Raw genomic sequence first — 267,566 nt, 5'->3', positions numbered from 1 at the left:
TGATGATCTTCAAGATCCCTTCAACCTGAGCCATTCCTTGATTCTATGGTTCTGTGGTGGTGGAGACACCTTCCCAGGAGGGCAATGCATCATGGCAAACACTGTGCTGTGAATTTTGATTTCAAGTGGATGAGTAGTTTTCAAGATAAGATTGCATGCAAGAACATAGAACAGCAGAAACAAGCAGTTCTAAGGAGAAAGAGTTGTCCAGACTTTGGGGAAGGTGTGGGTACATGGCCTGTCTGTGTCACCAAAGAGAAAGGGCAGCATGTGATCCACAACCCCTTGGAGATGCCCAACTACTACAGACATACAATCATAGAATCATTAAGGTGGGAAAAGAGCTCTAAGATCTCCAAGCCCAACCCCAACCCATCCCCATTGTACCCACTGACCATGTCCCACATCTATGGTGAGCTTTCCAATACTTGTGGTGTAGATATAAATCCCAGGACATGGGTTTTTAGGGGCACAAGGTTGAGTTTGTAGCAGAAGAATCATAGAATCATAGAACATGAGTAGCCCCCAAGGTTGTGATGGGATGCCTTACAGATCTCCCTGATCTCAGTCGCAGGTTTTGGCATCCCACAGCCACTTGCTTCTTTAAGCAGACAGGGAGAGCAAATTGTGATGGGCTGCATCTCTCATTGCCTGTGGGGACAGCTGAGTCCAGCCTAAAAGGATGGGGGATGGAGGCCCCATCCCTATTCAAGGACAGGTTGGATGGGGCAGCCTGGTTTGGTATTAAATGGGGAGGTTGGTGACCCTGCCTATGGGGGTGGGACTGGAGCCTGATGATCCCCGAGGTCCCTTCCAACCCCAGCCATTCTATGATTCTGTGATTCTATGAGCACGCACCCATTTATTACAGCACATACAGTCTTGTTCACTGCCTTCCAAGAAGTATGAGTGAGCATGTGGTTCCTGGGCAGATTTATGGTGGTCTGACCATTTATCACCCTCCTCACTCTTACAAAGCACAGACAAATCTGCTCTCCGGTCAGGGTAATTTGTGGCCTTTTACGTTGCATTTTGGAATGTGTCATTCTGTGTATTTTGCAGGAACAAGAGCAATTTTAAAGCAGCATTAAATAATAAATTGCCCTAAATAATAACCCTGCTGATATCACAAAGGATCTGAAATCCCGTCGTCTTCGGTTGGGAGTAAAATACAGCACGGTTTACTGGTGGATACTTCAAGCATGCATCAGCAAAACATCTGGGAGTTTAGCTGCGTGATTAAATAACCTTCTGTGCATCTTTTAGGGTGATCGTTTCGAAGAGTTATTATCTTGGTAAATAAACCCACGGACACAAAATAATACGGCATAAATAAACATGCTTAATCTTTTGCTTTCTGGGTTTTTTTTTATGCCTCTTCACAAGCTGGCTTCTGCAAAAGCTGAAGTGTGTGTTTTTATTCTCCCATCAATAACAGGGCATAAATATCGAGGAAAACCCCAGGACCTGCTGGGGATGGAGGGACTGATGGCAGAGCGAAACCTGGTTTGAGTTATGCATGCTGAGATTTCCTTGTGAACAGATCAGTGAGGTGGATAAGTCCCACCTTCTGACCTGCCAGGTCTGCTCTGGTTTGTGATTATGTAAAGAAAACACGGGAAAACAGCAAAGGAGCTCTGAGATGTGAGACTTTAGTGTTGATAGGTGGATGGTTGGACTGGATGATCCTGTAGGTCTTTTCCAATTGTGGTGATTCGATGATTCTATGAAATGAAAGTAGGTTTGTGTTTCAGGTTGTTTTCTTTGTGTTTTCTTTTGGATTTACAGCTGCTGTTTGGTTAAGAACATGCAAACCAAGATTCGTCACAGAACGACCGCCATCAACTCGCGATGTTGAAAGGCAGTCTGGGTGATGACGACAGCAGGGTAAGCAGCACGTTGATAATGATGGCACATCAACAATGAGGCGCCCTGCAGGAAGGTCTGCTTCTCTACCTTTGCTAGAGCAGCAGAGAGGAGAGCCGTTCTGTCAGCACAAATCAAAACGAGAACTGGGCAGACTGGTCTGACTGGTGGGGACACTGCGTGGTGGCCCTCCCTGGCCACTGTCCAGGATCTGCTTGCAAGGTGGATTTGGGTGAGGAGGTGTGTGAAGGTGAGGTCTACAGCCCTGTGGTTCCTCTTCCCCATCAGGAGTAAATGACTGACCTTCTCACCAGGACAGCTGGTGGCTCATACGGAGAACAAGCACTGGTCAACAACAGCAACCAGAAATCCCTGGCTCTTCCCCACTCACATTTCTAAGTGCCTTCCTAGAACTGACTTTCCCATGCCTGTCGTGATGAGAGATCCCTGTCCTTCATCCCCATGCAATAATACCTCTAAGAAAACCATTCGTCTTTTTAATTTCCTTTGATGCCAGCTCCGTGGGTTTCTTTTTCTCCCAGAGATGGATATCTAAATGGTTGTCTGATTGTTACAGCTGCACAGTTCTACAGCTGGAGGTCACCTCCAGGCTTGTTCATAAATAAATCATTTCATGTTATTATTTATATAATGTCAACAGTATGATAAGTGCAACATAAGGCAAATTCACTGTGGCAGCCAACTTCCCATCTGTTTTCTTCTTGCAGATTTCTGATGCAGTGAAATGGAACGCGCTCCTTGCTATTGTTCAGCTCTTCCAAGAGGTGAAATCGAACCCCCTTGCAGCCACTGGGATCCAACCCATCTGAGCATCACCAATGCCCATGTGAACACATCGGGTGCACCACTGCAGTCTCATTTTCCCCTTTTCAGCCTTTCAACCTCAGTACTGATGCCTGCGATCACGGTGTTGGTCAACAGTCAAACGATTTTGACCCATAGACTATCACACATCAGCAACGGGGCTGAGGGATAGGAATTTCAGGTTGGATGTGAGGAAAAACTTGTCTGACAGAGTGGTGATGCATTGGAACAGGCTGCCCAATGTCACCAAATGGGGATTCCAATTAGGCAGTGACTCCGCTGCCCAATTAGACAACATTATTAGCATCTTCCAAGGAGTTTTTTTCTACTGAATAAGTAATTCTCACTGCTGGGACAGTCTCTGGTGAGAGCTAATGGCAGCAGATTTGTTATTTTAATTGCTTCATTCGTTCTCTGTAAATATTATCAGAAAGTGACCTTTAGCAACTGTTATCGCGGTACCAAATCCTCCCCTGCCCCAAAGGCTGTTCCACAGAGCCCCTGAACTATTTACCTTACATTTAAACCAGCCATGAGATGTCTCATTCTGAAAGGGCAAAAAGGCCAGTCTGCAATGACCCAACACGTGCCGGGTTTGCACCTACAGCTCTGCTTACCCCTTATATTTTAAGGCAGCGAGATCTGATTAGAAGCTTCTGGGACTTGGGAGCATCCCTGGAGCAGAGCTTGCTTCAGCCCCATAGGTTTTTTGGGCAGGATGGGTGGATGGTGTTCTTTGAAGACTCTACAGCTGTAGTTTGTAGTTAACAGAGCAGGCTGAAGAACTTGCAGAGGCAAATCAAAGAGGTAAGCTTCCCTGCAACTGAAGATTTAATTAACTCACAGCTAGAAAACCCACACAATTGTTTTCAAGGTATCAAAAGAGAACATTTTAACATTCAAGTGTGAAGCCTTTTCCTTTTTTTTTTCCATTTCTTTCTTTCTTTATATATTTTTTTTATGTCAGTGCCTTGTGGATGTAAAAGAAGAGTCTAAATAGAAGCAGAACATTTTGGCTGACCAGAAGGTTCGGGGGATTTTCAGTGATGTTCACCAGGAGAGGTTGCAATGTTTTCTCTGATTCAGAGCAGCAACGTGATTGGGAAGTGTGGCATCATTTCATGCTGAAATCATGCACCCCCACCCCACCCCATAACCCACCAGTGACTGCATCCCATTTACACATCGGGCTGTATCTGTGCAGAGCACTACTCGGTACAAAGAGGGATGCTTCATCTAATAGAGATGTAACGATGGGCTGGGGAGGGGGATGGAAAATTGGGTTTCTCATCTTCATCCTTTGGAAACTGTGCCACCATCCCTGGAGGTGTTTAAGAACCATGGAGATGTGACATGGTGGGGGGGTGAGGGGGTTGGGCTTGGGGATCTTAGAGGTCTTCTCCAACCTCAATGGTTCTATAATTCTAAGCAATGCATCCCACCACAACCCCAGCAGGATGCTGAAGTGACGGCCCTGTACAGGCACAGGGGACCTTTGTGACACTGCACAGTTAACAGAGAAACCAGAAAGCCTTTTGCCCATAGACATGCTCCTAGGGCTGCAGGCAGCCATGCACTGATCCCTGTTTCTTTTCTTGCTAAAGAAAGAGTTGGAAAGAAAAGAAAACTTCTTCTTTTCTTTAGTTTCAATGCTACCTGCACTGCAGTTCTGCAGGTTAATCTTGTGGATGCTCACACACATTGGGACAGAGAAAAGCCCTGCTGCACACACAGCTTGATCTGCTGCTGCTGGAAGGGAGGAGGGTGTGCTGAGAGCATGGGAGAGAATCCCATCCGTGAGAGATTAATCAACCCAACAAACACCCTCCTCCTTCATGAATGTAAAGGTATGCAAAAGGGGAAAGAAAAAGATAGAAATGCAATCTTGAGTGGCTGTGAATGGGAAAGAGGGGAAACTGAGGAAGCAGTGATGGGTAAAGAAAAGAGGATGGTGAAGGGGAAAAGGAGAATGTTGGAGGCATACTTGATAGGAAGAACTAATGCTCACGTCCTCAGGGATGCTCCAACCTCATTGATTCTATGATTCTGTGATGGCCCAGCAGTGGCTGGGTTGAGATCTGCCCATCAAATCTGCTTACTAGGATTACTGCAGCCAATGCAAACCAAAATTCAACTCTTTTCCATATTGATGCTGCTCATTGGCTTTCCAGGCATGAGGAATCTCACTACGCTGCTCTGCCGGGAGCAGGAGGTCTCAGCCAAGGACAGGGCTCTGTGCGGATGTCACAACCATATTTGTGCCAAACGAGGCTGGAGGAAAGATGGTCTGAAGATGGGCAGTAGGCAAAGAAAGAATCCCGAGAGGTCCAACCCTTCCAGAGGAGGCAGGAATATCAAAAGTGACAAACAGAGAAGCAAAGAGCTGAAGAGGCGGGTGACGTATCTGGGTGAAAACCACAGCAACCATCGCTCTGTGCATGTCAGGCACTCTCTAGGTGAGAAAAAAAAAGATGGGAAAAAAAATAAACAAACCAAAAAGGGATGGAAATGGAATTTCAACCCAGCAAATTGCATATTTTATCTCCTGGTTTTAGTGCTGTTAACGCAAAAGAAGAAAAACAAACACCGAAAGCCAACAGCACCTCCCTCTGTGTTGCTGTGCTCGATGGTGGTGGTGGGCGATGGGCAGTGGGCATGGTGGGGAGGGATGGGTGGAGGTTGGTGGTCTTGGAGGTCTCTTCCAACCTTCATAATTCGGTGACTCCATGACTATATACAAAGTTGTCTCAGTTGTGGCTGTCATGATAGGACCAGAGATAGGTGGCTATCACAGTGTGTTTGGGCACAGGGTTGGAGCTGGTGGCCAATGGCAAAGCTTTAATGAAGATCTAACCTTCTCACTTGCAAAGGGAATGGATTTGGGTCGTGAAGTCAAGCAGGGAAGAACAAAACCATCTTTGGCACCATCCCCTTCCTGTATCAGCACAGTGGATGCTGGTGGTTGGCAACCCCACCTGTGGCAGGGAGGTTGAAACTAGATGATATTTAAGGTCCTTTCCAACCCAGGCCATTCTATGACGATTCTTTGATGCTAAGGGAATTTTCAGTCCTGGGCAACAAAAGGGGAAGGTTAAAGGAATCAAAGGATCAGAGAATCATTATGGTTGGATATACACCACTAAGATCACCAAGTCCAACCCTCAAGACATCCCCACTATGTCCTTAAGGAGGACTGACCTCTGTTTTAATGAAAAGATGAAATGGATGAATTGCATGCAGGCTGGAGAGACATCACCCTGACTTTGCCCTTCCGTCATGGAAACAAGCAAAGCAACGTGTCATAGATTAGTTCATTTTCCATCACGAAAAGGTCATTTACTATTAACCATCCCTGTTAATATCCTGCACTGCCTGGTAATGAAATATTTAATGCTGAGGTCTTTATGCTGCCCTTCAACTTGCCAAGACCACGAGGATATGAATGAGGATATTAATTGCAGCAAAAGAAAGACGAGACCTGGAGAGGTCAGAGAAGTGTCTCAGGAGGAGCCCGGGAGCAGCAAAAGCAGAAGTTTTGCAATGAACTTGTTATTTCCATGGAAATGAGGCGTCTCTGGAACAGAGAGCAGGTCTGCAGCCAGCCTAACTGCTAAGTCCAACATCCCCGAGGGACTCAGCACAGACAGCTCCACAATCAGCTCTGCCGCACCGGTTCATGGGTATTGATGGTAATTTTTCCACCTTTATTTTATTCTCAGAATCCCTTTGTGTGGCAGCACGAGGCTCCACTTTTTCCCAGCTCTGAAGTGGAGCAACCAAGGAATGAATGACCCTTTGGTCCTGCTCTGCACTTCAACATGAAGAGCGTCAGCACAGGCGAGTTAATGCTTAATGGGGCTGAGACGTAGGTGCAACGTCTAAGGATATTTTTTCCTTTCGGTTTCTCTCCATAGAAGAAATGCTATTGATTTTTCTTCAGTTGATCTGTCTGGATTTCCCCTCCTTCAGCTGTGCTCCTGAGTCATCTGTAGCTCAGTGCACGCAGTGACGACAAGTGATGCTGACCCAACTCCAGCTCCAAAGCGAACCCAACCCTCCCAGAGCCCTCAGCCTCCCTTTGCAGAGAGAAGCTCACTGCCTCTTCTGCTGTCAAGTGAGATTAGGGAAAAAAAAAAATCCTATTTTTTTCCTCTGTGACTTGTCTGGCTTCATAAATCATTCGTGTAATTCCTGGCTTCTTCGAGATGAAGTGGGTTCAGTTCATCTTCAACAGATGAAAGAATGGTTCTTGTTGGCTTTACGCACAGATTTTGAGGCTGAAACGGGTAATTGCGTTTGTGTAATTGGATGCCCAAAAGAATTCAGGCCATAGGATTTGGATGAATTAATCTGCACCTTGAGCACGCAAGTTTTAGAATGGAAGGTCCTGTGAAGTGGATTAACCCAAGTCTTCCCTGTCCACCGTGGCCAGGAGCAGCATCACAGCAAACACAGTGTGCTCCAACCCTGGGTAGCTGATGGCCTATCCGCGGGCTCCCCAACTTTTGTTGGTGGTCAAAGGATCCCAGTGCATCTCATTCACACCAGCTGCTGTCCCCTGTTCCAACACCTTCAGGCTGCCCCATCTCTCTCAAGGAGAAGTCCCTGCCCCTCAACTTTGATCACATTGGGTATAATTTGGTGTTGGGAACAAACAGAGGACACAGAGAGTGCTCCTTCTCCAGAAGTGATGCTCAGCATGGTGCACTCATCATCCAAGCCCGAGCCTTTGGCCCTGGTGCACCTTCCTGCTTCTCATTATTCATGTGTAAATACATTAATTTTGTACAAAAAGGAGAAGGAAAGAAGATCCCATTTATTTTTTGGCCAGCCCTTCTCTGTTCTTGTTGCTCCTTAAAGCAATCAGAAATGTCTAACAGGACCCAACCAATTAGCGCTGAAACTAAAACCCATCTGCAGATCACCAAGGATGGACAACCACTTCCCCCTTGGCATTTTTAAGCCATTTTTAAGCTTTGGGAGGTCACTCAGGTACGTGTTTCATTGCAGATCCATGCTTTAACTCCTTCCACAGTGAGCACCAAGGAGGATGTAATCTTCGGTTTCCAGGGTATTAATCTGGAACTCTTTATGAACCCCAAGCAAAGGGGAAGCACTTCATTTCTCACCAATAAACACGTTTCTTTGGTTAATAAAATATGACTCCACCTAGAAGGACTCAAGGAGCCCTTTGATTTGAGCTCCTTGAGCAGAAATCAAGCTGCCTCCAGCCGTCGTTGGACAGGAGGAGTGGATGGGGACAGAATAACTTTATACAGCTGCTGGTAATAAATTATTAAAACCTTTATGCATGCAACATATTATCTGTCCCAGTGCCTTCAGGCGTTTTCTGTTCCTTTTGTGCTTCCAAAGCAATTAATCTTGCAACTTCTTATTGCTTTCAGAGCCGGTGTTACAGGTCTGGAGTATGTGTGAAAATGGGAGGAATTGCAGATGACAAGTGGCAGACGAGCTGTGGTGGCTGTCCTGCCCATTGCTGTGGGTTTGCAGGATGGGGCTGTCCTCAGCAGGACGCCTTCTGGAGTTGTGCCTACTGGAAAATGCAAGCTCCCCACGCTGGGGCTCTTCTCCTTTTCTTGGAGAGCTGTTAGACAGCACATCTTCCTTGCCAGCCCGCTATTAATCATATTACTCCCAGCTTTCTCATCTGTGTGACCCCTGCATCACTTGTTTCTTGTTGGCAATGCTTTACACATGATCCACTAAAGTGCACAAAGCATCTCCTCTCCTCTCCTCTCCTCTCCTCTCCTCTCCTCTCCTCTCCTCTCCTCTCCTCTCCTCTCCTCTCCTCTCCTCTCCTCTCCTCTCCTCTCCTCTCCTCTCCTCTCCTCTCCTCTCCTCTCCTCTCCTCTCCTCTCCTCTCCTCTCCTCTCCTCTCCTCTCCTCTCCTCTCCTCTCCTCTCCTCTCCTCCCGCGTCCAGATTCCAGCCAACCTTGTTATGGCAGGGCAGAAGTGATTTAAATTCAAGTGCTTCCATCCTAACGCTGCTCCTTTTGATTGTAGCATGGGGTTGGAGGCATCCTATAGAGCTCTGAGATCAGTGCAAGGCAGGCTGACGGCTTCACCAGCAAAACAGGGCTTTCCACCTGGAAATCTGGATTCAGTAACTGCCCAGATGTTGATGTTCTTGCTGGTGACATCCCTGTCCCATAGCAGGGTTGGGGAGCAGCAGGGTTTGCAGAGCAGCCAGGAGATGGAGCCCACATCCAAGGCACCAGGAGCTGGACTTCTCACCCAGTCAACTCCACAGCAAGTGGGGACCTGCAGCTGGGCCCTGGGGTGCTGAGGGGGAGAGAAGCCCCTGGGCACACCGAGGGGTTGCAGACTGGCTTGTGTCACCTTCCCAAGGGTCCCCCACATGTAAGCAAAGAACCACTGTTGTGATATTCTCAGTGGCCTCATTTCCACCCCTGACCACCACCTGCAACAAGTGACCCAAGCACAGCCCCCAGGCACAGTGTGACTGGCACATGGAGGCCACGGGTGGCCTCAGCCTGCAGAAAGCCTAAAGTGGGAGAATCCCAAGTGGGAGACCATGTGTGTAGGTCTGGGATGAAGACACCTATAACTTATTGCCTATAGCAACAACTCATCCTTCCCTCCAGTGTTTCCTGGCTGTTAGACATGGCCATGGATGGGATCCTGGGTAGCCTGAGCTGTTGGGGGGCACTCAGCCCATGGCTGGGGGTGCATTTAGGTGGACAATGAGGTCCCTTCCAACCCAGCCATTCTGTGATTCTACGATTCCATACATTCTCTGTTGACCAGGAGAAGCCCTGAGCAGGGAGGTGGAAGAATGGCCCCATCCCAGCACATGGGATCTCGGAGCCACTATGGCTCCAGCATAGAACATTTCCTGGTGAATCCTTCTTCTCTCTATGGAGAAACGCCCCAGCACATCCCGCCGCCCGTGGGGCCCCCCGCTCATAATGCCCTTTTATAAGGCTTCACAAAGCCCTTCTTGGTTCACATCCAGGCTGCTAGGAAAGGTTGCCAAGGATGTCTCTGTAAACAATAAGGGGCCTCTGTTTGTAAGGCGGCTGTGGTCACAAAACGCTTTTTTTTGTGGCCTCCAAATGAAAATAGCTTCTTCTTTCCCAGCAGATCTCCTAATTCTGTGTCTTCAAGTCACATCTGATTGCTGAAGCACACAAGGGCGATTCTGCTAGCAATGATACCACTCGGGGGGAAGAGAGTCCTCTCTCTTCGCTAACGTCCTTTGCCAGCTGAATTCTTGCTGCAAGCTTTTTTTATTGCTTGTGGAGCCCAAGAGCCTCGAGGAACAGTTGGCTTCACCTGGCAATGCTCTTCCCAATGTGGCTCTGCCAATCAATCAGTGCAGCAGGACAGAAATCCTGCAGGACTCCCTGATGACTTGCAATTGAGAGGACCAGGTTGTGCTTGGCCTCGTGTGCCAGAGCTCCCAGTTTTGGGGCTCTCAAAGGGTGCTCCAGTAAATTTCCAGCTGCAGCCACTGCTGCACGTGGCTGTTAGCATTTATTCAGCATTTTCATGAAAGCAAGTAGCTCCTCCCAAAGCTCAAACAAGTGTCCTTTCAAAGTGAAGGTTCCTCAAAATCTCTCTAGAAAACACTGTCATTTCCTGCCTGGTTGCACAGGACTTTCCCTTTAAGGGTCTCTTCTGTGTTTTCCATTGCCCTGCGGTCCAACAATAGAAGGTAGAGGAAAGTACCAAACCAATGGTGTGAATCATAGAATCGCAGAGCCACATTTAGATGCAGTACGTGGGGACGTGGTTTACTGAGGACTATTGGTGATAGGTGGATGGCTGGACTGGATGATCTTCAAGGTTTTTTCCAACCTTGGTGATTCTAAGGTTGGAAAAGAGCTCTAAGATCCCCATGTCTAACCCCACTCCTCCGTGCCCATTGACCACATCCCTCAGCGCCACATCTCCATGCTTCCTGAACACCTCCTGGGATGGTGACCCCACTGCTTCCCTGGGCAGCTGTGCCAGTGCCCGGCCACTCCTTTGGAGAAGAAATGTTTCCTGCTATCCAACCTAAAAAGGGAAGGGAAGCACGGAGATTACAGGCAGTCTGCTGAGCCCAGAGGATGAACACGCTGCCAAAATTCAAAGTCTGCTGCAGAACTGGGTTTCCTGGGAAGAGGAAGGCAGAGTTTTGATTGTATCCTTTAAGCGCTGGGGCTGCCCAGACATGGAAAAGATGCCATTTGGAGCAGAAAGATGTGCAGCTCACCACTGCCTTCCAGCACTGACTTTCTGCCAGCACGTGGGCTCACATGGGGAATTGGGGATAAATGCAGGCTTTTCTTTCCTTGGTTGAACTGCTAAAGCCCTGTAGAGATGAGAACACCGCTCTGCAGGCAGACAGATCCAGGGATGCAAGATTTATGAGCACATGTTGCTGCGTACCCGTCTGACCGACGCTTCTCATCCCGATGTGCTTTTCCAGCCTCGCTCCCTGAAGAGCGACATCGTCTATTAATTAACCTAAATGGTGGAACACATGCTTTCCTCGTAGCGAACGATAAACAAAACCAGATGACCCGTGAATGAAAAATAAGGTGGTGACGTGCTCCAGGCAACGTTGTTCCGTGATAAAGAGATACCGTCACTGCAGGATGGATGGCCCCACGTTAAAAAATGAGGCAGGGGAGTGATGGGCTCGGCTTACAGACATAGCTCGTGAGCAACCTGACACGAGCTTAAATAAATCGGTGCAGGAACTCATCGGGGCCAAGAAGGGACCAGAATCCACAATGGCAGTTCAGCGCTGAGCATCGTTTCCATGAAGCGACCACTAGCTTTGTGCGATGAGTTTAGTGGCCTCCACAGATTACAAAGCTGTCGTGGTGAGTAATTGCCTCCTTTCCTGTTAATATTGGAAGGATTTGATGGTGGAGATCGAACCCCTCCCTTCCCATTTCATGCTAGGTGTGGGCTGAACTGCTTGGACAGAGGCTCGTTCTGCTGGCGAGTCCTCCAGGACTCATCTCTATGTAATACAAATCCATTTATATTGGGAATATTCTCTCCTGACCCGCAGAAAAGGGTGACTGATTTCCAGCCTGAAGAACAGCACTGAGGCAAAACAGACCACAACCCTCCGTGCAAACACAGTGAGCTCCTATATGCCATAAATTCATGACCCTGATAGCTCTGGGCAAAACTTGCAGAGGAATTGGAAAGATTTGTCTTTAGATTGTGCTGAATTCACCTTTTTTTTTCTCCCATTACTGCGTTAATTGTTGTACCTGAAGAGTGTGGAGGAAAAAGGATTTATACTTCAGTGCTGCTTGCTTGTCAGTCCTTCCTCTCTTGTTCTCCACACCTACATGGGATGTGAATATGTATATTTGCTGCTGCAAAGCCAGTTCATGGAACCACAGAATGGTTTGGGTTGGAAGAATCCTTAAAGTCCACCCAGTCCCAAATCCCGTGGTCGGGTCCCAGCACACCAAATTGCTCAGAGCTCCATCCAACTCAGCCTTGAGCACCTTCATGGATGGGGCAGACAAAGATTCTCTGGGCAGTCTGGGCCACTGCCTTTCTCATGGTAAACAGTCCCTGACCACCTCACTAACAGGCTTTACCACCATGGGACAGCCTCAGCCCTTGACTCCCCTATTACTCTTTCTATCTCAGTCTTAACTATGGGCTCTCCAGAAGGAGCAGGGAGGTAGGATGAAACACGCCATCGTTTCTATGAAATCTCAATGCCCTCAGGGCTGAGATTGGGCTATTTAGGAGAAGCACTGCTTGGAGACTGACAGCAAGAGGAAAGGTTTTTGCTGCAGGGCAATACAGAGAGTAATGAGGGAAAATGGCAACGTGTCTGAGATGCTTGCAGTGCAGGGTTATTCTGGCATCATTGATCTAAACATAGGCACAAGCAACAGCACTGGCCAGGCAAGAGAGAAATCCACATCTGTGTGCTGCGTGGATGTGTGACATGGATGGAAGGGCAGGAGTGAGGAATTGTGCCCTTTTAGCAGTGCCAGAACACCGGGCTACTGCAGTGGTCAAAAGTATTTCCAGCAATAGGGCATATCCAGCAATAGGGCATTGGTGGTGCTTTATCAGGACATTCCCTGGTATCATCTGCCACCAGCAGCTTTCAAACCAGAAGTGATTAGAAGTATCTATCAATATTTGTTCCTAGGCACCAAGAAGGAGGGATGTTGTTTGGTGGGTCGTGGTGGAGATGGGTTGATGGTTGGACCAGGTGGTTTTAGTGCTCTTTTCCAACCTTAATGACTCTGTATGTAGTCCTATGATTCTATGATTACAGGAAGGATGCCCATTGCTTCCATGCAGCTACGCAATCCATAGGTGCTATTACCTCTATGAGGGTCTCCATCGTGAGCCACTGCACACAGTTTCCTTAGGGACACCACAGTGGCAACCACTTGCTCCTCCATGGAGAAGATACTCTGCCTGTGCTATCAATGGGACCCAGAAACCTGCTGCCTTCCTACCAGTTTTCTTTGGTCAAACACAAGTAAAATCATGGAATCATAGAATCATTAAGGTTGGAAAAGATCACCAAAGATCATCTGCTGCACCTAGTCCTGATGGCCAAGGGTGCCAGGAGCGAAGTGGGTGCAGGAGATGAGGAAGAGGATGGAGCCACCAGCAATTCAGTGCTGAAAGAAGATCTCTGAGAGAGGGAACTACAAAGCAAGTGCATTGGCCTTTTGTCGGTGCAGCAGTTCAGCTCTGGCAATTCCTGACTGCAAGGTAGGAGAGGGTTAAAAGAAAGCTCTGAGCAAAGCCTCAGACTGCATGGGATGATCTCAAGGACAAGCTGCAATCTCCCCAGAAGGCCTCCTACCCTTTTGACCAGGCTGGAAAGAGAATGTCTCTCATCATTAAAGTCAATTCTTCCAGGATGGTAAGGAGGGGCATTTTCATGGCTGATTAGCTTTGTAAAGCTCAGGCCAATTCAGCTGTTCTAAGCAGATATATTGCCTTTCTGCCTTGCAACAGCCGGAGCAGGCAATCAGTGCGCAGAGAGTGGGAGCCACAAGAATAGATCCAGCTGGGGACTGAAAAAAGTCACAGAGCTCAAAAGCCACATTTGAAGTCCTGAAGTTTCCTGGCCACATTCTTGGTCCCTATTCTGCCACTTTGTAGTGGGTGAATATGACCTGAAATGCATCTGGGGAGCTATGCCAGCTACAGCAGCCCGCGTGTACAATGGCTGAAGGCAACAAATCCACAGGGCTTGGGTGGAGGATCTCAAGACTCGTGTATCAGAAATTGGTTCTCTTCTCCAGCACTGCTTTCTGAAGCAGTGATGAAGACCACAAGCACCACTGAGTGCTTCTCCAGCCCCCACTCAGAGCCTTCCCAACAAGCAGATGTCAGCTTACAGTAATACTGATCCAATGGCTTCTTCACCCTGCTGGTATTGGAGTTTCATTTCCTTGATCGTGCCCTAAGAAACATTCTTCTGCTGGCTAACCCGAATGCCACTCAGTTCAATTTAAGTCCATGGTCGTCATCTGGCATGACATCATTGGTCATCCCAATGGGTTCTCCTTCCTTTGCTGATGGCTTCTCACCCCACCTTGTGTCCAAAGAAATGCCCATCCCAACACCAAGACGAGCTCCCCTTCCAAAGCCTGGTTAATCCTTATGCCTCTACTATGGGATGCCAGGCTGAAGCAAACATCAGCAGTCCCAACTCGTAGACTGTGTGCTCCCCAGCAGCTTTCTGAACTTCTCTACCCATCATCCAGGAGTCCATCGTGGTCTGTTTGCTCATGCAGAAGAAGAAGCCGTAAAAAAGTGAATGGAAATGTGAACAATACATTGATGACAGAGCAGCTCTTGCAGAAATATCCACTCTCCCGTGCAGATGCCAGACACCCATTGATCACAGCATGGTGTCTGTGTGCAAATTAAGGGGTTTGGGTGTTAAAGCTACGGCAAAGGATGTGGAAAAAGGCTGGCATCTGGCTATCTGCAGTGATGCATTTCCCCTTCACCTCTATCCTGGCATTTTTATAAGACAGTGTAACAAGTTTTATATTCAACGGCGGCATTCACTGTTTATTTAAGTAATAACCATCGAGCTCGCAGACATTTCCTGGAGATAACCTTCTGCTGGGGGAGCTTTCGTGCTCTAACTGCTCATCAATCCCCCCAGAGAATATCCTCCTTTGACACCATTACTGAGACTGCTATACGAGCACCGCTGGGACTCCAGAGCCAATGTTTAATGGCGGGTTGTTATATTTCAGCACTTAATTATCGCCGGGTGCTTGTTGTGTGCCTCTAAAATCACTCCTGTGCGATGATCCCCGCTCCCAACCCCCCATCTCCCACCCACGCCTCCCAGCGAAACCCATTCAGCTGTTTGCTCCATTTGCCCTAAAGCAGATCCTTCACTAAAGGAAAATGGAAACAATCATCAAAATATTTCATGTGCCCGGCTATGAAAAAGAGTCCCTTGACACGATCATGAGATCTCTGCGCGAAGCCGAAGGGACGTGTGCTGGCCCAAGGGGAAGGGTTATTTATGGCACCTCTCCAACAGCACACTGGGACTTTTCCACAAACCATCACTGCTGGGGTCATTTTCCAGCTCATCCCTCAAACACATCATCCTCGTGACTCCATCCTTCCCCTGCCTCGCAGGCTGAGCCCGTACCAAACAACAGCTCCTTCTTTTTGATTTTAATTCCTTTCTCCAATGAGCTGCATCCTTTGCAACCCTCAAAGTTTGGTATTTTTGTCTGCTTTTGCCTTAATTCTCTCCTCACTATTGCTTACAAGGACACCCCTTGCTGAAGTTTGTACACACACACAGCACGTGTGATGTCCTCAGTGAAGGGAGCACTGGACCATTTCGGCCACCAGCTGTATGCTTACATTACACTCGGCAGCAGAAAAATTCAATACTCTTTTCACCAATACATTGCCACTAGAAGCGCATCGATCTCTTTGAAAACTAATGGCAGGATGCAATATGTCCGCATTCTCATTACGAGATGGGCTTCAATAGTATTTCAGAGAAAAACATGTGGCCATTAGTCAGTGAAAGTGATGTGGGACAACCTGAGTCAGCTGTCAGCTGCTGGTGGGACTCCCTTCTATATGGGGTTCAGGCCAGTTCCAAGCATATGGTCACAAGCATACAGGCAAGTGGTAGACTTCATTATTCGGGTGTGGAGCTCAGTGGGCTCCTGGCTTGAGAGACCAACCAACAGTGAGCTGGCAGGGCAGCTCTAGGCTTTCCAGACATTCTTCCATCACGTTCTGTTGTCTCCAAGCTCTCATGAGCTACCTCTGGCTTTTTCATCCCGGAATCCCTAAAGCTGAGTTTGGAAGGGACCCATCTGGTCCAACAACCTGCTCAAGGAATAGAATCATAGAATAGAGTCATGGAATCTCTTGAGTTGGAAGGGACCCTTAAAGGTCACCTGTTCCAACCCCCCTGCAATGAACAGGGACACCCACAGCTCCACCAGGTGCTCAGAGTCCCTTCCAGGCTGACCTGAATGTCTCCAGGGATGGGGCATCCACCACATTCAGTATGGACTCCCATCCAGCTCACAGCACAGGCAGTGTTTGTTCTCAGTGACCACAAAGCAGACTGCTGTGCCCTTGGTCTATAACAGTGCAACAGCCTTGCCATGGGACAGAGGAAGGGCCAGGGACCTCCAGCAGCTCCTCATACACATGCAGTTTTATGACTGCATCTTGGAGTTGCCTAGGGGCATAAATAAACCTAGAGCAGTGGTTTTGCTTTATGGGTAGGTTTTGGAAACAGGATGCTCAATAAAGTGTTCCTCAGGGTCCCCATGTGCATGGGCGAACGTTCCCACCATCACAGTGATGGGACACAGTGCTGATAAGGGATCTGGTGACCTCACTGTGAATCAAAATGCAGGCAAAAAGGAAATTTCAGCTTTGGAAACTGCTGAGAGCACCGTCCTCAAGCAAAGAGGACACATCACAAGCAGCCCAAGGCATTGCCGAGCATCTGAATCAGGTGTCCTGGAGCTCAGGCTGCGTTATGGGGCAAATGTAATATATCATCCTCATTCAGGACCAAGCATTCTGATAGGGAAGTAACACTGCTGTTCTTCAGTTTGTAGGTAAATGCGAGTGGGATCCATGTGGGCACCTGAAGGTATCTGCTGTGCTAAGCTGTGTCTATACAGATTGGTAGAGAGCCTTTGCAGCCCTATGTAGACAGATCTCCTGAAAATCCCCGGCTGAACTGCCTACGGTTCTCTATTGACCACAGAGAAAACCTCTGTGACTCAAATAGAGACATCCGCGCTGTCAATATCTCATGAGACATAAGAGATGAGTCCCAGCCTTTGAGACGGAGGCAGCAGTATTGAAAAAACATCCAATAACGTGGAGCAGATGCAGCACTTCTGGGTTGGAGCAAGGACAGTGCTCATGACTTTGCAAAGGCCATCACCGCCCACTCATCGCTGGAACACGGTTTCAGCCAAGGAATGCATTTTCTTGGCTCTCCCCAACGGTTCTGAGTTTAACCACAACAACTCCTTCACGCTGATCTCTGCATGAAGTTAGCAAACGTGCTGGTCATATTGATCGTCTGAGTCTCAAAGCTGCTCCTTCGAGGTGGGTATTATTGTGTGTGCTTAAATAGCGTATTTATCTCCCAGCACCAAGCGTCAGCTGACTCACAGATCTGCAGATAAAGCCTCTATCCGGGGTTGCTTCTAAAACACACAACACAGCTCTAAAGACACCTCTCGGGAACATCTCGTTGCTGAAGAGCTCCCTTTCCACCCATGTTTTCTGCAGCAGCCACCTTTGTGTGCACACGGAGTAGGGGCTTTTTAGCTGATGCATGAGGCATTTCCACTCTTCCCACGCTAACCCCCATTTGCAGAACATGCTGAACAAGGTTGGGCTTCTCTTCTTCCCCTGCCCCTCTTCCTCTCCTGCTGTCTCTGCTCAGACTGGACACACACACTAACGATGCTCAGAGCAGCAGAAGAAAAGCAGCAGAGCCTTTCCTTGGATGAATCACAACAGATTTTACATTTTAATAATGTTAAACTGAAAGAAAGAAAGAAAGAAAAAAAAACAACCCAGCCAAAACCAACTCCCAGCTCTTCTTGGATTATAATGAGACACAGTTTCCTCCCAAGAAGCCCGAGGGATTATACAGCAATATTCTCCTTGAGCCAAACACTGCTTCCTCAAACAGCTGCTCAGGGCTCACTTTGCAGCACAGTGCCCTTGAATTGTGCCACAGCACTCAGCTGTTCCAGCACCCCTGAGGCACAGAGATGTGAGACCCGTGGGGTGCAGGTGGGGTGGGAGCACGACACGCTCCTACAGAGCTTCTGGATGGAGGCACACAGCCACAGTCCCTCCTTGCCTCCAGTTCCTGGAGCCTATCCCTCCAACACTGCACTGGATTCACAACCATTCCCTGTTCTTCTCAGCTTCCCTTTGTCTTCCATCACAATCCTTCTCCTCCAGACTTTGCAAGGCCTCATTCCTCCATGCAGACCCCATCTGCCCGCAGTTTATTCCCTCCAACCCCACACCCTGCTCATACTGCTCTTGGAGGAGTGACACTGACTTAAGTGCTCAGCAAGTGTTCCTCCTTCCAAGTTTCTCTCACTCATAAAATTGGTTTAATCCTCTGTTAAGCCCTGTAATATGCAGGTATTGATGGCTGTGCTGGAGTTAAGTAGCATGAAACTATTAATCTTGCTTTAGTGGCCAGAGGTGGTGACTGGTGACCAGCCATTTATTTTCAAGCCCCGAGCACCGCTCCGAGGGCTGGGAGGGGTTTTACACCTGGTGATGCCCTCCAATCTCAGTGTTTTCTTTCCCCTGATCACACACTTCTGCTTGCTCCATCCATAAGACAAATACATCCCCATACACCATGTGTGCTCTGTATATCATTGTGCATACACCTATGTATCTTCTAATTGCTTCCCACTCCCCGGTGATGTTCACACTGTTTCTAACACAACGCTTGCTTCCACGCAGTCATCAACCTGGGCTTTATTAAACCAATTATGCTTTGCACAACTATTTTTGTGCTGGGGCGCAAGAGGCGTTTGGAGAACTGGTTTCAAACCTGGGTTTAAAATCAGTAAGTGCATACTGGTTTGTCCCGTTGCAATAGGAGGAAGTAGAACGAGTTGATGCAACCTGGAACCAGGTTCACTGTGTGCTGTTTCATCAGGGCATGAGGAGGTTTCACTCTTGTTAAACTGCAGGCACAAGTTCAACCACACATGCAGGCACTCCCACGGAAGTCTGTCCGACCATTCAAGCTCTTAATTACGCATGGAAACATTTGGGTAAATTAATAAGTAATTTGTGTAAATGCGAGGCTCCAGAGGAACTTATGGTGAAACCAAACAAGGTTGAGGTGGTTGGGCAACACAGAATCTCATAGAATCATAGAATGGCTGGGTTGGAAGGGACCTCAAGGATCATAAAGCTCCAACCCTGCTGCTGCATACAGGGCCACCAGCCTCTCCATTTAAAACTAGATCAGGCTGCCCAGGGCCCCATCCAACCTGGCCTTGAACACCTCCAGGGGCAGAGTATTCATAACCTCTCTGGGCAGCCTTTTCCAGCACCTCACCACTCTTTTCTTACAGTTAGACCTGATGACCTTGACTGTCTTCTCCAACCTTAATGATTCTGTGATTCTGCAAACACAACACCCAGCCCATGATTAAATCGGTTTAAAGCAGCATAGTTTTACTCAGGGAAAGGTATAAGGGCAAGGCTGGTTTCTGGACACCCAGAGAACTCAGGGCATATGGGGAGTGCCCAACACGGCCTTGGTGATGCTGAAGGAACTGCAGTGTTTCTGTGGGGAGAGGCTGAAAGAGCTGAGACTGCTCAACATGGAGCAAGGGAGGCTCAGGGGGATCCTATCCATGGCCATAAACCCCTGCAGGGAGGTGATAGGGGACAGTGACAGTGCCCAGGGCAAGGCCCATAGATACTGGGCACAACCCAGAGCCCAGGAGCTCCCCTTGCCCATCTGCATCCATGGTGAGGTCAGCAAGCCTTTAGCAAGCCCCTACAGGCATCAGCTGCTGCCCCAACCCCAATGCCTCCAGCTCAGACTTGAGAAACAGATCCCAGCCCATCTTCACTGTTTTGTAGGAGTTTTGTTTCCAATGCACGAAACTGCCTTGCCTTCCTTTGTCCCTAACCAGAACACCCCAAAGAATCCAGCTGAACGTGCCACATTGTACCGGGCTTCCTCTGAATGCATGTTCCCATTCCCTCCCTTTTGCAAGGAGAGCAGACAGAGCTGTTTTTATAGCACGGAGGCTTTCCCCAGACTGCATCTGATTCGGTATTGTTGGTCAATGGTCTTTCAGTCACTTACCACACTGGGGACTTTGCTCTGTTGTTGCAGAAAAAGGCTGATGTATTCAGAGCACTCTTTGCAAAGAGCAGGCTGGATGGGACGGCTGCGCCCGGGCAGAAGGACTGCTTACAAACAACACATTTCCCTTTTAACAGAGAGGGATTTGGTAAATAATTTACACTTCTGTCCCAGCCCCACGCACACCCACATCCTCCCAAACACACGCTCTGTTCTCACAGCCACCCAACCCGGGGCGATCGAATGCTGTTTTTCAGAGCCTGCACATCTTCCCATTAACACGGGAGAGATATATGGGACAAATCTTTCCATAAAGCTCTTTCAAGACAACCTGGAAACTGGAGCACTTTTGATCAAAGACGCAGCTCAAGGCAGCAAAACGTCATCCTGATAAAGCTTTCTAAAGTTCGGTCTCATCAGGAAGGCTGGTTCAGGCTTGGCCGGTGTTTGAATAGAAAATCTACAAGAGCAGATGTGCTGCAAGTAACTCGGCCACCGCAGTGCCTTCCACTGAGCCGGGCCATGTGGCACTGCAGAATTGTATAGCATGAAAGATGGGTTCTTTTGAATGAGATAAGAGAAATTATAGAATGGCTTTGGTTGGAAGGGACCATAGAGATCATCTATTTCCAACCCTCTGCTGTGGGCTGGTTGCCTCCTTCACATAAGCTTGTCCAGGGCCCCCATCCAACTTGGCCTTGAATACCTCCAAGGATGGGACACTGACAGCCTGTTGCAGTGTGACCACAGCTTTGTAATATTCTGTCCTTCTCTGTCCGAATTTCTGCAGCCACAATGCAGTTTTATTACGAGTTTCCCCCGACTCTAGAAATAAAAGGATCGAAAGCATCCGTGAGCACACAAAGTATTTTACAGCTACTCATCATTATTCATCAGACCTTTGTCCCCCTGCAGCACTTTATTTACTATATTGCACCCTTTATTAAGCATATTGTCTAAAGACCTTTGGTCACTACGTTCACATCTAGAGAAAGGAAAAAGAGAAGTCAAACCAGAACTCCAGCAGTCTCCAAGCTCGTGTCTATACGTGCCGTAATGAGTGGATGTATAATCATAGAATCATAGAGTCATAGAATTGCTTGGGTTGGAAGGGACCTCAAGGATCATCAAGCTCCAATCACACACCCTCCGCCCCCCACCACAGGCAGGGCCACCAACCTCCACATTTAATACCAGACCAGGCTGCTCAGGGCCCCATCCAACCTGGCCTTGAACACCTGCAGGCACAGAGCATCCACAATCCTGCCGTGAGTCCAACCTGCTCATGGCAGGATTTCCCTAATGGGGTTTGGAAGGAAGACCACGTGGCAGCTGTTGAGAGCAGGGCTCACACAGCCACAGCGGTGGTGGTGTGCAATGGTCCCAGTGATGGATGGATGGATATTCTTTTCCTTTCTCCTGCTCTTTGTAGAGCAAGGAGGGTGTTAGGGTGGGCAGCAAGGACTGTTGGGCTGGTGTGATCCAGGTCTAACAAGGGCAGCTAGAAAGGCCATAGAGAGAAGGGAGGATTTGGGAACACGGGCAGAGGGGTGGGAATGTCAGGCTGGGTGAGGAATAGCAAAACTGGCGACGCTGGGCTGGTAGCTAATTGGAAACAGCTGGTGTCAGGCCCTTGGGAAAGGAGTTATTTTGGAGTTCAGTCCTTCAGCAGGGCTCATCTGAACAGGAGGAAAAAATGCATTTATAAGGTGGCGCTGGGGCTGTGGCTTCATGTGGTTTTTGACCCCAGGTATTTCTGTGACTCGACCCAATGGAGCTGCAGAGATAAAGAGGCCGAGGGACCGGCCTCACAGGGCAGCTCCGTTGTTTACACTCCCAAGACACCCAGCCCAGCCCTGACTCAGCCCTCAGCAATGATGGTCTGATCCTATTAATATCAATGGAAGTCTTCTTAACGAGGACATAATTTCACCCCAGAGGCCAGTTTGTTAACGAGCGTCTCTGGCTATCCTGTCATTGGGCATGTGAAGAGGGTAGCAACTTGACTTAGACACTGTGCAAATATGTGCCGAGTAAATATGTATTTAATTTAAGTATAGTGACAACATACAGGGTCATAAAAGTTTGGCAGCAAGAGTGAAAAAGGGGCGAACGCAGTTGCTCACAACTATAACTCAGCACTCGCGGTAGTTGCCCATCGCAGCCTTGCTTACAATCAGTGTCCAAGGAAACCCTTGCTTACCAATTAGCTGCTGTTTTCAAGTTGTGTGACAGTCACCTAAGTGTTATTCTGATGACTTTTTCTTTTGCTGCTGCGATAAGGAGACTCCTCTGTCTCTCGATTCACTCCTCTTGCTACGCATGGTTTGCAAAAACACCATTGTCTTGCAGCTCCTGCTGCCAGGAAAGGGCGTTTTAATCATTCTAGTACAACTCTTACAAAGTATTTCTGCTTTCCAAAACAAAAATAGCTTTGCTTGTCTTCTGAGATAACCAGACCCCTCCCCTTCCAACCTATATTTGCGTGTTGGAAAGTTGCTCGACACACACACACACACACACACACAAAGACTTTGTGAACATTCTTCACACATTAAAACTGGACAGATTAAAGTTAATTTAACAATAATGATCTCCCACAGTTAATGTTTTATTCCGGATAGCAACAGGGCACAGTGTGATCCCTAACAAGGTCAGGAAAGGATTTCTTCTGTTGTGCAACGCTGACGGATGTTAGTCTTCTCAGAAGCATCTGAGATTGGCCACTGGCAGCTGATGAATGCTGCAGGAGCTGACTGATCAGCGTGCCATGATGTGATAACACTTTCACCCTACTCTCATGTTCCGGATGATCCCGTACAGCTGAGCTGATCCTTCTTAACCCTTCATTTAAGAGCTGAAGTTGGCTTGATAACACCAACCAACCGACTCACTCCTGCACACATCTGATTTGTTCGGCTATTTAGTAGATTTATTTTTCTCTTGGTTTATCAATTTTTAAGGAACAAGTCGCTATAGGGAAAGGGTAGGGAGAGATACAAGGAGAGATGGCATCTTGTGTTGTCATAACAAGCTTAGGTTGAAAAAAATCACCAAACCGCGTCGCACAAAAGCTCTCCTCCAAGTCTGATGCAGTGAAATTCAACTTGAGGATGTGAACAGACTGTTTATTCTCATTGCGTCAATCAGTGTTTTTACTTTCACCCCTTGTGTTTGGCAAGAAAGGGGCAAGCAGGTGCTGTGAAAGTTATTGTTCTCTCTGATAAATACAGGTGGGCAGATCTGGGCAGAGGATGGAGGTTTTAAATGCTCTGGGCATTGGCAGGCTAGTGTCTGCTCCCTGAATCCCCCCGAAGGGAATGCTGGCAGTTGTCTGCAACCCAGGCAAATACATGTATATAGATGTATATATGTATGGTCCAGAGTGTTTTGGTAATCTATTTGTCATGTGTTCTTTTTCCTCCTTCATCTACCAAGTCAGCACATCATTTTCGAACAAAGCCAAGATGTTTACCCACTTTCCTAGGCCCCAAGCAAAAAAAGGCAAACAGTAATTTCATTAGAGAGTTGCTTGACTGTGAAGAAGACACATACAAGATTGTTTTCTTTCCTATCTGCTCAATACCTGTCTCTTCAGTATCCCTGGTAACTCACTTGGAAGTCACTGAAGCTCCCACTGAAGAGCCTCTCTCAGCTCAGGTAGCTGGTAGCTCGATTTGTAAATACAAATGAGCCACTTAAAGGCAGTGAGTTGGCTATTTGGGTCTGGTTCGTTGTCCCATCTCTGCACTGATGGCCTTATCTATAGGGGAAAATACGAGCAAAATTTCATTCCATTAAAAAAAAACAAAGCAAATCAAAACACTTCTCGGCTGCTGTTAACTCCCTACAGTTGAAACGAGGTATTAATTATCCAAGTTATGAGACTTGGGTATAAAGGATAAAGTATTTTTGCCTCTGAAGGCGACCCCTACGCTGCCACCCGCCCCGGTTATGTGAGGAGAACCTAAGGCCTCATCGTCACAGGAACCTACAGCATGTGGAGGAAGCCGCGTTCATTTCGTGGCCCCTCACTACCAGAAAGGCATTTATATTATTTTTTCCTTCCCCCTTACAATCTCCACACCTATTTCACACTATTTCACACCAACCCCAACGAAAAGACGACCCTCCTGCCCCCCCCCCGCCTCACTCGAGGTAAGGGGCGGGAGCAGCGCCCGCCGTGACGTCATCGCCCGCGGCCCGGCGGCGCCTCTCGGCTGCTCGCGTTGTCCCTCCGCGCTCCCCCCGCCTCCCCCCTTTCCCGTCCCCGCCGCCTCCTCGCCGGCCACCGTAGCGGCGGAACCCCCCCCCCCCTCGCCGGCCACCGTCCCGGGGAGGAGGTGCCGCGGCGGCGGATGGTCCGCGTCGTCCCGCCGCCCCCCGGCCGCCCCTCCTCCCGCAGTCGGCGTCGGCGGCGTCGGCGGCAGATGGCGCGGGAGCGCGGGGCGCGGCGGGGCCCGGGCTGGAGGGGCGGGAGGCCTCGGCGGCTGTTGTTAGCGCTGTTGTTGCTGCTGTTACCCGCCGTGCCGGGACTCGGGCCCGCCGCCGCCGCCGCTGCCGCCGAAGAGAAGGAGGAGGATGGGGGAGCGGCGAAGGAATGCGACAAACCGTGCGCCAACGGCGGGCGGTGCCAACCGAGCACCGGGCAGTGCGAGTGTCAGCCCGGCTGGGTGGGCGATCAGTGCCAGCACTGCGGGGGACGCTTCAGGTGAGGCTTAAGGGTGTCTGTGGGCTCGCAAGGGGCGAACAGCTCGTCTGGGGGCTCGTAAGGAGGTGCTGGGGGGTGAGGAGGCCGTTCGTGGGCTCTGGGATGAGGGACGGGGCGTGAGGGGGGGGTCAGGGGGCTCGTAAGGCACAAAGAGCCTGTGTGGGGACTCACGAGGAGGTGTTGTGTGGGGGGAGGGGAGCCTGTCTGGGGCCTCAAGCAGAGCTCTGAGTGTGGGTCTCACCAGGCACAAGTAGCAGATTAAATGTGTTTTAAGGGGGTTGCAAAGAACCAGGAGCCCGTTTGGGGGCTTCCAAAGGGATGCTGGGGTGTGAGAAGTGGATTCGGGGGCTTCCGCGGTGTAAGAAGCGAGTGATGGGGGCTCATGAGTTGTAAGGAATAGAACTAGGGGCTTGCGAAAGGGTGATAGGGTGTGAGGGCTGGGTTTCAGTGTTTCCAAGTTGCAGGAAGCCGATCTATGGGTTCACAGTAGGGTTGCAGGGTGTGAGAAGCCAGTCTGAAGTGAAGCTCTGAGGGTGGTTGTGTAATGCATGAGGGCAGTAGGGTGCAGGTGTAGGGTTGGTAGTAGAGTTAGAAGGGGATATTGGAGGCTTGGGGTGTCCCCAGCTGGGTCTGGGAGCAGTGGGAGGTGGGTGCAGGGCTGTGGGGGGAAGAGAAGTATGGTGGCAGTGGATCAGGAGTGGTTGTGTTTGCTTTATGTGAGGGCTGGAGAGTGAGGTGGGGATGATTGATGGGGGAATGCAGGTGGGGTAGGGGCAGGATCCAGCCAGCAGCAGGTTGCAGTGGGGCAGGAAGGCGTAAGGCTGAGGGAGAGGATTGCACGGGGGGGAGATGCAGCTTTTAGGGTGGGTAAGAGCAGTGCTGGCTCTTAGGGAGGGACAGGGGAGTGATGGATGGGTTTGTGTGGGGTTGAAGCCAAAGCTGAACCAACAGCATTGGGGCTGGTGTGCAGGGATTGCATCCAGTCTGGGGCATTTTTTGGGTGGGAGAAATGGCTAAAAAGTGGCTCTTGGCAAAGCAGCCCTGTGTGCTTTCAGACAGCGTGCATGTGTGTGTATGGTACTGAGGAGTGCCTGCGGGGTGATCTCTGGGTTGGTGGGATGCTGAATTGGGCTGTGTCTGTCCCACAGCTTGCTAGATTGGAAATCCATATGGAAATAGGTTGGGAATGCACCCTGGCTTCACTTATGTTTGCAGCAGAAGCGTCTGTAAGATGGTTACCTGCTCTGGTGTTATCAGTGTCTGCATGCACTCGGTGAAGTCTCAGCAGGGTTGATTCTTGGGGGAAGAAGGAAATGAAAACGTTCTCCTGGGCAGCGCTGCCTTCTGGGGGAGCTCCTATGGAAAGCACTCTGGAGATGCTTAATGTAAATGTGGGGGAAGAAGGAGCTGCGTGCACGAGGAAAAACACTTTGTATGCTTGCGAAGTGGAGGTTCATACGGATATCTATAATTATCTTTTTTAACCATTTGTATTTTTATTTACATGGGATGGATGCGCGATGCAGCTGATCGTAAAGGGGTTTTCCAAGGAAACTGGAAGCTGACAGCTTCCTTTTGAGTGTTTGTAGCCGGCATCGTGATAAGTATTTCCCTCTCATCTAGAGAGCTTTTGGAGATAGCTACTTATGTCTTAGCTTCCTCGAGCACTTGAGGATATTTGTAAGTTGAAGGGGACCAAATCTGAATAGAGGCAGAGCGACGTAAAGTGCTGCTGGGTAACAAAAGAGCTGGTAGACGTGCTTCAGACTGCTTTTGTCTGTTTTGATGAAGCTCCTCGTTCGTTCTTCATGCAGATTCCAGTGTAAAATCTCCACTGAAAATTACCAACCCGTGCTCTTCACTCCGTCTGCTTCATTTACCTGTTTGTGAATTGAGGTTCCTTGTCGTGTTATTTAGACTTTGAGCCCTGAGAAAAGTGCCAGCGAGGGTTTCTCAGCAGTGCTCAGAGCTTTGCAGCCACTGCTCGCGTGCACTGAGCTTACCCTTCCCTCTGTCACAAATGGCATTGCAGCTTTTCTTTCGTTTGGAATCATTTGTGAGGCTGTTGAGAGCTTGGCTTGAAAAGATTTGCTTATTAGGTGCTGCAGGTAGGAATAGGAAGTATGAGGGCAGGTGAAAATTACTTTGTAAGCGCGGCGTATTCCACGTGCTTATCTACGCGACTGTGAATTGTAATTAAATTCGGCACGTTAATCACTCTGTTCTTTATCTGGGTGTTTGTGATGACTGTATCTGGGGTCTTGGCTGGTTTACCTTGCTTGCCAGAGCTGTCATGTCACGTAGCTTGTGCTTCACCCTCACTTCTTCCTATGTGAGCAGCTGGAACCTCGTGGCTTCATGCTGCAGCCCATGAACACTCTACACACTGAGCAAGTCTCTGTAGTTACAGTGTGGTTAGAAATAAGGCTAGCGATCCAGGGGTGGACTGTTTCCTTTCTTTCTTAAACCCTACAAGGGACAGATTGTTTGGTGAGCTTAGAGGTCGTTTCCAACCTTAATGATTCTATGATTCATGGTGCACTTGGGTGTGTGTAAGATTGAGGCTTGAATGACTTTAGATGTCCCTCTTCAGGATGAGGAAGCAGTCACCTGAGTTTGTCAAAGGCAGAGCCCAGAAAGTGAAGCTTTGTGAAGTCTTCTGTTGAAGAGGTAAAACCCCAGGCTCTGTGATGCTGTTGTATGTGGCTTTATTGGCTAGAGGTTGTATTCAGGGTGCTTGCCTTCTGGAAAGGTATCTGTGTGCCTGTTGTGTCTGTAAGATCAGAGTCATTATGGTTGGAGAAGACCTTTAAATTCCCAACCCATCCTCACCATGGCCATAACCACGTCCCTCATTGCCACATCTCCATGGTTCCTGTACACCTCCAGTGCCAGTGACTCTACTGTGGGGTAATCTGATGTACGGTTCTAGTTGTAAATGTGAACAGGTTATATTTTGAGTTTAGAATCAGATAGCGAATGTTTCCACAATACTGAGTTTTGTGTGCAAAGGCGCTGCTTCTCCTTTCCTGGTAAAACTTGTTTGATTTTTAGGGTGGGAGATGGAAAACGCAAAGCAGTGCTTAGCAGCGGAACAGAACAAGGGGGAGGAAAACACCAGAGATGAGCGTATCTTTTAAATGGCCTTTTTATTAATTTAATGGAGGCAGTTACGGGCTGCTGATTGAATGTTATGAAGGAGTCTGCGGTAAGGCAGTTTCTTTGGCCAAAGAATATTACAGCAAAGAGGAATTTTATCTGCAGAAGATTTGGGGTAAATCATCACCTGAGAGAGCTGCGAGCTGGCAGAGAACTGTCACAGTTCCCCTTGTTAAATAAATGGGAACTTTAGTCAAAAGCTGGTACACAGCATTGCTTTCTTTACAAAGCTACCTGATGCAGTTCGGAGCCGTAGGAAAGTCAGAAAGCCGCTTAATAAATTAGAGGATGTTGGCAATTTGAATCAAATCACTTTAAGTGCTGAAATTAGATTTGGGTGCTGCATTTGTTCCTGATCCCAATTCCATTCTCTCTTATCGCTGTGCTTGAAAATGATTTTCTCTTCTACGTTGCTGAGATTTTACTACGGTTGTTCAGAGGACAAAGACTCCTATGTGAAATAATGCTGTGTTTTTGACATATCTAAGTGCTTTTACACCCTGCTCAATGGCCACTGTTGTGCAGTGATGCTCAGGTTTTCTTTCAGCACTTGTGAGGCCCCATCTGCAGTACTGCATCCAGGCCTGGGGCCCCTAATATAAGAAGGATGCAGAGCTCTTGGGATGAGTCCAGAGGAGGGCCACTAAGATGGTCAGAGGGCTGGAGCAGCTCTCCTGTGAGGAAAGGTTGAGGGAACTAACTGGGCTTGTTTAGCCTGGAGAAGAGAAGGCTCTGGGGAGACCTCGTTGTGGCCTTCCAATACTTGAAGGGAGCATATAAACAGGAGGAGGAATGTCTGTTTGTGAGGGTGGATAGTGATAGAACAAGGGGGAATGGATTTAAACTCAGACAGGGGAGGTTTAGGTTGGATCTTAGGAGGAAGTTTTTCACCCAGAGGGTGGTGACAGACTGGAACAGGTTGCCCAAGGAGGCTGTGGATGCCCCATCCCTGCAGGCATTCAAGGCCAGGCTGGATGTGGCCCTGGGCAGCCTGGTCTGCTGGTTGGCAACCCTGCACATAACAGGGGGTTGAAACCAGATGATCATTGTGGTCCTTTTCAACCCAGTCCATTCTGTGGTTCTATGATTTAGATGTTTTCAGTATGCTCACTTCTGACTGAAGTAACAAGGAGGCAACAGCAGAAAACACAAGCTGGACGAAAGGCAGTACAGTGCAGGCTGCATCCACTGCCCTCTCTGCTTCATGCACATCAGACTTTTTCACTGTGGGAACACAGGTTATTGGAACCACTGAGCAGCTCACAGCACAGCCCTGGAGCAATGGGGGAAACAGTGTCTGCTTGCCAGCTGCTAAGAACTGAGAGCTCCAGCACAGGCACAGGTAGAGCATCACATCCCTGTGCCACCCAATTCCAGCAGCACATGGCTGCCCCCAGCCTGCCTGTGGGGATTTCCATAGCACCCAACACATGGGGCTTTTCTGTTCCATTTCTCTCTCAATATCACCCTGCCACCTGAGTCACTTTAGCAGAAGTTGTCTGATGCTGCTCTGGGTTCTTTCCTTTATTTCACAATCTGGTTTTTATTTCGTTGCAGTTCCAAAATAGCCTCATAGCCAACTGAATGTTCGTTACCGTCTTAAACAATTTCCAGTTAACCATAAATGTTTGACAGATCTCTCTTTCCTGGCTTGTTTCTCTGCACATTTAAAACCTTGAGCTTACTGTGGGTAACACCAGCATCCATGATGATCCACGCTGAAAACCCACCATCTATTGAGATAATGCTGCTGCTGACCAAACTGCTGCATTTCTGCATTAGTTTATGATCCCCTTGGGTGCTCTTCTCCTAAGCAGTCAGTTTCCTCCGAGGATTTCTTTGTTTCCAATTTGAAGTTCCAATTGCAGCACTTGGAAATTAGCTCCTTGATCTGGCGGAGCTTTGCTTTCTTTCTGCAAGTTTTCTTTGCAAGCAGTTCTTTAAGGAGCTCTGAAATCTCTAATCCACAGTGGGGAAAAAAACAACAGTAAAAATGCAAAAGATGGGATTGAGAATGATGTGGTTTGGTGAGGAGAGTGGTTTTGGAGGAGGAGCAACCCCTCTGCAAACTGGGGTTTGCCTGAAGAAGGAGCACAGCTATTTTATTCATGGAATCATAGAATGGCCTGGATTGAAAAGGACCTCAGTGATCATCTGGTTTCAACCCCATTGCTATGTGCAGGGTCACCAACCAGCAGCCCAGACTGTCCAGAGCCACATATTCCACAGTATTCCAGCACTTTGTTCTTGCATTTCTGTGTCCTGAAGTCTGCCCACGTAACCTCTTCAGTCTCTTGAAAGCGGAGTGGAAAACTTGATAATCAATAATACAGCACAGAACAGACACGGTCATTTGCTATTGTGCATGGCTTTGAATCCAATAGTCATGAAGCCACTGAAGTGCTGAAGCAGTGGTGATGTATGGTTGTTGCTTCCTGCTTTTGTTCCCTTGTTTTGTTTGCAGCAGATCCTCACGGAGCTCCTTTGGATTTGAGACAGCTGCTCACGTTCTTCCTTCCCTTTGCTTGAAGTAAACATTTATTTGATATCTCTCTGGACAAAATGGAGGTTGCCAAAAGGATTTCAGTGGATGTGTGGCACGCACAGGATTCAGGCATGATTCTAACACCTTAAATCCTTGGGATTCTTAGAATGAAAGGGACCCATCCTGGTTGCTAAATGATAAGGGCTGGCCAAGGGACCTGAGCTCCACACTGAGCGGTCCCAATGTAAAACCCCATAAGCTAAATTTAGTGTGTCAGAACAGTGGAGGGCTTTGCTTCAAAGGAAATGGACTCAGAATTTAGGGCTGGTCGTAGCTTTAGTCACATGGAATGTGTTTAGAGGGATTGGGATGACAACTGATGGGCTGAGCGATGTTCCTGTGGAGGAAGGGCAGCTGGCTGCTAGGCCACATGGGATGAAGTACTTGCGGGTGCCTTGCATCCCATCAATGTGCCTGGTGCCAATTGTGACTTAATTGGGTAAAACTGCAGTGTCACCAGGGTCCGAATTTTCAGTTCTCTTGAAATGCAGAAGCAGAATTCATTTGTTGCAAGGGTGATAGTGCCAGCTGAGGTTTTCCAATGTGTAAAGTCATGATGATTTTTCTCCTGCTAGGCTTGTGGCTGCATACACCACACCCATCATCTTGGATGAGATTAATGGGTGTCACAGAAGTACATACCAGCACTGTTGCTGTACGTGGGTATGGAGAGCATTACACAGTCCATTGAGGGGGAGAATTATATGTGCCACTGCTCAGCGCTGTGTAGGGTGTGCAGATGCAGAGATGACGATCCCACTTCTACTCTTTGTGTTCCCTTGTGTCTCTCTCCTTTTCCAGGAGCATTTGTTTTTGTTTGTTAGCTTCTCTGCTCTGAAAGGACACATAAAAAGCATAGCGAAGGTGGGAGAAACAACCTTGGAAAGAGTTTCTTATTAGTCAGTGTTTGTATTGCATGAAAATTTAATATCTGCCTCCGAGGTGGTGCTTGTCTGCTATAAGAAGCTGAGCACAGACAAATTAGCATTCCTATAAACTCGTTTTATGCACTTCAATACAGAAGGCGGGGACCGTTTTTTCCATTCAGAAAATTTAGCCTGGATTTAATATTATTTCATTGTCATAGAATCATAGAATGGCCTGGGTTGAAAAGGACCACAATGATCATCTGGTTTCAACCCCCCTGCTATGTGCAGGGTCACCAGGATGTGCCCAGAGCCACATCCAGCCTGGCCTTGAATGCCTGCAGGGATGGGGCATCCACAGCCTCCTTGGGCAACCTGTTCCAGTGTGTCACCACCCTCTGGGTGAAAAACTTTCTCTCTCCAACCTAAACCTCCCCTGTCTCAGTTTAAAACCATTCCCCCTTGTCCTATCAAGTGTGTGCAATTCATACACCTTGAAAGTGGTGTTATTTTTTCCTCCCTGCTGTTGTTCCCCTCCTTAGCATTGCCACAAAGAAATGGCACTGCAGCGTGTTCTGCTTTGGCAAGATGCTGCAAATATAAGGTATGGCTGTGCTCAGTGTTGGGGGTTTTTTCAGTGTCTTTGTGCACGTGGTGTTATATCCTTCCTTTCGCAGCTCTGCACAGCTCTCAGCATTGCTTTGATGGTGCTGTCACCAGATTCTTTGCATGTGATTGCCTTATCTGGAGAAAATCTATGCCTGAGGTTCGCTCTGCACACAGGTTTTGGATTTCACTGTTTGCCATGATCGAGAACGTGTTTGCGTTTTCTAAAGCAAACTTTCTAAGACAGCTTTGTGTGAGCCTTTCGGTAGCACCTTGTGGCACAATTGCTGTCAGAGTTTTCCACCTGCCTGTTTAATGATTAATTTCTGAGGCTGGTACCTATTAGTGCAGGCCGGAGGATGGAGTGTGAAGTTTAGAGCCATCTCACTTCTTGGGGTCTCCAATATCTGCTGTTGTTACACAGCTGTGATCCTTATTTTTTGCATACTGAGATAAGAAAGGGGCGTAATGATGAGGTCGGTTGCTTGTGGTTTTTCTTCTTCTGTTGAAAAATGTGGAGCTAAGTTTCTTATTGTGCAAGATATACCCTTGTACTTCCAAGTGCCTTTATTTATAGTTGGTTCTTGCGTGCCTGACAGTCTGTTAGTGCACTTTCATTATCTGATTGATTTATAGCATCCAAACACATAGCGGGGAGATCTTTCAGTGCGGGTCATTCAGTGGCTGCTTCTCACAAGCGCAGGTTGCAAAGATCCTTTCAAGTTGCTGTTTTTCATGTTGAGAATGGCAATGGGTGTTTAAATGTGCCCTCGTTCAACTGCTGGAGTATGAATCATTTTGAGGAGGTGTTGAAGTAGTTCAAAGTCAAAAACAGAACTTGACTTCTTCCCTATGCACAGTTCCTCTAAAATGTCCATTCTGACACTGCTGGTAACGTTGGGTGATTTGCTGTTGTTGGGTTTTTATATTTGTGGTTATGTTCTTGTTTTTTTTCCCCCCAACAGTGAATATGCTGATATCTTTATTAACACATTTTGAACTCGTGGTATAAATTGAGCCAAAAATCCAACCTCATTACTTCATAGTGTCAAAATGTGAGTTCTTGGATCGTTTGCTGCTGTTCTCAGTAACCTGAACTGTTGAAGGCTTCAAGTGCAGACACGTGTGATGTGGATACGTGTGTGAGTTCCTAATGGCATAACTCACACTTTGCACACGGGTTTGGTATTTTACATGAAGGGATGAGGATCTGGTGAAAGTTGGGAACGTGGGGAACAGCTGGTAAAGCTGGAGGGGCTTCCATTACAAGAGGTCATGGCCTTAAGTTGCACCATGAGAGTTTTAGGTTGGATATTAGGAATAATTTCTTCTCTGAAAGAGAGGTCAGGCACTGACACAGGCTGCACAGGGACATGGGGGAGTCACCATCCCTGGGGGTGTCCAAGAGCTGCAGAGATGTGGCACTGAGGGATGTGGTCATTGGACCTGGTGGGGTGGGTTGGGGTTGGACATGGTGATCTCAGTGGTCTTTTCCAGCCTTAATAATTCTATGAATAGCACCTACAGAAGGAGTGAGTGGGCTGCAGTCCAAAAAAGGCCAAGAGAATGAATGAAGTCCCAACCTAATTTGGCACATTGGATGGTTTTATAGAGTTTTTTAGTTTTATAGGTTTTATAGATTCAGCCCTCGGTGGGTTGGCTTCTGTTCTGTCTCACGTGTGAGCTCTGCACTGAGCTCAGCTGCAGTGGAGATGGGAAATGGGTGTGAAAATGTGGGCTGTCCTTTATCACCGCTAACCATGAATGCAGTGCAAAGATGCTTAGCCTTCATATTCTGTAAGCTGTGGGCTTCCCCTCGGAAGTGAACTGATACAGGTTACCCAGAGATGTGGTTGATGCCCCATTCCTGGAGACTTTCAAGGCCAGGCTGAATCAGGCCCTGGGCAACCTGATCTAGCTGCGCTATCCCTATTCATTGCAGGGGAGTCGGACTGGATGGCCTTCAGTGTTTCTTCTAACACAAAGGATTCTATGATTGTGTTGCAGCCGGCAGTGATGTTTCATTTCCTCTTCAGTTCTGCCAAAACCAGAAGTGCCACCATACCAGGTGATCTGTTTTGCTTAGAAAACATGCAGGGTGTAGCTTGAGCATCCATAGGATGCAGTTACCTTGAGAACAAGTGACCGCACAGTTTTAGCAGTAGAACAGAACTGCAGCTCATCGTCTAATCTTCTTGCTGTACTTTCCCTATCTATGAAAGAAGGATGAGCTATTTATAGGTTCAGAAGATGTTCTGATGATGACGTTATTCTCATGGAAATGTGAAGGTTTAAGAGCACGTTGTAGTGACTCTTTTGCATGGCAAGTGATGTTCAACTTTTGCCTATTCAGACAATTATACTGCCCTACAGAAGAAATGTGGTTAATGTTGCTATAAATACGTCTAAATCAGCGTCACTGAGCCTTATGAAAAAGGATATTGTATGTTAAAAGGGAAGAAGTTTAAATGCGATCTTAATTTCTCTACTCAGCGCTGAGAGGAACTTGTCATGTGGAATTTAAAGAGAAAAAGTCCCGATGTGAAAGTCGTGTTATCTGATCAGAGCTGATCGAGGCACCAGAGCATCTTTTGTGCCTGAGGTTTGCTGCTCTCAGTACAAGATGGGTGTGTATGAGAGCAGCGTGCGTGAAATGAGATGCTGTGTTGGAGAAATGATCCATTTTCTTACTGCCTGAAACCTTCTGGTCTTTCAGCATCTCAAGGCGAGTAGGGCTGAAACAACTAGGACAAGAAGTAATGGCCTTAAGCTGCACTATGGGAGGCTCAGGTTGGATGTTAGGGATAATTTCTTCTCAGAAAGCAGTTGGGCACTGGCACTGCTGCACAGGGAGTGGTGGGATCACCAACCCTGGAGGTGTTCAGGAACCATGGAGATGCCATTGACATGGTCAGTGGGCATGGTGGGATGGGTTGGGGTTGGACTTGGTGCTCTTTTCCAACCTTTATGATTCTATCATGAGTACAGGCCTGAAGGTAGACGGTCTCACCGTATACAGATGTACACTTATGTACACTTGGCCTCCTTGAGCAGTGAGCTGGGTGTTAGTATGAGGTTTACCAGGACTGGGGAGATCTTGCAGGAGCTCCCCTCCCCCACCTAATATCTACATCAAGCAATGTCCTATGGGGCTGGAGGGGCCTGCAGGGAGGCTGAGGGAGGGAACTTTTTCCTTATTATTATTTATTTTCTGTAGGTTGAGGAACTGTGGTTCATCATCCTGGCAAATCAGCGTAGCTATTGGGTTAAAAGTATGGGCTGTGCCATGGGACTCGTGGTGTGCAACTGCTGCGATCCAAGTATTTTTCCTGTTTACGTCTTGTAACCTTTGCATTCCTCCTCGGTCTGTAGGTCTTTGTGTAGGCATTGTGCAGCCTTCCAAGGAGGAGCATCGTTCTCATCTCCAAAGGATTTGAGCTTTTCTTTATATGCTGTGAGGAGGAGAGCAGGATGCTCTGCCGCTTGTCTTACAGACCCACTACAGCTTGGAAACAGTAGGGAGCAACGTCCTGTTCTCCAAAACCCTACATCTGTAATGTTACCTCTAAGAGATGTTTCTCCTCTATTGTGGCAGAAGTCAGCACTCAGAAAGGGTTTGTTTGCACTTTTTGTGTGTTGAAGTAAGCAATGGATATGATGGAGATGGGTCAGTAGCTGGACTTGATGATCTTAGAATCATAATGGTTTCAGAAGACCTCTGTGATTTCTGTTTAACCTCTAATTTTATGCATTTCTTGCTGCTTTAACCTTATGCACCTTATTTAACCTTCCTTTTAGGAGGAAGTTTTTCACCCAGAGGGTGGTGACTGGAACAGGTTGCCCAAGGAGGCTGTGGATGCCCCATCCCTGCAGGCATTCAAGGCCAGGCTGGATGTGGCTCTGGGCAGCCTGATCTGGTGGCTGGCGACCCTGCACATAGAAGGGGGTTGAAACCAGATGATCCTTGTGGTCCTTTTCAACCCAGGCCATTCTATCATTCTATGATGGAGTTATGAGCATCAGATCTGCAAAAGCACAGACTTCTCATAGCTGAGCTTCTTGGCCTTCTCTCTGGAACTGTGAGCACAGGCTGGTTACATCCCTCTGCCTCATGGGACTACAGCACTGGCATTGCTTATTCCTGTAGTGTCTTATAGCATAGCAGCTTTACAAATGGTGTAGCCAGAAGCAACAAATTTGCACTGAAAAATTAGGGGTAGCCGGATGAAGGCCACTTGCCATCAATACTGGAGGAAATGCACTGCTGTGAATGGTTTCTCTGATATCCGTGTCACATCTGAAGAAGAAAAGCTACTCGTTTTGAGGCTAGCAAGCGACATGGAGAATTTTTATGTTCTAATTTACACATGTAAAGGTGCTGTATCTAATAAACACAGAGCGCTGGAACCCCTGTGGGAGTCTGGGCTGTTGATGGGCTGAGTATTTACAGCAGGTTGGGATTGGGACTTGGCACAAATTGCTTCTACTTTAATCTCCAGTTTAATAATAATAAAAGGATAGCTATGATTTTAATAGGGTTATAACATATATACGTCCAGTGACCTTCGGGCAGACCAACAGAGGATCTCCTTTCTGCTAATGATTTAGAGTAGAAATCATTTGATAGGAACACAAAACTTTCTATAAGCCTGTTCTTATGAATGTCCTGGTTAAGGAATGGGTGTAAGGAGGGAAGAAGACCAGGTCAGTGATGCGAGTTCCAAGTTAGTTTCAATCTATGTGTATCTATAAAATGGCAAGTGTCTTCTTGTCCTAATCTTATGAGTGAAAGTCTGTTTGTAGAGTAGAATGTCTACAAAGCACGTTTGCTGGCACTGATAGTGTTTGAGGCATTCCCTGACATGTGCAGTAAACTAAACTGAAGCCTTCCATTTGAAGCAGTTTCAAGTTAAACCATGCTTATCATCTAAAAATGCAGCTGGGAGCTGCTTTTGGAGGAGCAATGCCTGCAGACGGTTTGGGAGGTGACCACACTAAGGCAGGCATCAGGAATTTGAGGAGGCACAAGATAGGTAATGTCAATATGCTGATGCAACCTTATTTCAGGTCATCCTCAGAGATATTTCTCCAGGAGCTTAGCAGCTGTAGATGGAGCCAAAAGGAGCACTGCATCCTTCTCTGCTGTCATTGCATCCCAGTGGTATCGACAGCAAACCTGTGGCAGCAAATCACAGCTAGACTGAAAACAGGGGAAGGAAATCCTTGTGCATTCCCATGTCTGTTCCTCTCCAGTCGTGGTTTGTACCCTGATTTCTTCGCATTTGTCTTGTTTTTTCTTTTCCAATGGAGGCTCAGTTGAGCAGGGTATGGCACGTTTCCCTTTCCGAGTGAATTAAAGTGAGATGGAATTACGGGATTGATTTATGAACTGGTTAATTGATTCAGCACAGCCAGTGCTTTGCAACCCTTGCGGACTGAGCCTTCTGAAGCAAATCAGTGCCATGGCTGACTCAGTCTGCAGCTGATAATTGAGAGCCTTTTCCATATCCTGTTCCGGGGAATGCAAGAACCCTTTCCCAAAGCCCCAAAGTTAGGTCGCAAAGCTCATCATGAGCATTGGAGATGAGAATGTGGCGCGTCTGCACACATATCGTATTACTTATTTGTACTGAGGGAGTATGTAGGAGTCCTAGTCATAACATTTGGATTGTGTTTCCCCTAAAATAGGCTGTGTTGTAAGTTGTCTCGATTATTTGTAGCAACGCGATCCACGTTCACTGGTTCAAATAAAACATTCTGGCTTTTTCATCGCTACTCTTTTGTCTTACCGCCTTGGTTATGTTTTCAGGAGTTACGTTGTATTCTCTCTATCATTAATTCACTTTTAAAATCTCTTTTTCACGTCAGCATTACCAGATTTTGCCCTTGGGCAAAGCATACTAGTAATTTTTTAAGAGCGGTTTTAAAGAATTACAGGAGTGAGAAGCTCTCATAGCAAGTAATGTTAGGTGATTTCTCAGAGTGCGGAATAGCGTTGCGTAGTGCCTGAACCTTGCTGTTCAGGTGAACTTAGGGACACAGCTTGGTAGGTCTGGCAGTGATGGATTCATTGTGGGACGGCTGTTTATGAGGGTGGACAGTGATAGGACAAGGGGGAATGGTCTTAAAGTGAGACAGGGAAGGTTTAGGCTGGGTATTAGAAGGAAGTTTTTCACTCAGAGGGTGGTGACACACTGGAACAGGTTGCCCAAGGAGGCTGTGGATGCCCCATCCCTGCAGGCATTCAAGGCCAGGCTGGATGTGGCTCTGGGCAGCCTGGTCTGCTGGTTGGCGACCCTGCACATAGCAGGGGGTTGAAACCAGATGATCCTTGTGGTCCTTTTCAACCCCAGTCCATTCTGTGATTCCATGGTTGGGCTTGATGATCTCAGTGGTCTTTTCCAACCTTAATGGTTCTGTTATTCTAACTTAACCCCTCTCCCACCCCAAAAGACCCAGATCCACTATTTGGTCTTTGAGTTATTTGCCAGTGTGAAGCTTTTTGTAAAGCAAAGTAAAATAAGAAAGGGAAGGAGGGGAAAATCAGGATATCGCTTAAAGCACCGTCAGTGTGTCTCATGTACAAGTCTGCTCCGATCAGGTGTGGTTTGTGTTTTTTAACCCCTTGTTACTAAAAAGAGCTGTTCTGCCCTTATTTTAGGTCTGTAGCTGGGGCTTTCATTGTGACTTTTCATGGCTATTGATCAGCAAGTGCCCTTGCCTGCAGCTACTACTTATCCACGCGAGGAAGGAGTCATATCAAAGTATATCTTGGGTGCAAGATTTCTATTACCAGGGGTGCTCCTCTTGTGGTTTGGAGTAATGGAGCAGAGGACATATTTTTGCAATGAAGCGATTTCCAGTGTGTATTTTAGTTTCTAATTGTTCACATGTCAGTATATTCCTAGGCGGAAAAATACTTTTGCATTACGATTCTAGCTCAGTTACTACAGAACAGCAGCCTCAGATGGAAGTAATTAAAGGCAAATGATGTGTATGTGCTGTCACTCAACACTGGTTGGCATGACAGCAGAGCGAATGGGGCTTTCTTTCCAGGCTTTGCTTCCCATCAGTGCTTCAAGTAAGCACCATTCCATCCTCCAATTCACACTTGGACAATGTCTGAACTTCTGGGGTACAAGAACTTCAGTTGGCATTGCATTATTTTCAATGCAGTCCTAAAATGGGTAGCATAAAGAAGCCACGGTGTGGCTATTGGCTGGTAATTTTTATGCTAAACTTCCCTACCTTGATACTATAAATAAAACCCTCATCTAGACAGCTCACCCCTGTTTGGTCAATGTGAAAACACGTCTGAATTAAGCAAGCTCCCAAGTTCTGTGCAGCAAATTAAAGGTAGGACGAGGTTTTGGAGTCTCAGGGCTTGTTTGGCAGAGCAGTATCTGCTTGTTGACAAGTCACAGCGCTGCTCATGTAGAAATAATTCTGTCTCCAGAGCAGTGAGAGTTGAGGAGCCCTGGGAATACACCTGGTTCACAGTTCACGGTGGACCCATGTGGATCGCAGGCAGGAGGCAGCTCTGAACCGAGCCCGTAATAAATGAATTAACTGTGGCTTTTACTACCTGCTCTCCATGTGTGAATTGCTTATTGATTATGGTGCCAACCTGCATTAAGAGTATGAAGTCCTTTGCTTTATCGAGGTAGGGAAGTGTCTGTGCAAATAGCATCTAAATTCATTTGGGTTCAGGAGCAAGAGCAAACAGTGGTAGGTCTAACCCATGTTTTGTACAAACTCCCTAAAATTATCTCATATCCTCCAGAGGGACCTGGACAGGCTGCTAAAAAGGTGCTGTTGTGAAAGGTCTGGATGGGCGGGTTTAATATGTTTGCCTTTAGCTCTGTCTGCTCTCCAGGATTTTACGTGTTTGCTGTCCATGAAACCCTTTTGGATTTTACATTAAAACAGTTCGTTGCACATAACAGGTAATAGAGGTTCAAGCTGAACTTTTAAATTACTGGCCCATCACTTAGAATGCTGAGTGTTCATTATTTATCAGTCTTCTTTCCTTCTTTGGAACACCTGCCCTTCTGACTGGTCTTTGAGGAGGAGGAAAAATAAAAAGTAATGATGTGATTTGTTATGCGGTTGATAGCGAGTGTTTAAATACTGCTGATCCCTGCTGCTTTCGAGGTGTTATTGCCCATTAACCCCCATTTGAAACCAGTGACAAAGGCAGGGCGTGCTGTGTTGTACCCAGGGCAGCTGCTGCTTTCTCACCTGTAATATTTAACTAGTGGGGGTGGCTGATGTGCTTTAATCAGACAGCAAAAAGTTCAGTCCCTGGGAATGCCATCTCTTGGTTTGAGACTTGTTGGATGCTCGGAACGCTGCTTGTTAAGCTGGAAGTGGGAAGCAAACCCCTAAGCAAAGCAGACAGAGAATTGGAGTATTTCCACTTTCTCTAAACTAAGGATTGTAATTAGGGGAACAATTTGACGGCAAGCAGGTTCGAACAGCCTGGCTTCATCTAAATGAAACCAAAACGCTTTCAGCAAGTTTTGTCTCCCTTCTCCTAAATCAGACTTGAATAAATAAATGAAATAATGAGACACAGGAAGCTCAAAATAACGCTGCAGAGCTCTTGGCAAGCAAGAAAGCATCTGTTTCTGCAGGTGGGATAAAGGGGAAAGCATTTGGGTCTCTATCCTCATCCTGCCTTGACTTTGAGTCAGTGTGCTGTGACAGCCCTCCTTTATCCCTGAGATCAGGATGACGGTCTGGAGAGCTGGGCAGGCTGGTCTAATGTTAGATATGGAGGTTATGAGCCCTGCCTGCAGCAGAGGGGGGTTGAAACTTGATGGCCCTTGGGGTCCCTCCCAAGCAAAGCCATTCTGTGATTCCTGGCTGCTTTCCTGGGAATCACCTTTGCTTTTTGTAGGGAGAGCTTGCAGCTCTGTGCGCTGTGGTGCTATAAGGTTTGTGGTGCTATAAGAGGGCTATGAGGTGACCTGTGCCGTACCAGGGGGAGCCCCTGCGGTCCTGGTGCTCAAAGGGGCTTGGATATGGGACATGGAGATTGGAAAATTGCAGAGAAAACACTATTATCTTCTTATTTTATTTCCTCTGGGCAATTAGGAACTGTTGGAAGCCAGTCTTGCAGATCATAGCTAAGTTTGTTGAGTCCCCTGTGAAGCATTTCCATCATGTCAGCAGTTGTTGCAAGTATCAAGTCCGAAAACGCATCTGCCTGCCTTTAAATTAGAAGACACCAGCCATGTGACTTCCTCTTTATACTGTGGATAAGTCATCTCATCATTATTGAATCATTAAGGTTAGAAAAGACCCCTAAAGTGATTGAGCCCAACCCATCCCAACATGCTCACTGACCGTGTGTCTCAGTGCCACATCTCCACAGTCTTAAAGATGTTCAAGGATGGTGACTCCACCAGTCCCTGGGCAGCCCATTCCAGTGCCTCACCACTCTTTTGGAGCAGAATTCCATCCTGATATCCAACCTGAACCTCCCCTGGTGTAAGTAGTGGAGGAACAAAACGGCTGCAGGAAACATGTGCCTCTAGTGACCTGTATCTTTGTATTACGTGTCAAGGAGAGATTTATTACCATGATTGCTTCACTCCTTATCCCTTTTTCTATAAATGAGCTCTGGCAGATTAATTTGAAGTGCATCAGACAAGAGGAAATTACTGACCTTATAATGCATTGGTGCCATTCACCTTTAATTGTTTGAACTGCTGGGGTTGAGCGCTCTATGTCAGTGGGTTCCACCTTCTACTCCGGAGGACTCTATAGGAGTACTTCTCTTTCCCCAATCAGGAAGGAATAATTGAAGTCTCATGGCTTATTGTTTGGTAATTTGAAAGCAGGAGGGAGCTCTTTCTTAGAGAGCAGAAGGGTGCTTGTATTACTCTGTCACATTATGTTCTGGGACACCTTGGTGATGAATAGAGGTAATGAAACGGCAATCATAGAATCATATCACAGAATCATAGAATGGCCTGGGTTGAAAAGGACCACAGTGATCATCCAGTTTCAACTCCCCTGCTACGTACAGGGTTGCCAACCAATGGAAGCTGGGACAAGGCAAAAGCATTCCTGTTTTTTCTTGACAATGAGAGGAACAAAGTCAACAGAGCAACGTTTTGTGCAAAAAAAATCTCATTAGTGTGAATGTGCTTTTCCTGTAGATGCTACCAAAGTGAGGAAAGCATTTGCGATGACTCAAATAACGATGTAAGATTTCTTCTTTATTTTTCCCTGAGACATTTAGTTGAGAAGTGGCCTTTATACCATGCTCAGTTTGGTTGTGAAGTGAGAGGTTATTTCCAAACTTTGCATAGGCAGTGTTGAGCCATTGCCTTTGTTTTTGCTGCTACAAATCTGCTGGGAGCAGATGGAATTTCATTTTTTCCCACTCCTGTCCAAGAATAACTCCTTTCTTAAGGCATTTCAGAGGCAGTGGGAAAGGTGCATATGGCAGGTTTGGGGATGGAAATGATGAGTTTTGCAGCTACACCTGCCCTGGGGGGTGTTCCATCTTGCTCTGATGGCTGCAAGTTCTGCAAACCTGCCATCAAAATGCCTGGAGAATGCCCCCAGTTGCCTTATTTTCTGGATGGTCTCCAGTCGTTCATTATGTAGCTCATTTATTGGGTCAGTTGTACCCTTCTTCTTATTCTTAAGGAAAGATTTCATTTCAAAGCCAGGCTGGATGTGGCTCTGGGCAGCCTGGTCTGCTGGTTGGCGACCCTGCCCATAGCAGGGGGTTGAAACCAGATGATCCTTGTGGTCCTTTTCAACCCAGGCCATTCTATGATTCTATGATCTGCAGATTGATGCATTGGCTTACTACAAGAAAAGGAGGAAAATAAACTTGTGTGCACACCCGCCTGCAGTGCTGAGCAGTTGGTGGGCTGGTGGCTGTGACCCTCCCTGCCCTGCCAAGCTGTTCATAGACAAACTGCTCGCGGTGCAAAGGAATGCTAACAGATCCTGGGCTGCAAAGATATTTTGGCATGTCTGTTGCTAAGGCTGCGTTGACACAAGCCATAAATTCTGCATTATGTGCAAATCGCTGCCTCGTTTCTAAGTTTTCAGCATTAACTCAAAACGGAAAGCTGCTCCGTAGAATCATTGAATGAATGATAGAATGGCCTGCCCAGGGAGATGGTGGGATCACCATCCTTGGAGGTATTGCAGAGCCGTGGAGATGTGGCACTGAGGGATGTGGTCAGTGAGCATGGTGAGGATTTATTGGGCTTGGGGATCTTAGAGCTCTTTTCCAACCTCAGCATTCTTTGATTTAATACATGGAACAATGTGAGGGATGCCACTGTCGAGTCATTGATGCTTGCTGGGCGCGGGGAAGATGAGGAACACATTCTGATGTTTGTAAATCACTCTGTGTCTTCGTATGGTGTGGAGATCAGTTGAGTGATCAGGCACAGTTCACGTTTCATTTATTTTCTTAGGGTGTTTAATAAAAAGTGATGGTTTGAGCAGAGTGGGCTTACTTCATCCTCTCAAGATGTCAGTGGAAAAATTGAGGCTCGGTGGCGGAAGGAGCTGAGTGTGGCTCAATCACTATTACCAGCAGTTTTGATTTAAGAGACTGAGGTGAATTCATCAAATCTACGTCAAATCTGGCCTTTTTTTCACCGTTCATTAAGCCAGAATCACAGAACTGTAAGGGTTGGAAGGGACCTCTGAAGATCCTCCAGTCCAACTCCCCTCCTGAAGCAGTTCCCTTCAGCAGGTTGCTCTGGAAGCATCCAGGTGGGTTTGGATATGTCTAAAGGAGAGTCTCCCCACCTCTCTGGGCAGCTTTGCCAGGGCTGTACCACTCCCAAAGGAGAGAAGCTGTTCGCTATGTTCAGTTGAAGCTTGTGGGTTCCAGTCTGTGCTTGGTGCCCCTACAACTCAGCACAAGAAGGACATGGAGGTACTGGAGCAGGTCCAGAGAAGGGCAACGAGGCTTGTTAAGGGCTTGGAGAATCAGCCCTATGAGGAGAGACTAAGGAAGCTGGAGCTGTTTAGTCTGAGGAAGAGGAGGCTGAGGGGAGACCTTATTGCCGTCTTCCAGTACCTGAAAGGTTCTTACAGTGAGAGTGGGGCAGGTCTATTCTCACTACTGACTTGTGACAGGACGAGGGGAAATGGCCTCAAGTTGCGCCAGGGCAAGTTTAGGTTGGATATTAGAAAGAACTTCTTTACAGAAAGGGTGGTTAGGTACTGGAATGGGCTCCCCAAGGAGGTGGTTGAATCGCCATCCCTGGATGTGTTTAAGAGCCGCTTGGATGTGGTACTCAGGGATATGATTTAGCAGAGGTTTGTTGTTGTGGTATTGTTTTGTGGTTGTTTTTTAAGAGATAGGCTACTGGTTGGGCTGCGGTTGGACTTGATGATCTTCAAGGTCTTTTCCAACCTGAGTAGTTCTATGATTCTATGATTCTAACTGTTGCTCTTTTATTTGAGTATAGAGTCCTTTTAAGCAGCAAGGTTTCTTCCACGGTTGAACATACAGGTTGGTGTTAATACACGGATGTGCTAAAGTTGCTTTCAGACATATTGTTAACCTGTTTCTTTTATAAACTGTTTTTCTTCCGAGTTTGTTTTTGGATGCTTCATCCTCAAATGCTGCATTTGTGCATCACTGATATCAAGGAGCAGAATTGAAACCTGTGCAGCTTCTTGCATGTTATTGGTGTAAGAGCTCTGTGAATACTCAGTAAAAGCAACAGCAAATCAATGTAAACAAACCCAGGCTGCCCCAAGCGCATGTTCCAGCCTGGATTCCTCTTTCTCTATTGATCTCCTGCACTTTGCATGACCTTTTCCATGTCACTGCAGCCAAAAGACTGCTTGAAATGCGTTAGGGATTGGCACTATGTAGGTTCACAAAGCTTCTGGGTCTTAGGACATCTGTACTTTATTTCTTTTGTGATCTACACCTGCATCAGAATCCCTTTTTTCAGCTCAGAACCAAATGGACGTGAACCTTTACACCAAACTGTTTGCTGACTTGTTGGAATTGTATTATTTTTTCTTTTAGGGAACGTTTCCCAGCAGGTAACACTGCTTTGGAAGTTTTTGTATGTCAGGATGAAATAAAAGGAATTATTTCTATCCCTATTAGGAAAGTGGGTCGGGTTGTGATATTATTTATAGGATGTCTCAGTAGTTTCATTTTCCTTTTTTTTTTTTTTGCCACAAATGACTGATCTTTGGCTTTAGCTTTCTGTAAGTGCTGCTGCTGGTTGCTGCGCTCTGCATCTGGCCTAGAAATCAACAGTGCTGGATGTGGGCAAGCTTGCAGCTGGATTGAAAGGGACCTGAAAGGTGAGGGTCTTCTGCTCCATGAGGGTAACCTTAAACTCCATTCATTTCAGTGTGCCAGTGGTTGGAAGCTGAAGTCAGCAGCTCAGCCTAATTTTGTTCACATGTGCCACTAACAGCCTCCTTTTCCTGAGTTTAAAGAGTAGGAATGGTGACTTGAGGGCTTATTGAAGTGTTCTTCAGCTAAGAGAGAATATTGATGTGTCTGTGGCTCATCTGGAGATCAGGATCGGAGACCCTGCCAGCAGCAGGGGGGTTGGAGATTGATGGTCCTTGAGGTCCTTTCCAACCCAAACTCATTCTATCATTCTATAATCTGCATCAATTCTATGGTTCTTCCCTCACCCCCTCAGCTTACATCGGGTACCTTGTATATTACATGAAGCCGAGCAGGATCTTGGATAATGCAGTGCATTTGTTTGATCATCCAGTGGCAGACCTTGAAGAGACCTGTCTGGCTCGGGAGCTCTTTCATCGTCAGCCTTTGATGATTCTCTTTGAATAACTCCTTTTCTCCCTACTTTCCTCTTACAGGGAGCTCAGTTTATGGTGGTGCTGAAGCAATTAGTGCGGGGTGAGACTGCTTGTGAGAGCTCTTGGCCAAAGGCTGTAAGGATTCACTCTGTGGTTGTGTGCAAGTGAAAAAGGGTTGGTTATCTTCCTTTTCTTCTGCCAAGTTAGATGCTGTGTGAAGCACCAGCTCTATTTGTTACAACCCAGCAGCCTCCAGGCCCGCCGGCAATTGATGAGAGTTGTTTTAGGCAGGGTGAGTACTTGCAGCTAGCTCATCTTCGTTTCAAAGAAGTAGGCCAAGAGCCAATAAATGGGTTTGTGAACAGATGGGGAAAGCACAGAGCAACTGTTAGACCAGCTTCGTAGACAACTGCTGGAGCTGATACCTCCTGCACGGCTCTCGTCTCAGGTACAGGAGCTGGGTGAAGGTTGGCTTCAAAAAGAGGAATCCAAGTGGCCTTTCAACATGGAAATATTTCCACATATAATACAGACACTGGAGAGGGTGTTTTGAAAACAAACACTGAGTCAAGATTGGGATCACGGAATTGCTGAATGGTTGGTGTTGAGCTGAGGAGGCAGAGCTGGGTGTCTGGATAATAAGTGACAACAAAGCAAAGCTGCAGACATCTGCACCTCCAAGATACCGCTTAATTTGAAGAAGAGGATTCTATGGGATAACAATGATATTATTGTATTTGTTTTTCCCTCAGTCAGTTTGAATGGAAAGAATTTATAAGATTCAGATTTACACTGCAGCAAGGATGTTTGAGTCAACAGTCCCATGCTCATGCACTGAACAGAACCATGTGCTGTCTGAGATGGGGCTGGAAATAAAGGTAGAATGATAGGAAATACAGATAGATAGAAATCTAAATGCGAGATGACCTCAATTTGACTTTAGTTGCTGGACCAATTTAGGAGCTAGATCATCAGATGGAGCTACAGCATGTTCCTAATGCCATTGTTATTGCAGTGTCTGTAACCTCTGCTTGTGCAACAGGGGTGAAGTAGTGATGTCTTTTGGGATCTGGCATGGATTTTCAGTGCTTGAACTGGCATTGGAAAAGGGAACTCAACTTTGTTGTTTCTGCTGTCTTGAATGATGACTTGGCTAATTTGGTGTCCTTTCTTGATGGATATAATTTCCTTAGCTTGCAAATAGAAGTTGTAAGTAGGAGAGGAAGCAAATGTCTTCCATAAAGAGGAGTTGAATCATGGAATCATAGAATGGCCTGGGTTGAAAAGAACCACAGTGATCATCTGGTTTCAACCCCTGCTATGTGCAGGGTTGCCAATCAGCAGAGCCACATCCAGCCTGGCCTTGAATGCCTGCAGGGATGGGGCATCCACAGCCTCCTTGGGCAACCTGTTCCAGTACATCGCTGTCCTATGAGTGAAAAACTTCCTCCTAATATCCAACCTAAACCTCTCCCGCCTCATTTAAAACCGTGTTTAAAACACACCAGAGTGAGTTTTCAGATGAAATACCATTGGAATTCCTCACCCTCCCTGGCAGGAGAGCTGGTTGGACACAAAAAACATGAAGGGATTAATGAGACAACTGCAGGTTTGGGTTGGTTCATTTGGGCAGAGGAGGGGACACAGTTTGAGATCGGCCCTGATGTTGAAAGCAGGCCAGGGGCAGCAGCACCAGGCAGCCCCAAATGGGACAGCTGTGGGGAGCATCTGTTTTTGGCGACAGCAGAAGAGCAGGAGTCAGGAATGGGAGCCTGGTATCCATCATAGAGGGGCACTGTTGGAAAATAATTTGGTTTCTAGCTTGGTGACTTAATGATTTTTAAGCCTGTAGGAGCTTTTGTGCTTTCTGATCTCTCCTAGGCTGCAGGTGCAGACTCAGGCTTTGTTGGAGCTCAGCATCTTGTCGGATTGAGGCGGATATTTCATTAGCAAAGAGATTTAGCATCGGTGGCTGTGTGGATACCTTTCACCCGCTGTAATTTCTCTGACTCTCCTCTCAGACCTTGCTGGGCTTTTCAGGCTCTACCCTTATCTCTGATCAGCAGCCAGGAAGTCACCTTTCGTATCTTAGAAATGTCCCACAGAAGGGCAGAGCTAACCTCTCCTTTGAAGAAACCGTGTTGCCTGTCTGTGCCAGTTACTGTGTTTTTTTGAAGCAAGGCAATTCCTTACCCTCTGTTTAGCAGAACCGTGGCAGGCAGGATGAAGCCAGGTGCCATTAAGTGCTGAGGGTGCTCATTCCTCTTTGACCATGGGACCATCTACCAGCACTTCTGGTTAACCGGAGAGGTCCCAGAGGGTTGGAGTCTTGCTGATGTGATTCCCATCTACAAGAAGAGCCATAAGGAGGTTTCAGGGAACTACAGGCCCGTCAGCCTGACCTCGGTATCAGGGAGATTTATGGAGCAAATCATACAGACACCAAGCTGGGAGGTGGTGTTGATCTGCCTGAGGGTAGGGAGGCCCTCCAGAGGGATCTGGATAGGCTGGATCGCTGGGCTGAGGTTAATGGGATGAGGTTCAACAAGGTAGAGCTGTCTTGTACCCATTGCAGAAATCCATTACAGAAAGGTAGCAGCGTGGAGGACTGACTGCAAAGGCTTTGGGAGAACAAAATCTTCCATGAGTTTGCCCACCGAGAGGAAAGAACAGCAGAACTATGAGGAGCTTCTGTGAACACAAGGAGTTGTTTGTGCTCTTTGGTTGGGTACCAATTGGGTTAAATCCTTATCGGACCTGATTTGGCAGGGCTGCCCTCTGTGTGAGACCTGGAGTGGAAGATTGATTTTGTTTGAGCTGTACCTGTGGTGTGGGGATCTTAGGTGCTAGAAATTCATGAAATATATGCAGAGATGGTTTTTCTCTCTTTATTTTGTGGAATCACATAATCACAGAATGGACTGGGTTGAAAAGGACCACAAGGATCATCTGGTTTCAACCCCCTGCTATGTGCAGGGTCACCAACCAGCAGACCAGGCTGCCCAGAGCCACATCCAGCCTGGCCTTGAATGCCTGCAGGGATGGGGCATCCACAGCCTCCTTGGGCAACCTGTTCCAGTGCGTCACCACCCTCTGAGTGAAAAACTTCCTCCTAACATCTAATCTAAACCTCCCGTCTGAGCTTAAAACCATGTAATCCTGCACGTGGCTGATTGCTTTCCATGCCCGTACACTGGGACCTGTAGGAAACCATAGGGTATATCAGTATGTGGTTTTTGTGTTTACTTGGTGTTCTTGTAGAAAATGAACAAAGCTAAGTTGTTAATCAATTCAGGGTAGAATGCCATTGTTCTGTAATAGGCTGTAGCAGCCCTCACTTTATTGGATGCAACTTCAAATTTACCCGAAACAATGGCTTCTAATTGTGGTGTTGTTGGAGAAGAGAGGGGAGGGAGGAGGAAGACTCACTGTGTGCATCAGTCTCTTGTTTTAGCAGCTTCAAAATGAGGACGAACAGTTGGTTTTCAGGGTAGTTTTCTGTTTTTAGCAGAAGGACTCTGGTGGGAATGCTGGAGTTTTTCTGTCACACTGGAAGCAATGGAAACCAATGAGATCTGCTGAGAATCTCAGGCAACATTAAATGTTTTCAGCACCTCACTGCCAGCATGTTGTGTGTACATTTAATGATGCTTTGTATTGGAAGGAATATAGAATTTGGGTGGAACCAGGAGTTGGACTCATTGATCCTTATGGGCCCCTTCCAGCTTAGGTTACCCTATGATTCTATTTATGACCTTAAAAAGTGAATTACTGTGAAGCTACAAGCTCCTTGGAGTTTGTGAGTCTTTGTGTTGGCAGCTGTTTAGATTTATTAGATGGTAATTAGAAAACAGCTTTGAGTCTTCACCTCATTGTGCAATTCACGGCTCTGCCGGGACTTTGTCAGTGTACAGCAATTTGTGTTTAACAAATACACACGTCTAACATTGCTGACGCTATTAAGAGCCCGGGTGAAAGTCAGAGAGAAATTTACATCAGCTGTAAGGAGCTGTGGTAGCAATGCTAACAGCCCTTTGGTAGTGTCTGCGTGCACGTTAGTATTGATATCTGTTTTAAAATCTCAGGTTTTTAACCAGAAATATGCAAGAGTTTTTCCACTGTGGTGGTTTTGAAGTCAATGTTGTCGCTTTGTAGGAGTTCAGTGCTCTATCTGTGCTTTGCTAAAAGCGTTATCTTTGCACTGCGTGTGTTTTTCCACTCTGTCTACGTGTGCTCACCCATCATAGAGAACACCTGAAGGGCTTTGTTTCTTTCTTTTCATAGGGTGCAGCACCTTGAGACCGAGTCATGAAGAATACCATCATGGGCCATCCAATTAGCCAAGGAAAATGGGAGTTGGTGCCTCTCCAGACTTTATGGAGTTGAGTTTGCATTTGAGTGATAAAATTATAAATATGCCTAATAAATTCAAGGACTTGAGGGCTGGGAGGATACTGGTGGGAAAATATATCATAGAATCATAGAATGGCTTGGGTTGAAAAGGACCACAAGGATCATCTGGCTTCAATCCCCTACTGTGTGTAGGGTCGCCAGCCACCGGACCAGGCTGCCCAGAGCCACATCCAGCCTGGCCTTGAATGCCTGCAGGGATTGGAGCATCCACAGCCTCCTTGGGCAACCTGTTCCAGTGCATCACCACCTTCTGTGTGGAAAAAATTGCTCCTAATATCCAACCTAAACCTCCTGTCTCAGTTTCAAACCATCCCCCCTTGTCCTATCACTGCCCACCCTCATAAACAGCCATTCCTCCTCCTGTTTGTATGCTCCCTTCAAGTACTGGAAGGCTACAATGAGGTCTCTCCAGAGCTTTCTCTTCTCCAAGCTGAACCTTGGAGCTAAAACATCCTTCCCTTCCCAAATCCACACCAGAGGCATTGGGAAGCCTGACTTGTACCCTGACTTGACTGTAGTGTATCAGCCATGGGGAGATGGTCAGCGGGCATGGTGGGGGTGGGTAGGGGTTGACTTTGGTCTTTTCCATCCTCTATGATTCTATGATTAGAGTTAGGAATAGTATGGTTAGGCTGAAGTTGGACATGATGATCTTCAAGGTCTTTTCCAATCTGAGCAATTCTGTGATTCTATGATATTCTCAGGACATAGCACATAGTAGGGTAAAAGACCTCAGCCCCTGATGGCATTGGCAGCAGGTTGTGTGGGTGTAGGACTTCTTTTGGTGTACATCCTGAGAGTAACCCTATGGGAACAACCCTGAGAGTATCACGGCAGTATCCCACACTCAGCTGCTTTGCTTCTGGAGTACTTTTCCTCCCCATTGCTCACCCATTCCCTTTCTGAGCCTTTTCTCAGTGAAGAAATCAAACCAGCATCTGGGTTATCAGTGCCTGCAAGTACTGAGCAGGGCAGCATCATGTGATGTGAAGGGGAACGGAGTTTGTTTGCTTTTTTACCTAGATCTAGAGATTAATAGAGGTTCTTTGTTGAATTTAAAGATAAAATTCCAGCTTGTACTGCTTAGCTTTTGTTTCTATCTGTCTTGGAGCGTATCTCTGCCAGTGTTTGTACAGCGTCCTACCCATCCCAGCAATGAGTGCATGGCTCCAATCTCTTCTCCTTTTGGAGGCCTGAACTCTTAATTTTGTTATTATTATTATTAGTTAATATCCCTTAGTTGTCTGTAGTGGCAGCAGCTTCTAAAGCTTAGCGAGCAATCTGAGCAACTCACAGGTATGAATTTAACAGCGTATCGAGGAAATAGGATCAGTTATTTATTTATTTTTTTTAACTTAAATCCCGTCTCTTGTTTTTGCTTTGCCATCACATGAGCGTTAATTACGTGGATGTTGACACGCTCTGAGATCAGACACGGCTCGGGTTTATGGGTTGTTTTTTTTTGTAGCGTTGCTCTCGATGGCGTTTCGGCGGTGAATGATTTAATAATCGTTGCCAGAGAAAGTTGTTCAAGGAGTTTTCTGAGCAGAGGCTCTCTGAGAGCTTGGCAGGTTGCATAAGGTTGTTTTTCAGCGTGCGAGACTTACTCAGGTTTCCAGTGTCTGTTGGCTCTTGCATGCAAAGTGCTGTCAGCACTGAAGCACTGACATGATCTCGTTTCTACCCTTCCATGGTTATTACATATTACAAAAGGACTAGATGCTGTTTTCTACAGTTAAGAATTTCCATCTCTTTTTGCAAATTCTGTGCCAGTAGAGAAGTAGTTTGAATGTTCAAAGATATTGAAGCCTTAAATTGTGGTGGGCATTGCATAGTATCCTTGAATGGCCTGGATTGAAAAGGACTACAATGATCATCTGGTTTCAACCCCCTGCTATGTGCAGGGTTGCCAGCCAGCAGACCAGGCTGCCCAGAGCCACATCCAGCCTGGCCTTGAATGCCTGCAGGGATGGGGCATCCACAGCCTCCTTGGGCAACCTGTTCCAGTGCATCACCACCCTCTGGGGGAAGAACTTCCTCCTAAGATCCAACCTAATGAACCTTGTGTAAGCCTAAAACCACACTACAGGAAAGGTGCTGAGCAACCATTTTGGCTCAGTCAGGATATTAGATGACAACATTAACAGATCACCAGGAGGAGACCAAGCAAAAGATTCCAAGATATCATTTCTGGGAGCTCCCGGTATTGGTTCCTTCCTTCATTTTACTTCCAGATTTGATTTTTCAGTATATTGTTGTCTGGCTGAAGCTGTTCTAAGTAGGACAAGTGGTATTTGCCAGCGGGCTTTGATTCGCTGTGTCATTGTGCTGGTGATGGTGTGTGCAACCTCCCTGGGTTGGAATCTTCCAGTGCCAATGCTTTGCTAACACATGCTGGTGGGATAGCATGGGTGTCCAAGAGCATTGAAGATGCAGCACTGAGGGTCATGGTTTAGTGGTTGTGGGTTGGGGTTGGCCATAGGACTTAGCGGTCTTTTCCAGCCTTAATGAATCTGTGATTGATTTTGTGTCACTGTATGTGCTGTTACATTTCCAATACTAGTGATGAGGATGTGAAAGCAACCTTTGCATGTCTTTGGTCACTCTTTCCAGTCTGTGTGTTAGGCTTTTCTGGTAGAAAATCCACCACTCTCACTTCATTCACCAAGGACAATCATCAGCAAGCATGTACATAGACTTGAACAGGAAAATCCCAATTGATTCGTGTTGCACTGTTTTTAAGGGCTCTTCAGAAGGTGAAAACTCAGCGACGGATCTCCTAAATTCAGGATATCCTTTATGAATGCTGTAACTTTGAAGACTAATGCTTGTCTTTATTCTTTTTTGTTTACAGACTCACTGAACCTTCAGGGTACGTAACGGATGGGCCTGGGAACTACAAATACAAAACAAAATGCACCTGGCTAATTGAAGGGAGGTGAGTGGAGTCAACACCTCTGCTTGCAAACAGTGTTGCTTTTGTTTTTAGATCTCCTAATCCTTCTATTATTATTACTATTCCTAAGACTGCATAGGGCAGCACCACTTAGTTATGCTTGGAAAATAGGTTTGTTGTGTTGTTGTTGTTTGTGCAAACTACTTCCTGAATTTACGGCTTGCTGGTGTAAAATCCACTTTGTTTTGAAACTGCGTGGAAAATCAGAATGAATGTACCTGTCTAAGTAAATAAGGATTTAATACTTAATCATCTGCTATTGTATCGGGCTGTTCAGATGGTCAGGATTCAGTTCATGTTCAATTTTAGGTAATATGAAAAAAAACTCCACACTTAACGCTCATGGAGAGACAGTTTATGTAATGCTGCGCTTGAGGTTTGTTCCTTTTTTTACACAAACTTCTTTGCAAAGATTTGAACTGGGAAGAATCCCTTAGACCTCTCCCTTCATTTCTCTATTGCTGTATGTTTGATCTTTGTATTGCTTCCAGCGATCTCTTGCATAGCTTTTAGCAATATCCCATATAGTGTGTACTCTCTGACTATCATCTGATGGATGGGGCAGCAGATGAAGGGTGTTTTCCACAGTACCGTGACTGTAAAATTCATCTTTATAGTCCATATAGCTTTGGTTGGTCAGTTATGATGCTGTACATTAACAGCTATATCTTAGATCACATTCCATACTGTTCCCTGACACTGTAAGCAGAGTTGTTTGTGGATAGGATCACGTCTTGTGAGAGCACAAACAACTTCATTTACATTTAACAGCTTTTATACTGAGGTCTCTCAGCATCTTGGATGTTTAGAACTTAATAAAAGACCAGGGTATGTTTTTCTTTAGTCTTCTCTTTCTTAGGGATGCCTGGTGGGTGGGGGTGGAATGGTATTCACTTCATCCACTTCAGACATTTGTTTTGGATGACTGATTTACCTTTGAATGTGTTGGGAGTTTATGTTTGTAAGGGCCAAGCTGTTCCAGAAATCCATCCAGAGCGCTGCAACTGGAGAGCTACCACCAGCTGTTAACTGGGAGAAGCCCAGTGCTTTGATGTGGTTGAGCTCCAAGTGAGATGCCCTAAGTGGTAACACCTCTTCATTTTTGCAGGTAGTAAAAATGCAACTGCATTTGCTTTGGAATTGCAAGTTTAAAAAAAAAAAAGAATAATGTTTTTAAAGGATATTATTACAGACAAAACAGCCTCAGCAATTTGAGTACAGTCAACATAACCCTTAGAGCTTCTTCTAATTTATTTCTTCCTTCAGAGGATAATATGTCTTGTGTTCTTATCGGAATGAAGATGCTGCTCAAAGATCCTTGATAACGTCACCATAATCACTCCTTCAGCCTCTGCTGGACCCCAGAGGCATCTTGGAGAGCTACCACTTTGCGAGGCTTGAAGTGAGACAGTACTTTTGTAGTCAGGCATTCAAGGAGATGTCCTTTTCCTGCTTCTGTGTGTTTGTACCCTGCTGTCAGAGGATGGTGGTGAACAGAAAGACCACGCTGGTTGAAACAGCTGAAATATGCACCCCCTGTGAAAATAACCCAAGCCCTCTGCCAAATGTGACATTCCCAGAGAGATCTGGACTTGGAAAACAGCTTCTGCAGAGCTGTTAAATTCTGCTAAGTGCCTTCACCTCGGTGCTAGCACACTGGTATGTAGAGGGCATTTGAGGTTAGCAAGTAAAGGCACAAGCTAAATAAGCAACTGAAGACACTAGATAAATTCAGGTATAAAGGAAGCCATGTGTTGCTTACAGCACGTTTCCTTTTCACACCACTCCTGACTCTTGGCTGGTGTGTGTGCTGTGTCCTCATGGCCAGGGATGTGCTGCTTACTGCACAGACAAAGCAGATGTGATCCAACCCAGGGATCCCATCTGAGGCTGAGCCTGAAGCCCCACACCTTGCAATTCTGCAAACGAGTGCTCTCTGTTAATGAGTTGCCAGCTCTACTGTAGGTATTCTTTCTGTTCTTGGTCTAAAGCTTTTTGATGAAGGATTCCACGCTTCTCTACAGCTGTCGTGCCATTAAAATAGAAGCAAGCCCCCTACAATTTCTTAGAGTGCTTTGTTTTGAAACGCCGAGCACTCTCTGTACTTTTCCTTCAGCGAGATGTTATCCTTGAGTTACACCTGCCTCTCTTTTTCCAAAAGCATGGGGAAGATCAGCGTGCTTACCAAAAAGCATTCTTTTGCGGAACAACTCCCTAAAGAATTCCTATTCTGTCAGAAAGGACTCGATGGCAGGCCGACGTTGTATTAGGATGAATGGCAATTTCATTTGAACCCAAGGGCAGTATACTGTTGAGAGATCCTAATCACTTTCATCTATCCTTTTGTGGCCGTGGGTGGGAAGAGGCAGCGTGGCTATGGATTCATTGCCTTTCATCTCAGGTCCAAGCACAAAGCTGGTGGGGTTTTCACCCTCCCTGAGCTGAGCGTTAATGAGATTTCTGCTGTGGCTCTGGAGGGATTCTCTTTAGATGTACCTTTACGTGTGAGCCGTGAAACTAATGGTATCTAAATGTTCGTTACATGGTTATGGCTTCGTGGGTATCTTTTGTGCATCGAATAGAAGGGACACTGGTGAGTTTTGGTATCTGAGTTAGCCTTGCACCTCCTCACTGAGTAAACCAAACATTTTTCTTGCTGACACATCTCAGGTCACACCTCTGCATTGAATCACTGAATGGTTTGAATTGGAAGAGACCCTTAAAAGCCTGCAGTGAACAGGGATACCCACAGCTCTGTCAGGTGCTCGGAGTCCCATCCTGACACCTTGGGTGTCTTTAGGGATGGGGCATCTACCACCTCTCTGGGCAACCTGTGCCATTCAGTGCTTCACTACTGTTGTGTTTCTGATTTCCAATTCAGAAGGACTCCTTTCAAGATGGCCTGCAGAAATAATAGGGTGATCAATTAATAGAAGAAAGCTTTCTGCCAGCTTCCAGGCGACTAGATAGTCCACCATAATCGTGTCAATCTGCAGAAAATCCCTTGAAGTAGAGAAAGAAGGGTGTTTAATGGTGGCTGTGATTCTTTACATGTATTGTACGTGCACATTTTCTTTGCTTACCCCCACAGAGCCCTATCATTAGAGGTAAAGAGCAGTGAGCTGGTTGTGCCCGCTTTTCAATTTCTGCCCTTTGTGGAAGGGGAAGGTTTAAGGACACAGTTGTTTTTCTGGCTGTAAAGAATCTGTTCCCTTAATAACAGTGGAGCGTGCGTGCCAAAATGAAAGCCGTGACATGTTCGATGCATCTACATTTGCACTAAACAACAGTTTTAGTCTTGTTTAGAGGGGAGCTTCACGTTGCAGGAGCTCATTGGAAGGACTTTGCTGTGTGTGTTGAGTGGCTAATTTCAAATCTTTTAATTCTTTGTACTTATTTATTTTTCTTACAGGCCAAACACGATCCTGAGGCTTCGATTCAATCACTTTGCCACAGAGTGCAGTTGGGACCACTTATATGTGTATGATGGAGACTCCATTTATGCTCCTTTACTGGCAGCTTTTAGGTAAGTTCACTTGTTAAGTGTCTTAACTGTAAGCAGTGCTATTTCTTTAACTTGGAGCCTGAATCAGATGTGGCTTATAGCAGCATAAATATGTTCCAGTAACCTAAATATATAATACTGCCAGTACAGCCCATACAGTGTTCTTTTGTGCAGTCATCGGCAGCATCAACAATTATGGAGTTGTTTTTGCTTTTACAATGAACAGATCATGTTACTACACTGTGGCATGTAAGTATTAGTTTTTCCCTTCCAAATCCTGTTTATTTTAGGCACAGTTATTGTCATCTGGGGGTGATTTGGTGCACTGGCTCCTTCAGAAGCCTAAAACTGCCCCATTGATTGAGCCATGACCGTGACTTAAGGTTCAGCTTTTGGCATGTTCACGCTGACACAAAGGAGGAGCCAATGGATCAATGCTGCAGCCATGTAGTTCTTACAGATAAGCATCTCAGTGTTCAGAAACAGCAGTGGTAGGTTAGTCTATAGGCCTCCAAACTCTAACCTGAGATTAAAGCAGGTCATGCAAACAAAGGGATGGGGCCATCTCTCCCCATTTGAAGAGAAGAGGAAAACAGCACTGTGCTAAAAAGAACCTGGAAGCCCTCTCCTGGTATCATGTGCTGAATTGATATGCATGAAGAGGAAGAAATGTCATCTTGACTCATAGTCATTTTGCTCTAATCGAGGTAATTCTTAATACGCCGTCGAAAAGGTGAAATGATCATGATTTGTGCCTGCAGTTCCTGGTGTGTTTTCCAAAAATTAATAGGCTTTTTAAATTGAGGTTATAAGTAGTTCATAGCATGAACAATTACGGTTCAGACTTGAAAATCGCCTGTAAATCACTGGGAAGTCTGTGCCTGAGGACAAGCAAGCGTGAGCTTAATACAATAACATTTTTGAGGTAGGAAAAGAATTCCATTTTTTCCTTTTCTAATTGCATCTTCAGATGACATTTGAGTTTCATCTTCATTAGTACTGTGCTGTGTTGTTCACTAACCCAAGTTCAGGAAACAGCAGATGCTTCTAATTTTGATGAAGTGCGAAAAAGGCATCTGTTGAAAAATACTTTTCTCCGGTACAAAAATAAACGCTCTACGATTTCTCAGGCTGTCTTCATATTTTATTTATTTTCTTGGCTCGTATTAAATTTTTAACATTAACCAAAGCCATCTTTTGCTCTTCACTATTTTTGCACCACGCCGGAGGACTTGAAAGTTGAGCTTTGGACCTCTGGGCACTGTCAGCTTTCTGAGTTTGTTGATAAACACTGGAAATTCCTCCCAGGACTCTCCAAAGCTCCAGCTATTTTTTATTTCTTTTTACTTCTTTTTTTTTTTTTTTAACCCTCACTTCTTTCTCTGTTCTCTCCTTTAATTTTTCTCAACTTTCTGATGTTCACATACATTTGTTTCAAATACGATGTTCATCCTGGAAATCCTCAGCACTGGGCTATGGAGCAATTGAAATTAGTCTTATCCATTTTAGCTGCGAGAGTGGAATTTCATAGAATCACGGAAGGGCCCACAATGATCATCTGGTTCCAACCCCCTGCTATGTGCAGGGTCACCAACCAGCAGCCCAGGCTGCCCAGAGCCACATCCAGCCTGGCCTTGAATGCCTGCAGGGATGGGGCATCCACAGCCTCCTTGGGCAACCTGTTTTAGTGTGACACCACCCTCTGGGTGAAAAACGTCCTCCTAAGATCCAACCTAAACCTCCGCTGTCTCAGTTTAAAACCATTCCCCTTGTCCTATCACTGTCCACCCTTGTAAGCAGCCATTCCTCCTCTTAATCTCTGAATTAGGGAGGAAGCACTGTTTGGATAGTAGCAAGCCACAAACATTGCTAGAGCTTGACTTGTCCATTGTATGGTCTTGTCATTCTCCTTTCTGCTTATACGCTCTCTTCAAGTACTGAAAGGCCACAATGAATCTCCCCATTGCCTTCTCCAAGCTAAACAAGCGCATTTCCCTCAGCCTTTCCTCATAGGAGATGTGCTCCATCCCTCTGATCATCTTAGTGTCCCTCCTCTGGACCTGCTCTAGATTTCTCCACCTCAAACATGTGTGTAGAATATCCGCATCAACTATTTACTAAACTCCTTGTAGCCTGAGTGCGTGGGGTGGTCTCACCCTGTACATTAAGCTTTGCTTCTAAGAAGCACTGTTAGAAATAGATTTGCTGGTTTGTATTGGCAGTCATAGGCAACGTAATATTGTTTAAGTGTTTTGCTTCAGAAATACAAGAATGAAACAGGGAGCTCATAAAAATCCAGTGCTCTCATCAGCACAGAATGGGGAATTCTGAAGCAGATAGCATACACTATGTTGGCTGTGAACTTCGTTGTTATTTTTCACTTCATGTTAAGCATTTACTGGAGCTGTTCCTCAGCATTTACCCTTGTTTTGGGCTGGTCAGCAGGCTGTGTTCTTCCTGCTCACAACGACCTCTTTCTGCAAGACCTTTGGCCGCCCTGAAGCACCTCACCGTGGAGTTGGGCACAGATGGACGGTCACAGTGACAGCACTGACAGATGGCACTGGCTGCCCCACGGACATCACTGCCCTGCCATCAGCACATGGGAGCAGTTCCCTTTCTCTGGCTGCAGCCAGGCAATTGTGGCACTGCAAAACCCAACTTGAGACAGAACATAGGGTGGTTGCATTGGAAGGGGCATTCAAGGCCCTAACCCAAAGCCAGGCCAGGTTGGATGGGGCAGTGGGCAACCAGATCTAGTGCTTGGCAACCCTGTGTGCAGCATGGGGTTGGAATTGGATGATCTTAGAGGTCCCTTCCACTCCAGCCATTCTATAGTTATACCTTTCTCATCTGTTTGGCCCCTGGCCATCAGATTGGTCACTGTCTGGATGTGCTCCAGTATGTTTTGTGCTGGGGCTCTCAAACTGGAACCAGTAGTGTGGTCTCCTGAGAGCTCTTCGTTCCACTTCCCTCAGCACATCAGTTAGAAACTTCCTGTTCTTCACTTCTCCTCCTTCGCTGTGCTTCGTGTGTTGCTTCTCCTCTGACCCCACTCCTTCCCATTCCTGTGTTAGGGTTTGTTTTCCTTCCACTCCCCAAGCCTCACTTTCAGTGCCATTAATCATAACTTGTATTGCTGCCACAGGCACTTGTAAATGCTTGTGCTTTCTTCTGCGTTGTCCTCAGCACCCTTCCTGAACCACTCTGCTCGCAGCCCACAGTCTCCTTGTGTTGTATTGCTTGCAAGCATTAATTCACCTGCTGCACACTGTCCCACACTGGCAGTTACCCTGTATGCTGCCTGTGAGGCAGCTGGTGCTTTGAATACGTGTGATTTACTTAATCAGAACATCTCCGGAGTGGAAAAGGCCGCTGTGATCCCCAGCTCACCCTTACTGTACCCACTATCCCCAACCATCAGTGCCACCGGTGCTATATGCCCCTTGTCGGTGCTGCAGCAGCAGCGGTGCTTATTGCTGTCCTTAATGAAACAGGGAAGCTGCTTTCAAGAAATAGCTTGCTTTGGGTGTTGCCAGCTCTCAGTAATTAGTTGGATTGGTTCTTGGTAATTGCTATTGTAACAGCTCTGTCTCCCAAAGAGCCCACTTTTGGGAGTCATCTCCTGGTTTGAGCACGTTAGCTTTTCCTTTAAGAACAGAAACTTGAGATCTGTTTCCTTATCCTCCTCCCCCGCTTTCTTTTGGCATTGATTTATTTTTAATCTGCTCTAACTTCTATTTTGGGTTTGTTTATTTTTGTTTGGGGTTTTTTTTTGTTGTTGCTGTTGGGAGCATGGCTAACCCAGGGGGAGTGCTTTAATAAGGTGCAGCTTTGCACGCATGTACCCAGATAAAACAAGAAGAATGATTTTGAACTGCATGTCGGGAGATTGAGAAGCCAACGTGCCACCAATTTTTGCCATCTCCTTCATCCTTCTGCTTCCCTGTGATGTGAATTCTGCATTCCCCCCCTCACCGTACACAGCTCCCATCTTCCTCCTTGCTGAGGCTTTTCATCTCTGCCTTCCTGGCAGGTTCTGTCTTGAGGGGGAAGGATGAATCCACGCTCCTCGTCCTGCTTCCATAGCAAATGAAGGAAAAGGGAGAGAGGAGATGCCTTTCATTCCAGTTAATTCCCATTGGTGTGTGGTACAGTAAAAGGGATCAAATCACAGCATAGGGTGATGGCAAATGAGTGCCTTATTGTTGTTTCCACTGACTTGATAAGTCCAGAAGTAATTTGGGCCAAAACAGGGGCTTGCCTTACAGCTTCTAAGAAACAGTGTCATTGGGCAGCTTGGCTGAGTAGGAGTGTTTGTTTGCTTTGGAGTAGTGGTGGTTGCGAAATGGTCTGCAGTTTTCAGTTGTGAAATAGAGTGATCTTGGCCAGAGCTTGAGAGATTCTGGATTGTTGTTTAAGGGAAGTTTTCCATAAGGTGTTACTCAGATTGTGCCTACAGGATTTTTTTCCCAGGGGTTGGAAAGGATCTCAAGAGATCACTGAGTCCCACCCCCATGCTAAAGTTACAATAGGTCACACAGGTTGGTGTCCAGCTGGGTCTTGAATATCTCCGTAGATGGAGACTCTGCAACCCCTCTGGGCAGTCTGTTCCATTGCTCCATCAGGATGCATTAAACTTGTGCAGGTGGGATAAATCACACGGGTCATTCCTTTGGAATCTCACTCCACCACTCAATAGATGTGTAACAACATAAAACGTGTTGCTAAAATTGCTTTCCTTATCCAAGACTGGCTGTGTCTGTGCCTTGGAAACGCCACCAGGACACAGGGAACATCCCTCGTGCTGTTTGTCTTCAGAGAAACAGAACAAGGTGGTGAGGAAGGAAGGAAGGAATAGAGCTAACGATGTGGAGGTACCTGCCTTCATACCAAGCAAATCCCCAAAGTGAGATTTCTAAGAGAAAACAACCAGCACAGACCAAGCGTTTACTTTATTAGAGAAGATGATTTGAGGGAGGGGGATAAACGTCTGCTTTCATTCCTGCTGTTTGTTCTGTCCTTTGGTTGGTGTTTGCTGCGTCGCTCTCCCTTCTGCAGGGCTTCTTCCAGCTGAATTGCTGCGTCGTATCGGGGAAATGTGCTGCGAGGATGAGACCAAAGGAGGATAAAACAGAACAAAGGAGTTTTCTCTTTGGTCCTCGAGCTGTAGTTTGCCTTTCCCCTGAATTATATTCGGATGTCTGTTTTCCCGTGGCGGAGGCGTGCTGTCCTACAGTTTGCATTACAAAGGAAAACTGTAGATGGAGCAAATAGCAAAGAGAAGTTTATTAGGCTTTTTGTTCTTTGATATTTTGGTAGAATGGTCTTTTGGGAGAGATCATCCTCAGATCACAAGTCTGAAATTTCAGAACGGAGCCGGCACCTCTGATGCACATAGAAGAAAAAGCAGCACGTTTTGCCTTTTAATCCTGTATCCTTGAGATCTGAAAGGGAAAAATAATTGGCCTCCTCACTAGGAAAATATGTATTGAGCTCCATATCTGCAGGCGTGCTGCCGTTGTTTAGCCAAAACAAGAGGTGAGGTTACAGCGTTATTATGGTGCGTTGGTGAAATGAAGCGTGAGTTTTGGTCAGCGGGCTGACTTGTGCAGAAAGGGTCGTTGTGAAGGCTGGATATTTACCCTAACATAGGTAATGTGCCTCTGGCGTTTATAGGGCAAACACCCCCTCGTTGTATAGCAAAAGCCTTCAGTCAGGATCACTGAGTGTCTGCTGTTCTTCAAGCCTATCACTGTATTGTATTACGGGCACAGAAAAATTTAGGTCACAAAAAGTGCTTTGCAGGTGATGTGAATGGGTTGCTGTGGACAGCTGTGGGTTCTTTCCATAGGTACAGAAATGCACTTACCCTATGCCAGCAGCCATCTTCAAAGCTCCCTGTTCTGAATAACTCTGAAAAGAGGAAAAATAAGATCTTTTAAGAGGAAAAACTCTTCTCATCCTTGCTTTTAGCTGCTGGATGTGCAGGATGTGAGCACAAGCTGGGTCCTGCTTTTCCAAGACCCCATATTTGTGCAGTGTTGGAGGCTCTGCTTTCAGAAGGCTTGGCCTTGGCCTTTGGTGGAAACAGGACAGATACTGAGAGGGAAATTGGTTCAACATAAGAAAAATAACAGCCAACTATGAATAGGTGGTGGTAGACAATATACTTTGCTCAGGTAAAGGACTAAAAAAGATTCAATAGACTTCAAAGTCTATTGCATCTTGTGTAAGGGAGGAACTGACTTTGTTTTGTGGGTGTCGGTGTCAGGCTCCTGTTAAGAGGGATAAGCTTTTCCTTTCACATGGAAGCTATTTTGTGCAATAGGTGAATTGTGAGTGGTTCATTTTTTCAAGAGACATTTACTCTTTCCGGTTTACTTCGAGTATTTACACAATACATTCTATAAACCTGGACTGTGCCTGCTTGAGTAGAATCAAATACTCACGTAGGCTGGAAAAGACCTTCAAGAGCACCAAGTCCAACCAGCAGAGTGACCTGTGGAGTCCCATTGCTACGTCGTGTCCTTCATTGACACATCTCTTGAATACCTTCAGTGCTGGGGACACCACCACTTCTCTGGGCAGCTTGTATCCTATGCTTGACCACTCAGTGGAGAAGTTCTCCCCGCTCTCCAATCTGGTGCATTTTGAGAGCATTTCCTTGTTGCAGTTCCTTGTATCACGTGTCGCATGAGATAAATGTTCTTGGTCACCATCCTCATTTCTGTCCACTTCTCTCCTCAAATGGGGATGCGGGAGGATCTGATGCAACTTGGAAGCCTGTTGGGGTTGGTCAGAAGCATGGATCAAAGGATGAGGTGGGGATAAAGGGTTTGACAGCCTTGTAGGGTGTCAAATGGGAAGCATGGATGTGATGAGTCAGACAGAGCTCTACACAACAGCAGGTGACAGGAAGGTGGTGTATGAGGGTGGTTATACTGACTTCTCATAGTGGAGAGCTCAAGAGGCAACAGTGGCTGATGGGGCAGCAGATGTAAAGCCAGCAAGGGCTTTCCTCTATCACTGCAGAGTTTAATTGCTGAACTCCTTACTGCAGGTGTTCTGGGTGAAAGAAAGCAAATAGAGAGCATTCTGCAGGTCAGAAAGGGCCTCAACTGTGAGTTTTCATCAGCTGGATGACTACACCACCACCATGCTCTGTGCTTGCTTTGTTTGTTGCAGTCTTTCCCAAGGTTTTGCTGAAATTAGAGGGAGATCACTGGTTTGACAGACCTGTCATTTGGCTTGGTACAGCAGGTTCTGTGCTTTTGTGACATCAATTTCTGTCTTGAAATGTGTCACCTTGTTTCAGGAACAGATCCTGTTTCAATTGTAGGAGAATAGCAGGAGAGGAAAGTAGGTATTTAGAAGTACAGGAAAACTGTGATTGCAGACAGCTTCAGGGTTACTCAAGCCAAGCGCTTTTATTATACATTTATCATTCAGAAGAACCCACTTGGCTACTTCAGGGTTTTTCCATTTGCATTCCTTTCTTTAACCATTCCTTCTTTCACACTGAAATCATGCATGCTGACAGCAGTGGTAATGCTATTTTCAGTGCCCTAAGGTTTGTCAGGAGTCCTTGGTTGGTAACGTGGCCACTGTTTGGCACGTAATTAAGATGTGGATTAATAAACTGATCCCTGTGGGATATAGTTTTATCTTTCTGGGAGGGTCTTGCGGGTTCTTAGTTCATTTGGAAGAGGTTCCTTGGAGAGTGCGGACTCACAAGCTTGATATATTTTCTTTTGAAATGTTTAAGGAGTTCTGTTGAAGAAAACCTGTTTAATAACTGCCCTGTGCAAATGGTAATTACTGTATGCAAATTCATCACGCTTCAAATAGATGCAAATAAATACTTTTGATTACAGTTATTCTGTTCATACTGATATTGCATACCGTGTTTGCTCGCGTTTTGCTCCCTTTTTTGTTTCATTTCAACCTTTTTTCCTTTTCCTCTTTTGCAGTGGTCTGATCGTTCCTGAGAAAGACAGCAATGAGACGGTACCAGAAGTGGTAGCTACTTCTGGATACGCTCTTCTGCATTTCTTCAGTGATGCTGCTTATAATTTGACAGGGTTTAACATCACATATAAGTAAGTGGTACCACTCCAAAGTGATTTGTACATTACATAAATGTTGCAGGTTGAGCAGAAGGAGGTTTCCTCTTCCCTCAATCTTGTCTTGGAAAAAGCAATTGCCACTGAAGCATGTAATTACGAGCAGATACTTGAATTTAGATTCTATCTTTATTATACTCTTACACTGGCTAATAACTGTAATGTGCTCAGCATCAGCTTCAGTTGTCAATTGTAAGTGTGGGCAAATGTTTGCTCAGAAAAGACATCATACTGGTATTTTATATCATTAGATTTATGTGATCATATTCCAGCAGGCAGAACTGATACGTTGTGTGTCCTTATGTATTTTGTAGAGATGCTTCTGCATAGAAATGCTTTCGCATTTCACTTGGGACACTGGGTGGGACCCTATTACTGAGCACCCTTCAGCACGGAACTCTGCTTTTCATTCAGTCCTTGGATTGAATTGCTGAATCTGACTTCTTATTTTATTCTGTTTTGGGTTTTTTTGCTTGTTTCATGTTTGAAATACGAAACATGTAAATATGCTCTTACAAATCATGTATGTGCTGCACTAGGAGATTTTAATGTGGGTGTAAAGCTCTGTCTTCAAAAAGAACCAGCTGCAAAGTCCTCGGTTGCAACTGACTAAAGTGAGTCGCTCAGTTTTGAAGCCAGTTTTGGTGCTTCCCTCCTTTTTTAATCACTTCAGAATACAGTCAACTGTTGGAAAAATGTGGGGCATCCAGGAAACTTTTGCCTTCTTGCCTGAAGCACAGGAGCTGAAGCGCTTCATTCTGAAAGGCTGGCTGATACCATAAACCATGACACCATCTACTGCCAACTGTCAGCATTGCACTGATGCGATGGTGGTGAAGTTGTAGCTGTAGACGTCCCTGTTCATTGCAGGGGAGTTGGACTGTCAGTTCTAGTTATTAGATCTCCTCTTAATGTTTCTGAGGAGCGATGATTTATTTCTTTCGAGTTTAATGGTCTTCAGTGCTACCACTGGAGACAGGTATTGTGAAATCATGGTCTTGAAGCCAAGTGGTTCCGCCTGTTGCTTGACAGTGAGAATATTGGGAAGTAGTCCTTGAGTTATTGGGTAGTCCTTGGGTAGTCCTGAGTTGAACCTTTGGGTCCTCAACAAGGCTGTGTCTGATTTTTGCCTCAGTTACATTGCCAAAGCTATAGAATTAGAAATGATTCAGAAGAAACACATCTTTGGCTTGGGATTCATCTCAAGTGTGTTCATTGTATAAACAGATCCTAGAACAGCATCTAAACGGGAGTAGCTTAAGTCTGCATTGCAGAGATACCACCAAATCCTTGCGTGCTGATGGAATTCTTCACTTACTGTTGGGGATTTTGAGGCAATTTGTTAGCAGTATAACTGGCTAAAAGTCACTCAGGTAATTTTTCATAGGTTTAGCTCATTGAGGCAGCTCTGCACATGATAGGTACAGAACGGATGCAGGTCCATCACATCAAACCCTAGCTGATTCTCATCTTGCTTATTAACAAACAACTGAACTGCTGCATTAACTTCTGTTCAGCATCACTCTTGTACTCATTAATAAGAAGAGCCTGTTTCATTACTGATGAACCTTCTCTCCCTGACATTTGCAGTTTCAATATGTGTCCCAATAATTGCTCTGGCCGAGGAGAGTGCAGGCTCAATAACCGCAGCAATGCTCTTGAATGTGAATGTGCCAAATACTGGAAGGGAGAAGCTTGTGATATTCCCTACTGCACAGATGATTGTGGGGCACCAGAGAGAGGATTTTGCAACTTCAATGATACTAAAGCTTGTGTTTGCTCTGCAGGTTGGCAAGGTAAGTCTGAATATTATGGAGCACCTCTTGTTAAGATGATATCTTTTATGTGTATGGTTCTTGGAAGTGTTTAAGTCTGTTCTTGTGCTTTAACTGGGAAGAAGCTTCCATCCAGCTTCTCCTATTAACAGATCATTGGGAAGACGTTCTTGTTAGCAGCTGTGCTACCATACAAAGTGTTGCCAACTTGGTGTGTTCAAGCATCAGGTTAAAATGAAGCCTTCAAATAACTAAATCAAAACTGAACCATCCACAGCCCTTAAGCCTCAGGGAGCTGAAAGATCCAAATTGACCATCATGTGCTGCTTTTTTTTTTTTTTTTGGTTGTTTTATGAGGATCTGAAGCATGGTTGAAGTTCTGTGGGTTCTCTAGTTGGACTCAGTGATCCTTATGGGTTCCTTCCAACTTGGGATGTTGTGTTGCTTCTCCAAGCTTTCCTCTTTAGTGGCTCTTAATGGGGTCTTATGGAGTAGGAAGTAGCTCTGAAGGGAACCCTGGCAGTGAAGCTGCTTTAAGAGCAGCAGGAATGTAGTTGAAACAAGAAGTGAACAGTTCATGAAAACATAACACTGGAAAGGGGAGGAACAAAAAGAAGGAAAGACAGCAAACAGTGCTGGATGGCCTTTGAGTGTGAGGGCTTCTGAGGGCGTATGGCAGCTAGAGAAGTGCTGGGAGGTAGCTGGCCTTGTGTTGTGGAGTGGGAAGGAGTTTGCACCATAACCCTGCCGTCACAGGTACAGAGAACAGAGCTGTGTGTCTGCTTTGCTTCATCACAGCTTTGCCTGGTCTGGATCTGCTCTGTCCTTCTGAAACTTCCTCTAATACGTGGTTGTGGTTGAGAGTTCCATCGCGGGAGTCCTTTCACACAACATCCACTGTAGATCATTACTGATGGGCACAACTTCCACCAGGCCATGCTCTTTGCCACCCTGACCTCTAGCTGAAATGCAGACTTTGGAAAGGATCTGTTTAACTTCTAAAACTGTTTCCTAGGTCCTGGCTGTTCAGTTCCTGTTCCTGCAAATCGATCGTTTTGGACCCGTGAGGAATATTCACTTCCAAAACTTCCTCGAGCATCTCACAAAACCATCATCCACGACAACAAAATGTGGGTTGTTGGAGGCTACGTCTTCAATCATTCTGACTCTCAGAAGGTTTTAGCGTGAGTATAAACCCCCAATAACAGAGTCTAAGCACAAGAACAGAGATCTGAGAATTATCTTTAGAAACTGCTACCTGACACGCTGTGCTTTGGCTTATGCTCCATCTCCAAGGGGAAATAACAATAATAAAAACTTAAACTCAGGGTTGGAGGTGTGGGAAAATGCTGATAAAGGAGGCAATTTTGGAGAAGTATAAGGTTTCTGATGCTCTGTGAGTTTTTGGTTCATCTGCTTGTGACAGCATTCAACTGCTTGCTACGTGTTTTGTAGGCTGGCTTATAAATTACATCTAGCCTTGTAATACAAGAGGGCAGTTTTGCTTCTATTAGCCCTTCCTTATGTTGTGTCTGTCTGTTTTCAGTCTTTGACTCCTTAATGAAGACATAGTGACTGCTGGGTATGTGGATGTTTATGCGTATGGGATGGGATACCAAACTGGGAATGGCATTTAGGATGATGCCATTCATGCAAACTGTTTGGGATACTGAACGTTAGCTGGGATACCAAATAATAATTGCGTTTCCTCATTGGAATGCCCCACCAAAACACATTCAGGCTTTCTCTTGATGTCATTTTGGGTCATCCAGGCAAAAGCTGTGTTTTTTGCTTCCATTGACCTAAGTCAAATCTGTGCTTTTATTTAGCGGTAGTTACAGGGCTTTGCTGCAAATGTATACATTCTTATAAAGCAGTTGCTGATTACGTCCATGGTTTACTTTTTCAAAGTCAGATTTTTCAACTGATAACCTGTGCCTTCATTAAAGACTTTCTCGGAGATTATTTTATCTTGCACAGCTGTAAATCTGGCAAATACGGTTCATTGGTTTATCTAAAAAAGCCAGAGGCCGTTTTCAGGGTAGAGGGTTTATCTTCTTTCAAGTTCACTGAAAAAATATGCTTGAATGACAAAGACATAATTAAAAGTGCCTTCTAACAGTGGCAGTTCTATTTTTATCAAGTAATTGGAATTTACCTGGGCTTAGAGTAACCTTTTTCTACTCTCTGGGATGGATCATCTGTTGTAAGTTACCATAGCATAAGAGGCAGTGCATTAACTCTTGGTTCTCCGGGGAAGGAAAACTCAGGGTAAAGCCAATCAGGATGTGGATGCTGAGTAGACTTGATGGGAGGTTTTTTTTTAATCCATAAGTATTGTGTGTGCATACTTAGTGCATGCTGAAATCTTAATAGGTCTTTTGTAAAGCAAAAGAATTTTCGGCACCTTCTTGAAAGAACAAGCATGAATTTTCTCAACTTGAAATCAACTCCTCAGGATATCTTTTCAATTCTTATTGTGCAGGTATGATCTTATTTCTGAAGAGTGGCTTCCACTGAACAACACTGTGAACTCAGTAGAGATGAGATACGGTCATTCGCTTGCATTACATAAGGTATGTTCAGTGCTGCAGATGGAGCACTCAGCTGGTTTTCCCTGTTGTCAGCCCAACCTCACCCACCTCTTTCCACGGCTCAGTCTTTCTTTGGAAAAAGCTTTTCTTCTTCCAGGATTTGTCCATGGGTAATGCAGTCTGTGCACTGCAGGTACTGCTTATGCTTGTGTGTTCCTCCTTTCCTGCTTTTCTCAGGGATTCTAAGGCTGACAGTGGTCAGCGAGTGGTTCCTTCTCTGTCTGTGTTTGTAAAATGTGCATGATGACGGGTTTACAGGAGTTCAGCTGGTTCATAGAATCACAGAATGGCCTGGGTTGAAAAGGACCACAATGATCATCTGGTTCCAACCCCCAGCTATGTGCAGGGTCGCCAACCAGCAGACCAGGCTGCCCAGAGCCACATCCAGCCTGGCCTTGAATGCCTGCAGGGATGGGGCATCCACAGCCTCCTTGGGCAACCTGTTCCAGTGCGTCACCACCCTCTGGGTGAAAAAGGATAACTGTTTGGAAGTCGAACGCTGTAATATGTTCACTGTCAGTGACAGGCAATGCTTTTCTGCAGTTTCCCAAGCAGCATCAGCTATAGCAGTAGAGCTTCCCTTTCCAAGGTTACCATCTTGTCAGCAGCAGAGTGGGGCTTCTCTGGACCCTTTGGATTCATGAGTCACTCTGAGACATCTGGAGAAACCCACAGATGAAACTAGATAAGACTTCAGGAGCTTCAGTCTTAAAGGTTGATTAATAAAAGCTAGTCTAACTATCCTAGCACTCCTCATTCTGAAAGTACATAATTTCTTTTTTCTTTTTTCAATACATTTACCTGGGAGACAAAGTTTTTAATGCGCTGACACAGAGGAGTTTCCATCTTAACTGCCTCTTTTGCCAGGCTGTTTCCTGAATGCCAAACCCATTGGGCTCATTTTAAATCTCGCTTCTTTTAGGATGACATATACATGTATGGTGGAAAAATAGATGCCACAGGGAATGTGAGCAGCCAGCTGTGGGTGTTCAACATTCCCAAGCAGTCTTGGACTCAGGCAGCACCGAAAGCCAAGGAGCAGTACGCTGTGGTTGGCCACTCAGCACACATTGTCACCTTGGAGGATGGGAGCGTGGTCATGCTTGTCATCTTCGGGCACTGTCCCCTTTATGGGTACATCAGCAACGTCCAGGAGTACAACTTAGGTGAGTTTGGGTCCCACCTGCCATTTGTTTCAATGTTAGCAACTGGTTTGGAAATTACTGAGATGACTCACGTCCAGATAGCAAGACAAGGGTGGCTGTTTTCTCCTTTGATTTGTGTTTATGAGAAATTCGGTCCGACTTTTAGTGTTTTGTGGACAGCCATGTACTTCCAGCTTTATACACCTTATTGGGTCCCAAAGATGAAAAAGCTGTAATTGAGAGATGAAGCGGGATGACTGTGAGACACCTACATTCATTTTCCTTTCTCTTTCTTGCAAAGCAAACATTTTCAAAATTACTTTTGTCTCCTCCGAGTACAAGAATGGATGTAACAATTCAGACCCAGCATCCACTTAACTCGATATCCCAACCTCTGTTGCAGTCATTACTGAATCCTTAGGGGAAAAGTAGAATAACTTTTGGACTCCCAGTTGTCCCATATCTCTGGGAACAGTCCGAGCTCTGATTTGAAGATGCAGAGATTTCCAGTGTTAGCAATGGAGAAGCGTAGGAAGCTCTCCAGATGAAATGCTGCCTAAAGCAGCTGCTCAGAAATGTCCTTGTTCTACTGACCGCATAAGGAATGCACCAAACAAGTGTTATTTTAGCGAGTGAGGACACAGAGCTGTTAATCATATGTTAGTTTTTAACTAGGCTGTTCTTCATAATCATACATAACTTGACTTCTGCGCTGTCTGGCCTTAAATGTTTAAGATGAAAGTGCTCTCGGGTGCTATTCTGAATCAAGCCACAGCGCTGTCATTTTCATGTCACTGAAATGCAGTATATTATTTCTGTGCTTTTTATCTCTCATTTACTTAGCTTGTCTGCAGCGTTTAATAAATGACTGTAAAAGAGATGTTTCTGGTCTAATTAAAAACACTTGGCAATAATTCTTTGCAGCATACTTACTCCTTAGAGGAGAATAGTTTTGGATGTCAAATCGTAGAGATGGTGTCTAATTCTGAGCCAAGCAAAACCCCATTTGTTTCACCATCTGATTTGTTGATAGGTTATTAGCAGAGGTAAATTAACCGTGTTTTGTCACTCACGTTCTTCATTTCTCAGGCACGAATACGTGGAGCATCTTACAAACAAGTGGAGCTTTGGTACAAGGAGGGTATGGTCACAGTAGTGTTTATGATCCGCATACAAGATCCATTTATATCCACGGAGGTTACAAGGCATTCAGTGCCAACAAATACAGGTTGGCAGATGACCTGTACAGATACGAAGTTGATTCCAAGATGTGGTAAGTACTTCTTGTTCTTGTACACACCTCACTTCTGTATGTAGTGGACAAGAGGATGGGTTGTCTGATAAGGGTACAGTTGCACTTAATTACTTGCATTCAGGATAGACGCTGTGCCCTTTTGTCTGTAAGTCTGCTGCCCCATTGTGAGCAGAGAATCATACAGTCACACGTAATCAAAGCTGTGAACACCCCAAGAAATCCGTTTTCATCTATCACTGTATTAAAGCTGAAAGGAAAACTTCGTGATGGCATTTACTTGCCAGCAGTACAGGCCATGCATATGAGCATGGTTAATGTAATCAAACATGCGGTAATCCATTCTGCATGGAGACCACACAATTTCTATATGTCCCCATTTTCTTCTGCCCCTATAACTATTTGAAACACCTGTTTCCTAAACTGACATCTATCGTGATTGGTTTTTGCCCAGAGGTGAGTTTTATTAGACAGCTATAGCAAAACTTCACATCTTTGAGCTATAGAGGTGAAGTAGGTTTTCCTCAGTGTTGTGTTTGCCTTAATTTATGTTTGAAGGCTCTGTATGAATACGAAGGCTGGTATTTGAATGGGCATGTGTAATTTTGAGTCACTATCTCTTTATTTTTGTTGAGAGTTTAAAGTAGTATTTCTGCAACAGCTGTTGGGGAGTGAAGTAACTGACTGCCAAAAATCTTCCTGCCTGCTCAGTCTCATGCAGCAATAACCACACTTCCTATCTTGGTTCATTTGTTCTTCCCGTTCAGCTCGGCAAATCCATCTGAATGGGCAGAAAACATCACAAATGGGATAATATTTGCCCAAAGCATTCAGCAGCAGCTTCCTTTTATGTTTATTTTGTCAGCCTTGTTGGCTGGCAAGGCAGGCAGCAGCCACCGTGCAGCAGGGCACATAACAGTGTCTGCTGGTCCTTATCTGTAGGTTTCTTGCTCTGCCAACTCTCTCTGATGTTCCGTGGATTTCATGGTAAGTTAGGGCAAAAAAAAATGCCTCCTCCTAATCCTTATCAGTGACCCTTTGTGTTCAGTGCTGTTAATCACGCTGATTAAAGGCGAGGTCATCGGTAATGCGATTAACGCCAGCCGTGATTTAACCATGGAGGAGGCATTGAGTTTAGCAGGTATTAAGCTGCAGGGCTCCAATTTTGGCAAGACGTCCCTGAAATATTTGGTTAGTTTTTGAGCAGGAAATGATACCCGATTTTAAAAGAAATGATTTCGATTACTGTAAATTTCTCCAGACCGGAGTCTCCCTAGACAGTGTCCGTATCAGCAGGTTTTAATTGACTGCACTCAAAGCTGTGTTAGTGTGAAAGTTCCATCACCCCTAGGGAAAGAATTGATGATTAAGATCCATGGCTTTGGAGAGTTGCTTTCCTAGATGTATTTCTCCTATAAATCGAAACGCGGATGGGAATATGAGAGTGAGATTATGGGAGGAATCGAGCAGTCTGGAGAGAAAGTTGTTAAATCTCATTAGAGAAACTAATTAAACAGTACCCTCCACCTCTCAGTTTCCTTCTTCAGCTTGCATTTATTTATTCAATGCCTTTGCCAGGTACCCACCAGTGTCATTAATACGTATCTTTCTATTTCTGAAGGACGATCCTTAAAGACAGCAGATTTTTCCGCTATTTGCACACAGCCGTGATAATGAGTGGAACCATGCTGGTGTTTGGAGGGAACACACACAACGACACCTCCATGAGCCACGGTGCCAAGTGCTTTTCTTCCGATTTTATGGCCTATGATATCGGTAAGTTCATGGGGAAATAAATAACAGCAGTACAAAATATCCTTGGAGATTTTAAAAGAGCTGCCTTCACGAAGCCTGATTTACATGCTGGGTGTATCAGAGCAAATGCTACTAAGCATACTGCGGAAGAATGTGTAATCAGGAGAAGCACATTAGCTTAGTACACATTGCCGAGCAAATGAACTGTTGCAGTGATTTCTAGGCAAATACAGCAGCTTTTTGTTGGCCAACAGTTTGTATACCACCTTAGACATTCAAAACATCTTAAATTGAACACACATTCTTCTGATGTCTCATCCCAAAAGCTGTAGTGAGGTTTTGAGTGTGCTTTTGAATCATGTAGAATCATATAGAGTGGCCTGAGTTGAAAAGGACCACAAGGATCATCTGTGTTCCAACCCCCTGCTATGTGCAGGGTTGTCAACCAGCAGACCAGGCTGCCCAGAGCCACATCCAGCCTGGCCTTGAATGCCTGCAGGGATGGGGCATCCACAGCCTCCTTGGGCAACCTGTTCCAGTGCGTCACCACCCTCTGGATGAAAAACTTCCTCCTAAGATCCAACCTAAACCTCCCCTGTCTCAGTTTAAAACCATTCCCCCTTGTCCTATCACTCTCCACCCTTGTAAGCAGCCATTCCTCCTCTTCATCTCTGAGTTAGGGAGGAAGCACTGTTTGGATAGTAGCAAGCCACAGACATTGCTAGAGCTTGACTTGTCCATTGTATGGTCTTGTTTTAAGTGAGGGCTGGCTCTATTGCTTCACTGAGCTGTTTGCAATGTCATTTTGTTTGCGTGTGCATCGTAAGCATAAATGCCCCCATAAGTACTATTTAATCATAAAGCCAAGCCAAGCGGATTTTATTTGGAAGGATTAGGTTTTGGTGAGGGCGAATAGCCAGAAGAGGGCAGCATTTATTTGTGAATGTGGAGTCCATCGGCTGCATTTAAGAGTAGGAAGAAAAGGAGATGAAATTCTATACAAGGGGATGCGTGCGCAATCCAGATCATTCACACCATTCTGTACTCATATCACATTCTGTCCTCTGCTCCTCATTCCTTGAAATGAGGGTGTTCTGGTGATTTATTCCCAGAAATGATCACGTAAACCTGCATTCCTGGAAGGACTGGCTGCTGAGATGTCACTCCTGCTTTGTGAAGGGAACATGCCAGTGAATGGATTACTTTGATGATCAGTCTGGCCTCTTTGTGCTATTTTGTTGCCTGGAATTGTTCCCTCGCTTTCTTTGATATCACATCACCTCCCTGTACAATCTGTTGTGTGCTCCTAGCTAACTTTATGTTGAGTTTTTAGTTGAGAAACATTCAGTATGTGAGGTATTTTGACAGGCACAGGAGAGTAATTTCTATCAGCTTGCATATCAATAGGGATAGATTGTTCTTAATACATTCTGCTGTCTCCCCTCACCCAGTGAACTCTTCATTGGATGTAAAACATAAATGACACAGATTTGAAGAGGGGGAAAAAAATAAATGCCAGCAGTGAAGTTCATTTTGATTCAGTGCAGTTAACAGGCAATTCCTTTTACAGGAACTGCTCATTGCATTTTGCCAGCCTGGTTTCTACCAATTTTATGCCAAGAATTATAACTTGCGTTGGTTACAATTGACACAAGTATGGGAGTCCTTCTCGTGCTCCTATGTCCCTCATTCCTCGGGGCAGAGACTCTCAGGTCAGATGCTGGAAAAAACAGTTCTTCAAAGAAAAAAAAGATCACTTCTTCTTTTCCCTGCACATCAGGGCAGCCTTACTGGCATGGTTTGCTTTGTCTCACTGAGAAACACAATGGAAAATAAACCCAGAAGCGCAGCCAGGAATATGTTAGGGCCCTAGGAGGAAGAGTGGAGAAAACTGGAGTTCAAGTTGAGTAAAGGCTTCGAAGACAGCTTTTCTGTGACTGTTAAAACTTAGTTCTGTAGTGACTTGTTTTATTCACCTTGCCATGTTTTTTTGTTCCTTGCCCTCCCCAGACTTTGATGTATTGGGGCTGCATGCGTTGGGGATTGTGAGGACATGCCTTCTGTTTTGTGACGTGCAGGCAAACATTGCTGAGATGTGCAGGGGTTCTAGGAGGGTCTTTAGATAGATCTGAGGAGGCATTAATGCTTCTTATCCTCTTACCTGGACAGCTTGGGGCTTTTCTCATCTAGTCTCTCCCGCTAACACCTTCCAGTTTTGAAGGGTGTGAAGGTAACAGTGCAGCTGGCTGTACATGAGTATGTTTCTCATTGCTTCTCAGGATAAGCTTTGGTTGTGTTGACTTTCAGGTTGGATTTCAGGTTGGATGAGCACTTGGGTAGAGCAGCCTCACAGTATTTTTCCTGTGCCCTGGGCACCACGATGACTGCTTAGCATTTCCCATTCTCCAAATCAGTGTCTTTGGCCCGTATAGAAGAGTTTCCTATCCATGGCATTTGTTTCTCTGGGTGGACAAATGCCTTCACCCAATCCTCTTCTTCCCTCAGTTCATAGCAGCAGAGGAGCGGAAGGTGGGCTGTAGCCCTTGCATCTCTGTATGATCAAATCCAGCATCGAAATGCAGAGGTTGTCCTTTCTTAAGGGTCACGTCCCTCATGTATGGGATGGATGCAAGACAAGAATAGGAACTTCCCGGGCGACTTGTCTCAAAACGCAGAATCACAGGGGTTGGAAAGGGCCTCAAGAAGTCATGGAGTCCAGTCCCTCTGCTAAAGCAGAGTAGATCACACGGGTTGATATCCAACCTAGTCTTGAATATCTCCCTATAAAGGCAGAGCTCCTTTCCAGCAGCTCATCCCCCAGCCTGTACTGATGAAGGCGGTAATTCCTGCCCAGGTGCATGACTCTACACTTGCTCTTGTTAAACCTCATCAAGTACCTCCCTGCCCAACTCTTCAGTCACATTTACTGTGGTTTAAAGTAATGATTCTCTTTTCATTTCAAAACAAGTTCTAACTTTGTTGTTTTCCTTTGTAAAACACAGCAGGAAATATTTATGCAAAACCTGTACTCAAGTAATGGTCTCTTCTCCCTACAGGAGAGAAATGAAAACTTTTCTTTCTCCCTTCAAAAATTCAGTTCTGATGCCAGGATTGGAAGGAGGGTAGATGTTTTTGTAGCATATGTGTTCTATTTGAGTAATATATTTAATAAAATCCTGAGCGTTGTAAGTTTTAGGCTTGGCTTAACTTTTAAGTCAGGAAGAAGTATATTCTTTGTAGTTTTAGAAGCAGTCATTTTTTCCAGTACTTGCTCTTCTGTTAAGGATGGGAAAGAAGCTTAGAAAGCAAAACATTCCAGGCCTCCTGTTAATCTAGAAAAATATGTTTTTTGGCCTTGCATAACTCACAACTTGCTGGATAAAAGATCGCAAATCTCTGTCCAATTCCGAGGTCTCCTGTTAGAAATTGAAACCATGCATGCTTGTTCCATGAGCGATGTGGAGCTTGGGTAAATACTTCAAAAATAGAGCAAGTGACGTTGAAAAATAAACCTCCCGAGTCATGATTTACCAAGTGTTAAACCCAACCAACTGGGTCATATATCTCCTACTTACCAACACTCCCAAACAAAAGCTACCGCAGGTGCACAGTGGAGGATCAGCTTTCTTAACTAACAACTCTCCAGTTTAGTTTTGTAAAGGCACGAAGTTGATTTTCTCTGCCCTCTTGATTTATTGATGCGGTGCTTTGGGTTTATGGACTTCATTTTTCAGGGCCTCACTCCTTGTAACGACAGTTGTACCTTGCATTAGAAACTCTGCCAGTGTTTTGGGTTCCGTAGATCTTTACAGCTGTTTGACTTTTCTGTCTTAATTGCATAAATTGCACACAGCTGCCTATGGGACATGAACCCCTGAGGGGATCCCCTTCCCATTGCGGAGCTGAGGTGCTGTGAATTGGTCTGACTCTCCCTGCTTTTGTTCCTTTGATTGCTCAGTGGTTTATACAGTTCCTGAGGTTGTGTTTTTTTTTTTCTTCCTGTGCTGCCCAAAGGGAGAAATTACCTGAGAAACCAAGTTAGAAATGAAGCAGAACTTATAAATGTTATGCTAATAGAAAAAGATGGAATAATCTCACATTATATTAAAAACGAAAAACAACCCCAAATCCCGAAGCTATGATGAGTGAAAAATATTTTTAAAAACATGGATATTTACCCTCCAGGAACGTAATTGCAATGAAAAAGAAGAGGAAGATAAGTCTCTGTTCTCAGTGATGCTGGTTTGAGGGCAAAACTGCAAATAATTCGCGTCTAAACAGATAAAACCCAAACTTGTTATGCAATGAAATACTCCCATTTGCAAAGGAGAGAAAACAACTCTCATTGCTGCCATTTAATTACACGTGATTGTGAAAGAGCCAGTCATCTATCATAGAATCGTCATAGACTCACAGAATGGCCTGGGTTGAAAAGGACCACAGTGATCATCCAGTTCCAACCCCCTGCTATGTGCAGGGTTGCCAACCAGCAGCCCAGGCTGCCCAGAGCCACATCCAGCCTGGCCTTGAATGCCTGCAGGGATGGGGCATCCACAGCCTCCTTGGGCAACATGTTCTAGTGTGTCATCACCCCCTGGGTGAAAAACTTCCTCCTAACATCCAACCTAAGCTTCCCCTGTCTCAGTTTAAAACCATTCCCCCTTGTCCTATCACTCTCCACCCTCGTGAACAGCCATTAATCTATGCCACACAAGACCACAAAACTGGATGTTCAGTTGGCGTTGCAGAACCACCACGTCCTTCCTTTCCCCTTCTGCCAGCTGGGGCAAGAATGGGATTATACAGCCATGCACAAAAGCAGATACCACAGTGCTTTTGTCAGCTGCCCTATTTGACTTGAGAGATTTTGGGGACGGGTAGAATCACTTCCTGCAGTTAATCATCTCCTCTCTTTAATCCTAGCCTGCAACAAGTGGTCCGTTCTTCCTCGCCCGGGTCTCCATCACGATGTGAACAGGTTTGGACATTCTGCAGTGCTGTACAACAGGTAAGGATCCAAACAAGCTTTTTTTTCATAGCTTAGTGCCTCTGCAGTACATCAGTGCACACTTGTGCTTGTGTTAAGATATGTATGTGTGTCTAGCTAAGGAACACTGAGACTGGAGAAGTGAGATCCGGTGTTAAATCTGCTGAAGTTCTCAGATCTCTGCTCTTGCAGTGTCTGCAGCAAACACCTGTTCCTATCAGTGCTTCTACTAATGCATCTCCCCAGTTCCACAAAGACAGAGATCTCCTAGGAGGAGTCTAGTGAAGGGTCACAAAGGCAATGAAGGGCCTGGAGCATCTCCTGGATGAGGAAGGGCTGAGTGACCTGGGTCTGTTCAGCCTGGGGAGGTGAAGACTGAGAGGGAATCTGATAAACGTTCATTCATTCAGAAATCATTTTCTCACCTTTTTTTATTAATCTCTGCCCTTATTTAGCTGCATTTATATACCCAAATTCACATTTTACCTTGTGGTTTCTAAATGGCCCGTGTTTTAGTTTCCAAATTGCCCACGTTTTAGTTTACACAGCATATCTTGTGTCTCTCTTTACCGGTGACGTGATGTGCAGTAATTAGGTGAAATCATAGATGAGATTCCTGCCATTAAGCGTTATATCACTGTAATGATATCCACACCTTGAGGTGAACAGCTGTTGCTGTGCTGGGCTCTGCAGAGCTGAGTTTGAGGGCGTCTTCAGGGATGTGGTATTTCTGAGGAGTCTTCCATTCTGGTTCCCTGTCCCCTTTGAGAGCAGTATTTCTGTATCAGTAACATTATTTAAAGCACAGTTTAAGCCTGTTTGAGAATACTGACTTTAAAAGGAATGTGTGCTTTCAAACAGATACCTTCGATTCTGAAAGTCTCACTATACCTGTTTTAGTGTAGGCTGATTACCAGCTCTCTGTTTGCTCCCATCAAGAGCAATGAAGCCTCCGCATTAATTCTCTCCTGAAACTGGATGAAAATAATGCTAGCAATTATTTATTATTCATAGAAAACTTATATTCAGTTGCAAAAACTCTCCTATGCTGTTTCATTAAATATATGTTCATGAACGTTGGGGCACAGGTGTGTTGTTGTGTAACCACTGAAACTCGATGTTATGCATAAAGCAGTCGTAATGTTATAGGAGGTTTACAAAACAAAACATCTTTTTCCCCCCCTCACAAGATGAGGAGGAAATGGATCTCTGCTCAGTTGATAACAGCCATAAAAATATCTGTGGTTTTGTCGCAGCAGTGCAGCAGTATGTGACAGCATTGAATTGTTTTGTCACAGTTCCTGACTGCTGGTTTAATAGTGCAATACTGTCTCCCCTGTCAGCCTTCTTCCTTTTCTTGACACTGTTTTTGCAGGAGGATCGTGCATTCCTGCAGCATTTTATATATGGTCACATTAATCAGGTGTCACACAGAACTGTAGTGTAATTTGGGACAGAATGGCTGGGTTGGAAGGGAACTTAAAGCTCCTCCATCAGTGGGATGGGGCCTCCCACCAGCTCAGGCTGCCCAGAACCCCATCCTTGGCCATGGGCACCTCCAGGGATGGAGCACCCACAGCTCTGGGCAGCAGTTCCAGGGTACTGTTGGACTTCCAGGCTCTAAGCACACCCTGCTGGTACATGGCCAACTTCTTATCCATCAGGATCCCCAAGTCCTTCTCTGTAGGACTGCTCTCAATGTGTTCTTCTCCCAGACTGGAAACATATCTGGTATTGCCCCAATCCAAGTGCAGAACCTTGCCCTTGTTGATTCTCATTCAGCTCTTGTGGACCCACATTTTGGGCCTGTCCAGGTCCCTCTGGATGGCATTCCTTCCTTCTGTTATATCAACAGGCTTCCTCTCCCAGATAACAGCAGTAAGATGAGAGGTAACAGCCTCAAGTTGCACCGCTGGAGGGTCAGGTTGGATACTAAGAGAAATTTGTTCTCCAAAAGAGTGGTCAGGCACTGGCACAGCTGCCCAGGGAGTGTTGGGATCACCATCCCTGGAGGTGCTCCAGAACCACAGTGATGTGGCACAGAGGGATAGTGGGGGTGGGTTGGGATGGTGCTAGATGATCTTAGAGGTCTTTTCCAACCTTAACGATTCTATGAGTTGCACCTCTCGGCTTAGTGACATCAGCAGATTTCCTGAGGGTGAACTCAATCCCACCGTGTCTGTGCCACTGAAAAAGACGTTGAAGAGAAACGTTTCTTTACTTGCATTTTCTCCCAGCACCATGTATATATTCGGAGGCTTCAACAGCCTCCTGCTGAGCGACATCCTGAAGTACACACCGGAGAGATGTGAGGCCTTTGCTAATGAGACCGCCTGCATGCACGCGGGGCCCGGTGTGCGCTGTGTATGGGCTCCTGCCCGGCCCGGTTGCGTGCCATGGGAAATGGCCACAGTGCAACAGCAGCAAAAGGTCCTTGAGGACTGTCCTGCCAAGCAAGGTATGTGCCACGTCCTTCCTATTTCCCTTTCCTCATCAGCTTTTTCCTGCGGTGTTGCTTGTATGTGCGGTCACCTTCTATGCTCTTATATGGGTTGGGGCATAGAAAAAAGCATTATTTTTAAGGTCTGATTCCCGTGTTCTTCACATGATAACTTTTTAACAACTTTTCAACACTTTATCCCAGTGCGTTCATTGCCCTGAATTGAATTACATGAACCTCGATTCCGTAATAGATTGCAGCCTTTAATTATTGAAAAGAAATTGATGTAAAGGGACACTGCTTTGATGGGCTCCGAACGTACAATAAATTCTCACCAAACACAGGCGATAAGCAATTGGAAAGATGAAGTGGAAAGTTCAAGCTTTGCATGAAAATGCTGCACGTAATTGAAGGGCAGGCTTTCAGCAAAATGGGCCTGCGGTGGGAGATTTACCTTGTCCTTGTGAAACGTCCTCTGGCAGGGTTTGCATGTGCATTGATGGAACATGCGTGCCCCCTTGCTGCTGGTGGGCTTCAGTGTCTCAGTGTGCTTTCTTCTGCTGTGTTTTTTATCGCTACCCGGGCACTAAAAGCAATTGATGAATGCAATTCTCTCTCCGTTGGGTCAAAAGAAAGAATCCTACTTGCTAACTGGTTGATAAGAGAAAATCTCCAGGCGCTGCTGTTTGGTTGTATCTTTTGCTGTATGTAATCAAGTTCTTAGAGCTCTGTCAGGAAATGCCTGTTTTTGGTCATGCAGGTTTTTTTCTTTAATAGTTGTAGACAATGAAAAATGTGATCAGATTACAGACTGCTATAGCTGTACGGCAAACACAAACAGCTGTCAGTGGTGCACCGACCAGTGTATCTCAATGCATAACAACTGCACGGAGGAGCAGGTAAAGTCTCTCTAATGCTTCTGTAGTTTACATTTTGCCTTTGAAATAGAGGTTGCCTTTCTTTGGCAGCATGATGACCCCCATCATTTTATCATTTCCTGTGCTTTTGTGCCTTGGAAGGGCTCATACCCTTGAATTTTTCATGTGGGTCTGAGGGCTTTTTGTGGGACTCCTCACCCCTGAAATGAGGAGGATCATCATCAATATAGAACCACAGAATGGCCTGGGTTGAAAAGGACTACAACAGTCATCTGGTTTCAACCCCCTGCTGTGTGCAGGGTCACCAACCAGCAGCCCAGGCTGCCCAGAGCCACATCCAGCCTGGCCTTGAATGCCTGCAGGGATGGGGCATCCACAGCCTCCTTGGGCAACCTGTTCCAGTGCGTCACCACCCTCTGGGTGAAAATCTTCCTCCTAATATCCAACCTAAACCTTCCATGTCTCAGTTTAAAACCATTCCCCCTTGTCCTATTGAAGCCTAAGGGCAGAGGAGAAGGGATGAAGCTTTTACTGTCATGGTGATGTGGTTATTCAGTAAGGCTCAAAGCCATCTGGGTTTGCTGTTAGAGCCTTCCCTAAAAAAACTCAGCCCTACCCCTAGAGGGAACAGCTTTAAGGAGGAAAGTGCTAGTCTGGGGGAATATCCTGTATGCACACTGCAGTGCTTCCATGTTGGAACATAAAGATTGTCTTGTTGATCTGAAATGTGAAGTTGAGCACACTAGACTTTATGAGCATTACACACTGATGTTATTTGGATGGGACGCCTCATTGGTGCCATTTCTTTTAGGTTCCCATTACAGCTTATGAGAATTGTCCTAAAGATAACCCTGCCTATTACTGTAACAAAAGGACAAGCTGTAAAAGCTGTGCCATGGATCAGAACTGTCAGTGGGAACCAAGGAATCAGGAGTGCATCGCTTTACCAGGTCAGTATTGCTTGAGTTTGTGTAAGAAGCTCCACGTTCACCCAATCCAAAAGCATTGGTTGCAGTGTTCACCTTCTTTTTTGGTTGCTTTTCTTTTTCTCTTGTTTCTCTTGTTTGTATTTAAAACAAAACTCCCAACTGGGAGATAGTTTCCTGCTACATAGGAATAGTGTTCTTTAATCAACCCAATTTTGGCATGAAACTCTATTTCAAGTAAATTTAGAAAGTCTGATGGAACATTTTTCAGTCCCAATTGTCTGAAGAGCGGTGTAATCATTTGTATAATTATTAGCCTGCATTTCATCTCTCTCTCTTTTCATTTGATGAAAGCAGCACTGTTGATATAATAGGCTTCGGTGAGGCATTAGGTTTAATAATGCATGCCATTTGATTTTAGAAACTAGAATCGTGCAAAAGCAGAATGTCACATACTGGACATATTAGGCAAATAACACCTAAGTGTATAAGGAAAATTCTCTTATTACCAGGTTTCCAGTGGGAGCTCATAGCAGTTCTTTGTTAGTCTCCTCCACAGGAAGGAGTTTTGTTTTCCCCAGTAACTGGGAGAGAAGTGAAGTATCTTCAGAGATTGACTTACACAGTTATTAAAGTATCACAGATTCATAGAACCATCGAATGGCCTGGGTTGAAAAGGACCACAATGATCATCTGGTTTCAACCCCCTGCTATGTGCAGGGTTGCCAACCAGCAGACCAGGCTGCCCAGAGCCACATCCAGCCTGGCCTTGAATGCCTGCAGGGATGGGGCATCCACAGCCTCCTTGGGCAACCTGTTCCAGTGTGTCACCACCCTCTGGGTGAAAAACTTCCTCCTAAGATCCAACCTAAACCTCCGCTGTCTCAGTTTAAAACCATTCCCCCTTGTTCTGTCACCATCCATCCTCATATAAACAGCCATTCCCCCTCCTGTTTATACACTCCCTTCAAGTAGTGGAAGGCCACAGTGAGGTCTCCCTGGATCCTTCTCCAAGCTAAACAAGCCCAGTTCCCTCAACCTTTCCTCATTGGAAAGAAAGGGAGAAAAGCAATGAAGGCAGGACCTTTAAAAAGGCATGGAGGGATTTCCCTGGTAACTCTGGACATGTCCAGGTCTGCTTTCTGCTAGTCTGAGAGAGTGAATAAGTGAAGAGACTTCAGAGGAGGACGGTGAGAGTGAGAAAAACATCATCTCTTAGTGATAGGGATGAAGGGTTTGATGTGTTTAATTGGTTGTAGAGAAGGGAGCGAGGTGATCATGTTTGTAAAAAGCCCATTTGAAAACCCAGCTCTTGGTAGCTTTTCAGTCTTTTAGATGAATTTAAACTGAGACTTTGGATCTGGACATCAGCTCTACAGAATGGTTTGAGTTGGAAGCAACCCTTAAAGGCCATCTGGTCCCATTGCCTACAACGAACAGGGGCACCCACAGCTCCATCAGTGCTCAGAGCCCCGTCCTCCCTGACCATGGGTGTCTCAGGGATGGGGCACCCACCACCTCTCTGGGCAACCCATGCCAATGCCTCACTATAGAACATGTTAGTTATGAGTTGGGGCAATAATTCCTACAAAGCCTAAGGAGTTCTTCCCAATGTTCCTTTGAAACGATTTCACTGTTGGATGTTCAGAGAATGCATTGCCTTCAGAGCCCCTACACAGCTTCCTTCTGTGTGTTATTTGAACGTAGGTACTTGTGAGTGTTCCAGTGGGTTGTGCTGGGTTGGATGGGGCTGTAGGGTTCATTTGGGTGGAAGAGCTCTCGCTACTCAGAACACTGTGAAAGTCACTCCCATCTCTGGTTTTACTCTTTTCTTTCCCCTCACCTCACAGAAAATATCTGTGGAACAAACTGGCATTTGGTCAGCAACTCCTGCCTGAAAATTACAAATGCAAAGGAGAACTACGATCACGCCAAGCTGTCCTGCAGGTCCATTGGAGCTTCGCTGGCTTCTCTCACCACCCAGAAAAAGGTGGAATTTGTTCTGAAGGAGCTGCAGAAGATGCAGTCTTCGGTGAGCGTTTCTCTTTCATGTCCTCTGAGTAATTAAGCTCTGGCTGTGGAGGAGTCCTTGCTGAGGCACGGTGTGCTCGGTGTGGAGCAGACATGCCTCTTAACCGAGAAGGACTGATTTTTTCCTTTTGAAATTCAACATACCCTATGGGTGTTTTTGAAGTGAAATTGTTAGAGAATGTAAATGGGGAAGATAAATACAAACATACACGGTGCCTCAAAGGTATGGCTTTCTGTAATGAAATCACACACGCATTTCCCTTGTGGGATACATGGCTGCGAGAGGAGTGCGAGTGGTTCTCTTGTGACATCTACACGGTGTTTTATAAATAAAGGTCCCTTTGGGGGCGCCGGAGGTGTTTAAAATAAAGCATTTAGAGCTATTTATTCTGCTCAGGAAAGCACTGTTTCAAATGTCAGCTTCTTAACTCTGCAGACCTGCTTGGCTTATTGGGAGTTATTTACGTTTGATTTAGTGGCAGGTGCTTTGCTGTCTGAGCCGGTCAGAAGCGAGTTAGAATTCATCCATCCTCACGCAGCAGGAAAAGAAATATTGTTTTTTTCCACCCACTTGCAGAAGTGCAGAGGTATCAGGGACACGTTGTGTGAGGGGTGCTCGAACCATGGCAAAGAGTGGTGCTCTGGGGCTCCGAAAGCTTAGTCTGATAGCATCAGCGTGCTTCCTCCTGGGTCTCAGGGCTGGTAATCAGGAATGGGTTTTTGTAGGAAAAACGAGACTGGAGCTGCCTCTTCTAGGATTGGCACTTCTCAGAGAGGAGCACACTTCAGTGTTGAAGAGAAATATTGCCCTGTTGAAACGAGCGTTTCCTGCTTTGATTCCTTTTGTGATTTTTTCAAGTGACTTTTCAACAAGCGTAGGGCATTTAGAGGGGATTCAGCTGACCCAGTGTAAGTTAAGGGTCAATTCACTTGAGGCTGCCTGTTAACTCCTATGTGAGGAGAGGAAGCCAAGCCCTGGGACACTACAAAACAGCTCCAAGAGTGGTTAAGTGTCATGTAAATTCCTAAAGGTGAGTTAGGAACCCTTCCCTAGCAGCACTTGCTCATTTACATTGGAGGAAAAACATTTTCCATGTACATAACATTTCCTGCTATGGTATCCTTTAAAATGTGAGCCCTAGGAATGGAAATATTAGCCCTTTTAGTCGGTATTAAGTGGTCATAACGTGGGAAATGGTTTTGCTGAAGGGCCAGCTGCAGCTAAAGGAAAGCTGCAAAGCAAGTGCCCTTTATCACCAAGTTGTGTAGGGGACCTGCAGCTAATTTCATAGTGAGCTGGTGTGAGTGTATCTCCTAATGCAGATAAATAGAAACTAATGTAAAGAAAAAAATACTAATTACTGTTTCCAGAAGAATTTCTCTACCTCTGTCACATTTAATTCAGATGGCACTGAGAAACACCCATGCGTTTTTGCAACACCAGACTTGTCGAAGGTTATGTTTGTTTTAATACCAAAGACAAGTAAAGCTGTCTAATGACTTTCCCCCTCTATATTTCTAGTCCAAAGCATTGACTCCGTGGGTTGGCCTGAGGAAGATCAACGTGTCGTACTGGTGCTGGGAGGACATGTCACCCTTCACCAACACCCTGCTCCAGTGGCTCCCCGATGAACCCAGCGATGCTGGATTTTGTGGTTATCTAGCTGAGCCTTCCAACCAGGGACTGAAGGCAGCAACATGCATCAATGAAGTCAATGGCAGTGTCTGCGAAAGGGCAGGTAATGTTGGCTCTGAGCTTACAGCCCTTAGAATCATGAAACCCTTAGAGTTGGAAGGGACCTTTAGAAGTCATCTTGTTCAACTCCCCTGCAATGAACAGGGACTTGCACAGCTAGGTAGGTGCTCAAAGCCCTGTCCAGCCTGGCCTTGAGTGTCTCCAGTGACAGGACATCCACCACCTCTCTGGGCAACCTGTTCCATTGCTCACCACCCTTATTGTAAAAGACTTCTTCCTCATTTCCAACCTAAAAATATCCTCTTTAAGTATGAAATCATTTCCCCTTGTTCTGTCACCACAAGCATTGCTTAAAGAGTTGGTTCCCTTCTTTCATGTGGCTCCCCATTAGACACTGAAATGCAGGCCACCTTGCAGCCTTCTCCCCCTTCTTAGGGAGCAGGTTGATACGTAGATGACTGTGAGAGTAAAAAAGATCCCATTTTCTATCCCATTTACGTCATGATTTAGCCAAAGAAAAGTGGTTCTGAAAAAGTGTCTTGTGTAGGTATTCCATGCAGGGATCAGACGTTATAAATAACTCTATGCTTACGTTGCTAACTGTAAAATTCTTAAAGTACATTAGAGTTTAATTATTTTTCTCTCAATTGCATACCTGATTGTGACATTTAGGTTAATTACAGTGTGAAGCAATCTACTGTTCAAAAATAAATAAATAAGAGCCACTTTCCAATTGAACTCCCTTCCTTCCCCTCCCTGGCTCCATTGCCAGAGGAGGATTTTTATCAAAGGTTTGAAATTAATTGGGAGAGACACTTCGGAGATAGGAGGACTTTGAAAAAGAAGCTGTTTGCTGTTGGGAAAAGTCTTCTGGCTTTGTTGGAACTGCGTATCTTACTTTAAAATGGTTTGGTCTGTGAACTCCGCTCGGTTATTATAGCTGATTATTTCTGAATCCCAATTAGTGCCTTTTCAATGTTAGGAGAGTTGGCTTATTACATAATATTCATAAGTGAGCTGCACCATTTCAAGCTGAGCATTGCAGAAGTGCAGGGTGCAGATCGTGAATGTGGAGTCCTAACTCAGAGTTTTCTCTTTTAACTGAGAGCCTTTGGAAGCTTTCACTTGTTTTTATGGTTGGAGAGCAGTCACTTAAAGCTGATGATAAAGCTTTGGCTCACACCAGCAGTTCCTGACTTAGTTCTGCTTTCAGTGCTAAGTTTTATGTGTGGAACCAATCAAATAACTTAAAACACATCCCAGTGTGCTTAGTTAATCATAGGGGTTTCTTCCCTGTCTAGCACTGGCAAGGGCTGCGGGGAAGTGGTGGAGTCCCCATCCCTGTCAGTCTTTTCCAGCTTAGATGCTTCTGATTCCCAATGCTTTGATTGGGAAAATAGGTAAGGAGCACATCAACAGACCTGTTAAGCATTGTTATAAATGCAGTCTTTAAATTGTTTTCTGACCACTTTTGTAATCATTAGCACTCACAGATAAGCATTCATAAGAGAAATGGTTTTACAGTCCTTACGGTCTAATTTTTGGATGGTGCTGTGTGGAGCCAGGAGTTGGGCTCATTGATCCTTACAGATACTCAGAGTATTCTGTAATTCTACCACGTTTCTCATTTACCAGTGTATTAAATATCTCATGGACTCGTGGAATCATTAAGGTTGGAAAAGACCCCTACAGTCACATCCAACCATTAAAGCATCCCCTCCGCGCCCACTAGGCCATATCCCTCAGTGCCACCTTTACCCTTTTCTTGAACACCTGCAAGGACAGTGACTCCACCACCTCCCTGGGCCACCTGTTCCAATACCTCACCATTCTTTCAGAGAAGAAATTTTTTCCTAATATCCAACCTGAACCTCCCAAGACTCAACATAAGGCCATTACATGCCGTTGCGTATTGTCGCACTGAGCTCTACCACCATTACACTAAGACATATTTCACGTTCATGATGCTGAACAATTTTCCAGTCTTAAAAACCTACCCTGGGGGGTTGTTACCTGTAGGTTTCTGGTCCAGAGCTGATCCTTGCCTCTTCCCACAGCCAACCACAGCGCCAAGCAGTGCCGCACGCCCTGCGCCCTACGCACCGTGTGCGGTGAGTGCACGAGTGGCAGCTCCGAGTGCATGTGGTGCAGCAATATGAAGCAGTGCGTGGACTCCAACGCCTACGTGGCCTCCTTTCCCTACGGGCAGTGCATGGAGTGGTACACCATGAGCAGCTGTCCACGTGAGTCTTTGCTTTTGCTTCCAGATGGGTGGGAGAGCTCTGGTGTTGGCCAACAGAGTTCAGTGAGCGCTGCTTGTGGTTATCCTGTATCATTCTCTTCATGGTAGAACACAGCCCTGAGAGCCTGGAGTGTGCAGCTCAGTCTTACAGAATCCTCTGTGTCTTGTAAAGAGTTGAAGAGAACTGGGCCCTGATTATTAACCAAATGAACTCAATGGTAGATAGTCTGAGCTTTCAAATGATGAAATCTCAAATTTCTTTTTCAGAAGAAATGCTCTCTGCATTATTTGAATTCCTACCCTTCCAATTAAAACTCTTAGATAATTTCACGTGATTAACTTCTGTTTGCATCTCTTCTGTATCTTCCTTGTGGAATCATAAAATCCCAATTACGGTTTACACGTATGCTCCGATTTATTGCCGACGCATATCCCACAGGAGAAAATTTGTATTTAAAATAAATTATTTTATTTTTTTGTTTGTTTCTTTTGCTTTGGGATGACTCATCTGTAACTGAGGATCAGGCAGAGATGGTCTGTAGCTGGGAACCCTCAGCTCTGCTTTCAGCTTGTGCCGTTTAATGGTTCGATAGGCCTTATGCGGGTTGTTTCCTAACTTATGTTCCATTGTTTCCTAATTCACCGCTTGGTTCAACCTTTGTTAATTAAGATTCTAGAACAAATACACTGATAGGAATGAGAATTGATGCCTCTTGCTCTGAATATCAGAATAAATATTTACAGACTTTGGGGAGAAAATTACTCTAAGTCACAAAAGGGCTCTCCTTAATCATCACCTGTGTTTTGAGACGGTGACTTATGTCACAATTTGATTTTATTTCATTTTTTTTTAATAGCTGAAAACTGCTCAGGCTACTGCACGTGCTCTCACTGCCTGGAGCAGCCTGGCTGTGGGTGGTGCACAGATCCCAGCAACACTGGCAAGGGGAAATGCATTGAGGGTGCCTACCGAGGTGCGGTCAAGTTTCCAACCCCATCTGCAACAGGAAAACAAAGCTTGGAGCCTGTCCTTAATGTCAGCATGTGTCCTGCAGAGCACAGTTCTAACTGGTCCTTTATCCAGTGTCCAGGTAAGTGGGTGAAGTGTAAGAGAGTTAAGTGCAGGGCTAGCAGCTTCATACCTGTTAACGAAAGGAGAAGGAGAGCTTGGAAGACACGGTAGGAACACAGTTGGAGATGGGAAGAATTGAGCTATCTCCAGGACAGCTGCAGAGATTTGCTTCCTAGAAGACCTAGATTCAAGAAATATGGAGATGTGGCACATGGGGACATAAAGTCATAAAAAGGCCTGCATTGGAAAGGATCTCAAAGATCATCTAGTCCCAGTGCCCAGTGGTTGGAGGTGGCTTAGTGGGCATGATGGAGATGGGTTGGTGTTGGGCTTGATCTTAGAGATCTTTTCCAACCTTAATGATTCTGTGATTTAATTTTTTTTTCCTAATCCATGTGTATTTCTAGTGAGATTTTTCCCTTCCTTCAAACCTTTACTGAGTTTTTAGCTTTCATTTACATATTCATTTTCGAGTTTCTTAAAAAAGAAAGATGATTCTTTCTTTGACAGTTGATTCAGCTATTAGCAATGCTTAGGGAGATGCTGAAATAATGTTTTTGACACTAAATGCATCGAATAAAATTACTGAATTGCTGTTGAAACCTCTCTTCCCCACTCATCCTTATAAACGTTTCCCACTGTCTTCTTCCATTTGCATCTGTCCAATGTTCACGTAGTGGTTTAGAGTTCATTTTTCTGTTTGCTGCTTGAAATTTCAAGTTTTCAGTGCACGCTTCTCTTTGAGTTTATGGATCTCTAGCAAGACTGCGAGAGCCTCTTTGAAAGTTGCATGAAGTGGTTTCATTCAGCCTCTCCAGAAGTCCCAGGCTGCTGTGTGCAGTGCTGCATTTGAACGCAGATATTCATCCATTTCTGTTTCCTTCAGCCTGCCAGTGCAATGGGCACAGTAAGTGCATCAATGAAAGCATCTGTGAGAAGTGTGAAAATCTGACAACTGGCAAACACTGTGAAACTTGTATCTCTGGCTACTACGGTGATCCTACTAATGGAGGAACGTGCCAGCGTAAGTGATGCCTGAATTCTTCCTTTGCTGAATATTTTAGTGTTTTATTGCTATTTACTCATTCCTCTACTATCTTAACTGAGAATATATCCTGATAGTCCATTTTTTCCCGCAAGCAAGTCACCATCCTTGCTTCTTTGAATCAAAGATACAGAAATGGCTTGATGAAGTTCTTTGACTCATGTTGCACAAGATCATAGAATCATAGAATCATAGAATTACTCAGGTTGGAAAAGACCTTGAAGATCATCAAGTCCAACCGCAGCCTAACCAGTAGCCTATCTCTTAAAAAACAACCACAAAACAATACCACAACAACAAACCTCTGCTAAATAAATAAAAGATTAAAATGATTTTCCCCTCCTTTGTACGTTTCAAATGACCACGCTGAAAAATGAGTTGCTTTGGTGTTTGACAATCTTGTTTTGAACAGGAACGGTGCTAATCCCAATGTCTTGGGCAAATTTCCGCTTATCTCAGTTCCACTTTCTATTACATTGGGTTAATGTGTTGTGCTTTTATTATTATGGATGCCTGCTTCATAAAAGGACTGCCATATTTCACTGAGGGGTTGGCTGGGTTTCAGTTGAGGATTAGGTGATCTCTGTTAAAATTGCATTTTAAGTTTTTAATGCGCTTTCGGTCTCTTTGGCACAAAGTAATTTTTCAGTTGTGTAAGATCCAGTTAACAAAATGGAAAGAGTTCCTTCCTGAAGGACCCATACAGTTACCTACAGTAACACTGAGAAATAAACTTGTGAGATTTGGAGCTCTGTCCTCGAACCTTGCAACGACGTTCAGAAGTGCTACAAGTTGTGTAGTCTTGTAGCATGGTTTACACCAGTTGTAAACCAACACCCAGCTCTGATAGAGATGAAAGAGAAGATGCTTTTTGCTCCAAGGAGCTTTAATGGAGTACAGTTAGATGGAGTGATTATAATATGACAAGGTGATGGGAAAAGTAGAGCGTGAATTGCATTGTTTGGGGTAAGAGTTGTATCAGCAGTTGTGTGAAATGAATGTGAGTGGTTTGTAGGAAGAAGTAAGTGGAGGTCATTAATGAAGGGACACTGAGGGCTTCAAGTTGCTCCTTTCAAATATGCAGCCAGTCCAGGGGAAAAAGTAACATTTGGAAATCCATCTAATCATGTTTGCTGGAAGCAGCATCGTCCTTTTGGGGGAAGGTGGGAGTCAGCAGCTGGAGAATGCATGGAGGCCCTCAAGGCCAAACTGGATGGGACTGTGAGCAACCTGGTCTAGTGGGAGGAGTCCCTGCTTATAGCAGAGGGTTGGAATGAGGTGACCTTAAAGGTCTCGTCCAACCCAAACCGTTCTATGATTCTATGGTACGAAATTGTGACAGACAGCACAGTGCTCCTGGTACAAAGGAGAAAGTGCATCTTTGACACTTCTATTTTAGAACGTTGTCTGCAAGATTAAATACCGCTGATATCCTCAAACTCGTTTTGCATGAAGATAATTTGAAGTGCAGGAATGAATAAATTGAGGCCAAGTTGGCATTGGAATATGTACAGTCCTGCATTCAGGTTTAATCATTGGATCAGAATGTGCCTTTTTTGTATTTGTTGCATTTCTGTGCTTGTGAAAACTCAAGAGTGAGTTACTTCAGACTCTTCCATGTGAGGATTGTCCAAAAATAGTTTCTTGTCGAGATAATGCGTGATAGACTGAAGTCATCCAGAGAAATTAGAAAATGTGTTGAGAGACTTTGGAGCAGCATTCATTCGCTTATCTGATGAAACTGGTAGCTCATGTCAAAAGTGCTTTGCTCTCAAGTGCTTTGGGCCCAGGTTTTTAATTTGCTGTGATTTAATGCTGTTTGCTGTGATGGCAAAAAAGGACGAGGGAAGCAGGAGGGTGGGCAGCAAAACCTGAGTGGGTTGGAGGAGGTAAAATGAGAGGAAAACATCGTATCTGATGCAGCCAGAATGACTGCTGCCAACTTGGAAGTTTTGCTCCATGAAATGGATTCCAGAGGGGAATGCTTCGTATGAGGATCAGCTGATGGACAGCAGAGCAAACTTCTGCTTTCTCTCTCATTTAAGCTGCCATCTCTCCTTCTTTTCCCATTGGTGACGTGCTGATCTCAATCTTCTTGGGTGTGGGTGTGCACTGCTGTGTGCTTCTCTATTTGGGAGAGAAAAATCATAAACTAATACAATGAATATAAAGAACTGGATGGTCATTGTGGTCCTTTTCAACACAGGCCATTCTATGATTCTGTGATTTGAGATCCTGTGGTCATATCTATCCTGGGGACAGTTGATAGAATCATAGAATCGTACAATGGCTGGGGTTGGAATGGATCTCAAGGATCATGAAGCTTCATCCCCCTCCACCACAAGGCAGGGCCACCAACATCCACATTTAATATCAGCCCAGGCTGCCCAGGGCCCCATTCAGCCTGGCCTTGAACACCTCCAGGGATGGACGGGGCATCCACAGCCTCTCTGGGCAGCTGTTCCAGCACCTCACCACTCTAACAGTGAAGAACTTCCCCCTGATATCCAACCTAAATCTTCCCTCCTTCAGCTCAAAACCATTTCCCCTTGTCCTGCCATCATCTTCTCTTTCAAAGAGTTGAAATGCCATTTCAATGAGCAGGCACTGAGTGTGAGAGTCCAATCCAGGGGTCATAAATATCCCCCAAATGTCAAATGCTCAATACTGGTGAAACATGGGTGGGACTATTTCCAATGCTGATGGGATGTCAGGAGGCTGAGAGGTGCTGTAGGGCCAATAGTAGCCTTTCAAACATGTAAGGCTGTGCAGAGTGAAAAGCAATAGAAAAAGAGGAATGGGAGCGAATAGAACTAGATGCCTTTTCCTGCTACTTTATTCTACCAGGGCAGGTGAATTCTGCTATCTCACTTGTGTTTAAGAATTGTTAACAAACTGCTGTTACCTCTGAAGGAATTGTTTGCGTATCATCGCAGGCGTCGGTGTTTGCAGAGCTGGGCAGATAATAACGAAGCGGCAGGCAAATCACTGCTCAGCAGTTGCTTTTAGGAAGTGCCCAACGTAGAGCAGTGTTAATCAGGAAGGGCAGGAATTGCGGTACATCAAATGTAAAAATAGCTGCAAGGTGCTTTTTCTGCATTCAGGATTTTTATTTTTTTTTTTTTTGAAATTTCTGATTAAAGTTTCCCTTCAAAATATGCTGGCGGTAGATAAGGAAGTTATTTGCAAGAGAAGGGAAGGTGCTATTGTGCCAGCAATCAGATTGCCGCTGCGGGCAGCGCTTCCACGTGCATCTGCCAAGCTTTTGCTGGTGGCACAGAGCTGCCTGCTCCCCCCCCAGGTGCACAGGGACAGAAGCACTTGTCATGGGAAGGTAGGTCAGCCGGTGGCTGCCATTGGGATGCTGAAGCTCCCCAAAGGCAGGAGGAGGTGATGTGATCCTGTTGACCGTCTTCTGGATAAGTCTGAGGCTTAGGGATTGTGAAGAAAGTGGAAGGAGCCTCGTTGAGGGGCAGGTCAGGTTCACTGTTGGGTTTGCACAATCCCAAAGCCATTTGCAGCAGTTGTGGCTTTCTGCTCTGCGCTTGTGAGGGCACATCTGGAGCACTGAGCCCAGTGTTGGGCTTCCCAGTTCCAGGTGGACTGGGAACTATTAGGAGAGCCCGGCAGAGGGCTGCAGAGCTGGTGGGAACCTGGAGCACCTCCTGATGGGGGCAGACTGAGAGACCTTGTCTGTTCACATGGAGAAGAGAAGGCTGAGAGGGATCTGAGCAGCGCAAGGGTCAAGTGGATAAGGCCAGGCTCTGTTCGGTGATTGTGCTGGGCACCAAGAGGAACACGCAAAATCCATCTGAACATGAGAAAGAACTTATTGCCTCTGAGGGTGGCAGAGCCCTGGCACAAGCTGCCCAGGGAAGTGTTGGAGTCACTTCCTTTGGAGATACCCAAACCCACCTGGATGCTCTCCTATGCAACCTGCTGTAAGAACTGCTTTAGGGGGGGGTTGGACTGGGGGATCTCCAGAGGTCCCTTCCAACCCCTACGGTTCTGTGGTCCAACAAGGTTTTCTAGTGCTTTTTGTTACTGGTTTGTTTCCAACCTCTTCATGTCTTGAAGAGACAGGAGGAAGTCTCCCTTCTCTGTGCATCTTCCAGTCCTTTACTGAATGATCTCCAGCAATGGGACTTGTAGGGAAATGTGTGAATTGGGCTGTTGTTCTAAATAGAGATGCTGGAATGCTAAAGCTTCTCGATAATTTTGTGGCTATTGAGCAGAGTGAAGAAGGACCAAGCATTGATGCTCAAGGTGCTGTCATCTGCATCCAAACCACACACAGCTTGGAACTTCTTATTTTTACATGCATTATTGTTGAATATTGAACAAATTTCACTTGACTTATGTATTGCAAAGCAGAAGGAAGTAGAAGACACGCTCAGTAGTATTAAGAATTATTATTTTTTCCAGTGCCACTAATGAGAAGTGTGTTTGCTTCACAGAATACAGTGATTTTGTCACATCTTCACTCGTCCACTTGCTTTCACAATAGCCCTTTGTGCATCTTCCTATTTTGTTCCGTGTTGCTGCTAGGAAACCACTCATCCACAGATGAGAAGCACAATTAGGCATCTGTGACACAATAGAGCTTCCCTTACATGCCAATACAAAGGAGGCATCAAAAGGATTCATAAAATAAGGTCCTAGGTAGGCAAGAATATTCGGGATGAGGACTTCATCTGAGAACCTGCTGGTACATTGTGGCACGTGCCTCGAAATGCTTTGACACCATCCATCAAAGCATGCAATTTCAGCAAGCTCGGAGAGCACAAATGAGGGAGCTTTTCTTTTTGTCCTTTTCCCTCCTTCTTCCAGCTCCAGGTGCATGTATTTTCCAGGCCATCAACAGAACAAACTGAGAGGCACCCACCGTCTGGGAGGAGCTCTTAGATCCATTGTTTTGACTTCATTTGAAGTTGACTTCAGTGACGAATTGTCTCGTTTCATTTTTGCACGTTATCTCCCCTACTTCTATAGAAACAAAGCTCTCAGAGCGTGTCGAGCAGGAGTGTTTCAATTGGAACTAGGAAGGTTCTTTGGAGGCACATCCGCCATGTGCTGAGGGACACACAACCATCTTATATATCATATATAAGTAGATTGGGGTTTGCAGCCCAAAGTCCTCAAAGCACAGACTCCAAAGATCTCACGCTGCAGATGCACTTCCTTTAATGATGTTCTCTCAACAGCAGGTTTCTTTCTGAAAGAAGCCCTGAAAGCACTGGGAGCTTTGGTTTGCTGGCAAAGAATAGAGATCACTGTTTCCTCTTGGGTTTTGAGCTTAAATGAGATGTGTTAGCGAGCCCCAAATAATTTGAAGTGCTGCCTTTTTCCTACCCGTTACGATATCCCTTGTGCAATCTAGCAACACGAGAGGAAGTTAAATAGATTTTGGAGGCTAAAGAGAAGCATTCAGATTGTGGTTTCATACAAAACGTTGTCCCTGGAACCATTCTGTCGCACGGTTCTATTTTTAACCAGCCCTGAGAAACCAGAGAGCACCCGAGGAGTTTTCATGTACGCTGTTAACTGTTGATGCATCGCCGGTTGGATTTAATTGCTTATGAAACTTGTTTTGCTTTGTTCAACCTTGCACCCTTTTCCCACCAGCTTGCAAGTGCAACGGCCACGCCTCCGTCTGCAACACCAACACGGGGAAGTGTTTCTGCACCACCAAGGGAATCAAAGGAGATGAGTGTCAACTGTGAGTTCCCTTTCACTTTGTTGTTCAAAAGCAAAGGGCCGTATGCACGTTGGCCAATATTGAGCCCCCACGTGCTTTAATGACTGTGTTGATGATGTCTGCTCTCATCTCTTCCTGCTGACAGTTGAGTAACTCCATTGGCTGTGCAGCCAGCCGTGCTTCCCCAGGGGGACAGAGCAGGGACCAAATGATTGCCTGAAGATTTCCATTTTAACGTTTCCATTGGGGACATCATGCAGAATGGATGGGGGCAAAGATAGTGCCCCCACCTCATAGAATGAGCACACCGTTTTGCTTCGTCCTTAGTTTGATCCCAGTTTCTTTCTAATTGGTTGATTTTCACTTTCTCTCCTGGGGGAATCTAAATATGTCTGAAATAAGACTTGGACGCTGGGGCATTTTAATGGAGCTCTTTTGGAGCAACGAATTTGCTGGAGGTTTCTCTGCAACATAACAGAAATGCTTTTAGTGTAACGTTAGTGGAAGTAATTTCATTTCCAATAATTTCATTGACGGGTTTATTTTTAAAGCATTGCATTGGCAAACATGTAGATCCTGAAATGGACATCAATGCAAATGGGAACTTCAGGTTTTGACTATAGTTAATACAGGTCCATCCATTGCAAAGAGCTGTTCAACGCGTTCCAAGTGAATACAAAGTTAATTTCCATCATTTTGCCTTGTATTTTAATTCTCAGGTGGCGTTTTCTTATTTTTAGCATCTCAGTGTAAATAAATAGAGCTGGAAAAATATAACCTTCAAAATATTTGTTCCCTTTAGGTGCGAAGTAGAAAACCGCTATCAGGGAAATCCACTTAAAGGAACGTGTTACTGTGAGTACGGTTGGGATTGCGTTTGTAGATAACAAATGTTTGACATTTAAAATAGCCTGTTTAAAACTCACTCACCACAGATCAGCTTACAGTCCGAGAGATTAAGACTAAGGCTAGAAAATGCTTTCTTAGAACCTCAGCTTTCTCTGAAGAAAATCAATGCACTCTTCTTTATGTCCCTATTGGGCTTTCACAGCAAATTTTTGGATGTTTATCACATGACATTAAGATGAAACGTGGTTTTCTGGTCAATACTTGGAAATTTATACCTAATAGGTCACCATCAGAGCAGGTCTGCAGGTTTTTTGTCAGTGGGAAGCACTACTTTTCATTTCTTTTATCCCATGTTAGAGTGAGTAAAGCGTCAAAATCCCCACGTTTCCTCTGAAATGAACAGTTGGATTCTTGTGCAGCTCCAAGATATTTTGCCAAGGTTCAGAATGCTTAAGGGAAACTCTCCAGCTTCTATTTGCAAATATTAGCAATCAGCACATTGGCAGGCATGGAGAAATACCATCTTAAATTACGGGAAGGTACGATCTCAGGCAGCATTTTTGTGAGACACAGAAACTGCCAACGTGCCGTATTTAACAAATTTAAGTTCCATTTGTGTTGCAATGCAGGGATGCAACAGCAGCTCACCACAGTCTCTTTGCAAGGGTAATTCACCACACTGGTGCAATTAGCACCGAGCTGGTAAAGTGGGCAAAAAGTGGGAGAAAAGTCAGAAAGGTACAACTCTCACCAGAACAACTCTGTGCTATTCGGTTTCAGTCCCACCAGGTTCTCTTCCTCCATGGAAATTTCTCTCTTAGTGCTTTGTCAAAGTTGTGGGTAGACATTGGAGAGTTGCCTGGCTCGTGTCTACCCAACAGAGGGCCGCTAGGAGGCATGAAGAGGAAAACAATAATGAGAGCTTGTCCCTTTTGTGTGAAGTCACACATAAGGTTGGACTCACTCGTAACGTCATAGTGACTCCTAGTTGTGCTTTCATGCACTTTAATGATGTTATGCTCTGCTTTGTGGAAGTTTGTTCTGTTCCAAGACCTGCAATGAATTGCTCTGTGCGTTCCTTACAGATACTCTTCTCATTGACTATCAGTTCACCTTCAGCCTTTCTCAAGAGGACGATCGCTATTACACAGCAATCAACTTTGTAGCAACACCCGAAGAGGTAAACTTTCTACTTTCTTACTAAATACAGGATCACAGTATAGGGCTTGGAAGGGACCTTTTAAGATCACCTGGTTCCAACCCCTTCCTATAGGTAGGGACACCTCCTTCTAGACCAGGTTGCTCACAGTCCCATCCAACCTGGCCTTGCATGCATCCAGGGAGGGGGCATCCACAGCCTCTCTGGGCAACCTGTTCCAGTGCATCACCACCCTCACAGTAAAGAATTTCTTCCTAATACCTAGTCTAAATTGACTCCCTTCCAGTTTAAAGCCCTCTTCCTGTTGCCAAATATTGTCCATGGGATGTATGTTTGTCTTCCAAGGCTGTGGAAATGATGAGCTGTTGCAGTACCGGGAGTCTTCAGGTTCAGTCTCCTAGCACGGCAAGCGTGTCCAGTTCCACAGAGTTCCATAAGAGCTTTGTTTGGCTATGAGAGTTGAAATATTCATGGGAAAATTTCATACGAGCCACAGTTGATTCGTTACAGTTGTTTAAACAACTGCTGAGCAATTCTAGCTTTGCTTGTTGCTCAGCCCATACCTTGTATCTCTATTCTTCTTGTTTCATTTCATGCACGTGACTTGTTTTGTTCTTTATTATGTTCTCCTTGGGGAGGACGGTTCTGCTTTCAGAAAATGGAAGTAGTTTTGCAGGCTGTCATTTGCTTAATGTGATGATACTTGATGTGTTTGCTTCATATATATAACAAACTCCAAGATTATTTTTCAGTGAAGGTTTGCTAGGAAACAGTAGAGCAAAATTGCTTCTCTTAAAAACTGTGGGTATTTCTGTTGATCTGTGTTTTGTTGGGTTGTTTTTTTTTTCTCCTCTAGCAAAACAGAGACCTGGATATGTTTATCAACGCATCGAAAAACTTCAACCTCAATATTACTTGGGCAACGAGCTTTGCAGGTAAAACTGGAGTGATCTCAGTTGCTTGGTAGCTTGCTTCACTTATCAGTTTTTGACACATGCAAATTTGATCTTGGAAACATCTGCTTTAACCTCTGAACTCGCTGTGTAATGTTCTTTAATGCTGTGCCTTGGGGGCAGGAGTAAAATGTTAAAAAGAACTATATTTTTCCATCTTAATAGTGTGTTTTGGGAACGGCGGAGGAGAGCTAATTTAATTTTTAGCGATGCAGTATTCTGGCATACAGTGGTTTTGATAGCACAGCGCAGCTTAATGTGGTTGTGTTTAGATGAATAGTGAATTTTAGAGCATTAGGATTCTGGGTGATTTGGCCCTTTTTATGTGTCGCTTGGAAACATGCACTGAAACATCTTTTCTCATTACTTCTTAACATCTGAAAACAGCTGGCACGCAGGCTGGGGAGGAAATTCCTGTTGTTTCAAGAACGAATATAAAGGAATACAAAGACAGCTTCTCCAATGAGAAGTTTGATTTCCGCAACAATCCAAACATCACCTTCTTCGTCTACGTCAGCAACTTCACCTGGCCAATAAAAATACAGGTAGGAGCCCTTTGCCTGCATGGAATTATTGCTATGTTCTTTCCCTCTCCATTGAGCAATGTGGCAGTTCAGCTGTGCTGTGTGTTGTCCAAGCTGAAGCAGCTCTCAGTGTAATCTTGTAGCAGACTTCTTCTGTTCCTGATTAAGAGCACAAAGGTTGTGTTGCCTGCTATTACCTCAGCCCAGTGGATCTGCAAATGGGCTGTGAAATCAAGTGGGATGCTCTTTTATTTACCGAGCTGTGCTCTAATGAGGTCTTTGACTTTAAAGGTGCGGATATGGATTCTGAGGAAAGCAAACAAAACCAAGCCACAAAACCAAGCCTGGAATGAGAAAACAGAGGAAGCGTTCTTAGTGTCTCTTTTTAACATCATGTTCTTTAGAGGCTCCACTGGAGGGCCATCCCTCTTTTTCCTTATGCTGCCAAAGACTGGTGGTACCTGCAGAATAGGGTGGTGCTCATTCTTCCCCTTAATGCAGAGCAGTCTGTTAACACACGCATTGCCTCAGGTGTCAGGCTGTCTGTGGTGATGCTAATGCTGCACAAGCAGTGGATGAAGCTCAGTGGATCATGAAAATGCTCGTAGATCACACAGTGTAATCACAGGCACTCTACAGCTAATAATTCAGGGCAGCCTTGAGCACCTGCTTACTCTGGGCTAATTCAGGTATCAACACAGTGTGCTCAGGGTGATATGGGGTCCATTTGAAGGACAAAGCTATTGCTGGGTCTGGAATAGAGATCACAAACAAGGCTCTACGTGTTTGATTAATGCCTTTTTAAAGATACTGGGTCAAATCATAGGGGTTCAGAATTGTCCTTCTCAACCAGTGAAACCAATTACTAAGTGAAAGTTGGACACTTCATGTGGATTTGCTTGATATTTTTGACATATCTATTGCACAAACTCATCATTGGCATCAGTTGTCGCACAAACTCACCATTGGCATCACTTCCAACCCAGACAACTCATGTTGAACAAAGAGGTGAGGTTCGCTTGGGAAGACGACATCAAACTGTGCAGATACTGTTGAAGTTTTTTGTTCTGTAATTTTGTGAAAATATTAAGAGTACCTGTGAAAGGTCCCCATCACCTTCTCGTAAAGATGGTAGTGTTTAAACGCTTTTGGAGACTGTGGTGTTATTTAGAAAATGGTAAATGTTGAGCCCCTGAGCTTGGGTTACAGTTTGGTTCCTTTCAGCGTCACTTACAATATTGATAAGTATCATCTGGCTTCTGCTTTATAGATGGACAAAGCCCTGAGTTTTAGATATGAGGAGTATTTCGGATTAGGACTGCTCTCAGGAGAGTCCTGTGTACAAAGCTGGGCATTTTCTCAATGGTTGATTTAAGTTTTCAGGCTTCTCTTTTATCACATCAGTAATTGCAGGTGTCAGGAAGAAATACATCATTTATTTTCCAGCTCACAAGTTACGTGTTGACTGATACAGATGTTGACTGTTGGCCTTCCCATAATGAGCGCTGGACTGTACCTTGCAGTGAATTATTTATTTTGCTATTTCTTAATGCAGAGCTGTGTCTTGTGTCTTAAACACTTGTAGGTGTTTAAGAACAGTGCTGTTCCCGTTCCTTAAGCTTCACTACGATCAGTCTAGTCTCTGCCCTACCTGTGCTTACAGTTTTGGTCAGCCTCATTTAATGTTATGTGGCTCAGGTCTCACCATTTCTTTGTGCAGCGATGCTTCTGTGTCTTTAATGGGCTTTTCTAGGTCCTTTTATGGCAGTATCTTGTGTTGTTCATTCTCATGCCTTCAGTGGTTAATAGTCCTTATTCATTTTAATATGGCCTAATATACTCTGCTCTTTCACATCCTTTATTTCCAACTGATGAGCTCCCTGACTGGATGGCAAACATTCTTCTTCATCCCTAATAGCATCGTAAAATGTTATCCTGCTGCTGTTACTGCATAACATTGCCAGTCCTGAAGATCGTCTATATCTTCTTCACTGTTATTCTTTCCTGTCTATTTTGTGACATTTAATGATTCTCTGATGCTATGTGACTTGCATTATTTGAACTGCACTTCCTAGGTCTATGCTATTAAGTGCTTTTATAGACAGAAAGCATAGGGTTGACAGAGCAGTGTTCACCATTGCCAACTCTATCACTTGACATGTTCCAGTTTTCGTTCTTCGCTTATTGCATTCTAAGAACCTTGAATACTGTTTAGGCCTTGGGGATGTGAATATCAGGATTCTCCCTCCTCCTCTAAACACACTTTATGTTTTCTGTAGCTCCGTGCTTGGCTGTGGATAGCTCTAACCACCTTGTTACCATTCCTATTGGAGTGCAGGGATGAATGTTCTCTGCTTCCACTGACTTTGACCATAGGAAAACATTTGTGTTTTGTATCCATCTTTGTTCTCTCTTTGTTTATAAGCTCATTCCCGTTATGCATTTTGCCTCACCACCCATGTTCGGTGTCCTTGTCCTTAATGAAAGCTCTAATTTAATTGTGGTAATGTAGCTGATTGATTTTGGTCTCCTGCCTATCCTTATAGCATACCCTCTTCTCCTTCCCTTTATATTTTCCTTTTCTTACACGACTGAAGCGTCTCTCCCTATTTTGTTTATCAGTTGCTGAGGTCTGGCGCAGCTTGACATTCAGCAGTTCCTGTTTTATCTCTGTACCACTCACAGCTTCTAAGACATTGCTAATGAATCCCATCCTCTCCGTACTTTGTGGATTCTTTAATTGTTCCTAATGTCCTTTTAGAGGTTAGTTCTCAGTTAGCTTTCAAATACTTCTGTATGTTTGACTTGATAGAAATAGTTAGATGGCTTCTCTCCCCTTCTTTGTCTCCTTGGTCCACTTGATTTTAGTGTGTTACTTAATTTCTCACTGTTAAACAGAGTGAACTTTGATTCTTTTACACCACCTACCTTCTTTTATCCTTAATTTAATCCGAGTACTTGTGTGTGCGTTCAGTCCAAGGTAATGTTATGTCACCAGCTCTTCTTAATGTCCTTCTCACTTGCCAAAATAAAGGATTGTCAGCTCTATTGGCAGAGTGGCATTTTTTTGCAAGGAAGTCTTGCAGTAACAGCACAAACACGAATATATGGCCCTTGGGATTACTATTAATAACAGATTGGCTGTTGGTGTCTGCACTTGTGAGGGTCATTCCATCTTCACAGAGAGCCTATAGCCATGTAGACCTTATAGCCACGTAGACCTGCTTTTGGCTTGTGTTACGCTGTACCTTTTGTCCATTCTCCATCTGATGTAACCATGCTGTCATATTTGATGCCACACAAAAGCATTTTGCACTGGGTGCTAAGACACTCTAGAGTTTGATGCTACACCTCTCACACGACCCAGTGGTGCTGCTTTACTCCAATAGTTCTTTTCCATCCTCCCCATCTTGGTAGGAGCAGGTAGGAGATGGTGTTATGGAAACTTACAGCTCCATATAGAGAAAAAACTAGGGAAAATATAGTAAAAATATATATATGATTTCTCCGCAGGACTTTCAGTGTCCTCTCAGGTCTTGTGCAATCTTCCGCAGTGGATTGAGCTGCCCTCAATTGCCCTTAATTGCAATCTTTGTTCCTACCTGTCCTTTCTACACCTCTTTCCTCTTTGCTTTATTATTTTTTTTCCTATTTTTTTTCATAAAGCGTGAGCTTACTGTAAAAGTTCCTCTTCAATCAGATGCAATAGAAGGTAACTCAAGGTATGGAGTTCTGGAACAAAGACTTCCTAGCAATTGATCCTTGATTGGGGTTCGATGCAGAATTGAAGAGCCTCAGGTTGACTGCTCACCCAGTGACCACTTTCCTTTCCTCACTGCTTCTGCTGGGTTTTTATCCAGCCCTTTCCTCTATTTCCTCTTGTAGTTCTTTTCCTGAGTATTTCCTCTGCAGCTTGGATTTGGTCCTCCAGGTCCAGAAGACATGTTAATTAAAGCTACATGTTGCAGATGGCCAGGATGCAAACTGGTTTCCATATCTCAGAGCCTGCCACCTACAGTTCAGCCCATTGCAATTGCACTCTTCCTCTTTTTGGAGCTGGAGAACATACTTCAATTTACCTTTGGAAGCGAGAGTGTTTGCATTATAAGCAGTGCAATGCTGCCAGATTGCTGTTGGGAAGTGCTGGGAAATATTCCCTCCTTGTGTGCACATCACCTTGCAGAGCATGCATTTTGTCTGTCCCAGGGCAGTAAAGTACATCCAGCTGCTCGTGACTGAGCTCTGTCTCTCCTTTCCTCTCTTGCTGCCTTGCTGAGTGAGGGCTCGGTATAAACACTCTTTGTGTCAGAGATGGCTGCGTCCCTGCCAGCATCAAATTCTGGCTTTTGGGGTTTTTTTTTCCTCCTTGCTCCACCTCTCTTCAAAACCATTTCAGTTTGGATTTCTTTTGTTAACCATATTGGTTTGGGATGTCTCTCCCTCCCTGCCTTACCGACTCAAAATGATTATTTTGTAATAGAAGCAAAAGGTGAAAAATGCAGAGAGCCTTCAAAGAGCAGCAATCTGCTTCCTGCTAACTTTGTCTGAGTAGTTTCTGCTTATGAAAGCGGCGTTACGGAGCTCCTTTAAAAGTCTTAGCTTGCCAAGCTTCCCTAAAATCTCAGGTAAGGACTCGTCAAAAACATCTCTGTATTTCCCCTCTTTGCTTTGCAGCTCTTTCTGCTCCCGCACGCAGTCCAACAGAGCTGTGTTGTCTTCAGAAGCATCGTGCAAACCACAGCTATTCACCTTTCTCTCTTCTGCTTGGAAAGCGCTGCCTGAAGGGTTCCTTATCTGCAGCGCATCTCTTCCCTCCCTGCCTCTTTTATGTGTGCTCTCTGCGTTGCGTGTTTGTTATTCTCTCAAAAGGTATTTCTTTAAAGGAAGATGTAGAACGTTGCAATAAGGAGCGAGGAAATTTGCTGCGGTAACTTGAGAGCAACTTCCATGGGTTTTCATTTCAGGTGGCATTCTCTCAGCACTCTGGGATTTGAAGTTCTAGATCTGAGAAGTAGCTCATGGTGAGAGCTGGAAGCTCTTTGATGCTTGTATTCCTGCTGGCAGTGTGTATTTACGTGGGACATGTTCCAGAAGTTGATCTCTCCAGAGTGCAGTGGGTCAAAATTAGCTGCTAACAGAACTAACTTCCACCCCTTCAGTGGCTGTGAGCTCTCTGCCATTACAGCTTAGTCCTATCAGGGCTTTATGCAACTCACTAAATACAAACTTAGAATCATCAAGGTTGAAAGAGACCATTAAGATCATCCAGTCCAACCATTAACCCCATCACCACCGTGCCCACTAACCATGTCCCTCACAACTTGTGGTCCTGCCTTGTTTCTTACCCAACCTATTGCTGTCATCTTCATTCTGTCCCATGTGATTTCAGCTTCTGCTCTCCCAGAATTCACATCCACCTCTAAAGCTTTTTACATAGATTGCTGCTTGCTGAGCGCGTGTAGGAAGCTTAGGAGCTGATTAAGAAAAAACAAGCAGTTTGTAATTGTGTCATTAACTGCCGATTGCCTCCTCTCTTTCTCTCATGTTAGTTGAAGTATTTTAATTCAGACGCGCTTAAACGTTAATTATAAGCCAAATGTTTCAAGGGACAAAAAGAGGTGAAGGAATTTTACAGCCTTTTGCATGTGGAATAAGCAAAAATCTCATTGCTCGGCAATTCATCATCGTGTTGGGCTTCAGGAAAGTGTCACCGTGCCGACGTAGCATCACCGCGTGCGATGCTTGGAGGAGTGCTGCCATGCCATTAAGCATCACCCGCCGTTTGGGGCCTCTGCAAGATATGAGGAAACTTTCAAGTCAGTGAAATCGCTGCCTTGTAGCATGATTTAATAAAGGCTGTGAAGGAAAAATAGCTAAAATTGCCTCTGCTGTCTACATTTCTTTAATTTCGCAAACTTCAGCATGGGCTGTTGAAGCTTCTTTCAGGGTTCCTCCAGCTGATTTATTTCACAGCTGAGGGTCTATATAGCCTCTCCTAAAGCTTTATTCCCTTCTATGCTGAAAGTTAATGGAGTGTGGATAGCTTAATTCAGTCACATAATGTGTTGTCATAATTATTCGGGATATTTCAAACAGGCTGTTTACAGTGATAGGAAAAATGTTTGCGAACCCACTCAAAATGTTGAACTGCCGCATAGTTCATCTGCTGGAACTGTGAATGGTGAACCGAAAGGTGGAAACAATTCATCTCTGTTCAATTGATGGCTGCTTTACATGGAGCTGCCAGAAGTTCAAGCGCAGGAATTGTAACAAATGGCAGAGCCAGATGAAAAATTGAGGACAGCCTGAAACGTGCTGTAATTAAATCAGCCTTTTATTTGCAGAGCTTGCTTTTGGTGATAGGCCAGATGACTGTCACCAACCTGTACGTGTAGACTTATGTGCCCACGAGCTTCCCTGCTGCTGTGTGTGCAGAAACCACGTGGTGGCCCAAGAAACGAGGTGTAAGCTTCTCCATGCAGTGAGGTACTGCTAATGGATGACCTTAGAGTCATAGAATCATTATGGTTGGAAAAGACCGCTAAGATCATCAAGTCTAAACATCAGCCCATCACCACCACGCTTTGGTCCTTCCTTTGGTGCTTTCTTGTCAGCTCTTCACATTGCTTTTGCTAAATTACTGTTGGCATAATGCTACCGGGATGGCCACATCCAACTGCTGAAGCAAGGAGCGCATCTTGGTGCTCCAGATAGAGCTGAGTAAGGTTTCACATCAATATGGAGCTATGATTCCACTCAGAATAAAGCTTGGTGTTTTGGACCTGTGGCTTCTACATCTACAACCTTCTCTTAGCATCATAGCATCATTCCTGAGTTGGAAGGGACCCACAAGGATCCTCAAGCCCAACTCCTTCTTCCATGAGCTGTTGCTTTGAGGGAACCACCTACGCTCTGTTTATTCCTGCACATCGGAAGATTTCTGCTCTGTTTCTCATTGCAGCTGAACAGCTTGCTCTGGGATTGCAATATTTTTGCTAATGGCCTCCTTTGGCCTATAAAACAGTTCCTACTGGTTTACATTCCTTCTCTGAAAACATGTATAGGAGTGTAAGGAAGCAGATTCCCTGCGTGTCTGTTTGGCATTGCAGAGCTGGCAATTACATGTAAATGTGTCTTTTTCTTAAGCCAGAGGATATTTCCTGTGTTATTATGTAGGCAGAGTTCACATGGAGCCATATGCTGCTGTTGTCAGCTGTATTTCAGAGCAGAGAGGAATTATAAAGTAGACTGAGGTTCTTGTAAGGAATGGCTCTCTGGCTGGGTGAAGCAGGCTAATTTCCCCTTATGCTGAACGTGGCTCTCCAAGTGGGAAATGGTAGCCAGTGTTTTATAAAGCGCCGTGAATTATATCCCTAAAAAGCCTTTGCAACCTTCAGACAAGGCTCTTACTCTGATCTCTATCATCATTAGTTTAATGCCTCGCAGTTCTTGTGTCTAGAAGGACGCGAATACTGAATTCTTCCAAGCTCTCCTTTTTCAAAGGAAATCTTCATTAAAGCAGATTTAGATTAAATTTCTTCTTCTGATACCCGATTCCCCATCCTGCTATTTGTATTGGCGGCGTTACCCATAAAACAGGTGGTTGCCATTAGCGTGAATCATAATACCACTTTCAATTAAGCCTCAATTTGACTTGCCATTCAGTGCTTAATGTGTGTCGGGAAGCATTTTGTTACCTTGCAGAGCAGGGTGATGGATGAAGCATCAGCACAGCCAAAAACAGCATTGGGGTAACTTGGCTCCTGCCAGGTGAGGAATGTGGGACCCCAGGAATGCTGCCATCCCATGCTTGCTTTTAGTTCAGGCCTTCCACTTCTCTAAGGTGACATGCATACTGCAAGCACGATGCTCTCTGGGGTTACCTCTTTGAGGTTTACAGCCTAACTAAAAAGCTTTGATAATGCTGGTAACAAGGCAGAGCAAAGAAAGCTTTCTGGAGTTCAAAAGCTGAGTCTGTAACTGACTGTAATACCCTGATTTGTCTCTGGAGGAAACGTTTGATATAGGGCATAAATATCCCTAAGGATGGATGTGGCCCGTGGACGTTTCCAGCCTTTCTGTAAATTAATGTTGTTCTGCTATCAAAAGCCACGGGCTAATCGAATGAAAGCTCTCCATAGGGGTAAAGGGAAAGGAAAAATGCCTTTGTTGTTGGCCAAAGAGAATAAAATACTTATAGATAGGTAGGGATTGCTCTGGTAAAATAATCAGGTGGGTTTGAAGCCTTCCTGAGGATGGTGATCTTTCCTGCCAGGTCCTCACTGTGCCCTGCATGCCTTTAATTAGGAATAGGTGTTGGTGATGAGATATAATGACCCTCAGCTCTCTGGGACCCTTCCATTCGGAAAGTGTTCTTTCAGTTTTGCTTCTGAAAGCCCTGGAATGCCAAAGTTGTTTGCTAATGATGTCCCTTGCCTTTATTTAGATGTAACTGCAGGTGCTTGGGAGCTGCTCGCCGTGTGAGAGCTTTGCTTCCACCCGAACAATGAGAAGTAAATCAATTTGTTAATCTGATGAAATTTGCCATTGAATGTAATTACTTTTGGAGACATGCAATTACATGCTGATTTCCAGAACAGGCAAACTGACATCTTCTGCTGGGGATGGAAAGATTTGAAACAGAACAGTTAAATGATACTTTAAAACATGAAACAGCTGCTTCCTTTTTATCTGCTCCTGCCTTCTTATTTTTGGCATCGTCCGATGACATTTTTCTCCTTTTAGAAGTTGTTCCCTTTCACATTAAGTAGTATTTTCCTTAGCAGCTTCTTGGAGTCATGGAATCACAGAATGGCCTGAGTTGAAAAGGACCACAATGATCATCTGCTTTCAACACCCTGCTATGTGCAGGGTTGCCAACCAGCAGACCAAGCTGCCCAGAGCCACATCCAGCCTGGCCTTGAATGCCTGCAGGGATGGGGCATCCACAGCCTCCTTGGGCAACCTGTTCCAGTGCATCACCACCCTCTGGGTGAAAAACTTCCTCCCAACATCCAACCTGAACCTCCCCGGTCTGAGTTTAAAACCGTTCCCCTTTGTCCTTGTTCTTAAATCATTAAAACTTGGGTTTTTTTTCTCAAAAGCAATTAACCCTTTATCAAATGGGCTTCAACTTCTGGTTTTGGCTGGAGGCTTCAGCAGCACTGAGAACTGCATGCACTGTATTTTCCCCATATAATGTCTTGCTGCACAGGGTTCATATCATTCTATCCAACCCCTGTAGTCTTGGGGTTGGTACCTTCAGCTCAAACTGTGCTTGGGATTGAACCATGACCTCTCAGCCAGTCGCATCGTGCTCTGTAGTGTTAACACTTCACTGACATGAGTTGCTGGTTGCACTTGGTGATCTTTGGGATCTTTTCCAACCTTGATAATTCTATGACATCTGCTCTGACTGGAAACGTGATGCTCCATCACAGCCTCTTTCAGCTGTACCAGGATGGGAGGAACATTCAAAGCTGACTCAGTCTACCCCATAATTTTATTTCCCTATTTTTATTTTCCTTTGAAATTAGGAAAGGTACCATTTTAGTGCAGGCCACCCTATTAATATTCCTTCATTTTGTTTTCTCGCCTCAATCTCATATGGGTGATTTAGCTGTGTTGAAGAAATAAGTCGCACATCTCTGTTGCTGAAGCTTATCATAATATGTTCATGAAGCATTGAAAGTCTGGCCACGTGGCTTTCCCCAATACATCAGCTACATAAATAAATCAAGCTATAGGAGGGCAGGGACGCTGAGATTCAGATCTTAACAATACCAAAAGGATTTCATAGGAAGAGTTTTCTTTTGGATGTGAGAGTAAGATGCTTATGGATAAGATATGCATGGGATATTCTATGACTCTCTTACCCTTAAATATAGATGATTGTTTTTTTTCTGTCTCTCTTTCAAATTTCAAGCCTGGAAAGCATCGTATCAAAAAAATGCAGCATTAATTTTATGTGGAAGCAAAGTCTGCATTACATTAGCAGTAATTCCTCCTGGTTGGGTCCAAGGTGGTGATGTACTGACTGCTTGCAGGTGCTGTGCTTCTGTGCTCAGCAGCTCTTCTTGAAAGTACAGTGGGCCACTGCTGAATGTAAATGGGAAGCATTGGGTTGAAATATGTTTCAGCAAATGAGCGATGTGGGCCATTGCTGGGAAGATTTTATGACTACCAGAAGAGCGCGATGTATTTCCTAACGTGAAAGCTCATTTAAAGAGCCAAAGAACAATACACAGAGTAAATGAAGGGGAGAAAAATGCACTGGGAATAGAACACAAGAAGCCACAACACTCATAGAATCACAGAATGGCTGGGGTTGGAAGGGACCTCAGGGATCATGAATCTCCAACCCCCCCAACCCCACCACAGGCACCAACATCCCCATTTAATACCCAGGGCTCCCCAGGGCCCCATCCAACCTGGCCTTGAACACCTCCATGGATGGATGGGGACATCCACAGCCTCTCTGGTTAGCTGTTCCAGCACCTCACCACTCTCATAGTAAAGAACTTAAACACTCAAACACAGTAAATGCAGCCTTGTTAGACCACTGGGGAAAAATCCATCCCATAAGAAGTGGGATGACAAAAGCAGAAGGTGTCTGGCTTGTTTGGTTGTCCAACATGAAGGCAGAGCTGCCAGTGCTACCCTAACAAACCTCAGCTGGCTCTGCAGGTCTGCTTTGCTTCTGTTAAAAGCAATCCAATCTTGGAATGTTGCTGGAATATCTTCCTCTCATGTTTTGTATCCTGACCTCATATTATGATGTTTGTACCATATTGGCCAATCTCACTCACTGCATGAACAAGTTGGGCTCACGGCAGCATGGTTATGTGGCATCCTGGTATAATGAGACCCACTAGGAACTAATTTCTGGGAAGATTAGGTTTGGATTATTAGTATTTTCTTTCCTGAATCAGGTGTGTTTTTCTATAATGCTTGATGTCATGCATAGTTATTTCTTGAAACAGCACAAATAAGACAGGTTCCAACCTGGTTTCTCCACTTGGAGCTTTATCATCGCCAACCCCAACCCAACCCACCATGCCCATAACCACATCCCTCAGTGCCACATCCCCATATTATAGACCACCTCCAGGGATGGCGACCTCACCTCTTCCCTGGGCAGCTGTGTCAGTGCCCTGACCACTCTTTCAGAGAAGAAATATTTCTTAATATCCAACATGAGCCTCCCCTGGCACAACTTGAGGCCGTTCCCTCTGCATGTATCCACGTATATCTACACTGCTCATTTTTCCCTCCCCAGCAGTGCTGTTTTTCCACATTAAGATGTCTTTAACACAAAGTCTTAACAGAGGATCTTAAGAAAGAAATCCTTGATTCGTGATGCTCATAAATTCTGACTTCAGCACTCCTCGAGGATGCAGATGTCAGTAGCAACTAACGAGGCTGTCCTTTGATCAGCGGTTACATGGGTTCCATCTGATCCATTGGAAAGAAACCTTCCGCTCCTTCTGGTTTCCTTCTCTTGATGAAAGAAACCCAGATCAGGCTGCAGCTCATGGGCACATCTTTTCTGATACAGGCTGATCATTATTTTAAATGATTCATCCTATATGACCTTTAGAAATCACAGCTCCCTCTAGGGGAGGGGGACCAAGCTCTTTCTACACTGATAGAGCTGTAGCTCTCAGCCCTCTCTTGCTGTGTGTCCCGTGCTTTGTCTGGTCAGACAAAGGTTTTCGAGACAGAAGGTTTTGGCCATTTCCATCCGCCTGCTATTTTGCAGCCTAAAAAAAAGCCTCTTAATTTGTATTTAGCTGCTTTGTTCTTCTCATTATCCTTGATTCCTGCTTGCTACCCACATTTCCCCAAGGAGGCTGTGGATGCCCCATCCCTGCAGGCATTCAAGGCCAGGCTGGATGTGGCTCTGGGCAGCCTGGGCTGCTGGTTGGCGACCCTGCAACATAGCAGAGGGGTTGAAACCAGATGATCATTGTGGTCCTTTTCAACCCAGGCCATTCAGTGATTGCAAGCTCTTCAGGAAAACAACTTTTACTCCATTTACGTAAGTTTTTTGGCAGCTACTCAGGTGGCCGTATGCTGTAAGCTCACTTTTCCTGGACTTCCAGTGTCTGGGAGAGTGGCTGAGCTGTCGTGTGCTGAAAGTTTTAACTTTTACCATGTTGAAACTCCCTGTGAATAGTCGGTCTGCTCGCTGGTCTCACTTATCCTGCACACAGATGGTGTTGGAGCTGTGCTGGGCTCAAAGCCAGCCAACAGGATCCTTCACAAACACATCCAGGCAGCAGCATTGGGTGCTGCAGAGGAACTTGGGGACTTGCAATGGGGAAGGGTGGAGCATTGCAGACTCAGCGGCTGCTTTCTGTGTCTGGCTTCTGCCTTTGTATTTGCAAGCACTCTTTGCAAAGCAGCTCGAGGCTGCCTCGTCTCCAGAATAATCTTTGCAATAGTGTCTCAATCGAAATCCACTGAAAACAGGGAGTACGTCAGCATTACTTTTCCCTCTTAGAAGATTCTTATAGCGGCGAGAAAGCTCACTCTGTAACCAGAACATTATTCCCAGCTGCAGATTAGTGCCTCTTCCTCCCGTGGCATGAGCCAGGCGCTGTGGGGATGGAGTTGTGGCATTGGCCCTCCCGCTGCAGCTGTCAGACCGACATGGGAATGCAGTCCCCACTGCCAAGCTGAGATAACTGGAAACAGCTCCGCAGCATAAACACATCTGAGGTCCAGCATAAGGGCTGATATTTTAGATAGGTTTTCAAGGAGTCTCCTGCACTCCCGAACTTGTTGCTGTTAAACCAAACAGTGGAAAATGTGCATTTTTCCCCCCCTTTTTTTTTTTCTTAAAGAAGGGGTTTTATTGCATTATTTTCCTCTGCTGAATTCCTCTTAACGGCATGAGCTCCTGACCTGCATTTCTTTCTTTCTTCCCCCTCTAGTTAGACTGTTGAAGTCCAAAAGGCATGAACTATAGTTCTTGCACTGTGGTTGAGGAGTTACCGTTGCTTAGAGGTGGCAGAATTAAAACCAGCAACACAGAAGTTTGCTCTAAGAACAGAAATCCCTTTCCAAGAGGCTTTTACCAAACCTGCAGGTCAGACATCAAGGTGAAATGTGGATATACCAAAGTTTGTAAGCAACTAGAAATCCTTTCTTGGACAAAAAGAAGAGCTTTTGGAAGTGAGCTGCGTTGGGGCAGAAGCAATGTGACAACATCTCTTTTCTGCACTTCTTATTTATTTCTGCTCTCTTCCCTTGGAATTGCAAGCAGAGAATTTGCTTTCAAAGGCATTCAGCTGGATACCTTAACAATATACAGATTGTGAGAGGCTGCAGGTAAGTAGAGATGTTGTCTGCAGGCAGTGTGCAGGGTGGGGTGTTTGGGACGGTTTGATTCTGTTTCTGAGCCTTTAAAATAACTTTGAGGAGTCTGGTTTGTTAATAACTGAAATGAGGGACTGACTTTAGCCTTCAGGTAACGTTAATAATTTAACTGAACTCAATTGTTGTTACCCCAAAATGTCCTTTTGTTTAACTTTTGTCTTCAGAGTGAGTTCTTACGGAAAAAAATCACCACGTTTAGTTCGGTTGTTGGCGAGAAGAAAGGCAGAATTATGTGTGTGTCAGGCTCTCTGCTGCGGGGAGGGATAGGAACTGAAACTGTAGAACAATCAGAATCACCAAGGTTGGACCTCCAGGATCATCCAGTCCAACCATCCACTTACTACCAATATCTTCCCCACTAAACCGCGTCCCTCAATACAACATCTAAATGTTTTACAGAATCACAGGGGTTGGAAGGGAACTCAAGAGGTCTTTACATTAACCCCCCTGCCAAAACAGGCACTGTACAGTAGGTCACACAGGTTGGCATCCAGCTGAGTCTTGAATATCTCCATTGAAGAGGACTCACCAACCTCTCTGGGCAGCCTGTGCCCGTGCTCTGTCACCCTGATAATGTAGAAGTTCTTCCATATGTTCGTATAGAACCTCCTATGTTCAAGTTTTAGGCTGTTGCTCCTTGTCCTATCACTGTGCACTTGTGAGAAGAGCCTGGCCTCATCCATTTGCCTCCCACCTCCCTTTAGGTCTTTATACACATTTAGCAGATCCCCTCTCAGTCTTCTCTTCCCCTAACTGAACAGACTCAGGTCACTCAGCCTTTCCTTGCATGGGGAGATGCTCCAGGTGTTCTTGAACACAGGAACTCCTTTGAGATCCTCATGCCATGGAAAACCAGTGAGTTTGGACTTAGACCATTACCATCTGAGCTTGTTGCATCTCCTCCTCATCCCAGATGCTGCCCCATCATTTAATGTTCTCTTAAACTCTTAAGTTTAAGACTTAGTCATCTCTCCATCCCATGTCAGCCACAGGCATGCTGCTATTGTCCACATGCCTTTTAGGAGAGGAGCATCCAGCAGCCAACCCCAAGGCTTGGCCACCAGAGAGGTCACAATGCTGTGAGTTCCATGCCAACCCTGCAGCCAGACACTGCTGCTGCTGCCCTCACCACCTGTAAGGTTCACCACCACAGCATTACCTTCGTTGTTACTTCAGGTACTCCCTCTTATTGCCTAGGCAATAAGCTGGGACCCTTTTATTTCATTTTTTCTCTCCTGCATGATTGCTGTTGAGTTGTTGAGTCCCTCTTCTCTTGCATGACCATTGCCTTCGTCAGTCTGCAGGCAGGATCTGGCAGATGGCCTTGGGAAGTCCTGATCTTTAGGTTCAAGTTATTCTTTTTCATCTCTTCAAAGAGCTGAGTGTTTTCTGGCCCTACCTTGTGTTCTTGTGGCATTTGGTAGTGTGTTACCGTAAGGAAGATTGTAGAACTATAGAATGGTTTGGGTTGGAAGGGGCCTTTAAGATCATTGAAACACAGAGTCACAGAATGGCCTGGGTTGAAAAGGACTACAATGATCTCCTGGTTTCAACCCTCTGCTGTGTGCAGGGCTGCCAACCACCAGGCCGGGCTGCCCAAAGCCACATCCAGCCTGGCTTTGAATGCCTCCAGTGTGGGAGCATCCTCAGGGGAACCTGTTCCAGTGTCTCACTGGATGTGCTCAGGGCCCAAACAGAGCTTTCTGCCCTGGTTATGGCACTTCCAAGAGCACCGTTTGTTGGCGCATCCAAAACTGATTTGTGCATCACTATTCAGCGCCTGGCTGTTTTTCTGATCAAATACTTCCCATTTGTCAGCTTTGTGTGGTAATTTTTTGTGATGCTGAGAAAAGGGGGGACTCAATCTTAAGCGCTGTTTTTAATTTAGAGGCAGCTATGCCTGTGTTTGCTCCGCACAGCAATCGGAGAGCTCGCATGGGGAGACAAAGCGTAGATAATTGGCATTTCTGAGCCAACTGCTGACTGCAGCCAATTAGCTGAAAAGTGACAATTTGTGACTACTGCAGTAAGGCGGCACAGTATCGGAATATAAATCGATTTTCAGCTCGGTGTAAGTTCAGAAGTGAACTAGTTTTTATATTAGCACAATACCAAATGTTTGTGCCGTAAAGGCTCGATGGCTTAGTTAGCATTGCAGCGTATGAAGAACAAGTCATTTATCTCCTTCATTGGCTTTGCGCACAGGAGCCACGTGGCTCACAGTAGTAGGTGTGGAAATCAAATTTTAGTGGAAATTTTATGTTTATTTGTTGCAGAATATAAATTTGGGCATACTAACCTGTTCAGCTACACCACATTCACCAGAAGCTTTTCTTCTACAAGGTATCAAAGCAGTGGTCTGAGTGTGCTTTGTTGTGGGATCGGTTTTGAGCTTCTGGTAATGGGGAATGCAAATAGGAACAGACTAAATTATGGGACATTTCTCCTCTCTGTGACCCAGTTCTCATGGATCTTCAGCTGTCTGGCCAACTGGTGCTGTAGCTGTGGATGGCTGTAGAATGATAGAATATGCCAAGTTGGAAGGGACCTGCAAGGTTCAATGAGTCCAACTTCTGGCTCCGCGGAGGACTATAAATTCAAGCCACATTTCTAGGAGCATTAATTAAAGAAAGAAGAGCATTATTTTGGTGAAGTAACTAAGGAAAGTGCAAATAAAACATGTAGTACACTGATAAAAGCAAAATATCTAATCCTGAGACAGTTACATTCTAAGATACGGTACTTCCAATGTTAAGAAATACTGTGCTACACATATAAGACATTCCTTCTCTGAAGCTTCAAGCCCCCTGATAAAGCAGTTCCCTACAGTAAGTCGCACAGGTCGGCAACTATCCAGTTTGTGAGTATCTCCATAGGAGACCCCCCAGCCTCTCTGGGCAGCCTGTGCCAGTGCTCCATCACCCCAGCCATAAAGAAGGTCTTCCACACATCAGTACAGAGCTTCCTATGTTTAAGTTTTAAGCCATTGCTCCTTGTCCTGTTGCTATGCACCTCTGAGAATAGCTTGACCTCATCCATTTGCCTCCCACCTCCCTTTGGATATTTATAAACGTTTATCAGATCCCCTCTCAGCCTTCTTCATGCTGAACAGAGGCAGGTTACTCAGCCTTTCTTTGTACAGGAGATATGAGGTGCCCTTCATCATCTTTGTGGCCCTTTGCTGGACTCTTTTTGGAGATCCTGTCTTTTTGAAAGTCAGGAGCCCGGAACTGGGCCCAGTATTCTAAATGTAGTCTCACCAGGGCAGAGTAGAGAGGGAGGATCACCTCCCCTTGACTTGCTGGCCACGCTCTTTTTAAGTTCCTAAGGTTAGCTCTCTCTGCTGTCCTACCAACTTGCATTGCTCATCATGGATGTTGGCAGAGCAGCACATAGCAGAGCCAGGACCATAGTATAGATGGTGGAGCCGGGTTATCAGGTTGGTTGTTTTTTCCCAGACCCTCATTGCTTAGCCTATAAGAATTGCCGTACTGCTGCTGTTTAGTGGAGAGTACCAAAACCAACACCGGGTATTGGCCATGAGTTTCACAAGGTCACAATGTCTTGGTGCTTAAAGGAGAACTGCAGTCTGTAATGGTGCTTCTCTTAAGCAGAAGAGCACTCTTTCCCCTCACCGTTCTCGTAAAGGGCACGGTGAGTGTTTTGATGACTTTGGCATCACTCAAGAAGGCTTTAAAAAACAACACCACCACACATTTGTTTTTCAGCTGGTCCTCTGACAGTAGCGCAGGCACTCAGCATTCAGGTCACGGCTTCCTCTTACTGTCGTCTGTATTCTCCAAGGTCGGATTGAATCCTTGCCTCTAACCATAAAAAAAAGAAAAGAAAAACAGAAAAGAGAAAGTGGAGGTGCTGGAGAAGAAATAGAGGAAGATGCATATAAATGTCATGTGCAGCTTGTTTGGCTGTTGGGTGTGTTTCTCTTTGGATTCCCTTGGAGCTTTCAGCCTTCTGTGCTGCTTTTTTTGTTCATTAATGTTGGCTTTGGGGCTGAGTTTAAGTATAAAGCAAACGCTCTGAGCTTTCTTCATGTCCATGGCTTTTGGTGCTGGCGGGTTCTGTAGGCTCAGATGCCATAAGGTGCTCCCACCTACAAAGTGAAAGTAATGGATTGAGTGCAAGGCACCTTTTTTAATGATCACATGAATTCAAAGCAAGCACCGAACCCTGGTTGGTGGTCAACCTCCCATTGTGCCTTCTTTGCTGTACCTCTCCAATTTAAGAAGTTAATAATTAAGTTGTATATTTTTCCCTTTCCTCTTTTCCCTGTCCTCTTCAAAATATCATTTCCAGTTTCACTTTTTCCTCTATGATGTGAAGTGGGATTGGGAAGAAAGGCAGAACTGATGTGATTAATTTCCCTTTATGCCAAAGTGGGATCAGGTGAAAATACAGCAAAATAATCCTGAATTGTTACTGGGAGATAGAAAAGCTGCGAGGAGTATGTTTTCTCCATTCATGTTTTCTCAAGCACTGAGATAGCCCAAGTGCTCTAAATCATGTTATCAGAGTACCATCCTGGTGATGGTCTTCAATCCATTGGCAGCTCTTCAGGCTGATAAACCCAGGCTCAATGAAGTATGTTTAATATAAGGAATTATTTGAGTCTGAGGAGAAATTTGCCCCACTCCCATTATGGCTAATAGTTCTGCTTTTATGTGTTGAAAATAAGCAATAATTTCCAGCACGACTGGGAAGTGTTACTTGGTGATGATTTATCCGTAATTCTCTTCACTGTTCCTATGCTTAACAAAAAACCCACACATTTTTACAGTTTCTCACCAGTTTCATGTTAGTAATTTTTTCTTAGTGGTACAGAAAACCCAGATACTTTTTTTATGAGCTCAAGGCACTTGTAAATTGGAGCTTAAATGCCTTTAGATATGGTTGTACATAAGGGCAGAAGGTGAAGTTGTTTCAAAATAAGTAGTAGACTTAAGAATCACTTGGTCACTTTGGAGGGAAAAAAATAAAGTAATCTAACTTATATTGCAATTTCTTTTCTACTGGAACACTGTGCTACTGATGCAAACCAGTTCCTGGTATGCAATCATCCCAATTTGTTTGTCAGCCGTTGTATCCGTCACAGGCGGTAGTTTGGCTTCAGAAGAATATTGAGTTTGAGATACCAACTGTTACTGAAATATCAACTGGGTTCAAATTGCTTTTCCTTCAGACAAAGTATGCCGTGGCCAAGTGCTTCGAAACTATTGCAGGTAGATGGTGTTGGGTGGTAGAAGTAGACCAGCTTTCTTCTTGCCTTCATATTTTATGTTCATTGAATGACAGAGGAACTGAAAGGTGGATGTGGTGCTCGGGATGTGGTTAGTGGACATAGCGGGTTTGGGTTGGGATTGAACTTGGTGATCTTTCCAACCCATTCAGTGTCTCTGTGATCTTAGTGGTCTTTTCCAACCTTGATGATGCTGTGATTTCACAGAATCATAGTACGGCCTGGGCTGAAAAGGACCACAAGGATCATCTTGTTTCAACACCCTGCTATGTGCAGGGTCTCCAACCACCAGACCAGGCTGCCCAGAGCCAAATCGAGCCTGGCCTTGAATGCCTGCAGGGATGGGGCATCCACAGCCTCCTTGGGCAAGGATTTCTAAGAAGGGTTGTTGGCAGGACACGTGCCATGGAAGAGACATGGCGACTTAACATCAGAGCTGAGTTTCCTCCCGATGCCTGGAGGTGGCCCTCCCACCCTCCTGTGTGACATGCTGTGTTTTCCTGCACTTTCCCTCCTTATTCTTTCGGTGCAAAATTAGATTTTGAGAGTGGATAAATGAATCTTCCACTATCGTCCAAACTTAATTAGAAATCCATACCGCTACGAAATTTGTGCTGTATTTTCCCTATATTCAGAATGAACAGTCTACTTATAATGGCTATTTCTAACCAAACTTTCTATGTAACTGAATTAATTAAGTCCTAGGTACAGATTATATTAGGGGAAATTAAGCTTTAAGTAAGCAAGCCATTAACAAATATGATACTAAATTGCCCGTGACACAGATTGGTCTGGTTTAATAACATAAAATGATGCTGGCTTGTGAGAAGTAAACTGAAGAACCCAACCTTGCCATTCTTTCAGTCTGTGTGCGATGTGCAGCTCCTCAGTTGATATTTGCAGAAGAAGAGCTCCAATAGGCAGGCGAAAGAAACACTGTGGATGGTCCAGAAGGCCCGTTATATCCTAGGCTGCATTAAAAAAGGGATGGCCAGCATAGACTGGGAGGTGATTGTCCCCCTCTGCTTGGCTTTTGTGAGGCCCCATCTGCAGTGCTGCATCCAGGGTCCCCAGCATAGGAAGGATGTGGAGCTCATGGAATGGGTCCAGAGGAGGCCACTAAGATGGTCAGAGGGCTGGAACAGCTCTCCTGTGAGGAAAGGTTGAGGGAACTGGGCTTGTTTAGCTTGGAGAAGGTTGTGGGGAGACCTCATTGTGGCCTTCCAGTATTTGAAGGGAGCGTATAAACAGGAGGGGGAATGGCTGTTTATGAGGGTGGACAGTGATAGGACAAGAGAGAATGGTTTTAAACTGAGACAGGGGAGGTTTAGGTTGGATGTTGGGAGGAAGTTTTTCACCCAGAGGGTGGTGATGCACTGGAACAGGTTGCCCAAGGAGTCTGTGGATGCCCCATCCCTGCAGGCATTCAAGGCCAGGCTGGATGTGGCTCTGGGCAGCCTGGTCTGCTGGTTGGCAACCCTGCACATAGAAGGCATTGAAACCAGATGATCACTGTGGTCCTTTTCAACCCAAGCCCTTCTGTGATTCTGTGATAGTGTTTCTGTAGGAAACATTCCAGGCTTTCCTATTTAGATATCAACTTTTGGTCCGCAATGTGGTCTTCATTTGTATTTTGGGGCATGGTATTACAGTGAGAAATATCTCTGCCTTAAGGAAACGCCACGGCGCTTCTGCAAACATCGAACCACCTCAGTCACCAGAGTGGCTTTAAAACAAAAAGTGAACTCTCTGTGCTCTTCTGCTGCTCAGAAAGACACTGGGAAGCACTAAGCCAAAAATGAGCCAGAAGTGCTGTTTTCATCCCTTCCAGAGGCAGTAGTACTGAGATCGCAAGCATCTGGTCTGCAGCTTTTCAGCTGCCTTTCCAGCAAACCCAGTTGCTGCGAAGGGGCTTTCAACTTAAGAGCATTGAATGTATTTGTGACAGTCTGACTGTGGTGTTTGGAGCAAATGCGATAATAGAAGGTGTTTCTGATTTTTGTTTCTCGTTTTGCATGCATTCATGATTTCTGGAAGGTGACTGCTGCTGGGAGCAGAGATTTATGCTAATAATGCTGCATTATGCACTTCATTAAGAATCGGGGGGAAAAAGAGACACGGCATCTTAAGCAACTTTAATATCCAGCACCAGCTTTTGTAGCCGAAATGCAGATTTCAGTTCGGTTTTGCAATGCATTCAGATACTTCATGAAAGAGTTAATTTCCTGTTGTGGTGCTGCGATTGATAGTCAGAGGAAATAGGAGGTACCTGGAAAGAACTTGTGATTCCTAATGTTGCAGAAGTTGCCTTGCTGTTGGCTTGCCTCCCCTCCGCTTTGTTATTTTTACCCAGGCTCCCTAATCTTTCCCCTTGCCTTTAACCACCTCCCAGTTTCCTGTTCGCTTCTTCCCTCTGTTTTCTGTCCAAAATACAGGCTTGTTTTTTCGCTTTTCTTTGCAGTTGGTGTGGATTGCAGGGCAGCGAGCTAAGATGAATGCCATAGCTGTTTTCACAGTCTCTATTATCTTCTGTATTTCATGCCTCTTTGCCGCTCTCGGTGTAAGTTACTTATTCAAGGAGATTTTGTTGCAAGAGTCTTCTTTGTACAGGGGGCACGCGTTTAGAACTTGTTCATGTTGTGCTTTGCTGCCGGTAGGATAATTGCAAACACTCCACCGGAGCTCCTTAAAACTTCTGCACCGAGTCGTGCTTTCTCTGCAGAGCTTTAGCATGCGCTGAATGCCATTCCTTGCCTATTGCAAGGAGAGGCGTTTCGTTTCTTTCAGATATGTGTGGCTTCAAATAGTGCGAAGGGGTAACTTGCTTTCTTTTCCCTCCAAATATTCCAGTGCTTTCTCAACTTTGACCTACGGCGTTATTTCACTGTCATTTCTCCAACCCCGGAAACAATGCGTGTTAAATATAACTTCACTTTTCAGTAATAGAAAGCGTTTTGCTTTTCTTTTGCAGATTGCATTCTCACAACACAGCAACTTTATGGACCTGGTACAGTTCTTTGTGACGTTTTTCAGGTACATTTCCTTTACAGACAGCTCAATGTTTCTGCTTTACTTTTTTTCCCGTCGCGTTTTGTTTTGCAGTGCAGTGTTTGTTTTTCTGTTGTTGTTGTCGTTGTTGTTGTTGCTCTTTCTTTAATTAAACATCCTGCTTACATGACAGCCCAGAAAATGGAAATTCCTACTGTGTTTAAAGCATTTAATTAGGGATTATGTTAAGAAAATTGTCTGCCTGCGTTCGCAGATGCATCTTGTCCTGTGCATGCTAAGAAAGGGAGCTTGGGGGAGGTGGGAGGCTTTCTGAAGTGCAGAAGTTACTTTTATAGTGATACAGGAGGCAGCTTTTGGGTCCCCACGTCCTGCAGGTCAAATATGTCGTAGAGAAATTGCAGATATTCCCACATCCTCAGATATAAGTTATAAATCAGTGATTTTCACAGAGTTAAACACGGGCTGATTTCAAACTCTGTAGGTTGCACCTTTTGATTTCAAACTGAACTCCGAGAATACGTCAAATATAATCATATACATTAACACAGCTGAAGCTGAATGCCCATTCAGGAACTGCTTGGCGAAGTTCTTTCCTTAGTGTACAGTAAATTGTTGATTCCATAGGAGTGCAACCAACAGACATATTTTCAGTATTTGCTTCCTTTTCCATCCTCCAAAGCAATCTGTCCCTGACACAGAGGTTAAGTGAACCCTCAAGCACAGCAGCCATCTCCTTGAGGTTTTGTGATATGACGTCTTGGTCCTTATTTTAGGAACTGGTATTGCTCCACAGGTATATAGCAGTAATTGATCTATAGGGAGAACGCCCACAAGAAAGGGGTTTATGTGTCTGTTCAGTCCAGAACGTACAGCCTGTTTTAAACTATGCGATATCGTGCCCATTTTAAAATGAGCAATGTGAATAACAACGTGCTTTAGATCCCTTGCTGAAGTTAATTAAAGCAAGGAGCTCCAGATGGGTCCTTCAGACAAGTAGTTTATATCAGATTGTTTCAGCAGTGTGTAGCGTGCTTTAATACAATCCCAGGTAAACACCAGCTTTGAACCACTGCCTTGTTGGCTTCTATAGGCGAAAAGTTTTCCTTGATCACACTTAAGGGTTTGTTCCATTGCAGTCGAGGCCTCTTCTAAAAATCTTTTTGGCAGGTTAATTACTTACAAGGAGAACTAACAGAGGAGTAGTTGGCTCTTCATTTCCTTTTTAATGGCACATAGGTGGTCTGTGCTTTCCAAATTAGTTCTTCACAGACCCAGGTCCACCTGCAGATGAGAGTTTGAAGCCCTTTAATATGAGCAGTTTGGTTATTAAAGAGCACAGCCGTTTGAGGCAGAAGGTACACGGGAACAGGTTGCCCAAGGAGGCTGTGGATGCCCCATCCCTGCAGGCATTCAAGGCCAGGCTGGATGTGGCTCTGGGCAGCCTGGTCTGCTGGTTGGCGACCCTGCACACAGCAGGGGGTTGGAACCAGATGGTCATTGTGGTCTTTTTTAACCCAGGCCATTCTATGATACGTGTGTTAAAATACCTTGGTGAGCACATGCTGTTGGACGCACAGAAGTTAGGTGCACCAAAGCTGGGCAGCAGTGATTTTCCTTCCCTCCCTCGCTGCTATCACGCGGCTCTCCCTGAGAAGTAATGTTTCAGTGTCACTTTAATAACATCTTAGCATGCCAGAGGAATAAGAATGCATGCGTTAAGGAGAAAGACAGTTTACTGATCCTTTCCAACCACACATTCATAATGCATTAAGAAGTCTTCGTTTCTTCAGCTGTAACTACTGCTAGAATCCTCTCCTAGTAGTTTATTTTACATTCACTCTCACTTGCTAAGGAACCAGTGTATTACAGCAGCATGATTCATCTCTGTGTGTAGGGAAAACTATTGAGACTCTTGTATTTGTGATGCTCTAGGGTGCACTCTTGTATTTCTAATGCTCTGGGGTGCATCTCATAATCACAGTTGAGTCCAAGTTAAAGTATGAAATAAGTAAGAGCCGATAGCCCCCTGTGATGATAATGAGATAAAGTTGGCTGAAAATTTGCACGCTGAGCAGAGGCAATGAAAATGCTTTCTGCAAAGCCTAAAGGCCATTGGTAAAACCACTTTGGAGATACAGACCATCGCTAATGCGAGAACTGAAACGCGTATCACTCCTTTGAGCGTGATGGATATGAAAACAGACTCCTTGTCCTGGAAAATGAATGTTCAGAATGACTTTGTTATTCTGCAAGTAACGTCCGTATGGGTTTGTTCTGCTGGTGATGACGTGGCACGTTTCCATCCCATGGGAGCCACCCAAGCTTTGTTGTGAGCCCCATCCCAATGTGCCTTTCTGTCATGCCACCAGAAGACAGCTGTGTCTTGAGGTTCACGGGGAACCTTACAGGGAAATGGGTGTTTTAAAGTCTTCATTTCTTTACTGTTGTATTGCCGCGACTGAGGTCAAGAAAATCCCTCTAGTGGGCACTGGAATACAAGCCACTTTCTGTGTCTCCAATGCAGCCTAACTTATGGAGCATCACAGGTTGCTGCAGAGCCCTGGCTCTCCGTGAGGCACACAGAGTTACAGAGAAGCCAGGAAGCAAGCAGTGCACTTCTGTAGCATCAGGCAGGGCGAAATGTGACTGGATTTGATTTCCATTTAATTTAAGAGTTGATCTACATTGGGTCACAGGGGGCGAGCAGCACATCTGGAGGTGCCCTGAGACTCCTGGAGCTGCTTTTGGAGTCAGCGTGGCTGTGTGTGGCCATTATTCTGTTTTGCAACACGTTAACTGCTTACTTCAAGCAAAGAGAATGTCAGTGGATAAAGGCTGAGGTACAACAGTGAAGTCGCAGGGTCGTTAATATCGCATTATAATTGGAGCTGCAGGAGAAATGATATTCTAGCCACTGTTAACCTTTGTGAATCTAAATGAAGTGCAAGTAAACTGTTGTGTTTCTCTTTTTCCAGTTTCCTTCTCTGTTTTCCATAGTGCAGCTCTTTCATATAAAATCTTGCCAATTTGTTTCAGCAGAAAGTTGGAGCTTTGGTAAATTTTGGTATCTGTACTTTATCTCCCCCACGTCCCTGTGTGCCATCACACCAGTCTATAAGATGTATTATGTATCTCGTTGCATACAAAAGATGTGAAATTATCAAAGCTTCTAAACTGATGGTGCTGACCTCCGGTCCTTTTACTTCCTTTTCCTTTTTTTTTCTGTGTTAAACATTGCATCTGTATTTCATCAGTGCTTCTCCATGTTGTTGGCCAGCTCAGTAGAGACTTAAAAGATAAATATTGATGGGTTTGAAGGAAATCAGGATGGAAAAACACGTATAAGCACCAGAAGAAATAGCAGAACAGAAGGAGAAAGCGTGGCTTGTGTGATAACTGCTAAGGATCAAAGAATCACAGAATGACCCGGGTCAGAAGGGACCTCAAGTATCATGAATCTCCAACCTCCCCGCCACAGGCAGGGCCACCAACCTCCATATTTAATACCAGACCAGTCTGCCCTTGGCCCCATCCAACCTGGTCTTGAGCACTTCTAGGGATGGGGCATCCACAACCTCTCTGGGCAAGGATTATGGTTGTAACCCCCATTCATCACAGGGAGGAGACCTTGTGCTCCAAAACCCAGAGAGGGTGGCAATGAGGTTACAGCACATCACTATTGCTGTTCCCTTTCCTGTAAACACTGCAGTCTTAAACTCAAAGCAAAGAGACGTGCTTTCATTGACATGCCTGAAAGGTCAGAAGAAGAAAGTGAGCAAAAATGTGTGGCCAAAGGGGCCTGCCAAAGAAGCTGCTGAGCCTTACATGGTGTAAGAGACTGCAGGCCATGCTTGTTGTGTCCAGGGAAGAAGCCAGGAGGTATGGCAAGGACATGACAGCCAGCATCCCTTGTCCTCTCTGCAGGAAACAAGTGAGGTTGGCCAGATTGATGTCTGCAGACATTTGGAGGCTTGTGGTCTGAGGGTGCAGGAGGATATCACTGCTTTTCCATGGGCTTTTGTGAACTATAATCACCTTCTCCTTCCATAAGACCTCACCCCATGCTTTGTTCCACTCACCTACAGTGCATCCCATGCTTTTCCTATTGCACTTCTGCTCTGTGTCCTCGTGTGCAACATTCACCCCATTTCTTGTCTGCTCCATCTCTTCTTTCCTATCTGTGCTCAGAACATCCTCCCTGGGACGCTCAGTGCTGCCTCTCTCTAAGTCTCCTTGCAGTCTTACCACAATGCTTCAAGATAGGGTCCATTGCAAATCTTGTCCTTTCGAGGCACCACAGCATTGATGCGAATATTTATGGCCTGTGCTGAGGTCTGAATATCAAACTGAGTAGTTTTGCTTTGGTTCAAAACCAGAAAAAAAAACCTCTGCAGCTATTTTATTTACTCTTTTTGCTTATTAAGTAGCTTCTTTCTGCAGCAGAGATATGTGTCTAAAATACAGTCTGGATCTTTTTTTTACTGTTTTTTTTTTCCTCGAGGTAAAGGAAAAGCTTGGGAATGTCAATGTTATTTCTGACAAGATGAGGAAAACTAAGAATTTTCTGTTTATAACTTCCTACTTTCCATGTTTTGCTCATTCCCCTTCAGTTACCTTTCCACGGTGGTCACATGCAGTCCAGCACAGAAGGGCCATATGGTCTCTTCTCCATTAATTAATCCCCTCATTATCCGTGCTTATTTATGCTTTTGGCCTCTGCATTCTCCTATGGTGACACAGGGGTTTGGGTTGGGGTATAAGGACTCTATTTTCTTTTCAACCTATAGACTCAGTGGATTTAGCTTATATGTGTTGTGTCCTTGCTCCTATCTTAGTCAATAGAAGCGATGGACATCAAAGAGCAGTGAGTTACAAGACATTATGTCTGCTCCAGGTGAGCCATGTGGATCTCAGCACTCCACTGACAACAGTTAATTGGGGTATTGGTGTTCAGTGGGAATGGGTAGAGGTTGGACTTGATGATCTTAGTGGTCTTTTCCAACCTGAATGGTTTTCTGATTGGTTGTGCTTGTGAATAAGTAAATATATTAAAAAAAAATAATAATAATAAAAGTAGAAAAGAAAAAAAATATCACCTGCCACAACTAAGTTGGGTTGTTCAACATCAGCACTATCTTCAGCTGAAAGGGAAGGTCATGAATCCATAACTCAGGTCTATTGGTTTGCTGTAGGCTGCAGAGAGCTGTTAGGCAGAGCCCATCAGCACACGCAGTAATAAGAGAGGCATTCAGCCAGGCTGCTTTTGCTTAGCATCATCATATGGGCAATTCCTTCAGCGTTTTGTAGTTGTTCCAATTACTCTCAGGTTTAATGCACTGAGTAGTTAAAAATGTGTCCTGTAACTCTCCGGCCCATTAAAAGTTTCTTTCATAGAGCAATTTGTGATGTGCTTCCAGTAATCATTGCAGTGCTTTCTGATATTATTAAACAGCCGATGTATGTTAAGGCATATTAGTATTCAAGCTGCTGTATATTTTGGCATTTAAAGCTGCCATTTTTACTAGCAACCCTGATGTTGATAAACATTATAGGAGAGTTTAATAATTGGGCCCTAATACGCCAGATGGATTTTCTACTCTCTTCACGAGAATGTATCACATCATAGTGCTGATGAAGTTTTCCTGCCATTTAAAAAGTGAAAGCGTGCTTGTTTGGAGAGCTTCAAGAGTACCTGGGGTGGAGAGAATATGCTTTTTACCACGGAAAGGAGTTTAAGGCTACGATATAAAACCAGACAAGGTGTTCAAGTTCATGTTTTAGTATGAAGCTAGAAATAACCCATGGCATGAAGAGGGCTGGAGGCGTACCAGGAAACCATTGATGCATTTGTTGAGACCAACTGAGGGAAGATTACTTACAACCGTTGCTCATAATTGATTAAATAATTAAGAATTACTTAACATGCTGTTTATCAAATTGAAAACACTCCATAAGATGTGAATGTAACCTCTCCCTAGATTGCAGTGTTTATGCTGCGTAAGGGACGTTTACAACTTCTGTAGGCCAATGAAAGCTGCATTTGACTGAACCCGAGCCATATTCAGAGTTATATTCAGATTTCCTTGGAATGAAAATGTCTCCAGGGATCTTAGATGTCTCTGGATGGTTCTTTTCCCTTCCTATCTGATTTCACATTGGAGTTTTCTGGCTTTATCTTGATGAGCGATTCAGTTTTCCAACCCTAAAACTGAGCTCATCTCTGGATTTAGGAAAACTGGACTGTAAGAGTTGGTCATTCAGGAATGATAGATGAGGAGAAGTGGTACCAAAGTGTTGTTTAAGGTGGGAGGAGATGGAGGGAGAGGATCTGAGCGAACGGTGGATTTCATGATGTGAAGGAGGCTCTCAGTGGGCAGCTGCTGTTGGAGAAGGAAGAAACAGAAGGAAAAAGTAAAGCAAGTCCTGCAGCAAAGGTTTATTTTTAAAGCCATTTTGAAATGGATGCATATTCATAGCTGGTACAGAGAGCCTTGGGGCAGAGCACAACATTTAACCAGGCCATTGCCAGCTGTAGGCTCCCACTCCAGGTCCTTTTCCAACACAGCACTTTTCCACCCAGCTGCTTCTGTCCTTCCTTCCATACTTAAACAGTTGCTTTCAGAGAGAAGGCATGGATAAAAAATTACCTTAAAGCTTCTGTCATGAGGGCAGGTCTTCTTAACTTATTTCAGGATGGTTTAGGCTGTGTAAACCCAGCAGACAGATCTTGACTTGACTGCTCTGGGGCTCTTCCAGCAGATGATGTAGTGCAGTGCAGCAAACAGGCACTGAGGTTTATTCCTCCCCGAGCTCTGCCAAGGGGAGGTAGTGCAAGGGGGAAATATATTTCCATTGTGGCTTTATGGCTTTTGTGGGTATTTGCTGCCTCCTTGTGACAGCACCAAGATGCATGGTGCCATTCTACTGAAATACAAGGTAACGTGGCGCGCATTTTAGGAGGAGAATTCATTGGTCTTTAATTGTTAATTCCTTTCTGAAGAAATTCTTGGCTACGGTGAGAGAAGCGAGGCAAGAAGCAAACAGGGAAAGCCTCTGGTGTGTGCAGAATGAGGAGATGAGCATTTCCAAACTGGAATTTTATATGAGGATCAAGTCAATCCTCACCATTCTCCACTCTTTAGCCTTTGTCTCCAAGGGAATTAATGTACGTGCAGAGAGATGTGATATTACACGTTTCTATCTTAGAGAACAGCCATCATGAAGGAAGCTCAGTAGATTTTGACGTGCATCTTTGGTTTGATGTGCGTGTCCCTGATAGATGCAGCAGAGTGGAGCACGTACTTCATCTAACAGCCTCCTGCAGACTCATTCACTCTACAGGTGTTGTGGAGGGGTGGTGTTTTTGTGGTCAAATTAAACAGACAGCCAGGACACACTTCTCCCTACTGCCTTGAAGATTTAGTTTGATCTCCACCCTTGCTGTGTACATGGATGCTGATTATCATCCTGAAAGCAAAATAGACGGCAGACAAAAGGTTCAGCTTGTGGTCCGAGCTGTGCTGGTTTTGCTTGGATGCACTTTGGATTTTTGTTCATCAGGGAGCACTGTCCTGTTAGGGACTCAAAGATAAAGCAGATGTTTCACCTGAGTGTTTGTTTCTTTAGTGGGAAAGGAAGATTATAAGAAGAGAAAAGCTCATCAAAGCCATTGAATGAGTGTGGTGGCGTTCCTGCTGTGGGCAGCCAAAGGGAGTCCCAAGACAAATGTGGGCACTCAGAAATGTTGTTAGTCCATCATTCATTTGTGCCTGTTGTAATGCAGTATGAGTGGAAATCCATTTAGTGCAAGTGTGACCTTGTCTGGGAGAGAAAGGCTGCTTGCAGGTGGTACAGTCTGCTCTCACATTCAGTACAGCAAGAGGGAGCTTAGGGGAAAAAAGGGAGAACTGAAGGTATGACATCCTTAAGCATCAGTCATGCGTGTTTGCTTCTTTAGCAAAGCAGCAATTAAAGGTTTAATGTATATTCTTTACCAACTAATGGATGGCAGGGTGTTTTCACTACAAAGCTCAACAGTAATCCAGAACCTCTCAAAGGGGAAAATAAAATTACCATTAAAACTGCACATCTAAAATGTTTGTTTGTCCGTTTTAGCTGCAAGAGTGACATTTCATTACAGTCATAGAATGGCCTGGGTTGAAAAGGAACACAAGGATCATCTGGTTTCAACCCCCTGCTATGTGCAGGGTTGCCAACCAGCAGATCAGGCTGCCCAGAGCCACATCCAGCCTGGCCTTGAATGCCTGCAGGGATGGGGCATCCACAGCCTCCTTGGGCAACCTGTTCCAGTGCATCACCACCCTCTGGGTGAAAAACTTCCTCCTAATATCCAACCTAAACCTCCCTGTCTCAGTTTAATACCATTCCCCCTTGTCTTATCACCATCCACTCTCGTAAAGAGAACGAACAGTTACAGTGAACAAATGTCAGATTATAAAGAAAATATGGGGGAAATGGTTTGGATTCTGTATCTCTTGAAATGAAAAAGGCCAAACAAATCTCTCTGTGGTCCTGCTTAAATTTGCAAAGAAATGGGCACTGCAGGAGTCTGTAAAAGCTGTGCAGGTGTTTTAATGCAGAAGCCATGCAGGCACCAGTTCTTTAATATCTTGTGGTGTATGAGAGTAAGATGTATATCTGCATTTCTAAGACTGAATAATACAATTCTATAAGTACTGGCTGCCCTTTGGGTGCTCAGTGCCCAATCACATGCAGTTTTCATAATATATAGGCTATGGATAATGATATGTAATCAGGAACGGACCCTCCTTTAGCCTCATCTCAAGGATCAGTTCCTACTGTCTGTCCTTTTTCTAACAATTAATAATAACATTGTCATGTCTGGGCACTACACTCTGCGAAAGAATTTGCCACTGAGAAGCAGACCCCCAGTTGCCCACAGGCGCAGATGTGAAGTCCATGAGGCAAACAGCACAAAAGGGAGAGGGGAAGATAGGGAGGTGTTGGGATACGATGACATTGATCATCATAAAGTGAGGTCTTGAAGTCAGTGGCACAACCATGAGTTGTGTCCAAGCAGAGAAAGTCATTGGGGTTGTAGACATCTGTATGGGAGAGAATCATAGAACAGCCTGGGTTAAAAAGGACCACAATGATCATCCAGTTCCAACCCCCTGCTATGTGCAGGGTCGCCAACCACCAGACCAGGCTGCCCAGAGCCACATCCAGCCTGGCCTTGAATGCCTGAACATGGATGGAGCATCCACAGCTTCCTTGGGCAAGAGAGCACAGTGGAAACCGTAGAAGTGTGGATGTATGTTTGGAAGCAGTGGAAACATTATATTAAAGTATATTAAATATATGGAAATATAGTAAATATATTAAAAGTATATTAGATAAATGTAAATGTTTATTGCTGAAGGTGAGGAGTAGTGAGTGGTCCCTCTGCTGTGAGCAATATGGGAGCCCCGGCATGATGAGAACCAAACCACGTTGGTGCCCATCCTATAGAAGTCCCCCTCCAGAGCACAGCAGCTGCCATAAATGATGCACTCCAGGAAATAAATTGTCTGTTCTGGTTAATCTTCCTATAAGCACTCAGTTTAAGTGCGCTCTAGACAAAGGATGTTTGGAGACTTTTTCTTTCACTGCGGTACTTGAGAAGAGAGGCTTTCATTGGGGTACTTACACAAAGGGATAACTTTTAATCTTAGAAAGACCGCGTGCCTTGAAGTTGCTTGTTAATCATTCAGCCTGATAACATCATCACTGTCAATAAAGTCGGCTTTTATTATTATTATTATAACTACTTTTTTTGTTATATCTTCTTTTTTTTGCATTTTCTTTAGAAGTTGATAAACCTATTCATCCATTTTTTTTTCCTCTTTAGACTTAAGGAATACAGATATGGGGAAAACCAAGCACTGCCTGTAGTTAAAAAGAATCCAATGACGACCCACTTTATCTTATTTTTTTGTAATTTGGAAATGAAGGGGAAAAAAAATCAATTTTCTCTGCTGCTTTCAAGGCTTTTCTCTTGTGGGTTGTGGTCTCGATTTACATATTGCCAAAGATAGCCGCTAACTGGCTTTTCCAATGTGATTAAATCTTTCTGCCTCGTTCTGCTTTCCCAATGAAAGCTGGTGGGTATCTTAGGATTCCGTGTCACATAAGGAGGTCAAATAGGTTACTTTGGAACAGCAGTTTGGTTCCTCACCAGGTATAGTGAGCACTGAACCGTGCAAAACATTTTACACCGCCACATTATCTTTCATCAAAGTACCTCTAAGTACCATAGGAACATTTAGTCTGGCTTTTTGATTTGCTGGAGTCTTTTCATCCTCTTGTTATGTCATGAGCAAGGACAGTAAGATGTTTGTTTTCTTTTCTCCTTTACAGTTGTTTCCTGTCTCTGCTCCTGGTGGCGGCTGTGGTCTGGAAGATTAAACAGAGTTGCTGGGCATCGCGAAGAAGAGAGGTTGAAATGACAAAACTGAATTCTATCTCTTAAATGTCTTCTTTATAGTCCTCCTGTCCTGTATATATTTGCATATGCACAGTATTAACCTTCAGTTAAGGATAAGCTCCACTAATCTATAAACGCTTCTGTTTAGGCATTTATAATAGTGTATTTCCCGTTACCGTTTCAGCCACAAATGATTCAATTTCAGTATCCTGATACTGCAATTCTTGCGAAGCACAAAAAATAGGGGAGAATGTCCTTTATTCCCAGAACTTGGGTTTTAGACAGCGTAAATAGAAACCTGCCAGCAAACTAGCAGACTCTATAGATGTGTTTTGAGAGGAACTGTCTCTGTTGCAACGCTGGCCACGTGAGTTCATGTGTTAATGTGTTGAAAATAGACGATCCCCATTTTGAAGTGAATTGCTTGTACTTGTGTTTAAATCACAGAATCATAGAGTCATAGAATAGCCTGGGTTGAAAAGGACCACAAGGATCATCTGGCTCCAACCACCAGCAGACCAGGCTGCCCAGAGCCACATCCAGCCTGGCCTTGAATGCCTGCAGGGATGGGGCATCCACAGCCTCTTTGGGCATCACCACCCTCTGGGTGAAAAACTTCCTCCTAATCTCTAACCTAAACCTCCCCTCCCCTGTGCTTAGGGGAATTCTATCTCATGTGCTTTAATTTCAGAAACATATTACCATTAAAGAAAGGTGGAAGGAGCCACATGAGATTTGGAAAGCTATTGATGGACTTCATAAAAAGCAGTTTTAGTACTAGAGCTTTCTTCCTTTTGTCAAGCTGGGGCCCATACCAACTTCCCAACTTCTGTTTGCAGCATATAAAAAATGCACACTGTTAATCACTTAAAACGCTGTTTTTCCTTGCTTGTGTCTGATGCATTTGATAATTCCTCACCGCCCTTTTGCTTCTCAGCTTGAGCTGTCATTGCACATTACATCCTGAGATGCAAGGTGACCAATAGTTTAACCCAAGTTGGAAAGAACTAGGGGTGATCAAGTCCAGCTGCAGTGATAGGACAGCCAGTGTGTTGTCACCCCATAACATAAAAAAACGTATCCTTCTTTCTAATTTTTTAAGCACAGATATAGAAACGTGTAGTGGGGCAAGTTGTATTTGTGGAGAAGCAAGTCTTGTATGCTGCCAGGCAGGCGGCCACATCATGTTCCTGGGGTCCTCGTGATGTGGTAGGCACTGAAACCATGGAAAGTGAAGCCTGGTGTTGTGTGTGAATACAAGAGAGGATAGGCTGGGCTGAGTACTTGCCTTGTGCTGTTTTCTTGTATGCAAACGAGAGAGCAGCTATGCTTTGTCCAAGTGAATCCATCTGCAATTTCTAAATGTAGGTGTCTGTACCTCATCGCGTATTTTATATTGTGCATCTCCCCTGCTTTTGGATTTCCGAGGGGTGAAATCTGTCCATTGCTATAACTTTTCCTTCCAGCTGCAGTCTGGGATGAGGGCAGCTGCAGGCACAGAAATGAAGTTCTGTGCAAGTGACTGTTTCTTACATAACTTAAAAACCTGTATCAGGTTTCCAGTGCAGGAGTGGGAGTATTATAGAATTACACCATCTGTAGATCTCCTCTCTTGTAATGAAGCAGGGTGATGTCTGATAACTCTTCTCCCCTTCTTCCTCGTTCTGCTTCAGTTGTTTTTGCTCTCACTGGTGAACTCAAATGCATAATATAATCAGTGTTTTTCAAACAGATAACCCTTAATCTTGGAAATAATTTAAGTCTTGGAGGCTTTTCATATTCTCTGAAGGTAGATAAATTTTGACTACCATGGCTATTTTCTTTCTTCCTTTATCTCTCATGGCAAGAAAGGAAAATGGAGTAAACATAACGTTCCCTGCTGGCTCCTGGGGTTAAATGTTATCAAGGAATGTATAGGAAAAAAATAGACTGAGAAATAAATACTGTGCTTTTGAGCTCAGTTAAAATATTGTAGCAGTGGCCCAAATGAAAGATTTCTCCTTAAATTATTTTGAGTCTAATTTGTCTTTTAAGAAAGAAGAAATCTCAAGTGCTAACAAGGCATGTTTGAGTCTGTTTAAACTCAGCTTGCACGTGCAGCTATTTCATAGTATCACAGAGTCACCAAGGTTGGAAAAGACCTTCAGGATCATGCAATCCAACCATCCACCTACCACCAATATTTCCCACTAACCCAGTCTCTCTGTGCAACGTCTCAATGTTTCTTGAACGCAAGAGCACATTCGACAGGCAGTTCATCAGCACATTCATATCTTGGCAGATTCCAGTCTGTCTCCGTTCTTTACTGTGCTCCTTCTCTGCATCCCTCCTATCTATCTGGTACTTCATAAGTCTCTGCTATTGCATCCCTCTGTTGTTGTAAAACATGAGGAAACTGCTTCAAATCTTTGCCATGCGTTGATTAAAGATATTAATAAAAACTGTCTCCAGAAATGAAAGTCTGCTAAAAAGTTGTTTGGCTTTTTTGTAGAAACGATGATGATCTTATAGCTCACGGTGTTCTTTTCATGCAGGACTTCAATAAATCCTATTAAGGCTCCCTTTAAACAGTGGTAGTTAAAAATGATTAACAGCAGTTTGCTACACTGAGCGCTTTAAGTGTACAGAAGTTTACGCCTCTGTTGTTGTAGCGATGGTTTTGAAGGATGTGATTTTGAGATTTACTATTTCTCCTTCCTTTGGCTGCTCTTTTTGGCTGCTCTCTTTTTTTTTCTCCATTACCCTTACAGGAACTTCGTGTCACAAAGTTTGTAGACTGGCTTGGGGAAAACAAATGTTGTTTAGTTGCCTTTTTTCCTCCCTGTATGATGTGGTGATGTATTTGGAGACCACCTCTTCCTCCTCCTCCTGCAATGTTACAGTTCAGAAGCTGGGTGAAAGGAAAGGTGATTGAGCAGTGGTGGCAAGACATCCGAGTCAGACAGTATATTATAACCTTACACTTAATGTACAGAATCATAGAATCACTTAGGTTGAAAAAGTCCATCAAGATCATCAAGCCTTCTTATCCCCATCACTGTACGATGTCAGCAAGTGCCACATCTGCATGGCTCTTGAATACCTCCAGGGATAAGGACTCCACTGCTTCTCTTGGCAGCTTGTTCTTATGCTTAATCTGCCTCTCTCTGATGTTCATCCCTAACATTCAGTCTCAACCATCTCTTGCAAAACTTGAGGCTGTTTCCTCATGTCTGAGAAAAGAGACCATCACCCACCTTACTGCAGCCTCCTTTCAGGGAGTTGTTGAGAAGGATGAGGCCTCTCCTTACCCTTTCATTCTGCAGACTGAACAGCCCCAGTTCTCTTAGTGGCTCCTCATGTTTTGTTTAATAGTCTCTCCACAAGCTTTGCTTCTCTTCTCTGGATGCACTCAAGCAACTCAGTGTCCTTCTTGTAGCTGAGGAGCACCAAATTAAACTCAGTACTTGAGGTGTGATCTCACCAGGGCCACATACAAGGGGACAGTCACCTCCCTCCTCCTGCTGGCCACGTTATTTCTGATGCATTGGCCTTCTTGGCCACCTGGGCACACTGCTGGCTCGTCATTCAAGCAGCAGTGCCAAGTCCTTTTCTGTTGGGCATCTTTCTCTTCTTCTCAAGCCTATATCACTGCATCAGGTTATGACCCAGCACTGAGCCTTGTTGAATGTCATGCAATTGGGCTCAGCCCATAAGTCTATCCTAGCCAGATCCTTCCTACTGTCAAGCAGGTCTGTACTCCCACCTAACTTCATATAATCCAAGATCTTAGGAGGTAGTTGATTCCATCATAGAATCATAGAATCATAGAATTATCCAGGTTGGAAAAGACCTTGAAGATCATCAAGTCCAACCGCAGATCATTCAGCCAGATCATGGATGAAAATGAAACAGAACAGGCCCAGGGCTGAACACTGCTGGCGGCCGACCATCAACTAGACTGAACCCCATTCACTAGGAGCCATTGAGTTGGTTCCTTGCCCAGCGAACCACACATCTGTCAAAGCCATAAGCAGCCAGGAAAGAACTGTGGAAAATGGTGTCGTATGCTTTTCTACCATCCAGAGGGACAACATATCCATAGCCTTTCCCTCTCTTGCTAAACTGATCATCTTCTCATAGAAGGAGATCAGGACCTACCCTTCATGAACCCATTCTGGCTTTGTCTGGTCACTTGGTTGTCCTGCATGTGCTATGAGATACGCTGCAGCCTTGGTAGCAAATATTCCTCTGACTTTGTCTGTGTTTTTAGAGGTGTTCAAGTTACAGTTGCTTCTTCCCCATAGGTTGTGCTGTAGTAATTTTGTGCTTGTTGTCTAATCATAACGCAAAAGGCTAGTAAAATATGATGCAATTCCCAGCTATCAATCACTCTTTCCAATATAAGCATCACTACTGCTCATCTTCTTATCCCAGTGCTGGGTGAAAAATAGATAGCTAAAGCTTAATCCAAAATATGTTTAGGACAAAAAAAAAGAGTAAGTAGAATGATGTAGTAGCCAAAATTATTCAGGCAGCATTACTCTTTGGTCAGGTTTTTGGTCAGCTGCTCGCACGTATCATTGCTGATGTTCCTCAGCCTTATAGCAAAAAGGTCTCTGGGTGATCAGACTCAGCATAGCAAATGTGTAGTTGTAGGAAAATGAGTTTGGAGCGCTGAGTGAAAGTTCAAGCCTTGCCGAGTATAAAACTTGACCTGAAGTAAAAATGGGAGCAATCTGTGTCATAACAGGCAGAGAGGAGATAGGACAGTAAATTGTGTGTTTATCCCCTGTCCAGCAAGCACCAAGTTTAAATATCTTCAGACATCTTAAAGGGGGAAAATGGAAATAAAAAGGCAGCTTTTATAGGAGGCTTAAAATGAAGCGAATGGCATTAGGAAATAGGGATAGGAAGCTTTTCTGTCTCATCTCTGGAAAATGACACGTTGAATGTATCAAGGTGGTCATAGAGAATAATGTGCAAAATATGAGAGTGGCATTAGAAATTTAACATGCCCATCTGCTCTCTTGATTTTTCCATCTATTGTTTTATCTCAGCAGCCAAATCCTATTCTCTTCACCCTCAGGCTGCTTCCTGCTCCTCCACTTTGGGCAAGAAATAACTCCTGTTAACGTGCCCAGCAAATGGAGCGTGGATGGTGATTTGGCAACTGGCTGCATGAGGGTCAGCTGGATGGCTCTCAGTGCCCTACTGTGTTGGGATAACTCCATTTAGGTGTCTAAAGCTCAGTTCCACCCTTAGCGTACGTAACATTGTCTATGCTTTGCCTTCTTTGTTGTCAGGACTATCCAGGACTGAATGTTTGCACTCTGTGCAGTACCCAACTTATTCAGGATGGGTTGCATGTATTGATTTACTGCAGGGATTATCCTTCTCCTTCATGACCTCATTGCTGTAATCTTTTTCCATCCCATGTGTATTCAGAGTGTAGCAGTGCTTCTGTTGTTACAAGCATCCCCTGTATAACAGCCATGAACACTGAATACCATTTCAGCAGGCTCTTTTCTGTATTCACTTTCACAGCAAAGACTTTTCAAAGGATGTGTGCTGGGTGTTATTTATTGCCCTACCTTTGCTTCCATCTCCTTCCAGCTCTCAGCTGTTAGCATTACATTCATTTCTTATATATTGCCTCTTAGGATGTGATTTAGGGTATCTTTTGTCGTCGAGAAAGATTCAGGACTGGAATATTTTCACACAGTAACTGGAAATTGGAATCTTCATTGCTGCCTGGAGTTTCTGCTGGTGTTTAGACAGGGTTTCATATCAGTGCTAGAACATCGATAGGTCAGACTACAGCTACACCCAGAATGGTCAGTGGGCAGTCGCAGCACCTTTGGAGGGCATATAAGAAACTGGATGTGTTGGTGCTGGACGTGCTGCTGCATTCATTATTTTCCCAGCCATCGTTTGGCTTGTGGTCCATCACATTCAATAGCAGTGACAGTGCTGCTTTGGCATCTGTCAGCTCGGAATAACGTACGAGCTTGTTGGTGTGGGCTGCAGATGAAACACAAATTGGAGGGATGAGGAACTGCAGACAAGCAGATAACTTCTGCAGAGGTCGAGATTGCGTGGTCAGCACGCTCAGTTGTCTTATTACAGTGTGAAATGTAAGTCCGTATGCAATATCTCTTTTTCAGCAGTTGCAGGAGATTTACTTCCAAGATGATCCATATCCTGGAAAACGGGCTGAAATGATGGTGGTCGTGGTGATTTAGCAGCTGTGTGTATATTCCCAATTCCTGCATTTATAAGTGGAGTAATAAACTCAGAGCACAGGGTTAGCATTTTCGGCAGCTGCTTATTGGAGTGCTGCGTCCACTCTGGTTTCAGCAATACCCTGGGTGTTGCAGATGGCTCAGAAAAACACTACGAGATTCATTTGTTATCCGAAAGATAAGTGAGAGACAAAAGCATCACGAATCACTCATTCTATCCAAGGGAAAACATATTGAGATTCGATGATGTGAGTGAGCGTCTGTGAAAAAGAATGATAGAAGATTCATGATGGGATGAGTCTCTTCTAAATAATCAGCCAAAGGCACGATGCCCAGTTATCTGCAACTGGGGCTGAAGAAGTTGAAAGCTGCTTTGTTTTCCTACTGCTTTGAGGAGCGATGCGAGCAATTCATTTTAAAAACGCGGATCTTGGAGTGCTTTTGGATGGATGCTTTCTGGGTCAGTCCAAATCACGTGGGCTGTGGAGACGACATGGTGAAATTCGGTGGCTCGTACTACGCGGGAGGTCAGATCAAATAATGGTAACTCTTTGTGCTACCCCTGGATTTAAAATCTATGAATGGGAACCAAGTCATAGTGCCTCTAGGCTTTTTCCAAAATACAAATGCTGAGTGCTCTCTGCAGTGATCTATGTGTCTTTGTCAGCAGCTGAAGGAAATTACAGCAGAGATAAGCGATGCCCTGAAGAGGAAAAACAGCCCAACGTATTAATGTTGACAAGAGACTCCAGCTTAGGGGGAAATTGATGGTCTGTTTTTGTTTGAACATGCTACTGCCACTTCTGTGCCTAATTGAGCTCATCTCTGGTTGAACTTGCAGATGGCTGGTTGTGGTTGACCGTTTGTGGCTTTAACATGGCCACGTTGGGTGCCACCATGACACATACATGACAACATCCAGCCGAGCACTTCTCTCATCACTTCCCTGCCAGAAAATTAAGACAAGATACTTGTAGTATGTCGTAAAAAAAAAACAACACCACCAAAAAGAGCCATTGGACAGGATTTGGGGTGATGGTGCGATAGCAGAGCTCAACCTCATCTAAAAAGAAACAAACAAGTGTATGTTTGTTGAAGCTGTTGTCATCTCAAGCTCCCTGGTCTTAGTCTCTGATGATAGGAATCAGTGGCACAGGTATCTAATTTAGCTATTTGGGAAACTTAGGGAGGGAAGCAGTGCTGTGTAATTATGCTGGAAGAGCTCTAGTCAATCAAAGGTGTGCTCTGCTATTGTGCAATTATCTGGGATTGGTATATGTTTTAGTTGGTACACACTATATATACTGCTCTTTTCAAAATGAACGATATCCTATTCATATTAAAGGTCAGTTTGTCTGTGCCCTCCTGTTGGGCATGATTGTGATAAATAACTTACTTATCTTAATCAGCCTTGGATTAAATATATTCTGTCATTTCAGCATGAGGCAACTTCCCAGCAGCTTTGCTTTCTGGTTTGTTAGAGTTTTGAAGTGTGGAAATGCCTGTTGAGAAGCATTTGAACATTAATTCTCTCCTCTTCTCTCTTTCAACATAGCCTGCAAAGTCAGTTACAAAACTAATTAGCCAACATTAATATGTGCACTGCTCTAGGGGCGTAAAAACTTAATTTTCAGTGATGATGGAAGTGTCAAAGAAAATTGTTTGTTTGTTGACTTACATAGTAGTTGATGTAATTGTAGCTAAATGCCTTAAATCACTTATTTCTGAAACAGTGTCATTCATCTTCATGGAATGTTTGTTTCTTACCTCTTTGTGTTTTTGCTGGTGCTCCTTTTTATTGTATGGGTAACTCCATTGATTTTCTCCCATTTTCCCCTCCAGCATTACCAAGTAACTATAAGAAAAAGCAAAGATTTCTGTACCGGTTTAGATGGGTGGGCAGTGAGGTGGGTTGAGAGCTGGCTGATAGGCAGAGCTCAGAGTTGTGATCAGAGACTTGGAGTCTAGAGTAAGGCCTATAGATAGCAGTGTTCCCCAGTTGGTGCTATGTCCAGTCTTGTTCAACTTCTTCATCAGTGATGTGAATGAAGGGATAGAGTGCATCCTCAGCAAGTTTGCTGTTGATAAAAGGCTGGGAGTAGGGGCTGACACCTCAGAAGGCCAAGCAAGAGCTGGGAAGGCTGAGAGTTGTGTGGAGAGGAACCTTATAAGGTTCAGCAAGGGCAGATGTTCTACACCTGGGAAGGAATGAGGCTGGAAGGGAGTTGTGTGGAGATAGAGCTGGTTGACCCAATGGTTGGCCAACAGTTGACCAAAGCTTGACCACAGGGTGTCCATGAGCCAATCTGAGAAGGCTAATGGGACCCTGGAGTGAATTACAAAGAGATCTTATTGGTTCTTACCAATATCTTCAGGGCAGGAGTCAAGTGGATACAGCCAGACTCTTTCTGGTGGCACACAGCAACAGGACAAGGGGAAGTGGGCACAAACTGGAACACAGAATATGTGTTCATGAGGATATGTGAACATGAGGAAAAAGAACTTCTTGACTTTTAAGGGTCTCAGAGCCCTGGAACAAGCTGCCCTGAGAGATGGTGGAGTCTTTTCCCCCGGAGATAATGAAAACCCACCTGGATGCTTTCCCATGCAACGTACAGTAGGGCCCCTGCTTTAGTGGGGTTGGGCTGGGGGATCTCCAGAGGTTTCTTTCAAATCCTACGATTCTGTGTTATATTGAAAGTAAGCATTTCTTCAAGATAAGCCTGAGCGCCTGACAGTGTTGACTGCTTAGAAATTCAAGATGAGACTTGCAAGGTGCCCCCTTCAAACACTGGCTGCTGGGAGGCCACAGGCTGTTGTTTCAGCAGACGTCATTACAGGAGAGCTCTGGGACTGGTTCTCAAGACAGGCTTTTCTACGTGAGCCATTCAGCAGCGCTTGGAAGTAGTTATTATAACTCACTGTTTCTTGTGAGATCTCTGACTTTCAGCTCTTCCAACCAGTTTATCTTTGCAGTATGCATAGGGTAGTGGTTCAAAACACATCACTTATTCCAAGTAATCCTGGCTTTTGAATCACAGAATCACTGAGGTTGGAAAGGACCTATAGGATCACCAAGCCCACCCCCAACCCATCCCCAATGACCCACTGACCGTGTCCCTCAGTGCCACATCTCCATGCTTCTTGACCACCTCAGGGTGACTCCATTACCTTCCAGGGCAGCCTGTGTTATTGGACAGCTGTTTTGGTTAGCTTTTTAATGCTGTTGTTTATAGGGAACAAATCAAACGCAAACCATGTGGCTTTCTTCTGGAAAAACTGGCATCTTTTCATGCCTGAAAATATCAGAGCCTGATCCTGAGAGGCACCAGAGCCCCACGCTCATAAAAGGGGCTCTGCAGGGGGCAATTGCTGAGATTGATGGTAGCAGGACACTTATACAGAAACCAATGACTGGCTTATTACCGTAAATAAAACGTTCAGGCTCTTCTTGTCAGAAAACACAGCACAGTTTATATTAGTCAATTAACCTGGTAACCCGAATAGCTGTTTTTCTTTTGCATGATAGTCTGTGCTGTTGCACAAAGGGAATAGTTTTCCTGCATCCTCGGGTGGTTTTTCTCCCATCAGTCACACGCTGTTCATTGTGGATTAACCATTGCTCTGTGGTTATTGATACAAAGAACTGTCGGGATGAAACACTGCGTTTCTGCACCACATTTAGTCCTATGCACTATGAGATGAGCAGCCTTGATCTCTCTTCTTCCCTCCACCATAGGCAGTTTATTGTCCAAGTGTCTGGTTGTAGGATCATCATAGAATGGCTTGAATTGGAAGGGACCTAAAGATCATCCAGCTCCATCCCCTATGTTGTGGGCAGGGTTCCCAACCGTGGCGTGTTGCGTTACACACTTCTGAATGTGTTTTTATTGTAAGCTTGTCAGACGTTTTGTCTTTAAGATCCTCTTCAGATCAAAGCAATTTAAAACATTCCCAGGTTTTCCTGTTAATTGTGCGATCAAGAAACCAAAGCTTTGAAGGAAGAGCGTTCAGGTTAATTATTTTAGGCCTCAGAAAGTAAATCTTTAGGAAGGAGGGTAAGCAAGGTTTGGGGTATCTTGACATTAGCTGCTGAAGATTTCTAATGACACGCTCCACATCTTGGCTAGGGAAATGCCACAGTTTCTCCTTTACAACACTATTAAAGCCTTTTAATTAACATTTTGTTAAACCAAACAAACACGGATGGATATACACTTGCATAGCTTGAACGCACACGGTGCGTGCCTTGAGGGATAGAGTGACATTCTGGCTCGAGAGCTGTTATTTCTCACATTTACTCTTAATTTTCAAGGAATTGGCTTTGTAACAAGGAACTAGTAGAGAAAGGATATTCTTCCTTCATCCTTTGCTGTTTTGGTGGCAGTTTGGATCTTTGGTTTGGCCGCTGGCTTTGGGGCAGCTACACAGATGCCATTCCCTGCCCAGTTTTGAGGATGAGAGCTGAACCATTGCTGTCAGCACTGCTTCTCCCATCGCTCACTCAGAGGCCGTTTAGCTCAAGGTTTTGTTTCTTGAAGCTACTCTTGACTTCAGTAAGAGCCGTGTTGCCAAATGGCACGTTTTCCTAAGCTAAACTTCCTTCGAAAGAGCTAACAACAGCTCACAGTTCATGAGTCGCCTGGACATCTTCATCAGGACAGCTTGTTCTTTGATTTTATAGCCATTAAACAAAGCACTTTATGATAGCTGAAGGGGACAATTGCAGGAACAACAACCCAGCAATCTGTTTCACACTTGCTTTAGTCTGCAATCTGCTGGTGTGCTTTAAATATTTGAAAGCTCTGCGACTTCTTCTACTACCCAAAGTGTGAGGTCCGCACAAGTTTGCTTGCAAATGCTTCGTACGGCTCCATTTGGGTGAATTCAGTGGGTTTTTTTGCTTTGTGACAGTATCTACAATCTGCTCTGATGTGCTTTCTTATTATTTTTTGGGTTTTCTGTAGATCACCATCCCCTTCTGCCATGGTGAATATGGATGACGTGTCACCCTTGGTTTACTGGGGTCTTGATGCGTTTTGTGCTGTTCTCTCTATAAATGATCCTTTAGGGTTTGAAATACCAAATCACCCCAACTTAAGGGGGGAATAAGGGTAGTGGTAGTGCTTAGCTGAGAAGGCATTTGGTAGTGGCTGCGTTTGGCTTAAAAATAGAGCATAAGTAGTAGCGCTGCAGCTACGTACGCAGCCTAATGCTGCGTATGAGTGGGCTTAGGTAATTTGCTGCACCTTAGGGCAGGACTGCTGTTTCTTACAGGCTATACACAGTATACCTCTCTTCCCTTATTAAGGAAGGGCGCTGAGTCACATCACACCTATTGCATGCCCACAGCTCGGCTGCATAAGAAGTATCATTTTTTGTCTTAAAGAAAGGGAGCTGCATCCCAGCACTTAAGACTGCTTAAGAGTACATGAAAAGATGTGTCAGGAAGGCTTGTGGAGATTTACTCAGGAAAATGTTTTCTATTTAATGAAACACATTGTGGTAAGGATGTGTTTGCCATTTGATACAGTTCGCTATGTTTAGAAAGGAAAGAAACAATTAGGAGAAGATAATTACTCAATAGCTGCCTGACAACGTTCTGCTAGTGCTGCTCAAAGTAATGCCAGAGTATTTCTTGCAGCTGTTTTGCCTTCCCACACATCCTATGGAGTCCCCTCGTGTCCCAGAGAGGCGATGACAAGCAGCAAAGGGAAAAGAGCTTAAAAAGTACCTTTGTTGCAACTGATTCTATTTGTTTAGCCCAGAGAGGAGAAGGACAAAGGGGAATGGTTTTAAACTGAGAAAGGGAGGTTTAGGTTGGACATCAGGAGGAAGTTTTTCACCCAGAGGGTGGTGATGCACTGGAACAGGTTGCCCAAGGAGGCTGTGGATGCCCCATCCCTGCAGGCATTCAAGGCCAGGCTGGATGTGGCTCTGGGCAGCCTGGGCTGCTGGTTGGCGACCCTGCACACAGCAGGGGGTTGGAACCAGATGGTCATTGTGGTCCTTTTCAACCCAGGCCATTCCATCATTCTATGGTAATTCTGTGGACTGAAGGTGACGTGTTTTCCTCCACAAACAAGGCAGACTGTGGCAGTGCTGCACAACTTCACTTGCACTCACTTGTTAAGATGCAGTAAGCTGAATATTCACAATAATCCCTCTGTACCCTTAAACCTTTTAAAGCACCAGGAGGTCATTTTCCCACATCTGTTGATATCTTTTTGCATTGGGCTGCTCAATTTCTTATCCTCGTGTTGTAACTATATAATAATAATATTTTTCTGTTTATTACATTAGCAACTACTGCGTGAGATGCAACAGATGGCAAGTCGCCCCTTCGCCTCCATCAACGTTGCCTTAGAAACAGATGAAGAGCCGCCAGATCTCATTGGGGGAAGCATAAAGGTGAGAGCTGGTGCTCGAGGATGGTCCTCGCCACAGTTAATCACACGGCTGCTTCTTTTAAGCTCCGGTTGATGCCGTAATCCAACTTCTGTTTGTTACATATCCCTGAGAAACCATGAATCTCCATGGGCCGACTGATCTCCTTTCGTTTGACTTTGGTACCTCCGGGTGCACATTTCCAACTTTCAGTCCATTTCAGCCGAAAGCTTTGCTGTTTGAAGGCTGTGGGGTTTTGTGCTTGCCTTGTTGGTTTTTATGCCTTGTAATAGAGAAGAATGCAGTGTTACACAGCAGAACATTCAGCCAGAAATAGCTGTAGGTGCTGCAAATAGAAACCGTTTTTCTCTGATCTCTCAAATCAAACAGGAATACCATCGTGTCTGGGTACTGTAATAGTATCAACATATTTCTGGCTATAAATACACAAATACATTGTGTGGTACAGAAGCATGGAGAAGTGGTTGCGTTAAACCTGCTTGTCACGTTCTTTGTCACAGAGCATTGTAGATTTAGGAGAATCTTGTTTAAAGGGAAACAAGTTAATGAAAAGGTCCTTTTTAATGCAGTACTTTCACTAACAGACTTGTGCTCAAAAAGGAAAAGTTAAGAATCTGAGAACCCTGGTTTAAATTCCTTTTTCTCCCTATCTAAGATAGCAGTTTAACTTTATCTAGACTTCAGGTTTTTCAGCATCTTCATTAGTACCAAAAAAATCTTGACCCCAGAACTTCTGTTTGGTGAATATTCATATTTGAATCTTGGCCTTAGTATCAGGAAACAATTAAGGCTGCCTATAGAGCCCTGGCAATTTTTCACATAGATGTGAATATAGTCTTTCATGGCAAGCTGCAGTACTTCTTCCTCCTGATGCTTGTCGTGCAGCGTGTTGTGGATAGGAGAACAGACGAGAAAGGTTTTCACTGTGTTGTCACAGTTTCATTATTTGTCCTGGTTATTCGCTGTATTCCCTTCGTACCTTTTGTCCCAAGCTGTGAATGATTCCTGTCACTGCTCCAGAGCTGAGAGCTTCATGAATTAATCATCAACAACACTCTCTGAAGTCAGGGGGTATTGTCCTGGTTTGCAGATAGGAGCCTTCACAAGCAGTGAAAATAAAGGCAAATTTGCAGAGACACTCATTTGGAGGTACTGGAGTAGCACAGGTCAGCTTAGTTGGGACCGTTCCTGGGAGACACTGGGTGACCATCCTCCCATGGACTTCCCCGTGATTCCAGATCACTCTGTTTTGCTTTGTTTGCATAACTTCTGTAGTTTTATTATGAACCTGGCAGATAATGGCAATTATTAGCCGCTAAAAGCTCGCCAAGACACTGAAATACATGCTTGTAAAATCTGGCTGTCACCCAGTGAATCTGAGCCTTCTTTTCATTGCTTCATCAAAGAAGCCATGGGGTGTGTGGGTGTTCCCATTGCAACAGAAGCATGTTTGTGTGATTGTTGCCAGGGTGCTGATGTTTTGGGGCCCCAGTCTGTCTGTGCAGGAGCACTTCCCTTCCCTTCCCTTCCCTTCCCTTCCCTTCCCTTCCCTTCCCTTCCCTTCCCTTCCCTTCCCTTCCCTTCCCTTCCCTTCCCTTCCCTTCCCTTCCCTTCCCTTCCCTTCCCTTCCCTTCCCTTCCCTTCCCTTCCCTTCCTTTCCCTTCCCTTCCTCTTCCTCTTCCTCTTCCTCTTCCTCTCCCCTTCCCCTTCCCCTCCCCTCCCTTCCCCTTCCTTCCCTTTCCCTTTCTTTCCATTTCTGACACGATTTTACTGGAAATTCTAGAACCATAGAATGGTTTGGGTTGGAAGGGAGCTTAAAGCCCATCCAGTTCCAACCCCCTGCCTTGGGTAGGGTCGCCACCCACTAGATCAGATTACCCACAACCCCATCCAAGCTAAATACGCTGACTTAATGCACCTCTCCTATAGAATCAGATCAGAGCAAAGTTTGTCCTTAACCTTTTTGATCTCCAACACATTTGTCTACACTGAAAAAGTGCAGAGAAGATGCTAATCCTTGACTCTCTAATATTCCAACATGTGTGGTGTTATTCTTGTTCTGCCAGCAGTGCTTGTTTCTCTTCATGTGGGTTCTGTGGTGCAGTTTCTCCTCTGTAGCTCGTTGCTTTTTATTCTTCTCAGTTTCTTCTTTGATTAGAGGAATGTGGAACTCTCTTTTAAAGTGCTTCCATGGACAGCAGCGCAGACAGGATTTTGTCTTTCTGGCACCAGCAGCTACATTTCCTTGCTTCCCCATGTCTGCTGTCATCCTCCATATCTCACTTGTCTGACCTCCTTCAGCTACTCAAGAAGAGATGGAGAAGCCATTTACGAGCGTAATAACTGAGACCGTGGACAGATGGACATATGCCTATTTTCAGACCCAGAAATTGTTACCAACTGCTAATTACCCTCTGTGCTGATAAGTCCTTGAAGCAAACATTTCTTAGTCTACATCAGACAAAACCAAAATAATCTAATCTGGGCAAATGGCACAAACTGTGTGCAGCAACATGAAGCCAAACTGGGAACGTGGACAAGGTCTGTGCCAACAGGTGACTTCATCTGCTGAAAGAGCTACGTGCATAATGAGGATGCTTTTGTGCAAGGAGAGGGGCTAAATTTATTTGTTTGTTTGTTTGCTTTTAGGCTGCAGAATTAAGATGGGGGGTGGAGACATTGAAGATGTGGCTGTGAGGAGCTGATTGAGCTGTAGGTGTTCCTTTTCATTGCAGGAAGCTGGACTGGATGACCTTTAAGGGTCCCTTCCAGCTCAATCCATTCAAATGGAAGCATATATGGAAGTCTGGATTGCTTCAGCAGGGTTGCAGCTGAGCAGACAGAAGCAGAGCTGCAGGAATGCTGTGGGTTGCAAGCCTGCTGGATGCTGCATAGGAGTGAATAGTTTTAGGAGTGAAAAAACAGTCTTATTTTATCTGTTCTTCAGTTATTGGCCAAAGGAGGAGTGAGGGGAAGTGTTAGGTTGTTGGACCATAAAGTATTTTCTGGTTGCTCTGCCACTTGCTGTCAGACTTTGAGAGCTTTCGTTATACATAAGAAATCCAGGCTTTCATTATCAGACATGCACTGATGTTTTTCTTTCCCCATGCAAATCAAAGCCTTTGGTTAATAACGAGTTTATTTGAGGGTTACAGTGTAAAAGTGGAAAATGGGATGTCTTGTCTGCAAGAGATTAATTTCCTTTTCCATTGAACGTAGCCAATTGGCAGCCAATGTCAAGCTAGTTCCATCCCAAGCAAATGTTTTCCAGCTGGACAGTATTAGAACCGTGTTTTCAATTAGTATTTTTTCCTGGGGTACTTAGAAGTAATAGAAAATGATTTACCTGCAGGGAAACTATTCATAATACAAGCTGCAGCTAGGCAACACGTAACTAGCTGCTTTGGTTTATCTCCTGCACCAAAAAATACCCAATGGATCACAAAGATACCTCTAAATTTGCTTAGTTATTACAAAATCTATTGGCTTTTCTCCGCAGCTTTTCATGCACTCTGAGGTGCTGTGCATTGCAGTTTCTTCTACGAGCATTTAACATCTGTGGGTACCCAGGGCCAAGCCTTGCAGTTCTCTGCAATGATTTTCAGGTTTGCTGTAAGAATTTGGGAAGGTTTTAGTTTGTACAGTGATTTCCGTGTATCTTGGAGGTGGTAGTATAACAAAGCTAACAGCTGTGGGATAAACACTATAAAGTGAAGCAGGCAAATGCTTATCTGGAGCGAAACACCTACAGGGTCGTTGTTGCACGGTTGCATTAGAGAAGTTTATCCTTAAGTTGGACAGTATTGTCACGGAAGCTTTCAGAGGCTTTGAAGGACACTCATAGAACAGCATTTGCACAGCAGAGTTATTACGTGCAGTTATTCTTTTGCTAGGCTGTGTTTAGGGATGCAGCGCGCGAAGCCAGTGCTTACAGGTGATTATCTTTGCATCTGTCATCAACAGACCGTCCACGTTTGTAGAGCCTTAAATGGAGAGGAGTATTTGGTGAGCAGAATGCTGCTGAGGTCCATTCAGCATGTTCTGTACCTTTGTGCGGGCGTGCATTTAATTCTGCTGTGTTAGGTTTCCGAGGGCAAAATAGCTTCTCTGCAAATCCTTAATCAGGCATTAGCTCACCAAGCTGGCTGACTCCTTAAAAATAGCAGAAGTTTGATGGAAAATAGCATCTCACTCTCGTAATTAGTTTATTTTGTTAGAGAAGAGACTGTTGTTGAGCGGTTTAAAGACTGCCAGAAGGTCCCATCTGTTCAAGAAGCACAGAGATGGAGTGGTGGGCTGATGGAGGAGTGGGCAGGGGATACCACAGATTTATATCCTCAGCTTCCTTGTATTTCACAGCTGAGCACTACTCTTGTTGAATTCTTTTTACATTGCAGTGAAGTTACAACCACCAGAACTAAACCACAACTAAAGACCTAAAATGCAGTGGGATTTAGGGCTGTTATCCTCTTCTGGTTGTCGCTCATAGAATCATTAAGGTTGGAAAAGACCTCTAAGATCACCCCCCAACCCATGCCTGCCCACCATGTCCCTCAGTGCCACATCTCCATGTTTCTGGGGCACCTCCAGTGATGATGATTCCACTACTGGATCCTGTTCCAATGCATTACCTCTCCTTCCAAGAAGAAATACTTCCTAATATCCAACCTGACTCTCCTCTGGCACAACTTAAGGCCATCAGCTCTTGTCCCATCACTGTTACCTGGAGAAAAGGCCAACCCTCACTTTGCTCCAGCCTCCTTTCAGGGCATTGTAAGGAGCGGTGAGATCTCCCCTGAGCCTCCTCTTCTCCAGTCTGAACCATCCCATTCCCTCAGCTGCTCCCCATAAGACTTGTGCTCTAGACCCCTCTCAGTCTCATTGCCCTTCTCTAAACATGCTCCATGACCTCAATATCTTTCTTGTAGTGAGGGAACTGAATGCAGCACTCAAGGTGCAGCCTCACCAGTGCCAGTACAGGGGGATAGCCTCCTCGTGCTCCAGCTGGCTGCTCTGTTGCTGACACAAGCTAGGATGCCATTGGCCTTCTTGGCCACCTGGGCACACTGCTGGCTCATATTCATCCAGCTGCCAGGTAACACCCCCAGATCCTTTTTCTTTGCACAGCTTTGCTCTGCCCCAAGCCTGTAGCATCACATGGGGTTGTTGTGACAGAAGTGCAGGACCTGGCACTTGGTCTTGTTGAACTTCATCCCATTGGCCTCAGCCTATTGATCAGCCTGCCCAGGTCCCTCTGTAGGGTTCTCCCACCTTCAGGCAGATGTGCACTTCCTCCCATCTTGTTGTCACCTGCAAACTTACCCACGGTGCGCTCTGCCCCCTCATCAAGATCATTGAGCTGAGGATCCTTGTGCAAGTGAGTGTGTTTGGATGGCACTCTTGAAAAGTGCATGGGCTGTGGCATAGAAGCAGCGCTGAGTAGAGACAGCCACGCTACTGAGATGTATCATGATGGGGTCGGTGCAGGTTAAAATCTTTCCCAGCTGAAAGGGAGAGGTGTTCTTTGAAGAGTCTCAGAAAAGCGAGTTTAGAGGAAGGGGATGAATTTGAGGCGTGAAAATAAGGACAGAATAATCTAAATCTGATGCAGCGTGCACTGGAGATGGCTCACACACAGCTCTGAGGACAGAAGGCTGCGTTGTTTTGCCTGACCTGTCCAACACGAACTGTTCAGGCCTTGTTAATTCCTAATGTATTAATTTCCAGGCTTTCTCGTGTTTGTTGGTTCTGGGAACCTATCCCTGCATCAGAGCGTGTCCCCATTACAGAAATCACCTCCACTCACTGCAGCCCTCTTGGTGCATCAGGGTGACGAGGGATGCGGAACGAGGAGTGACATCCCAGCTTGCACTTTGTATTCCCCATTAATCCTGCTTGTGCCACTTGCTCATTCACAGCAAAGCGCCCGCTCCCCTTTGAACAAACGCTGTGCTTGGGGATTCGCCAGCCATGAGGAGGAAGGAAAGAAGGAAGGCATTATCTGGGCAGCAGAGGTATGCAAAAAGGATTAGCCGCACTCAAATTGGGCAGAGCCTGACTGTCATCCGCGCTCCAAAAGCCACAACAAAAATACCTGATAAAACCTGAGCCTGATGAATTATTTCCAGTTAACGACCGCAGGGAATTTTGTTTGGATTTGTTGCAAGACTCGGGGAAAACTTTTGCCACTTTGTGCACGTGGTAAATATTTGGAAGGGACGTTTCGTGAGATCTGCACAGGCATCTGCTCTGCCTGTGCTGTATTTAGGGAATATTTGGCTGATAATGGAGCTGAGATTAAGCTGGGTTTAGATGTGAAGGCTGTAAGGTTTTCAGCAGAAGAGCCTTGATTTTAGCTGATAAGGAGGAGCTCGCTGGAGGGAGAGGAGGCAGCACAGAGCTTCCTACTGAAAAGGGGATTTTTAAGCTCTTTTTTCCCTTCAGCGCCAACAATTGCCTCTTCAGATTGAAACACCAGTGATAGCAGCAGCCTTCCAAAAACATGATAGGGAACCTGTTTGCATTCATTATGCCAAGTAGTTGTTTTTTGGGTCTCATGCTTGCGGTCTTCAGCTTCTGTCCTACTTCCTTCTGCTGCCTGCACTTCTTCACAGCACTAAACACCCAAGTGGTTGAAAAGAGACAAAAACAACATTAAATCTGCTCCGCTCACCATATACCTTTTTCCCAGTTATGCTTCTCCACCACCTCGTCCATCCCATCCCATTGCAACAGCTGGTAAATGCAATGGGAGTGAACTCCATGCCCCATGGTGTTGGTTGGTTTTCACTCCCTGTTATCAGTGCTCAGCTTTGTGTTTTCAGTTTCAGGCTGTTAGTATTCATCCAAAGACTTGTATCATGGAATCATAGAGTTGCCCAGGTTGGAAAAGACCTAAAAGATCATTGAGTCCAGCCACAACCTAACCATGCTACCCTAACTAACAGCCCTCCGCTAAATCACATCCCTGAGCACCACTTCCAAATGGTTTTTAAACACATCCAGGTTTGGTGACTCAACCACCTCCCTGGGCAGCCCATTCCAGTGCTTAATAACCCTTTCTGTAAAGAATTGTTTCTTTATATCCAACCTAAACTTACCCTGGTGTTACTTGAGGCAATTTCCCCTTGTCCTGTCATCAGTGAGACCAGCCCCGCTCTGCTGTAAGCACACTTCATGTATTGGAAGGGAGCGATAAGGTCTCCCCTCAGCCTCCTCTTCCCCAGACAAATGTGGCTGTTACTGAGTTCCTGGCACATACGGAGGCGGTGTTGTGGCTGAGCAGCAAGCAATTCATTCCCCAACCCCTGTGTCACTCCCAAGGTAGATATCAGGGACAAGGTAAATACTGATTTTTAATCTAGATTCATTTAGCACAAATTACGGCCGGACGTTTGTTCATCTCTGCCTCGGAGGACATACACATTACCCCGTGAATATGATTTTTAAAACTTAATACTCTGTATTTATAGAAAATTGCCTGTAACTTATTTTTACAAGCGTTCAGCCGGCTTTTAATGGCGCAATCTGAAAACTTGCAAATGGAATTTGACCCTTTTCTTAGGCAAAAAAAAAAGCAAAATCATCTGAAGGAAGCGAAATCAAATAATAAAGTTAAACTGTTTCAATAATGTTCCCCTTCTCTTCCCCCACCGCGAGACTTTTGCTTTATTTTAATTTCCTTGCTGGAAATTGAAAACCATGTAAGAGTTATTTGATCAAACCACAGAAATATGTTTTCTTGTTAAGGAAAAATAGTCTCGGCAGTGTTTTTTATACGTTCTGAAAAGCAATATTCTGGCGCTGTATTACAGAGCCTAAATAAAATTGATGCTGTGTTTTTTGTTTCAAATTGCACCAAATATTTATTGTTCTGGCCATTAGTTTGATGTGACATCTTATTAACCTTTAGAGTGTGTCAAATATAAGCAGTGTAGGGGAGAAATAATGACAGGAAATAAAATTAAAAGTTAGGGAAAAAAAAAAAAGAGTAATTTTTTTCAGGTTGAACGCCGTCCAATGGAACTTGATGTTGTAAAGCGTTTGGCTGTGAAATTGTCTCCCAAGGGAGCTGGTGTTGCACTCTACACCTGGGTCGTATTGGAACAGCCCGAACAGAGCACTGGGAAATGCAGTATTTGTGTAAAAAATACTACCGTACTGTCAGACTAATTAGATGGCTTAATAGGGCTCTTCCAGCCTTTAGCTCTTATAATTGTTTAAGCTTTACCCGTATTAAGCACATATCAAAACCCATAAATAGCAGAAATAGCTTGGTTGTTTAGCAGTGCTCTTGGCCAATAAAATCATCTCTGGGATGTTGCTGAGGATGGGTTCTCAATGTCAGCGCTCTGCAGAGCACCATTACCTGTTTCCATCCCAAATCATTGATTCCAAGCAGTACCCAATGCAAAACTGGGAACAGTGCTTCCCAGTTAAGAAGCAGATGCTACATGGATTTTCTGTCTTTGTTCTTTGTTCTATCCTGAAGGGTTTGACCCCATCCACTTGACTCCCACCCTGTAGGTATTTATAAGCATTGCTAAGATCTTCTTTCTCCAGGTGAACATCCCTGAGGCTCTCAATCTGACCCCATCAGGAGGTGTTCCACACCCCCACCATCTCTGCAGCCCTCTGCTGGGCTCTCTATACCAGTGCTCATGGTCAGCTGTTGGCCAACCGTTGACCTCCAAAACACCCCCAGCACCCACCTGGCCCCTCCATGCTGTGCTGGTTCCAAGTATCAGCCTCTATATTGCTGATGGCAGAATCTCCTGCAGAGTTTTTTTTCTGCTCTTCCTCTTTTTGTTCAGATTCAAGTAGAATTTTGGCTGCTCTCAGCTGACCCAGTGCACCGAAGGCGAGATCTTGTTATCCCATTAGCTGCACCTCTGCAGCAGCTGACTGCCCGCCATCCCCTTTGGGGTGGGACACTGCAGTTTGGGCACAGCGTGAAGCACGCATCGTGTACCAAGTGTCTGATGGAGACACCTTATTTGCATAGATTTGAATAATGTGTACTTTATTGTGCCATTAAGCCTTCAATAAAAAGGAATTGCTTTGTGTAATTCAACAATGGGTTTATCAAAACACTCTAAATGACAGTCTCTGGCAGAGGCTGCCTTTAACTGTCTGATGAAAGGTGTTAAGAAGTTTGGAGATCTGCTGTCTTTATTATTTTTTACTTTAAGTGGGCCATTAAAAGCCACCTGTTAGACTGAAGCACAAGCATTTATGATGATCTGATCTCTGCTTCCTCAATCCACTCTGGAGCGCAAGTCTTATGGGGAGCCACTGTGGGAACTGGGATGGGTCAGTCTGGAGAAGAGGATGCTCAATGGAGACCTTATGGCTCAGTACAGCTGCCTGAAAGGAGGATGGAGCAAGGTGGGGGTCTGCCACTTCTCCCAGGTAACAGCCATAGGGTGAGAAGCGACGGCCTCAAGCTGTGTCAGAGTGTGTCAGGTTGGATATTAGGAAACATTTCTTGTAAGGAGAGGTGATGCATTGGGACAGGATCCAGTGGTGGGGTCACCATCCCTGGAGGTGTTCAAGAACAATGATGTGGCACTGAGGGACGTGGTCAGTGGGCATGGTGGAATGGCTTGGGGTTGGCCTTGGGGATCTTAGAGCTCTTTTCCAACCTTAATGATCCTTCAGTTCATTGATTCTTTTACTTGCACGGAATTGAGCATTCCCATTGCTTGGCTGTGACTCACCCCACCAAGCTGCGCTTTGTCACCCGGCCTGGGGACTGTGCTCTGCCATGAGATGTGAGTCACACATCAAAACGCTGCTGCCTGAACTGCTGCTGTCAAAAACAAATTCACAGGACTTGATTCTTTATGCCACCCTTGCTGTTGCTGGCTGCAGCTTGTCTCAGGAAAACGGGTGGTTTTGGTGGACACGAGACCATTTTTCCACTTCTTGATTTAAGACCAGGATTAGCCGCAAGAAGATAATCTTGTTCTTAGTGTGTTCCCTTCAAATTAGCTTGCAACTGCCTGGCAGATTTTGGGCGCATCTTTATATATAAAGTATATGTCCTTGCTTGGCATGATAAATAATAGTCCTTCCAGCAGTGAAGTATTAACCATGTTTGGGCTTTTCTGAGCAGGAAACAAGGGAAGGGGGCAGACCCAGAGACATAACCTCTGCCCCCAGCTGTCTGTGGTGCTTCAGATGGATTGAATGTGCATGGCAGATTGAAAGTTCATGGCAGCACGAGGGCTGGGCTCAGCCCAGGGTAATAACATGGAGGTTATGTGTCCACGTGGCCAAGGTTTGCTGTCACATGTGGGGACAATGACAGTGACACATGGGATCCACGGTCCCACATGGGATCCACAGTGGAAAGTATGCGACATCGAGGAACAAAATAAACATAAAAAACCCACAAAAATGGAAAGATAGTGCCCACAGGGACACATAATGAAAGTTTCTGCTGCATTCTGCAGGTTCATTAGTTGGAAAGGGCAGAGGAGGAGAAAGGATCCTGCCTGGGGCTGAGATGAGCTAAATTACCCTCAGAGTCTCTTCAGCTCTTTGACCAAGAGCTGCGTAATGAACTTGATTTCCCCTTCCTTACCTTCTTAATGTGTGCAGGAGGATCGGGATGCTTTGATACCCCTCTCAGTTCTCTCTTCATCCAGAGCAAAGAGGTGCTGCTGGGAGAAGCGGAGAAGGGAAGGTTTGTGCTCAGAGGAGAAATTCAGAGCCTTGCTCTGAATGAGCCAAAGAGAGGTGGGGGTGTTCAGCACAGAGTGGGCTTCAGGGTGCTGAGGAAGGTGAGCTGGGTGAGTGCATTCTGATGGGGGAGAACTGAGGTTCAGAAGAAGCGTGTGGTGTGAAAGCAATGAGAGCAGTGGGTCTCTGGAAAGGGCTGGCATAGGTGACAGTGCAGGTAGGAGGAGTACCTGCTTTTGAAGAAGAGTATTGTGCTTTCATGTGCAGCCAGCTGCCCCAGTAGGGTTGTGTTCAGCAACCTCAAGAAGGGCTGAGCATCACCGTGCTGGCGTTTGAGTCAGCTTGCATTGAACAGTTGGTGCAGGAAGCAGCAGAGGTGCAGAGGTGATTAATCCAGAAGGACTTAAAAGCAAACACATTAAAAAGAGGTTAGGGAAGATGGTCTCTTTTTGGCTTGTTTGCTCACTCCTTCATATTTCCCCTCCACACTTGCTCTTATTCATAGAAGCATAGAATGGCCTGGGTTGAAAAGGAGCACAAGGATCATCTGGTTTCAACCAGCAGACCAGGCTGCCCAGAGCCACATCCAGCCTGGCCTTGAATGCCTGCAGGGATGGGGCATCCACAGCCTCCTTGGGCAACCTGTTCCAGTGCATCACCACCCTCTGGGTGAAAAACTTCCTCCTAATGTCCAACCTAAACCTCCCCTGTTTCATTTTAAAACCATTCCCCCTTATCCTAACACTGTCTTTGCTAGGTTGAAGGTGGGAAGGTGCCTGATGCTCCCAGCATGAAAATGAACCCTGTGCTCAGTGCACGCTCACGCTCCACACTCTGTTTCTTCAGTTGCCTTCTCCATACTCCCTCCATTATGTCTGGTAATTGAGTCGCCCGTGGGATATAGCAAAGGGGATGCTTGGGTGCTCTGTGGGAAAAGCATTCTTTCAAGCTGGAGCCCTTTGTTGGGGGTGGGGACAAGATAGAGAAATCTGCAGTCATAAAACAGGCAGACTGCAGCTGACGTTGTTAGTCTGTGCAATAGGTATTCACCCACCTTGCACAGACTTAACAAATGGTTGTTGCGATCATTACAGCGGATAGGAGATATGAAAGCGATTTGAAGCTTTGTTTTTTCCTTGCTTTGTTTTTCCCGTTTTTATTGCACAGCAGTGATTTCATTGCGTTGTTTCACTCCTGTTCCTTTCCTCAGTGTCGTGCCTTGTATTGAGTTCCTGTCGAGCACTAGAAGTGCAGAAGTACAACTGTATGCCTAATGAAAAAAGCAATAATTATTTCATTAATATCAGAGTTTAGAGTTTGTCTGTATCAAACAAGGAATCACTGAGCGTATCAAGTCAAAGAGTTTCTCAGCTTTTTTGCTAACGTGAAACAAAAGCAAGCAGACTCTCGAACATGCACTTACAGACTGAAGCTTGCACTCAACCTGTTCTTGTTACATCCCACGGTAAAGCTGATCACACATGATTGTGGGTAGGACTGGGGCCTGGCTTGGGTAAGGTTGGGTTTCTGGGCAATGCTGTTGTGTTTCCTTCTGCAGGGGAGGTTTAGGTAGATCTTAGGAGGAATTTTTTCACCCAGAGGGTGGTGATTCACTGGAACAGGTTGCCCAAGGAGGCTGTGGATGCCCCATCCCTGCAGGCATTCAAGGCCAGGCTGGATGTGGCTCTGGGCAGCCTGGTCTGCTGGTTGGTGACCCTGCGCATAGCAGGGGGTTGGAACCAGATGATCCTTGTGGTCCTTTTCAACCCAGGCCATTCTATGTTCTATGATATCACAGGAGGGGGTCTTTCAAAGGGTCTGTGATGAGGACAAGGCTGGCTGCCCGTTGCATCTTTGTAGCTATCACTCCACTTTTATCTGGTAACTATTCCATGATTGTGGTTGTGATGTAAGTGTGAAACCTTCTTAGAATCACAGAATCATTGAGGTGCCCATCCCCACCCCACCACTTCCACTGACCACATCCCTCAGTGCCACATCCCCTCTGTCCTTGATCACCTCCAGTGATGCTGAAACTGAATTGGAAGACAGAACTGGAGGACAGCTTAGAGAAAAGGAAAAGGAGATAAGAGTGATGGGAGCGTGGGGTCACCGGTTGTGATAACGCTGCTGTTGGGTTTGAAGAGAAAAAAAGGCTTAATCCCATTGTTTAGCATAAACTGCTCCTTCGTTATTGAATTTAGGGAGAAATACAAGCCCTGTGCAGCGCTCGACTTTTTAATAGCTATATTTTATTAAGTAAATGTGTTTTTTTTATGATGACTCGGGTTTTGGTGGTTACTAACATTGGTTTTAGCTTTGCTAGCGATGCGCTGGAGATTTGCCAAGCACAGCAATACAGTTCATGCCCTGAAGCTTGTACAGCCTCAATAAAAGGAGGATGCTGCAGGAGGAGGGAGGGTGTAACACTCTCTCTAACATTTGTTTCTCCTCTTCCTTCCCTCGTTGCAGACCGTGCCGAAGCCGATAGCGCTGGAGCCGTGCTTTGGTAACAAAGCAGCCGTTCTCTCTGTATTTGTGAGGTTGCCTCGAGGGGTTGGAGGGATCCCACCACCTGGACAGTCAGGTGAGGAATATCCTTCTTCTCCATTGCCTTGGTATTAACCTCTGTGCTCCCTCCCCTGCCTTGCATTCACCTTTCAGCTTTGCACTTGATCCTGCTGTGATTGCTGCATCCACACTGCAGCTGGCGTGGATGTGCTCAGATTATTTGAAGCTGGCTTGGGCCCTGCTAGCTTCCTGCCTATGGTTTGACTCCGTTTCTTGGGTCACTTGGTGGATGAAGGTTTGGTATTTGGATTACGGTTTCGTTTGCTGCTGTGAAAAAGTGAGATTTGTTGCAGACAGGCTCTCAGTAATTAGTCATGAAGGTAACTTGTCTTCAAGCCTGTTCTCTGCATTCCCAGCTCCATCCACAGCAGGATATCAGGTCATAGAAGTTTGGAAAAGGCCACTAACGTCCCCAAGTCCAACCCCAACCCACCCCCACCCCTCAGTGCCACATCTCCATAGTTCTTGAACACCTCCAGGCTCAGTGACCCCCCCCACTCCCTGGGCAGCCCATGCCAATGCCTGACTGCTCTTTCCAAGACTAAGTGTTTCCTAATACCCAACCTGACCCTCCCCTGGCACAACTTGAGTCCATCACCTTTCATCCTATTGCTGTTACCTGGGAGCAGTTACCTTCCAAAGCATCCTCTTAGCAGATCCATCAAGTTTTCTCCATCCATGTTAAGGTGTCCCAGCCCCTTCTCACCTCAACCTCAATGCATACTGCTGAGACTTAATCCTCTCGGGGGGCTGTGGTTTTAACTGAGTTCTCTCCAGTGGCTGGTGAGCATGGATCTTCACAGGTTATTAGTTGACTTTGAGATGGCATGGTTTGGCTGGGAGCTGCATTGAGCTGAATCCCAGATGGCCAGCGGTGTTTGCCTGTGGTTGTGCTTGGAGGAGGCTGCAGAGCTGAGGGCTATCCAGGAGGTGTGGTGAAACCTCCGTGCACAGGTGCTTTGAGTATATATTTTAGTGCATTTACTGGCATGGAGAAGGACTCCTCCCTTGAATATTATTGGTTTAACACCCCTTATTACCCATCTTAATTCCAGGTTGTTTTTTTCTACAGCATTTGCTTTCAATAGAACAGGCAGCATTTAGAAGCTTATTTCAGCGTAGCCACAAGAGTTTAATCTCTAAACAAGCATGTTTTCCTGGTTTACTGTATTTTCTTAAGAACTCAAAGCACGTTTTGTGGCTCAGAGGGTTTTTCTCAGCTGGGGTGGAAGAATTTGTTTCTGTGACTGTTTTGTTTTGTTGCCTCAGGTCTTGCTGTGGCCAGCGCGCTGGTGGACATTTCACAACAGATGCCAATTGCCTACAAAGAGAAATCGGGTGCAATCCGAAATCGGAAACAGCAGCCCCCTGCACAGCCAGGAACCTGTATTTGATGCATGGACATCAGAAACTCTATAGGGTTTTAATCAAAATGGAAAAGTACCACCGAGGAGGAGGAGAAGGAGGAGGAAGATGATTCTCAAGTTGTGTGTCACAAGAGACTAGAAGCACTCGGACAAACACAGCTTCCTTGAACCCAACCTTTTCTCTCATCTACGTGATAGCTGGCTTAATTTGGCAACTGCTCCACTTAAGTTTTACTGACACGTGGCTTCAGATCGCGCCTTTGTTTTCGTCAAGTTTAAAGTAAAATGATTTCCTTGCAGGTCCAGAGACATCCGATCACCACCATTGACGGTCAGTGTAAATAGAACGGTAGTCCTATGAACGACACTCAGGTTTATACATGGGAAAGTGCTTTGTAGTTCATCTATTTATCAAACTGTACAAAAAAAAAAAGAACAACGAAAAAAAGATGCAGTGTTTACAGGTGTCAGCCCTCAACACTTAAACACTACTATTAGTCTTCAAAGCATCTTCATCCTTTTATTTTATTTTATTATTTTATTCCCACGTTATTTAAGTGGAATTCTCTTCCAGATACAGTTTTTGTCGCCGTGGTCCACAGCATCAGGAAGGGGAAAGCTAGAGTGGCTCAGAGGGTGAGTTTGTATGTTGCTCAGGCTGATGGTTACACCTGGAGAAGTGGAACGTCGCTGCTGAAGGACTCAGTGTTTACATAGTCTTAACCTACTTGGAGTACACCACACACAAGTGCCTAGACTTGAACAGATCTAGGGAGCGAGGAGACTACTACACGGTTCTTTTTAACACCATTGTATTCCTTTTCAACATATATATGTGTACTCATACGTACATATATATATATGTGTGTATATGCAGTCACCTAAGGTAACCTGTGTTCTTTACAATTTATCACCTATGGTCAGGGGAAAATGGCATTTTCCTGACTAGCAAACTACTCAGCAAGTTGGAAATACCTGGAGGGAAAGCAGAGTTTCGGTATCGTAAGAAAACCCCTGGTTTCACTAGTGCTTTTAATAGAAGCACTTTGTGTTCTGGGTCAGATATGTTACATTTCTTCTGCGTTGCTCTGCACGGCTTGGCTGCTTTCCCTCTCCCTTCCTTTGGGCTGTTTTTGTGGGTACAAGCTGAGCTGTACTGGTGGACAGAAGCACCACACCTCAGCTGTAAGAGTTTGTCCCAGCTCCTCTGGGTGTAAGGAGCAACACTTCACTAGCTGGATGTTTGAAGATGAAGAATGTGAATAATAATAATAATTAAACAAAGGCAGGGATCTTCACTGGACCACGTTTGAATTTTCCATGATTTCTGTGATTAATTCTGGATGTTCCCCATTCAGGTCGAGCTGCTGTAGGTGTTGAAGAAGTTGGCTTGTTGGTGAAAGGAAGGGGCTTGCAAAGAGCAAAAAGAAGGTTTGGCTTTTGGGGGTTGTATCAAACCATCCCATGGTTTTTGAAGTAAACTAGTTGGGATTGTGGCTTGAGGCTCCAGGTTGGTCTGTGCCCATCAGTCTCCATATTGCCACATGAGATCCCCTCTGCTTCTGCTAACTGTAGGGACTGCTGTGCCAAGACCATGAGGAGTTGGGATAGTGAAACCAATGGGAAGATGTTGCGGTGCCAAATGAGGTGTTAAAAAGTTGATCATTCGAAGTGAGGTTCCATTCAGGCTGCTGGTTTCTGCCGAGGACATCAGGTGGTTATGGAGAGGAGAAGTGACAAATCTGGGGGGAGCGAAGGGAAGAGTTATCAAATCCTTTCTCCAAAACAAAAACCAGTACCTGCATCTTTTTTTGTGTGTGCATGTTTTGGTTGTTGCTGAGATATCAGCCACCCATTCCTTTCTGTCAGCACATGTTTTGGAGAAGCTTTTTGGACTCCAGCATTGCAATAAAGGTGTGAGCTGCTGTTTGTATCCAGACGGTGGTGATGGGGTCGTCAGTCCCTGGTGGGCACATTCATCAATGTGTTACATAACAAATCCAATGGAGCAGCAAAAAGAAAACATGGTGGGAATAATGCATAGATCCATAAATACATGTATGTGTATATGCGTATGTATATCCCACAGCCTGTATCTGTATCAGAAGTATAGAAGCCCACTGGGGAAATTAGGAAAAGGGGTGAGCAGTGTCTTTCAGAATGAAGAGTTTAGGCGATTAAGTCATAAGTGATGCACAATTACCTCAGACAGATTCATCTCCTGAAGCTGTTTTGTAACTTTCTGTGTGTATAGGGCTAACCTGGACTAGGCTGTATCAGAGTACTACTGCTGGATTAAAATCCCTCCCTTGTGCTTATGTTCCTGCTTTTGGTTCTGATGCACATCCTCACGCTCTTGAGAGGTCCTCTCCCACTTCTCCAGCCCTTCTGGGGAGGAGAACTGCCAACCCAACCTGAGAAAACTCTTGTGCTGAAGGCTCTGTTCTGAACTGCAGGCCTGGAAGGGTGATGCGTTGTTAATGTTAAGAAAAAGATGTGATTTTCCCCCAGAAAGAGCTGGGTGGTCCGGTCTCAAGAGGAGTGTAGCCACAGAGGTGTCAAAAAAGCAAAAGATGAGCCAAAATGATCCAACATTGACGATGGGCAGAACTGAAAAACATAAATAGAGGAACAGGATGTATTTATATAAATCAAACCCAACGGCGCCTGTTGGATGTGGCTCAGCTCTGCATCTTATCTCCGTACTGATGAGGGAAAGAGAGAACTCTCATACATATCTCAACTGCAAACAGTTTCATCCCAGCTCGAAGGTAGAAGTGAGGCGAAGGTGGGAGCGCTGCCAGTGGTTCATCACCAGGCCAGTATCCCAAGGGAAGGATTGGTGGGGTGATTCAGCTTGGAGGTGAGGGGGGTGAAAGAGCAACATTATTTTGTGGGAGAATCTGTAAATAAATGGAAAATAACACACCGATTTTGCACTTGTACATAAACTATACAGTAACGTGCAGAACGTGGGAAGGTTTAAAGTGTATATAAACCAGAATAAAAGAAAAATATTGAATGTATTTTTGATGCATTTTAAATGACGTATGAGTTTTGTCTTAATAACTTCTTCGTATGATGAGTATTAGATGACTTTCCAGAGCTTTAAAGAAACAGCAGATTATATTCCTGATATCTTGTGGTATAAGGCAGGGAGGCAGAATTTGGCTTGTATGTATTCAAATACTTTTCACTTAAGTGTACAAGTGAAGTTAAATAAAGCTCTTCTGTTTGAAAGGGAAAAAGAAATCTTGAAGATAGGTAATAAATGTACTTAACGTAGACATTACATGGAGGATTAAGTCAGCAGTTTAAGCCTCTACTGCTAAGATTGTGCCAGTGATTTCCATTCAAAATCACTATTTTCCACCATTTGTAACTGGCTGAGATTCAGCATTCAAGGTCTCAACCCATTCTATTGTTTTGAGAGTAGCCATTAAAAAGAACGAAGAAAAACTGCAGCCCTCTTTTTCCAGGAAGCAGCAGTGCCACTGGATCTCCTAAGAAGGCATTTGGCCTTTGAAGTTGCCCATTGTGTAGCCTTGAAGTTGCTCTGAGCCATTGCAACGTTGAGGGATAGGAGACCTTGCCACAATATGGGTCAATGTGTTGGGTACAAGAAAATGTGTGGGGCTCAGCTTTTGCATTGTCACCACTCTCACGGGGCTCAAGATGTGCTGTGTGGAAATATATGCCAAAAAATAACCTCTATGTGATGGGGTAATGCCTGCGGTCAACATGAAGTCAAGGGGTGCAGCATACTGAAATGCAATGATGTGGTCCCATAGGAGCATGTTGGGCTGTGCAAAGCCATTCTTGGGTTCAGGTTTCCTTTGGGATACTGCGAGCACTGAATGTTGTCCTGAAACATCATGTTCTCTGTGCTTAAATGTTTTCCAAAACGCATCTTCTCCGGGTTCATGGTATGATTTTAGAAGGCAGCTCGATGAGAGATTGTTGAGGTTTGATGCGATCCATGTTCACCCAAGAGGCCAAAATACGATGTCGACGCCAAGTGCCACAGCACAGAGCCCCGTCCCAAAGTCAGCTTTTGCTGCTTTTGCTTTTCTGCAAGACCCGAGGTTGGGGTCAGAGCCTCAGCCCTTCACCATGAGTCTTGGCAACCCTTTCTATCCCCACAAATATGGATTTGTCAGCGCTGAGCTTGCAAGAAAGTACTGATTTGCTCCTTACATGCCAGGAGCGAGGCTTAACTCCATCCATCCAACTTACAGTAAGCTTGTTGGTATTTCTTCTATTCCTGCTCCCTCTTAATCTCCATTTGGGAATGCTCTGGGGATAGGAGGGTGCACTTTGGGGTTGGGAGTGGGGCCATGGGAAAGAGAGGAAGAGATGAGCACCCCCCATTTTCAGCCATGCTGTTGGAATTTCGGTCACCTTCCACGCTTTTTCTGTCTCTGGCTGCTCGAATGAGGCGAGTTTCCCATGCTGGGAATACAACATTGCTGTGGATGTGCTGGCTTTGTTTTTTTCTGCATCCGCATCAGGTTTTATTCCGTTCGTAACCTTCTAACACTACACGTGGACGATGTTGGGCATCTTCCAGGTACTGTAGTTCTGTAGGCATTTCCTCTCATTGACTCCACGAACCTCACCAGAAGACAGAAGGGTAGAAGCTGTGGAGGGGTGTAATGTAACGTCGGTCCATTTTTAAAGCAGAAAAGAAAGCAAAAAGAACACGAATAGAGGTTTTATATTACTCTGAGATTTGTGCACAATAAGTGTTCTTTACACTAGGGTCCTTGAATTAACTCTATTCTGGATTATTTTTTTTTTTTTGTTCTGTAATTATTTACGATTCTTATCTGTGTTCAGACTTGAGCTTAGTTTGTTAATATGTATAATTTAGCATTTATTGCATTCATATGTAAATATGAGCAAGTATTGTAAACTATTTCATTGCTGGGGACTGTGGGTGTTATACATACACACATTTAGGACTGCAGTTTTTGGTATAATTTTTTGTATTGTAAAATAACAGCTAATTTAAAGCAGGATCGAGGAAATTATTGGGAGGTCTCTGTGCATTTTAAATACAAATGTGAAGTACCTGTACATAAATAAAAGTAAATAATGCAAATCTTTCCTCTGAAATAAAAGGTAGACGATCTGGTTAAAAACTCCTTTTGGTTTTTTCCCGTCGCTTTCTTCTTTCTTTCCCCTATTTATTGAGATGGGGGAGAGGGGAATAAATGGATTGTAGAGGTAGGGGTTTTGGGTGTAGGATGTGTTTTTGCTGTAGGAGGAAGATGAGGGTCATAGAATCACAGAATCACCAAGGCTGGAAAAGACCCACAAGATCATCCAGTCCAACTGTCCACCTATCACCAACAGTTCTCACTATTGAAGGATGAAGGCATCCTTCACCTCATCGTCTGCCAAAACCATCCCACACCTGAATTTCCAGTTGGGGTGAGGGTGCACTAGGGCACATAGGGTCATAGAATTGTAGGATCCTTAAGGTTGAAAATGAGCTCATCGAGTGCAGCTGTTGACCCATCCCCATCATGTTCACTCACTGGGGTCCCTGAATTAACACGTCACAGCCTTGCTGGATGCAGGAACCAGGCTTGTAGCTAAGAAAAGAGGTAATCCTATGTGGAGACATGGGTTGGACACGATGATCCTTATGGGTCCCTTCCAGCTCAGGATATTTTATAAATATAGAATATTCCAGCTCTTGGATGGGTTGTGCATCACTGGTTGGTATTAAAGCCATCATTTTGGTGTGGTGGAAGAACAAATGTCTGTTTTTTCCACATTAATGGGAAAAGGGCAAGAGAAAGTGATGTAGAAGTGAACCAGAGCGCCACAGCTAACGTGGATTGCTATCTTGGCAAAACCAATTCTCAGAGGGTTTTGTCTTAATCCTTGTGGGATTTGTTGTTCACAGACTCATCTTAGAATGGTTTGAGGTGGAAGGGACCCTTAAAGGTTGTCTGGTCCAACTCCTTTGCAATAAGCAGGGACACCCACAGCTCCATCAGGTGCTCAGAGCCCTGTCCAGACTCCTAAGTGTCTCTGAACCTCCAAAGGTTGCCCTTTGGGGTCTCCAGATGTTTGGATTGGGGATGTTTTTCCAGGGAATTATGTAAAACCATTTCACATGCTCTTGCTTCAGCCTTTGTCCCTGACCCTGGGCAGTTTAGGGACATGGTCAGTAGGCATGGTCGGGATGGGTCAATGCTGGATTTGATAACCTTAGTGGTCTTATCCACACATCCCCAGAGCTCGAGCAGGTCCATGGTGGGTGGTGTTGGAGGCTCTCCATTGGTTGTGTCTCCACAGAGCTGTTTTCTCCAGGCTGGGATGCACCAGCTTGGATTTTCCAGCCATAAGCCCCAGTACTCTATAATCTCCCCCTAGAGCATCCCCCCCCATTCTTTCCATCTCCCTTATGGTTCAGAAGGAGTGAGTTTGGCTCACAGCGCATTGGCACAGCCAGCCCCGCTTCACAGACATGAACAGGCGGTCAGGAAAATGCATGTGTGCTTTATTCATGGATATGTCTTGAATATCAACTCGTACAGAAGAGTAAAGTACAGGTTACACCCCATCAGTACAGGCAGACACCAAGCATCCTCCCCATGTGCGCACACACACACCCCATAGGCACCCATCAGCATCCCCTGCCGCCCATGGGGGTACCTTCCCAGCACCACTTTCCCTCTCTGCTCATGCTCTTGCTTGGACAACAATTTGTACCTACGTGGTATCTTACGAATGCAAGGAAGTGCCAAACCACTGCAAAAATGGTGCTGAGCAGCCAGAACGAAACAGAGTTCAGTGGCTATAGAAAGTTGGCTGGCCACTTCCTTTTTTCCCATGACTCTTCTTTGTGCTTATGGAAGTCCCCAGGTATGGAGTGATTGCTAAAAAGTGCTCTCCCTTTCTCTCCCTTGGCTCACTCAGTCCTTTCCATCTGCTGCTGTTACTCTTTTGTTTGCAAAGTTTGGTTTGGGAATGGGCTTAGAGGGAGAGCAGGCATTAAGTATTGGTGAAGAAAAATAAGGTGGAATGGTCAGGAAACACGATATTAGCACCCACCCCAACCTCCAGCCCTTTCTTGCTGCATGGAGGCTCATTGCTCCGTGACTTTCTTCACTTTGAAGCATCCCCAGACCACAGGGAGCTCCTGGGAGAGCAGCAGGCTACCCATTGCTGGGTGGATGCTGCTTCCAAACTCACACCACAGCACAAGGGGTGAAGACTGGGAGGGCTTTTTCAGGCCTGGAAGGTCAGCTCTGCAGGTGTTTTTCAGACCCTTCATTCAAGACCACAACAAAGAACCCTCCAGCAGATCCCTATTTACACTTCTGCAGGAATCCCAGCAGACCATTCGCCTTTATTTTATCCCCCTCATGCAAAGCCTCTGTGATTGTGATCCATAGTGATTTGCTGTTGCCTTTCACAGCCTCAGGACACTTCTGCCATCCTCCCAGAATTGAGGACACACTAAGACACCACAATGGGATCTGAGGGTCTGTTTGGCCAGCAAAGCTCAGGGACAACCAATATCCTAGGGTGTTCAAAGCATGCTATATATACGTCCCATCCCTTGCACACCTATCCTGTGCAGACTCAGCCCATGATGCAGGAAGGCCAAAGGCTGGTGGGGACCCATCTGCTGAAACCAGGCAGGCAGAAGAGCAGGGCTGGACTACAGGACTTGAAAGGAAAGCAGCAGATGAAGACAATTTACAGCACGACCTCATGCTGTTGAAGTAGTTCCATGCCATTCTCCAGGAGGTTTTAATCCTCCTCACCCGTGGCTCAGAGGACACAGGTCTTTGGATTTACACCTCATACTTGCACAGTTGGCCCTACTGATGCCTTGGATAAATGGGAAATGTTCACAATAGCTCTGGGCACGGCTATGGCACTTTGGAGGGATGCATGGGACCCATGTCACTGCCCCCCACCTGCATTTCCAATACTGGGAGATCCTCTTGGCCGTGAAGTTTTGGCACACACATTTTGTTTCAGCACATCCCCTGGCACCGTGTGGGCAAGACTTTGATCTCAGCGTGTTCCAGGATCCTGTCTCCTGGATTACGTCAACCCCAGGTGCAGAACTCCAGCCAGGACACAGCCTGGAGGGTTTCTGCCCTGTCTTATGCTTCCACAGATGTAAATTTGTGAACAAGAGTGGTTTTATATTGACCAAACCCCAAGAAAGTTGCTGCTGTTTCTCAGCGAAACCTGAAGTGTTAAAGCAATGGGAAGTGCTCTGCAGGGAGCTCTAGATAAATAAAAAGCTCCAGACTTTGCCATTTCAGCTGCTTCTAAACTTTTCTGTGCCTCCAAATACTGAGCAACTGATGTTGTTCCTTAGAGAGGCATAAACCAAAGGGTAAAAAGGCTGCTGTAAAACTCACAGGGAGCAACGAGCCACTCCTATTCCCACTGTGATAGTCAACGTGGGAAAGCATTTGTCCAGGGAAACATTGTCACTTTTCCTTACCACCTTCTTTATTGGCTTGGTCAAGTGTGGAATCCATCTCCCTGCAATGCTCTGGGACACCCCAGCTCACTTCCTCAAGGGAAGACCCCTGGATGCTCATGTATCACAAGGTCATGTTTTCCCTTCTGTGCCCTGAGCAACCAGGGAGACATTTGGACATTTATCCTCACCCTCCATCTGGGTGGGTCAATTCATCAGCCTTTGTTTAAGCCACCCCTTGGCTGAGTAATTAGCATTCAGCAGGAGGAAATGTCATTAGTGTGCTAGCCTGGATACGAGCTAACAAGGATTTTCTCCATCAGCTCTTCAAGGAGGGGGACTGTCATAATCCACTCCCTACCAAGGACATGAAAACCCTTTGTAGCCCATCTCTTCCTTACGTAGATAATGACATCCCTCAACTCTCCCTCTCTGTCAGTCTCTCTGTTAGACTAACAGTAGCACGGGTAGCTGTTGAGAACGGATCTTGTTGCACTCATATCAAGTCCTACCTGTGGCCTCACAGGTTTATCCTGCACATGGAGAGGCTGGCTGGGAGTGGGATGACTTTGGCTGGTTGGATGTCATGAAAAAATACCTACCCCAAACACTTCACAGGAACAGTAAGTAGAGATGCCAGGGTTGGGACACAAAGTAAGCCATCCATTAACAAAATGCAACACGCGTGTTTCTTCCTGAACGTGATCAATACATGACATGTTTTCCAAACAGGAGGGCCCAAGGAGCAGGTGACATCTTGGAGATGCATGCTGGTTGCATGCTGGCTGTAGTTTCAAGCAGGTGGATGGTCCCTATAAGCCAATTTGTTGTATGGCTGCTTGCTCCACCCTAGAAGTGCTTCAGGATCCTCTCTGGTGAACAGAACCAACTACCTTCTCACCAGGGGTTTCTTCGCTCTGAACCAGATGGGCTGTCCTTTGGGTCCTGAGCAGCCCCAGAGATGATCTGTACGACACATCACTTGACTCGTCCTGCTAAATGTCCCACAGTGTGAGTTGGGGCTGAAGGAAATGTCCTGACAGCTCGTCCATCAAAAGTCTTTCCCCTCTTGGCTGGGGAAGTTGAAAGCATTTCCACTGCAGCTCTCATTTTTTGACTCAGCTCTCTCCTTTGGCTTTTCCAAGGGAACTTGTCTGTGGATCACAACCCCAATCCACAGAGAGTCAAAGAGACAACAACCACACTGTGGGGTGAAAGGTGGCCAGGAGAAAGATGAGCTGGTTGTTGGCGATGCTGATTGTATAAAATCAAACAAATTGGAAGATGGATGAGGAGGAGAAAGGGACGCCTACACACTCACCTCTCCTTCCCATCCCTTCCCTCCTCCTACCCCACCTCCCAAGAGAAGTTCCTTGTCTGGTTGTTTTGTTGTTTATTTTTAAAGAAACCAACACAAAGAGAGTCACTGCCCAGCATGATTCCACTCTGCTTCACATCATGAAAAGGCTCAGCACAGCAAGAGTGGGGGGAAGCCACAATTGCAGCAGGGAGGTTGCCTGGTGGCAAGGAGGTGCTGGGCTGGAGGTCTCTGATGACAGACGAGTGGAGCCCCTCAGAAGTCTCTCCTCTCCAGCCACCTGCAAGATAAAGGAAGAAGCATGGATGAGTGTCATGGTTTTTAGCCTTGTGTTCAGCTCAGCATCTGTTGGAGATGGTGGTGGTGAAAGTTTCTTTTTGTCAGATGGGTGCCTGAATGCCCCTTCTGGTCAAGGGAGATCCATACCCATGGAGTCATCACCAGACAATGACTTGACGTGGTGACCTCTCCAGGTGGAGATGTCCATAAGTATTGGAGGTATCTCCACAGCACTAAGCAGCAGCTGGGACCCAGGTAGGTCACTCCATAGATAACAGCTTTACGTTGTGCCAGAGGAGGTTGAAGTTGAATACTAGGAAAAAAACTGTTCTCCAAAAGAGTGGTCAAGCACTGGCACAGCTGCCCAGGAAAGTGGTAGAGTCACCACCCATGGAGGTGTTCCAGAACTGTGGAGATGTGGCACCGAGGGATGTGGTCAGTGGAAATGGTGGAGGTGGGTTGGGGTTGGGCTTGGTGTTGGGGATCTCAGAGGTGTCTTCCAACCTTAATGATTGCATGATACTATGAAAGTACTGTGTATGTGGCCGTCTGGACTAGGCTGTCAATCATGAGGGACTTTCACAGCTTCTCCATCACTTGCAGGTGATGGCTTGGATAAAAGTCCTCAGTGTGGGGTTTTGACCTTCGGCTCGGATTGCACAAAGGTTTGGTGAGCACCAGCCAGAAGCAACTCCTCCAGCTCTCCTGCATGCAAATGGTTTTCTCCCCTGATGAAGGTATCTCTGTTCTGTGCATGGCCACCCACACCTTGAAAAGCATTTCAGGAAGCTACGGCCACATTTCTGCCACCCACTGCAAGACCTCAGTGAAAACAGAGCTGTGTGAGATGATGGTTTGGGTTTGCACCTGTATATGGAAGCTCCCAGGAGGTACCATCTAGCCCAGCACAAGGCACATGCTTGTTCCTTACAATCTAGATAACTGACAGCTTCTGTTACCTGCACGTTCAGCAAATCAGGGTCACTGTTAATTATTCAACAGTAAAATAATTCAATCTGAAGATTACTCTAGTGGGCGGCGAATCAAGGTCAGTGCTTTTCACTTAATGATAAAATATTTAATGCTTATTACTGCCATCATCAGTAAATTAACCTGGTATTTGTATTAGAACAATTTCAGTTTAATATTACTTTGATACCAAAAACCTGCTGCTGGGTAGAATCTTTCAGCTGGGCTTTCCCACTGCTTCTTGTTAAGTTTCAGTATATGACCTCCAGCAGCTGAAAAGCTTGTCTGCACTTATGTGAATGCTCCACAACTGGGCAAGGTGCTGATCCCGGTTCCCTTCTACACTCCCAGAAAGCACAGGGTTGTTCTTAGAAAACCCATCTCTCTTATTAGCACTCAGGAAAGAAAAGAGATGGTGACCAGTGGGACTGAGGTGAGGGATAGGTTAGCATTGCCTTGTGCTTGGTGTAGGGTAAGGAGGTATCATGGCATGAGGAAGAAGGTGAACCAAGGACTCTAGAAAGTAAAGGGGATGTTGTTTATCTGCATGCAGATGCGATGACACAGTTGGAAGAGGGAGCTGAGATGAAGACAGCTGGAGGATATAGAGGGGCATGGACACAGCCAAGCAACTCCTGGGCCAGGTTCTCCTACCTTGGTAGGCTGGAGGTGCTCAAAGATGTTCTCACTGAGGGTTGCCGCAGCTCTGTTGGCATTTCTCTCCTGCTTGTACATCTGCGTGGTGGGGGGGATGGATGGGGCTGTGGCTGCATTAAGGTAGGTCCCGTTGCCGAAGGCCTGGATGGCATTTTCTTTGTGTGGGGAAGAGATGGAGAAAAGCACCATCAGGGAAATGCTCCCCAGGGCCAACACACGCATCCTTCCCTGGGTGATACTTACGGAGACAGATGTTGTCGGTGAAGAGGTGCAGGAAGCTCTCACACTCTTCCTGCCGGTTGCCACTTGCGTTGCACGTGCACCAGGGTGCTATGCTGGAGGTTGAGTTGTCAATGTAGTTTGGAGTGATGGGGCTGCCTATGGAAAGGGTGGAGAAGTGTTACCCCAAAGCTGGGACTCCAAGGGCAGACAATGTCATCTCTTTGCTGCTCTCTTATGTTGCTCTGGCTAGTCTCAGTCATGCTCTCTCATGATGAGAAAACCCTTTTGGTGCTGGTGTCACAGCTCTGCTTTGCTCAAAGGGAGGAGAAGAGGGTCATTTTCCACCTCTTAGTTCACCAACAAAGCATTTAGTCAATTAAAGTGTGCTCTAAGTCTAAGGAATGGGCAATTCCCAGGAGCTGAGGTTTCCTAGAAGCATTCAAATACTGTTTGTGAATGTTTGAGGAGGTTTTCACACTGGCATCAGAGAAGCCCAACTCAGCCTCCAGAATGGTCAGAGACAACAAAGGAAGGATTATACCAGAATGGAATCTTGACCCAAATAGCTGTCATTGTATCCCTTCCCTTTGGGATGGACCACGTCCAATGGCCACTGCAGCTTCTCTTTGGATTCTGGATGTGCTTGTGCTAACAGCTGCCTCTGCAGCATCTGAAAACCCAGTTTGACATCCTCTGAAGTCAGCAGGATGACAGGGAACAGTGATTTCCAGTGGGAAATCCAGCAGTGGGATCAGGGCATCACCCAGCAGAGCAGGTTCTCTGGGACAACCCATTATCATGAGCATCAAGCAGGGTCTTTCAGCAGCTCATGATGTATGGTTTCCCTCCTGATACAGCTATCATGAAGTTGCCCCATGATCAGGGCTTAGGTTCCTTCTTTGACACAGCAGAGTGAAATTACAGTCTCCTCAAGATCCCGCTCTCAGATGTCCACCTTGCTACCCTCATAGCTTTCAATTGGCCGCAATACAGGTTTCCTACTCAGGGAGTGTGAGATAGGGCAGCAAAAGGACATGGGGCCTTACCTATGATCCCGGTGTAGGCCAGCAGGCAGGCAGCATAGCTGTCCCTCCGACAGCCACTCGCAGTCTGCAGGGATGGCTGGCAATTAAACTGGAACTCTGCATAACGCGACCTATTGGAGAGAGAATGCAAAAACACAGAATGCCTCAGGTTGGATGGAAGCTTAAAGATCATCAAGCTCCAACCCCCCTGCCATGGGTAGGGTTAGATGGGACTTAAGAGCAGAAATATCTGAGGCCAAAAAGAGACGTAACAGCACACTGGAGGTGTCTGCTGCATTTACACGGAAGATTCTGTGCTGCTGTCGCTGTTGCTAAGCCAGTTTAAATACAAAACACAGGTTTTCTTCTCGCCCGCCTCTCCAGCAAAGACAGAAGTGAGTTCAATCACCCTGAGAGGAGATGTGGAGAGGTGCTGTAGGTCATGTTGTACAAGCATCCTCTGGGACTGTAAGAAAGGTGCAATCTTGGAATAAATGTTTGTTTTCTGATGTGCAAAGCTGATTTTCAAAGGAGGAGCTGCTGCAGACGGCAGGATAATTCATTCTTTATTGCTGCTATCTGACTCCAGAGTACTAATCTTCCCTAGAGACCTAAGCCTTCATTTTTGGACTGAATTGCTGAAAGAGAGAATCACTCTGGTCCGCTTTCTCTCTCTTCAAAGATTATGCTCTAAATGTCGCTGAGGATATCTTCAGTTTAAGGGCAATGCCCAAAGGCTCTGATATGTTCTCTCCATCACCATGGCTGTTGCCATCTCCTCTGCTACCGGCGCTCATTCTCAGAAGATTGGACTCTGTGGGGTCTGTGGAGTGAGAGGTGCATGCCACAGTGCTTTGACCACTGTTGTGCCTCAGCTTTTGTATGGTTAGGCTGAAAGCATCAGATCTCTCAGCACAAAGTGGTTTTGAGACCCAACTCTGGGCTTGTTGGGATGCTCCATGCAGGGAAATAGGGGAGTCTTTCAGACATGCCAGATAGCTCTTTGCATGTGGCTACTCTTACTACCTTGGTTGGATAAACTCAGTAAATCATGCTGCCAAACATATTTGACACCTAATTCTTTAGGAATGGGACAATTGTTGGCATATCTGGTGGCAGTTGGACATGGCAGGGCATTTAAGTCATCCACATGGGGCTCTCACATGGGACATAGGACCGCTGGAGATACAGATACATCTAGACAAGCAGCCAGTGACCATCACATCATCCTCTCTCTCCTATGCTGTGTCTGGGCAAGCTATGCTTACCAAATGGTTGTATTATTTGAGGGAGGGAGGAATCAATTGCAGTTTTTATACTATGCCTGTTAGTAGAGCCCACACCTCCAGGCTGGGAAGCTGAAGGGGGTTAGGACGGATAGGAGGACTTAGCATTGCAGCAGGGTTTGCCCTGGGGTATTTAACTCTTTCAAAGTGCCATTATTTGTTCCTGGCTCTCCTTGTGCTTTCTGCACTGCTGGCTTTGACCAGGTCACACTTCCACCCCCTGCTCCTGCCATGTCTTTAGAGGTTGTTTCATATTATACATTCAGAGACCAAGAAAACAGACAATTAACAGCTGTGCTGTTTGTGGGAAATGGTTTCCAGCCTCCTGGGAAGCAGCACTTTCCCCTTTGAACCTCCTCTTTCCCTCTGGGCCCACTTGTCTTGTTAAGGAGAGGGCAGTTCCCATCTGATTTGATTCTCTGCATACCTAGGGGGAATTTTCAAGCAAGAACTGGTGGGACTCGAGGACTTCGCATCTTTTGGGGTCAGCATCAGTTCTGTATCTGTTTTTCTGTTATCAGTATTTCTGGGTGCATTAATGCCAGGCCACCCTTCCAAGAGGATGTGCGCTATATGCAGCAGCTTTCACCTTCTCTTAGGAAAAGACAATTTTTTAATGCACTTTAAGGATGACCTGCTGGAGGTGTTCAGTTCAGGAAGTCCCAAAGCCCAGAATAATTAAAGCCTGGAACAGTTCTAGGAGATATGTCTAAACACTGGCCTTGCTTTTCTGCTCTCCTCTGGCTGTCTGCTCATGGCAAGACATGCACACAGGACGTGGAGCTGGGAGCATCACTGCATAGAATCACAGAATGGCCTGGGTTGAAAAGGACCACAATGATCATTTGGTTTCAACCCCCTGCTATGTGCAGGGTTGCCAACCAGCAGACCAGGCTGCCCAGAGCCACATCCAGCCTGGCCTTGAATGCCTGCAGGGATGGGGCATCCACAGCCTCCTTGGGCAACCTGTTCCAGTGCATCACCACCCTCTGGGTAAAAAACTTCCTCCTAATGTCCAACCTAAACCTCCCCTGTCTCAGTTTAAAACCATTCCCCCTTGTCCTAGCTTCTGGATTATCAAAGCCTTTTTGAGAAATAGAGGGGTGAAAAAAGTGCAGTTGAGGGAAAAATAAATCAGGAGTATGCATATGAGCATCCACATTAAGATATTTCTGTGTATGAGTGCATGCATGAGTCTGGAATGGACTCCAAACTGTACCCCTGCTTAGCCTGCACCTTCCTGGAAATTTGGAATCGAATCCAAAATTGATAGAAAAGTTCAAATAAGGCTCCAACACAAATTTGTTCTGTTCATTAACACTTACCATATCAGGGTACGAAACAAGGTCATGGATCATGGAAAGGAGCCACTCACACAGTGGCCTAAGTTAGCAGGTTGTGGTGAGCCAGTCATAGAATCACACAATCACAGAATATCCCAAGTTGGTAGAGACCCACAAAGACCATCGATTCCAACTCCTGGCTCCTCACAGCACCCCACAGAACCCAAACCCAATGTCTGAGAGAGGTGTTCCATGAGTTCCATGAGACTGGGGCTATGCTAACTGCCCTGGACAGCCTGTTCCATGCCCACCACCCTCTGGGGCAAAGCTTTTCCCTAAATCCCACCTGACACAGCTCCATGCCATTCCCTTGGGGAAATGGTGAGATGGGTGCACTCCATCAGAATCCTACAGGAGGGTACACAGCTCTGGGCATTGGGCTGTCCCCATTTGAAGAACCTCAGGCTCAGTTGGGTGCTGGCTCTCCATGTCACCCACCCTACCACACGCACGTACCTACAGACATAATTCTCACGGCAAGAATCCAGCGGTGCCAAGCAGTTGGGTTTCTCCTTGGACTCATAGGAGCAGGCTGGAACGATGGTCTGCCGCCGGCGTTCAGCACAGGCTGTGTCTTCACAGGGGCAGAAGAGCAGCTCGTGGGTGTACTCGGGTGGCACGCGGTCAAAGAACTTGCGTAAAGCCTTATGGCACTTGGAGCGGTTGCAGGTGTCAGCCCGAGCCAGGCGTCGGATGCAGAAGGAGACGTATTCCGTCCGCAGTCGTTGGCACATCTCATCCACGTTGCAGGCTTTGGCGGCATCCAGGCAGCGGTTCACTTGGGTCACCTCGTTCTCAGACCCTGTGGGTTGGTATAAGATAATGGTGGAGTTTAGGGCTCATGTCTCATGGGTCTCAGGTCTCACCCTGTTTTAAGACCTTCCTCCCAACCTTTTTCTTGAGGTGGCCAACCCTGGCTCCAGGATGGTGGTGGCCATGTGAAGTCCACATCTGTTCTATGTCACAATTGAGCCAAATCCCCTTTTTCTGAGAGGTGCCATGGCCGCACAACAAACCTTGCACCCCAGAACCTGCTCTACCTCATTCCTGTGTTTAATAAAAGGAGATTTTGCTCTACCTTGGGCATCTTTGCTCTACCCCAGGCATATATCACTGTGAATTTACCACACCCAGGCCTGGTGAGGCAGCAGCCATTAGAAGACACATCAACGTACAACAATGAGTGGATCCACCAGAGTGATGGGATCAGTTCCAAGGGACTTTCTTTTGCTCAAGATCAAACACCGAGTCAATGGCCAAGCCAGAACTCCTGGCACATCTGATCTGCTCAAACCCTTGCACCACAATTTCTCTTCCCTGTGTAGTGAGTTTCTTCAGGCCTCTGGAGGTACAGATAGATCCTGGAACTATTTCAAAAGTGGATGGAGCTCTCTTTTGCATCAGGAAGAATGCCACAGAGTTACCAGTAGGAATCTGTTGAGGCACAAAGCCCTCGCCGATGGGAAAGATAAGAAGAGGCTCCTCCACATACTAGAGAAATGAATTTGAATACATTCTTCATCTCTCTGAATTAAGCCCATTACGTGAAGCACACTTAGAAGAATGTTTTCCCCAGCAGAGAAGATTCTTTTTCGCAGAGGAAAAATCCCCAGAATAAAAGAATTTCTGCTGCAAATTCAAGCCCTGTCTTTGAACCATCCAGTCACCATGACAAGTGCCGAAGCATTGACAGTCACTCTGAGCACTTCAAAACTGGCTGCCCTCCTTTTATTTTTGCAGCCATTGTCAGATGCTCCATCTCTGAGCTGTTTATTTTCCCCTTCGTTTTGTCTCTGCTGTTTACTACAAGATGAATTTCGAGTTTCTCAGTTATTTTACAATGGATGGCATTTTTGCTCGGCGCATTTCTACAAGATAAGTGCTTCTCTTTAAAAATGCCCAGAGATAAATATTGTTCAGAGCATCAGTTTACACTGGGCAGCTGTCAGAAAATGTGTAGGAATGTTACTTGGAAGGGTTTCATTACCCAATCAGCTAATGAATCACAGGGAACATGCTAACTGTTCTGCTCACACGCAACAGTGGAGGACTTTTAACATTCACTATTACGATTAGAGTGGAGGGGTATCATTCTGCTTCTATATTTTTAATGCTGGCCATATATTGTTCTTGTAAAATCAGATTAAAGATGTCTGTCACTCTGACCTGGCACATTATCATGGGAATGTCTTACATTTCAACCATCTCTTTGGGACTTTTGGGGTGTATTTGTAAGAGGATCCTTTGGTGACGCTGATCCTATAATTCCATGCACTGGACAGGCATAGTGTGACAGACCATGAGCTGCGTTATGGACTGTTCTGATGTATAAATAGGGAAGAAAAATTTAAACCAAAAAGCATCGTGTGTCTCAGTGGATGCTGAGTCCTTTGGTACGTATCCCTGCTGCTCCAGGCTCATTGGCTTTGCTGCCCAACCAGTTTCAATCTGCTTTAAAAACCTGTCTGTGTGTTAATCATGCATAAAAATCCCCATTCCTGGATGGATTTTGCTGTGCTCTGAAGAGCCCCGTAGGGCTTCTAGAAAAAAAATAGAAAGGGAAAAAACTCTGGTGAAGAAGGCCATGACCTGGCAAACAGCTTTGTGCATGCTTCACTTTGCATGCTCAAACCAGTCAAGTGGAGTCAATAAGAAGATGTGAGGTCAGGGAGCATCTCCCTTCCCTTTGCTGGTCAGATTGTCAAGGGCTGATGGGTTAATTTGCTCCTGGACATTTTCACCTAACAAGTGCCTTGCTGTCGAGGGGACTGCAGCCATCCATCAGCTGCAGGGATGTGCTGCTCCCTGCTTGCTTGTGTGCACTCCAGCTGTGTCCTCCACCCCAGAGCCAGGTGCACACTCAGGAAGAGCTGTGAGAGGACTGCTGCTTCAGCACAGCTTCCAGAAACACAAGTGGAGCAAATCACCTGCATCCAGGTGGGTATTCTGGGTAACAGAAATCACTGTTGGTAAAGCTTCCCCGTGGTTTTGGTGCAAGTTGTGTTGGCAGTTGTGACACTGGTGACAGATGGCTAAAAGCTACAGCACTGACCTTTTAGCTGCTGAGCCAAAGGTTCGAGCCCTCAAGGGGGTTAAAAGGTAGGGCAGCTTTGCTTGTGTTATTAAGGGGATTATGTGACACAGAGAAGAACATGAGCCTGAGTCCGCAGGCTGACCTCAGGGCATGGGGTTGAAGGTGGTGATTGGGATCAAGCCAGTAGGTTGGACTCCTGACCTTTTTGCCTTTGGGGTGTCTGACCCTGTGATTGATGAGGAAGTCTAGTCCCTTCTAGTCCCTAATGGCAAGCAGCCATCCAGTGCTCACCGGGGTTTCTGCATTGCACAGGTGATCCACCTGCTATGGAGAATCAGCCCAGGGATGATGGCTCATCACAAGAGGCCTTCCTACTTTGCCCCTCAGCCCCAGCCCTTCAGAATGGGTTTTTAAAAGACAAACAATAAAAACTGCAAGTTTTTCTTCAGGGGACATATTCTTCTACCTAGAGCTTGGCCCAGGACTTCTAGGAAGGTCCCTGAAAAAAAAATGGTTTCAAGTCTTTAGCCATTTAATGCTTTTGTAAAGAGGCCATGAGAGACCATGAAGGACTGCCTCCTCCCTAGCACTTGACAGCCAGTTCTCCTACTTTGACCCAGCTAGTGTAAAAGCATCTTCTCAGCCACCTACCTGCAGTGATGGAAGCCAGCCGGACGTAATCAAAGCCCCTGACGAATGGCTCATAAGGAGAACTCTCCAGAACGTTCATGCCTGGTGTGAAAAGAGCAACTGGTGAGAAGGCAGCAGAAGAGCCTGAGATGTATAAGGCTCAATGGTGGCAGCATATGTTAGCTTGGTTGGTCCAAGAATAACTGTGCTCTAAAGGTCTTAAGTAAACGGATTGTCAAGGTCACAGCAACTGTTGTGACCATATCTTTAGAGAAGATGATAGGATGCAACTGGGTTTTAAAAATATATCATAACTATGGAATAGGTCAACCCCTCAGAGAACTGTTGAGTTGTAACCTCGTATAGCTCAAGTCCTGGGCCCCTTTCCAAGACCATTCACTAATTCCAACCCACCCACAGTGTATCTACTGACCACTGCATCCCCATGGCTCTGGAACACCTCCAGGGATGGTGACCCCATCACTCCCTGGGCAGCCTGTGCCAGTGTCTGACCACTCTTTCACAGAGGAACCATCATCTCCTAATACACAACATGACCCTCCTCGGCACAACTTGGGCGATCACCTCTTCTCCTATTGCCTACATGCACTGTGTTTCCAACACCATTCCTACTTCTTATATACCCCTCCTTTGTTCAGTGGTCCTCATATCTTTCTAGGATACAAGTAGGGCAACATTTCATTTTCATATTTATTAACACCTCTTCTCTTCTTGCCAACAGTCCTCTCTTACTTGGCACTGAGCTAATGACCCTCAACTCCCGCAGACACTTCTCCTCTTCATTTTTAAGTCGCTGGGAAGCTAATTTTATTCAATCGGTGCTTCCCTTTCATCCGTTCAATGGTCTGTAATGGCCCGTCACCCTGATAGATACTAGAGAATATTATTGAAGCAAACAGCTCAGTATCTTTTTTTTTTTTATTAGACATTTAGATGGATATGGACAGCAGCAGCAGATGTACTGGCTGGGATAAAAGGACTATCAAACCTCTTGCTCTGGGCATATGCTGATCACCAGCTGCGGTCAGGAAGAAATGGCTCCCAGGGTACACAGCACTGTGCAATTACCACAGGTGCATTACAAGGCAGCTTTACACCTTCATTGAAATATCTTGCATCGTTACTGACTGGAGAGGGGCCCATTTGTATGTTCCAGCATAGCAGTTTTATGTCCTGGTGATATAGCACCTTATCAGAGAATTGTTATCAGGTTGTCATCATGTTATTGTGTCTCCAAATGGGAAGGTGGCTAAACACAGGCGCACACAAGAGAAGCTGAGTAAATAGTACGCTTTATAAATTCCCCGAGCACACACTTCCACAATTGATTTTATAAGAGGGCTTCTAGGAAGCTTTTTACAGCCTCCTGGGTACGTATGACTGAAAGACAAAGCTCTACAAGGAGCACGTAGATTGGCTTCCTTTCTCAGTCAATTAAACATGTGTAAGGACTCTGAAACATGTGACTGTTATGAAATTCATTTCCCCCAGGAAATTAAGGTAAGGAAATCAAAGGCTTGAGAGTGTGAATCTGCAATGCAAGTGAGCTTGATGCTTGCAAAAATGCAACATGACAGCAGAGAAGTAGGGCAGCTTCTTCAATAACCTTTCCACAAAAGGAGGTCCCGAGTTGCTGGACCAGCATCCCACCCAACCTGGCCAGCATCCACATGGAGATGCACATCTGGCCCCTGCCCACTCCCAGTTCTCTCTGCCATCCTCTCCTTGCTCTTCCAGCAGTGGAAATTCTCCTGGCATCCACATTGCTCCAGCCCACTTTTTACTCAAGCCCTCTACTCTTCTCCACACTCTTCACTTGGTAATTAGGGGAATCATAAACTGGCCTGGGTTGAAAAAGACCACAATGATCATCCAGTTTCAACCCTCTTGCTATGTGCAGGATCTCCAGCCACCAGACCAGGCTGCCCAGAGCCACAAATTTCACTACTTGAAAGCTTTCTGAGAACTTGATCAAGCAGTTCCCATTCTGGCAAGCTGGTGGTTTATGGTCCCCATCCTCTTTGTTTTGCTTGGCCTTTTGGCCTATCACCCCTGCACCTTTCCTTCCAGCTTTCAGCCAGCAGTGTTTTATTAATCTATTTCGCAGCCTATGGTTGAAAGGTTCTGTTTTATTCCCCATTTTAATTTTCATGGTGCATAAAATACTCACCAGCCTGACAACGAAGAGTTATGACCACAGAGGTGCAATTTTATGATGACTCTTAAAAAACGTCAAAATCTAAACTTACTAAACACCGGCTCTAGGAACACTTTAAATTCCGACTTGATGTCACCAGCCCCAAATCTTCACTAACCCAAAGACACCCGAGCACTTGAGATCCTCCAAGAGAGTGATTTGTTTAAAATTTACACCATTTTTTTTTCTTCAGTGCACAGACTTTGTGCAGTGCTTCTGTAAAATATGCAGCTTTGGGGCTTGGCTAGCATACTTATATTTACACACAAAAAATACCATGCATTTCCCCAGAGAATATCTCAAAGTACACTGGGAACATCATGAAAATGAAGACAGCATACAAAACAGAAGGGAGGTGTCTCAATCTTTCAAGACATCCTCTCTAAAAATGCCAATACAGTGGGGCATCATAGGTCCTGAGATGGAACAGGATATGATATCTATGACCTCCAAACACTGACTTTTGTGTTGGGGACCTCTATAGAAGGACTTAGCCTTTGGGATGACCGTAAGAAAAGAGCACCGTACCCAACTGACCTTCCATCAGCGTGTGGTGGATGCTCCAGTAGACACTCAAGCAGTGCTTCTCCTTTTTCATGCCTCGCTTGCACTTGCAACCATAGAGCTGGCTGGAGAGCAGGGCAGTCACTGTGCTCCGGCACTGGTTCTTGGCATCAGGGCCCAGCTTGTTGGCTCCATTACCTGCGATGCATTGCCGGAGGGTCCTGAATTTGGAGCTGCAGATGGGGTCGTTGGTGCAGGACTCACCTGCCTGAAGGCAGTCCCTGCTTGAGCTGACAGCTTCCGCCATACCTTCTGCAAGAAAACCAGAGGAGGGCTGTGAGGCTGATGGAGCAACCCTGGGTGGGAAATGGACCAGGCTGGGATGCCCACCTTCACATAGTGTTTATCAACCACACCACCACTCACTCCACAAGCAAATACCTTGCTTCTCAAGTTCTTAAGCAGGCAGATCTCTCACCAGGGTGTGTCATCTGGAGGATTTAAATGTCCAGGCTCACCACTCCTACTCAGGAACTGCACCATGATGGGGCTGAATTGATCCAGCTGATGAAGAGCCCCCTGCCTCCTACACCTCTCACAGTATCCTAGAATCCCAGAATCACCAAGGTGGGAAAAGACTCACAGGATCACCCAGTCCAACCATCCACCCATCAGCAACAGTTCTCACTGAGTCACGTCTCTCAACACAATGTCCAAACGCTCCTTGAACATCTCCAGGGTCAGTGACTTCACCACCTCCCTGGGCAGCCCATTCCAGTGCCTAACCACTCTTTCAGAAAAGAGTGAGCCAGAAGGAGAAACCACCTCCATCCTTGAGACCAGGATCTTCCTGACTTGAGAGAGTGGCCCCAAATTGGGTCAACCTGGAAGTCAGATTGTACATCCTTGTCCTGTCCCATTTGGAGCATAGGAAGCTCTCCAAGGCTTTCGACCCCTCACTTCTCTATCTATCTCATCTCTGTTAACTGGCATTAACACAAGCCCAATCTTGTTGGACACTCTATTCTCTTCCTGCACACAATTTAATCTTGCTCACACTTCCCCTGAAGCTCTGAGTTGCTTTGTGTGGTGCATTTTGACATGGAGCCAGCCCACATGTGTCCCAGGAGTTAGCTGGCCCCTTGTTTGCTGTCACCACCTCCCCAGGATTCCCACTGTTTTGTCTTGCCTTCTACCAAATGCCTACAAATTCCCCTCAGAGTTACTTGTGAAAATACTAAACGCATTGTTCCCTATGCTGTGAGGACAGAGAAAAGCAAGGGAGGAAGGAATCATTGCTACATGCACACCAATAAATTAAACATCCCCAGAAAGGTTTGATGATGCCGTATCCCCATGGCCTGGAGCAGACCATTGCAATGCTACTAAATGCTCTTCCTCTCTACAGCAGGATGGACACATCCAGAGTGACTCCAGGGGATGGGACCTGTGCAATGGCATGCCAGGGCTATGAGGGGCATGGTGGAGAGAAAACAGGAAAATTGTGCTCCTTCCAGTTGGTGTAGAGCTCTGGAGCACATTGATACAGGTCAAGGATGGCTGCACCACGACTTGTGGGGGTGGTGAAGATGGAAGCCTGGTTTATGAGAGGGAAGGTTCAGTCCCCATGTCTACAATGTAATTTCTGATTTTACTGTACTATAAAAACAGAAACTGCTGCCATGACCTTGAAGGAGGACTTCTCAAACAACTCCCAGAGGAACTCCTCGTTCCCAACAGTTCTTGTCTCCCTCCAGATGGGAACACATTACAGCTTCATAGGGTAGATAAGCTGGACTGAATCTTCTCATTTTTGAACCCTTACAGAGTGAGAACCAACTCGGACAACATTACAAAAATCTCTCCATGGAAAAATGTGGGTCCACCATTCCCATCTCCAAGGGCTTCATCAGATCTCCCATCCCTCCAAGAGTCCATTGATTTCTCCAGAGTTCTTCTGTCCTCCTTCCACCTGCCACCTTCCAGGCCCTGAATTTCTGCTCCTGTCTCTGCTACTCTCCTCCTGCATGTTGAGCCCATTGCATCCATTCCCCCCATCCCTCCTCCCTTGGCAGTCTCAGGGTGTTTGCTTAGAAGGAGCTGCTTCTGTCGCTCTTTCTGATTAGAGTAGAAGGCAGCAGCTGGAGTTCAGATATTTCAATTACGTTTATTACAAACTTTGGGTGAACCCACCAGGAGGTTTCTCCTGAAATACCCCGATGGCATCTCAAATGTAAAACCTTTCATCAAACTCCAGACTATTTCAAAGTGCCTCATGGCCAACGTCAGGCTTTCAGTTATCTCAAATCGCACAACACCTCAAGTTTGAGTTCCCCTTCCTCTGATTTATTCATAGACCTGGTTTATTTAGCACTCAAGGCTCGCTTGGATCTGCCAAATGTGGAAAGAGGAATTATTTCCAACACATAGAAAAACTCTGCCTTGGGCTGTCATATCTTGAAGAACTCAGAACACAAGGAACCAGTTTCCTTGAAATATCATTCAGTCTGCAGTTTCTCTGAGATCCATGAAGTGAGCTGGAGCTGTAGTCTCTGACTTCAGACACTGCTGCATTTTCCATGCACAATCTTTCTGAACAGAATCGGTTGGGGAAAAAAAAAGCACTTGACTTAATTTTGCCCCGGCTCTCTCCAAAGGATCTCCTCTGACCTCCAATAAAGCACGGCAGGTTTTATTTTAGAGGAGATGACTTTGTCAGTGTCATGTCAGCTGCTGGAAAAGTAAGTTAAAATAGAAATTACAGCCCTCCTTCCCCCACTCCTCTACATGAATGGCAGAAGATACTCCCCAGGATAGTTATAAACACAGCCAGCCCGTAAAAGCCATAAAACTCCTTGGGTTCTCACTGAATAAATCAAGGAGATTGACCATTTGAGAAATTTCCCTGCAAAAATTTTAAGTAAATATATCCTTGCTCGCTACATAGAACAAAGGCTGGGGGTGAATATTTACAACCCGATCCCAGAGCATCAGACACCCTCGTGCAGAGTTTATGGTAGAGGTGTTTGAAGCAACCTTAACTGGAGCGTCACAAATGACCCATTCATGTCACTTAAAATCCAAATCATTCAGGGGCTTTTATTGGTAGCAATGTCTTTGCAACTGAGGCAACATAACTGAGGCTGCGTTCTCCTCCTCGCGCTACCCTTGAGAGAGTAATTTTATGCAACATTAAGAGAGCGCCTCTCAGGGAACAAAAAAAACCAACAACCCTGAGATCTATAAAATAGATGATGCTTCCTAACAGGCAGGGAGAGAGCAGCATCAGGTCTGCTACCCCATTCACAGAGCAGCCTTTCCAGCATCCAGGCTGGATGTGGCTCTGGGCAGCCTGGTCTGGTGGTTGGCGACCCTGCACATAGCAGGGGGGTTGAAACTGGATGATCTTTGAGGTCCTTTTCAACCCAGGCCTTTCTATGACTCTATGATTCTTTACGGCTTCACCTTCAAAAACGTCACTTTACGGATGCTCTGCTGTGGGAATTTCCTCCACATCTGTCCCCAGCAGCTCAGTGGGGGTGGGGATATGTGTGCGGTTTGGGAGTTTTGTGCCTCTGCTTTTCTAATAATGCAACTTCCATCTCCCTCTGCTCTCTTTAAAAGCCCATTTGTCTGGATTTTTATTCCTCGCTTGCTGCTAATTTCACGCTGTTTACGGTGGGCAGATGGGGTAATGAGTTTATTTTCCCATCCCGTTTGTAGCCGTGCACCACATCTGTTTCGACTCTCGCTTACCTCGGTGACACTAACACAAAGGCACTCCTAACCTGCAGGGGTAAGAGAAAAATCTGTCTCTGCATCTCAAAATGCATTTGGATGGATGTGGACACCTGACTCTCCTCCAAGGAAAACGGTTCCTTCACCGGGGAAATGCAGCTGTGTCTGGCATACAGAAGTGTGAAGGTGACACTTCATGCCAGCTTGGAAACAGCATATAAATCCTTTTGTACAACCATGCAACAACTCTGGACTCTGCACTCTGACTTTCTGATCCTTCCTGCAGCAGGATCTGGGTTGTAGATGCTTTAGGAGGCACCACATCGCATTGCATCAGAGGTAATGGCCTCCAGTCATGCACCAGGAGAAAGTCAGGCTGGATATTAGGAAACATTTCTTCTTGCAAAGAGTGGTCAGGCACTGGTACAGCTGCCCAAGGAGTAGTGAGGTCACCAACCCTGGAGGTGTTCAAGAAGATAGAGATGTGACATTGAGGGCCCTGGTCAGTGGGCACAGTGGGATGGGTTGGGGTTGGACTTGGGGATCTCAGAGGTCTTTTCCAACCTGAATGATTTTATAACTCATGGTGCTGTTCAGCCTACAGCTTTGGCACACGTTTTGGATATTTTAGGTGCAAATCCATGCACAGTTCTAGGAAGTGATGAACACTGTTATTATTTCCCTGACAAGCTGTTGACTCCAGATCATTTATATATATATATATATATATATATTGTATTTTGCATGGTTTGTTGCTTAGAGGAGAACAGCCATCTGAAATCTCTAGTAGAGCAGCAGAAGTGGTTTATTGCCCGTTTAGGTTAGTTGGACATCTTTCACGTAGTTCTTCCTAAGTCAGGCCTGCCAAATCTTGCACAATGAGCATGAGTATTGCACAGAAAGCTCCTGCTCAGGCTGAATCCCCTGTGTTCACTCATCCTCTTTGTTATGGGCACACTCTTGCTTTGCCACATCCTTTCCCTGCCATGCTCCAGGGGTCTTCTGCTGACCAGGCATGTCAAATGCAACACGGCATGGCATGTGACAAGCTGTCCCCCTACCAGTCTTGCTCCTTCTGTAGAACTAACTGGCTTTTGTCATGCTGGTTCAGTCTTCCAGCCCAAACCATGTAAATGACTGGGGGTGGGGGGGTTGCTTGGGAGGTGTGCTTCCACCCTGTGCTAATGTGAGAGACATCTGCAGAGTATAGGTCTACACCTATACTGGGTGTATAATGGACACCTGACCATCCCACTGTGTTCATCAGAGATAAATGATCATCATTAGGTCATCTTAACAGGCTGCTTGAAGTTAAACCCACAGCACAGAGGTTGGTGCTTGGTAATAGGCAACTGCCTGATAACCAACAACTTTCTGCTTACCCAGAGCTGTTGGAAATAAGTTGTTACACACATTATTTCCTGGAGCAAGAAATGATGGGAAAGGGAGTCCAGAAGAAATAGTCATAATATTTCCCACGTATTCATGAACCAATAATGATGCACTGATGGGCACAGGTGAACTAACATTGGCAGTCACTCTTTAACCTTGTTTAGACTATGTTTCCATACCCAGAGTTTACAGTCAAGTGCTCAGTGTCACGTAAGCAGCAAGCCTCCATATGCAGAATTAGTTTCCCATCTACAGTTGAAATAGCTGCAGGATGTGCAGCGAGCTGCCTTCCCTGCAAGCACATGGATTTGGAGGCACATCTCACTACCTGCATACCTTCGATTTTCTCCACGAGGGGAAGAAGCTGTGTATCTCAGGTGTCCCTCTCTCCAAGGGCCTGATCTAAGGCACCCAGGACTGCATGGGGCATGTCAGAGTGGAAATGCCACTGGGATTTGGCTGTCTGCATTTCTCTTTCGTGCACTTACTTGGCCTCGTGTCGCTAGACAAAAGCACTATATCATGCCTGAACTGGAGATGCTGACGGTCCTTCCCCCAGATCTGACAGAGAAATGCCCTACCAGGAGATCCCCCATGCCTTGTCCAGAACTCACAGCTGTCATCCAGATTTCACAGTGCCCTGCAAAGCCCGTTGGGATCCTGTTTTTCTGAATTAGATCAGAGCAGCTCATGCAGGGAAGATGTCAGCATTCATTGCTATCAACTCCCTGTGGAATTGGATGGGTTTACAAACATTACATACACAGAATGAAATCACCCAATGCAAAATGATCTTCTTTTGCTAGCAGATCTTTCTGGTCAGTGTTAGGCTGAGGGAATTTGCTGGGAACACCTCAGGAATGTAATGTTTGAGACTGCCAAAGCTATGCCAGAAAGTTTGAGCCAGCAACAAGCTTCATATCTCCATCAAGCATTAAAATGCACTCCGCTGACTCTTTGTACCTAGATCTCTGACCTTTCTCCCCTTATGGCAAGGTTGTCAGCAGTTTTTATCAATATTGGCTAGATGCATTCAAACAGGACTTTAAAGGCATTTGGGAAATACACATAAATGTGATAACATTCACTAAGTGGCGCCTTTTCCTTTAATAGTTGATCCAGATAGAAGATAATTTACTCACTGAACAGAGTCAAAACTAGAAGAAACCTCATTCATCCGCACTGTCTTCCTGTTGTAAAATACATCTCACACTGACACCTTCAGAGAAGCCTGAAACTATAGACACAGGAATTTATTAAGCAAGCCATCCTACCCACCACTTGGCACGATGGGTCTGCACAAGTCTGATGATGAGGACATGGTACTGTTGGGCTATTCTCTGCCCCGTGGGGACTCCCTAAAGCTGCAAAGTGAGACTGAAATGTGTTGACCATCTTGGAAGCAAGAACCACTCAAGGAGGGCATGGTGAGTTGGGTTTTAGACATGAACATTTGGAAATGAACTCAACCATCCCACGTTCGTCTTTGATAGTCTTTCTCATTCGTAGCTCCCTTAGCCATTTACCAGGAGGCAAGTGTCACTCTGAATCTGCTGAAGGCTGGAAAGGTGAAGCAATTTATTTGTCACTCACCAAGTCAGTGAGTAGAATTTGACTGGGAGAAAGAACAGAAACAAAACAAAACAACAACAGCAGCAAACCAACCGTGAGCTGGGACATTAGTTGCCAGATTGTGTCTGCAAACTCTAAGGCTGGAAGAAAGCCCTTAGCCCTCTGGATGTCTGTAGTCTGGTGAAGTCACATCATGCTTTCATTACCCTGAAGGAGAAAGAAATTCTTCCTGAAAACTCTCATGATAACTTGGAGTGAAGCCTCCCTAGTTATCATTATTCCCCTACACTAGCACATCCTTTCTGACAAGACCTCAGCCTTTGTTTTGCAAAGATGCCTCTGGAAAGCCCCATCCTACACAGTTGACTCAGCTATAAACAATGTTTTTACAAAACAAAGATGCAAATCAAACCATCATGCTCAGTGCGTGACCTGGTTGCAAAGAGTTGCATACCTGACCTAAGTAAGATTCATCCACTTCACCAGAAATGGAGGCTTGAAGGATCTGAGCACCAGCTTGTCTCCTGTGCTTCTTTTCTCCTTCTGACTGTCACATTCAGCATCCAGAAGTCTCCCAATATGCAGGGCATGGCTCAGAGAAATTGATACCTGATTTTGGTGACAAGATGAATATTCACCCAAAATATGAAGGTGAACAAGATCTTTTATTGCACGACTTCAAGGCTGATATTTGTCCTGTTAAAAGCACGTCCCAAAGAAAGTGACTCGTGAAGAACATCAAGAATCCTTCAGTCTTTATTCTTCCTATTATTCTGATCCCAGGTAGACACTGTTGACATCCCGTCTTGAAGAGAGGAATTCATTGCTTATTTTCTTGGAGTCATGGCACAGTGAGGGACATTTAGAGAGTATTGCTCATACCTAGCATTTATTCAGTCAAAAAATGCAGCTGATGGGAACATATATGGACTTGAGAGCTGAGGCACTAAGTGTATTGCTTTGTATGTGTATTTATTGCTGGCATTTTAAAGTAACTCTTACTGGCATATCAAAATACCTCCGGTGAAAGCTGCCGTTGAGAGAGGAGTCATTATCACCTCAATTGGCACTGCATTCGGATGAAGTGCAGTGATCTAAAAAGGAAAGCAATCGCCTGTAATCCTCCACATGCAGGTGACTTCCATTTGCCTTGTCCTGCACTGTGAGATTTTCTCTTCTCCTTTGACATCCTTGAGAAGAAGAGTGTGTGACAGGTCAGAGCTCTCTCTTGTGCAGTGGTGAAAGCAACAGTCCTGACAAGGTGCTTCTCTAAGGGAGGTGTGGATACAGCAGCCCCACAGGTAGGATAGAAATCCGTCCTTCACTGGAGGGAGGAGGTTGTTGTTAAACATGTGGCAAAAAGGGGCAATTTAAGATAGAAAGCAGGAGATTTAAAAGAAAGAACAGTTACAGTTGCATTGGTGATGACTTGATTTTTTGACACCATCAGGAAGGCAATGACCAAGTCAGATGTTGGGGTTGAGACACAGAGAGGAAATTAAAGGTCCCTGTGTCTGCAAGTGCCTGTAGGAGGCACCTGGTAAGGCTGGCATAATTCTATGCATCATAGAATCACAGAGTCATCGAATCGTTAAGGTTGGAAAAGACTTCTAAGATCCCCAAGTCCAACCCCAAGCCATCCCACCATCCCCATTGACCACATCCCTCAGTACCACATCTCCATGGGTTCCTGGGCAGCTGTGCCTAATATCCAACCTGAAGCTTACTGAAAATAGAGACTATCAAAGACAAATGTAGGCCTACACATGGGAGAGCCAGCAGAGCTGAAGGATTTTTTAACCAAAGTGACATCAGCAATGTGATGGTTGTTTACAATAATCTCCCTCACACAAATTCCACGCAGAAGATAACATGCTGCTGAAGTGTTTTCATTGTCTTTCCTAGATTAACCTGAACACAAACACTTTATGTCCTCCCTTTCTGCAAACAGAACTCTTTCTCAATTACGGTCAATTGCCACTAAAACAGCATACAGGGGTTACTGACGACAGAGCCTGCAGAAAGTGAACTCTCCCGCTTTCATCTGATTTTTGTCCATCTATTTTCATCCATCTATTTATCTCTCTGCGTGCCTCAAGATCAGATCAGCTTCTCAGCCCAGATTTGGATAAGTCTGATGCTCAGCCTTCTGAGTGTAATTCCAGCGAGTGCCTTAAAGGCTGCCTTCTGCCCAGCAGGGCGAGATGCAGATCTCCTTCAGAGCCTGCCAGAGTTTTATACACGCATGTAAGTACATACATGCAGTTTTAAACTCCCTTAACTCTGCTTTTCCTCAGATCATTTGACTGAATGTTCTGGTGTTTGCCAACTCCTTGAAATCTTGCAGTGTTCAACGGATATGTATGGACTTCTGTAGGACTTTTGTTTCTAAGAGCCCATATTTGCCAAAGAAAAGGTTTGTGTTTTTTTTCCTACAAGATACCCAAATAGAATGTGGACACTGGGATAGACTCCCCAAGGAAGTGCTCATGGCACAAAGGCTACTGCAGTGTTTGAACAACGGCCTCAGACACAGGGTTTAATTATTAGGTGGTTCTGTGTGGAGCCAGGAGTTGGACTCAGTGACCTTTGTGGGTCCCTTCCAGCTCAGGTTCTTCACTGCTTCTGTAATGCAGTCTCAGCATACACTGCGTACTGCAACAGGTCCGCTACATCTGAGCCATCATCTCTGTTTTTTCCTCTTTGAGGTAGGAACTGTTGACAGGTTTTTTTTACTTCTTCACCCCTGTGTCACTGGTGGCCACTGCAACTGTCTTGAGACTGCACAAACTCAATAAAATACATCAGGCTGCAATATTTTTGGCACTACTAATTTGTGTGCCCATACAGTACGGTATTAATTACAGTCAGTTCTGATTTGAACTGATATGTTACTCCCAAGCCTTCTTCCAGTGGCAGTGTTATTTCCTGGCCATACGGTTCATCTCCAGGTGACAAAACTCAGGTGCTTGCTTTCTTCTCCCTTAGTTTTTCAGAACTCCTTGTCCAGGTTGGCAAGCCTGTTTCATTTTGAATCCTTCTGCATAAGAAGAAGAACCATAATCTCCTTTCGCTCCAGGAGCCAAACTCTGCAAATCTTTCTTATCACCTGTTAAAGCAGCACATCTACCTGCAATGGCCTGGCTTGGGCCAGAATCTGTATACACTTTTCCCCAAATATCTCACATTTCTGATTTTCAATTAGATTTCTCCTGCCATGCTCGTCTTCTGTGACCCACTTCAGGGTCAGGAAACATTTCTTTTGTTGCCTTCCTCTTTCGCTGCTCTGCCCCCACCATCTTTCAGCATATCATCAATGCGTGTTGCAGTGTCCTTATTTCCTTCAAATGACTCTTGCTCTTTCCTGTCAAAAACCTCAGGAGCAAGTTAAAACCCAGAGGGAACTCTGCTCAAGCAATAGCTGCCGTCAAGGGCATTGGAAATGCAGACTCTCAACATCTTCTCGGTCAGGGCAATTTGCAAGGACCCAAGAGGGCACCTAACAGCATAAAAGAAAACACGTCTCCAGTCATTGTCTTGAAAACATCCCCCTGGCAAGCAAAGGGAAATATTTTCTCTAAATATTCCTATTGAGTTCTTTGGGATCCGAGGGGCTTGTCCTTCTTTCCTACTGTTCCCGGGGGCAGGCACACTGCAGTAGCTTCTATTTTTAAAACCAATACCCAGTGTTAGCAGATGATAGCCCAAGCCCTTTTAATTTCTGTCTCATGAACAGAGGAGCATCTCTTCAGGCTGCAGCACTGAGTGCTTGGAATCTGAGAGCACACATTTCTACTCTTTGTTCCCCCATTGGCATTGAAGACATCACAGTATTGTTGTGATTTTCCTTTTTTGTTATTATAGTTTATCTATTTATTTTTCCGACCAGGTTCATTCATTCAATTACCATGCTACCAAGTCACAACCTCACCCACCTCTGGACTGTCACCAAGGACGAACCTTACTTTTTAGTTCAATAAGATTTTAGATTAAGTCTGCCTATGTCAGGCAGTAGAAAAGCATCTATTGTTAGCTTTCCAATCCTGCTCAAGAATGTGGTTCCAAAGGAGTGGGCAAGGACAAAGAAATGTCCTTTTAATGGCAGCAGAAGAAGGAACAAGGTGAAGTGTGGACCAGCTGGGTAAATAAGAATGACCAGAAGGGTGACACACTATGATTTTACTTTGGCATTTGGCAGTCATCCACGTGATGTACCCGTAAGAATGGCTCCTGTGCAATCATGGTAAAATGGCTGCTTGTGAGTACCGTGCTCAAAAAGAAATGGCACATTTTCAGACTAGAAGGTCTTCTAGGGTCTATTCTGAGTCTGGCACTGTTCAATATTCTCATAATGACTCCGATGATGGAATAGAGAATAGATTTATGTAATTTGTGGCTGACAGAAGACAAGAAGGGGGTCACAAGCAATGAGCAGGACAAGACTGGAATTCAAAACGATCTCAGTTTGTTGGAGGCAGCGTTTGAAATCAGGAGGATGACACTGAACAGAAGCAGAGGCAACACTGGGAGGTGCAATACAGAAGGACAGGAGGGAGAAGTCCAGCAGTAGGGAAGATGTGGCCATGGGGTGGGAAGGGGCTGAAGGCTGAAAAATGAAATGTAGCAGCATGCAAACAAGAAAACACAACTTTTGGGACACAAATGCATATCATGGAATCATAGAATCACAGAATCATTAAATGGGTTGTGTTGGAAGGGACCTTCCCCACTCCAGTGAGCTTTAGCCGGAATTCAGGTCCAGCTCTTTGACTGGACAACATGTGTTTAGGAAGATGAAGGGGGGTCTCTGAGGAATTTAATGATATTTACAAGTGTTTTTGCAGGCCTGACTTGTGAGGAAAGGCCGAAAGAACTGGGTTTGTTTAGTTTAGGAAGACGGCTGTGAAGAAACACTCGCATATGTAAACAAGAAGCAGATAGATAGATCTCCACCGTTGTGGGATGTCTGATGAGAAGTAATTCTGAGTAAATGTGTGGCAAGGGAGATTCAGTTGGATATTAAGAAAAATGTTATATGGGAAGTTAAAAAGTGGAACAGATTATGGAGGGTCTGTTCAATCCCCAGCAGTGGAATCACTTACAGAAGCAACTGTCAGAAATGGCTCCTGCGTCCTCCCTCTCTGTTGGGGCAGAAAGTTGTGTATGTTCCTTCCTGTGATCCCTCCCTATTCCCAGTTCCTGTGACCTCATCCAGTAGTGGTTTTGGAAGACTGGAGGCCCTCGTGAAGTGAGAACAACTGCCTTGAAACTAAAGAAACCATGCTGGACTGAGACCCAAAGGAAAGGCAATCATAGAATGGCTTGGGTTGGAAGGAACCTCAAGGATCATCAGGCTCCAACCCCCAGGAATCCCATGAACAAAGTCCATGCGAATTCTCTCACATTTAAACTGTTCTTAGCCAGTAGCAACTTCAGTGATGTAATTGTGAAACTGAAGGTGAGAAGCCTTTCCAACGTTAATGATCCTATGATTCAGATCCAGGAGTACTTCTGCCTTGTTCAGCAACAGGTATACCCAGTACTCCCCACGTTCAGCCATCCAACTTTGTAACAAAGGGAGCAGCTCTTCCCTGCTTTACCAGGCACTAGCACAGCTCCTAAAGCCTTGTATTTTGACACTGGTTATCACCAAACACTGACACTACCACCAAAGCAGCAGAAAGATGGCTGGCATTTTTGCACCTGCTGGTGGTCTGTGTTCTCCTTTGCCGGAGAGCTAAGGGAATGAAGTGGCAAGTGGAGTCCAGTAGTTCCCTCTGCACCCTCCATCTCTGCAGGCCTGATCTTAAAGCAGAGCACGTAGCATCCCCTTGTAAACTCCTGCCAATAGCAAAGTAAGTGCAGTGCTTTCAAAGGCAGAGGACTCAGTACATGAAGTTCAGCAAGCTCTCCAAGGGAGCCACTATGCCCACTGAATCAAACAGTCCTAAAAGCATGTCAACATTTCTGGTCCATCAGGGACCAGGACAATTTTCAGGTCACCATTCACACTGTAGAGAAACAAAGAGAAAACTGGATTTATTTGTGTGTTCTTTTATTTATCTCTGTCACTTTTTTGGACCGGCAATGTTGAGTTTGACCTAATGCCAGGCTAACAACAGCAAAATGGGACAGTGTTAGTACCATGTCTTCATTAGGTCCAACACACTCTTTTCTATCCTATACATCAAGACATCTAACAAAGCACTGTAAAAACTTCTCACCCTGCCTAGCTTGCAAAATACAAGAGAATCCAAGATGGACTGAGACCACTGCACAAACCTGGAACATTCATTTCTAAGAAGTGAATGTCTCCCATTTTTAAAGGGTCATTTATCAGTGAACTCCCTTCTTAATGTGCCTCTTTAAAACACTGTAATGACAGCGCGTTCTGCATCGCACTGTCATGACAGAGAACCCAGCCATATGTCAAGCAGCAAACTGTGACCCCTTTTTCTGTGATTAAGTTCATTTTTGTTCTATCCACTTTTTTTCTTTGTAAATGATTAACTGGCGAATAAAAAGGTTCTCTTTTTTATTTTTTCTTTGCAAGGGCTGAAGCAGTTTTAATCATATATAATTCAGCACTTGCTATGTGATTTGCATTCCCTGCTTAAAGATGAATTTGGCACTAAACAACCTCTCAATTATACTCCCCTGCCTCTGTTTTCTCTGTCACAGAATCCATTCAAACAAAAGCTAACCCCCTCCTTTCCCCTCCATCCCTCTCTCCCCCTGCCCTCCTCCCCCCCCCCCCCCCCCCCATGTTTTATGAAGATGAATGATGATTAAAACCAAGGAACAGAGATCCTTGTCCTGACTTTATGAAACCACAGGGTTCCAAAATACATCCTCCAGTGGCGCTTTTCCAGGCATCCTTGGGTTCAAAGACAAAATTGTGTATATGTCTGTATCAGTCCAGGTCATTGCACCCATCTATCATCCTTTCTTCTTGTGCCCAGACTACTTTTTTTTTGCTTCTGACAATAGAAGTTAAACATGAAGGCTGGAGTTTGCAAGCCTGAAATGTAACTCAGGCTGAATAAGGCAGAAACTGAGATTAGAGAAGGAAGACAAGCTGGAAAAACAGGATAAGTTTCTGTCTGAGGAGGAAGAGATAAAGCAGTGAGAAATGATCAGAGATGAAGGACAGCTAGAATCTAGGTATGTAGCAATATATGCGACTTCATATAGATGTATGTTTGCATTTAAATACAATTATGCATAAGTAGACACTATCTCTATACACATCTTCCTGCCCACCACCATCCAGGGACTCTACCATCCTTGGAGGTTTCCAAGAGAAGGGTAGATCATAGAATGGCTTGGAAAAGACCTCAAAGATCATCGAGTTCAACCACAACCTAACCATACTACCCCAACTGACAGCCTTTTGCTAAATCATGTCCCCGAGTACCACATGCAAACTGTTTTTAAACACATCCAGGGATGGTGACTCAAACACCTGACTGGGCAGCCCATTCCAGAGCTTAACAACTCTTTCTGTATAGAAGCGTTTCCTGATATCCAATCTAAACTTACCCTGGTGCAACTTGAAGCCATTTCCCCTCATCCTGTCACCTGTGAGAAGAGACCAGCCCTGCTCTGCTGTAAGCACCTTTCAGATACTGGAAGAGAGCAATAATGTCTCCCCTCATCCTCCTTTTCCCCAGTCTAAACAGCTCCAGTTCCTGTAGTCACTCCTCATAGGCCATATTCTCCAAGCCCTTCACAAGCCTTGTTGCCCTTCTTTGGACCTCTCTAGTATCTCCATGTCCTTTCTGTGCTGAGGTACCCAAAACTGAACACAGCACTCAAGGTGAGGCCTCACCAATGACGAGTACAGGGGCAGGATGACTTCCTTAGTCCTGCTCACTACACCATTCTTGATACAAGCCAGGATGCCACTGGCCCTCTTGGCCACCTGGGCACACTGCTGACTCATATTCAGCCAACTGTCCATCAGCACACCAAGGTCCCTTTCCATCAGGCAGCTTTCCAGTCACACTTCCCCAAGCCTGTAGGGTTGCCTGGGGTTGTTGTGACCAAAATGCAGGACCTAATACTTGGCCCTATTGAAACTCATACAGTTTATCTTGGCCCATCAATCCAGTCTATCCAGGTCTCTCTGTAGTGCCTTTTTCCTCTCTGGCAGATACCGCTCCCTCCCAACTTGGTGTTGTGACCCTGCCCATGGCAGGGGGGTTGAAACTAGATGATCATTGTGGTCCTTTTCAATCCAGGCCATTCTATGGTTCTAGGATATAATTCCATGGTAGTAATTACTTGCAGTGAAGACACTTCAGTGCCTATACTAACTACACGGAGAGATGAAAGAATCTCACTTAGATGAGATTGCCCCCAGAGCCAACAAGGCTGATGGGGAGAGACAGGCAGAAAACACAAGGTTGGATGCGGTGGAGGGAAAATGGAGGCTGTGCTGGAGAAGGAAAAAGTAAAGCCATGAGAACCTGTACTAAAGCAAGCAAAAGTACACATTAAAAGGACACCGATGCTGTAATTCAAGGATTCAGAAGCTGAGACATGCCACAAGTAAAACAGAAGCTAAATCCACACTTCTCATCTCAAACTAGCACTGTGGTGTACTCTATACTGACACAGACCCATAATAAATCCAGCCTGTGTATTGATACACCTTTCCACACTGGGATGCTTCTTATTATGTGTAGAAACATCAGAACATCAGAAGCTGAGTGCAACTTCAGCCCAGAGGTGCTATTTCAAGCATCAAACTTGGGTTAATAATCTACCTTTGGAAGAATGCAGGCCTCGTATCTGTAGTATGGGGTGATATTTGGGGTGCTGCACAAGGCTGTAAGAAACAACATTGTGAGATCTAAGCAGCTTTGGCAAGACTTTTCAAATACGTCTCATAAAAGGGAGTGTGAAAGAGATATTTCATCCAGCTAACTGTTAGTAATAAAAGGCATAAATCCAACGTGGAGGCCACAGAGCAAGGAACCAGTGGAAACAATCTGTGAGAAAGAATGAGAGAGGAAAAAAGAACTGCTATGTCTCACAGCTGTTCTAAAAACAAGATGTCAGATTGACTTTCCTTACGGATGCTGAGTCAAGGCACTGGGCAGGAGGCTCATAGAAATGGGCAGATAAAGAAATATGGGGCAGCGTGTTAAAAAATACCATATACAATAAAAGGCAAACATTCATTCACTATAGGAGGGTGAATGATCTTCTTCCAATGGAAGAAGATAGGAATCATCTTGTATTCATTTGGTCATTCTCATCTGAGCTATGTGTCTACAGTTCTGTCACTAGAAAAGCCAATGTATGGGTGCTCAGTGATCATCTGGTTTCAACCCTCCTGCTATGTGCAGGGTTTCCAACCAGCAGACCAGGCTGCCCAGAGCCACATCCAGCCTGGCCTTGAATGCCTGCAGGGATGGGGCATCCACAGCCTCCTTGGGCAACCTGTTCCAGTGCATCACCACCCTCTGAGTGAAAAACTTCCTCCTAATGTCCAACCTAAACCTCCCCTGTCTCAGTTTAAAACCATTCCCCTTGTCCTATCACTGTACCCAACCTTTCCAGTCCTGAGGGAAGTCAGCATATTTCTGGTGTAGCAACTGGAAATAGGGTAGAACATTAGGTAGGGCATTCATTCATCTCTAGGTAGGCATGTACATGATGTTAAGGGAGATTAATCCTGGTTAAAAGAGATCAGGATGTTTGCTTGAAGATGCACTGAAACAAAGTGAGATGGCAGAGAAAATGTAAGTCCCAGGTGTCAAACAACTCCATTGCTGGGGGAAGTAGCAAGACAATAAAAGAGGAGACCTCTGGCTTGTGTCAGGAATTAAATAAAGCATCTGGAACCAGATACAAAGGGGTAGAGATTGCCCAGGGTCGGCTGGACTTTCACAGTGCAGCATGTGAGAGTTGTGTCATCTGCCATAATGACTGAGTCCCCTGGGAAAGTGACACTTCTGAAACTCCACAGAAGGAAACGTTGTCCTAAAGTCAGAATGTCTTCACCTGAGTTAGACCTGCATTTATGGCAATTACGTTCCTTCCATCATAGAGATCCCAGGGGATGGAAGGAAATTAAATAATAATAAGTTATTAAGCAAGGTTTGAACTTTCATGCTGAACTTTCTCCTTATGCCCTCCCTATTTCTGTCCTGGAAATCTGTTTTCGGTCTCAGCCCAAATAACCAAAGCAGAATTTTGCTGTAAGAAATGATCTTGTAATCCAAGATAACTTGATCTGTACAAAGGTCCAGTAACTTACTCGAAGGCTTCTGTTACTTTTGTAAAGTGAGAGTCCACCCAGAGACAAGAGCAAAATCCTAAAATGTAATTAAAGGCTTCGAGTTGGCTGCAGTACACATGCAATTATTTACATCATACTTGCAGTGATTATTCATGGGTTTCTCACTGGGGTGGGTAGCAGGGAAGGTTACCAGGTTGCAAACAAACCCAAAATTCAGAATTGCTTGCTGGGGAGAGCTGAGAGGAGGTGATGATGATGGATAATAGAAGAGATGAGCGTAAAGGAAATTGATTATGAAGGTTTACAGGAACGTGTGGACTATTAAAAACTCTATTGCACATCAGTGAATTTAAAAGATTCAGATTGACAGCACCTTTAAAGGGAAATCACGCTTTCTATCATCTAATCAAGGTAAGTAACAGTGTGGCTGGTCTCTCTCCCCAGCTCTCTTTTGACTTCATTTGGCCAGTTTAGAGAAGTTTAATGTTTAATCTGACGTTAAGCGTCATGAAGTTTGAACAGACCAGAGGCAGCAGAAAAGGCCAGAAGTAATAAAGTTCAGCATTCCTCTAACAGTCTGCATGGAGTCCAGCTAATCATAGCTCTCCTCGAATGACATTTGTTATTTCAATAGCCCTTCTTTCCCCGCGTCACCGTACACTGAGCTCTCTCTCAACCCTGTTCCACTCTGCTGAAGGCAATGCATATTTGTGCCAGCATCTGGCTGTGAGGACCCCTTCCTCCATCACGTGGGGAAGAGAAGTTCAGAGCTGCTTGGGACTCCGCCAGGGACAACACCACCAGTCAAGTCCAGATCCTCTGCTGCTTTTCACCTTATAGAGTCATACTTCACGTCGCAAACCCTACTGCAGTCAGGGGCTGGCATCCCTGGCTGTGTGTGGAGATAAACAATAAGACAAAGGGCTGCAGCAGCAGCTTTTCATCTTAAAAAGTGTTTTTTCAGCTGTGGATGAACTCAAAGCTCCCACTGCCCAAGGAAGATCTGAGCTCCAGCACTACTGCCCCACTCAATAGCAGAAAGGTCCCAATGCAGAAGGCTGGGAACCATCAAAAGACATGGTGAGCACAGCGCTCTTGGGAAAGGGAGGTTGTTATCCACTTGCCAGAGCACAGAAATCATGTCAGAGAGATTATAGACTCAATGGAATGAGCCCGAGCCTACCTCCAGACTGGATCCATCCATCTCAGGTTGGATGTTAGGAGAAATTTCTTCTCCAAAAGAGTGGTGACGCATTGCTAAAGTTGCCCAGGGAGCTGTGCACTCACTGTCCATGGAGGTGTTCTAGAACAGTGGGAGCATCACTGAGGGACGTGGTTTAGTGGGTAATAATGGTGGTAGGTTGATGGTTACCCTTGGTGATCCCAGAGGCCATTTCCAGCCCTAATGATTCCATGATTCTTTGAACAGCAGTGTGCAATCTCAAAGGAGGATCCTGCTGGAAATGCAGATGATGGACAAGTTTAGGATGTCGGTGTGGGTGGAAGCTTGTGTGGTCTCATAATGAGTGGTCAGTGGCTGCTACGGAGCAAATGAGACCAAGGAGAGGCAGCAAATTAGGCAAGGCTCTGGGACTGTAGGAGGCTGATGGTTTTGCAGAGGATGGATGTGACCATGAGGCAGAACAGAGCTGCTACGCACAGATTAGAAGTGGGTCAGTGTCAGGTTTTAGGAGCAAAAGCCACCAAGGGAACAGAAGAGGGGAAAGGTCTGGAGCTTGGTGGCTCTTCTGTCAGGATCTGCATTACAGCCAGGATGCGTGAGCACCGCTGTTCTGCTGCTGTCAGCAAGAAGTTGATTAAATCCGTCAGTGCTGCGTGCATGAGTGAGACAGGGGCCCTTCTGAAAGCCAAAGGACTGTATGATTCACAAGTTCAGAGGCCAGGAGGCTGAGCTGACCTCCTCCATAACACAGCTCAGAGGACTGCATCCGCTTGCAGTGGTAATGGCCCCTGTAATTTCTCTCTGGCTCATGTGTCTTTTCCAAAGAAGCACCCACCCTTCTTTGGAAGACCTCAAGAGACAAAGAAATCTGTTATCGTGGGTAGTTTGTTCCAATGGTTAATTACCCTTCTTGCAAAAATGTGCTTCTTTTGGCTCCTTTGGTTGCATCTGGAGCAAATTCCTCCCCTGCTTCTTGTTATTGCTTTCTTTGGGAGGTAAAAAAAAAAAGAAAGTAATGCTTTTCAGGTTTTTCCTTCTGTTGAAAAACCTTTGTCAAAAAATCTCTGCACCACACACCTCCCTTCTGCAACAAACTTTTATCCTCAAAACCTCCGGCTCTGGAATTACAAATCATTGCAGAATCACGAATAATTTCTGCAGCTCTTTACTCCACTGATTCAGTGCTTCAAAATCTGCCCTCAGGTACGTGGAAGGCTCCCGTCTCCACTTTAGTGACATCCAACCCAGCTCATCTGATCTCCACCAGCACAGAGCTTTCTGTGTCCACGCAGGGCTTCAGCCCTGCAGTCATCATATTCTGAGCAAACCATCAGGATTTCTTGTTCACAATGGCCTCTAAATCCTTCTCCCTCTGCCAAAATATCCTCATTCTGTGAGAAGGAATGGTTTTTTTTTCTCCCACCCTAGAAGCCTGACCTTACGTTCAGCTGAAGGAAAGGCTCACTGCATCTGCCTTCCTTATGTATCAGCGCTGAGGATCTGTGCCTTCAGTTACTCAATACCTCCACGCTACAGATTGTTATCATCTCAATATCTTTAATAGTGCAATGAAAGACCGTATCAGAATGAATATGCACCAGGGGAAAGAATTAAGTCATATGGGCAGCCTTGGATCTGTCGTGACCTCCCCCTCTGCTCTCTGTAGCCCCCTCTGCTCTGCATCCCAACAAACCATGGGACCTCAGCATCTCCTCACACCTCTTGCCCTCCAATCCCTTCCCTACATCTTCATAGCCTTCCTCTGGATGCTCTCTAATGGTTTTATGTCTAGTTTTGGGCACAGGACTATGTCTACCCATGGCTGATTTACCTGGCCAAGGAGGTTTGCTCACATGGCCCGACTATGCCCAGGAGGAGATCTCAGTGCCTTCAATAGGGTGTGCACTGGGTCACAGAGATCCTCCAGTGCTAAAGGAGCCATTTTAGAAGTGTCTAATTAAATCAGATTGAAGCTTTTATATCCTTGGGGGGCTTTTGATCATTTCAACCTGGTTTTGACTGCATTCGGACCTGGATCTGCTTTCTTTCATGATGCTTCTGTCTCACACCACAGTCATCACAGACATCCCCTCTGAAATGCTCATTTCACAAGCAGCCAATTCCAGTTTTTCTGCAGCTCTTGAAGGGCATTTTCCTGGGGACAGACTAAGTAGGAAGAATGCTGAACTTCTTCCTAGCCTATTTAGATCTTCTGGGCTCAGCAAACATTGTCTTCAAGTGTCCTGTATCTCCTGCAGGTCCAGCTAATGGTTGGGACCCAAGTATTGAACTACATCACCTTTTCACCAGTGATGCAGGATAATACAAAGAGTCAAATGTAATACTGCACATAAACCCAAGGTCACACTGGACAGGGCTTTGAGCACCTGATGGAGCTGTGGATGTTCCTATTCATTGCAGAAGAGTTGGACCAGACGGCCGTAAGGGTCCCTTCCAACTCAAACCATTCCATGATAACCCATTCCCACTGGCCACAGGAAAATAAAAATCAGTTTTAAAATCACTGAGTTGCCTTAAAGACTGATTTTCCAAGCTGAAGTTTTGGGATTTTAGATAGATTGCAAACTTTGTTGTTCACCAGCTCCAGGTCCTGAACTGGGATCTATTCCTCTCCATCCAGCTCCAGCTCTGTCCAATAGTCCCTCTTTAGATCACTTTGTCAGCTGTTTCAGGGGGGAATTTCGTGCTAATTTTTTGCTGCTTGTGCATTCCCAGCTTCTTGTAATGCCAAAAAATTCCCAATTCCATGAGAGGAGGAGCCAGGATGAGTCTGATACAGACCGCTCTCCTGAAGCTGTGCTGATTTACACCAGCCCAGGGGAACACCACTATAATTCTCCTCTCCTTTGAGTGAGTAGCCACAATGACAACAGACTGAATAGATGACAAAATAAAACAGCTCGTGAATCTAGAACATGCAGCTGGAATTTCCCCAGCGGAGTCACAGTGTGAAACATCCAAAACAGGCCCATGAAATATGAATTAATGTAAGGACAAGGTTTTAATCGCAGTTACACAACTTTAAAGCTGCAGTAATTCCACAGAGCTCAGCCTGGTGACTCTGGATTTTTGCTTAATGTAGCAGATGCCTCTAGTATACAAAGAATAGAACATCATTGGTCTCGTTTTGCTGGTGTGAATTCTGCAGTGAAGCCAGTAGTTAAAGACAAACAAGAGATTAAAGATGTCTTTCATGGGTTGAGTGATTTGCTGGTGTGACTGGTGAGCTCTGTTCCTCTTCATAGAATCAGTGTTATAGAATCATAGAATGGCTTGTGTTGGAAGGGACCTCAAGGAGATCATCAAGCTCCAACCCCCTCACTGCAAGCAGGACCACCAATGTCCACCCTCCTCCTCCAGTGGCTGTGGCCCTACCAGCAAGGTTACTGCATAGTCTCTGTTCTGAATATTCAGTGATGTCGTTGTGCCGCAAATCAGAAGTAAATGATACGTCAGTGAAAACCAGGACAGTCAGTTCTTGTCTGCCCCTTATTTACAAAGGGCTGTATCTGGTGGAGTAGCGCAGAGTAAAGCTCCTGCTGAGCACTGCAGATGCTTGGCTGCTCTGAGAGCAGAGCGAGCTACGTTTAGCAGCAGGAAAATCATGCAGTGAGTGTGTCTGTCACATCCTGCTCTTTGCAGCATCAGAGCCAACTCTTATCAGTCACACGGAGCTCACAGACCTCAAGCTGCACTCTACCCTGGTCAGTAGAGTGGCTTTAAGGTCATTGGGAGACTGAGTTTTTATGAGGGCACACAGTGATAGAACAAGGGGAACAATTTTAAACTAATAGAGGAAAGATTTAGATTAGAAGTGGGAGGAAATTCTTTACTTAGGGGGCAATGAAGTCCCAGCAAGAGCCACAGTTGCCCCATCCCTGGAGGTGCTCAAGGCCATGGACAGGACCCTGGGCAACCTGATCCAGTGGCTGGCAATCCTTCCCACAGCAGAGAGTTGGAACTAGATGATCTTTAATATTCCTTCCAACCCAAGCTGTTCTATGATGATATGTGGTGGCTGGACTGCATGTGGGATAATGAATTTTGGCTTGGGAGTGGAGAAAGCAGCAGCTTCTTTTGGAAGCATCCTGCTTATATCCAGGTGATAGAGACCTCTCAAGTATTGAGTCTTGTTGCAGTCCTAACAACACACAGACGTGACTTCATGCACAAGAAGTGATTCCATCCATGAGTAATCCCAGCAGTTACCACTCAATGTAGCCACAGTGAAAGTAGATTTGTACCCTTGCTCACTGCTAACTAACTCGTATGTCACCAAGAGAAGGAACCCAGAATCAGAGAAATGGGCCTGAATGTTGCCTAAGTTCTTCTAGCTGTACATCAAAGTTTTCTTCCTACAGAGACAAAGGGTAGCTCAAAGTAAAGAGCAGCGTGTGGTGAACCTTTGGTGGGACAGGTCAAGGTACACCAATGGGAACAGCAATGAAAGATTTCCCATGATCTAATAATTTATACAAAGCCTGAGATGCACATGCTCCTACAATCATAAAACACCTATGGAAATGAGGTGCCCACATCACATAAGTGCTTCTGAATATAGAGCTCATTATGTGAATAACACAGCCATGCTCAGGTCCAGAAGAACAATAGATCAAGCAGGAAATCAATGGCACTTCTAGTAAATTAAGGAAAATACTGCATTGACTTTACATGTGCATGACTGGGGGAAGGGACCCAGGCTAAAAATCTCATTTAGACCAAGAAAGAGGGAGCTTCCTCACATTCTCTAAACAATTCTTTAACCTCTTCCCTATGTTTTACTTTGGGCAAGGCCGAATTTGAGAAGGAAATGTCATCCCAAACAGCAAGTGCTTTCAAAAAATCTGCTGTTTCCAGTAAAGAATTAATCTGTCTGTATATTGACACCAGCTCTCATCACTGCATTCAGTTTTAAGCACGTGCTGGGATAGCTTAGGGTCAAAACAAGGCATTTTTTAATTGGGAGTGAAGATGGAATGGAGATTTAAGGGAAACTAGAGATGTGGGACACTGTGCTTTCAGTACGGCTTTTTGTCCAGATCAGACTGTTTCCTTTTCTAGTTTGAGGGAGAGGAATGTAGAAGTAAAATGGGCTTGCACAGAGCGGAGAAGCACAGACAAAGAGAAGGATGTTTTACCTTTAAATTGGAAACCCAAGTGTCCCCAAACCACGATCAATGTGGACTCTGAACTACTGAACTATGGCCATGGTGAGTCCTGTAATCGGGCTCAGTTCTGCTCTGAGTTTCACAGCTGGATTTCCTCTCCCAGCATGCTCTACAGATGCAGCTCAGGATCCAAATCACCTCGTTTTCAGCCAAAAACGTTTTCTCTTTTGCCAAAAATTCAGCTTGAGTGTCTCTCTTGCCTCTGGTTTTGTCAATATTTCCCACAGAGGAGAAACAAACTCCAAAGGTTTTGCAACCTGTTCCGCTCGGTTAGAATAAATGCCTGCTCAGTGGGTCTGATCATAGGGCTGAGGATGCCCCACGGCCAACATCTGAGCAGCCCCATAGCAAACAACTGCCTTGTTTTTGAAGTGATGCTGCTGGATTGCAAGCTGCCTGGGTGGCCTTTGGATTCAGCCTACAAATGGCTCTTTTGTCTGAGCGACCACACAGGGACATGGCCAAAATGCTATTTGATTGTAAGGATGCAATAGTGTGAATGCATTCTATGGCACATGCAATGCTATGTATGCTGTACAGCACATGAAACCCAACCCTCAGTGCACCCAGCGACTTCAGTGTCTGATCACAGGCTCTGTGCTAAGCAACTGCAACTCCTGATCTTGCCTCATATTTATTCCACGATGTCTTGCCCTTTGCAATGGATGGATGATCCCATCTACCTGCACCTCCTCTCCAGCAGAAGGAACACCATTATGCAAATAGTTCCCATCAGCCTGGGCTAAAGGATGGGGCCCAATGATAGCCAGGGATGTCCAACTGTATGAGAAATATGCATTTCTTTCTGTAGCCTCAGATACAATTATTACCCCATTGTACTCTCAGACCCACTGACAATCACAAGCCAGTACTGGAGGAGGTAAAACTTTCTGTTTTTCAGTGAGTCTATCTGGTATAAGAAAAATAAATGTGATGCAAGACAAGTTGCAGCACGGTCTTCAGCATGGAAAAAATCCCCCTTTACTACACATCCTCAATTTCCTTCTGCTTGTTAACTAACCTGCAAAAAGCCAGGTACAGAGAGGATACTTTGCTTAGAGAACTGGGTACAGCAGGGCTCCCTGGAAGCAACCTTGCACTCCCTTCCCCCTCTTGGTCATGTGCACTTAGCAAATGTGCTTTTAATCTCATTAATATTGTTTGAAAGAAGCAGTAGTGGATGAATCATCTGATGCAAATGAAAGAGTTTAGGGAATACATGCATTTTCATTAGCCTAACTTCTCCTCCAGCACTAAGTATTAGTATGGAATTAATCCATTAATTCTATTGATTTCTATTAATATTGCGCATTCTATCAGTGCTCGAATCCCCATGGATTCCCAAGCCTTCTCCAACCGTCTATAGGAACTGGCTTGTTTAATCAACATTGCACAACTAATCGAGGCAACTGTTCGGGTCAGGAAGCAAAGAAGAAAATTGTCGCTAATTGAGACTACGGGAGGAATGTGGGGAGGGCGTAATTATTACTGCTGGAACAGGACCAAGGATACCAGCAGATGAGCTCTGCTGATGTCGTCAGAAGTGCCACAGAAGTTGTCACAAGCACAATCAGGGGTGGCAAGAGCAGGTCGTGTCACTTGGTTGCCTGTTCTGAAGTGCCAGCTGGCACTGCATCAGATAGAGTAGGGACAATGGTGCCCTAAGATCCAATGGGAGCTGCTCAGACATCTTTCTATCTATCACAGATATTCATGATCAGATATTCACTTTCAGGGAAAGGGTGGATGTGGCACCAAGGCAGCAAGCTCACCCTTCCATTGAATCTGAACATTGAGTCTATATCCAGTAACATTTTTTGCAGCACTCTCCCAGCAATATTTAGTCTCAAAATGCAAAAAGCTCTCTCTACTTCCCTCATCTTAATCCCTGCTTCATTTTCAGCAGCAACCCAGATCCTCTCTTTTGCATCCTGGCCTAATTATTAAACAACCCTGACAAAGTATCCAGTTGTTTGCTGATATTTTACTCACAATTAGAACTATGAATGTGCTCCATTAGGTTTCTAATATCCTTTATGCTCAGGCTGACATTTGGGGAGCTATTTTATTACAGCTGGTGCTCTGGGAAATGGGGCTGCAGTAGTTAGCATCAGTAATGGTGTTATTGACCCCAATTTTATGAATGCAGGAAGGTGTCTGAATGTTACACCCTCCAGTGTCCAGCAGGTTCTCATTGTCTCATACCAGTGTCTGCTTTGGCAGCTGCCACAGTTTAGTAGGATTAGAATCTCACCATGTCCTAATATACAACCTGAACCTCCCCTGGCACAACTTGAGGCCATCATCTCTTGTCCCATGGCTTGAAAGTAGAGGCTGACCCCCATCTCACTCCAACCTCCTTTCAGCGACTTGTAGAGAGATAGAAGATCTCCCCTGAGCCTCCTGTTCTTCAGACTGACCCATTCCAGTTCCCTCAGCTGCTCCCATAAGACTTGTGCTCCAGATAACAGGCCAACCACCCCCAGCATCACTGGCAGAATGTCCTTTCTGCCTTCACCAGCCACAGGAACCAAGGAATCCCTGGTGTCACCAGCAAGAAGGGATTTCTTTCATCAGTTTGGGGCTGGAATATGGAGCTCAGCACCACTGAGCAGATCTAAAAGGCTGCACAGCTGTCTCAGCATCCATGATAACCAGTGGAGAGACTGGAAAGGATCTATCTGCCTACACCGTGCTACTCCGTGCACTTTAAATGCCTTGGGAAGCCATACAGGGTACAGGGATTGCTGCATCATCAGGAGCTCCACTTCTTCCTTATAAAAAGAGGAAGCTTTTAAACCCAATTTCCATCCTCCCCCCCAAAAATTCACAGAAGTAATTTCATTTTTTAACAGCTGGGTTTGCCTCTGGTCCATCACCAAGGGAAGATTCACTGTGCCCCCATCTTGCCATTGCCTCCCCCAGCACACGTACACCCTCCTGCAACAACAAAGCTCCAGCCTCTGGCGCTGGAAATTAAATCTTATCTCTGCAAACCACTCCAGCCCCACACACCTGGGATCCCATCTCTCCCTCTCATCTGGCTTTAATAACGACACGGTTCCCCCTTGGAAGGGAAAGGACAGAGCCCAGCTTAAAAGGAGCAGTTTAGCTGGCAGCAGTATTACCTTCCTTTGCCCTTTGATTTCTGATGTTTTTGTTGTTGTTGTTGTCGCTCTTGCATTCCTTATTGAGCACCCGGGTTGAATGGCTGAATAAAATCGAACTTCCCAGCTGAGACCACAGATGCTCAGCTGTGCATACCTTAGGGAAAAGAACGTGTGCAGTTTCCATTTGGGCCAATTATTATGCAAGGGAATCTTTCATCCTGGTGGGAAGGTGTATAGGAAGAAGAAAAGCTTGTGGTGGTGCCAATTATCTTTTAAAGGAACGCTGGCCATTTGGAAGTGGTGAGCCAGAACTTGGGCAGACGTGAATCAGCAGAGATCCTTCATAAATATGGAGATAAAGAGCTAAACATTCAGCTGGGGAGCTGGGGATGCAGCTGGAGGTGCCCATATTTATTTACATGCCAATGGAATTCTCACTGGTAGACATCCGTTGGTGGGCTTCTCTTTTAGTGTTTTCACTTTGTGTTTGTTTTTATTTCCCCCTGGCCACTGGAAATGAACTGGTTTGCTTACATTCACATTTCTATGACTTGAATTCATCCCAGGACAGACAGTATTCCTCCCTCCCACCCTCTCCAAGTATGCACGGGTCACTTAGTGCCCCTTTTCACACCAACAGAAAGCTTTGTTTTGTTTGTCTTCTTTGTGCTCAATTTGGCTTTCCAGACCATTTCTCCCTCACTCCTCCTCATTCTGTTATCTCCCAGCTGTTTGAGATCCAGGGCCCTACAGTGAGGTGGGTTACCTCCCTGCGGATGCAATTATGGTGCATAGGCACCATTGTGAAGACTTAGTGCCAAACAGGACACCACCCACCGCAGAGCAGCTTTGCAAAGCTGGGGCCTTGCAAGGTTGCTACAATTTCCCTATTTGAGTCAGGGAACATTTAGGTACTTAGAAAACGGTGTGTTTGGGACAGCTGCTTCTATCTCCAGCAAGAGACCTAGGATCATTCTGAACTCTGTAGAAGAAAACACCAAGTGTAACATGCCATGATGCATTGGCTGCCTGTTGGATTTCTAAAGCTTAAGTTGACAAACACTTCTGGGGAAGAAAAATAGCAATATTCCCCATCTGGGACCAAAAATGACAATGATCCTAAGCAAATAACTCCAGAGAGGCTTATAGAAGTCTCCTTACACCCTGCCCAGTCTCAACCTTTCAAGAACCACTGCAGCCATCTTTACATGTATGAAGTTAAACCCCTTGCTAGTGATGTCATGAGCTCCTGGAACTTAACTTTGCCCCGAGAACATCCATTCCTCCATCTTTGCTTCACCATCCTTGCAAAGAACCGAGAGTTCAGTGAGGAGCAGCCCATGTAGCTTGAAAAGGATGGAGTGGGGAACAGAACAGCATGGGGCTGGCAGATTCAGAGGCAGGTCATTAGCTTTGTCCCAAAGGGATGGGTAAAAAGCTTGCCTTTAACTTTGATCAGAGCCTCTAAGATGTGTTCTGAAACCAGGCTTATCAAAGAGCTCTTTAAGTCCTACCCCTCCATCCCTCCTGCCCCAAGTTATTGACTCGGGGCTCCATGCTGTGCAAGCTGCCAAGGACCTCAGGTGGCTGTGCTGTTTCTCGCTCCCCACTTATTTAGATCATCTCTCCTTATCCCAGCAGAGAGGCTGATATCTTCTCTCTTCCCTCACCTGCCTGATCAGCGTCAGATAGCACCCTGGGCACGAACAGCCTGAGGACTGATCCTGAAAGACACATATTCTCCTGTGCTGACACCCTCCCCCTTTCTGCCTTTTTCCTCTCCCTCCCTCCCCATCCCCTCCCCCTTCTCCGAGCATCTTCTCCTCCTGCTGGGTTCATCTCTCCATCTGTTCTCTGTCCACTTTCCCTCCCTGCTGGGCTGGGAAGCAGCGGGACTGCAGCACAAGGCTGGGTTTGTTCTCAAGCCTGGCCTTGCTGAGCCCCCAGCAGCCTCTCTGGAGTGTGGGTGCATTGCTGCTTGCAATTAATTCCTTACAAAGTCAGAGGTGTGAAGGAAGAACAAGTCTGCAGAGCTGGTGTTTCTGTGCCATAGTTTGGGCTTTGCTATTCATGGTCCCCTGTTATTGGACGGATGGCAGATGTAAATCTGACTATCCTTGGAATTTCGACTGAGTATGCATAGAAAGCAAGGAGAAAAGCAAAAGGTTGTGGACACCCATTCTGATGGGATGAAGCTGAACCATCCCCTGGGGCTATTATAAATGCCTAGGTACAGCCTCTAAGTTAGAAAGTTTCTCTGCTATTAATGTTGAGCTGGGAGCACAGTGAAGGCTCCTGACGGACTGACCTTTGCTCTGACATCATTAAATCACTCATTGACTCCAGAAAGTAGCATTTAACCTCCCCTGACCCAGATTTACGTAGGAACAGCCATTCCAAGGTACATGTCATCCAGCAGTGACCAACAGAATATGCCTAAGGAAGACTATGACAGTGGGTCCAGAGCATAATATTGCCCTCCCAAACCCCTCAGGCTATGGATGTCCTGATGTCCTGAGCCAGAAGTGCTTTCTACACAAGAAGTGACTCTCACTGTATTTGTCATCTCGAAATTCATCTGTTTTCCCTGTAACCCATGTCAACATCCACCATGCCCTGCCACAAGTAGTTCCACAGCTCACAGAATCATAGAAATATTAAGGTTGGAAAAGGCCCCTGAGATCACCAAATCCAACCCCAACCCAACCCCATGGTGCCCACTGACCATGCCCCCCAGTGCCACATCCCCATGGTTCTTGAACACCCCCAGGGATGGTGACTCCACCACTTCCCTGGGGAAAGGCCTTTGGAAGACAAAGAGTCTTGTGGGACAGGTATCCCCAAACAGACAAGTGTCACTGAGTAACATGCAAAAACACTCTTGTAAACATAACTGTGACCTGGAAATGTGCTTAGCTTCATCAACACCACTGCTGCTTTCAGATACACAACACGCTGCTCACATTAAACCCACACAGATGATCTTTGAGGTCCCTTTTATCCCAAGCCATTCTATGATGATTCATTCATTCTATGATTCATTCGTTCTGTGATCATCTGATCCCGGGGCTGTCCCTGTCAAAAGATTTTCAGGAGGATGAAAGCCTCCCCCCCCAGTTTTTGAAATAATATAAATATAATGCTGATGGATATTTGATACAATGTGCAGAGAAAATAATGTGTAATAGGGACAGTAAAAGACACCTCAAATAATTTTAAATAAAGAAAAAAAGAATTGGAAGAGTTGCAAAAGGAAACTTGCTTTGTGATGCCAACAGAACTGTCCCATGCAAACAAAAGGAAAAGGAGGGGAAAAAAAGAGTTGGGTAATTTAACTACTTGGCTTTGGTTAGTGGATCTCATCTGCAAAGTTTTGGAAAGATCAACTTAGAAGGGAAAGGAATCAAGAAGTATTTGGATAATAACAGCCCTGAATTCCTGAGCTGCAGTACAGCTACAGCCATAAGGACGGTGTTCAGTATCTTTCTTTCTCTCATGATCAGACCTTCTAGGGGAAAAAGCGAAAATGGGAGTGTAAATAGGAGGGAATACATTGCAAATCTTATGAAACACATTGTGATTTTGAATTAGAGGCAAGATTTGCCCAGAACAAACTCTACTTCCCAATGGGACATGGAGACCTGAACTGAAACAGGTGAGAACAACACCAAAAGACCAACCCCACACTGAAACAGCCCCACTGTCAGCGTTACATCAGGCACTGGCACGTGGCACATCAACCCCAGACCCTTCTGCAGGAGGTCCTTCTGCCACTCACACTGGGCACCCTGAAGCTGCAGCCCCTGAAGCAGCAGGACTGGCAGCATCGAATGGTTTTCCCTTCTGCTGAATTAGAGGAACGCTCCTCTTCCTTTCAAACCCCATCACGTTCCTACTCTCGGGATGGCTGAGAAAATCTGCATTAAATACACTCTGACAGTCCCCCTGGGCATAACCTTGAAAACAGTGGCTTCTCTCAGCGTTTCCTTGCCATTAAAAGAGTGTGAAGAGTTCCTATTTTTACACCAAGGGACGGTGTTTTCCTTGATGCTCAGAAATGGGTGGGAGATGCCTGGCCTCTGTGGTGTCCCCCCGCACAGCCCATGCCCATCTCCTCCCATTATTTTCTGTGCTCTGCCTTGATTCAGGTTTTCCATCTGGGGGCTGGGCGTAAAATCCCTGCTTTCACCTCATTTGTTTCTCTGCCCAACCCGAAGCTCCCTGAGCTGCTCCTGCTCCTGCCCTGCAATAGCTATAACCATCATTACAGCTCAGATTGCACACACAGCACTTGGGTTTTGCATGGATTGCCTCTGCTAACCAAAGTCCCTATCTTTGCTTACAGAGCAGATAAAAACCTCCTTTAGCGGTAGTCTGCAAGGAAATGTGCATGGCAGCACTTCTCAAACAAAGTATTTTCGGAGCCACATGAGGAATACTGCAAATTATTTCAGGCTCAAAGGATAAAATATCCGCACATTAAGGTCTAAACACAAGGAAAGAAAAACCATAAAGCTCCCGCCTCTGGTCTTGCATTAAAAGATACGGTTCTTATAATCACAGTGCAGTGGGTGAGTCAGGAGAGTGCAAAGTTTCCTTTGCAGTTTGGGGCTTTGATGAGTAGCTACGGGTTGGAAAAGAAAAAACTTACAACCTTGTTAAATTTTGCACTGAAATTTTACGCGGCTATTTTAATTGATTTGGAATAATCCATCTTCGCTCTGTTAGACTGTAAAAGAAAAAAAAAAAAAAGCCATTTGTTTCCTTTTGGTCTAAGAGACAAGAAGTGTCTGATAAGCGTGGTGTTGTACTGAGGGATGTGGTTTAGTGGGGAGTTACAGGGTGCGTGGATGGTTGGGCTGGATGAGCTTGGAGGGTCTTTTCCTACCTCTATGCTTCTGTGAGTACGGCTGTTCAATCAAAGGAACATCACTGATCTAATGCAGCAAATAGTAGCTCTACAAGACTGGCAGCACCAAAGAGTTGTTTGGCATGGGGAGTTGAAACTAGATGATCTTTTAGACACTTTTCAACCCAGGCCATTCTATGATTCTATGAAAGAGGGGATGAAGCACTAGAACGGCATCAGGTCTGGAGGAACCCCTCAGAGGGGGTCTCTCCATCCACCAGGATCTGCTGGCGGCTGCTGCTCTCCCTGTGCAACAAAATGGATGTTGCAGTGGTTAAAGTTCTATGTGACTTTCTCTTGTTTTTCTCATATACATCTTTCTGGAGAGGATCAGGTTGTATATTAGATTTATTCTCCCAGAGAGTGGTCAGGCATTGAAACAGGCTGGCCAGGGAAGTGGGGTAGTCATTATCCCTGGAGGTGTCCAAGAACCATAGAGATGTGGCATTGAGGGACATGGTCAGTGGGCATGGTGGGGATGGATTGGGATTGGGGATCATAGAGCTCTTTCCCAGCCTTGACAAACTTTTCTAAAGGCCATCAATGTGCTCTCTCATTCACTTTGCTCCGCTACCAAGAAGCACACAAAGAACATTTCATCTGTAAACACATGCTCTGAACCTCTCTAAAGGCATGTTTGCATTGAACCAGGTTCACCAGGGTCAGCTCTCCATCTCTATGGGGTGCAGGGGGCTCACAGACTCTGGGATGCAGGCACAGCTCTGCAAAGGCTGATAATACATCACTGCAGCTAAATCTGCTTCAGCTGCCAAACACCACCTCAGCACCAAACATAAAGTTTGGACTGAGCTTTCTGCAACAAAACAACAAGTGTGGCTTAATTAGCATCTCAGATCTCCTTCATTTCTTTTGCCAGTAAGTTTTGGAGTACCCAGCCTTCATCATGAAATTAAAGTATCAAAGACTTGGGAGCCTGCATCTCGATTTTTATACAGCTGAAGACCAAAGCTCAGACCTTTTAGTCAGACACAGCTGCTAAAAAACACTTAACATTCCCTCTCCCTGCACACGGGTTGCCGTATTCTTTCCCACGCGCATCTGAAGCAATCAGTTTGGTCCTCTCTCAACATCTCTGAGCCATGTTTCTCTGACTTGTCTTGCAATGTAGCTGCTCAGAGCTTTCCCTTCCAAAAACCTGCCTCTTTAGCCATGTTTTCTTGAAGGTTGTTGAAAAATCTCTCAGTGGAGCTCCCAGGCCTCAAAGGGGGTTGTGGAAACCACCTCTTCACACTCCATTTGCTTAGGAAATATACTGAATCCTCCCATACTTTGAGGACTTTAAAGGAGGTCTTCCTGGTGGCATGCAGCCAAGAGGAGAAGGCAGCTGGAGAAGCAGTCATCCTGGAAGTACCTTGAAAGGAATCAGCACAAGGGAGGGTTTTATGCATCCCAAAGGCAATAGAAGGCCGTTCATTTTTTCTTGCTCACGTTCCATTCTGCAAACACTTTTTAGCAGTGGTGCACATCTATACGATGATCACAGAATCACAGAATGGCCTGGGTTGAAAAGGACCACAATGATCATCTGGTTTCAACCCCTCTGCTACGTGCAGGGTCACCAGCCACCAGACCAGGCTGCCCAGAGCCACATCCAGCCTGACCTTGAATGCTTCCAGGGATGGGGCATCCACAGCCTCCTTGGGCAACCTGTTCCAGTGCATCACTGTCCTATGAGTGAAAAACTTCCTCCTAATATCCAACCTAAATGTCCCCTGTCCCAGTTTAAATCCATCCCCCCTTGTCCTATCACTATCCACCCTCACAAACAGACATTTCCCCTCCTGTTTATATGCTCCCTTTAAGTACTGGAAGGGAGACTACGAGGTCTCCCTGGAGCCTTCTCTTCTCCAAGCTAAACAAGCCCAGTTCCCTCAACCTTTCTTCATAGGAGAGGTACTCCAGCCCTCTGATCATCTCAGTTCCCCTCCTCCAGACTCGTTCCAAGAGCTCTGTGTCTTTCTTAATGAATGATGTTTCAGAGGAAAAACGATGGGTACAGTTCCTGGGGAATGGAATGGTGGGTGCAGAGGTTCCAAGAAACACTCAGCTCCATTTCTAAAAATACACAGACAAATCACCAGTGTGTTGTAACAAAAGGATTTTCTATTGCTGTTTGTTTTTGAAGTTTGATCACCTGCAGTAATGACCCTGTAATGCTTTGCTTGCTTCCCTCCTTTGCATTCAAGAGGCAAAATGGAGAATATGAGAGATTCATCTTCCTACACACACAGGGGATGAGACACTGCTCCACTTTGTCTTTACAACATGAACCTAAGAAAAACCAACAAGGAGGGGATGAAATTTTTACCTATATCACTACGATATAGCAATGAATTACTCTGGATGTAAGCTGCAGTGACTCCAGCAGGTACCTGCCCTGTTATTAAGTGTCTGCAAGGAAGAAGAAAAATTGCTGTTATCTTTTGGATATATGTTTTTTTTTTTAATCCTCCCCTGAACCTGTTTTCTGTCATGAGATAGAGGAATTCAGACTTCACAATCATGGGACAGGGCTGTTGGTACTTGACAAGTATTACAAGGCTCTGAGTGATGTGCTGAGTAGTTAATGAAGCCACGTAGAAAGGCTGACGTATTTGCATTCATGTTAAAAGAAAATAATAATAATAATTTGAGGCTGATGAAAAGTGCTTCTCTGACAGCCCTGGAGAGTGCCTCTCATTTACCTGCAGAAGTGAAGCAACCTCTGCTCCTGCTGTGCCACTGCTGTTTCAGTAGGGATGAGCCTGGGTTCGGACATGATTGATCTATGCTGAGGGTGAGCTCCATTCCACATATCTACTGTCTTCAGCCTTGTTTGCAAGGCTCAGAGGCAGTCAGAGCTCCTGTGAGCTGTGTGCCTGGATTTGGGGTGCCTCAGCCCCTTCCCTATCCCCAGCTTCAGCATATCCACTGCTCCTCCTGTGAACCTTCTTTAATTCCTCCCTTTCTTCTTTTCCTTCCCTTTTTCTTCCCTCCTTCCCTTTCTTTCCTCCTTCCCTCCCTCCCTCTACTACAAGCCTCAGAAACCCTGAGACCAACCTGCCTAGAGTGCTTTCTTTCAGCATTTCTGTCCCAGAAGCTTTCTGGGTCACTCTCAAAGAAACAGCTTCCTGCTATTCCATAAATCATGGAATCACAGAATTGGAGGGGATAAATGTTAGGTTTGAAGTAACAGAAGATCTTCTGGGACCCCAGTATTGTGAAATACTGCAGCCTGCCCTCAGTTGAATGCACAGCTTCTGTGCTGAGGTCTGCTTGGGAAAGCACTCCAGCAAGGCTTTGGATGGGCTGGAAAAAATGTTGAACTGAAGAAGATGCCACTCACTGCATTTGGCTTTTGTCAGGACAAGCTTCACTGCTGAGAAAAGCAGAAGGGAAGAAAGCATTAGGGAGAAACAACAAAGAGAAAAGCAAAGAAGAGAACTCGGGACTGGGTAATTTCTGGACAACGATTGTTTCTAACAAAGTTTGACTCTATTAATTAATTGAGATGTGCCTCGGAGAGCTGTAGCTGCTGCTGATGGAAGTCAGCCAGGAAGAAAAAAAGATTTCATTTCTCTGCAAACCTGCTGATTAAACCTGATCTCTGAGGTTCACTCCAGAGGGATGTGGGGGGACAGGTGGCCTTCAGGGCCTGCGAAACAGACGTTGGTAGCAACTGGCTGTCATGAGCTGCCAAGGGTGGAGAAGGACAGGAAATCAAAGTGGGACCTTGTGGGATTGTTTCCTCCCATCAGTTTTTGATTCAGCTTCCACATGGAACCACATTGGACACTTTTCCTCTCTCTGTGTGGGAAGAAGATGTACTTAAGGATACACATCTTTCATCAGAGGATCGGGTCATTGGTGTGTGTTGTTGGAGAGTGTGTGGCTGAGTTCACACCTCGAGGGGTGTGCGTCATCCACAGGAACAGTCACCATGCGAAGGGGATTTGCAGGGATCTTTTGTTTATGGAACCACAGAATGATGGAATGGCTTGGGTTGAAAAGGACCACGATGATCATCTGGTTTCAACCCACCTGCTATGTGAAGGGTCTCCAACCAGCAGACCAGGCTGCTCAGAGCCACCTCCAGCCTGGCCTTGAATGTCTCCAGGGATGGGGCATCCACATTATAGCTTGTACTATGGGTTTTTGTAGGACTTGGGTAATGTGCTGGAAAAGGCAGTTAGTGAATCTTTCCGGTCTAAATGCCAATTATGGAACACTGGGGAGAGGACAAAGTGATCCTTTCCAACTTTGCTTTGCTGTGATGCAGAGAAACTTTGTTCCTTGCTTTGACCGCAGCATGAAGGAATCAGCAGGCAGTCTTTGTGCTCTCAGTCCTTCCATGAACAAGGTTTCCTGTACTTCTCTATCAACAGCCCTCCCATTGCTACCACAGGAATGATGGAGGTCGAGCATCCTGCAGCCCCGCTGACCTGACAGAAGTAGCACAACACGAGGCTCCAACATGGTAATACTGACCCAAGGAACAAGAATTTCAGTAGGACAGAGACACATCTGTGTAAGACTCGGTGACTCCTGCTTGCTTTCTCTTGTAATTTTCCCTTCCAGACTCTCAGCACTTTTTACATGTGAGCAGAAGGAAACTCTCATACAGCTGCTCGATTTTCCTATTATTATGTACGTAACTCCTGCAGCTTGGAAATTAGAGGCTGTTTTTATACCAGATAGAGTGAAAACGCTGCTGACAGCCCTTGTGACTCCTACTGTGCCAGGAGGTGAGAAGATGTTCTACAGAGGTGGGTGCTGGATAGCACAATGCTCAGATGTACCGGAGTAGGAGGTGTTGAGCCAACGCTGGGATACCCTCATTTACTCCTTCCACTTCTGATATGATTTCAACACACTCAGAAAGAAACCATCCCACTTTTCCACAGATTCTTCTTCTGCCATAAGAGGAAAATAATCGAGGCTGAAACTACTTCCACTAATTGTCTCGCTATTTTAAATCTGAAATGCTGCCAGGTTGCTGCCTGGGAATTGTTCAAACAGCTCAAGTTGCCCTTCTCTTCTAAAGGCCAGGCTCCTTAGTAGGACTTTTGCATAGTAAGCATTCATCTCAAACCTCAGGAGATGTAGTCTGGTCATACAGCCTAGCCTGGCTGCTGCCTCAACTCAATCAAATGGCGATTCCCAAGATGTGCTATCTGCCCACTGAAAATTTTGAGGTCAATAAAGATTATTATATATATTTTTTAAATAGTTATGGTTGAAAGCAGATACTTTCTTCTCAAAGACAAGTGACTCTTATTGGCTTCAGATGAAGGACTTATTTTTTGCAGAGGAAAGAGGTGAGAGGAAATGTTTGCAAGCAGCCTTGTTAAACCTAGACAAAGCTAGCTCACAAGCCCCTCTGCTTTCCTCAATTATCAGTGGTCCCACAGTGTTGCCTGGAGGCATTTGACTTTGTCTCCAGCAGATGAGGTTACAATAGCCACAAAAAGAGCAATCTGCAGAGAATTTGTGGTTCTGGGCTCAACTGAAGCAAATTCATACACCAGATATCTGGTTCGACTCACAGGAGCTCATGAACCAGCCTCCTCTTAAGACAACTCTGAGAAGGTCACTGCCCTAATATCATGTAGAAATCTCAGTGTTTTGCAAGATATTGTCCAAGTCCTCACGGCTACACCAGAAACAGCATCTGATATTATATAATCTCATTTAACGTGCAAGTGTTGCATTTCCTCTGAATGCACTGTGATTAGAAATGGGGCATTTTTGGTTATTTACCCCAAATGGTTTTTGGTTATTTACCCCTCCGTTGTCCCTCCTGGTCCCAGTGTTTCAGTATTCTGCACCAATGCTTTCCATCCTCTTTGATCACTCCTTTACTTTTCCAGAAATGCCTTCTTTAAGCACTGAGTTTACGTTCTTGAAGTGCCTGCATGGTTTGCTTCAGAACTGCACTTGCACACGGTGACCATGGAAAGCCAAGTATCTAAGAGCACTTAACCCCAAAGGTGCCTGCTTTTATGTGTGCTGATCCATGCCAATGGTCTCTGGGTGCCCTGGTCATCTAGGTGTGAACACACTGATTGGTGTTTACTCTGCATCAGGGTACATACAGGGAAAGCAAACAGCAGACCAGCCAGGAGAAAGGAAGATAAAATCTGTCCCTATTGTTTTTAATGAAAAAGCAGGGCACCAAGCATGGGCCCACCCAAGCAGAGTTTTCTGCTCCGTATAGCTCTTGGCTGTTGTTTCAATTGTAAATTGGTCTCAGAGTGCCCTCATTGCACTGAGAAATAGCTGAGAAATGGTTAACTCCATTGGAAAGCACTGGAAAGAAATGGAAAGGATTTTGGAGGGGAAATGAAGGTGTGCCTCTGACTTCTGATGGCAGATTGGGTTGTATCTGTACCACCAAATGAAACTGGCCAGTACCAGACTGGATAACAGCCCTGACCCTATTGACTATTTCACATCTACCAACATGTAGCCATTTCATGTCTGTATGTGCGTAACTTTAGATGTGACCATCTAAAGTTCATGGATCCGCATGTACGTGCTCACTTCAAGACTGCCATCCCAATGGGGAACCCGACTTGTACTAAAAATATTTTAGTGTTTGTGCGTAAATTAAAGTATGACTGCAATAATAGCCAAAAGGGAACCCAAAAGAGAACAGAGAAGATTGATTATGTGCATATTTTAAGTGCTTTGTGTCTGTGAATGTTTATTTGAAAAATAAGAGCACTGACACTACAAATAAAAATAATATAGGGAAATACATCTCTTCTATTATTAAATTATAGATTAAAATAGCAAACGTGGGGGAATACAGAAACATATATCTCTTTGTGGAGGCTTTCTATAACAATCAGCATAAAATAACGTAGCGATACCTGACAGCTTAAATAAAGATAGGAGCCTCAGCTCCTATCTACGCATTTATCTCCTCTGATCCAGACAGGGTAAAGAGGCATAAAAGGCTCAGATAATAGCATCTTTTCTGCACACTGCTCCCAAACGATAGGCAGATTTTATACTCGGTTACTCCACATAATGTCAACATTGTTAGAAAACAAAAGCACCATGAAGAACTTATTTATTTATTTCCCCCTTCTCTTCCTCTTCCACTCTCTTCTTTCATTTCTGATCATTTACCCTGTGATTTCTGTATAACATGCTATGGGGCAGATGAGTGTCTCTGTGCCTTGAGATCAGGCCCTGGATTTGCAAGGCAGCAGCACATGGGACCATGGGAATGAGCAGCGAGGTTCAGACGGGCGCACACAAATCATGTGCACAGGAGAGGTGAAAGCACCAGCCAATTCACTTAAATCCTGTCCCTTCCTCACTTCAAGCTGTCGCTATAACTATTCCAGTTGACAGCTATCGACCATTGCATGCCATGCCATTAACCTTTGCCACCCAACACGTCAGATGACGGAGAACGAGGACTCTGTGTGTCACATCTGAGTGGAGCAGCACGTGGGAGGTGCAAGCAGAGTCATGGCATGTGCTGAAATGTATACTGGTGCTGCCAGAACACCATGGAATCATAGAATCACAGTATATCCCAAGGTGGAAGGGTCCCACTAGGATCAATGAGTCCAGCTCCTACAACTGCATGTCCCCTGTTCTCATGTGTTGCCCAACTAGGAAACATCTTGGGAGGCTTTTCCCTGCCCTGGAGGGTTTTGCAGCATGGCATTATCCTCTGAAGATCAGTCTATGTTCCCCAGTTCCCTGCATGTTCCTGAGAGGGGACAGCTCTGAGCACCTGATGGAGCTGGAGGTGTCCCTGTTCACTAAAGGGGAGTGTGAACAGATGGTCTTAAGGGTCTCTTCCAACACAAACCGTTCTATAGTCACATCATATTAGCATCCACAGTTACGGTACTACGTTACGGTTAGCTTCCACAGGACCATCCTTCCATTTCTCAGCTGCTTTTTTACCTTCTAGGAGCAGTTCTGAATCTACAGCAAGCTCTCAGTTTGCTTTCCCTCGTTGGATTTCCGAACTGCATGAACTACCTTTATGGTAACAGGTGTTGGGCTCTCATCGGTCTCACCCAACACTCATCTCAATCCCTAGAAGTCATTTCTTTGGCAATATGCAGATCTGTGTCATGCTTAGCTGGAAATAAAACAAGCAGCAGTATGGAAGGAGTCTCTCAGTGTCACAACAACATTCTTTTCCTCCTAAGACCACAACACAACATAGCTTCATACCAGACATTATGAAGAAAATAAACTCTGTCCCAGCTGAAACCAGGACACACATGCGCCTTTTCTGCCATGAATTCCACTAACTTCTCCCTCAGTGGGCAACTCTAGGAGCTCACTCCTTTTTCCACAGCTGATTTCACATCAGTCCATGGGACCTGAACATCTTTGGAGACTGCTATCAAACATATATGTGCATTTACATAATGATATAAATACATATAGATAGAAATATGTATAAAACCTAGCTGGGGGGCTCAGAAGTTATTTGGGAACCAGAGGTTGAAGAGCAGCATAATTAACTTGTTTACCTTTAGTCGGACCAACTTGTTGGTTTTTACTAGCCTGAAGGCTTTTCTCTAGGGACACCTATATTTGGCTTGTTGATTTGTTATGAGAAGAAGGAGTTCTTGGCACTTGCATGGGGAGACAGGAAAGAATCTTGGCAGCAGCTACCTGCACTTCTTTCTTTTGGAAAATGCTTAATTTTGAGTCCCAGAATAACAGAAGGTGACAATAAGAATGATTGTCCAAGCCAGTCTTGGAGCCAGTCCATCAGGGAGCTGCATCCAAACTCCTGCTTTCCCAATCTCCATTTTCAAGGAGGACAGGGCCAGATCTGAGGCACTAAAAGCAAGGCTGCTTTACTAGAGAGGAGCAGTAGCCACCTCATCACCTGTTAACAAGATCTGGGGGCTAGCCAAGCCTCTTGGTTATCCCAGATTCACCCACCACTGAGTCACCATCACACAACTATGAAGACCTTTGGTCAAGCAGCATCATTTTTCCATGGTACCTTCAGTATGAGCGTAGGATATGTGGGGTGGAGGGAAAAGGGGGGTGAAGGAACACTGGCCAACCTTCTCTTTCAAGTAAATGAGGTGGATCTTCACCTGTCTTTGTCTAGAAGGTTACATGGTCTCCTTGTTTATCTCATGGATGCACCTAGGATGTAGAGATCCAACACGTAGGTGTACCCTTTAATCCTTATGGCCAAAACCTACAAATGTCCTGAGAAACAGTTGCATCAAACTTCACGCTCGGCCCAAACTACAGCCCTTCCATTTCCTTTTCCAGTACAAATGAGAAAGAAAAATAGCTTAGGCATTTCGCTCAGCTTAGAACTTTTTTCTTCCTCTGCTTCACACTGTTGCTCTCTCCCCCCATTCCCTGACTTAAAGTAGTGTGACTAATCCTCTCCCTCCCCTTGCACTGTTACCTTGAAGGTATTTATAGTGTGTGATCATGTTCTCTCCTGTGTCTTTCTTCCCTTTTCAACTCTGGATAATTCAAGAATCCTCAGACTTCTCTCATGTGCCTTATCTTTCACGAGGTCATGCTAACTGCAACTGCAAGCCAAGGAAAGCTTTGGTGATGGAGAGGACACTTCAGAGTTGATAGAGCTGTGAAGCTTCTAATGGACTCTCTGTGTGCATGCACATCCCTAGCCCCTTGCCAGCACTGTGTGCGTGTGGGTTTGCATGCACCTGCTTGCGTTAGAAATGGGGATTTATCTGTTCCCAATCAAATTAGGCAGCACTATCATTTATTTTATATTATCTCGTGTCACTGACAGTGTTCTGCCTTCTGAGCTGGAAATAGCAGAAAGAAAGATAAATGTGTGGGGCTGAGATTAAGCTTGAAGCACATTTGCCCAACAGCAACTGCAGGATGGGTCTGAGAGATGACCAGTGTCTGGGAGAGAAAGGGTGCTCTAAGATAGGTAATTAAACAACTCGAGATACTGGTCCAGAACCGCCTCATCCATGCTATTAAAGTCTCTTCCCCTTCAAAACAGGGCAACCACATGCAAACCACCTGCTGCTAATGGGCCTTGGCTCATGCTGGATCCTGACCTGTGCCCAGGAGATGGCTAGTCGTCCCTGGCCAAAACCATTTCAGGGAACATTTGGCAGTTTAATGGGCTTGAAAATCCAAGTTCAACATCCCCAAAGGCTCCTGGGCACCGTGTGGTTTACAGGCACCTTCTGGGGAGCAGAATCATAGACTCATACAATCATACAATCATACAATCATGGAATCATGGAATCATGGAATCATGGAATCATAGAATGGTTTGAGTGGCTCCTTGGCTGCTCACACCATCACCATCTGATCTCTGCAGGAACATCAGCTGTGGTGGTTTAGGAGGGGTACATATGAACATAGGATATCTAACAATCAGGGAAAGGGTTTAAAACTGCCACCTTGTTCCTCCTTTTAACTCCTGGAGTTTATAATGGATCTGCAGAGAGGACAAATGTTCTTCTGGACCCAGCAGCCCCTCTCTACTGACTACAGAGGTTCTAGGTGAATAGCAGGTAGGATGAAACCCATACCTGCTTTCTTCTGGAACCATCCATGTCTGGAACTCAGTGGGTGACAGATGAGAAACAGGGTCCATTTGTCTCCATGTCCAGTGACTCTCCAGTAGGAGCAGTGTAATAGGAAGCTGTTTTTTCAATAAAAGCAGGTAAAACAGAACAGACACATCCAAGGCGTTATTTTACTCCCTGATTTTCTTCAGATGAATTTACCCTCAACAAGCATTTTATTTTCTGCTCTCTATCTTTTACTGCAGTTCTTGCTCTTCCTGATTTGTCAGTGTTGTTTGGAAGCCAAATTGTACCAAAATCCCAGCTTATTTTTTGTGTTTTCCAGCCTGTTCTTCTATTAGAGGCTTTAGTTTTTGCGCCCCAGGGCTGCTCCCCTGTCTCCATGGCACATCACTGAATTCATCTCCTTCTCTTCAGCCGTGCACCTCTCTAAACCCAACTCAAAGTGGGACCACTGATCCCCATGTAGGGGATGCAGGCAGATTTTCAGAGCAGATTAGTCGGCAGCTGCATAAGTGCCAAAATAAGAGCTCAGTCGATTGTGTGAGCAGCAGGTGCTGCTGAAAGTCACACTGATTCTGATACAGCGATGAGTAATTTCAGGCCCAGTTTGCAGGTAGCCACTCTGCACAAGCACCAAAGTCCCAGGGCAAACACCACCCTGTCGCCTTTTTGCAGTGATTTGTCTACCCCAAAAATATCCCTCATTTAGAATGAGTTGCAATGAGTTTGCGTTGTTTCCCAAATGCTGAGAGTCACCCAGATATAGTTAATTCCTGAGTGTAGGACAGCACATTTGCCTTGCAGATTAGGAACTTATTCAGTCCACTGAATTTCTCTTTGTTATTTGCTAGAGTTTTTTGTTTGCTTTGGTTTTGTGTTGGTGTTTTCTTTGTTTGTTTGATTGTTTCAGTGTTGTTGGTGGTAATATTTGCTCTAATCCTACCGTTTATAACCAATAATTAATTGGTAATGCAATTGTATATAAGAAACCCAACTAGAGACTTAGACCCCCTTGAGTCCGGTACTTAATTACCAACAGTCATTCCAGCAGACATTAAGGATTGCCCTGACTGGGTCTGCAGGAGGGAGAGTGAAGCAATATCAGCAGAGGGAGATAAATTTCCTCATATCACTCCCACGAGGGTGATCACTTCGAACTGCTTTATGCCATGTGTATGCCTCCGCACTCCATGCAGATGGATGGGTCCTCCAGCTGTCAGTTCACATGCACTTCCCCAGCATGACTCATGTCACCATTCACAGAGGGGCGAGTCCAACTCGTAATGCTTTCTCAGCTCCAGAATTGCTTTCAGGCTCTTACAAACTTACACTTTCCTCCTCTGAGCTTCTGGGTCCCCTATTACGGTTCATCTCCAACTAGTTTCCGATCTTGGAAGAGCCCTTTCTCCTCTTCTTCCATCTCCAGACCAGAACCATAGAATCATAGAATCATTCAGGTAGGAAAAACCTGTAAGATCAGCACATCCAACCCCAACCCACCCCCACTATGCCCACTGACCACGTCCCTCTGTGACACATCTCCATGGTTCTGGAATGCCTCCATGCATGGTGACCCCGCCATTCTCTGTCCATCCTGCACCAGTGACTGACTGCTCTTGGAGAGAATAAATGTTTCTTAATATCCAACCTGACCCTCCCTTGGCAAAACTTAAGGCCATTACCTCTTGTCCTAAATCAGCTCTGCTCCATCTCTTCTGTTCTTTATTGCACTTTCTAGTCCACGGGGAGAAGTCTCAAGTTTTAAGGTTAATGCAATTCTTCATCTTTTCTTCTAGATAACCCCAAAGACATACTGGGTCTAGAAGAAGGCAGCTCACCTGAGTCTCAGGTCATTTCCATTCCTGTTTCCCTTCAGTGACTAGGGAACTATCATAAAAATGGCACTAACGTGAACCTGGGAAAAACAAGAAGGTCTCTGGGCAGCACAAGTTATGGCAATAAGATTTGTTAATACCTACAAACCCCAACAAGCCTCAAAGTGATCCTACTATTTTCTAAAGGAGAACCTGCTCTTCTTTCTTTCTTTAAGTGATAGATGTTGCCTCAAAGCAAAGCTTATGCTCCTAATATACAGCTCAATTTCCTCCCTTCTCCACTTCTCCTTGCCAGGAGAACAAGTCATTTAGGGTATCTACCCCATTACATTTAGGGTATCTGTAGGCTGTGACCTTAATGACTCCTGAGTACTTCTTCCCATACTGGAAGGAAAGCTCAGCAAAGACGATCCAGCCTCATTGGGCTGTGTTATCCTATAAAAGGAAGAAACAAAACAAGCCAAAGGGAGAAAAAGAGAAAAAAAAAAGAGAGAGAGATCTACCATGAAATTGCTATAACTCACGTGTCAAATCCAGGGCATAAATCAACCAACCCTTGTGAAGAGGGGTGTAATTCCTCACCGTGCAGAGGAAACACTTAGGCAAACTCAGCCTTGTCTGAGGTTTTACACAAACAGGTCAAATGGCTTTGATTCATTCCAAGCCCTGTCTAATAATTCAGCATCCTGGTTTGCTCCCCTCTCCATTAGGAGATGGCAAACACATCGTCCTAACCTGCAGCCTTTATTACAGGAGAGTCAGTGTGCATGGATTTATGTTGCCTTGTGACACCTTTTTAAGGTGCCTTGTGCTGTACACACCAAACATCAAAAGAAAACACGGAGAGCAAGGAAAGGAAAAACATGCAGTGCTACAGCAGACTTCTGCCACCTATTTCCAGATTGCAGGTAATGGAGTGAGCTGTATAATATCTGAGAGATTGCTGTGAAGGCTGCCATGGGGAGATGCATTTTGCTTTGCTCACATGCAAGCTAAAGCCTCAGAAGAAATACTCAGCCTGTTATTAAGAACTTTTTATCCAAAGTCACAGAAAGAAGTAGCTCCAAGCAGCTATGAGTTTCCCCTTGGCTTTCCAAGGAGTTGAACTCAATGACCCTCATGAGTTTTCCCTTGGCTTTCCAAGGAGTTAAACTCAATGATCCTCATGAGTCCCTTCCAACTTGGGATATTCTACTATTCTGTGACTCCCTCCCCTAGTACGTCTGAGCTTTTTGGCTGTGAGGAGGGGCAGGTGGGCTACAAGTCAAGGAAATATGCCTACAGCCAGCATCCAGGGAGCTGGTCTGGAGCTCCTGGACACCACTTACTGGTGATGCTGGTGGCCAATGGACAGAAAGAAAAGGCAAGTTGTAAACACGGTGAATCAGTTGCCATTGAAGGGTTCAGTATGAGCATGAGAAAAAAAGAAGACAAAGCATTCAATAAAGGCTGACACGGTGAAACAAGATGAGTTGAGAAACTCAAAACCAACCCTTTAAGATTGATTTGATTGCTTACGTAAAACTCTCATGGACAGGACCACATGAACACTGAATGAGTGGTGGCCCAGACACCGGATTTGCTCCAAAAAACCCACAACTGTCATCCACGTGCAGGCTCGTTCCCATGAGGCTGCAGCTGCCCTACGTTTCCTTTGCTGTGTTTAATCAAGGATGATGGGATTTCCCAGGTGGCTGCTGCAGTGGCATCAACCAGCTTCGTTTGATGCAAAGCTCCGAAGCAAAGCCTGATGACTTTGCAGAGATTGTGCTCTCTCTGTGCCCTGCAGTTCCTCCAGAACCTGCCCTGAGCATTTTCTGTGCCCAGCTCAGCTCTGAGTCCCCAGAGACCTCAAATCACACAGCTCTGGACTCCCAAACACATTCCTCTTGCAGACAAGCACTTCCCACAGGCACCTCCATTCCTCGTGGGATTCATGGCCATTAGCAGCTAAACTCCTCCAAGGGAGAAGAGACCTGAAACACATGTTCACAGGGCAGCCTGCAAAGCAGCCTCAAGCATGAACCTAGATGAGGGGACTGAGTGTACCCTCAATATGTTTGCTCAGGCAGAAGTTTCAGTGTTGAGACTTGACTTGAGTGATGCGCTTGGCCTTTTGCTCTTTGCACAAGAAGCAGAGGTAGTGAAAAATAAAAACAAAGTTGAATAGTTTTTCTGGTCATAACTCCCAGACCTTTAGCATCTGGACTTATTTAAAGCCCAACAGCCAAAACATACTGCCCTCCCACTAGAGACCAAGGATAGATGGCAGGACCCAGCCATATGTGAAAGATGAGCAACTTGATCCTACTTTTGGACGAAGCACCAGAAAACCATTCCTTTCTCCTCAATAAATGGGACCCATGAACTTAAATCCAGCTGCCTGCACTTGTGTGTCAAAATGACCCATGCAACTGTCAGCGGTTGCATGGGGAGCACTGCTAATAGCCCTGTCAAAGCACTCAGCAAGGGTAGGTATCACAGACAGGTTTTTCCAGTTGGGTTCAATAAATCAAGACAACAGCACAACTATTTTTACTGCGTCTCTCATGCAAACTGTTACCCAGATGGCTTTGGACAGAAAGAGGAACATGTGCAGCAAGGAGCTGCCTGCGGAGCGAGATCGGGGATTCGCATGAAGGGAGGTGAAAAGAGATAAGTGACAGGATACAGCCAAGGCAGTTCTGAGCTAGGAAATAAAGATCTAGTCCGATGGGATATAGGAAAACGCTTTTCCCCCATTAGGATGTTCAGGCAGTCGAGCAGCAGCACAGACAGATTTTTCTATTCTGCATCTCTGGGGCTCATCCACTAACTCAAGCCATCCTCTACAGGCATGTAAATCCCAGTGACCCCAACAGCTCCAATCAGATGGACCAGGAAAGGCATGAGATGACCAGACTCTGACTACATCCTCACCTTGCATGGATGCCAATCCCAGCAGCAGGGAAATATGTGTCACTGCTGGGCCCCTGCAGATGTGGGATGCATTCGAGGCCAGGTTTGATGGGTTCCTGAGCAGCCTATCTAGTGGTTGGCAACCCTGCCCACAGAAGGGGGTTGGAACTAGATGATCTTTGAGGTCCTTGCTAACCCAAACCATTCTATGATTCTATGACAGCTTTCTACCTGCATAGCTCACCTAAGATGCTTGGAAGTACTCATTAAGATACCAGCCTTTCTGAACACCTGTCAAACCCTCTACAACTCAGCAGATGCTAGCTGTGGCATCACTTGTTATTAGACCAAACTCCTGGAGAAGCCACAGGTGATTTGAAGGCAATGTGACCCCAGAAGATACTTATTCTTTCTGCACACTTCTTTTTCTTCCCTGTGGCAGTCCCAGGATCTCCTTGCTCAGGAGAAAGGGTGGTTCCACCTTCTGCAGAGCCATCTTGCTCTCCATACAACAGTACTGAGTCCTAATCCTCCATCACCTTGGCCACCACAACCCCTTCTGGACACACATGGACGCCCATGGACACACTGGGACACAGTCACCCACAGTGACACCAAAGATGAGTTTCCTCCTAGTCCATCTCCAGGATCCAAGGCCTGCCTGTGGCTCCACTTCCCATCCACCTCTTCAAAATCATCCTCCTAGCCTTGACTTTCAAATATGATTACAACAGGAGTCCAGCACACCCATATTTAAGCCTTTAAAGCTGCGACAGCCACAAGAGTTGAACGCTATCCATACAGGGTGGTGGGCATGGCTTCCCAGCTCCCTCTCCAACCATCACACAGCTCTCACCATCAGCCCAGCCAGGCTTGAAGTCAGAAGTTATTACCAGAGGGGATTTTGACAGATGTATTTGGACAAAGAAAACAACAAACTGGAACAAGACTGAACTGAAGATTGACAGGGACAAGTTTTTCTTTTTATTTCTTTCAAGGAAATGTGCCTTGAAATGTACATTTGTGGCAGCGAGGGATGTGGTTTATTGGTCATGGTGCTGATGGGGTGGGGTTGGAATGGGTGATCTTAAAGATCCTTCCCAACCTTGGTCGTTTTATGATTCTATATCCTTCTAATTTATATATTTTTAGCAGAACTCCCTTAGAATTTGTTCTCTTCCACCTCTGGGCTGAGAAGAAAGGGGTCCATTTTCTTTTTAAGGAAACAAAAGGAAAATGAAGCCCACTGAAGGGAAAAAATAAACCAAGCAGTTCTTGGTGGCAACTTGTTTTCATTGAAACCTGACTGGCTTCAAACACAATTTAAGTCATGCTTAAAGATGACCAAATGAAAAGTTATAAAAATGAACGAGACTCGTGAAGAAATGATGACGTGAATTTCAGGCCCAACAGGCGCAGCAGAGAAGGCATTTATTTATCCCAAAACAAGATAAAGCACCACTCACGGTAATTCACACTAATTATTACACTTAACTAATTTTTATCCAGGAGTAATTATGTTTTTTAGGGTCCAGAGCTCTGGAAAACAAATAAATGTGTTCTGGGTGTGGCAATCTCCTTGCAGAGAATTTTCACCATGGAGAGAGTGGTTCTATTTCTTCCCCATGCCAATAAAGAGGCATAAATATCACATTCTTATTGATGCAAATAACGCATTGCTCCTGTCAGAGCTGACAAAGGCACTAATTTAGGGAGCGTTTCCCTCTCTCATGCACACAGATGCATTTTTGTTGAGGCTTTTGCTCTCCCCCGTGGGACGTGCGCTCTCAAAACGGGTGAAAATCTGCCAGATGATCTCTTGTGTTTGATTGCATCTGCGAAGAGGCTGCAGTTAACATATGCCAGGAACGATGCTAACTACCCTGCGCCATAAAACTTCACAGGTAAACTCAGCTGTCGCCAGACGAAGACATCCCAGATGCCATTTGGGATCCCACCCTCCATCCCAATGACCCGTTGCTGCAATAAGGGATGGGCAATGTTTTAGGGGCTGGATAGAGGTACTGACTGACATCTTGGTAAAACTAATGACATTCTTTGTATTTAATGATGCCAGGGCTTTCATGAGGATGGATTTTATCATAGAATATATATCTACACACAGTAGAAAGGTTTGGGTTGGAAAGCATTGCATGGATCATTGAGTTCCAACCCCTCTGCCAAGGGTAGGGTTGTCAACCACTAGATTCACCCTCCATAAAACCTTCCACAGTTACCTGAATATAGCTGACCAGTGTCCTATGGGTAGGATTTCTAGCCAGTGCCACAGATACAAGCAAGGATTAGGAGACACTGAGTCAGCAGTGAATGCTTGCAAACCATGGCCCTGTCCCCAGCTGTGTGGTCTTACATTCCCCTTGCCACTGGTATCCTTGTGGCTGCAGGTGAGACAGATCAAGGAGCTGATCTGGATGAAAAGTGGCCGAGAAAGTAAAAACCTGTTCAATTATATCATTATTATATATATATTCTTTTTGTCTGATTTCCCCTGCATGCTTGTGCCAACTGGGAGATGGGTACAAAGTGACAGCAGGAGATCTCCATCTTTGATGAATGGTGGTGATTCTGTTTGGTCCCACCCCAGAGATCCTAATTGCTTCTAGTCCTGCCTCCTCCACCCTGCATCATCCCAAAATAGGGGGGGACATACAAAAAGGGAGTCTTTCCCACTGCAACCTCATGGTTTGCAGGATACTGAAAGCTGGAGATTTCTGTGCTTGTAGCTGCAGAGGCTCCATCACCAGCCCAGCACCTCAGCAGTCCCGATCCCCATGACAGATATCTACACATCTGAACGAGCAGCTCTTGTCCAGCCATAACACAAACATCCAGGAAACATCTATAAAGCAGATGGAGGGCTTGGGATGGCATCTGCTGAGATGGCACTGAGCCTGCAAAGAGTCAAACGCTTATCCAGAGGTGGAAAGGTCCTTTTGGAGTCCCTGAGATCAGAAGGTGAAAACTATTTGATGGTTTTGCTCTGGTCTGGATGCAAGGTGATGAGTGTATCCTTAAATCCTGCCCACTAATCCCAATTGCATTGCCGGCAACGGAGAGCTGGCCATTTGCAGAAGCTCTTTTCTTTAACTCGGCTTTCTCTAGAAAAAAAATCAATCAGCCCACCAGCCAGTCAATCAGGCAGTCAATCAGTTACCCACTCAATCTGAACCGCTTGGAAAAAAGGGGTCCTGCAGAGACCTGACCTCCCACCCTGATGCCCCACAAGCCTCACAGGAGAGATCTCTCCAGCTCTGTGGCAGCCTGAGACCCTCCCCATCTCAGCTCCAGTCCCTGCAGTTAGGAGCTGAATCAATCTGGGTCCTGTCCACACCCCAAAGCCCCCGGAGTGAACCGCTTCAGAGCTGGAAACAGCTGCTCTTGGGAGTCAAAACCTCCCACTGCCTGGTGGGACCTGCACAAGTTGCTGCTGGTGACATCTAGTGACAGGGAAAGCAAGAATGAGGAGTCACCTGGAGCACTGGCAAAACCATCTTCATTGAGCAAAAAAAAATCCTACAGTGGTTTTCACCCAGGACTTGGGGTGAGAACGGGGATGCTTGGGGTACATACAGGTAGATCAGGATGTCCCAACTACTTCCAGCCATTTCCATCCCTTCTTCCCAACAGCCACTCAAAGAGGACCAGCACATCCCACCCCCTGCCTCTCTGCAGCTTTTCCTTCTTTATTTCAACCCATATTTGGGGGGTTTGCCATCTCAACGAAGCACAGAGCAAGAGAGAAACACACCCTACGGGGAGCTGTCGGGTTTGTAGCCAAAGCAATTGAGGCTCCCAGCTGTGGCTGCCCACTGCCAGACACACAGAAACTGCTCAGGGGACTCGGGGACCCCTGAGCATGGCACACGAGAGAGATATGGGTTATAAGTGGGATGCTCCAAGCACGGATGCTGCGGACCACATCCCAGCAGACACAGCAGCATCCCACGGGGGACAACATCTCCCACCCTTTTAACAGCTTGCATAGGAGTAAAGGAAGGCAGCTGCCCGTGCAAAAAGCCTTCAGGGCACCCAGTTTTGGGAAGGATCAGCGAGAAGCCCCGCTGAGCAGCTCCACACGGGTCGGGGCTGGGGCTCATGTATTGCCATTACCCTCCAGCACCGAACCCCGACATTTTCCATCTCCTCCACTGCCCGGCGCCGTACTAAATCCATTTCCACCCAACACCTCCCTCCAAGCTCCTCTTCCCCAGCGAGAAGTGCCTTCATTCCCTGATGTAATTAGCCATTCCCGCGGCAAACAGAACTATCCGGAGTGACAGTAGCAAAGATCCAGCGCTTGGGTCCAGAGCGAGCACAACAGAAAGCAGAGTGATGCTCCCGAGGTGCTGGGAGAGGAGAGATCACCCACACCCAGAGGTAGACAGATATCCCCGCAAACAAACCCCCTGCAGAAAGTTGTCCCCAGCGTTACTCACCTAGGAGGATCAGCGTGCAGAAGTAGAGGATGCCCCTCATCCTAACCGCTCGGCACAGCTCGGTTCACACCGACACGGCACGGCTCGGACCGAGCGGCCCGGCACGGCTCGGAACGGCGCGGTTCGGTACGGCACGGCAACGCCGGAGGATGCGCGGAGGTTGAGCAGGGCGGGAGGAGTCCCCGCCGCCCCGGTCCGGCCCTCCCGGGGTGAGCACTCACGGCTCAGCCCCGCTCCGGCCCCGGGTGGTACCCGGGCAGCGGGGGGTCCCGCCGGCCGCGCTCCACCGCATCCCTCCGGGGCAGCTGCAGGGGAGATGCTCTTCCTTTCTCTCTCTCTCTCTCTCTGTATCTATCTACAATTATTCCTGTATTTATTCTATTCTCTAATTTTTATTATTTTTTTTACCCTCTTTTACCCCCTCCCTTTTCAGCAATAAACTTCGGATCGCCCGACTCCGTACCCGAGCGCTCAGGGCAGCCCTTCGCCGCCTTCCCCGCGCTCTCTCCGCCGCCGCCCCCGCCTCTACCGCGGCCCCGGCCCCGTGGGGAGGGGCTTGGCGGCCCGGCCTCGCTCCTCCCCGCCTCTATGGCCCCGTACTCTGTGGTCCCGGGGGGTTTTTCCCCCAGCCTGGTCCATCTGTGTCTGAGAAAAGCCCCTCGGCGTCCGGCGGTGTTCAATTCCTTCAGCTCCGGGTGTGCTTACTCCCCTCCCTACTGCCTTTTTGGGGGATCCCGGCGTCCCCAAGTCCCCATCTAAGCACCAGCACCAGCTTTTTCCATTTGTGACTTGCATTCTGCTCTTGAATGCTTGATGCTGGAGCCCTGAAGTCTTGGGCCAAACCCTACACCCTCTTTCAAGCAGTCCCAGAGAATAAGATCCTCTGAATCTCCTCCCTTAACCCTCTCTGTAAATTCAGATTATATTCTCTCACCTCCACCAATCCCCATCCAGATCCCCATGCTGCCCTGAGCCCATACAGCCCTATCAAGTGTCCCTCACCATATTTCCCTTGTGCTTCTCCCATGCCCAAGGCCTCCCCCACCTGTTATCCCCACGTTCCAGCATAAGACCCTCCTATAGGAAGCCAAGCAGCAGAGCTTGGTTCCTCGGCCCACCTCTTAATCATTATGATGATGAGTGAGCATCATTTTCCTCTACCTCCATTTCATGCATGGAGTAGCTGAGACACAGAACATGAAGTGATATCTTGAGGTTCACCCAGTAATTAACTCACCAACAGAGTAAGAAGACTCAGTACCCTTTAAAATACAGCTACTTATGTTCTTCTTCCAGCCCTAAAGCTTCAAAAGTCCTTTTCCCTTCTTTCCTTTCCTTTCCTTTCCTTTCCTTTCCTTTCCTTTCCTTTCCTTTCCTTTCCTTTCCTTTCCTTTCCTTTCCTTTCCTTTCTTTTCCTTCCCTTCCCTTCCCTTCCCTTCCCTTCCCTTCCCTTCCCTTCCCTTCCCTTCCCTTCCCTTCCCTTCCCTTCCCTTCCCTTCCCTTCCCTTCCCTTCCCTTCCCTTCCCTTCCCTTCCCTTCCCTTCCCTTCCCTTCCCTTCCCTTCCCTTCCCTTCCCTTCCCTTCCCTTCCCTTCCCTTCCCTTCCCTTCCCTTTCCCTCGTCTCCCTTTCCTTTGTCTCCCTTTCCCTTTCCCTTTCCCTTTCCCTTTCCCTTTCCTTTCTTTTCCTTCACTTCTCCCTTTCCACTCCTCACTTGCTCCCTCCTTCCCTCCCTCATTCTTTCCCTCATTTCCTCTCCCTCTTCTCAACACAGAGGCTCCTCTGAGGACAGAGAGAAGCACCAGTCACTTTTTTTCCTCCCTGAAAGCTCAGGAAGTGCTTTTGAACATTTGCAGCAAGAGATTTTCTCAAGTGCTGGGTCAGATATTTTGGCTAAACAGATGTTTAAAAGCTCTTGGATTATTATTTATTTTATTTTGTTGGAGCTGTTCAGGGTTCTTAACTTGACTTCCTCTTGGCATCACCTCATTAATCCTCCTGCAAACCCTCCTGGAAAAGCAGAGGAACGGCACTATTTAATTTATTTTTATTTTTTTTTTATTGTGAGAAAAACAGAGAAGGGAAATAATTCACAAAGCCACATTTGTAGGATGTGGGCACGGAGCATAAATAGGCTGAGAAAATACATTTTTGCCATTTTATTTCCCCTGGCAGATCAAAAAGAATGGGGTGCTCCCTGACCCTCCTCTCCTTCTGAAAGTATCTACCGTGTTCCAGTCTGGAGATGCTCAATTAGTGAGCTTTTAGTTCTCCGTCAGAATGGGAAAGCTGTAAATAAATGAATGTCTTTAATAACCGTATTTCACATCTAAAATGAGCTTTTCCCGAGTTACTCAGTGGGGAAAAAACAAAGTGTTAATAAAACCTCATTTGGAGGAAAAAAAGGCATTACTCTTGAGCTGTTCTGTTGTTGTGTTGGTTTTTGTTGGGTTTTTTTACTTCTTTAAAGAGAGTATGATTAGGCTTAAGCAAATTTCAAAATGAAATTGCAATGAGATGCAATTGAAACGTCTAACTGGGAGACTTGGGAAGCAATTACCTTTTTCTGCTTATTATTATTTTTAACTATTTTGCAGATTCTTTTTTCCTGTGCTATTCCTGACGTACTTATTTGACCATAAAGGAAACATCACTGGAACATACATTATCCTTTGTGTTATTTTGACAAATAAGAGAGTATTTACCTTAGAATATGCCTTCCCTCTCCTCAAGAATGAGGTCCTGTGATAGAGGTTGGACTAGAGGGATGATCATAGAACCGTAGAATGGCCTGGAATAAAACGGACCACAGTGATCACCTGGTTTCAACCTCCCTGCTATGTGCAAGGTCGCCAACCACCAGACCAGGCTGCCCAGAGCCACATCCAGCCTGGCCCTGAATGCCTCCAGGGACGAAGCATCCATGATCTTAATGGTCTTTTCCAATTTTAATGATTCTGTGGTTCTGCCTGATGCTGCTGGACCAAAGGAGATGACCTGAGCCCCCATAAACCTGCTTATTAATGAAGGGGCCAGTGCTGAGAGCATGGATGTGAAGACACCACATCTCGTCCCCTTGTTATGCTTGAGGTCACATCAGGGAAGGAATATCAACATCTCTGTAAAATCAGAGAATCATTGAAGTTGAAAAGACCATTAAGATCATCAAGTCTAACCATCAACCCATCCCCATTAACCATGTCCCTCATGGCCACATCTCTGTGCCAATACCTCCTCCATTAGCACAGCTGGAGACAGAGTAGGAGCTTGAAGATCATTTCCAACCCAAGCCATTCTGTGACTCTAATCAAGGATCATAATCCTTGCTGTCCCCTCCTTTCAAGCCATAGACCAGCTCCAGCCTCTCCTGCCTGAACAAGTGGGAAGCTTCCAAGGAATCAGTGCTATGAAAGCAACATTTCTTCCCAAGTTTGCAGGAAAAAGAAATAGTAGGGTTTTTGGAAAGAGGGGAAAGTCCAAATATAAACAACTTCTACCATTCAACCCAGTGTTTAAGAGGAGCCTAGTCTTCATGATGGCCTTGAACAGATCAGAGCTTCATTTCTGCAGCTGTATGTTTTATCTGCCTTGGTTAGCTACCATTCCTGGATACCTGCATCCCACTAAGGGCTACTGCTGTTGTGCTTCTTCCTGCTGAGGTGGAGGCAGAGCTTCACCGTAGTCCTCCTTTCATCAGCAACCAGGGACTCAGTCGTTGTTCCCTGTAGAGAAAAGACAGGTTAAAAATGTACCCTTTCACACCCAGATTTACCTCCTGCAAAGTGTGGGAGAATGTCACTGTCTAAAATCACCATCTCTGCCTAGTGACTTCTGTGCAAGTCTGCATTGCTGTGTATGCCAAAAACGTATAGTTTGGAGTGTGTAATTGGAGCAGGCATGCAGGAAAATGAGCTGCAGAGAGGCTTCAACAAGCTGCCATTTTTGTAGAGGCCGAGGCTTGCAGAGCAAAAGGACCCTCACGGAGAGGTGGGCTGGTCCCTGCCCAGCTGTTAACAGGAGTCCCTGCTTCAGGAGCCCATGCAGCGGCCTCTTCACCTGCATGGGCTGTGGATCCCTCAGGTGAGGTTTTCCTTTGGAGAGAACTTCCACCTGCTTGTTGGGCAGCATCTTCTCCATGTCCATCACGCTCAGATCTGCAGCAGGTGGGAAGTGGGGTGTTAGTCATTCTGTAGGCACCTCCTTGAACAGGGACGCATCTGGAGATATTCAAGACCCACCTGTGTGACGTGGTGTAGGGAGCCTGCTTTGGCAGGGGGGTTGGACTCGATGATCTCTAGAGGTCCCTTCCAACCCCTACAATTCTGTGACTCTGTATTTTTTTTAAACAATGCAGAGGCATTTCCTGCCTTTTCTGTGATTAATGCATGTGGGGGAGACTCACACACTGGGAAAAGCCACCCAGAAAAGACATGCCACAAATGCTATGAAGAGAGAGGGATCATTGTTCCTTGCTGCCTTATTTATCAGATCTGGGCTTCCTCTTAATCACTGGGTGGGTGCTGAGATGAACAGTTTATTAAAACACTCCTTCCACGCTCTCTCTCTCACACACACACCCTTCCTAAAATTACCTGCTACCTTTCCTTACAAAGGAATCAAGGTATTGATCAGTCAGGTCTAAATAATGCCATTGTTGCTAATGGTAGATCTATCCCAAAGAGCCACTCATCAGAGCTCCGGATGAGAAGTTTAGCAATGCCAATGAAAGAAAGAATTGTTTGGTTAGCCTGTGGAGGAATTGCTGGGCAGGAAAAGCACACAGAATATACTTATTAAAAGACATGCACTTATAAAAGCAAAACTGGTTACACTGGAAACTGGAACACCATTTTTTGTCTGTCTTCCTTGAGTAAGATCACAGTGGAAGCCACTTCTGTGCCCTGCAAAACCTTTTGATCATAGGTCATCCAAAAAGTAGCTTCAAAAACAAGGCAATGGAACTGTTGTTGTCTCTTTTTATGAATGGAGAAGTGAAAACAGACACACTAAGTGATTCATGCAACTCAAAGCAATGTGAAAGTAGCCAGGATCATCACAGGACATGCATGCATGCTTCCATCCCCCCTTCCTTCCATCCATCAAACCACCCATCCTCTGTCCTTCCAGCCATCTCTCTTTGGAATAAGAAGAAAACCATCTAGAAAGGTGGATAAGGGAATATGAGAAAGTGGAGAAGATGAACCAGGCAGCAGCACTACATAAACCCCAAGCACTATCTTGGCCTACAGAACCAGGAGTGAAGAGGATATTTCCAACCTCAAACATCCCTAGGCCTCACTGCCTGGGAGCTTTTGGAGAAATGTGAAATTTTATCATAGATAAGTCAGTCTCCAAGCAAACAACAAAACACCACTCTTTCAGGTCAGCTCTATGAGCTTTCTTGATCTGGCTTCAAGTTGGATTGCTGGTGAGTTGACTTGAATGCAGGGAGGAGTATCAGCTGATATCAGTTATCAGCTAATACCTCTCCCTGCAGTCAGACAGCTGGAGGATCCTTATGTGATTGCCAACCACATGGACAGGAGAAACCAGCCAGAGCCACAGAGCAGTAGTAGCAGATTTCAGTGACATGGATAACATGCTTATCAATGGGATTCTAAAGCTGTTAGACCCTTCCTGAATAATATATCTCAAAAACTGTTTCCACCTGCAGTTAAGGGTAAGGTTGCTCCCATTCATTTCATCTATACCGTACGATCCAAGGTGTGGAATGTAGGATCATAGAATGGCTTGGGTTGGAAGGGACCTCAAAGATAATGAAAGATAATGAAGCTCCAACCCCCATGCTGCAGGCAGGGTCACCAACCTCCACATTTAATACCAGACCAGGCTGTCCCGGGCCCCATCCAACCTGGCCTTCAACACCTCCAGGGATGGATGGGGCATCCACAGCCTCTCTGGGCAGCTGTTCCAGCACCTCACCACTCTCACAGTAAAGAACTTCCCCCAACATCCAACCTAAATCTTCCCTCCTTCAGCTCAAAACCATTTCCCCTTGTCCTGCTGCTATCTACCCTTTCAAAGAGTTGACTCCCCTCCTGTTTGTAGGATCTCTTTGGGCACTGGAAGGCTGCAGTGAGGTCTCCCCACAGCCTATGGAAGAGCTTCTGTAGATGGAATGACCTCAGTTTGGCTGCCATCAGAAACAGATTAAACTTTTCCTGATCTGGCCAAGCTGTTCTCATGTTCATCCTTGGGATTCTCTGACTGCTGACCCTCTGGGGGAGTCTTGCCAATCTGTTAAAACAATCCGAGAGGACAGTAGGAAACTTATTTTCTACCATTTAAGTACTAGAAATAATAGAAACAGCAATAACAGTTTCTCAGAGGAACACTCCAGGAGTGTTTATCTCAAGACTCCGGAGTGTCTCAGCACCTGTAGGGTGTTTAAACTCATTGCAAGCAGGTGTTGCTTTACAGGGAACTGCAAGGACCTTGGGAATCCTTGTGCATTTTGTAAAACCTGCTGAGAATCTTGACCTGAGCTCCTGTGTTGGGATCCTGGAAAGCCTGAACTCCCAGACAAATCAACTGGAGGACCACACTGACTTGCAGAATTACACCATTAATAAACAGGGCAGATCTCCTCGCAGAACACTCCTTTCCCATTACCACTAGAGTGCAGCCAGCCCTTGGGTGAGATACATCCAGATTAATCTGCCATACTTTGCAATTATCTTCAAGTGAACCAAAGGAAAAGGGCATCTGAACTGTATGAAGAGTGATAGGAACCCCAGTTCTCCTGTATTTCTCATATAAAATCATTATGGTTAGAAAAGACCTCTAAGGTCATCAAGTCCAACCATAATAGATTCAGTCATGGGATACTTTGAAATGAAAACCCAGAAGAATCCAGGCAGGGAGTATACAGTGAAATGAGGGATGATGATTATGGTTGATCTCCATATATATGTTCTGTCATAATGTAAAAAATATTGGAGAAAAAAAGCAAGTCTTTCACCTTTATTCAGTCAAGAAGAATAGGATGGTAAAAGCCAAACATGTCATGGAAATATATGGGGATTTGGAAATGAGATGAGTTGGGATTGGTGACCTTAGAGCTCTTTTCCAGCCTTAATGATTCTATGCTACAAGAGCCATCATACACAACTTTGGATCTGTTAGTAAGGAGTCAAAAGATAGCTATTGGGTCAAGGTGGTGCAGCTTCTGAGGGAGCAGAAAACAGGGTTTGTACTTGTATCTGAAAGAGGGAGGTAATCTAAAAGATGATAGAGCTGCTTGTTTCTGCCCAGAGCTACACTGGACTTTGCTACAGCAAAGAGGGAAGGAGGCACTAAAGACACAGGGAACAACTGAGAGATCCTAGCATGTGAACCCGATATTTTCTTGGATAAAATAAAGTTTAGTATGAAAAGTAGGCATGTGAATAATCTCCTTTTTGGGAAAACTGAGAAATGAGAAATTGATGAGGTGCCATGGAGTAACCTCGTTAGTTCCTTGGGATAATATAGAGTTTGATGAGGGAACTGTGAGACAAGGAAGAATGTGGCTAATGGGAAACGATATTGAACAGTGCTGGAAGGGGAGAACATCTATTAGTGGAGTTTCTCTTGGGTCTTTCTTACTATTGATTTGTTTAAGGTTTGCAACAATGATTTTGGCCTACAAGGTAGAAATGAAGTGCTAATGAAGTCGGTTGGTGCAAAAAAAAAGCTTAGACTCATAAGTGGAGAGGAACTGAATAGCAGAGAGAAGACCCCATTGATGAGCAAAACCACAGCAAAATAGTACAAAATGGGAAGTCATGAACATGAAAGCAAGGGATTCCATCAGTTGGGCACTTGTTCAGCCATTGCTCTGTTGGAAATCATTCCCAGCTTGAGCCACAGCAGTTAATAGCTGTAATGGATATAGACCCATGTAGACCAAGGGGCTAAATTTCTGGGTACCTGGCTAAATCCCACCACTCAGTCCAGGTGAAACCACAACACAAGAGCTGACTTCAATAATCTAAGAGAAAACATCTCAAAAAGCAAACATCCTGCTGCCGGGAGCTTCACATTAATCCAACCAGCACCTGCCTTACAAAGTATGGGGGAGGATTGAATGTATTTGGGGAAAAAAAAATCCCTGGATTAGGTGGACCCAACCAAGTGCTGTCCATGCCAGGATGTGACACAGTGTCTGGTCCAGCTCCCGACTCCCGAGATGGAGCCACTTCTAAATCCACTTAAGATGTGCAAACAGCCTTGTCAATAATAGCAGTTCATGGAGCTGTGTGCTGAACTGTGGCTTTCTCTGGGCTGCAGTAGCCTTGGTAACTCTCAGGGAAAAAAATAACTTAATTTTCTCTTTCATCCATAAGCCGAACCCTTTAATTTGCTTTCAAGTGAATTAAACATAAGCTTCCATTTTTCTAATTCCTTTGTCCTAATTTAAAAATAGTGGCATTTATCAAAGGAGTTTTCGAGATTTCCAGTTTACAGCTCATTGTTTTAAGGTTTTTTATATAAACCAGAGATTGACATTTTTATTGCTGAAATGCATCCTTCCCTCCTCCTTTTCTTAATAACACGGTGATATTGTTTTCATTTCTAAAGTGGATTTTTTTTTTTCTAATAACAAGGAGAGAAACCTGTGTCCTACTGCATAATAAAGGTGACCATGTTTTATAATTCAGCTGTGCTCACTGACTTGTGTAGCACAAGAGGATCTTTGAAACAAACACCCTCAGCTGGTTCATCCTATGAAGGTATTAAAGGTACCACATACTATGGAAAAAAACATGGTTCTATGAAAAATGTTATGTACCAGAAACCACTTAGAATCATAGGATCATAAAGGTTGGAGAAGACCTCTAAGATCATCTAATCCAACCATCCACCATTGCCCAATGTCCATGCCCCTTAGTGCCACGTCTCTATGGTGTTTGAACACCTCCAGGGTTGGTGACTCCACCACCTCCCTGGGCAGCCTGTTCACCTGCTCATTCTTCTAGAAATAATGACTTCCTGAATAACTTTTACACTCCAAAGTGGATTTAGTGCACTTGATCCAGCTGCCTGGCTTTTCCAAGAAAGGACTTTATCTCATTCAGTGTTTGCACAATGCTGTGTACATTTCGAGGCCCTCCTCTTGCAGCTGGCATGAGCACAAACACAGCACTAAGCATGGCCTGGGGCAAAGAATCTTCTTCTTTGAGGCTGAGATCTCTCTTGGAAAGTTTGTGCATTTATTTTTCAATTTTTTTTATTTTTTTTTTCTTTCAGTAAACCATAGGGCTGATCAAATGACCTCAAAACTAATGGTGAGCCCTTGGGATCCAAAGCCAGTGTTGGGCTTTATTCCACCACCAGGCTGTTTTTAAGTGGTTTGTGACATATCTCCATTTTCCTTCTGAATTTTGGGTTGTATTCTATTCTTGGATATTGATAGCAATTTCACTACGAATTAAGTTATCTAAGAGTATCTCAGAGTTATCTAAAAGCTTTCTTCCATCAGTGCCAATGAGCTCTTTCCTGGGTCATGGCATCTGGGGGAAGTGATGGAAAGTTCTCAGCCTTAGACAACTCAATATGTCTCATAAGATTCTTGCTGATATCTGGGAGCATCTGCCATGAACGTTTCCCACTGGGATGCAATGTTTTGGCTGGCACAACCCTACCCCCTTGCAGACACTGCAGTTTTCCTGTGGTGTCCAACCTTGCACACTGCTTTCTAGTTCAGACAGAGTAATAAATGGAGTTGGTCCACTATGTCCTAATATGAATTAGTTTCAAAGGGTGAGTTAAGATTGGTAATAAAGAGAGCTGCCTGGAGCCAAGATCTCACACCATGACACTAAGTGGAGGAATAAGCTTGTGAGCATTGAGCTTTCAATGGACTTCTGCCTCTCATTCCCTGATAGACAGTTTTCTTTCTGGAAATCACTCTTTTAAAAGTAAAGCAAGATCCCAGTCTCTTCTGGTGGCAATTAGAGATGCGGAGTATTGCTTCCTTTGAAAATCGAACCTCTTATTTAACTGTCTAAATACAGATTTAATTTTCCTGCTTTTGGCACCTAGACTTGAAAATTTTCTTCTAACAGATGAAAATAGAACCTTATAGAAATTGAGTCTGTGCCATTTTTTCCCCCCAGTTTGGGTGGGGGAAAAAAAAAAAATTGAAATCAAGGATTTATCAGCATTTGCACCTTCTTTATTCTATTCACTTTGAACTAAAACTGTAGATATCAACTCTGCACTATTGGATATACCAAGCAGATTCTTCTTCTGAGCTAGAGTTATTCAACCCATGGAAAGCAGGCAAGTAAGTGTTAGCCAAGTTCTGGGGTTTCAGCTGGGAGAGACAGGAGCAGAAAAAGGACTCCATAAATTTATATGGAAGACCATAAAATCCTAGCAGAATCATGCTGTAACACAAACCAGCACAGTGCTGCATCAAATAGTCTTTGGGAGGTCTGCACTTTCCAGCACCTCACTTTACAACCCATTTCGGGTCTGGGGATGTCACCTGTTCAGCACAGCTCTGTCACACTCCATGGGATGGTGTTAGCAGCTGATACACTCTTTATAGCACAGTCTGACACTTCAGCTCCCACAGCCACAGCAATCTGCAGCACAGCAGCCAATTCAAGCCATACAACTTCTCATGGGAGGTGTGTGCAATAGATAACTTGTTTTCTCCATAGCACACCTTGTAAAACTCTCTCAAACCACCCCTTGTTTGTCATTAAAAGTTTCTTATGCCTCAGGGGAGATTACGGGATAAGGGGAAGGATTCAGGAGACATGGGAGATGTACTCCTGTCTGTAACCAAGACAATGGATCCAGGGCAAGACAATGTGTCTCTGCAGCTTCCCTGCCCTTATCCCTTTCCCTTCTCCAATCAGTATTTTTTGGAGCAGGCTCTACCTATTTATCCAGCTGCACAGCTACAAAGTCTTTGATCTCAGTGGTGGTCTCTGGAAACTGCTAGAATACGATTGAGAAAGCAAGTGCAAAATAGAAGCATGGAGTGATGCACATCTGCATTGCCTCTGCCTCTTGCCTCTCCCCCATGTCTTGTGCCAACCACCTTCCCTAAGGTGCTCTATAGGTCATGGGGCCCAACCACCTTCCCTCTGGGAAGTATTTCACTGGTCATGGGGCTTTAACTCAAGGGAAGAGAGGATCAGGCCCTCAGTTCTACAGCTGGGAGCAGAGGAGAAGGCCCCAGGACCTATCAATTTGACCATGACTTCATGTTGTGTACCATCTTTCCGTGGAAGCAGTTTGCTTGTGGGGTGAATGAGATGGAAGGGAGGATGGGGGGGGATGACGATTTGTGTAAGAGAAACCAGAGAAGGATGACTTTGTCCGCTTTGGTGATAATGGGGAAAACAGTGCAACCAGGGCTGTCCCTGGTAAATGCATTCCTGAAGAGTGATGGGCTGCTGTGTCTCTGTGTTGTGTTTGTTTCTGATTTAATGTATGGAAAGTCAGCATGGAGAAGGGAAAAGCACATACAGGAGGAAATGCTTCACCTGCTCTGAGGGGCTGAGAGTGTAGAGTGGTGGAATGGGTTGGTCCACAGAACAGTTTCCACATTTCTGGTTAATTGGATAGGGCTAAGCAGGTGGACCTGCCAAAATGATGGTGAGGAGACCTCTGGGGTTCCTCCCACACCTCCATCCAGGTGGTTCTTAGGCCTCACATCACTTCTCCCCACCTCCTACAAAAGGATTCGGCCTTTTACAGCACCCTGCAAAAAGCACAGGCTTTGCTCTTCACAACCACGAGTGAAAACAGCTCACACACATTAGAAGTAGTTCAGGCAGGGACAAAGAGACATAATAAGATGTTGGTGTTTTGTCTAATTTTCTCTTCTTTCTCTTTCCCTAATTGTCTTCTCCTGGAGAAGGTGGACAGCAAGGAGCAAAGAGTGAAAGGGATAGCAAAAGTGTGAGAGAAAAAGAAAGAGAGGAATGAAAGAAAGTAAAAAAAGAAAAGAGCTGGAAAAGGGAAAAAGATAAGAAGGGAGAAAGGAGAGGAAGGGGGAAAGGAGAGGAAGGGAGAAAGGAAGGAAGGAAGGAAGGAAGGAAGGAAGGAAGGAAGGAAGGAAGGAAGGAAGGAAGGAAGGAAGGAAGGAAGGAAGGAAGGAAGGAAGGAAGGAAGGAAGGAAGGAAGGAAGGAAGGAAGGAAGGAAGGAAGGAAGGAAGGAAGGAAGGAAGGAAGGAAGGAAGGAAGGAAGGATAGAAAGAGAAAGAAAAGCAAAGAAAGAAAAAGAGAAGAAGGAAAAAGAGTAAAGAAGGAAGGCAGCAGGAAGGGAAAGAAGAAAAGAGTGTACAAGGAGAGGACAAAAGGGAGGATGGAAGAAAGGCAGAAGTCTGAATGAGTCAAGATTTTTATTTCATTCAGTATTTACTTTTCCAAGCCTGCACTACAGTTTGCCTGGTTTCCTACACATTTATGACACTTACCCTCCATCATCTCCCAACAGTGCTGGCCACTATTCCTTCCCAGCCACAATCCTGCCTTTCCATGCAGCAGCTCTGCCCTGCTTGTCCTGCCTGAGAAAATGTGCCCGTTTGTCCCCAGAGCTGAACCTCCAGCTTCACACACTGAGTTCACCATAATTGCCATAATCTGCTGCCTATTAAATCTGATAGCTCTGTTATCACTGTTAATAACAACTAATTAGAGAGGCTGTCACAGGGAGTGGTTCTGTAAGGCAAGGTATTTGTCCTTAACTCACATAAAGGCTCGATATTAAATCAGAGGGAGGCACATGGCTTCAAGGGCATTGGCACTCGGTTACTTTCAGTCCCTCGCAGTGCAATGGAAATGTTCCTGTGACTTCTCCCCGATGAACCAGCATTGTATTTTTGCCAAAAAGAAAGAAAAAAATGCTGGAAAAGAGCTTCCCAATCTCCCTCATGGCAGCAAGAATAAAAAGGCAAGAGGAAAAATGCAAGAAGGGAAGGAAAATGAGAACTGGGATGGAGAAAGTGGTGGTGTTCAGGTGGCTCTGAGCCAGGAAAGTGTGATTGGGGAAATAATGTCTTCTTGTGACATGGTGAGAAGTACCAAATCCCCTCCACAAGTCAAAAGGTTTACTGAAAGCTGACAGGGATTGCCACTGAGCACTGAAGGATGTTTCCTGTTCCGATGATGAAACATGAACGTTTTTTCCACTGTCGTTTTTATTTTATTTTTTTTCCAGTAAAAAGGAAAAAATAGCCAACGTTTCTCATTTTCAAGTCTACATTTTCGTCTCTGACACAGAAACTTCACAAACCAGAACATAAATAGCTGATTTGCCAGGAAAGGAGAGCTATTGGAAGGAGAGAATTGCTCACCCCAAACCCAGAGGTGTGAATTTGCATTGGGGTTTCTCAAGCAGCTGCAGCAGTAGAAAGGATTAAGAGAATGGAGGTGTTAACAGGACAAGGTAGTGAAAAAGGACGACTATGAAACCCTTCTTCCACATGAAAGGACAAATGGAGGGTCTGTTTCACATCAGTGTGAGGTGGGAAGAGGAATTCCTTCCCATAAGATGTTGGCTCTACGGATGAACTACTAACATAAAGGGCTACCAGAGTAAAACCCCATCTATGCCTCAGTCCATCGAGGACCAGGCCCCTTCGCTCCTGAGGAGAAACAACCTTCTATCATCCATCATAGATGCTTATTGAGTGCAACTCCTGCTTGTGAATAGCAACGAAGCCTTTAATCACTTTGGCAGTAAGTGAGTGCCTTTGCTTTCCAATATTTGATAAATAAATCCAAATCGTTATGGTCTCGCTTTAATTAGAGCAGCAGCAATTTTGTGGGATGATGGATGGTCCCACAATGACTTTGCTAAGGTGGCCTCATGCTGCTGCCAGGTTCAGGAGGTGAATCTGCTGGCTGGGTTTATTTTACTGCTGCTGCCGCTTCTGGGGTTTTGGCATCTGGTTTCACTCATCAGGCAGAAAAGGACTGCTCCTAAAAGCTTCCTTAATGTATGGCTGAGACCTTGTAATGGGAAATGGTTGTGTAAAAGGTGCCACAGATGAGCTTTGTTTTTGTCCTTTAATCTTCCTCCTTTTCCTTTTCCCCTGTACTGCTGCTGCCAGCAGGATACCTGCAGCCAATATTCTCCCTCCCAGTGTGGAAGGAGAGCAGTGTGACATTCAGGGAAGTACATTTTCTAATGCTCAAAGCACACACAGAGCTTCACCACCCCACACCCTTGGAACCACCACTTTTGCTACCACAACCTAGAATCATAGAATGACTTTGGGTTAGAAATGACCTCAAAGGTCATCTAAGTCCAACCCCTCTGCCATGGGATATGCCTCAGTTTCCCTTATCATAACAATTTGTAATACCTGGGAGAGGTGTCTGGGATTGGAGAATTATTTGAAGTAAAGAAGCCCAAGAAACTTGCTCTTGCAAGAAGACAAACACATACTCTGCACAATGGTCCTGTTGTTCTCAAATCCACGTGTTTCCCAGGCTTCATCAGAGATATTCCCTTCCTATTTCATTGCTGTCAGCACCCACAGATGTTTGCAAAAGAGACAGACGTTGGCAGTCCCTGTAGATGGTGAGCCAACTGACAATGAGGAGCCTCTTTGCCAGGGCTCCTCTTTCTGGCATTACTCTATCTTGCCCCGACATCTCAGAAGTACTCTTGGCAGTTTGTCTTCTCTGGTAAACAAGTAAGACAATGCTGGAACTCAAAGTACACGGTAGGCAGGTGGCTGGAAACACTGGGAGGGAACAGAAGGAGATTTAGGGTGCATCTCTTGTCCTCAGATTCACATCTACATCTGCTCACATGAGCTGTGGCTGGTAAGCAAGGGGGTTAGTACTCAGTGATCTCTAAGGTCCTTTCCAACCCCAGCCATTCTCAGATGAGTTGATTCTATGGTGGGTTAATTCTATGATAGGTTGATTCTATGATTCTGTAGTATGATTCTGTGATGAAAGTAAATGAAACCCAGTCCTATCTGCAATGAATCAGTCCTGAAGGACCACGAGTCCATTATAACAATACAAACTTCTGGTGCTCAGGGCTGTTTGTCCCTGCCTTGTCCTACCTTCAGAATTACCTGGGCAGCAAACTGCTCCCTGTGCAGCTGTGAGGAGGGAGTTCTTTCTCTGGTAAAAGAAATATCTCCATCCTAACATGGGCAGATATATGTTTTCAATTGCAGACTACAAAGCCAGTGATTTTAGAGGCTGGGTTTTGATATCATAATGTGCCCTATTTTCTATCTTTCAGGCATGAATAATGGAGTGTTGCATCTGCAAAGGCACCATTCCTTCAGGTTGCTGGTGAAGGAGGTGCAGGGCTCTCCTGTGACTGTTCTCTTTTCATCTAATCCTGAGGCCAAGGATATTTCTAAAAATGCACTCAGTGGATTGAAAAGCTGGTCATGGAGTAGTGTGCAAGTGTGGGGAAGAATCCAGCCAGCTCCACCCCACAGCCCACCCATGGGATTAACTGTGTTTGCATCCTGCAGAAATGTTGGATATTAATCTGCACATGAAAAGGCTTTGCTCACAGTGTATGCAGCTATAGGAGGTGAATTTGGGCTCCCCAGAAAGTATCAGCTGAGTTGTGAAGGGATGGTGTTGCATTTGGATATGTCTCGTTGCAGTCCCAATCCTTCTCTGTGTTAAGGAGCATCCTTATGGGGCAAGGAAATCTTCAGGAAAATGATGCTTTCAAAAGGCCTGAGGTGTGCAAAGACCCAATGGTCCCGTATGCTCTAGCAGTGGACATTATTTGGTGACAGTCTTCATCTCTTATCCCTGATCCAAGCTGATCAGTTTCTTTGGGTTAGAAAAGAGTTGGGAGAAGTGAGTTGAAATTACCCCATCCTTGGGCATTCAGATTCAGACTTTAAAAGGTGCTTATACACTTGTAAGGGAAAAGACGTGGGAGGGTAGCCAGGCTGATTCCAAGAAGACATTTCCCCTGAGCTTCTTCACCAATGCACCTACTTAAGGAACTCTTGGATTTTTCCTTGGTTATAACCTTATATATGTCTTGTGCAAGAACAAACTCACCCTTCCAGTTCTACTCCTTGTCTGTCTGGATAAATAGTTTTGCCCAACATGATTAAAACTCTGGAGAACATCAACTCAAAAATGTGAGCTTTTTTGAGGCTTTTTTTTTACTTTTGAGGCTTGGTACATACCGTGCTGAGATGTGATTGTGTCTCAGAGAGTTCCATGCAAGAAGCTTGAAGCCTGGTTTCCCTGTCTGCACTGTTGCCTATGGCCACATTTCCCCAGCATCAGGGTGAGTCCCATTCCCACTTGAGAGGGATCATCTTCTGCAGCAGAAGGCATGTTAGGTCCAAGTTAGCTTGAACACTACTTAGTTTGATTAACCTGGTGGCTCTGACAGCAAGCTGCTAAAGCAAACCAAGAGTAATACAGAGTAGGAAACCTTGAGTATGCTACTTGTCATGCCTCCTGTCCTCCCCTTCACTAAGCAGCAATGAAATATAAAACTTCTGGATGGGCTGGTTTTGCTCTGATTGGATGTTCTGGAGCATCTGATGCTTTTTGAAGATACTTTTGGGTGGGAAGGAGGTGTTGTAGCAGAACTCAGATTCAGCCTTTGAATCAAGTTGCATTTCAGAACGCTCAGATCTTGTCTTGGTTTAAGGGGAATTTGGATCTGCCCTTGGCAGCTGCCTCCACAATTTGGAGGATTCAGAGACTGAAACTGGCATGTTGGTTTTTTGTTTTTTTTTTCCACTAGTCTTTGGGGCCTTGATAATAGTATCATCCATTGATTCATTATGTCAAATGATGTAAGTACAGCCCAGAGGCAAGTTTGAACTGAAACTTCTGAGATCCCATCCAAGCCTTCACATATATTCCAGCTCCTTGCCCTATCCAACCTTTGAGGTGAATTTGGCTGGCAAATGTTTTCTCCCTTCCTGAAAACAGAGACAAAATCAAAGCAGAAAAGCTTCTGTTCTTCAAGGATAAAAAAAATCAACCTTTCATTGAACTCAGTGTTTTCTGAGGCGTTGGCATAAAGCTGCCCTGAGTGCAGCCTTAGATGAGAAATGGGAGTATTTTCAAAGGAAGCAGACACTTACCACATGCAAAGAATAAAAAAAAATAAAATAAAACAGAATTGTTTCATTTCTTTCAAATCGTTTTGTGGTGGTTTTTTGTTTTTTTTTTTTAATGTTGTAATTGGAATCATTTTGACAGCCAACCCCTTGGATGAAATGTTACGTTCGAACATATTGAATCACCTTCTAGGAGAATCGCTGCCCAACTCTGCTCTTCTTAAACCCTGACTGTCTGTCCTACTTGGTCCTGCATCCAGTGACTGATGGCTGTCATATCTACTCCTCTTCACTCTTAGGTAGCTCACTGCGTCACACACCACAGTCATCCCCTTTGGCACTCTGTGCTTTCTGCAAAGCCAGTGTCCAAATAATTGCTCCTTTGCTGGCTTCCCATCAGACCGCTGGGCTCAGCCCTGCTCTGTGCAACACCTCCTGCAGGATGACTCATTGTATTACGACTTCAGAGAGCGCTTTCCAGTTTAGTAGTTGGGAATCTTCCATTTCATTAACCAGAATATTGTTTTGTGTGCGTGTTGGCTTTTTCTTCCTTTCTTTTTCAAGCATGAAGCATCCTCGATCTTACTCTGTGCTCTCCCATTAGTGTTTCCAATAACCACTCCGATAGAGAAGGAAAACATTATTTTAAAGGCCTGTGTTCTCCAACTTATTTCCTCTCAGCTTTTAAAATTAGGTGACATTACGACTTTCCTCCAGGGAAGCATTTGAGGATATTCTTTGCTTCCAATTGCAATTATACTCTATCCCCTTGTAGTGCATCTCCCCCCTGGGCTGGAGGATAGCAGCACAGAAGCACAGCTTCCTGCTCCAGAGTTTCATCAGCTGTGATATTTTTCTACCTACTCCAGGAAGCTGAACAGAAGCAGAGAAGGATGTCAGCAGGAGCTCTGCAAGAGCTATTTTTTCCTTCCTTGTACTCCTAAAGATCTTTCTGCAGTTCAAAGGGAAAGGCATTCTGTTCTAACCCTGATCCTCACGTGGCACCACTTTTCTGAGAGCCTGACTTCCCAGGACTGTTCTTGGGTTTAATTGTGGTTTTCTTCACTAAGAATTATCAAATAAAAATTAATGATTTTCTTCTGTTGCTAAGCTTTGTCATCAGCTTTCCAACCTTATCAGGATGCGCTGTCAGGATGAAAAGAGATTCCTCTGTGTTCACTCACCCCAGCATCCGTTCAGCATTTTCCAGATGCAACCTATGCTATCATAGAATCATGAAGGCTGGAAAAGAGCTCTGAGATCTCCAAGCCCAACTCAACCCTTCCCCACCATGCCCACTGATCACGTCCCTCAGTGCCACATCTCCATGGCTCTGGAGCACCTCCAGGGATGGTGATCCCAGCACATCCCAGGGCAGCCTGTGCCAAAGTGCCTGGCAAGGTAAAGTCATACAGTTCATACACTTTGGTTTGGTGTAAGTCTTGGTTCAAATATAAGAGAGCTCCTTTCCTGAGACATGGTTTATAATTCTCACATGCTCAAGGGCACATTTTTGAAGGGTCCAGCCTGGAGCTCTGTGTCAATGTGAGTTTTCCAAGCTTTGCTGCATGACTGAATTATCATGTTCACCATTAAGTCACTTCTCATGACCAACAGAAGATATCTTTGTCTTGTATCTTTTATCTAGGAAAAAAAATCCAAGGAAACCAGTGCTTGCAACTTGGTGTATGCTGCTTGCCCAGTCCTTTCCCACCGCAGAGGCCAGAGGTAAGTCAAGGCTATCATATTTATCTAGAACTATGCCAAGATTGATCTGTGTCATGTTCCTGGGTTCCTACAATTTGAGAAGAGAGTCCCAAGAAGCTCTAGTTGCATCTCATCTCAAAGCCATCTTTTCTGTCTCTTTGAAGATGTGAAATAACAGGGCTCCCTGAATCTCCAAGCCAACCTCTTCTGTTAATACATCTCTCTCTGACGACTGTGATGTTTTTATCAGACCCTCATTCCATTTCCAACATTTGGAGGGGCTTCTCATTGTCCCATCAACACACTTGACGCCTTGCCTTGCTCCTTGGACAAGAGAATGAAGGCAGCCTCCATCCTCCCCAACAAAGTTGGCTTACCCTCCCACCCAGCTCCAACATCATATTACATGATCCTTAAAAGAAAGCATTCCCTTACTCCATAGTGCACTGGCACAAGGAGGGTGTGCTGCAGTAAACTCTTTGCCTGTCCTGAAGCTTTAACAACACCAGTTGACCCTAGATGACTCTCTTTTCCTGTTTATCTGGATTTTATGCTACCTGACCCTCCATCTCCTTTACTTCAATCCTGGGGGATGGTAAATTAGGATTCAGTGTTCTCTGTATAATGAGAACCTCAGGATTTATCTCTCAGTTGATGTAAATGAGTGTATATCCACCAGCTCCCCTGGCATTCATACGCGCTTGAGGTGAGCGTCGACCTCCTCCCTCCCCAGTCCATTTTCGTCCTTTCTGTAATGTTCTAAAATAAAACACACCTGTGAAAAGAAGTTTTTTTTTTGTTTTGTTTTGTTTTTTCTTCCCAGTAGACATTACAGAAGAGCAATTTCTCCAAAGTGTACTCTAGAAGCAGCAAGAAAGTGTGGGTTGATTAGTTTGCAGTCTTTATTGGTGATGCAGCTGCCCAGAAATCAGACTGAGAGCAAGGGTGGGAAACTGCAGCTCACCACCTTGGTGCAAAGAAATTCAACCAGTTTAGCTGGTCTTTGGCTTCCAAAAATGGCTCTTTTCTGTGCTTCCCCTCTGAGGCTGCAGAATCAGCTCTGTTTTACCAATGATCCTTCTGGTATTTTGCTTCTTTCTTTCCTTCTACCGTTCATTTTCTGTACATAAAAATGTTGTATGTAGAAAAGGAAAGGTGCTGAGTGTAGATTCATGGCTGAATTGATAGGACACAGAACAGAATCCTCTCTCAGGAGACTACAGATGTGTTGGGAAAGGAAATCCCAGACTGCTTGAATTTCAGGGCTAATGGCCCCAGCATGTGTTGGAGCCTTCAAGGGAGATTTACAGGGGAGATTTGGATTGGTGGGGCTGAAAGGGGGAGGTTCAGGTTGGATGATAGGAAAATTTTATTCTCTGAAAGAGCAGACTGCCCTGGAAAGTGGTGCGTTAACCATCCCTGGGGGTGCTCCAGAACCATGGAAATGTGGCACTGAGGGATGTGGTCAGTGGGCATGGTGGGAATGGGTTGGCGTTGGGGTTGGAGATCTCAGAGCTCTTTTCCATCTTTAACAATTCTATGTTTCTATGAAACTTTCTCCTTCCACTTTTTCTCTATCACTGATGAAAGCCACCAGCTCCCTTATTTGTGTGATGGGAGAAGATTTTACACCATTGTCCCTCAATGAAAGCATGCCAGATCCTGCCCTGGATGCGTCCCAAAAATCACAGCCAGTGTCAACAGGAGAGCAGAGACATCTTCAACCTCCTTGTGTCCTAAATGTGGTGCTGTAGAATTTAGCACTCTAATCTGTCCTGTGCTGATTGTACAGAGCCGGGACAAAGAAAAACCCAAGACTAAAAGAAAAGAGAAGAAAAAAATACCCAAAGTGCAGCCTTATTTTTCAGGGAGGACTCTAAACCATGCCCTTAGTGACTGAAAGCCAGGCTGGGCTGTGTTGTACAGCTGTACAAGCAGAGGCTCAAGGTCATGAAACGTGAACACCATTCTCCAGTCAACCACATCCCACTGCAAATAAATCCCCGTGTTTGAGAGCAAAACCCACTGATCCTTTTTGTTTACAGCAGTGGAGGCCAAGACCTTTGTCCATGTCATTTCCCAGTCTCTTTCCCACAGCTGGCTGATTTGTTTTCTACCATAGGAAATACATGTAAGGTGTTCTTGCCTGCAGTAGATTCTCTGATACCCCTTTACTGGAAGTGCTCAAGGCCAGGTGGGATGGAGTCCTGGGCAAACTGAACTAGTGCTTGATCTAGTGGTTGGCAATACTGCCTTCAGCAGGGTGTTGGAACTTGGTGGTCTCTGAGGTCCCTTCAAGCCAGGCTACGAGGATTCTAAGATGAAGTCTAATACAGGACCCTGTGTTCCACCTATCTCATCTGAGCCATATGGGCCTCTGTCCTTACACCTTACTGCTTTTTTAATCCCAAGATTCATTAGCTCTTCAACCTCTCCCTCTGAAATTGTTTGAAACTGATAAATAGTTTCAGGAGGAGTTCTGAGGAAGACAAGGAGGAGGAGAGATGACCTATAAGCAGACGGAAATTATCCCAGTTCTTTAAAAATGGAGTTGGATGAGGTGACCTTATCAGGGAGCTATTGTAGATGTGTTATTTTGCTCCTTCTGACATGGGAAGAGAACAAACGGGCAGTCCCATAGTTGTGCTCATTAAAGCAACCCCAGGGCAGGTCGCCTTACCTTTCCTTGTCGATCATCTTGCCCCAGCACTGCCTCCTTGCCCAGCATTTAATGACTTGTCCCTTGTCCCTGGAGATGTTTGAGGTCAGGCTGGACAGGGCTCTGAGCACCTGACAGAGCCATGGGTTTCCCCATTCACTGCAGGAGAGTGGACTACGGGACCATCAAAGATCCCTTCCAACTCAAACAACTCTATGAGTCTGTGATTCTATGACTGATGTGCTTCCAGCTAAAGCCCCAGCAGAGACAAGGACTGGATTTCTTTTCCTGAAATCTTTGTATTTTCAATTACTGCCTATAAACACAGACTATTTATAAGCAGGAGACAGTACTCCACCCACGCTACCAAGAAACGCAGCAAAGTTCAGAGCTCAGGAATCTTCTTTTTGACATGCCTTGTTTTACTAGGAAATAAAAAAAAAAGTGGTGTCAGTCAAGCCCAACCATTCCCCCTTCCCTCCCCCCTACTTCCCCCTTTCCTTTTTTTTTAACCTGAGAAATGAAAGGAAAAAAAGAAGCCAGAAAAACAAAACAAAACAAAAGATTATGGTCAAACCTGAACATTTCCTTTGCCCACCTAATTAAGTTTTTTTTTTCGTTTCTAAGCTATTAAAAGCAAACAGTTCCATTATGAGAGAAATTTCCCTCCGAAATGACAGATAGAAGCTGAAAAGTTTTGCTTAGAAATCACCCTGCTGTTTCTGACATGAAACATAAGGCAGGTTGAAATGAAGCATTTCGACATTTCCCTTCCATCATCCCCACGCTTTCATTCCCACCAAAAGCCATCATCCACACTCAGCTCATACTCCCAAATAATCCAGTGCCCCCAAAACCCTCCATCTTTCATCAGATTAATCAGTTGAGATAAATGACTCCCTGATCTCCGCTCAGCATTGGGTACAAGAACTTCTAATTGCTGTTTTCTTCCTTTGGAGTTAACCAGTCATGCAGCAACCACAAGGGAAACAGATGTTGGACCACAGTCCAGTCTGAGAGGGAGAAGAGCTCAATTCCTTTCCCTGTGGAAAACAGCAGAAGGAAAAAAATAAGGAGATAAATGACATAAAATTATCTTTCCTGAGCCAAAGCCCAAGGCAGGGCAAGAAGGAGGGGTGCTTTTCCTTTGGTCATCCCATTGTCAGAGGTATGTTAGACCTGTGCACCACAGTGTTGGAGTTTGGAATCAAATGCAAGTGAAGAACCCTCACCAGCCATCCTGACTGGAAAGAATGGGATGGTGGATTCTCTCTCTCAGAGGTAAGTTGTAAAGGAGAACCTCTATTTCTTTGTGAAATTCCTCTTTTTAACATCCTTTCCCTTAACAACCCTCTTCAGGCAGCACTTTCACCGGCTGAAGTTAAAATTGGATAATCATCTGGGCTGAAGTAAATCTTCCTCTTGTTGTAAACAGGCCATTATTCTACTGGTTTTCTTGCTCCTAACACACATCTTGCTATAACTGCATCAAAGAGGGAGAAGGCAATGTGTTCATTGGGTACAGCCACCAAGAGAGCAAGAAGGCATTGCTTTGTGATACATGACGTCTACCCCATGAGCTTGCAGGTGTGCTATGGCCCAGCTCAGTTCTCTAGGCTAGGAGAAGCAATTTTCCAGGAGGAGAGAATCCTACCCTCAACACTGGGATTTCCAGGGGTTCAACTCATTTAAAATATGAACTGTGACCAACTGAAAGCTCTGTTCAGTGCTTATTCAGAGAGCCCATAAATCTTCAAAGTCTGACTTTGCCTGTTGGGCTGCCTTCAGAAGACTGAAAATAAAGCCAGAGCCAGTTCTAAATATTTCACATCCCCACGTTCCCAAGCTCAACTGAGTTTGACAGCTCTGGTAAGCTGAAAGGAAACAACCAGAAAAGACCATGAATCTCAGGAAAAGAAAAGCATTTCCTATCACCTCTGAAGGGAAAATATTCCTTTCGTTTACTTTCCTCTTTTAGATGGAGGGGGACAAACTGGAGGGCTCTTGTTGATAAATTGCTGTTGAAATCCAGGTGCTGACGACCTATGGGAGCTGCTATGAATCAACCGTGAGTCGGCTTTAAGTACTGGGGGATTTTATTATCCTACCTGGAAGTGGTTTCTCCTCATTAAAGATGGTAGGCAAAGAACACCGAGCCTGCATGGCTCTTTTCTCTTCTGTCCCCTTTTCAGAGGGTAAACACAGGGCCACTTTTATTTCCCAGGCTGTCAATGTGGCACTTTGGAATGTGTCCCAAATTCACTTAAAATAAATAAATCTGTATCAGATCTACTTTCTCATGCTAAACAAGTCGCTACAGAACATGAAGACAAATGCTGTGGGACATAGCCTGTGAACTTGTGTTCACCAGGGAGGCAGTGGCACTCCTACCCCCATTATGGCCAGGCTCATGGCATGGTACCTGAATTAACGCCTTTGTGTGCTTCATGGCTCTGTTAGCACAACTGAAGGTCACTGAACAGCCAATCCTATCCCTAAACAAGACCCAGCACTGGCTCTAAACACAAACTTGTTTCCATCATTTGCTGTCCCCTTGTCCCCTGACCCATGGCTTCTGAGATGCTGATGGCTATAGGGGTCATATCATAGAATCCCTTTATCAGAATAATCTAGTCCGACTGCCAACTCATCCCCACCATGCCCATAACCTCAGTGCCACATCTCCATGGTTCTGGAACACCTCCAGGGATGGTAACCAACACTCTATGGGCAGCTGTGCCAGTGCCTGTCCAGTCTTTTGGAGAAGAAATGTTTCCTAATATCAAAACTGAACTTTGTCTGGTGCAAATGGAAACCATTACCTTTCATTTTATCACTAGCAGAAGGTGACTCTTACCCCTTTGTAAACATGGGCTGGGTACAACAGCTGAGAACAAAGCACTGTTTCTCTTCCCTTTGTGGTGTTTGCATCCCTAGCTACGTGAGCTGTGGTACTCAAGCTATAATAGGAGGAGTCCAGCAGCTGTACTGTCCTGTCTTCAGGGTAACTCTGATGATGGGGATCATACCTGATAGCACACAATAATCAGTCACAGGAAGGGCCTTGATTTACATCAGGTGATAATCCAGTCTGTTGCCTAACAGCAGAGGGAAGAGGAAAAGTTCCATAAAATCAGAGGAAGATGCCTGGAAAACTCATTAAAAAAACTCAAAATACAATGGATAATGCATCCTCAGTGGGCTATAACGTCTGTGTAACCCTGTGGGTAGCCGATACCACATTTATCTTCCAAATGTTACCTCTGGTCCCTTAAAACACATTATCAGAGCAAATCTGCCTTGCTGGAGGACTGGAAACATAAACACTCCAATTAAAATCTTTATCGGTCAGGCAATGCCTGAGAATTAAAGTCCTGTGCTGTGTCTGCCCATCTCCCACTGATGCCCCCTGAGATACATTGCTAAGAAACCTTTGCAAAGTAGACTGGGGAAAACACCATTCTTTTGCTGCATGTCAGCTAATTGTGGGTTGGTGCCATTTTTCCTTTTTTTTTCCCCCTTCCTTTGCTGCTGTTGTGCTGGTGTTTTTTTGTTGTTTTTTTTCCTCTATCCCCCAACACAGAAATTCATTAGTCACAGGGGCACGAGGTTAAACAGCACTGCGTGCAAATCACATTTTATTTTAGGTTGCATAAGCTTCACAGAATTTCTTCCTAATGCTTTTGTATTCTCTCATGCCCTCTCCTCCTCCATCCCATTATTCTTGTCATTCTAACAACTAACAAGACTGATCTTGCTCACTGCGTTCTGATCCCTGCTCCCCCTCCTAGCTCTCATTTCACCGTAGTTTTTGTTGTAATACAGCTGAATAGGGAAGATTCAAAGACACAAAGGACCGTGAGGGATTTGCTTCCTGTCAGTCTCCATTGAGGCACAGGTGTCTTCGTGTCCTTGAAATCACACCAGCATGGGGAAACTGTGGGGTCTTAGGCTGATCTTCGAACTCATCCTCTCATTCTGCCCCCTCCCAACATCCTTTCAGCGCTCAGGTATGTGGGTCAGGGAGTATGGAAATGAAAACAGGTAGCAGGTTTCCGCCAGCTGGGAAGATAACCTAGGAAGCCTCTTTAATAGCAGAACATGTGGTCTTGGCTCTTTATTTTTATTCTTGCTCCTTATTCTACAAGCATCATAATGATGCCGGAGTGTCTTTCCTTCCTATTTATGCTGTAATTATGGTCATTTGGATTCAAATCGTTTGAAGTCTTCAGACTGTAAGACTTGAAATCAGTGTATATGTCTCCATCCGAATTAACTGCCCACCCTCCATTGCTAATCAAGGGAGCAGAATGGGTACTTCTAGAAATGACTCATCGCCTCCTAAGTACGTTTCTTAAGTAGACCAGATGGCTTGTATCCTGTTTCATCCCACTGGCTACAAAGGGAGCCCAAGGGGCTAGATCCAATGCAGACATCTCTACTTCAAACCTTCCTGCTTGGCCAAAGGAATCCCACTGTAGATGACTGGCTCAAGAGCAGGTGTGTACAGTGAGGTCATCTAACCCTAGGGGAGGTTTGAATGGAACCAGTGCTTTTGGGATGGACGCTGGGACGTGAGACTTGGTACTCTGCATTACATGAACATCACAAGCAGTGATGATGATGGCTCTTTCTGAGCAGGCTCTTTCAGCTATAATTGTCACTTAGTACATTGAAAAGTTTGCTGGATGTGTACCACTCTAAGGAGAAAACACAGTAACAGCTCTGAGTTGGAAACCATGATGTGTTTAAAAAGGGCATAAGGATGGCTGGACGCGAATGGAAATGTTAGGGCAATCAGGACAGTTTCGAACCAATGGCTTGCTGGTTTCAGCTCTTCACCTGTCATTACCAAAGGATCTCAGGAAGATATGAGCTTGTATTTTGTTGTATTCTTGAATTTCGAGCTGTAACTGCTTGTGCCAGGCTCGGGAGATGATGACATTTAACAGCTGCTGAAAAAGATAAAGAAGGGGGTTCCTGTTCATCCTGACAGTGACTCGGTGTTGATGCTCGTGGGAGATGCTGGTTAATGGGTGGCAGGTAAGAGCCTACTCTACACATGATGAACATGCTATACATTTGGCTACCAAGGAAGTCTATCCAAGGGGCCAAAGTGCCACATCCTCCCAGAAAACACACCCACCTGTCTTCCATTTGGTCAACCCCTTCTTTGAGCAGAAGCGCTCCCAAGTTCTGCTAGTGCCCAGACAGCTCAATAATAGAATGTTCAACATGGGGTCCAGAAAAATATTGTCTCCTCTCTGTTATGTGGACATCAACAATGCATCCTCACCTCGAGACATCTGAAGAACTCATAAAGGCCTGAGCTTTTGGTTGTTTTTTTTTTCAGTAAGAATAGTTTTTTGGCATAAAGAGACCTGGAGATCCACAAGTTATGGAAATTCCACTTTGGAAAACGTTCTTGGGGAAGCAAACTGGGGCAAAGTGGAGATGGATGTGAGACCAGTTAGAGGGCCATCCACGTACTCTATCAACATTAAATGAACGAACTGTCACATGAATATACAGGGAGAGGGACACAGGTTAGTAAATTAAAACCCTGACAATTCTTGACTCTGATCCAGCGCGCTAATTGGAAAGACTTCAACTGTTGCCATCCCCAGAGACCTATATCTCAATCACAGGCCTGCCCTCCCCAGGTCAACCCAAGAGCCGTTATCGTCTACTGCCTCGTCTTTTCCTGGAAGAGGCTTGGGAGTATGAGAACGGGACAAAAGATGTTTTCTTTACTTCTACGTGACTTTTCCAAGCTCTGCTGTGCCTGAGTGGGAGCACACACAGGAGGGACGGATCCTCTGTCAGGATCTCAATGCTGTAGGGCTGCAGTCACTATCTAAGGAAATACTTTGTGCACATTGGAGACCCTCTGGTGGTTGCTGATGGCAGAGTTACTCAAAACTGAGAGTGGATCAGTCCTCATTACCCTGATGTAATAAACAGTGAAATTTCACACTCTTAATTACAGATGTAACTATTATTGGTTAAGTACCAATTATGCAGATTTACTGTAGCCTTTGGCATTGTCTATATCCAACATCTGATGTCCCGAAATGGTTTGGATAAAACTGTATTAACATCAAGATGTGGGATCTGAGATATTGCTCTTGTTCAAGGGGCTGGAAATATCTAGGTTACCTGGGTGGTATATGCAGAGAAAACCCCATCTTTTAGCAGTGGCTGTTCTGACATAGTTAGCTGGATCTGCCTCATCTTGGTTCACAAAATAGGATGCTAAAACTGTTGATACCTGTTGGCTGCATTTCTGGGCACTTTTCCAGCTAGACTGAGAGTAGCTCTTAGCCAGAGCTGGTCCTAGAGACTTCATTACAAAGACACATACCCTCACATTCTCTTGGTCCTTCTGTGGAAGCTACGTAAAAATTTGGCAATGTGCATTTTTCAATAGCATGTCACAGTATAAATGCACAGATGTTGACTTGTGGACAGGTGCTTTGAGGTTATTGGAATGGTTGACCTTCCCAGGAGTAAAAAAACCTTTAAAACTGACCAAAAAAATGTAAACTAAACCTTTGCTTCTTCCAAGAGAGCCCCAAAAGCTACAGTTACCTCATGAAATTAGCACTACAACTCTTCCCCACCACCCAGCAGCACCAACTGAAGAAAACATCCCTCTTAACGTTTGGTTCATTTGATACTTTGATAAGACTCAACTTGGGTAGCTCCAAGCAAAATAAAGATCAAATGATTCCATGCTGCCATGCAGTCTCTGTGTTCAAGAGGAGGACAAGCTGTTGTGACCACATGGCTCCAGGTGAAGAGCCTGGCTCAGGACTTGAAAGCTGGGCAGCCCTCCCAGCTCAGCACTGCTCCAGAGGCAATTAGCTCTGCAGTGCTGAGAGCTGAGGCACAAGGCATGTTTCACTCCTGAAGCAGCCACTTCTTCAGTGCTGTGCCTGGGACTTCACCCAGGCTGACCTCTCATTGAGTATTCACACTCGGCTTTTAATTACTGCTACAATTAGCATTGCTTTCTTGGCTCTGCTCTCATGCAGCTTTGCAGGGAACAGAAGCTACCAGAGACACTGCTGTAAACTCACTGTGGAGGAAGGGATGTGCCCTTAAAACACAAGTTGGGAAGAAGAGGGGAGTCAGTGAGCAGAATTGAGAACCCATCAAGATAAACCTTGGTTAGAAATACTGAGGGTCCTGTTCAGTGCCCAGCGAGGGAAACCAGACGTGATCTGAAAGCAATGTACTGTCCTTTGAACAGAACCTTTTGAACAGGTTGTCCAGAGAAGCTGTGGATGCCCCATCTCTGAAGGTGCTCAAGGCCAGGCTGGATGGAACCCCGGACAGGTCTCAAGAATCAACATGCTCTTCCTTTCTTCACACACTTATATCTCATGCTTATAAAGTAAAGGATGTTGTCCTTTTCGTTCTACCTGCTTAACCACTCAGTTTTGCAAAGTCAGCCTGACTTTGTGTTGGGCATTCAAGCAATGATAATGCACATGTGCTCTTCCCAAGGCTTCCTAAAAGGCATGACATCAAACCACAGCAGATTGCAAATGAAGGTGTCCCTTGACCTTTCCTTTGTTTCCTTGCTGAATGTCTCCCCAGGTTTTCTGGGCTCTGTATAGCAAGTCCTGATCCTCTGCCTCATTCACTATGCCACTCATACATTGTCCTCATCCAGATAAAGTCCTACAGCTGGGAGGACAATGCAGGTTTCTGCAGGAAAACATGTCCTTCTGCAAAACCTGCCTCCCAAACACAGCCGTGACCACAACTCCAAGAATCACAGAATATCCCAGGTTGGAAGAGCTCATAAGGTTGATTTCATCCAACTCATGTCTCCATGCAGGACCACCCAATGTCCAAGAGAGTTGTCCAGAGGAAGGTCCAAATCCCAGATATGCAACACTGTTTGCAACTCATCCAATTCAAAGGGTGATTTACACCACAGCCCTCAAAGTGTACTGTAGGTGAAGCATCTAATGATTAGGTTGCAGTTGGACTTGATGATCCTTGAGGTCTTTTTCAACCTGAGCAATTCTACGATTCTATGATTCTATCAGAGTGATCTTATCAGACTCTACGAGCACCTTGTCTCATAGATTTTAAGGACTGTATAACTCAAACTCTGGGCCATGGGATCCCAGACAGTCTCCCCATCTCTTCACCATTGCAGATCTAGCTCTGAGACCTTATTATCATGTGCTGGATGCATCCTGCAACACACAAAAAGTTACTGTGCAACTAAGGAGCTTGTGGTGTGGTAAGGACATACAAGGAAAGCATTAATCACAAGGAAAAATGTGAGGAATGTCACCCTCTGTAAAATCAAGCCCTTGTTATCAGTTTGAATGACTGCCATTCCAGAGCAGGCTGGGGTTGGTTTTCCTTTCAGACCTTCATCAAGCCAACACCACTGACACAAGGCACCATTTACCTTTCACTCTGGAGGCCTGGGACTGACATGTCCATTTCTTACCCTCTGCAGTGACAGAGCCCTCACTGCCTTGGTCAGGCTCCGCGGTACCTTGTGGGACTGCAGGAATTTGGACTCCCAAAAGCCATGCTTGTGGTAGAGCAGGGAAACAAGCAACTAGGGAGACTGGTTGAAAACAGCAGATCTGAAAGTCAGAGGAAAAGAACCATTGTCTACATAGCTGGGACAAGTGGAAAAGCAGGGGTGGCACAGTGATGGTGATGGTGAGCATTGTGACGGTGCAGGGAAGTTGCTGAGGGAAGAAGCACCAACTCCAACTCCAAGGGTAAGAAATTTGCATGAGTAATGCTGCTGTTGACTCCATCCCAAAGCTTTTCTTTACCTGAAATATTATTTCTTTCCCCTTGCTATGAGTCACTTCGGTTTCTGGGCTGCTTAGATGGAAACATCCCAGTGATCCAAGTAATGAAAGAAGAATATCTATGATAAACTTCCAGGAACAGAAAGGTCCTTCAAAGAGTCTGTCTCACATTCCTTTCCCATATTTCCAAGCACAGCCCCAAACTGTCTCCTCCTGAGCTTTTAATCTTGCACTCCATGATGTATTCTCAGTTGGTTGAGTTTCTGTTCTGTTGACTACCATGAGTGTCATTGAAGGGTGTTCAGGATGGACATCTATAACCTGAAGCTCCATCCCTGGAAGTGCTCAAGGCCAGGTTGGATGGGGTTCTGGGCAACATAACTAGTGCCTGATTTGTGGTCGACTATACTTGCCCTTGGCAGAGGAGTTGAACTAGGTGATCTCTGAGGTCCCTTCTAACCCAAGACATTCTATGATCTGTGGCGACATTTCTCAAACCTTGCCAGAAGTTAAAGGTCAAAAAGAAATCCTCTAGAAGGTCTGGTCCTTGCTAATTCCTGCTATAGACTGAGCAAAGGTAATCCTTTCCTCCACTCACCATCAGATGGCAGAAGGAGCTCCTTACTCTCTGAGATGTAAACCACAGCATGGATGTCCCTATACACCCAGAGAGACTTTGGAGAAGCGTTGCATTAGCTAGCAGAACTCCTTATTCTTGGCTGTGAGTTTCACCCAATCACATCATTTCTTTAAAATATGGGTTGTTCATCTGAGGTCAAAGATGTAGAAACCAATTTGTGTCCCCTGGTTCTTTGAAGCAATGGTCCTGTTCACACTCATGACATCTGCTCTGGATGCAGTTAGAGGCAGGACTGGGCTGTAGGACATTCCTTCCATGACTCTGATCCAAGATTTTGCTGTTTGTTTTTTCACTCTGGACTCTTTTGACACAATGAATAATGTTTTGTACTGGAGGGACTTCTACAGCCAGACGCATGAGGGCAGAAATGCAGCATCATGTTCTCCCGTGGACCTGTGATAATAGCCCCAAAGTGGCCATTTGAGGACATCAGTCTTTATCCACATGTGCCAGATAGGCACCTATTCCCTAGAGGAGATTTGTTGAAATAGCACCTTCACACTGAATATGCACATGAAGCTAACACCAAGGAAATAATCCTCCAGGACTGGAAGGGCCGAGGCACTAATGCCATTTCCATCCTTGAACATTTTCAAGACCAAACTAGTTAAAGCCCAGAGTAACCCAGTCTGATCTTGTAGCTGACCTTGCTTTGGGCAGGAGACTGAACTGGGAAACTCCTAAGGTTTTTTTCAACCCAAATGAGCCTGTGACCTTATGATGTGGAGTGAATAAAAGCTCCAGTGCATCTTGCAGCCCCATAGACACGTCTGGTCCGATAGCCCAACCTCTCAGTGCTGTGGATCTCTAAAAGGTGATGGTCTGTAGTAGCGTTATCAGGGCCAAAGGGAAGTCCAACCATTCTCCAAGGGTTTAGTGTGTCCCTACCCAGTCTCTTTTGCTACTCTGATCCCAGCCATAGCTATAACTGGAAGCTGGAGGAGCCTCTCCTTGCTTTCCTTGCTCTGTTGGAGACGTGTTAAGCCAACACATGCAGCCTTTGCAGGTCCATTAACTTCTTGGCTGGGGGAAATGAAGATGAATTTTGCAGAATAGGGATTTGGTGGGAGAAGATAAATGGGTCTGCTTTCTTTTTCATTAACATAAAATAACAGAATCATGGAAAGCATTGGAGTGGAAGGGACCTTTAAGGATCATCTAGTTCCACCCCTCCTGCCATGGTCATGGCAGAACTAGATCAGGTTGCTTAAAGTCCCATCCAAACTAGCCTTTGACACTCACAGACAGAGGACATCCACATCCACAGCTTCCCTGGGCAACCTGTATGCAAAGTGATTGGAATGAGGACCCAAAGTGAGGTTTATATTGTGGGTGAACATCCTTGCAGATTTTGTGGGAGCAATGGTAAAGGGAGGATGGTTGGACTAGATGATCTTGTAGGTCCTTTCCGATCTTGTGAGTCTATGGTTCTATGAATTTTTCACTTTTGCTCCCTTGTGAGGGCAGAATATCCCATACATAAATAAAAACAATCCCCAAACAAGTGTAGAGAAAAAGGAGTCTTCTCTGATTTATCTTAGTGGATATGGGCCTTGAGCACTGCAAACATTTTGCATGTCCCTCATGTGATATTGCAAAGACTGTGTCGTGTATTCTTGATGGTTGCTCATGATATTGGGCTATTACAATGCAAAAGTAACAAAACTGTGCATTTTCAATTTGTCATGCTCAAAAACTGATCAGACCTTATATGTCCGGCGGCCTCGAATGGCCAAAAGCAGCTTTTACATCTCATTGGAAATCACAGTGATTCAGAACTAAGAGAAATTGATGAGAAAATTGATCTTAACTGAATTTCAGCTGAGAATAATCCAAACAAGACTTCTTGTTTTGCACTGTCTCTCATACCTCGTGGAAGTAACAGTCCTCTGTGCTGTTAGCCCCAGGTTTGCTTTGTATGCTTCTCTTTTGGCCCAGATAACACCTTGCAGGGTGTGCGGTATTCTCTTCCATTGCCTGGGCTAATTGTTACCACATCTTTGACGCCCTTTTTTTTCTGTCATTTTGTCCAAATATTTTTCAGCTTATTGCCTTTCTTGACTTATTTTTTGGCTCAGTTCAAGAGAAGAACAAATGTCAAAACCAGAGAATTTTTATTTTTTTTTCAGAAGGTGAAACTTCCCATTTCTAAGTCCTTGTTAATTAACTTTCCCTTCTGGCTTCATCCCCAGAACTGATCCAGTCACCCCCTTGATTTGCTGGGAAGAGCTGATGAGATCACAGCCCCATGTGAACATAAATCCCCTCCTTACACCTCTTGCAAATGAGGGGACTGACATATTCAAAACCAAGTGTTATTCTTTAATCCCAGCGTAGCACAAATCCAACATCAGGGAAAAACGTGCTCCTCGAAACTAGACTCAAGCAATTCCTAATGAAATGTTTTGAGAGTGATTCTTGTTGCTAAGCTCCAGAACCACGCTGATTCTTTTGCTTAAGTTTGCAGAATCGCTGTATTTTTCACTTTCTTATTTAACCTAAGCCGACATTCTTTCCTGTCTCAGGAGAAATTTCTGTATCACAATTAGAGCAGCAGCTGCAAGCTGAAAGCTGCACACACGGAGGGACACTCCAGCAAATCAATCCTCTTTGCTTTTTAGAACAGGGCAATTGCTTAACAAGGAAGACAGCAGGATGCACGTTGCATGCCAGCCTACTTTGGAAGGCAGCAGGGTTCAAGGCTGGCCTCTGCTGCTCAGTCTGTGTGTCACCTATTGCACATCACTTTGAGCCACAACCTCTGCTCTTTGTTCATTGTTCATCACTGGGGAGGTCACAGCCTTCCTAAACCCAGCTTCCATCTATAACTAAAATAATCCCCTTTCCTCAAACCAGTCCAGCCTTGTCTCTGCTGCCTGATAGAAACCATCTCTGGTCTGCACCAGATCCTGACCCACAGATGAGTCAATTGATGTTTCTAGCAATGGGGATTCCTGTGTAGGCTTTGTGGGGCAAGAATGGAAGGCACCTTTGGCTACCCTTGAGCACATGTGTTTCTCCATCTATTTGAAGAGACACCTTACTAGGTGTCTTAGGTAAAACAGGGCTTAGTGATGGCTCTACCGCTCTCTTGGTATTTCACCTTTTGTTTGAGGACGTGGATGTACCCATCAAAACTACATCATGTGCCTCTCTCACTAAACCTAAAACCACCTTTCTACCTGAGCTGGGGTATAGACTGGATTGCCAGTCTATTCCCCTTGAGAGCCCAAGCCAGAAAAGCCATTGATGACTCTTCCAAGGACTGTCAGTCTGAGATGTTTCCCATTCAGGTGACCCATATGGAACCTGGCCTCAGACAAATATATTCCATCATTTGCTCTGGTGAAGTCTTAGGACAGTCCCACACCAAGGCAAGGATAAAACCTCTGCTCAGGCCATGAGGTGCCACATTGATTTCCTATTAATGAGTCCCATCAGGCTGGCATGGGGGTAAGGCACAGCTAAGCCTCCAAAGAGGCACTATTTGGACCTCTTTGTTTTCCTCTGTTGACCTCCATGGGTTCAGCCACCACCTGGGTAGAAGCACAGTGCAGAAGAAAGGCACAGATCAAACAGCTTTGTTTGTTTGTGTGTTACAGTGCTGATCACATCACCAGCCTGAAGGCCAGGGTTGTTCCAAGAGCACTGTGGGAATTAGATACCCTGGAGAAATTCATGTGAGCCTGGCTGCATTTCAATAAGATCTGGGCTCCTGTGTTCCTTTGGCTCCCTTTGAAGATCTCATCCTTTAACAAATTAATAACAACAGGGAAACAAGCATCACATTTTAGAGCACGCTATGTCCAGTCCTTAGCAGAGGTCACAGGAGGTCTGACACTTTGCAGCAGCTGAGGATCTGACCCGGAGGCCATTTGCTTTGTTTTGGGGGAGAAAAAGAAAAAAAAAAAAAAAAAAGCATTCCTTCCTGAGCATCTCAAACAGGCAAATTTGGACTTTAAATCCATCCAATTACCTTCAGCACGAATGTCCTTCAACCACACGGGAACGTTAGAAAAGATGCAGGAAAGGTTCCCTATGTCCAAAATGAATTTAAATAACCCAAGAGTAGAGCCAGCAGGCTCATTAGTCTCACTGCTGTGTGTTGCCTCTTATTCCTTCCATGGCTTTGCACTTTCCAGCAGTTACTTCTGCCAGGGGAGACCCCTCCCGTTCCGGATGGGCAGGAAGATGGAAATCTGGACATCCAACCCTGAGCTGACCAGCATGCTGTGCTGTAATTGCAATCTGCCATTTCAGGGAAACAGGTAGATTTGTTTAAATGAAGACAGCCCCGAAAGCACCTGTCCCCAGATGAAAATGATTCTGCCTCCAAAGTCAGTGTAAAAGGTGCCCATGACTGAGTTTTATTAAAAGCTTCTCCAGACTCCCTCATATCATTATCAGAGTAGGCACCATCATGCTTTTCCTGCGGATGAATCAGTATTGCTATAGGGCTGGAAAGATAACTGTTTGGGGCATGTAGACCAGTATATGGGTAAGTTACATGTACTAAGAGTTACAAACATGCTCGTAGGCTGTTATCATCAAATAGCTCTTAGTCA

The 267,566-nt window shown here is 45.3% G+C and overlaps 2 protein-coding genes across 3 annotated transcripts; one reads left to right on the top strand and one right to left on the bottom strand.

Moving 5' to 3' along the window:
• The first annotated feature begins 24,289 nt into the window (after positions 1-24,289).
• ATRN (attractin) lies at positions 24,290-164,261 on the top strand. 2 transcript variants are annotated; one of them, XM_072334124.1, is made up of 29 exons: positions 24,354-24,783; positions 53,018-53,101; positions 56,532-56,645; positions 64,598-64,726; positions 66,341-66,546; positions 67,541-67,709; positions 69,011-69,101; positions 70,042-70,285; positions 71,354-71,537; positions 73,138-73,292; positions 78,195-78,279; positions 80,496-80,716; positions 81,476-81,597; positions 82,388-82,526; positions 84,353-84,534; positions 86,056-86,272; positions 88,287-88,472; positions 89,329-89,562; positions 90,430-90,567; positions 96,214-96,307; positions 97,089-97,141; positions 98,221-98,315; positions 99,151-99,229; positions 99,635-99,792; positions 121,380-121,441; positions 131,798-131,876; positions 144,392-144,499; positions 157,655-157,769; positions 159,023-164,261. In XM_072334124.1, the coding sequence occupies exons 1-29, from the start codon at positions 24,431-24,433 to the stop codon at positions 159,145-159,147; spliced, it is 4,221 nt and encodes a 1,406-aa protein (XP_072190225.1). In that variant the 5' UTR covers positions 24,354-24,430; the 3' UTR covers positions 159,148-164,261. The 2 variants fall into 2 exon arrangements, with proteins under 2 accessions (XP_072190226.1, XP_072190225.1); XM_072334125.1 differs by lacking the exons at positions 121,380-121,441; positions 131,798-131,876; positions 144,392-144,499; positions 157,655-157,769; positions 159,023-164,261 and adding an exon at positions 104,736-105,646 and having other exon boundaries at positions 24,290-24,783.
• A 1,354-nt stretch (positions 164,262-165,615) lies between these two features.
• Positions 165,616-232,329, bottom strand: GFRA4 (GDNF family receptor alpha 4). Its single transcript, XM_072335914.1, has 8 exons — positions 232,149-232,329; positions 181,106-181,384; positions 178,372-178,452; positions 175,143-175,488; positions 172,079-172,188; positions 171,054-171,188; positions 170,808-170,965; positions 165,616-169,185 (listed from the first exon to the last, which is right to left on the bottom strand). The coding sequence occupies exons 1-8, from the start codon at positions 232,186-232,188 to the stop codon at positions 169,039-169,041; spliced, it is 1,296 nt and encodes a 431-aa protein (XP_072192015.1). The 5' UTR covers positions 232,189-232,329; the 3' UTR covers positions 165,616-169,038.
• Between the last annotated feature and the right edge of the window lie 35,237 nt (positions 232,330-267,566).

Source organism: Excalfactoria chinensis, chromosome 4 (assembly GCF_039878825.1).
Source record: "Excalfactoria chinensis isolate bCotChi1 chromosome 4, bCotChi1.hap2, whole genome shotgun sequence".
Taxonomy (NCBI): domain Eukaryota; kingdom Metazoa; phylum Chordata; class Aves; order Galliformes; family Phasianidae; genus Excalfactoria; species Excalfactoria chinensis.
This window is presented reverse-complemented; position numbering and strand designations above follow the sequence as displayed.

Coding starts and splice junctions, on each gene's coding strand:
- ATRN (XM_072334124.1), top strand. CDS start 24,431: ATGGTCCGCGTCGTCCCGCCGCCCCCCGGCCGCCCCTCCTCCCGCAGT. Junction 81,598..82,387: donor ACAACTGCACGGAGGAGCAG/GTAAAGTCTCTC, acceptor CATTTCTTTTAG/GTTCCCATTACAGCTTATGA. Junction 99,793..121,379: donor CCTGGCCAATAAAAATACAG/GTAGGAGCCCTT, acceptor TTTCTTTTGCAG/ATTGCATTCTCACAACACAG.
- GFRA4 (XM_072335914.1), bottom strand. CDS start 232,188: ATGAGGGGCATCCTCTACTTCTGCACGCTGATCCTCCTAG. Junction 172,189..175,142: donor CGTGAGAATTATGTCTGTAG/GTACGTGCGTGT, acceptor TCTCTCCAATAG/GTCGCGTTATGCAGAGTTCC. Junction 170,966..171,053: donor CACCGACAACATCTGTCTCC/GTAAGTATCACC, acceptor CCCCACACAAAG/AAAATGCCATCCAGGCCTTC.